We start from the raw sequence: 233,301 nt of genomic DNA, 5'->3' as shown, positions 1-233,301 counted from the left end.
TTCTATATTTTTTCCTGAAATGCTTTTCCTAGGTTTTAAAATCTTAACTTTTCCCTGTTTATGCCCAGTATTTTTCTTTCTCCATATGGATTGCCTCTAATTTTGTTTACTTTCAGTGGGATACGCTGGAAACCTTTTAGTGTGGTGTGTGGTTTTTTTTTTTTTTTTTCCTCTCTCTCCTCAGCTTTGTTGCAGCCTATACGCTAGGGGCAATCGGCCATTTGCCCCCACCCACGTATTCCTTCAATGAGCAGTCAAAGGGAACTTTTACTGCAGCCTGTATACCTGGAATCTGGTATAACATGTCAGCTTTTTGCAGCCTGTATACAACACAAGATGCTCCATGGCACACTGCAAACCAAAAGTTTATCAAAGTATAAGTTTTATATCTTTCTAGATCAAACATGTCACACATGGAATCGACAATGCATTTTTATTTTTAATTAAAACCTGTTCTGGAATGATTTTGTAGTCACATCACACTACTACAGAATTTTCAATGTGGCATGAAATTTAGCAAAGATGCAAAACCCAGAAGCCGTTACAACTGAATTTAGCTTGCGTTCACCACTCAGGTTATAAAAAAGTGTGACTATGCCTTTTAAAATATGCTTTTTAGTCTCCCACGTGTAGGGCTGGAATAGGTCTATCCACTTATGATTACAAGTCATATATTAACAACTTGATCATTTTTAATTTATGCCGTTGTGGTGTAAAACATCTCCCTAACAACTTTTGCCATTTTTGTGATGGCATTCTAGATTTGCACACACATCTTTCTGTTAACTTTAGGGGGTGGGTTGGGAAAGGAATGTTCTATACAACACATTCTTAAGCTAGGCCATGTCTACACTGATGCTGTGTCTACATTGGCATGATTTTGCGCAAAAGCACGCGCTTTTGCACAAAAACATGCTGCCTGTCTACACTGGTGGGGACTTCTTGCGCAAGAACACTGACGTTCTAATGTGTGAAATCAATGCTCCTTGCACAAGAACTATGATGCTCCCGCTCAGGAATAAGCCCTCTTGCATAACTGTTCTTGCGCAAGAGGCCAGTGTAGACAGGCAACATGAATTTCTTGTGCAAGAAAGCCCGATGGCTAAAATGGCCATTGGAGCTTTCTTGCGCAAGAGAGCCTCTTCACTGGCACAGATACTCTTGCGCAAAGGCACATGCCAATGTAGACGCTCTCTTGCGCAAATACTTCAATGCAAGAACTCTTGCGTTAAAGAGTATTTGCGCAAGATCATGCCAATGTAGATGTAGCTGGAGAGTGAAAGTTGACTTAAGATACACAACTCGAGCTACAAGAATATCATAAGCTGAATTTCTCTGGCATTCCTATAGTGGGAGGTTGATGGGAGAAACTTTTCCGCTGACTTTCCTTACAATCCTGTGGAGTATCAGAGACAATGGGGGCACAGTCAGTGATCAAGATTAGCAGGTTCTTACTAGACCTACTAAATCAAACCCTGGAAGATCAATCTCTGGATCCTTCATCTCTGGGTATGTATAGATAAGGACTTAACTCTGTAAAGCTACATACTTAATTTTTATCTCAGAAAGAAGATTGAATCAGAAAAATGCAGTGAAATAGTATGCATGAACAGTCATTGTTATAGCATGCCTAGACAAAGTGCCAATAATTTAGGTAATGCATAGACTAACTGAAAATGGTGTAAAAAATACAAAGGATACAGAAAAGCATGAAGTAATGAAATGAAGTAATGATTTCCAATATGCCTTCACCATTTGTGAACAGAAAGAAAATAGCTGCAGGAGGAAAGAAAATGGTATTTGTACTCTGTAGAAGGGGGCAAGTGGGGTCTAGAGAATGTGGCTGATATACTACCTGGCCACTCTTGCACTTTAGGGTCGATGTTTTACAACTGTGGGAGTTCTGACAGTCACACTGGAGGATGAGAGCTCGGAGAATCCTGTCAGAATCCCTAGTAATAGGTCACTACTGGAGACAAAATACTCAGCTTAGATAAACTGGTCTGATCAATTGACAGTTGAATTTTTTCAAAGAGCAGCTTATTTTTGGTTTCCATGATACTTAAAATAAAATGGAAAATCATAGCTAAGTAATATATGCAGGGAATCTGCATAGCAGAAAAAGATTTAAGATATAGTTATTGCTGGCAACATATTAGACAGTCAAATTTATCCTAAGGTCCATAATAATGAATTTAAATTTCTTCTGTGTATATAAATATTTATAATTTATGAAATTGTTTTGATCACACTTCAGATAATAGCCATGGGTACATACTGAAAAGCATATGATTAAGGGATTTTAAATGCAAGATAGGGCAAGTCTACAGTACAAAATAGTTATGCAGTATACCAGGGCTACTCCTCATGACCCATAGGCTGCATGAGGCCCACAGCCCATTAGTTTACGGCCTGCTGTGCAGTTTGGGTTTGTGGGGCTCAACATGTGTCCTGCGGGTGGGATCCTTTGAACATGGCTGCCACTGGGAACATGCTCTACACCAGCAAAGCATCTCACAGGCAGGGTGAGCATTGAAACACACAAGTGGCTGGAACAGATGGGTACAGGGTGTTGGTGTTTCTAACCCCCAGGAAGGAGGTGCTGGGGCACTGTGGGAAGTGCTGGTCGCTTAGCCTTGTGGTCCGAGCCTAAGAGGTGCTGACTGGCTCACGCTGGCCATGTTTGGGTCCAGCACCAGGGCTTATGGCTTAATCTTTATATTCATGCCTGGCCATGTGAAAAGCTATTTGCATATATATTTGCATGTATATGCAACCACACTTAAGTTGCGGCCCTCTGCATGTGCTGTGAATATCATTGTGGCTTCCAAAGTTGAGTAGCCCTGCATTATACCATTCCCCCCATAATTAAATTACTTTTCCATGTCCATATGCTCCTTGTCCTCCAGTGTGCATCCTCATTACCAGCTATTACATCAATGCAGACAGCAGTGCACTGTAGACAAATATCCCACAGTGCAACTCACCACTATCTAGTATGTGCAGCGAGTTATATGGGCCCGTGGTGCCCATGCTCCAGCAATATTTAAAGCTGGGGGCTCTGCTCCCCCTCCTCCCTGGCCGGAGAGCATTCCTGGAGGAAAAGAGGGATTGTAATGGGATGCCTGCAGCCCCGCTGTGACGGAGTACAAGCTGGCCCCGCCCCCATGCCTTGGTGGCACATCCACACACTGCACCAGACAGGCGTGATGGGATGAGGAGGCCTCGCCCCTGGGTGGACTCTGCAGTGAGCAGGCGTGGCGGGCCTGCCCTGCCCCTGCACCCTTGCAGCACATGCTCAGGCCACACACCAGGTATTTTAAATGGCGGCGCGGCAGACAAGAGGGAGGGAGTCTGCCCAGGCGGTGAGGCGCCCACCCTCCTGCAGCAGCCAGGACCCGGAAGGCGACCCTATGCCCAGACTCTGCAGCCCCAGAAGGAACGGGCAGTGGATGCCGGAGCGGCCTATACACCCTCAATGGACAGAGGGGCAGCAGACTCCAGCCCTGCTGTCCCGCAAACTGGAAGGCAGAAAGTAGGGGAGGGCGGAAAGCGGTGGGAGAGGAAGGGTCTTGTGCTGAGAGGGGCATGTCAGGAGAAGAAAGGGGAGGCACCAAAGGACAGTGTAGGAGAAACAAAAGCCAAGGGGCCAAGTGGAGACTGAGGAAAAGGGCAGGAGGGGAGGTGTCAGTGGAGGGAAGAACAGGGTGATGCTGGGAGAGGAGAGGGTAAGGGCATTGAGGGCTAGAGGGGGTAAGGGAAGGTGCTGGGAGAAGGCTTGAAAGAAGGGGTGGGCAGGAGGAAGGCGGGGATGGAGCAAGTCATGGGCATCAGTGAAAAAGAGGGAAAAGGGGGCAGGAGCAGTGAGGGAAGGGGGGCACCAGGAGGGTGCAGGGGTAAGGGAAGGTGCAGGGGCTGGGGGATTCTGGGGATGAAGCAGAAGGGCAGACATCTGCAGGGGAGGGACCAGCACCAGAGGAGTGATGCAGGACAGGTGTGCAGAGGGTGGTGTTAGGAGAGGGGGTGAGGAGGGGTAGCTCACATGATCAGAGTGGGGCTACTGGAGGAGTTGGCACAGGGGAAAGAGAAGGGCTGGTGGAGGGGGGCAGGTCTCAGGAGGGCTAAGAGCAGTGAGAAGGGCAGAAGTAAGGACAGCAGAGGAGGGTGAGGAGTTGGGGGGCAGCTGGCACCGGGGGAGCTGATGGAGCAAGGGGAGGAGACATGGCAGCAGAGAGAAACAGTAAAGTTTATAAGATATTTATTAATAACTTGGGTGCCACAGTGGCACATCCAAACAAGCCACATGTACTCAGTATTGGTGCACAACACAAAATTCATTCTGCTCATGGAAGGAAACTCAGGCTGTCTACACTGGCAGCTTCTTGCCCAAGAACATCTTGCACAAGGGTTCTTGTGCAAGTCTTGCATAAGAACATGTCCACACTGCCATGGGCGATCTGCGCTTTTGCGCAAGAGCATCCATGGCAGCGTGGACACTCTTGCGCAAGAAAGCTCCGATGGCCATTTTAGCCATAGGTGTTTCTTGCGCAATAAATCCCTGTGGAGCATCCACACTACCCTCTTGCACAAGAGAGTTTAAACCTGTTAGAAAAGAGCTCTTGCGCAAGACACCCTCTCTTACCATGCCATACTGTAAATTTCCTTGCGCAAGAGCAGGCGGGCAGCGTGGATGCTTTGCGGGTTCTTGCACAAGAATGGCTGTTCTTGCACAAGAAGACATAGCCTTAGAGGAAACACTTCCCCCAGCCTCTCCATCCCTGAGTTAGTGGCGCACACAGTGGGTTAATGCCATTGCAGGATAGTTGTACGAGGGGGAGTTTGGTGGGGGCCAAACTAATCCCTGTTGGTAGGAGGATGGTGGGAAAAGTCCTTACAGAGGGGTCACATGACACCTTTTACTTCTGGTCATGTCCCCATCTTGCCCTGAGCGTGTTACCTCCAGAAGCCTGGCTAACCGCGGTCAAGGGGCGTGGCTAATGGGGCACCACCAAAAATTATACGAACCTGCTGCCCCTGCTATCTAGTGCAGGGTTTTGGGGAAAGGCTTGTGATGTCTCATTAGGGCAAATAAGTCATGCAGGGGTGACTGGGAGCATGTTCAATGTCCCAGAATGCAGTCCATTCCATAATTTTATCTGCATCCTGTAATGTTTTGCATCTCTTCTCAAAAGACCTGCAAACTATGCATCCGCCATCTCTGTAGAAAGCATGGATCCTGCACAGCTCTGTAATACTGTGATGAATGTTTGAAGCACAACACACCTGATCCTACAGTATTTTCAGAACTTCCAGAGGAGCACTGGGAAACATGGTGATTGCTTGGAGGCTAGTGTGCTCTTGGACATAGAAACAATTCACATTTGTTGTTGGCCTTCACGGGCAAGCTGCAAGTAGTGGAGAACTGGTTCTGTGCCAGAGAAATAAGCAATTGGGATCACATTGTTATGCAGATTTGGGTTGACGGGCAGAGCTTTCAGATGCAAAAGGCTACATTACTGGAAATGTGCGCTGCGTCTCCTGGCCCCAGTCTTCTGGTGCAGTGACACCAAAATAAGTTGCACCGTGAGTTGAGAAATTTTCAGTGGAAATCACTGAAAATTTGCAACACTAAATTGCTACATGAGTGGGAATCAATTTAGATCTGGGAAATCCACTTAGAGGTTAATGTGATGCAAGTGTACAGGGCCATTAATCATATTCTGCTATGAAAAACTCTGACTCTGGCCAATATGTATGACATAGTGGGTGTTTTTGCAGCAATGGGGTTACCAAACTGCGGCAGGGCAATAAATAGCATGTATATCCCCATTTTGATACCAGAACTCCTTGTCACAGAGTACATCAAAAAAACGGGATGCTTTTTCTATGGTATTACAAGCACTGATGGATCAATGGAGATGTACTTCCATAAATGCAAGATAATCAGAGAATGTGTATGGAATCTTGAAGAGCATAGGCCTGTTCTGAAAGCTGCAAACATACTTTCTTCCAGATCAGTGGATCACTATTGAGGATGTTAAAATGCCAGTAGCATACCTCAGAGACCCAGCCTACTCCTTACTCCTATGGCTCATAAAGCAGTATACCAGCCACCTTGGCAGCAGTGAGGAGTGCTTCAACTACAGGCTAAGCTTGTGCAGAATGGCGGTTGAATGTGCCTTTTGGCCATTTGAGAAGTCATTGGTTTGGTTGCTCACAAGATTAGTCCTCAGTGGAAAAGAAATCCAATGGTTATAGCTGTCTGCAGTGTGCTTCATAATATCTGGAAAGCAAAGATGAGATTTTATTCTGGGATGGATAGATGTCTGCTGATTTTGATACTAGGGCTATAAGAAGAGCTTAATGGGGAGTTTTATGGTTCAAGGAGGTTTTGAAAGCCCATTTTGATAAATGAGCCATAATAATGGATATTGTCTTGTACTCTGCCTGAGTTTGTTTTGTTTGGTTGGGGTTTTCTTTTTCACCCTGATGCAAACCTTTTACATTTCAGATGCATACATTGCTGTGGTTTCTGAATGATGTGAGAGCCAGTCAGCTTATACAGTGAACTAAGAAAGATGAATTAACTTTCCATAACTAGAATTCTCATCCAGACACTTGCAAATATACATATTTATAACCAAATGAAATGTTGTAAATACAAGGAAAAGAACCTTGAAAGGGAAAGAACTGGCATTTTCCGTTCACTAACACATACCACAGCCATGTCTATCACAGAGCAGTGTATGTACAACTGATTGTACTGTTCTTCAGTAAAGTGGTAGGGGTAGTGCGGTCCTGGACACCACATGAAATGAGAGAAAGCATAAAGTCATACCGTTCTCAGTGGGATGCAGAGGGAGGTGAACACAGAACTTTTGAACCTGAAGACCCAACAAGAGTGTCCAAGATTTCACATGCATCTGATGAAGCAGGTCTTTTCCCACGAAAGCTTATATTCCAATAAAACTGTTAGTCTATAAGGTGCCACAGGATTCCTCGTTGCTTTTGCAGATTCAGACCAACACGGCTACCCCCTGCTACTTGACTCCAAGATTTCTGTTTGCCTCTTGAGTAATGCTAGCATGTGCTGCTGCATACGTCTCTTCTTGTCCTGTGCTCTTCTTTTCTCTGCTTTGTCATTCTGTCTGAGACGCTGATACTCCAAGCCCTATGTTTGTCTCTGAAGAGCCAAATGCTTGTGGGATCTGTTGGAACATGTAGTCCCCTCTTCTCTTCCTTCTCATTTTACTGAGCTGCTTCACTGATGTGGATGAAGAGACTCTCAAGGCCAAGCTGTAAAAGATACAATGCGCAGAGTTACTATTGTGAGTTTATTCTCACGATAAAGGGAAAGGATGTGCTGAAATCACCCCCCTTGATCCACACAAGTTGCAAGCACTACATCCTCACTTCCTAGGGATTCACAGAGCAAGCACAACAGCAGTCTCAGCCATAGACTGTATGTGACTGTAGGAAGTAGTGAATTGGGACAATAGTGGGGAGGTAGCTCACAGGCATAAGTGCAGGTGGACAGGACCACTGAACTGAATACTGGCACAGTTTTCCACAGACAGCAATGATTTTAGGTGATATTTCACTTCTGAAGGTAACAAAGGCTGAAAGGGAACAGTTCCCACATGAATATGACTGCAGACCAGATATGTATGCTGGTAGATGGTGTGCAGCAGCAGTGCTTGCTGAAGTAATTGCTCAGTATTATGGGAAAGTGTCTTAAAGTAGCCTTCTTCCAGGATTACAGACGGCCTTTGCAAACCTTTCCTTGAGATCTCTAGGGAAGATTTATGGGACAGCCTGGTGTATGTTTAAAAAAAAAAAAAAAAAGGGAATGAGACTCAGACAATGACTCTACCTTTCCTGGTTATTTTCTTGTCTCTTTCTGATTAAAATGAGGAAGGGCCCAGATGTATCCCTGAAATATCAAAGCAAACTGCATACCTAAGGAGAAGAGTCGTCCTCCTTTGTCAGGCTCATCTGTACTGGACTATAAGGATTGGCTCAACTGCTCTGGAGTCAAATAGCTCCTGGCTCACTTCACCAGTGGATCACCCTGGCACTTGTCCCATATTCTACTCCTCTTCCTCATTCAACACCACCTCCTCACTGTTCACTTTGGGGAGCCTGTGACTCCATCTTCCCTGAAGTATCTAAGAACTCTTTTGTGGTGGTCAGGGGGTTTCTACAAAGAGAGCATGCAGCTCTTTATAAAAGCGATGTGTCTGTGGCTCTGCATCAGAGCAGCTGTTAGCTTCCGTGCCTGCTGGTAGGTGTGCTGCAACTCTTTGGGTACGTCTAGACTACCGCGTTTTGTCGACGGAAGTTTTGTCGACAGACACTGTCGACAAAACTTCCGTCAACAATTTGCGTCCAGACACATGGAGTTCTGTCGACAAAGCAAGCCGCTTTGTCGACAGAACTCCGTAGTCTGGACGCAGTGTTACAGGCAATAACACCTTCTGTCGACAGAGTTCTGTCGACAGAAAGTGTTATGCCTCGTAAAATGAGGTATACCAGCGTCGACAAAACCGCGGAGTTCTGTCGACATTATGTCGACAGAACTCAGCGGTAGTGTAGACGCTGGTATTGTTTTGTCGACAAAAGTCCACTTTTGTCGACAAAACTAGGTAGTCTAGACACACCCTTTGGCTTTCAAGTGGCACTGCTGCATGTCACTCTTGTAGCCCTTCTCTCCCATGCTGTGAACAAGCTGTTCAGAGGTATCAACATTTCTATGGCTAGATCAGAGTTCTAGCTGGCCACTAGATAGTGAAGTTCAAAACACTGATCAGAGTAGTCACCGTTGGGACATTGTGGGACATTTCTTGGAGGCCACTAAAGTTGACACAAGTCTCCCTAACTACACCTCTCATGGAGGTAGAGATATTAAGTTGGCACAGCAAGCAAGGTACATTGGTGGGAGCAAATTTTAGTGGAAACAGAGTTAGGTGGACGTAAGCTGCCTTGCCTTTTCTTAACCCTGTAGTGTAGACTGGGCTTTAGACTGCTCTGTAAAATACTAATATAAAGTACAATACTTATATTGATAAAATACAAACTTTATATTCTTCATGCTTACAATTCTGTAAAAATAGACTAATATTTTAATTTTCTTGTAATAACTTTTGTCTTGTACAGCCAGACAAATAAAGCCTTTCAGCAGAATTATATTAAAGGACTAATGATTTTTGCTGAAAAAAAGATAATCCGGATAAATTAAGAACAGATGCTGTATATCCATCATTGCATGATAGAAACATTTGTTAATTCTGTTGATCATTTTGTTGAGCATGTCATGAATTTTAAACTGGCAGATTTACAACTTCTATGACTGTCATGTATGTGTGCATATATACTTCCTTATTACTGACAATGAATCCAGACATTTTAGATCTCTGGCCATTAGACTAGGGGCAGGGATTTTGCTTTATTATTTTTTCTATAAAGTGCCTTGCACTTTACTTGGATACAGCATAAACAGTAAGCAAGAAGCATCCATGAGTCTGCAAAACTGTTAACATTTCCCAGTGTCAGTCCTCACAGCTGCTAGTTCTATTGCTGTGGTGTCACCAGGGCTGCACTCGGGTAGCTTTGTGCTGTCCTGAATACAGCAACTTACATTCCAGAGCAGTGAGAGGGAAATGTGTTTCATGCTGTGTATGCTTCCCCATTTCTTGCTCTTTCTAGCTGCCCTAGCAGCCATTTTCTGCAGCAGGTTGCTATAAATTGTGACCACTCCCTTGTTTTTGCCTTGAGCGACATATGCTGTTATCTTTACCTGCAGTGGTAATTTGGCTCTGAGTAATATAAGAACAATCATACTGTGTCACATGGGTGGTTGGTGTGGCTGGGGCTGGGGGAAGCAGGCCCCTTCCCCCACCACCTCTGTTGAGGCCCCCACCCTGGGAAGAGGAGAAATCAGGACAATGCACCAAGTGCACCCCAGCCTCCCCAGTGCTCTGGGGAGGGGATGAGAGGTGGGACAGTGCATTGAGCATGCCCCAGCCTCTCTGTTGGAAAAAGAGGTGAGGGTGCACAAGGTGCAACTCCTCCACCTCCCCAGAGCACGAGGGGAGAGGAGGAGGTCGCATGGTTCTAGCCTCCCCGGTCAGAACAAAGAGAAGGCATGTCTCTGGGGCAGCAACACTCTGGCCCCAGAAAGCCTACATCAGGTGCTCTGGGAGTGGAGTGTGGATGTGGCCATACCTGGAGGTTTGGGAAGGCAAAGTCTTTCCCATGTAGGCTATCAGACACCTATGCTGAGTCAGATCAATAGTCCATCTAGCCAGTATCCTGTCTTCAAACAGTGGCCAATGTTGGGTGATTCAAAAAGAACAGAACAGGGCAACCATCATGTCATTCAGGAATGGGGTTAAGCTAACTTGAGAACAAAAAAATCTTAAGCCATAATGAAAGATACGATGTTTCACTAGTTTTACTAACTAGAACTCTTCAGGCAGCTTTCCTGCTGCTATACAAGACTGCATTGCTTTGTGTCTGTGTCTGTTGGTGGTCACTTGCTAGTTTCTTCCTCCTCCTTTTGCAGTCCATTCTCAGTGGTAGACTGGTGGTTGGCTAACAGCCCATCTAAAGCCATCTATTTTCACAATCTCCAATACATCTGGAGAACCTGTTGGTATTAATGACATTCAGATCTCAGTGCTCAGCAGTGCTTTTTACATGCTATGTGACTGAAAATTGTGCTAGCCTAAAATCAAATTTTGGGATACCAGGAAAGGAATAATGGGAATCTGTCCTCAGATTCTGGGATTCCAGTAGGTTTCAATAGGTGTCTCACTATGTGCTATACAAGAAAAATTACAGAATTAATTGAACCTATTAATGGAACATTGCACCTCAGGAGACTGAAGGCCAAAGCAAGACCTCCACGACTTTGCTCATGGAGCTCCAGTATGCAGATGACAATATGGTTGCTGCTCTTTCCCCTGTAGCTCTTCAGACCATTTAAAGCACTTTTGCTGAAGCGTACGAGAATCTCGACTTCCCACTGAACAACCAAGGTGCTCCATCAACTCTCGCTGATGGGACAATCTCATGTACCATCTATTAAAGCCAAAGGAGAACTACTGAAAAATGAGCATTTCCTGTATCTTGGCAGTCATCTCTCCACCAAAATCGACATTGACACGGAAATCCAGCAATGCCTGAGCTGCACAATTTCTGCTTTTGCCTGCTTGAGATGAAGGGTCTTTGAGAACCGGGACATTAGTGCCAAGACTAAGCTCCTTGTGTACCGCGCAGTGATTGTTCCAGTACTGCTGTACACATGTGAAACCGGGACAACATATAAGTGTCACCTGAAGGCACATGAACAATATGAACACTGCCTCAGGAGAATCCTAAATATTCCTTGGGAGGACAGGCACACAAACACTAGTGGCCTGAAAGAGTCGAACATGACCAGCATTGAAGCTATCGTAATCTACCAATAACTTCGCTGGACTGGTCCCGTGGTCTGGATGCCTGATCAGCGCCTCCCAAAACAGATTCTGTTTTCTGAACTGAAGGAAGGACGGAGGAACATTGGGGGCTGAAGGAAGCGATTTAAGGACATGTTGAAAGTGAATATGAAATAGTGTGACATCGGTATACGCACTTGGGAGAACCTTGTCCAGGACCATCCCCAGAGAAGGGTGGTAATCCGTGAGGGGGTGGTACAATTTGAGAGGTCCTGCCACAATGCAGACGAGGAGAGGTGGAGAAGGAGAAAAGAGCAGCAAAAACTGTCTCTTGTCCCTCCAATAGCTGCCAGCACCTGCCCCTTCTGCAATGAGACCTGCATCTCCGGAATCAGGCTGGTCAGCCATCTATGGATCCACAAATAGGAGGGTAACAGAAAGACGTCCTACTTGTTATTGAGTGACAGCTGAGAGAGAGCACCATGGAACATTTGCCCAAAATGCTGTATGGCTGTTTCAAAAAACACAGGTAGGTATCGTTATTTAAATAGCTTAAACAAAGTGGTGTGGGTGCACTATTTCAGTATCATTGTACCTGTATAATTATAGCAGGAAAAAATTGTATTAGCAGATCTTTCCAATGTAGACAAGCCCAGAGTTTTGTAGTGTTTTTGTGAACAAGCAGCAGAGGCTCAAATATTCCTTGCAGACATGTTAGTATGCATCTCAGCATCAGTGTGGCAGCCCCCTTCTCTTCTCCTGTTTACAGATGGTACTGGTAGGAACTGTGTTAATGGGCACGTATCTGTGGTAAATGGTTGCTTTTTACACACTTTCTTGATACAGTTTCCTTCAGTAGTTTACTGATGCTCTGATTACTTGGTGTACTTTGCTGTAGCTGGTTCTTATTTAAGAATTTAATTTGTTCACATTGCTATAAACTGTGCGCAGAGACATCTCCAGAGGTTCTTAGCTTCTTTAGTGACTAAAACTACCAGCATGTAATCCTCCTTCTCCTTACAGTTCTGTTTTCCTTCTCCTACTTCCCCTCAGAGTTGAAGAAATTCTTATTTAGATTAGTTTAAAAGAGTCATTAGAGCAGCTATTACTGGCCATTTGGGGTTTCTAGGCAAGGGCAAGCTTCCTGCTGGCAGGGTAGTTGAAATACACATGATTTTTTAAGTATTTGAAGTAGACTTGTAATACTCCCTGACCCTGATATGGGTAATCTATTAGAACCTACAGCATATGTAAAGATTTGCGAGTTGTATGCAGTGGTAATAGGGTATGGAGGAGAAAACAGCACATACCCCATGGGCTTTAGATACGAGTGGGGCCTTTTAAAGCTAGTAAGTGCAATTGAATGTGCAACTGCCAATGACCTCACTTCTCCATCCCCTACCTCTAGCTCCACCTCTGTTCAAAATCTGACTCCCCCAATAATTTTCATGTCACTGCTTCACAAATCAGTGTGGTTTAAAATTAAAATGGTCCAATATAAGGTATAATAATTTACAAGCAGAACATTTAACTCCTTTGCTGCTGAAATGAATTGCCCTTCTGTGCTGTTCTTTGCACTGAATGTTTAACAGGAACATCAGGAAATTCTGGAGTAGTGTAATTTTCTAGATCTATTCAGTGGCTAGGAAAAGGGTTAACATTGCCTTTAATTTTAAAATAAGGGGCTTCCTTTCAGAAATACATTATTAAGTACTGGCTGTGCTCATCATTGTAGCTGACAAATAAAAATGATCTTTCCCATGAGAATGGAATGGAGGAGCTAATACATTTAATAGTACAATTGAGCTTTTATTAATGGCTTCTTATCTGAAAAAGAAAATTTGAAACTAAATTACTAAGTATTTTCATTTCCCAATATTTCCTGCTTCCTATTTCATGTCAATCCAAACTCAGGATTTCTATTGTTGATTTCCCGGGAACAAAATGCCATCTAGTGGTAAATGAAAAATACTTTGAACATTATACTGTACTAGGTTTCCTGACGTTTATATATATTTCAGATATTCTACCACATTTTAGAGCAACTCATATTTTCATTTATTGAGAAAATTCAATAACAGGCACAGATTAAAAACAAAGGAAACTTATAGAAATTTTTTTCAATAAGATAACTTACAGACATAAATTGCAACACAATTAGAAAAATGATCACTTTCTAAAACCTTGTCTACACACAATCCAGTTTGCATCAATTTAATGACATCCATTCAGCTCATGTCTACATTACAAACTTTAGTAGATGCAAGTTATGTTGGTGTACAACTGCCATGGTTTGTAGATTGCTCAGGCATGTGCATACTTAGCTATTTGCACCTCACTGTTTTTACTCACCAGGCGTGCTTATCTCAATGTGCTAGTATACCACAGGTAGGGATCCTACTGCATCACGTGGTGGTGTCAATACTCGGGATGTAAAATTTTGATTAATTGGCTAATTGAATGGAGCAATTTGCATCGACTATTCAATTAGTCGATAAGGGCATCTCCACCTTTGAATTGTAGCAACAGCCCCAGGATTGTTGCTACAGTTCAAAAGCAAAAACACTGCGGAGCACAGGGCAAGTGGGGGGAACTCAAGCAGTCCCGTGTTGGGCCCATATTTCCCACAACATTTCAAAGTAGCAGTGCCACAGGGAGCCTGGAGTCCACTGGGGACTTTGGGTCCTCAGCTGATCCCAGGCTCCCTGCGGCACTGCTGGTTTAAAATGCCACAGGGAACCTGGCATTACGCTCTATGCGGTGTTTTAAAGTGGCAGAACTGCAGGGAACCAGGGGTCAGTAGAGGAGTTCTGGCCCCAGACTCCATGCGGTGCTGCTGCTTTGAAGCACCTTCTCCTCTCCCCCCACCTTCTTGCTGACTCTTTCTGATAGAGGCAGCAAGTGTGGTGTGTGTGCGGGGGGACGGGACAACTAGTCATTTGCATTCCTATCCAAAACAGTGCCTTTTAGGATCTTTTTGCAATATGATGTGGGATAGAAAATGGTTCAACTAGGGATAGCTAGAAGCTCAGGGCCAATTTCCCTGTATGCAACTTTCTCCATCCCTTAATGTCATTCATATTCTATAATTTTCATGCCTTTTTTGTTAAATCCCACAAACCTGTGGGCAGCTCCTTTCAGTGTCCACCATCTCTAACAGAAACATGAAACCCATAGAGCTCTGTGCGATTCTTATGAACATGGCAAATACAGGGCCCTGTATTCTCTTGTATTTGCAGAGTCTTTTGTGGATTTCTTCAAGGACAATTTGCAAACAGACAAAGAAAAACAATTCAAGGTAGTTGGTGACATTCACATAGCACTTGCCGGCAGTGAAGCACCACTACCTAGCCTGAGAAATGATCATTGATTGGTGGGATCATATCAGAATGCTGGTTTAGGATGAACAGCTGCGGGATATAAAAGTTTTGGATACAAAAGGCCACATTCTTGGATCTGTGTGCCACACTTACACCAGCTCTCTGGCACAGAATTGCCAGATTGAGAGTTGCATTGACAGTTGAGAAGTGAGTGGTGATAATATTCCAGAGGCTTGCAACACAAGATTGCTACTAGCCAGTGGGAAATCACTTTAGTAAATACACATTGCGGGTTGTTATCAAACAAAATGTAGGCCCAATGAACAGCTCCTGCTCTGTAGAATTGTGAATCCTAACAATGTGGATGCATTTGTAACAGTGTGGTTCCCAAGCTGGAATAGATAACACAAGTATCCGCATTTTGGCACCAGCCCACCGTGCAACAGAGTACATCAACAGAAAGGATTACTCTTCTGTAGTTACACAAGCAGGCTGTGTCTAGACTGGCATGATTTTCCGGAAATGCTTTTAACGGAAAAGTTTTCCGTTGAAAGCGTTTTTGGAAAAGAGCATCTAGATTGGCACGGACGCTTTTCCGCAAAAGCACTTTTTGCGGAAAAGCGTCTGTGGCCAATCTAGACGCGCTTTTGTGCAAAAAAGCCCCGATTGCCATTTTTGCGATCGGGGCTATTTTGCACAAAACGAATCTGAGCTGTCTACACTGGCCCTTTTGCATAAAAGGGTCTTTTGCCCGAACAGGAGCAGCATAGTATTTCCGCAAAAAGTACTGATTTCTTACAGTAGGAAGTCAGTGCTTTTGCGGACATTCAAGTGGCCAGTGTAGATAGCTGGCAAGTTTTTCCGGAAAAGCGGCTGATTTTCCAGAAAAACTGGCCAGTTTAGACACAGCCGCATTGTTGGATCACTGACTGATAACCGTGTGGGCTGGTCAGGGACGATGCATGATGCTTGTTTCTTTGAAAACACAGGACTATAGAATGCTGCAAGGAGGGACATTCTTTCCTGACCAGCAGATTACCACTGTGATATTGAAATGCCAATAGTGATTCTGGGATAGCCACCCTACCCCTTGCCATGCTGGTTCATGAAGCTACTCAGTACCACCAAAGACAGATTCAATTACTGACCGAATGACTGTTGAATGTGCTTGTGTTAGATTGAAGAAGTGGTCACAGTGTCTTTTTGCTTAATTATATCTCAGTGAGAAACAATTGTGATGGGTTTGGTCACAGATCCCCTTGCGACTGTCATTTCACATGCTGAGATATTACTGAGCCCGCCTACCTGACTAGCTGAGGCACCACACCACCCTGTCCTGCTGAGCCAGGCCATACAGCCCCCTTTAGCACTAGCACAGAGATGGGGTCATGGCCCACAATAGTAATGTAGACCTGTTTTGGGAAAGCTCAGTGAAACACACTTGACACAGCACCCAGGTGCACAGCTTCAATGGGATCAGAATCCCAAATAAGTTTGTATAAAGTTTTATACAGAGCAAGCTCATAAAATATTTGCCCCCTTTTTCAATGAGAGAGAGATGTACAGTTGTCCCTCCCTCCAAAACAGTTATTTACACTGTGTGTATTAATAAACAAAAGTGGTTTTAGGAAGTATAAAATGCAGGATTTAAGTGATTGCAAGTAATAGCAGGCAGATCAAAGTAACTTACTAAGCAAAATAAAACATTCCAGCTAAGCCTAACACATTAAGAACTTCATTATATGCTATACCTTACCCTAACAGTAGTTCTAATAATCTTTTTTTTAACAGGCTGGAACACCTCCCAGGCTATATCTAGACTACACTGATCTATCGGGAAAAGGTACGCAAATTGTGCTCCGCAATTTGCATACCTTTTTCCAATAATTTTTCGTTAGAGGCTTTTCTGAAATTTGGCCCATCTACACTGGGCCAAATTTCGGAAAATCCTCCTCTTTTGGAAGAGTCCTCCTTCCTTGTGGAAGGAGGAAGACAGGGCTTCCGAAAGAGTGCATCTGCTCTTCCGCAAAAAAATGGGGAAGAGCAGACACGTTCCCTGAAAAATCCCGTAGTCTAGACATAGCCCCAGTCTGAGCCCAATCCTTCCCCTTGTTCAGTCATAGATGTTTCCATCAGTCATCTTGGGTGGTAAGCAGAAGTGTTCTCAGGACTGCTGGCCACCCATTTAGGGGTTCCTCACTTAAACATCTTGTGCAGAAGATGGGAAGTCTCGGTTTGCTGGGAAGCCTTCCCACTTTCTTCTTGTGCAAAAACACTAAATTGAAGATGGACTCTCATCAGGTGACCTAAACACAAGTGCTTGTGGGAACTCTCCACCCAGTTTGTAAGCTAGCTTATAGGAAAAACAAAACCATTCACAGATCATTGTTTCTTGCTAAAGAATCAAGTTCCTGAAGAACCATTAATGGCCTTCACTTAGCAGGGCTACATTCGTAAGACAAGTTTACACTTTATATTCTTTAACTTCAGGTTAAAAAAAAACATGCTCAAAAATAGAATATACATACTCAGCAGATTATAACATTTTAATGATATCTTACATGGAGTATTTTGCATAAAGCATGCAACAGTTATCTTCTATTCATAAGCATATTTCTATAAAGAATATTGAGTGCAAGATATCAAAAATAATCCAGTGATAATTGCTGCCTATTGTGTCTTGCATAATATCTGTGAGGCAAAGTGGGGAAAGCTACAGCCAGGGTGGAGGGCAGAGGTGAAGTGTTTTTTGGCTTGGTTTGGATAGCCAGACCAAAGTGTCCTTATAAGAGATCAGTGTGGAGCTATGCAGGTAAAGAAGGCTTTGAAAGAGCACTTTAATGATCAGCCACAGTAGTGTTCTCAGAGTCTGGAGATCTGTGTGCTGCTATGAATTGTGGAGTATTTGTGGTGTATTTACAAGTATGGTGTGCTTTGAGCACTACTATATATTCCGCAATGAGTGTGTGAACTAAATAAAGATGCTTTGTTCACCAAAAATAGAAATTGATTGAATGGGGAAAACAGTACTGTGACAGGTCTGGATACAGCTGAGGGTGTCCGCTCAGGGCGAATTGCTCAAATTCGGGGCTCCTCACAGCCCCCAGACTGGAGACCTTTCCAAACAGGCCACAAACCAGTCCCACAGAGCACTTCAGCAGCCTGCCTAAAGCCTCACGAGCAAAATCCCTCCAACACCCCAGCAATATCCGTGCCCCAGATGGCCCTGGGATTCATACACAGGTGAGGGTTCTAGAATCTGATCTCACCTCCCCCAAACAAGTTCTGTCTGGTTCCAAGAAACCAACCACAGATCCCTGGTCAATTTACCCTCTGGACCTTACCCACAAATCACACTGAGCCAATCCTTTAGAATATAACATCTAAAGGTTTATTGCTACAAGAAAGAAAAGCATGAGAGTGAGGTTGTTAAAGGATAATACATTACATGCATTGAATCTCCCAGTTCTCGATGCAGGCTCTAGCAGAGATGTTATAGCCGCTGGCTTAGAAGTCCTTGTTGCACATCCTAGGTTAGGATGGGACCACAGTTCTTTCCGGCTCTTCGATCCCTGCACTGCTGCCTCTGGGATGAAATGCTGAGCTGAGTACCAAGATGGAGTCAGCCACATGGCATCTTTATACATTCTTCCTGGTCTCTTCTTGGCTGCAGCAGGTCACCTGGCCAGTGGCCTATCCCTGTGTTCCCTGCTGACAGCCCTTAAGTGTCAGTCTTCATTCCCAAGGTGTGTCCTTAGCCCATTGAGTGCTATTGTCCCACATAGCCTCACTAATTAGCATGTCCATAGGCCAGGCTCTGCCCAATGCTCAACCACATGCAGAGAAATATTCAGTATCCATACAAAGTACATGCTTATAACTTCACACACAGACATTATACAATCACATGGAAAGCGTACATCGGATTAGCAGACAGTTAGCTTCTATTCAACACCTCACATGGCCCCCTTTTATATCATTTTTGGGGCCAACACTCCCACCTATGGGTGCAGCAGTGATCTGGCTGCTTCCCTCAAATTCAGTAACGTGACAAGTACAGAAACTGATGTAACCAAAAAAACCAAACCACCCTTCAGGCAATGTAATACAAACTTGTAACAAATTAACCCTGGAGTATTGGAATTGGAAAGGCAGCAAACATGCCTATTCATTTCAGTGCACAGATGCAGTCCATCATGACAACACACACACATGAACTATGGTTTCCAGCGTATGTGAAGTTATGGCTTTTCTGATTCTTCTTCAAGTGCTCACTCATGTCCATTCGAATGAGATATGCATGCACTTTGTGCATGGATTCTGGAGCTTTTTTCCCAGCGGTACCCATCGGGCCAGCAGGGAGTGGTGCCGCTATTTCGGTGCATATATACCCCTGCTGGCCCTCCCCGACCTCAGTTCTTACTGCCCATGATGGTAGCTGGAGCATCTTCACACTGTCTCAACTAACCCAGTGTGTATATAGTTAGATTGTAGATAGTTATGATTTTTCTTGCAGTGTAAATAGTTAGTGTTGGTGGTCTTTCCACTTCTCTCTTGGGGAGGGAATGCCAGTCCACACAGCTTTAAACCTTGGGCAACTTTTTCAAAGCCAATGCCCCTGATAATTCTTGTCTGAAGTGTCGGGGGGAGGGTCACCTCACAGATTCCTACAAAATGTGCAGAAGCTTCAAGCCCCACACTAAACAATTCTTACTTAAAACTGCTCCTCCTGGAGTCTGCGCTGCAGCCAGCACCAGAATTGGCACCAGTGATGCGCAGTGCGCAAGACTGCAACAGCACTGAGGTATTCTGTGGCTCTGCAGAAGAGCTCGGTGCCCAGGCACCAATCTCAATTTCTGGTGCCCAAGAAGAGGAGACAGCATAAGGGAAGTTTCCCCTTACAGGGCACAGAGGGCACCACCAGGCCGAACGTCCATTGGAAGATCTGCCCCTTCTGCGTCTTGAGGCTTCCAGTCTTAGACACCGGATAAGGTCGGCACCTCCAAGCAGTCGAGTGCCGGACATGGTACCACAGGGTGTGAGGCCACCATCGATTCCTGACACTTTCAGCGTAGCCAGAGAACTTATAGAGCTCTCAGCCTCACCAGACTCATCCCCAACACTGGACTCTGAGCTGCAGCAGGCCAGATATGCAGTGCCACAGGATAGGCCCACTGGCAAGAGCACCAGTGACATCAGCAGCGCAGATAGTGCCAGTTCCACCTGTGCCGCTGATGCTATCTATGGTGCAGGTAATGCCTGCGGTACCGGTTGTGTCCACGGCACTGGCATTACTGGCCAAGCAGACCTGACAGCATGATCTGCAGCACTGGGGGCCATGGCACCGGCAGCACTGGGGTACAGCATGTAGAGGTCATGCCAGCCCCAAAACTATAGAACGGCTGGCACTGATCCATCGAGGCAGGCCGGTGCCAGTGGCACGGCACTGACTCTGGCATCTGTTCCAGGTGCCCTCACTGGCACCTCCCTGGTTGGTGTCTGACTGATTGTCAGAGTCTGATGCAGGTGTGGTCGAGGGCCTTTTTGCGCAGGTCCACCTCAGAGCACCGATCACGCTCCTGGTACAGGTCCAGACACCAGGGGTATCAGATGCAGCAAACTTTGCCACCTCAGCTACAGTTGCAGTGGCCTTTCTGGACCCCTTGGGCCTACCATTGGCTCAGGGCCCAATGCCTTCAACCCAGGGCTTGGTGACGTCCTGCTCTAGGGGCACACCATCAGCAATGACCTTAATGAGGGCCCCCCGTCTGAGAATAGGGAAAGCCTTCAAAAAAGACATACAATGGCCTCTGGCTGAGGGCCCAAGACCCCGAGATCACACACACACAGCCCCGACTCTAACAGCAATGAAGACCGTGGAACTACTTCAGGACCAGCCCATGCCCAGGCAGTCATCGTCATCCTCACCAATGAGGCTTTGGCAGACCCTGCCAAGCCTATGGATACCAGGATCCACCAGAATCTGCTCTGCAAGCTGGCAGTCGATTTGGGGGTCCAAGTGGAGGTGGTTACTGGAGACGCTGACTCTATGGTGGACATCTTAATGGTGGACACCCCTCCAAAATTGGCATTGCCATTGAATAAGACAGTGGCAAAGATTTCCAATAATTTGTGGCAAACACCAGCATCTGTTCCACCTACCCAGTAGAGAGCAGAGAGACGTTATTTCGTCCCCCAGATGGGGCACGAGCATTAATATTCCCACCCACCCCCATGCTCCCTCATGGTGCAGGCAACCAGCCAGAAGGAGAAGCAAGGTCAGCTGAGGCCAATGCCGATGAGTAGGGAGCCAAAGATGTTTGACCTACTGGGTAGAAAGGCATATGCTATGGGAGGCCTGCAACTATGCATCGCTAACCAACAGACGATGTTAAGCAGGTATGCAAACAACATGTGGTCGGCAGTGGACAGATTCAGGGAGTGCCTCCCTCAGACTAGATGATCATAATGGTCCCTTCTGACCCTGGAGTCTATGAGTCTATGAGACTCCCATCAAAAGTTTGCTGCACTGTCTGCGGAGGGTAGAGTGATCTCCCATACAGCATTACTGCCCATGCTAGATGCAGCAGATTCGGCGGCATGTACTATGACCATTGGTATTGTAATGCACTGTGGTGCCTGATTAAAAGTGTCAGGCATTCCCCCACAGGTCCAGAACATATTGCAGGGCCTACCATTTGAGCGGACAGGCTTGGTCTCACAACAGACAGGTGCCAAGCCTCATAACTTGAAAGACTCCAGGGCCCCCTTGAGGTCCTTAGGTATCTGTCATGGCTCAATTTCCCACCCTGACACTCCAAATGCAGAGATGGGGAGCCAGCTAGTAGAATAAACTCTGTAAAACCTGTCTCGCTGACTCCCAAAGACAAACTTGTCCAGTCTGAGTCTCCTTGAGATGCAAAAACACCAAGACTGATTCTCTCACTGCCATCACCCAAGTGAGTAAAAGAAAATATAAAATAAACCCTTTTCCAGGGAAGAGATCACTTGGGAATCCCCTCCCTATGGCAAAGCTCTCCCCCTTGCCCCAACCTCCGTTTTGCTTGGGGTTGGGAAAACAAACAGAGGGAATCTATAGAGAACTATGGGCTCTGCTTCTCCTCTGACAATTTAGGCACTTAGGCTTAAAGACACAACAATCCACCAATACCAGTAAATAAAAACAAAAAGGAAACATTTTCATTATAAAAACAAAACTACTGTTCCAAGCATAGTAAATGACTGGGTATTAAAAAGCCATGGAGTGAAATACTCTTCAGGTAAGTCAGACTCTCATTAGCCACTCCTATTTATTACAGTATCCATGCCCCTGCAACACAGATATGTACTATACCCCTATGCCCTCTGTCAGACCAATCTACCAAGGATATAGGTCAGACCAAGGAAGACGTAGGGGCAGGAATAATGGCAATAACACTAGTGGGTACAATAGAAGGTGGAGGTCGTGCTCTGACTCTGAAAGGGGCAATGGGCCACCCCCTCCTCAACAGCCCAAGTCTTCATTTTGAAGATACACACAAGGACAGAATACCGGTTCTTGCCTTGACCCCATTCTTTGGGGACAGGCTTTCCCATTTTTACCAGGCCTGGGCTCAAATTACAACTGTGTTGGGGGCTGGGTTTGGAGGTAGTGGGGTATGCTATCCGTTTCCACTCTCTACCCCCTTCTCACCCACCATCCCCATCCCTCTTCAGGGACCCTTCTCATGATCATTAAAATGTGTCCTCACTTCTGCAGGTGGAGGCCCTGGAGGAGGTCCCTTGTGATTTCAGGGGGAGGGATTTCTATTCCCGTTACTTCCTTATCCCAAAATCGAAAGGAGACCTCAGTCCCATTTTGGTCCTAAGAGGCCTCATCACCTTCATAACAAAGACAAGGTTCAAGATGGTCACAATTGTCTCCATTATCCCTTCCTTGGAGACAGGGGACTGGTACACTGGCCTCAATCTGAAAGATGTGTATTTTCATATTTCTATTGTATCAGCCCACAAGAGGTTTCTCAGGTTTAAGCTAGGACACAATCATTTCCAGTTTTTGGCCTTCCCTTTTGGTCTGTCCATGGCACCCAGGGTCTCCACAAAGTGTATGGTTGCCATGGCTGCCTTCCTAAGGAGGTGCAGAGTTCAGGATTTCCTTGCCTGGGCGATTGACTAATCAGGGGACACTTGAGACCAGGTGTTACAACATACAGATCTCATCAAAAGTCTGTTTCACAGACTCAGCCTCCTTATGAACAAGGAAAAGTCCATTGTTACCCAGGTAATAGACTTCGTGGGGGCCCACTTGGATTCGACCACAACCATGGCCTTGCTCCCCAGGGCCAGGTTTATGACTGAGACTTATTATACAAGACTTTATGATATCACCTCTCATTATGGTGAGGAATTGCATGAAGCTGCTGGGCCACATGGCACTTGCACTTGTGGTCCATCATGCCTGTTTGAGGCTCAGACCACTGCAAGCCTGGCTGGCACATGCTCACAACTAGCTCCATGCCCCTTGGGATGGGATCCTCATAGTTCCTCAGAATATCATCCATTCCCTCAAATGGTGGCTGCAGAAGACAGTGGTATGTAATGAGTAGTAGCTCTGCTACAAGCATCCTAAAGCCATCGAAACTTGTAAACAGATGCCGAGAGTAAAAGGTTTGCTTTTTAGATAGTTTCCTTGTGCTTTCTATAATTCAGAAGAGTTTTGATGCACTTATTTTTGTTTTGTTTTGTTTTTTTTAAAACCTTGTTAATTTCATTAGAATTCCGAAAGTGTAAGGACCATATGGGTAAACGCTCCACTCTTCAGGGCAGTTGATTGAATTAATCAAATTAAATAAGGAAATTTAATTTTAAGCAGTGGTTTTATCTGAATGAGTCAATTCTCCTTGATATGAACAGGTCAGACTCTAACCCCAGAGACTGGAACTTTATTGTTAATGCCAACAGGAAATACAACAATATTGATCTTGTCTAGTGATATCAGTGCAAAGCTAGAGCCCTGAGAGCTGCAGCTAGAGATACAGAGAGCAGAGAAGTTATGCTGTTGTTCTGTGTTGGTTGGGTTTGGCGAGGCATTGTGCTAAAAAAGACAACACACTAAAAAGAATAAATTGAGTTGGTCAGCGTTGTGGAAATCACCACTGACCTCATCTGTTGGTGCTCCTGAGTGAACAGCACTTTTGAAATTTAGAAAATCAGATGCTTACCTTTAGGCTTTTGACTTAGACAATTTTGGCCTAGAACTAATGCTCCTACTCACTGTGAAAAGGGCCATGAGCCTTAAATATCCATAAGCAGTAAGATAGCTGTCAGAAAACATTCAACCCCCTTGCAAATCTGCCATTACGGTGTCTCCAGCACCATGCAGGCAATCTGTTACAAAATACAAATTGGCACAGATTTAATAAAACACTGGCCACATTAGTCATGATAATCTGCTTACAGCCCTGGCCCAACCATTCTCACTTACATAGTGTCTGCCACTATGTAAAGTGCTGTGTAAACTATGGTGCTACTGCATGTAAATGATGGTTGGGATGAATACAAAGTATGGTGCTGCCATAAAAATCCACTGGTGTTTCTGGCAGGTCTGCTGTCCAAGTCATGCAAATATTGGTTACGCTGTTATGTACATACATAAATCTGTAAGACAGTGAACCTTGTGTTACACTGAATCACTAAAATATAATTTACAGAAACATTTGTTTAACTGGAAAGCATGACTGGCATAATCATCTAACTTTTATTTATGATTTTTAAATATATTCAATTGTGTGGTATAATCTCAACAATAATGCACTGAATAAATGGTATGAAAACTACCATATTATTTTCCTGCAAGTGAATGTTCCATTGCAGATAAGTTGAACTCCGCACATATTTAATGATGCAGCTTTTGTTGTTTGTTCCCTCTTCCCTGCTGCAGAAGACGTTCAGAGATTACACATTGGAAGCTAAATTAAATTCTACACATGACAATGTATCTACAGAGCAATTTTCTTGCTATTAAGAGATTCTGTCATATAGGAGCTCTACTATGGTACGATGCCAAACCTATTCATCAGGTAACATTTCACATTCTCCTTGTTAGCAATTAATTTTAAAACCTTATCCATCAATATATGATTAGTAATTTAAAACTTGAAGAATAAATATCTAGTAAGCAGAACTGATTTTTGCATCAGGATTTTGGACTAGGTAAAGGACAGAAGGAAAACAGAGTGGAAATCGGGGTACTGTTGTATTAGGGCTCAAAATACAGGACTCAGTGGGGAAAAAAGCAACAGAGAAAACCAAGAACAGATCTCAACAGTAGAACCTATGAAAAGAGTGGAGCAGCAGCAAACGACAATTATTGAGCAATGTTAAAGAGCAGTGAGAAAGAGAAGTGAGAAACAAAAATATGGCAGGAAACTAGCAGAAGGGAAAGTGAGCAGAGCAGGGAATAATATTTTGTATTTGTACAGGAGACAGACACGTACTCGCCCTAGCCTGGGGGGTGGGGCAGAAGGCGCACAGGATGGCCCCATCCTCCTCCACCCCAAGAGGAGGGTGCACCACCTGGCCTGGCTCAGCCCAGCCTTGCCTCTCTAGCTCTGGAGCACCAGGGGAGGAAGGAAGGTGCACCACGCAGTGCAACCCAGCCTCTCCAGCCCCAAAGCACCAAGGGAGGGAGGATAGCACACTACACAGCTTGGCCCATCCTCTCCAGCCCCAGAACAGTGGGGGAGGGAGGAGGGCGTGCCACGCAGCATGGCCTGGCCCAACCTTTTGAGCCCCAAGAATGGCATGCGGCGTGGCCCCAGCCTCTGGAGCACTGGGAGAGCGGGTGCTGAGGGCAGCAACACTCCATCCTCCAAACACCCCCAGAACACCTCCTGTAGTTGGAGTGTGAGCGGGGCTATGCTTGGTGGTTTGGGAAAGCAAAGCCTTCCCCCGCTTAACATACTGAATTACCCATGTGCAGAGCTCTAGGAGCCACTGCAGAAGAATGTGTATTGCAGCAGTAAAAAAGTTTGTCAATGATGTAGGGGAAAACCAAAGGAAAGGAAGGTGGACTGACAAAATGCAAGCGGAAACAAGAAAATTAGTCCACTGAGCATAAACAAAAACAATGACAAAGAAGTAAAGCAAGTCCAGTCACAAGGCAGTCAAGAAGGCTAAAGAAAGCGACCCAGACAATTCATGCATTGAACTTGAAAGCTGGCTAGCAAAAACATTTATAGCATTGCAAAAACTAGATGTAAGGAGGAGTATTGTAAGGAACTGGACAAAATGATGCTCAACCAGTATTGACAAAATATGGGGGGTTGGAAGATTTAATAGCTATGGTGAATACAATGATTTGAACATGTTTTGAAACAACAAGCCTCTTTGAAGTGAAAGTCAGTCAGCACTGGGTCAGCCTTAAGTCCCCTGCTGTTTGTCATAGTGAAGGATTATTTCAGCAAGAAGATCCCTATAGCAAATGATGGGAAGCAGCTATATGCAAATTACATCACAATAAAGACATCCTCAAAAGAAGACTTGGAGGCAATAGTAAACCAGTGTAACGCTCACCTAAAGTAGCATGGAACGAAAAAAAACAATAATTGATGTGCCTATCCTCAGTGAGCTTATTAGCCAAAATGGTCAGGGATACAACCCAAAGGTTCTGAGGGTATCTTATCTAAGTCACTGACTGCTAGATGCTGAGACTCGATGCCAGTAAATGCTCTGTTCTGTTTGTTCCATCTGAATCACTTTACATGGGCCACTGTTCGAAGACAGGTTACTGAGCCAGATGGATTATTGGTCTGAACAGTATGTCCATTCTTACTTATGTAAAATGAACATGAAGATGAACATAAGAATGGCTGTACTGGGCCAGACCAAAGGTCCACCTAGCCCAGTAGCCTGTCTGCCAACAGTGGTAGTGGCAGGTGCACCAGAGGGGGTGGACCGAAGACAAGCAATTTGTCTTGTGCCATCCATCTCCAGCCTCTGATAAACAGAGGCCAGGGACACCATTTCTATCCCCTGGCTAATAGCCTTTTATGGACCTAACCTCAGTGAAATTATCTAGCTTCTCTTTAAAATCTGTTATAGTCCTAGCCTTCACAGCCTCCTCTGGCAAGGAGTTCCACAGGTTGACTATGTGCTATGTGAAGAACTTTCTTTTATTAGTTTTAAACCTGCTACCCATTAATTTCATTTGGTGTCCTCTAGTTCTTCTATTATGGGAACTAATAAATAACTTTTCTTTATCCGCCCTGTCCACACCACTCATGATTTTATTTGCCTCTATCATATCCCCTCTCAGTCTCCTCTTTTCTAAACTGAAATGTCCTAGTCACTTTAGCCTCTCTTCATATGGGACCCGTTCCAAACCCCTAATCATTTTAGTTGCTCTTTTCTGAACCCTTTCCAAGGCCAAAATACCTTTTTTGAGGTGAGAAGACCACATCTGTACACAGTATTCAAGATGTGGGCGTACTGTAGTTTTATACAGGGGCAGTAAGATATTCTGTGTCTTATTTTCTATCTCTTTCTTAATTATGCCTAACATCCTATTTGCCTTTTTGACCGCCGCTGCACACTGTGTGGAAGTTTTCAGAGAACTATCCACATTAACTCCAAGATCTCTTTCCTGATTTGTCATACCCAAATTAGCCCCTATCATGCTGTACGTATAGTTGGGGTTATTTTTCCCAATGTGCATTACTTTACACGTATCCACATTAAATTCATTTGCCATTTTGTTGCCCAATCACTCAGTTTGGTGAGATCTTTTTGGAGTCCCTCACAGTCTGCTTCTGTCTTGACTATCTTAAACAGTTTAGTATCATCCACGAACTTTCCCACCTCACTGCTTACCCTTTACTCCAGATCATTTATGAATAAGTTGAACAGGATTGGTCCCAGGACTGACCCTTGGGGGACACCACTAGTTACCCCTCTCCATTCTGAAAATTTACCATTTATTCCTACCATTTGTTTCCTGTCTTTTAACCAGTTCGCAATCCATGAAAGGACCTTCCCTCTTATCCCATGGCAATGTAATTTACACAAGAGCCTTTGGTGAGGGACCTTGTCAAAGGCTTTCTGAAAATCTAAGTATACTATATCTACTGGATCCCCCTTGTCTGCATGTTTGTTAACCCCTTCAAAGAATGCTAATAGATGAGTAAGACATGATTTCCCTTTACAGAAACCATGTTGACTTTTGTCCAACAAATTATGTTCTTCTCCATGCCTCACAATTTTATTCTTTACTATTGTTTCAACTAATTTGCCCGGTACTGAAGTTAGACTTACCTGTCTGTAATTGCCAGGATCGCCTCTAGAGCCCTTTTTAAATATTAGTGTCATGTTAGCTATCTTCCAGTCATTAGGTATGGAAGCCAATTTAAAGGATAGATTACAAACCACAGTTAAGAGTTCAGCAATTTCCCATTTGAGTTCTTTTAGAACCCTTGGATAAATGCCATCTGGTCCCGGTGATTTGTTAACATTTAAGTTTTTCTATTTGTTATAAAACCTCCTCTAATGACACTTCAGTCCAGGACAGCTCCTCAGATTTATCACCCACAAAGGACGGTGCAGATTTGGGAATCTCTCTAACATCTTCAGCCATGAAGACTGAAGCAAAGAAATCATTTAGTTTCTGCGCAATGGCTTTATCGTCCTTGATTGCTCCTTTTATATCTTGATCGTCTAGGGGACCCACTGGTTTTATAAGCACGCTTCCTGCTTCTAATGTCTTAAAAAACATTTTGCTATTTCTTGAGTTTTTGGCTAGCTGTTCCTCAAAATCTTTTTTTGCTTTTCTTATTACATTTTTACACTTGATTTGACAGTTTTTATGTTCCTTTCTATTTATCTCACTAGGATTGGACTTCCACTTCTTGAAAGATGCCTTTTCATCCCTCAGTGCTTCTTTTACATGGTGGTTAAGCCACAATGACTCTTTTTTAGGTCTCTTACTATGTTTTTTAATTTGGGGTATACATTTAAGTTGGGCCTCTATTATGGTGTCTTTAAAAAGTGTCCATGCAGCTTGCAGGGATTTGGCTCTAGTCACTGTGCCTTTTAATTTCTGTTTAACTAACCTCCTCATTTTGTGTAATTCCCCTTTTTGAAATTAAATGCCAGAGTGCTGGACTACTGAGGTGTTCTTCCTACCACAGGAATGTTAAATGTTATTATATTATGGTCACTATTCGCAAGTGGTGCTGCAATGGTTATCTCCTGGACCAGATCCTGTGCTCCACTCAGGACTAAATTAAGATTTGCCTCTCCCCTTGTGGGTTCCTGTACCAGCTACTCCAAGAAGCAGTGATTTAAGCCATTGAGAAATTTTATCTCTGCTTCTCTTCCTGTGGTGACATGTACCCAGTCAATATGGGGATAATTAAAATCCCTCATTACTTATTATAGAGTTTTTTATTTTGGTAGCCTTTCTAATCTCCCTCAGCATTTCAAAGTCAGTATTTCTCTCCTGGTCAGTTGGTTGATAATATATCCCTACTGCTAAATTCTTATTATTGGAGCATGGAATTACTATCCATAGCGATTCTATTGAACATGTTGATTCATTTAAGATTTTTATTTCATTTGATTCTACATTATCTTTCACATACAGTGCCACTCCACCACCCACACGGCCTGCTCTATCCTTCCGATATATTTTATACCCCGGTATGATTGTGTCCCACAGATTTCCCTCATTCCATCAGGTTTCAGTGATGCCTGTTATGTCAATCTCCTCCTTTAATACGAGGTACTCTAGTTCACCCAACTTATTAGTCAGACCCCTAGCATTTGTGTAGAAGCACTTTTAAAAATTGCCACTGTTTACTTGTCTGCCCTTCCCTGATGTATTGGATTCCTTTATATGCAGTTGTTTGTCTGCTCTGGCCCACGTTTTGTCCTCTCCCCTCCTCTTTCTGACTACAGCCGAGAGAATCGCTATCAATGGATTCTCCTCTAAGAGAAGTCTCCATCCGATTTATGTGCTTCTCTGCACCAATCAGCTTTCCCCCATCTCTTAGTTTAAAAGATGATGGAGGCCCTGTGATTCAGTAGAGGTGCTACAGGGGAATTGGACACAGATGTTGATGGAGTAACATCAAGCCAGTCTAATCAGTTCAAGTATCTTAGTAGTTAGTTACAGAAGACTGTGAATTTAAACATGAGATCTGATTATTTATGACACTTATATGCCACTTAAACTAAAGGTGCTAATATATAGAATGATGATGCGCCCAACAATGCTGTATGTTGCAGAAGCATGGGTGATAGAGATATTCAGTGCCTATAGGTGTTTGTGATGTCTCTGCGTTCTAAAAGGAGATGTACAAAGACAGATTACAGGATGGAAGGACATTCCAGGATGTGGCAGACAAAATTCAGAAAGCATGACTTCACAGTTTTGAACATGTGCAGATGACAAATGAAGGGCACCTGGTAAGACAGCATAGGAGGAGAAGGTGGAAGAAGAGAGATCCTGAGGCTAACCAAGGAAAAGATGTTTAGATTGAGCCAAAAATGATAATAAGCAGGTGGACCTTAGTTTCACCTCAGATAGATTAAGATATCTGGATGCTTGTATGACAACCTGATTGTTGATGGGATAAGAGGAAGACGAAGCTGTGTTCATTATTTGTAGCGTATCTAAACCAAATAAGATTTATACTAACTGGAAGGAATGTGTCTGATATTGCCAACCTATTGGATTCAATGGTGCTATTTACCTGCCTGAGATGTTACTAAGAATCATGCCTTTATTTGTTGTGTGTTTTGTAGTCTTAATCACCCAAAAATCTACTCTAGACCAATGCATGCAATTTCCATTTGTGCCAGAAAAAAATGAGATCAGAGTACTGATCCTTTTCAGATTAGTTAGGGTGGCAAGAAATCATAAAGTCTGTATTTTAAATGGACATTCAAAATATTGATAAAAAGATCAAATTAATAACATAAACGTTTAGAAACAATACATCTTTAAAAGAAAATCCAGTCTTTTTCCACCCTCATTTGTGGCGCCTTTTTATACTATATACAGCATGATGCTTAAAATCATTTCAGTTAAACTCAGTTTTGGATTGTTTGACATGAAGATGTATATAATGTAGTAGGACAATATAAACCTTTTAATTTCTGTGACTTCTACAAGATTTACCTGGCATTGTTCAGGTCCTTCAAAACAGGAGGTGGTAGGTGTAGGGGGAGTTCAGGAGTCAGGGAATAGGTTGGGTGATGTGAGATGGTCAGGGCATGGGGTGGGGATGAAGGAGTCAGGGCAGGGGGGTTTGAAGTGTGAGGTGGCTTAGAAGTGGGGGTGCAGAAGTCAGGACAAGGGGTGGGGTCATCTGCAGTCCTAGGGCAGGCCAGGAAGTGCTAGCCAGCCAGCGGTGGCTCCCTGGGAGCAGCAGGGGCAATGCTGGACAGCCAACACCTGCTCCCTGGGTCCGACAGGGGCTGTAGTGCCCACCAGGGCTCCATCTGTGTCCAGCTCTGAGGCCAAGGGCCAGCACAGAGTGGTTTAGGCTCCTGCTGTAGGGCATAGATGCCAAAACAGAAGGACAGATGGGGGAGCCTACCATGCCCAGCACCAGCACAAGAACCTTATCCATGTACAGTGGCTGGCAACATCCAGACCCTTCCCCCAGCTGGACACTGTCTTACAGGTGCGACCATCTCCCTGTGGTCATTCTGAAGTATAATTGTGCCTGCTAGAAGACCCCCTCATAGAATTTTATAAGAAACAATCACATTCCAAGCACATCCCATTTTCCTAGCACAACTAAACCTTTACCTTGCTTTAAGTTATGATAAGAGGGCTGCATACTGAATTTGACGGTCCTAGCTCTTACCATTTAGGAGTTCTTGAACAAACAGACACACAGATGGATGGACAGATACATACAGACAGGCAGATGCAGAAACTCTTGCAAATATATAGTAGATAGAACAACCAAAAAGACATGATAGGCTCACAGTTTTTAAAAACTCACCCTTACATGCCAACAGCAGTTATGAAATAGCAATATGATGGCTTATTTAATACAACAAGATGAATTGGTATATATACACATGTATTTGAACTAATTTTAGTGTGTGCTTACTAGGAGCCTGATCTAAAATACTTAATCTTAGGAATAAGGGTTTACAGGACCTGGCTCTAAATTTAATTTAACCAATAAGTATATCAGATATATTCTGATGAATTTTCAATAACTCTCTAATCTATATCATATAAATTAAATATGGCAGTGCCCATAAGATCCTATAATCCAGGGCTACTCAAGCCACAGGCCACCTGCTGCCCATTTGTTTGCAGCCTATGATGTGGTTTGGGTTTATGCAGGATTCAACATGCGGCCTGCGAGTGGGATCCTTTGAACATGGCATCCCTGGAAACATGCTCCATAATGGTGAGTCAATATAGTGGTCTTCTGTTTATATGTGTTTTAGTAATTAAATTCCTGGAATGTCATTGCACATTAAACGTGCTGTCTTATGGGTAGAAATCGGGTAAATATTGCATTTTATTAATATCAGCAGAACTAACTTAAATGGGGCATATGTGTTGTATAGGCTTGCCTTAATCTTTGTATTCATGCCCGCCAGTGTGAAAGAAGCTATTTGCATATATATAGAATCATAGAATACTAGCACTGGAAGGGACCTCGAGAGGTCATTGAGTCCAGTCCCCTGCCCTCATGGCAGGACCAAATACTGTCTAGACCATCCCTGATAGACATTTATCTAACCTATTCTTAAATATCTCCAGAGATGGAGATTCCACAACCTCCCTGGGCAATTTATTCCAGTGTCTGACTACCCTAACAGTTAGGAACGTTTTCCTAATGTCCAACCTAAACCTCCCTTGCTGCAGTTTAAGCCCATTGCTTCTTGTTCTATCCTCAGAGGCCAAGATGAACAAGTTTTCTCCCTCCTCCTTATGACAACCTTTTAGATACCTGATAACAGCTATCATGTCCCCTCTCAGTCTTCTCTTTTCTAAACTAAACAAACCCAGTTCTTTCAGCCTTCCTTCATAGGTCATGTTCTCTAGACCTTTAATCATTCTTGTTGCTCTTCTCTGGACCCTCTCCAATTTCTCCACATACTTCTTGAAATGCTGTGCCCAGAACTGGACACAATACTCCAACTGAGGCCTAGCTAGCGCTGAGTAGAGTGGAAGAATGACTTCTCGTGTCTTGCTCACAACACACCTGTTAATGCATCCCAGAATCATGTTTCCTTTTTTTGCAACAGCATCACACTGCTGACTCATATTCAGCTTGTGGTCCACTATAACCCCTAGATCCCTTTCTGCTGTACTCCTTCCTAGACAGTCGCTTCCCGTTATGTATGTGTGAAACTGATCGTTCCTTCCTAAGTGGAGCACTTTGAATTTGTCTTTATTAAACTTCAATCCTGTTTACCTCAGACTATTACTCCAATTTGTCCAGATCATTTTGAATTATGACCCTATCCTCCAGATTAGTCGGAACCCCTCCCAGCTTGGTATCATCTGCAAATAAGCGTACTTAATAAGCATACTTTCTATGACAATATCTAAATCATTGATGAAGATATTGAAGAGAGCTGGTCCCAAAACAGACCCCTGCGGAACCCCACTTGTTATACCTTTCCAGCAGGATTCTAAACCATTAATAACTACTCTCTGAGTACGGTTATCCAGCCAGTTATGCACCTACCTTAAACTAACTCCATCTAAGTTGTATTTGCCTAGTTTATTGATAAGAATATTATGCAAGACCATATCAAACGCCTTACTAAAGTCTAGGTATACCACATCCACCGCTTCTCCCTTATCCACAAGACTCGTTATTCTATCAAAGAAAGCTATCAGATTGGTTTGACATGATTTGTTCTTTACATATGCATGCTGGCTGTTCCCTATCACCTTCCCACCTTCCAAGTGTTTACAGATTATTTTTTTAATTACCTGCTCCATTATCTTTCCTGGCACAGAAGTTAAACTAACTGGTCTGTAGTTTCCTGGGTTGTTCTTATTTCCCTTTTTATAAATAGGCACTATATTTGCTCTTTTCCAGTCTTCTGGAATCTCTCCTGTCTCCCATGATTTTCCAAAGATGATAGCGAGAGGCTCAGATACCTCCTCTATCAGCTCCTTGAGTATTCTAGGATGCATTTCACTAGGCCCTGGTGACTTGCAGGCATCTAACTTTTCTAGGTGATTTTTAACTTATTCTTTTTTTTAATTTTATCTTCTAAACCTACCCCCTACTCACTAGCATTCACTATGTTAGTCATTCCTACAGACTTCTCGGTGAAGACCGAAACAAAGAAGAAGTTGTGATGGACCGGGCCGGGTCTGGGCACAGCTGAGGGCATCCGCTCAGGGCGAATTGCTCAAATTCGGGGCTCCTCACAGCTCCCAGACTGGAGACCTTTCCAAATAGGCCACAAACCAGTCCCACAGAGCGCTTCAGCTGCCTGCCTGAAGCCTCACGAGCAAAACCCCTCCGATACCCCAGCAATATCTGTGCCCCAGATGGCCCCGGGCCGCATACACAGATGGGGGGGGGGGGGTCTTAGAGCCCAATCCCACCTAGCCCGAACAAGTTCTGTCCGGTTCCAAGAAACCAGCCACAGATCCCAGGTTAATTTACACTTAGGATCTTACCCACAAATCACGCTGAGTCAATCCTTTAGCATCTAACATCTAAAGGTTTATTGCTACAAGAAAGAAAAGCATGAGAGTAAGGCTGCTAAAGAATAATACATTACATGCATCGAATCTCCCAGTTCTCGATGCAGGCTCTAGCAGAGATGTTATAGCTGATGGCTTAAAAGTCATTGTTGTACATGCTATAGCAGGATGGTTCCACAGTTCTTCCCAGCTTGTGATTCCCTGCGAGGCTACATCTGGGGTCAAAGAAGCAGATCTGAAGACCAAAATGGAGTCAGCCACATGGCCTATTTATCCCTCCTTCCTGGTCTCTTCTTGGCCACAGCAGGTCACCTGGCCCATGGTCTATCCTTGTGTTCTCTGCTGATAGCCCCTAGGTATGAGTCACCATTCTTGAGGTGTGTCCTTGGCATATAAAGGGCTATTGTTCCAGAGCTTTGCTCATTAGCATGTCCATAGGCTGAGCTGCTTTGCCCATAATTCAACCAAATTTAGAGAAACATTTGGTATCCACACAAAATACATGCTTATAACTTCACATACTGACATTATACAATTGCATGAATAGCATATATGGAATGAGAAGAAAGTAGGCTTCTATTTGACACCTCACATGGCACCCCTTTGTGCCCCTTTTGGGGCCAACACTCCCCCATGGGTACAGCAGTGATCTGACTGCTCCCCTCAAAATCCAGTAACGTGACAGAAGTCATTAAGCATCTCTGCCATTTCCAAGTTTCCTGTTACTGTTTCTCCCTCCTCACTGACCAGTGGGTCTACCCTGTCCTTGGTCTTCCTCTTGCTTCTAATGTATTTATAAAAGTCTTCTTGTTTCCCTTTATTCCTGTAGCTAGTTTGAGCTCAACTCTCCTCAGCTGTTTTTCCCCTTAGTCTTGATTCTCATGTGACCTTACCTATCAGCTCTGTGAGCTTACCTAAATCCACCTTCCTGAAATCCATTGCCTCTATTTTGCTGTTCTCCCTTCTACCCTTCCTTAGGATTGTGAACTCTATGATTTCATGATCACTTTCACCCAAGCTGCCTTCCACTTTCAAATTCTCAACCAATTCCTCCCTATTTGTTAGGATCAAATCTAGAACAGCTTTCCCCCTGGTAGCTTTTTCAACCTTCTGAAATAAAAAGTTGTCTCCAATGCAGTCCAAGAACTTATTGGATAGTCTGTGCCCCGCTGTGTTATTTTCCCAACATATATCTGGATAGTTGTCCCCCATCACCACCTAATCTTTGGCTTTGGATGATATTGTTAGTTGTTTAAAAAAAGCCTCATCCACTTCTTCCACCTGGGTAGGTGGCCTGTAGTAGACCCCTAGCATGACATCATCCTTGTTTTTAATCCCTTTTAGCCTAACCCAGAGACTCTCAACACTTCCATCTCCTATGTCCATCTTCACCTCACTCCATGTGTTCATTTTGAATATATAAGACAACCATATTTAAGTTGTGGCCCTCAGCATGTGCTGTGCATATCATTGTGCCCCCACCCAGGCTTCCAAAGTTGAGTAGCCCTGCTATAATCTATTTCCCTTCCAAAGCAAGAGACTGGCCCAGGCAGAGTAAGGGCAAGTTGATCTCAGTTGCAAATAAAGTGTTAAATATTTGTCAAAAACAAATGTCAGAGTATGCTTTACATTCTATGTTCTATTTCTTCAAATTGTTACCAGTGGAATAAAATTCTCAAGACAGATAAATATTTAGTATCCCGTTTTGGTTTTTATAAGAAACTAGAAGATCTATCCAGCCTTGTTTCAGTCCTTAATTCAATTAATTTTGGTGGCTTGGAAAATAAAATGAAAATGTGCATGCTTCATTTAAATCATTGCTCTGGAGTAGGGCTGGGGACTAGGCGTTCAGTACGCTAGCCTTCTCTCACTGCAGCAGCTTGGGGCTAGATGAAAAACGTTTCTCCATGGCCACTGCAACTCCAGCAGGCAAAGCTGGGGAGGGGTGCACGTCCTCCTGCTAGGAAAAGTCCAGATTTTTCGGCACCCTGCGCATCTCAGCCAGAGAGAGGAATGAGGCAAACTATGCACTTCCCCTCGCTCCCTGACAAAGGGGAACAGCCAGAAATGGCCCTGTACACATCCTGGGAGAGGGGGGTGTCTTCATCTCCCCCTGCTCTCCCTAATGGCATTTGGGGGGTGGGAGGCTGAGCGCTAGGGCACATGTGGCAGGGGGCACAATTAGCTTCTTTCACCTGCCTGGTGACTGTCTTTTCTGTATGGCTTTCTAAAAAGCAATCCCATTCCAGGCACATCCCATTTTCCTGGCACAACCAAACCCTTACCCTACTTTAAGTTATGATAAGACGAAGCTATTTACTGAATTTAGTCATCCTTGCTCGGACCATTTAGGAGGAGCTCTCGAATAAACAGACAGACAAACTCAAATATATTGTAGATAAGCAAGTAGTTTTGTAAAATTTAAAAAAAAGGATCAGGAAAAATTTCAGTCAATTGAAATCAAAAGCAAAATTCCCAATGATGTATATTGGGGTCCCAGATTGAGTGTTCTCTGCTGTAAAGAGCAAATTTACACCCTGGTCTGTTCTCAAAAGGGTCTGATCCTGTTTGCTGCTGAGCATCTTAGATTCCCTCTGTGTCCAGTGGCAATAGTAGGTGCTCAGTACTTTTTAGGATTTAGCCTGAAACATGCTTGAGAGAGTTGTTCTTAGAGTTAGTACTCTAAGATGTTTTGGCAAGATAAGGTGTTAATGTAATTTTAAGAATGTTTTGTTAAATTGCCAAGTTAATTTCAGTTTCATTCAAATCACCAGAGAGTGCAGGGGGAGGGGGAGGAACAATGTTTGTTTTCTTAACTTTGGGCTAGATTCTTTCTGTGCTGTACCTCTAAGAGGATAGGAGGGTGTGGTGGCTTTATATTACCTTCACAGCTCTTGCCAGCTCCAGGGGATGCATGGATAAACATAGCAGCTTCTGGGCAGAGCATTGATTTTTAAAGTGCCTCTGCTGGCAAGTCACTGCACCAGGAGATTCAGGGGAGGTGGGCAGCACCAAACTGTGTATGTTAGCTCTACACTGAGCAAATTTTCCCAGGGGCTGCCATGGTTCCTTTGTTTTCTGCTGGCTGTTAGGATGGGAGTCAGAATAAGGATTTGCGCCAATAGGTCATTTGAGATATTGTTCAAGTACACATCATACTGAATTGAAAACTCAGTCTCCGAATGTTTGCTGGCAAACACAACATCATAATAAGTAATTGTGAAATGATTGGCATGCTTCCTAAATCTAAGCCATAACAATAACAGCAATGGAGACTAAGTGAAAAGAGTGATCAGATTAATCTCACTGATCCTAACAATTCTAGCATTTGATAGTACTTATAAAACAAGTGTGTTACTTTCTATGAACAGGAAACACATTTCTAAACAAGCAGTTCATTAAATAGCAGGAAATACTTCCATATAGCAGAAGAGTAAAAGTTGGTTCTTTAATTCAAAGACTTTGGAGTAAAATCTAGCTATTTAATTGTAAGAAATATAGAAAAATAGTTTGACAATCTAACTACTTAAAAAAAAATCTTTGGGGAGAAAATTTACATATTATTTAAGCAGAGTGAAAAAGGCAGTTTTCTGTTCTGTTTTTACAAATCTTATTGTCCTTTTCACTATCTTACTTTCTTTGGAGAAGAAAAAGATCACTTTTCATTGGCAGAGCTGGACAAAGAAGCTTTAGAGGAACCATATTCCATTAATATCAAAATTGGGTTAGTTTTGCCAGATTCACAATTCAAAAGAAAACCAGGGAAGAAAAAGTTCTGATTATGTCATAACATCCCATGGCAATAGTTTTGGAATGACATGTTTTGACTTTTTTGTTTTGAAATGACGTTTAATTTTTTAAACTTTGTATTGTATAAGGTCAAAATTGAGACATTTTATTTTTGTCTAAGCAAAATGTTTTAATTGAGCTACAACAAATATTTTTCAATTTTCCTTCACAATTTTCAGTTTTTGTTCCTTTTCTGAACAAAACCAGATTAAGATTTCACAAAATCCATTATGAAATGGAACTTCCGTCCTCTGTACAGCTCTTTCATTAGCAAGCAGGAGTATGGGCCCTGGTTTGAAAAGGAGCAGAAAGTAGTTAATAGTATGATAGTCTGATCTGTGATGTGCAAGCATGTGAATTCACTGGGGTATATACTGCAGACCTAATTTTGTAACTGCTTTACTTAAAGGTTAAGCTACTTTTATATACCCATTGGACCTAATCCTGTAGCCTATGGCCATGCAAACAGTTTTTATGCACAAAAGCTAGCCCATTTCATTACCATGGGATTAGTTGTAGACAGGTTCACATCCCTATCCTGCTTAATTTATAGTGATTTGGAATGAAACAAGTATGCTCTGAATCAGGCAGAACAGGAACACACATCCCAGGACAATGTCCTAACCTCCGCAGTTTAGATTTTTTTTCTCTACTGCTCCACTATAACAAATACACATTTGGAAAGTTGTTGTAAAACAAACAACTATCACATTGTTTATTCACCTTCTTTGAGCTTCAAAACCCTGAAAGCACAGTCCTAGTTTGAAAAATGGCACTGTGGGCCTGCCTTTATTTATTGTTTCATTATCATTTCTCTATCAAATGTGCTCGATTCATAGATAAAAGTGCAAGGTTGTGTTCCTTTTCTCTTACATATTGTTAAAAATAAAGGGCTACAATGGCCCACAGTGACAACCTGTGCAATTTTATTTTTTTCAGTGATGCCTCTGCAGCTCCATTACGTTCAGTGCTTTTGCAAAGCTGTAACTGATGGTAATTTAAACAATTGGGATGATATTTAGGATGGATTGGAATTCTCTGCTTATTGTTTTAGCAGAGTTGGCTCATTGGGGATACCAAAAATAAAAAAGCAACAAAACGTTATTTTGGTAACAACCCAAAGCAAATCTGACTCTGAGTGACAGAGAAATTGCCATTTCTTGTACCTACCTTTTTAGGTAACAGAGTACTTCAAAGTTTTCCTGTGTCTGTTGTAAACAAATGAATTGTACTTGTCATATCAATCATTTAGTGCTTTGGTTTCACTTTTAAAAGGGGTGGTCCTGGAATTTTTAAACATATTGTAATACGGACACATTTCTAATATTTCACGTTTCCTAATTTTGATTAAAAATTATTATTTCCCCCTTCATTGTCACCAGGCTTACCGTAGTACTTAGAGGACTGAAAAAATATGTGCCAGTGTATTGGATTTGTCAGAGATTTAGATGCGTAAGTACCTCAACTGTTGAAAATAGGACTTGAGTTCCTAAGTCACATAGGCATTTCTGAAAATGTTGCCCAAAGTTCCTTACATTCTTGAAATACAGTGCTGCTATTAATCCAAACGTAACATCCCTATGAGGCAAAGCACTAATGCCATTTTACAGGTGGAGACTGAGGTACAGAGAAGTTACTTAAGGCCACAGAGCGTGAAACTGTGAAGTAAATAAAAATACTCCTACTTAAATGCAGGGCAGCTATTTAAAGTTACTGTAAGGAGGATACATAACATAGTGAATAACTACATTTCCTAAAGTATCAATGGTCTCTGTTTTTCTCTCCCCTTTCCCTTCCCCCAAGATTTACTCCAAAAGTGAAAAGTTACTCTTGGGTATGGAGGAGAGAGTATATATGTGTGTATATTATTGTGAACATTTCAAGAAAGAATAAATGAATTATAAAAGAAAGAGGTAAAACTTAATTACAGGGTAAATGTGTTGCTGGAGTTCCTTTCACATGTTTCCTGTTCCCAAAAGAGGTAGATTAAGGTTCAAGTACTATAAAGGATTATGCACAGGCATATAGTTCTGAAGTCTGTATCTCCTGCAGAAATAACTGAATGCTTCATGTATAACTCCCGTAGGATCAGGGGCTAAAGCTAAAATCTTGATCAAACACTTGTTCAGTTCACAAGCAGTCCTATATGTCTAAGAACAACAATCCACAATGACCAGAGCAGCATGTACTCTGCCTACCTCACATAGCCCCACACTATGGCTACGTCTACACTGGCCCCTTTTCCGGAAGGGGCATGTAAATTACAGCAGTCGTCGTAGGGAAATCCGCGGGGGATTTAAATATCCCCCGCGGCATTTAAATAAAAATGTCCGCCGCTTTTTTCCGGCTTTTAAAAAAGCCGGAAAAGAGCGTCTAGACTGGCCCCGATCCTCCGGAAAAAGTGCCCTTTTCCGGAGGCTCTTATTCCTACTTCAAAATTTAAATCCCCCGCGGATTTCCCTACGACGACTCGTGAAATTTACATGCCCCTTCCGGAAGAGGGGCCAGTGTAGACGTAGCCTATGTATTCTCTTAGCACTCTCCCTAGCTGGACCCTGCCAATACTTTATGGGAGGCAAAGTCCCTGACATTCCACATGCAGGTTTTTTTTCTCCTTCTTAAAATCAAAATAAAACCAAGTTAAAACCAGAATATGACTATTATTTAATTATTTGTCTTTACTGATTGTATTGGGAAAATGTTATGGAGGGGAAGGGCTGAGGTAAATTGTATTATATCGGGGCTGCCTTGAAAACTAGAAGTATCCTTGGTGTTGAGCCGTGATCCAGCGTGTCTTTCATAATTACCTATACAGGTTTTCTCCCACTGTTTCTAGAAACCTGCAGCCTCTGCCCACTTCAGCCAGTACAACCGAAACAGGCTGGCTCAGTATAGATGCACCTTAAGAACCATCCTCAACCAGATCGGACAGTGAGACTTATTGCCACCTTGCCCTTCCTTCCCATGTCCCTAGCCTGTCTTCCTCTTCACCTCACTGCTCACACCCGCCTAACCATCCCCCTGCTGCCTCAGTTTCCCGTGTGTTCACACTGTTCGCGTTGCGCCTTCGCTGTACCCTGCTCTCTTTGAGAGACTGCAAAGCGGAGGGAGACAAGGCGGGTGAGTTAACTCCTTTACTGGACCAACTTCTGCAGGCGAGGGGCCAGCTTTGGAGCTGCACAGCAAGGGGAGGAGGCGAAACGCGTTCCCTGCCTGCAGAGTGGAGCCAAAGGGCAGCGTTTGGGAGGGGGCACATTTCCCCACCTTTATCCCCTGCACGGCGGGGGCCGTGTGCACCCGCTCTGAGCTCAGGCTCGCGGGGCGTGCTCGGAGGCTGGGGATGGGGTGGCCCGTGAAATCCCTGTTGCTATGGGAACACACGCAGTGCTCCGCAGACGGGGCTGGGAGGCCGGCGGAGGAGCGGCCGGTCATGTGGTGAAGCAAGATGGCTCCCCGCGCCTGAAGGCTGCAGTGTGAGTGGCTGGGAGGGAGGCGAGTGAGTGCAGGCTGGCCCTGTCTATCACAGCCATGCATTCAGCACTGAGGCGACAGCTGCGGCGGCGGCTGCTCGCTGCCCTCTCTGCGGAGCGCGCCTGGCTTCTGAGCCAGGGAGAAGTCGCTGGGCGGCTCCTTGGCTTGTAAGTCTCGGCTCTCTCCACGGCGCATCGCAGCCGCAAGTGGCTGCTCCTGACAACGTTGTGTCTAACTTTTATTGCAGGGGTTTTGCCTGCCCCTCTGCGCCCAGCTCATGGGAGAGCTGCTGAGCCAATGCCCACCCCGTGCTGTCTGACCAACCTTGACGTGATCCTGCGACTTGCAGCACCTTTACAATGGCCCTAACCTTGTTTGGTAAGTAAAAACCCGTCTTTCCGTGGCTCAGCAGGAGAAAGCGTGGGGGTATTTCGGTGGCTCTCCAGTGCTTCTGGGCAGCCTGGCGTTCCTTGTACAGGGATGATGGCTAGCTAGATAAGGCTGGTCTCTCCCATTGTTTCCTCTCAAGGCAGAGCCTAAGGGCGTGTGCTCCTTCAGTTAATTTCAGGCTTGTAAAGTAATAGCTAGCTACAGTAGCTACAATTACTGGGAACTGCAGTATTAGGCTACAGATATTCTCAGGCGCAAATCCTCTAGTTACACATCACCTGATAATTACTATAAAGTTTATGGTTTTGCAAAAGAAAAATAAATCCCTTTAGAGTTAGTTCTTTATAGCCCAACAGCTATCACTCCTGTGCGGTGCACAAGATTAGCGTTCACCGGGAGAGCTAAATTCCATGAACATTGCACTGAAAGTATATTTGAATGGCAATATACATGAAAGTTATGCTGCTTTAAAAAGTGCATCTAATGGAAAGAGGAATTGTACAGTAAAATGATAAATTAGCTAATGAGACAACCCCTGTTCTTCTGGGAATATCTCTGCATAGTGCTTAATTGCCCATAACAATTAGATGTGTTTCTATAATTATATTTAATAATACAGTTTCAAGAAAGAACACGGTATCTAGAGGGTTATGAATGTTGGCTTTGGGTATTTTTATAACATTAGACATGTTGGAAAACAAAACATGTAAAGACTGCAATTTAAACTGTTGAATATATGGTTTCTCTTTAATACGATTGTTAAGCCTTATTGTGCATGTTACTTACTTTGCTATTTAAAAAGGTACTGGGTGCCAAAAATCAATTTACCTAGTTATAGTAAAATCAACAATACAAAGGAAGCAAAACTTAACATGATTAATAGTAACAGTATTAATTGTAACCAATTTAATTGCTCTCATAAACAACTCCTGGCTACCTCTTAATTCAGAAGTGTTTTCAAATAAGCAATTTTACATAATTACCATTTACTGAAGTGTGTTTCTAATGTCTTTTTTAACTCCTTGTGTAAATAATTTGTTTAGATTTAGTTTGATTCTGAGGTTAGTGCAAAGTCTTACAAGTATCAGACTTGATTCTTCATTCTTTTTTACTGTGATTTTATAGTATATTGTACACCCTTGGAAGACCAAATGCATCTTGTGTGTTGAACAGTTCTCTTCAGGTGGTATTGCAGCTAGCTACAGTGCTGTCATTTTTATTTTATATTTCCTATTTCAGTCTTTTAGGGAGCCCAAGATTGTAAAACAAAACAGTTGAAAATGGAACAAACTGTAGACCCTGATCTTGCTGCTGAGTGTTTGTGATGGACCCCTGTGCATGTACAGGGACCTCTTCAGTGTGGGCTTGGGTCTAACCTGGTGCCATTTGCAGGCTGAAGTCCACACCTTTACCAATACAAGATATAGTGTCCAAATAGGAAATTGATGTTTATATGCCAATATTACTTGACATCATGTAACTTACCTAGTAGAGAAAGAGATGGCAAGGGTAGGAGGTTAACAGTACAGGCAGTCCCCGAGTTACGCGGATCCGACTTATGTCGGATCCGCAGTTACGAACGGGGCTCTTCCTCTCCCTGGTCTCCAGCAGACCAGGGAGAGGAAGCAAAGCGGCGGAACACGCGGGCAGCGGACAGGGCTGTCCGCTGCCCACGCACTCCGCGGCTTGGCTCTGCTTTGCCTCCCCCCCCCCCGTCCCCCTGGTCTGCAGACCAGGGGGACGGGGGAGGGGGGCAAAGCAGAGCAAAGCAGCGGGACGGGGGGGGGGCAAAGCAGAGCCAAGCCGCGGAGCGTGCGGCCAGCTGACAGCCCAGACGCGTCTGGGCTGTCAGCTGACCGCGCGCTCCGCAGCTCGGCTCTGCTTTGCCCGTCCCCCCGTCCCCGTCCCCCCGTCCGCAGCTCGGCTCTGCTTTGCCCGTCCCCCCGTCCCCCCCGTCTGCAGACCAGGGGGACGGGAGGGACGGGGGGGGGCAAAGCAGAGCAAAGCAGAGCCAAGCCGCGGAGCGCACGCTCAGCTGACATCCCAGACGCGTCTGGGCTGTCAGCTGGCCGCGTGCTCCACGGCTTGGCTCTGCTTTGCCCCCCGTCCCCTTGGTCTGCAGACCAGGGGGACGGGGGGGACAGGAGGGCAAAGTAGAGCCAAGCCGCGGAGCGCGCGGTCAGCTGACAGCCCAGATGTGTCTGGGCTGTGAGCTGGCCGCGTGCTCTTCGGCTTGGCTCTGCTTTGCCCCCCGTTCCCATGGTCTGCAGACCAGGGGGACGGGGGGCAAAGCAGAGCCAAGCTGCGGAGCACGCGGGCAGCGGACAGCCCAGACGGGTCTGGGCTGTCCGCTGCCCGCGTGTTCCGCTGCTTTGCTCCCTGTCCTCCTGGTCTGCAGACCAGAGGGACGGGGAGCAAAGCAGAGCAAAGCCACGGAGCCCGAGGGCAGCAGGACAGCCACGGTGCGTCTGGGCTGTCCCGCTGCCCCCGTGCTCCGCGGCTTTGCTCCGGACACCTGTGGTACAGCAGCTGGGGCGCTGCCAGTTGGTCCCGTAGCACCGCTCTGGGAGCTACTGGACCAACCGGGCAGCACCCCAGCTGCTCTGCCCCAGGCGTCCCCAAGTCAGCCGCTGCTGAAACTGACCAGTGGCTGACTACAGGAAGCCCCTGCCCCGGGCTTCCTGGAATCAGCCGCTGGTCAGTTTCAGCAGCAGCTGACTTGGGGATGCCTGGGGTTCTTAAGTTGAATCTGTATGTAAGTCAGAACTGGCGTCCAGATTCAGCCGCTGTTGAAACTGATCAGTTTCAGCAGCGGCTGAATCTGGACGCCAGTTCTGACTTACATACAGATTCAACTTAAGAACAAACCTACAGTCCCTATCTTGTACGTAACCCGGGGACTGCCTGTATTAGACAAATTTCACAGTTATTCATAAACATTAATAAAATCAATCAACTTTCACATTGTTTAGAAAGCAGAGCCACATTATGAACCTTTTACTTACATTGGTGAAAGGTTGCACAAATAGTTCCATCACAATCATAGGAAAAAAGCACGTTAGTCATCTACGCTTTGATTTTTTTCCTTCTCTTTTTACTTCACATATATATTTCATGTACTAGATGTGATGCTGCTTTTATTTTTTAAATAACAATGTAAATCCCAAAATAAATAGATTTTACAGTACATAGAAAAGGTTAAGCTCATCTGTCATAAATTTTTAGATGCACCAGTGAAGAAATTTAAAGTGAGGACTTCTGTTGTGTCCTCAGTTCACTCTATTGTGTCTAGTTTTTAATAACATCTTGCACTAGTTGAAGACTCCTGCACATCCTCAGCTGGTGTAACTTGTTAGAGTTCCGTTGACTTCACTATTTAAAAAAGTCCAGAATGGGGAATAAAACATTTACAATAAAATTGTGAATCAGCCTAATAAATGATGATTAATACAAATTATTTCTTCGAGGAATGGAAAACAAGTTCTTCATTGTAGAATTGTTAATACAGGGCTGTGAGTGAACATTTAAGTAAATGCACATTATATGTGCATTGTTGCTGCCTCATGGTTGTTGAGAGACACAGAACTTTGCATTTGCTGGCATTTATTTATGTAAATGCAACTTTTATTTAAGCACTTTTATTTAAAGAACCCTGTTGCTTGTACTATGAGTGAAATGCTTTCTTTCTCGCACGCACACTACACTTATACAAAAAAGTTAGGCTTGTTTTCAGTGATGCAAAAATAAGACGACTACTAAGAGTTTCTTGAGAAGGGAAGTTTTAACAGTTACACTGGTATAATTAAACCAGTACAGTTATTATGGTATAATTCCTTATGTTGACAATCTTATTCCATAATAAAAGTGAATTAGTGGTTTAGCTTAAACCACTGTCAAAGCAACATAAACTAAACAGAAAAGGGCTTCTTAAATTGAAATTAAAAGTGTCTATACATACAATGATATGGATTTTAAATTCACATATTAGGTTACATTTACACTTTTAGAATTTTTGCACTGTTAGTTTCACTGGTGATAGGGAAAAGTGCTGGTAAAAGTAAAAGAAAATTGCTGGTTTGTGTTCTCACTTACTTTCACAGGCATTACATTTGCCGCACTTCCATCGCCAATGAGAGCAGTGTACTGAGGGCACCTATCCCACCGTGCAGCGGTCTCTCCATTTTGAGGAGGTCTTGAGAGAAGGGAGGATGATTAAGGAGCATCTTGGGTCCCTGCATAGAGCCTCTTCTCTAACACTTGATCAGCTCTAGTAGCTGAATATTCCTTCAAGCAGCAGATTGGCATGCACAACTATTGTCACCTGTACAGATCAGTGAACGCTCACCAAGAAAACAGGAAGGGATGTTTCAAAATTCTTGAGGTTTTACAGGGAGAGGAGCAGACATCTGTTTACTTTGTGTCAGAGCAGCTGAGTTGCTGGCCAGAGCAGCCACTTTGATCTTGTAGGATATCCTCTGGAGGCTAACAGCTGTGTAAATGGGAAGAATGTATCTTCACTTGCACATCACTAAAGTATCACCAGTAAGAGCTGTACTCTTCTTGTGGAGATGATTTTCTATTTGTAGTGAAACATCTGAGTGTCACCACAAAAGTCATTGATAAGTGTAGAGGCTTGCACAGTTTTTGTGCAAAAAAGGACTTTTTGTGCTTTAAGGGGCACGAGTAGACAAGCCCTTTGCTTATTTCAGTATAACTTTCCCTTTTAGACAAGTCCAAAGTGAGATGTTTCATTGTGGATTTACTTATTCAGATATGCAGTAGTCTCATCTATGTATTTCTTCTAATGTCAGTATATTAAACTTATGTGCAGGTTGTCTCTACTGGAAGAGACCAGTTACTGTGCTATGGCCATAGCGAAAGGCCAAGTCTAAGCTGGCAAGTTACTGCACAGTAAATCAGCCCCCAGTGCTGTAACTTTCATGGTGTCCACACTATCAAGGCACTTAGTGCACACTAGTTCTGCAGTGAGTGTGCGCTAGGTAAAACACCTCCGCAAGAATTATAGTGTTTGCTGTGCTCTGGATAGTGCACTAGGGTGCCAATGTGGACACCATGGTGTAGTACTGCATCCTGACTCATCTCTGGCACCCTTCCCAAAATGCCTGTTTTGGCCTCTGGTCATCTGTTTGAACTCTATTGTCCTGGTCAGATGATCAATGCTCAGACCTGCCCTTGCATTCTTTTTGAAATGTGAAAGTCCTCTTCCTGTTTGCTCCATGATACACGGTGTGTTTTCAGCACTTCTCTCCAACTAGCCACGGCTGCTCCATGCACCAGGAGAACCCCTTCTTGGAGTCATGTGGAGGTGCTGGACCTTATCAGCATTGGGAGAGAGGAGATAGTCCAGTCCCAGCTACGCTCCAGCCTTAGGAATAATGATATCTATGGACACATCTCTAGATGCGTGATTGAAAGGGTCCATGACTAGGACACACTGCAGTGCAGGGTCAAAGTGAAGGAGCTGTGTAACGCCTACCACAAAGTGTGGGAAGCAAATCACTGATCTGATGCTGTATCCATGATCTGCAGATAGTACAAAATGCTGGATGATATACTTTGAGATGACCCATAGAGGTTTGCAGTCAGGAGCAGATTTGTACCCCCCTCCCCAAATTGGTGAGCCACTGGATAATGTGACTTAAGTGGGTTTGGAAGCACTCAAGCAACTTGCTGGAGCAGGAGGGTTACAGAAAGGAGACATTCTGTTCTATTTGATATTTCTACAAGCAAAGGTTCAGTCAGATGGTGAACAGACCATTGATGCAATTGCTTACATCTCATTCATCTGCCTCACAGACCTCATTAAAAGCTTCATGCAGCTGCTGTGCCACCCTTCTCCTCAGATTAACCGGCAAAGCAAACATGATTTTTGATACCTGAAGGTTGACATTCCCTGCAGTTGAGTAAAAGACCTTCCTTTGCTTCCCTGCTCACCCTAAGCAGTGAAATGTCTTCTGGGGGTGAACTGTGGAAATGAGCAGCCATTGCTAAAACTTTCACTCCCCCCCCCCTCCCCCCCCCCCCCCCCCCCCCCCGGTCAGGGTTTTTCCCAAATCACATGTGCACAGAACACAGTATGGCCATTTGCGAATTAAAACCTCTCCTCCCTAGCAACCTGCTTTGCTGCACCAAGGGATTTTCCTGCAATTCTGCTGCAAGAATTTTCTCTGCCCAGCTACACCAAGGGATATCCCCATCCATTCTGCCACAGCATGGGTTGTCCTGGCCCTTTCCTCTGCCCTGCTGTGCATAGGGTTTTCCTTAGTGAACTCACCATTGTGGGGATCCTAAATGTTATGTGCACTCACTCCGGGACAGTCAGATAGTGCTAGGTATGTGAACTGTGCAAGTGTTTCAAAGGGGTCAGGGCAGTGCTGTGTCTAGTATTAACAATGGACCCTCTTAACATGTTGCAATTTTGGCATTGGTAGAGTTGGCCTCAGATTGCCAGTTTTAGGAAGCTCTGACTCCTGCAGAGTGTCTGAGATGCACACGAAAGTGCTCAAGAAAGCCTAGAGAGGAGTTTTTGCTAGACATCCTGAGCCACACAGATGCCAAATACCAAGAAAAATTGCAGGAGTGGAGGGACAGTGACAGGAGTGAGCAGAAGGAGAGCATGCAGTTGCTCCTAAGTGTTATGGCGCAGCAAGCAAACACACTGGAGGCACTGCTAGCACTGCAGACGGAGCAGCTGCACAACTGGCCTCCCCTGCAGCTGGTATTCCAAAACTTTTTTCAGTACACCCCACTCTCCTCTCCAACAAATAGGGGTCCCACTACACACCTGCCTGCCCAGCCTCTATCCATGCAGACTCCTGATACACGCATCACCCATCCACATTCAGCTTAGTCCTGATGAACTGCAGCTTCCCTTCCACAACACATCAGGTGGCAGGGCTGCATATGAATCTTGGACATATGCCTGGAGAATTATACATGTTACAGGCTTCACCTCCTACCTCTTCCACCTCCTCGTCTCCCCTAGAGAAAATGTTTGTTTCATGTTTGATGGGTGTTTTATATGTATTGTATTTTAATAAATGAAATTCATGCATTGCAAAGCAATCTTTATTCCATTACATGAAAGGAAGAAAGCAAACTGATCCCAGCAAAGCTACTGTCACTGTGGTGCATGCGCTGTACTTGGCACTAATGAGAGTAACCCCTTGTCAGTGTAGCCATGGCACTCCCATGCATAGCAACAAGTTTTACTGACTTTCAGCATCAAATTGCTGCCTCAAGGCATCCCGGGTTCTTATTGCCCCACACTGTGTTCCTCTAATAGCCCTGGTCTCAAGCTATTCAAACTCAGCTTCCAGGTCCTGAGCCTCAGTGGTCCAGCTCTGAGTAAAGCTTTTACCTTCTCTTCACAAATATTATGAAGAGTATAGCATGCAGTGATAACCATAGGGATGTTATTGCCCAAGTCCAGCTTCCCATACAAACATTGCCAGCAGACCTTCAATTGGCCAAAAGCACATACTGCAGTTATTCTGAACTTGCTCAGCCTGTTATTGAACCACTCCTTGCTGCTGTCCAGGCTCCCCATGTATAGTTTCCTGAGCCATGGCATTAGGGCAGGCCTGGGCAAAGTACGGCCCGTGAGCTGGATCCGGCCCGCCAAGGCACCAAATCTGGCCTGTGGAGCAGCGGGGAGCCCCAGGCAGGCTCTCCAGCTTGCCCCGCGTACCGTGCAGAAAAGCGAGTCCCTTTCTGTTTTAAAACTGGAGGAGAGGGGAGAAGTTTTAGGAGCTGCCCCGCCCCCTTCATATTCCCATTGGCACAGAAACCAGCCAACGGGAGCTGCTTGTTAGAATAACAGTCAGCTAAAAAGAATCGCGCCCCCTCTCTTGGGCTCAGTTATTCATGGAGCACATGGCCCGGTAGGCAATCTGGCTGGCTGGGAAACATTTTAAGCTCTGCAGGCAGGCAGACTAGTTTGGTAGCTGATGAGTAAGTCTTAGCCAGAGCCTGCTTCTGGCAACCCATCCCTTTCCTACCCCAACTTTCTGCCCCCCTCACTCAACATACCCAAACTCTCTGTTCCACTGTTACAACCATACCTCCTCCCAGATCTGGCATTCCAATTCCTACCCTAGGTCACATCCCAAACCCCTGCACTGCAGTCCTCTGCCCTAGGTCACAACTTCCTGCTTCATCCCAACTCCCTCCCAGACTCCAGTCTCCCTCCTACACCCCAGTCCCTTATCCCAAGCTCCCTTTTGCACCCAACCTCCATCCCAGATCCCGCATCTCCATGAATATCACGGAAGAGTGCAACCCTCGACCACTTTCCAAAATCTTGGAGTGGTCCTCCATGAAAAATTATTGCCCATCCCTGTATTAGGGCTAGGCAGGGTCTCAGAGGGTACAATGGGCACTTCAGCTTCTCCCCACGGTAATCTTCTGGTCTGGGAAAGAAGTCCCTCTTGCAGCTTCCTGAACAGCTCAGTGTTCCAAAAGATGCATGCATCATGCACCTTTCCACTCCAGCCTGCATTAATGTCCATCAAATGCACACAGTGATCCACAAGCACCTGCAGAACCATGGAGAAATACCTCTAGTTAATGTACCTGGAGGCTAGCTGGTCTAGTGCCAGAATTGGAATACAGATGTCATCTATCTCCTCATTGCAATTTGGGAAGCCCATCTGTGCAAAGCCATCCACAATTTCATGCACATTTCCTGGAATTACGGTCTTTTGAAGCAGGTTGCAATTTGATGGCTTTGTATGCCTCCGTCATCATGAGTCTAATGGTCAACTTTCCCACTCCAAAATGATTGGTAACTGAGAAAAAGCTGTCTGGAGTAGTCAGCTTCCACAGTGCAATCTCCATGCACGTCTCCACTAGCAGGGCAGCTTTTATTTGCGTGTCCTTGCACCCCAACGTGAGGGTGAGCTCAGCCCACAGTCCCATGAAAGGGGCTTTCCTCATCCAAAAGTTCAGCAGCCATTGCTTATCATCCTGGGCTTGCAAGCCAATGTGATCCCACCGCTCAGTGCTTGTTTCCCTGAGCCCAAAAGCAGCATTCTACTGTTGTCACCATCTCTGTGACCAAAATGATTAGGGGGCTGGAGCATGACTTATGAGGAAAGGTTGAGGGAGTTGGGTCTGTTTAGTCTTCAGAAGTGAAGAGTGAGGGAGGATTTGATAGCAGCCTTCAACTTCCTGAAGGGAGGTTCCAAAGAGAATGGAGAAAGGCTGTTCACAGTAGTGATGGATGGCAGAACAAGGAGCAATGGTATCCAGTTGTGGTGGGAGAGGTCCAGGTTGGATATTAGGAAAAACTATTTCACTAGGAGAGTGGTGAAGCACTGGAATGGGTTACCTAGGGAAGTAGTGGAGTCTCCATCTCGGCTTGACAAAGCCCTGGCTGGGTTGATTTAGTTGGAATTGGTCCTGCCTAGAGCGGGGGGCTGGACTTGATAACCTTCTGAGGTCTCTTCCAGCTCTATGATTCTATGATTCTGTGAATGCCACAAGAAATTGTATATCATGTGAATGCTGCGGGGACTCCTCATTGTCTCTTTGCAGCTAGAGGAATAAGTCAACTGCCGTTCATGATGTGTTAGTGAGACCTGCCAGCATTTTGGTCAATAGCTGCAGATCCATTCCATTCCTGCACCTCAAAGAGGCAGAGTGCACAGCATAGAAGCCGTTGAAAGATGATACAAAATGCTGATGGAAGCACAGAGGTTGCTGAAATGCGAAATGATGCACCACGGGGCATTGGGACAGGACCCATGCTGTCCCATGTGTCCCCATAAACCTCTGCAGCAGAAGTCAAAGAAGTGCTCTGTTGGGTAGCTGCCCAGAATACACCACTCCAAAAGGCACTGCAAATGCTGTAAGTTTGGTCACTCTCATGCACTGGCAGCTGACAGAGTGGACGTCCAATAGTGTTTTTGCTGCTGCCCTCTGTGAACAGCACTATAACTGCCAGCACTTTACATCTGGCATTGTAGATATGACCAAAGAAGATTCAAAGTCTGTCACAATGTTTTTTAGACATCAAATACAGATCTCTCTGAATTACTGAAAAGATTCCTTACTATGTGAGGGTATGTCTACACTACAAAGTTAATTTGAACTAACAGACGTTAGTTTGAATTAACTTTGATAGGCGCTACACATACAAACCGCTAGTTCGAACTTAATTCGAACTAGCGGAGCGCTTAATTCGAACTAGGTAAACCTCATTGCACCAGCACTAACGCCTAGTTCGAATTAAGTAGTTCGAATTAAGGGCTGTGTAGCCACTTAATTCGAACTAGTGGGAGGCTAGCCCTCCCCAGCTTTCCCTGGTGGCCATTCTGGGCACCACCAGGGAAGCTCTTCTGCCCCCCTCCCGGCCCCGGAGCCCTTAAAGGGGCACGGTCTGGCTACGGTGCCCGTGCCAGGTGCAAGCCTGCAAGCACCCAGCCAGGAGACCCTGCACCTGGCACGGCACGAACCAGCCACCCGCTGCCATCCAGCCCTCCGCCTCTTCCCGGGACGAGGCTGGCGGATCCCAGGAGCCTGCCCGGGGCCGCAAGAGGCGGGTGCCCGCCTGGTCTAGTGCGGAGATCGTGGACCTCATCCATGACCTCTGCACTAGGCACAGGAAAGTGGCCGTCTAGGGCAGGATAGCTGCCAGCCTGGCCACCCAGGAGCAGGTTTGCATGAAAATCAAGGTGGTCCAGTGAGACCCCCGACCCGGAGCCCTGAGCTTAGAACATAAGAATGGCCGTACTGGGTCAGACCAAAGGTCCATCTAGCCCAGTAGCCTGTCTGCCGACAGCGGCCAACACCAGCTACCCCGGAGGGGATGGACCGAAGACAATGACCAAGCCATTTGTCTCATGCCATCCATCTCCAGCCTTCTAAAACGGAGGCCAGGGACACCATTTCTATCCCCTGGCTAATACCACTCCATGGACCCAGCCCCCATGAATTTATCTAACTTCTCTTTAAACGCTGTTATAGTTCTAGCCTTCACAGCCTCCTGCAGCAAGGAGTTCCACAGGTTGACTATTTGCTTTGTGAAGAAGAACTTTCTGTTATTAGTTTGAAGCCTGCTATCCATTCATTTCATTTGGTGTCCTCTAGTCCTTCTATTATGGGAACTAATGAAGAGCTTTTCTTGATGCACCCTCTCCACACCATTCATGCTTTTATAGACCTCTATCATATCCCCCCTCAGTCTCCTCTTTTGTAAGCTGAGAAGTCCCAGTCTCTTTAGCCTCTCTTCATATGGGATCTGTTTCAAACCCCTGATCATTTTAGTTGCCCTCCCCTCTCCCACCCTCTCCTTTTCCCAGTCTCCCTGAGTTTTGTTCAATAAAGAGAGTTTCTATTTTTGAACACACGTGTCCTTTATTTTGTACCTCAGGAAGGGGGGTTTAGGAAGGGGTAAGTGGAAAGAGGTGAGGAAGGAATGGAGTACCAGCCCCCGATGGGGAGGACTGGGGTGGCTCTGCGGGCTCCTCGGGGTGGAAGCTGTTCTGCAGCCCCCCGACTGACCCCCCCCCCCGGATGGCAGCCTGCGGCAAGTGCAGCCAGGCTGATGGCCGAGTGCTGTGATGTGCCGAGTGTGGGCATTCAGGGCACTCCAAGCCAGGACTGCTTTGCTGTCCCTCATCGAGTTAGACAAGTGAGCTGGGAACTCCTGAGAGCTGTCTGTCCGGGGTGGGGGTCGGGTCCCTTTAACCACAGCCCTCGGCTAGCCTGAGACAGCAGCTCCACGCTCTAAGTCCTAATCTGATGCCCTGCCGGCACTGCTTCCGGCCAGCCTTAACCTCGATTCAGGGTCCACTCAATGTGGACATGCTAGTTCGAATTAGCAAAACGCTAATTCGAACTAGTTTTTAGGTCTAGATGCACTAGTTCGAATTAGCTTAGTTCGAATTAACTAATTTGAATTAAGTTAGTTCGAATTAGTGCTGTAGTGTAGACATACCCTTAGTTATTACCTCCTAATAGTTGGTGAGTTTTAGGAATTTGTTGGCTGTTAGTTCTACTATTCAATAAAAAGTTAGATTGGAAGACACAAACTTCATTGAAGGAAAGTAATCAGGAGCGGCCTGAGGCCGGCTGCTGCAGCTGGTGCCCTAGGCGGGATGCTGATTGCAGCGCCCCTGCCTGCACGGCTGTCAATGGCCGTGATGTCATCATGGGGTGCCCCCATACCACGTGACGTCATGACCGGGCGCCCAGGCCAGCGGCGCCCTAGGCAGCTGCCTAGCTTGCCTAGGCTCACGGGCCGCCCCTTTGTTGAAAGCATACGTTTTTATTTTCCGTTTCAATTATTGCAAATTTCTCTAGCCTTTTATGAATTGGTTTGCTTTTCATCAATTCTCTTGTGTAAGTAAGAGAAAATTATTTAAATTGGCCAGGGGAGCTTTTCCAGAATGAAGATGTTTGCAAGTATGATTCATGTATGTATTTCTGTTCTTGCTTTTCATGAATGTTGTGGTGGATAAAGTCTCCTGAGTGATTAAGAAATTAAAGGGGTCAGATGATCCACCTTTAATCTTGTGAAGTGCTCTCATTCTGTGGTGATAAGCATCACAAAAGTCTATCGATAAATGAGATAGATGTGTGGTTCAAGGGCCCTGAAGAGTTACTTAAGGTAAGGCTGGACATGAACAGATTATAAAGAATGGAAAGATAGCAGATGAAAAGGAATTAACAATGGTACCAATATAATGAGAACCCTGGGGGGACGCCCAGGGGAGAGAAATCAATGTAATTTGACTATGTTGTCTAAATACTATTGAAATACAGGTACTATACTACTTATCAATCCTGGCCCAATAGACTGCATTTATAGCCACAGCTTTATTTTATTACTACATTTAAATGATATCAGTGGAAAAGCCTTTGTGTAAAGTTAATTTACTGTTACATCAAAAGATTACTGTGTGTATTATAATTACTGTACCAAAGGGGCTAATTGAAAATATTTTTAATTCCATTCACGTGTGGTTTTTTTTTTCTCTGCAAAACTGATACTAGTTGCACAGCATCTTTTAAGAGAGTGTTTTTTACAGATTCATTGTGTATTTGTATATATGTTAATTCTAGGGATATAAAATCCCAGTGTGACTTTATTCAGTGTTTGATGTGAGCATGCAGAGCATTGTTGAACCCACTATTGTGTAATAGAGATGTAGCCGTGTTAGTCTGGTCTAGCTGAAACAATAGACAGGACTGTGCAGCACTTTAAAGACTAACAAGATGGTTTGTTAGGTGATGAGCTTTCGTGGGACTATGACCAGGAGGCAACCAGGCAACTCTCCAACACCACATTTTACAGACCTCTCTCCTCTGATCCCACTTCAGAATACCAAAAGAAACTACACCGTCTCCTTAAAGAACTCCCAACATCTACTCATGACAAAATCTACGAAGAAACATCTTCTGAACCCCGACCAGGATTGTTCTATCTTCTTCCCAAAATCCATAAACCTGGACACCCCAGACGTCCCATCATCTCAGGTATCGGCACACTCACTACTGGATTATCCAGCTATGTAGACTCTCTCTTCTCAAATCCTACGCAACCAACACTCCCAGCTATATCCGAGATGCCACTGACTTCCTGAGAAAACTACAAAACATCTATAACATTCCCGATAACACCATCCTTGCTACCATGGATGTACAAGCTCTATACACCAATATCCCACATGAAGACGGATTACAAGCAATTAGAAACACTATCCCAGAGGACACCACTGCCAGTCTGGTAGCAGACCTATGTAACTTTTTGTTCTCATCCACAATTATTTCCAATTTGAGGACAACTTATACCTCCAGATCAGCGGCATAGCCATGGGTACCTGCATGGCCCCACAGAACGTTAACATCTTTATGGCTGACTTAGAACAATGTTTCCTCAGAACCCGTCCCCTTTTACCCCTTCTCTACTTATGCTACATCAATGACATCTTTATGATCTGGACCCATGGCCAAGAAACACTGGATGCATTTCACAGAGACTTTAACAACCTACACCCCACCATCAATCTCAGCCTGGACCATTCTACACGAGAGATCCATTTTCTGGACACCACAGTACAAATCACCAATGGTAAATTAGATACTACTCTCTACAGAAAACCCGCTGACTCATTCAGTTACCTACATGCCTCCGGCTCCCATTCAGAACACACCATACAATCCATCGTCTATAGCCAAGCCCTTCGATACAACCGCATCTGCTGTAATCCCACTGACAGAGACCAGAAACTTGAGGATCTCTACCAAGCATTTATAAACCTCAATTACCCACCCAGAGAAATAAAAAAAATTGAAAGAGCCAGACGAATACCCAGAAACCATCTATTTCAAAACAGACCCAAGAAAACCAACAATAGAACACCACTTGTCATCACCTGTAGCCCCCAACTTAAACCCATCCAACACATTATTAATAAACTACAACCTATACTGGAACAGGATACTAAACTCCAAGAGGCTCTGGGAGACAGACCCCCGTAGTCTCCTATAGACAACCACCTAACCTCAGGATGATTCTTACCAACAACCACAAGACATACCACACTAATACCAACCCTGGAACTTTCCCTTGGAACAACCCCGTTGCCAGCTTTGTCCACATATTTACTCTGCTGACACCGTCATTGGACCTAACCAATTCAGTTGTAAGATCAAGAACACACATTCCTGCTCATCCAGAAATATAATTTATGCCATCATGTGCCAACAGTGTCCGTCTGCTATGTATATTGGACAAACGTCTCAGACACTTCGCCAAAGAATCAATGCACACAAAACAGATATCAGACAGTTTCACAAAGAAAAAACAGTTTCTTGCCATTTCAACCAGAAAAGGCATTGTCTCAACGATTTGACTACCTGCATCCTGCTTCAAACACATTTTAACACAAGACTTCAAAGAGAAACCTCTGAACTGTCATTCATGCTTAAATTTGACACTTTAGCATCTTTGTTAAGGCCCAGTCATAATTATCTTACCCATTTCAAAGATAGCTTCCCCAATTATCACCTCTAATATCTTTAGCTCTGTAGGGGATCACCTGTGTCCGTGTCCCCTGTTTTCCTGATGCACTCCTTTGTGCGTATTTAGAGTTACCGGATTTATTAAATTTTATCGCATTACAAAGCTCGTGCCGCGGTTGATTGCCCTCCACACACTAGGGAAGGGGGTTCGGGCCCACCCTCACTCCGAACCCCGACCCAGGGCCCTAAGGTCAGGACTCTCGTCCCCACCTAGCGGAGGGGGTTGGAACCCCTAAACTTCCCTGCTCTCGGGGTCCACCCCCTGCCCTGGGCCGCTTCTTCCCTAGCCTCTGTCCGAGACTAGCCAGGGGACCTCGGGTTACAACTCACCCAGGGTCTCCAGATCTCCGACCCGACTTGCCTCCGCTCCTCGGTTCCAACTCCCCAGGGATACACCGCCCTCCCCTCAGGCGTGCGGCTTGCTTTTAAATTACCCGCCGGGCGCGGGAGAATGACGCCCCCCCCCCCAACGTCATCCCGCCGCGCCGCCCTCGGGAAGATGATGTCACCGGCCCCCAAGCCCAGCGAGCGCTTATTCTGAGCACCGCTGCTCCCTGCCCTGGCTCTCCGTGGCTTTTCGCTCCGGCGCGGCGCAAACCCCGCTTCCCGGTCTCTGTGGAGACACAGGGTTTTTTGGAGGGGCGGGGCTGCCCCGCCACAAACTCACAGACATTAACCTCCCCCCCTCTGTTCTGAAATTTGATTTGTCCTTTTTATGCGTGTTCACTTTTTTTTATTGTATCCCTTTGGTGTATATGGTCATGCCAATTTTCTTCCACAATTTCAACTGAGGAAGTGGGTTTGGCCCACAAAAGCTCATCACCTGATAAACCATCTTGTTAGTCTTTAAAGTGCTGCATAGTCCTGTCTTTTGTTTCCACTATTGTGTTTGTGTCTCAAATTCTGTGCAAAGTGGGCTAAGTGAGTTGTCTAATGAAACCTCTTGCTTTGCTGATTCTTTTTGTGCTATTTATATGCATTATGATTTTTGTATGTAAAGTTATGAATATGGTTCTGCACTTGTATTTTAAATGATTTCTGTCTGGAAGGCTGAAGCAGGCATAGAACACCTATTGTGAGGGGTGGTGGTTCAGTGAATAGCTGTGCTGCATGGACAATGGCTCGAAAGTGTTGCCAATAAACAACTGAGGAATTCTGCTGGGAACCTGCAGTCCAGCAAGTACCCCATGCTGTCGGACTAAAAAGGACATGCACAAGTTATTTAGTAGTGAGATCAGCTCCATTTTGGGTGGTACCATCATATAGGAGGACAATGGATTTCCCTCTGCATGGGCAAAATTATAAAAGGATCCTAGAGATTCCTCCATTTATGTCTTCAATCCTGCTCTCCGCTCCAGAAGCACCTTTGCTAAGGACAGAGAGCCAGGAAGAATCTGTTGACTCATCCGAAGATAGGCTGCACTCCAACAATCCTAAGAGAGGCTGTAAAGATGGCAGGTTATTCCATCTCTGCTAAGAGCTTGCATCAAGAACTTGGTGATTGATGTATGTAATGTGCTTTCTTTAACAAGTCTACTCTCAACCTTTCCTTTCTTTTTATTAATAAACTTTTAGATTTTAGATTCTAAAAGATAGGCACAATGTGCTCTTTTGGGTAAGATCTAAGGTATAAATTGACCTGGGGATGTGGCTGCTCATTTGGGATCAGTAGAACTGTTACACTTTGGTTCTGTGATGTGATGGGAGCCTCAAGGGTTAAAGCCAACTACCCAGTAAAAACTACTGGATGATGGTGAAACACATGATTCTTTATTAAGTGGTCAAAACCGACAATTAACAAGTAGGTGTTTAAACTAGCAATTGCTTAATACGTTTACAGTGTAGAAAAGCTTGTGCACAATTATACTTAACTGATTACAATTCTTTGATTACAATTCACTTATATCAAATCACTATCTCTAATTCGCTTAAGACAACGCAGCATACAAATGAAAAGTACAAAAAACAAAGCTAAAATAATAATAATAATAATAAAAGAACCACCCACAGCTAATCCCTCCAATGTTACTTTAGGACAGCTGGTGAAGTTAGTCATGGATTTTTTACTGTCACAAGTTGATAACTCCTGGGTTTTTCTTCTAACACTTATACCTGGGCTAAAACTTAACTGTTTCACATAGCACAAAATCACACTATCTATACAATACAATTAACATGACTTAATTATACTTCACAGGATTATAGGATATAATTAATACAGCTTAACTATTAACTAAACTACCAATTAATAAATTTAAACAATACTTACAAATCCTGCAACGATAATAACACAAAAACACACTAGAACTCGGAGCATGCTCAGGACTCGTGCACCCCTATATTTGACTCGAAGGGTGGGAAGGCAGCCTTAGGGTGATCAATCCTTTAGCCGGGCAAAAAAAGATACGTGCCCTCAATACACGGAACCTCCATCGAACAAAGGGGTTGAGGGTCTTTTATAACATAACCTGATATCCGGTACCTTATTAGGGTTAGTTCCTTGGCTGGGCCTGATAGACTGGTAATGAGGTAACGTGAAATACTGCCCTATAGGATTTTTCATGATGCCTGCCTGATGGCCCCGTGGACAGTGCTGGGTGTGGGCATGGTTAGTGTGAATGGCAGTTGCGTCTTATCTCCCTATGCCTACCTCCCTGCTTTCAAGGACTGGTCAAGAGAGTCTTATTTATCTCTTGCAGCTTGTGTTCTATTTTTTCATGCTCACCTCCCTGTTCTATGATGCCTACAAGGCCAAATCCCGTTTTACAGAAAGCTGCATTGTGCTTCCTATGCTTCTCTGAGTATCTCACAGTCTGGGTTTTCTGTGAGGGGCCTTGTGTGGCAGGATGGGCTATACGCGAAGGCCATGGACAGAAAAAGCCTGCTTTCCAACAAGAACCAGTTCAGATTTGGTGAGATTGGTTTTCATAACCTCATATGTGTAAAGAGTGGTGTTGGTTGTGGCACAGGTAAACTTTTTTCTCGCCACATTGGCAGCTGAAGTGCTTTGTGACTGGGTTGGGGCTTTATAGAGGAGGACTCCTGGTCTTGGGTTGTAAGTAGCACTGGTTCTAAGCAATTCACCCTGATTTGACCCTCTCAGCGGTGCCCCTAAGCTCCCTGTTATATTACACACAGTGAAAAGTTAGGTTGTCCTAACATTTAACCAGTTAAACAACTAGCCAGGATCTGGGCTAAAAGAACTCAAATGGGAAATTGCTGAACTATTATCTGTGGTTTGTAATCTATCCTTTAAATCGGCTTCCATACCTAGTGACTGGAAGGTAGCCAACGTGACACCAATATTTAAAAAGAGCTCTAGAGGCGATCCTGGCAATTATAGACTAGTAAGACTAACTTCAGTACCGGGCAAATTAGTTGAAACAAGAGTAAAGAATAAAATTGTGAGGCATGTAGAAGAACATAATTTGTTGGACAAAAGTCAACATGGTTTCTGTAAAGGGAAATCATGTCTTACTAATCTATTAGAGTTCTTAGAAGGGGTTAACAAACATGCAGACAAGGGGGATCCAGTAGATATAGTATACTTGGATTTTCAGAAAGCCTTTGACAAGGTCCCTCACCAAAGGCTCTTGTGTAAATTACATTGCCATGGGATAAGAGGGAAGATCCTTTCTTGGACTGAGAACTGGTTAAAAGACAGGAAACAAAGGGTAGGAATAAATGGTAAATTTTCAGAATGGAGAGGGGTAACTAGTGGTGTCCCCCAAGGGTCAGTCCTGGGACCAATCCTGTTCAACTTATTCATAAATGATCTGGAGAAAAGGGTAAGCAGTGAGGTGGGAAAGTTTGCGGATGATACCAAACTGTTTAAGATAGTCAAGACAGAATCAGACTGTGAAGAACTTCAAAAAGATCTCACCAAACTGAGTGATTGGGCAATAAAATGGCAAATGAAATTTAATGTGGATAAGTGTAAAGTAATGCACATCGGGGAAAAATAACCCCAACTATACGTACAGCATGATAGGGGCTAATTTGGGTATGACAAATCAGGAAAGAGATCTTGGAGTTATTGTAGATAGTTCTCTGAAAACTTTCACACAGTGTGCAGCGGCGGTCAAAAAGGCAAATAGGATGCTAGGAATTATTAAGAAAGGGGTAGAAAATAAGACACAGAATATCTTACTGCCCCTGTATAAAACTATGGTACGCCCACATCTTGAATATTGTGTACAGATGTGGTCTCCTCACCTCAAAAAATATATTTTGGCCTTAGAAAGGGTATAGAAAAGAGCAACTAAAATGATTAGGGTTTGGAACGGGTCCCATATGAAGAGAGGTTAAAGCAACGGGGACTTTTCAGTTTAAAAAAGAGGAGATTGAGGGGAGATATGATAGAGGTATATAAAATCATGAGCGGTGTGGAGAGGGCGGATTTTAAAAAAAGTTATTTATTAGTGTAGCCAGACACGAACCCCATCTTGGTTTCTGCCCCCCCTCTCGCCCCAGAGAGCAAGAGAAAGGCAGTCAGCCTTTGATGCCCTGGGAACACAGGTATGCTGCCTGTCCCTGACTCTACCATAAACAGAAACCAGACAGTAAATGGGCTAGCTGATGACCCGTGGCCTCCCGGCGTCCTGATGGCTAGTACCAGTAATTGACACGCCTGCACTGTTCCAGGAGAGGAATCTTCACCCATCACATACCAGAGGTGCCCATTGTCTGCATTTTCCCAGGTGTGAATTATGCTTTGCACCCTTCGTGGGAAACTTGGCATTCAAAGCCATTTTTCCTAATTGGCCACTTGAGACCAGGAAGAAGCCTACGTGACCCAAGGGGTATAAAGAGGGGTTTAGTAGCCCACCCCATTTGAGCTCCAATCATCTATACCTGCTGGCAGGTATTGATTGTCTCCCGAGGTCTGTGGGATGCCCAACCTCGCCCTACTTCTTCCTGAGGGATTGAGAGAAAGACGCTGGCCACGCCAAGTCTGGAATGCAGGGGTGAGAATATATACCTGCTATGTGTCTATTTCCATGCATTTAATAAGAGCTCAGAGAACCAAAGGGGTTTCATGGTACCTATAAGTGACTTCTTAGTGTAATTTCTGTCCTGTCCTTTGTAGTGTTATCTGTAACACAGTAGTAGCATTTAACAACTAAGTTTACCCTGTAACAATAAAATAGTAACTGTTTAAGCTTTAACCTGACTCCTTCAGTTGCTGTAACAGAACCAAGCACAATTTTAAAAGAACTTCAGCTGGTCATAAGGGACTCACTACCCTGACCGTCGGCTGACAGTTAGTTCCCTAAATAGAAGAACTAGAGGACACCAAATGAAATTAATGGGTAGCAGGTTAAAAAACTAATTAAAGAAAGTTCTTCTTCACACAGCGTGTAGTCAATCTGTGGAACTCCTTGCCAGAGGAGGCTGTGAAGGCTAGGACTATAGCAGAGTTTAAACAGCTACTAGAAGTGGGCCTCATCCTCCCTGATTGGATCTACCTCATCATCTCCATCCTGATTCTGTCCTGCATATTTATACCTGCCTCTGGAAATTTCCACTACATGCATCTGACGAAGTGGGTCTTTGCCCACGAAAGCTTATGCTTCAACACTTCAGTTAGTCTATAAGGTGCCACCGGACTCCTCACCGCTTTTACAGATTCAGACTAGCACGGCTACTCCTCTGATAAAGAGAAGCTAGATAATTTCATGGAGGTTAGGTCCATAAAAGGCTATTAGCCAGGGGATAGAAATGGTGTCCCTGGCCCTGTTTGTCAGAGGCTGGAGAAGGATGGCAGGAGACAAATTGCTTGGTTATTCTCTGGGGCACCTGGTGCTGGCCACCTTCGGCAGACAGGCTACTGGGCTAGATGGACCTTTGGTCTGACCCAGTATGGCCGTTCTTATGTTGGGCTGGGGACCACTGCAGCCCAGCTGGAGCACCCCCCCCCGAAAGTCTGTGGAGCTCTCACCCCCATCCCCAAGCTGGGTCTGGGGTTGCCACCAACTTTCCACCCCCACACTAGGGATAGGGTTGGCTCCCAGCCACCACTAGCTCAGACAAAGAATGTTATGGAAGAAAAAGTAGGGAGTATTCTTCTCTGCAACCTCAATAGGTTGAGTTTGGGATGGAAAGTGAGTCTTAATACTGAAAATCAGAAGGTTCTTTTCTCTCTTCTAATTTGTAGAATCTAATGAAGTAAATATGGACAGTAACCTTGAAAGAGTTGAGGAGTCCTGTGGCACCTTATAGACTAACAGATTTATTAGAGCATAAGCTTTCATGGGCAAAGACCCACTTCATCAGATGCATGTGGTAGAAATTCCAGAAGCAGGTATAATATACAGGTATAAGAAAAGAGTACCAATCAAGAGTAAGGCTAGAGATAACGAGGTCAATTCAGTCAGGGAGGATGAGGCCCAGTTCTAGCACCTGATGCGAAGGTGTGAACACCGAAGAGGAGAAACTGCTTTTGTAGTTGGCTAGCCATTCACAGTCTTTATTTAATCCTAAGGTGATGCTGTCAAATTTGTAGATGAACTGTAGCTCTGCAGTTTCTCTTTGAAGTCTGTTCTTGAAGTGTTTTTGTTGCAGGATGGCTACAGTAGCAGATTTAAAGGTAGCTATCCACATCAGGTGCTATAAGTGGGCCTCATCCTCCTTGACTGAATTGATCTTGTTATCTCTAGTCTTACTCTTGATTGGTACTCTTTTCTTTTGCCTGTATATTTATACCTGCTTCTGGAATTTCCACTACATGTATCTGATGAAGTGGGTCTTTGCCCACAAAAGCTTATGCTCCAATAAATCTGTTAGTCTATAGGGTGCCACAGGACTCCTCCTTGCTTTTGCAGATTCAGACTAACATGGCTATCTCTCTGATAATTGAAAGAGTTTTGTTGCCAGTGCAATCTCTGGAAGAAAAAGGGGAAAAACTTGCTTAGGAACATATCTCTTAACTGATACAGTAGTATTAATCGATTGAAAATGTGAAGCACTGAACACTTTATAAATGAGAATAAAAAAAATTAGTCCTTGTAACACTGTGCTCCAATATTTTTATGGAAATTTGTTTTGAATATGAATATGCACAACTCAAATATGTTTTATGTAAAATGGGGCATGTGACCTATTGTTGGCGAGCCTGTAATCCCCTGTATGTGTGCATATATAATTCTTTTATGTGAAGTTAGAAATATGAAATATAAATCTGTTTATTAATCTATGTCTTCCAGTGAAAGCCATTGGTGTAAAGAAACTGAATGGCCTTGTGCTCAAGACGATAGTCTATATATAGTTTAGTTTTTCTGGTAGGCCTATACTATGGTTGGTCCTACAAAGACGTGTGATCATGCTACCTGATGCTGGAAACCATTTTGAATTTGATACTTTACCATAAGAGGGAGGTGAACTGAACAAAGACTTCCTGCCCTGGGGAAATTCTATATAAGGAGTGGGAAGCAAACAATGATCATGTTCAGCTGGCTTTACAGACCACTCCCCACCCTGAGAAGGATAAATGAAAATTCATGGAAACAAAAGGCCTCTATAGATAGAGGAGGAAAGGAGCAGCTAGACTCAGTTAGTAAAAAGATCAGCTCTAACCTCAAAGGACTTTATCTGAAATAAGAATTAAGGTGAGAAATTATGATTTGTAACAACATCCCTTCGTGTATTAGGCGTAGCTGGCATGTTTTCTTTTATTTTGCTTAGTAAGTTACTTTGATCTGGCTGTTATCACTTGCAACCACTTAAACCCTAATTTTTATACTATTTTTTATAAATAAATTTTTGGGGGGTTATTAACCCAGTGTATATTATTGGGGGGGGAGAGACAACAGCTCTTAATGAAGAGGGCAAACATATCATGAGTTCACTCTATAAATGTCATGCATAGTGAGATGGATTTATTTAGGGGTTTGCTTTGAGGCTGTGCATTTGGGTGCTGTGTCAAGAGCCTATGACTGAGCCTTTCAGAGCCGAGCTGTTCTCAGTGTTTGTGTTGCTGTATTGGGGACTGTAGCTTCAACTCTGTGTCTTTGATGGGGGAGACCAGAATTTCTGATTCAGCAGGAGAGGGTGGTAGAGCAGGTAGGTGGACTCAGTGGTATGATCAGCCCATCAAGCGACAGTCTCAAGGGGATCTCTGTGATCCAGCCCATCACAAGCCTGTTCCCCAAAGCACTTGCAACCCCTCCCAGCTTTGTATCCTTCACAGACTTTGTATGTGTACTTTCTATACCAGGGTAGGCAACCTTTCCGAAGCGGCATGCCAAGATTTAACTTATTCACTTCTATTTATGATCTTTGTTCCATTTATAATTTTTAAAGTCAATAATAGTTTTACTTACATTTTAGCAGCTTCATTAATCTCTCAGTAGCCTCAAGTATGTGCATCCTCCTTCACCCTCCCTTCTGTCCCACATCTCTCTGCCCCCAGCGCACACACTGGCAGGGCAGCTGTGCTGGGACTCTCAACCCCTTGGGAGTAGCGCTGGGGCGAGGAGGCTAGTGGGGAGAGGGCCGAGTCTGGTCAATTTCACAGTCATAAGATTTTAAAAATGGTAAATTTCATTATTTCATCCTATTTAAATCTGAAATTTCACAGTGTTGTTGTAGGGGTCCTGAACCCAAAAGGAGTTGTGTGGCATGGAGATCACAAGGTTATTCTGGAGTGGGGAGGATGCGGTGCTGCTATCCTTACTGTTGCTAGTGGAGGCACTGCCTTCACAGTTGGGAGCTGATAGCAGAGCTGCCACCACCAGCAGCATAGAAGTAAAGATGCCATGGTTTGGTATTGATGCCCTTATTTCTGCTGTGCTGCTGATGGGGCATTTCCTTTAGTGCTGGGTGCCTAGCCAAGAACCACCGCTCTCTGGCTGCCTAGCTCTGAAAGCAATGTAGAAGTGAGGGTGACAATACTGTGACCCCCTCTCTTGCCCTTTGGGCAGAATCCCCAGTTTGAGAAATGCTGGTCTCCCCCCAAGGAATCTGTATAATAAAGCACACAAGACCAAATTTCACAGGGGGAGACCAGATTTCATGTTCTGTGATGTTTTTCATGGCTGTGAATTTGATAGGGCCCTACTCATTAAGTACAGAATAGGGATGTCAACGTGAAGTCAACTGTACAATCAACCGGTAAGCTTAGGCTTATCAGTTAATCTTGTTGACTACACGCATCTCCCCCTCCTCCTTGTTCCTCTGTATCTATTAGAGGCAGCAGTGTGGAGGATGGAGCAGGGGAGTTTGCTGTGATGCAGCCTCTGCCCATTGGATGTGGAGCAGCCTCTGTCAGTGATGAGCCTGGGCCTGATGCAGGCAGAGGCTGCTTTGAGGAAGCAGCCCGGATCACATCTCATGGAGCGGCCTCTGTCCATGGAGAGCTTGGACTCCCCCAAAGACAGGGGCTGCTGTCACTCTGTCAACAAGGGTAGCTGATTTAAACTGGCTCCCCTTGCAAACCAGCTCCTCCTGCAGCAGAGGCAGATACAGAGGCAGCAGTGGGAATGGGACTATTAAATAGTCATGTAACCACTAAAATTTCATTCAGTTACACAACTATTCAGTTATATGATAGCTAACATCCCTAGTACAGAGAATACAGCTTTTATCACAATACCAATGGCTTTAACTTTGACTTAAATAACAAGGAGTCCTGTGGCAGCTTAAAGGCTAACAGATTTATCTGGGCATAAGCTTTCATTGGTTAAAACCACTTGTCATTTCAAAGTGGTTTTTACCCTTGAAAGCTTATGCCCAAATAAATCTGCTAGTCTTTAAATGGCCACAGAATTCGTTATTATTTTTTCAGGTACAGACTAACATCACTACCCCTCTGAGACTTGAAATAAATACTGTCTTCATCAGTAACCTCAAATATAAACCCAACACAACCCTTTTTGAAGAGTAGATATTGATGTGTACAAGCATAACTTATGACATCAGCCCCAAAACAAGTCCATAGACATACATATTTTTTTTCCAAAAAGGCTGTTACAGATTTCCTTGCTTTTAGTGGCAAGCTTATTCTTAGCTTCTCCACCTTGTGGCCATAGACCATATTGACTGCTCAGCAGAGTGGCTAAGTTAGCTGCAGCAAGGTAACTGCTAGCCAGGAATGCAGTTGTGCAGCTGCTGGAAGAGCAGAAGGAATTCCCACATGCAGTGAGAAACTGCTCTGGTGTCTCCTCAAGGGATCCACAGCTGTGGATTTCATTAATTTTAGAAAGAAGTTGCATACCTTGTGCATACCTTGTGATTTTTAGAAAAAATTACCAAGAAAAAGTTAAACCTCTTGAGAGCTTGCACTTTTCAAGGCCATCTCTGCAAGGAAAAGAGTTACAAACTCGCTGAAAAAATAAACTAAAGCGGAGGTTATCTTTGGTGTGTTAAAGCATTAAAAATACTGGGTCGCATGCACGCACGCTGGCAGGTACTAGATGACTGATTAAAAGAACATGATATGGCAGCTTGTATTTTATGTTCAGACAGGTTAACCATAATTCATCTCTCACTGTGATTCCTCAGACTCAGTTGCTATATATGGCAGTATAGGGGGGGAGAATTGCAAATTCCAGTCCTGGGTAGGGGTTGCCATATCAGAGTGGAAAGAACAGTAGAGAGTCTGAAGCTGCAGTGTCAGGGAGGTCTGCATAGTGTCTGAGAGCTCTGGAGTAGAGGTGGCAGTTTGAGCTGGTCAGAATCCTTGGTTAGGATTTTATTTCACCAGAGGCAAAATAAGAGATCATGGTCTGATCTTTCATGTGATCAAATCTACATACCAGGGGCAGGGAGTGGGGTAGGGACGGGGAGGGAGGAGGAATTGGAACACTGCACTTTCTGGTCTCCATTCATAGCAAGCTGATGAGTCAGACCTCTGGCCCTCTAGCAAAAATTGCCCTAGTACAGGTTGAACCTCTATCAACCAGGACTTCCTGGTCTGGCTATTACTGGACTAGAGAGACTTGGGGGTGGGCCAGAGGCAGGAGACCTGCAAGGACCAGGAACCCAGCAAGGCTGGCTGCAGTGGCTCCCAGAAGCCCTGCCACGGGAGTCTGTCTGAGCCCATGGCAGGGCGGTCAGAACGCTGGCAGGCTCCAGCAGGGCAATGGTCTGCTGTAGTGGGACTAGGAGGCCCAGCAGCAAACTGAGGGGCTGCTGCAGCAGGGCTGGCAGAGCCAGGAGCCCCAGTTATGGGGCTGGCATGGTCGGGAACCCTGGTGGCTGAGCTGCAGTCTGTGGGGTGAGAGAAGTGAAGTCACGGTGACAGGACTGCATGTTTGTGGGGACAGTACTGCTGCAGCATGGCTGGCAGGGCCAGGAGCACTGGCAGCAGGACAGCGGTTTGCCATGGTGAACCTGAAAGCCCCAGTGGCCGGACCAGGGGCTACCATGGCAGGGCAGCAGGGCTGCTCGCAAGTGGGGAGCCCACCTGGAGGCCAGACCAGGAGCAGAGCTGGGCTGGTGGCAGGGGGGCAGAAATTATCTCCCCAGGTCTGGCAAAATCCCTCCTTCAGAACCACTCATGTCCCAAGGGTGCTGGTCCAGGGAGGTCCAACCTATAGCAGCAAGCTTGGCTTTGATCCCACAAGCAGATCTTGGCAACAGTGCGGGTGTGTAAAGATGCATGGTCTGTCTATGTGGAGAACTTTGTGGTATCAAGACCTTAGTTTGGTGATTAACATGATTGATGAAAATGCCTCTGTGCCTGGCAGCACTGAATGCCACAGTCAGGATGTCCTTTCACCTCTGTCCCAAATTAACTCTATCTGTGGGACATCGTGCAGAGAACTAATAAAACATCAGGTGATGTATAAATTAGTTACTGACCTTAAGGAGGTGGGGGCTGTCATTTTTCTATCCACCTTTTGTTTGCTTCTGTCATTTTCCTTTATTTTCCTGTTCATTTTCTTCTCTTCCCCTCCCCCCCTTTTTTCTGTTTTGCGAGCCAGAGAATCCCCTGGATTCCTTTCTTACAACCTTTTCCTTATCTTGCTCCCTCACTTCTTCAGTGTCTCTCCCTGCTTCCTTTTTCCTCTCTCTTTCCTGCTTTTTTCCTTGTCAGAGTGACTGCTAGGTGATCTTCTCCAGCAATAAAATTTAAAAAACAAGGGGCCTTTATCAAGAAATGGCTGCCCCAGGGTAACCTATAAATGGGAATTTCTAACTGCGAAAATGAAGGCAATTAATTTCTGCTGCTAAGCACCTTGATTGCCTTAATAGGATTCCCACTTCTTACTTCTGGTACCGCAGGCAACAAAGGTCTATGAAACATACTTGGCACATTGAACATTGAGACACAGATGGACCTTATCATTCAAATGGTTTACTAATTAGAAGATATAGCAAAAAAGCCCCCCTGACCACTATTGTAACTGTGCAAGAGAGTTATTAGGCTAATTCCTATGGAGCAGGGAGGCTGGAGAGATCCAGAGTAGGGAGTAACAAGCCCTCTTGCACAAAAGCTCTTCCACAAAAAGACAGTGTAGACAAGCAACATGATTTTCTTGCGCAAGAAACCCTATGGCTAAAATGGCCATCAGAGCATTCTTGCACAAGAGAGTGTCCACACTGCCATGGACGCTCTTGCGCAAAAGCACATGGCAGTGTGGATGCGCTCTTGTGGAAGACCTTTTGCACAAGAACTTTTGTGCAAAATAGTTCTTGTGCAAGAAGCCTGCAGTGTAGACATAGCCTCAGTGTATAGGATTCTCAGGATAGCATTCCTCTTAGATTTAAGTCCCTGATTTTTCCATACCAGGATGTAAGCAAATATCTGATGAGAGAGCAGTCAAGAAGCTTTGTAAAAAGTCAACAGGCATTTGGTGGGCCCAAAATTTGATCTTCCATATTTTTATTTTATGTTTATAGAATCCATATATCTAATTCAATATTGGGTTATTAGTGCAAAAGTCAATTATTTCTTCCTGGGGGGGGAGGGGGGGAAGAGTTTGTAGCTCATAAACAACTCTGGACAAATGAACAAGTGTGCATGTAATGAAGTATAACCTAAGCCAGTGGGCTCCAAACTTTTTTGATCGTGCACCCCATCAGTAAAAAAATGTTGAGCACGCACCCCCAATATATGTGTATTTATTTATTTATTTATAAATTATATACATGTACTACTGTACTATTATATTATGTACATTATAAAACATACACAAAAATAGAAATTAAAAAAGCATGAGATAAAGATGAAATAAACAATATTTTTTAAATAATATTTTTAAATTTTATTAACGGTACAGAAAACCTTTTTGCTTTCACTAAACAAAATTATTCTTAATATTTTTTACTGAGAGCAATGTGATTGAATATGCTTCATTATTTTTGAAAATCTTGGTTTAACACTTTGTGATACAGCGATTCGAAGGTCTGGTTCTAAGTTCAGTTTATTTCAATACTTGGTTTTAATGGCTGTCATAGCTGAAAAAGACACCTCACAAAGATACATAGATCCAAATGGAAGAAGTGCATCATTGGCTGCGCTTACTAAATCATGATACTCATTTTTCAAACCCAGCTACCAATTATGCAAAGGTTTTTGTTGAAATTCGGCTAGTAAATTTCCATCTTCCCTGGTGTCAACCAATTGTTCTTGCAAACTAATCAGAAGGTGTTGCATTTTTATATTTTTAACAAATGGGTTCAAAACCCACTGAAACTCTTCATTTGGAAGATTTTTAAACAGGTTAGAAAATTCAGTTTCTAAGTTTTTTAAGTGTGCAGATATGAGAGTTTTTATAGATGACACACCTACATCATTTTCGGCAACAAAATCACATAATGATGGAAACCTTTCCAAACATCCGTTTTCAAAATGCTCTCTCCATAGCACGAGTTTCTTTTGAAAAACAGTTACTTTCTCACTCATTGTTAAAACGTCACCTTTACCTTGAAGGGACAGATTAAGTGTGTTTATTTTTTCAAAAATATCTGCTAGGTAGCATACTACTGATAGCTACTTGTCATCACGGAAAAGGTCAGCAAATTTGGAACACTTGTCTTTTTGTAAAAGAAAAATGCGTAACTCATCTTTAAGTTCGACAACTCTTTTAAGCACTTTGCCACAAGATAATCAACGAACCTCTGTGTGGTGCAAAAGATTTTCATGGTCACTCCCCATCTCATTACACAGTATTGTAAAGATTCTATTATATAAAGGTCTTGTTTTTATAAAATTAAACCACATCAATGACATCCTGTAGCACTTTGTGCACTTCTGGCTCCAACTTCTTTGCTGCAATAGCTTGCCTATTAATGATGCAGTGAATGAATTTCTGTAACCTTACGCCGGAATCCTTTTTTTATTCGAGTCAAAGCAGCCGCTTCATCAGTGGTTACACTTACATAGTTTTTCCATAGAACATTGTTTTTATTAAAGAAGTCATTTACTGTTGAGAATATATCTTCTCCAGTACATCTTTCCTTTAGTGGCACACAAAAAAGTAGTTCTTTGTGTATTTCATTATTGAAACAGAATCTAGCAAATACCAAAAGCTGAGACATGTTAGAAACATCTGTACTTTCATCCAACTATATAGCAAACCTCCCACACTGAGTAATTTGTTCTAATACTTGTTTCTTCAAATCTTCAGCAGGAAGAACAAGTGTTTCCTCAATGGTATGTGACTTTTTGTCTTTCGTTATTAAGTAAGAAATCTCAAAAGAGGCTTCTAAAATTTCACTAAATTTAATGATAAATATTTGTAAAGTATTGAGTATCGCACGATACTGGATTGAATATCGCATGACTTTAAACATTGCTGAAAAAATTGTAGATGTTTGTCTTCATGTTCTGGATGCTCAGTTTTTAAATGTCTTGCTAATCGTGATGGCTTCATACTATCATTAGCTAATATCTCAAGGCACAATATACACTTAGGGCGAGGTTCATCGTTAACGATAGTGGATGTAAATCCATATTTCAAATAGTCTTCTTGATAATGTTGAATTTTTTTGGCCAAATTCTTGTCAGATCTGATTAGATTGTCATTGTTTTTACCTCGTAATGTGGCTGACGAAGAGCTTGTACTAGGAGTAGGAGAAGTGTCATCTCTGCCATTTTCTTGTTGTTCTCTTGTGCTCGCATTATTAGTATTATCTTCAATCTACGGTTTCTTTGCAGGAATCTTTTTAAGCCACTTGTCCATTTTGTGAGGGTTAGTTTAGTTAAAACTAGATAATATAATCCGTAAATCCACTTAACTGGGCACACGTAAACTGCAATATGTCGCAATATGTTGAAAACAAACGAGTGAGGGCACCACTGTCAATCCTTCCGCATTGTGGAACTCCCACTCTTCCCTCAGGATACCTCGCGTACCATATGTGACCGTCTGACATACGGACCGAGTGAGGGCACCAGTGTCAATACGTATATTGAATATTAAGAAAGAAATTAAGCTTTACTATTTTTTTAAAAAATTCTAATACTTTCTTCCCGCACCCCAATGGATCGTCTTGCACACCCCCTGGTGTGTGCGCACTCCACTTTGGAGACAACTGACCTAAGCAAGGAATCTCATTTAACTGTTTTCAATTTCAGGTTACCTTGAAACAGTCATATCTTTTTAAGATGATGGCAATAACCCTTAGTTTCCTTTTTTAATAACAGCAGTCATTAATCTTGGGGAAAATGCACAATTTGACTTCTAATTAGAAGCAACATTTATCTTTTGAAGGAAGCAGATGGGGGGGAGGACTAAAATGTTGCTTTGAGTGCTACTTAAATACAAAAAATACAGATAAAAATTAGTCCGCTTTCAGGAAAAATGATGTAAAAGAATTGTGTTAGGTGCTAACTTAATGTAAAGACCCTTGATGATGTCACAACTGAACTATTAGAGAACTTAGAATTACTACCAAAAACTAAAGAAATGAAAAATACTAATGAATTGTAAGTTTCTAATATGGAAGCGAGAGATACTTTGGGATTTCTTTAGTAAATTTCAGACCATAAGAACGGCCATACCGGGTCAGACCAAAGGTCCATCTAGCCCAATATTCTGTTTTCCAACAGTGACCAATGCCAGATGCCCCAAAGGGAGTGACCAGAACAGGGAATCTTCAAGCAATCCCTCTCCCATCACCCATTCCAAGCCTCTGACAGAGGTGAGGAACACCATTCCTACCCATCCTGACTAATAGCCATTAATGGACCTAACCTCCATGAATGTATCTAGTTCTTTTTTGAATCGTGTTAAAGTCCTGGTCTTCACAACTTCCTCTGGCAAGGAGTCCCATAGGCAGGCCATACGCTGTGTGAAGAAAAACTTCCCTTTTGTTTGTTTTAAACCTGCTACCTATTAGTTTCATTTGGTGACCCCTAGTTCTTAGGTTATGAGAACAAGTAAATAACTTTTCCTTATTCACTTTTTCCACACCAGTCATAATTTTAAAGAACTCTATCATATCCCCCCTTAGTCCCCTCTTTTCTGTCTTATTCTCTATCACGTTTTAAATGATTCCTAACACTCTGTTTGCTTTTTGACTGCCGCTGCACACTGAGTGGATGTTTTCAGAGAACTATCCACAGTGACTCCAAGAGCTCTCTCTTAAGTAGTTATAGGTAAAGTAGTCCCCATCATATTGTATGTATAGTTGGGATTATTTTTTCCAATGTGCATTACTTTACATTTACCAACATTAAATTTCATTTGCTATTTTGTTGTCCAATCACTTAGTTTTGTGAGATCTTTTTTAACCTCTTCACAGTCCGCTATGATCTTAACTATCTTGAGCAGTTTAGTAACTTCTGTAAATTTTGCTACCTCACTGTTTACATCTTTCTCCAGATCATTTATAAATAGATTGAATAGGATTGGTCCCAGTACCGACCCTTGGGAGACAACACTAGTTACCTCTCTCCATTCTGAAAACGTACCATTTATTCCTACCTTTTTTCCTGTCTTTTAACCAATTATCAATTCATGAGAGGACCTTTCCTTTTATCCCATGACAATATGCTTTCTTTAAGAGCCTTTGGTGAGGGTCCTTGTCAAAGGCTCTCTGGAAATCTAAGTACACTATATGGCTGTGTGTACACTAGGCCACTTATTCCAGAAAATCAGCCACTTTTCCGGAATAAGCTGCGAGCTGTCTACACTGGCCCTTGAATTTCCGGAAAAGCAACGACGCTCTACTGTACAAAATCAGCCGCTATTCCGGAAAAACTATTCTGCTCCCGCTCAGGCATAAGTCCGTATTCCGGAACACTGTTCCGGGAAAGGGCCAGTGTAGACAGCCCAGTAGTCTTTTCCGGAAAAAAGCCCCGATCGTGAAAATGACGATCGGGGCTCTTTTCCGGAAAAGCGCATCTACATTGGCCACAGATGCTTTTCCAGAAAAAGGGCTTTTCCGGAAAAGCAGCCTGCCAATGTAGACGCTCCTTTTCCGGGAAAACTGAAAACGGAATAGTATTCCGTTTTAAGCAGTTCCGGAAATTCATGCCAGTGTAGACACAGCCTATCTGTTGGATCCTCCTTGTCCGCATGTTTGTTCACCCCCTCAAAGAACTAAGGCATGATTTCCCTTTACAGAAACCATGTTGACTTTTACCCAACAAATTATGTTCATCTATGTTTCAGACAATTTTATTCTTTACTATAGTTTCAACTAATTTGTCCGGCATTGATGTTAGATGTACCAGTCCGTAATTGCCAGGATCACCTCTAGAGCCCTTTTAAAATATTGGCGTCACATTAGCTATCTTCTAGTCATTAGGTACAAAAGCTGATTTAAGGGATAGGTTACAAACTACAGTTAACAGTTCTGCAATTTCACATTTGAGTTCTTTCAGAACTCTTGGGTGAATGCCATCTGGTCCCTGTTAAATTTTACTTGTTACTGTTAAATTTATCAATTTGTTCCAAAACCTCCTTAAATGACACTTCAATTTGGGATATGGTGGCGTGAGAGCTGTGTGGGAGCTGAATGGTGGTGGTCTATCTTTTCTCTTTAGATTGTAAGTTTTTCAGGGCAAGGACTGCATCTCATCATGGGTTTGTATAATGCCTACTGTGACAGGGTCCCAGCCTCTTGGAGTGTGTACAGGCGCTGTTGGAATGTAAATAATGCCATAAAGCTTGTGTGTTTTAAAACTCTACCATGATAATAGCTCCATGCTTCCTCCTTTTAAAAAAGGAAATAAATTCAGGTTCTCCTTATTCTCAGACTAAGGATGTAAAATCCAGTTTAATTGGCTAACTGGTTAAGCATATTGTTTAACCAGTTAATCAATTAAAGGGGGTGCTGCTCAAGACAGGCTAGAACAGCCCCCCTACCTGCTGCTGGGTTGGAACACCCCACTCCCTCCATGCAGGGGCTGCTTAAGCCCAGCCAGCATTGCTCCTACCTGCAGAGGACCAGGTCACCCTGCAGGCTGGAGGTGTGCAGAGGACCAGGTCACCCTGCAGGCTGGAACAGCTCCTGATTGTGGCGATTTCCCCCCTTTCCCTCCCCTTAGGACTAGAGCAGCCCCCTGCCCTTGGCAGGCAGGGAGCTTCTTCGGCTCCACTGGTTAACCAGTTAAACCTTCACATCCCTATCTCAGACCAGTTTGTCTTTCAACTGACAATAGGAAAGAAATTACTTGAAAATGGAGAGGAAAAGAAACAAGGTGAATTCAACTTCTTTTTAAGTGGAAATTAGGAGGGAGACATGCAAGTTATCATTAAGTATCAATCATGCTGAGTTTTCCAGCTAGCTCTGCTGTTTCTCTGTACAGTGACAAACCTTTGTTGCCCACTTTTTCATCAGGGGTAGGCATGATACAGCCCGCAAGCTGGATTCGACTGGCCAACCCATTTGATCCAGCCCACGGTCCGCCCTTGCAGGAGAGGTGAGAGCAAAAGATTTTACTTGCTCCCCTGCCCCCAGACTCCGATTGGCCAGGAGGTAGAGGAGCATATGACGTCTCCCCCCTCCCTCTGCCCTGTCAGGGACCTGTGGTGCATTGAGGGAACTGCTCGCTGTTCGGAACAGCTGGCAATTCCCTCTATGCGCTGCACAACCCGGGCCAGAATTCTTTCCTGCACCCATACCCCCTCCTGGACCCTACATCCCAATCACTGGTCACAACCCCGTCCTTCATCCAAATTCCCTCTCAGACCCCATATCTTCTCCTGCACCTCAATCCTCTACCTCAAGCTTGCTTTAGCACCAGCCACCATCCCAAACCCCTTACTCCCTCCATAGAGAAATGTGACCCGTGACCACTTTCTAAAATCTTGGAGTGCCCCCTCCCCCCCCCAAAAAAAAGATTGCCCGCCCCTGACTTAATTGCTGTTCCTGGTGTTCTGCACCCTGGCGACATTCATTTCATACCCAAATGTACAGAAAGAAGCATGACGAATGGGCAGAGTGACAAACCTTCATTTTCCACAGTTGTTCAGAGCTGGTGCACTGGCTTCCAGACAATCATTTATCTCTTGCTTTAGTCTGGCTACAAGCTTGTGTTCTGCAAGAGAGGCCCCAGAGCAGTGTTTTTTTCACTGACCAGAATCCCTCTACTGGCTCCTTTCTCTCTGAGTAATTTTTGCAAATAATCCCGCTCTGTGCTAGTGTCACAGAGAAATTGTCTGTGGGGAAAGAGATTTAGAAAATTTTGAGCCTAAACATTGTTAGGTGATGTGTAAAACACGATGTCATGCAAATCAATCATTACTCATGCTGGTGAAAGGAATTAATATATTGCTTTCCCTTTTATTTACTTAGGAGAACTAGAATCACTAGTACATTAATTGTAAAAAGATAATGAACTTTAATGTAGTGATTTATATTGATAAGCCATACACTAACTTAAAAGAATATACATTAATTAGTAGATTATGAAAGCTCTAGCTGATCTTGAATAAATATGTCATTAGTATGAATTTTTAATAGGTTATATATAAAAATTTGAAGCCTTAAATTTCAAAATGACAGGGGAAAGATCTCTATTACTGAAAATTCAAGTGTATAAATAAAGCAAAGTTCAAATTTAGAAATAAAAACATTTCCAAACATGTCCCCTCCATTGCCATGGAGAAGAGTAGAGTTATCATATTTCTTCCGAGGGTTATATCCTTAATGGTATGGCAACCTGATCATATTACAGGCCAAAATTATGTCACTTGGCAATGTGTCCTCTGTGACCATTGCATGAATGGAGTTATCATTGTGCCCGTTGCAGACAGTGAAAGTATCAATGCAAACCACTATTTTCATATAAATGATGGCTTGTATTTTTGATGGATATTTTAGAAATCCCATTTGTAGTAGGAGGCAGAAATTAGGAATGTAAAAAAAGTTTAAAATGTAGCCATTAAAAATCCTAATGGTTACACAATCTGCAGGCTCAAAAAACATTTTTTTTGAATACAGATTGAATCTCATTTTGACTTTTCTATTATATTGAAATATTAATTTTTTTTATTATAAGATATACAATTTAAAAGACTAAACAAAATGAATCATAATTTAAACTAAATATTAGTACCTTATTGAAATATTTTGACATTACCAAACATTTTGCTGATTTCAGATCAGATTTGTCAGAATTTTTGTTCCTAGTGGAAATTTGGAGTATTTGGCTTTTTGTTCCAATTCAGAACTTTATAAAAAAAAGTCAGCATTTTCCTCAGGCAGAAATTGTGGTTTCTGACTGTCTGTGAGGGGTGAGGGGTACGATTACCCCCTCCCAGCGCAAGAGGGGGGCTCGGCGAACCCCTTCGCCCTCTCTCCGCCTGTATCCCGCCTCGGGCCCCTGCGTGTGAGCCCGGACAATTGGGTGCGATCACCCCCTCCCTAGAGGGGAGGGAGGATCAGCGAACCCTGCAGCTGTCCCCCAGTCCTTGCGGGGTGGGGCCTGAGCCCACAGTCCTACCTCCCTTTGTTTACGGGTGACCTGGTTCTATTGTGCGCCTCCGCCGGCGCTGCCCAGGATTGGAAGCTCCTCGGAGTGAGGGAGGGGGACCCGGTCCCACCCTCTCTCTGGGTCCCAGCCCGGGGCCCTAAGCGTCGGGGCTTTCTCGTGCCCCGGTGTGGTAGACGGGGAGTTACTCGGGCCATAACCCTTCTACCCACAGCCTCCAAAAGGGCCCCGCCCCAGGCTCCTTCCTCCCTTCCCGGGTTCCTTCAGGTCGTTGCCCCAGTCTCCAGAACCTACCCTGGTTCCGATGTTCGGGTCCGGGGTCGTTCCGGCGATACTTCGGGGGTCCGCTCCCTCCACCGGGTCTGTTCCCAGCCGGGCCATTCCTTCGAGGGCCGGCGGAGCGGGGTCCAGTCTCCGTCAGAGCCGGGACTGGTCGACCGCCAGCTGCGGTGGCTGTCCCGGGAATCCCTGGGCCGAGGCCGGGCCAACTGCCGGCCTTGGTGCTGCTCAGGGTCCGTCCTGTGTCCGGGGGCTCTCCTCCCTCTCTGTGAGGAGGCTGCCCCCTTCCTCGCTGGCAGCGAGCCTTTTTAAAGTGGCCCGCTGCGCTGGACACCGCATGGGGCTCCTCCCCTTCCGGTAGCGTGCTGGCGTTCTCGGCCGTCGCTCGGCCGCCTAGCTCCGCCCCGCCCCCGTTCAGTGTTGCCTCCGGAGAGGGGCCAGCGTTTCCCTGTCGGCGCCGGCACGGAGGCTGAGCGCAGCCCCACCGGCTTCCCCTGCCCGCGCTGGTGGCCCGTCACACAGTCTCTGATTATTACTTTGTGATCCCTCTCCCTGCATCCATCTGTTTTCTCTTACATTTTACTGCTAAACTCTTTGAAGCAGGGATCATCCTTTTGCTATGTAGTTGTACATGCTCTGTCACAGTGGAGCCCTAATTCTAATTAGAGGCTCTGTGACTACTGTAATACAAGTGATGTATAATACAATCTGCTTTTGCTTGAGTGCGTTAAGCCTGATTTTTTATTTGCATTGAGGTAACACTTATTGGCCTGGGGTGTACGTTTGGGGCTCCATTGTTCTAGACATTGCAGTAAAGATTGTTCTTCTTCGAGTGGTGTCCCTGTGGGTGCTTCACTCAGGTGTCGGTGTGTCCTTGTCATGGCGATCAGAGATTTTTAGCCTAGAGTGCCTTCCCATCCTCACTTGCACAGCAACTATATCGTACTGTTTTTGTCTATTAGCTGTGCATGCAGCATGAGTCTCCTTCAGTTTCTTTTCTACTGTCTTTGGCAGAAGACTGAGTTTCCAGCAGTGCTCTCTTCAGCTGAGAAAAGATAGGAATATATAGTTGTTGTTGTTTATTCAGTTTAATGTTAGTAGTATGTGTTAGTTACCATTTAAAACTAAAAGTTACACCCTGGTTTTTCTCCCTTCGTTTGGTTCCCAGTCCAAGTTCTTAGCCCCAGTCACCATTATTCCAGGCTCCGCTGGCTTTAAAAAATGCAACTCCTGCAGAGACTCTATGCCTGACTCAGACAGGCATACCTCATGTATAAATCATGTAGGCAAAGGCCATGTGGCACAGAAACACCCACATTGTCAAAGTATGACTGCCAGGGCCAGGAAGGAACACAAGATGAGGCTGAAGAACTTGCTCTGGCAGAAATCTCTTCAACCGCCAGAAGCCAAAACAATGGCCTCCTCAGAACCTGTAACACTGAGGAAAAGGGCAAACTCATTGTCTATAAGGGATTCACGTAAGTCCCAGGCCTCTCTGGCATGTTCCCTGCCTGCCAAGCCATCCACTTCACATGCTGGGCGCTTGCCAGTGCCGTCAACATCAGGCAGGGTGCTTAAGTGAAAGGTGGCACTGACTAAGAAACTACCAGATTCTCGACGCCCAATGGCATTTAAACATCCCTTAGCACTGAAGGTGCCGAAATGGAAACAAAGAACCACAGTCTTCGTACCAGACACCCCCACCCCATCATCGGTGCCCTTCTCACTGGTGCAGATCAGTAAGACACCTCTCCATTCCCCTAAGATTGTGGATCTAGCTTGCACCGACATTCTTCCAAAAACATTTAATTCTCTTGTACGCTATCATATCAGGGTATTGGACTCGGCACAGGATAGTCAGTTTTCCTCAGAGCATTCTTCACCAATGGTTTCAGTGAACTCATGACGCTCAAGGAGGCACAGATTTTCATACCATCCACCTCACCTTCCTTGGCTTAACCACCCATTGCCATATCTGCCCCAACAATATCAACCCCAGTGGCCTCCCTGGGAACCACGGGACCAATACCACTCTTGATCACCTCCTCGGCACTGATCTCAACACTCAACCACATCTACTGTGATGTGCATCCCAGCAAAATCTTCCCCACAGTTTAATCCTCTCCTGCTCATCTCTGTCCCCTCCTTGTCAGTCACTACTCAAACTGGTCCAGTAGAAGAGGATGATGACATACCTCAGTTGGACTCAGACAGTCCCCTCTCCAGCAATCTTTATTCTCCCCAGATGAAGCAATGTTTCCCTCCTCTTCTTCTTCTTGAGCAGACAACCTGCTGTGCAGTCACAAGACATACCCTTACAAGAGGTGCAGGAAAAGCAACACAAACTATTAAGAATTTTACAACCTTCCATGTCTCCCAAGATCGCATTACTGATAAATGAGACCATCATGGAGCCCTCAGAGGTTGTATGGCAAATGCCAGCCTCTGTTCCATCCACCAACCGAAGAGCCAACAGAAAATATTTTGTCCCTGCGAAGGACATGGATTTTCTGTTTTCTCATCTGCAGCCAAATTCTTTGATTGTTGATTCTGTCAGCCTCCGCTCTAGACAACCACAGTATAAGTCAACTCCCCAGGACAAAGAGCACAAAAGACTAGACCTTGTTGGGGGGGGAAGTTCTGTTCCTTGGCCACGCTCCAGTTTCAGATTTCTGACTACACAGTCTTCCTCGCTAATTATGACTACCCCAGTTACATCAAACACAAGAATTGCTCAGTGACTTTCCAGAACAAAAGAGGTCACAGCTGCAGTCCATCATGAAAGAGGGCCAGTCCATTGCCCGTACAGTGCATCAAGTATCGATGGATGTAGCAGTCATGGCAGCCTGGTCAACAGCAACAGTGATCCTTATGCACCAAGCTTCCTGGCGGCAGTCATCTGGTGTTCCCAGGGACCTGCAAATTAAACTGGAGGATCTGCCTTTTGACAGGGCTCAACTATTTGCAGCCAAAACAGATGAGGTAATGCATTCAATGAAAGATTCTCCTACAACCCTCCAGACACTTGGCATGTCCATGCTGCCTAATAAGAGGAAAAGATATGCACCATATCAGAGGACAAGATATACATTCTATCATAGGCAGCATCAGAGATCATTTTACAACAGGTCCAAGCAAAGGCAGAATAGAAGAAGGCCATAGCATGCCCAACCATCTGCATCCCAATCTGTGCCTTCCAAGCAGCAAATTTGAAACTTTGGTCAAGGGTATGAGCAACCACTTCTTTCATCCGGTGCACACCCTCCACATCTTCCATCCCAGATTGAGGCCTTTCTACCATAAGTGGGCTCTCATCACTGTGGACCGATGGGTCCTTGAGATTATAAGAACTGGCTACACCATCTTGTTCTTGACTATACCCCCTATCCATGTCCCTTTCCTGTCCTCCTTCAGGGACTCTTCTGACGATCCCCTTTTACAAACAGAAACTCAAAAACTGCTCAGCTTAGGAGCCATAGAGCAATTTCCACCAGAGGGTTCTGTTCCAGCTATTTATTCACATTGAAAAAGACAGAGGGATGGAGGCCAGTCTTAGATCTCAGGAAGCTCAACTAGTTCATACGCAACAAGAAGTTCAGGTTGGTAACACTGGGAACCGTTATCCCAGCACTGGATGATGTGTTATAGACCACCAGGATCCAATTTGGATATGGCTAGAGACCTCTTTAATGTTTTTAATGAAGTAAATACTCATGGAAACTGCGTAATCATGGGAGATTTCAACTTTCCAGATATAGACTGGAGAACAAGTGCTAGTAATAATAATAGGGCTCAGATTTTCCTAGATGTGTTAGCTGATGAATTCCTTCATCAAGTAGTTGCTGAACCAACAAGGGGGGAATGCTATTTTAGATTTGGTTTTGGTGAGTAGCGAGGACCTCATAGATGAAATGGTTGTAGGAGACAACCTTGGCTCGAGTGATCATGAGCTAATTCAGTTCAAATTAAATGGAAGGATAAACAAAAATAAATCTGAGACTAGGGTTTTTGATTTCAAAAGGGCTAACTTTAGTAAATTAAGGAAATTAGTTAGGGAAGTTGATTGGACTAAAGAAATTATGGATCTTAAAGTGGAGGAGGCCTGGAATTATTTTAAGTTAAAGTTGCAGAAGCTGTCAGAAGCCTGTATCCCTAGAAAAGGGAAAAAATTTATAGGCAGGTGTGTTAGACCACGTTGGATGAGCAAGCATCTCAGAGAGGTGATTAAGAAAAAGCAGAAAGCATATAAGGAGTGGAAAATGGGAGGAATCCGTAAAGAAAGCTACCTTATTGAGGTTAGAGCATGTAGGGACAAAGTGAGAAAGGCTAAAAGTCAGGTAGAGTTGGACCTTGCAAAGGGAATTAAAACCAATAGTAAAAGGTTTTATAGCCATATAAATAGGAAAAAAACAAAAAAAGAAGTAGGACCGCTAATTACTAAGGATGGAGTGGAGGTTAAGGATAATCTAGGAATGGCCCAATATTTGAACAAATACTTTGCTTCAGTCTTTAATGAGGCTAATGAAGAGCTTAGGGATAATGGTAACTTAACAAATGGGACTAAAGATATGGAGGTAGATATTACCATATCCGAGGTAAAAGCCAAACTTGAACAGCTTAATGGGAGTAAATCGGGGGGCCCAGATAATCTTCATCCAAGAATATTGAAGGAACTGGCACATGAACTTGCAAGTCCATTAGCAAAATTTTTAAATAAATCTCTAAACTCAGGGGTTGTACCATTTGACTGGAGAATTGCTAATATAGTTCCGATTTTTAAGAAAGGGGGAAAAAAGCGACCCAGGTAACTATAGACCTGTTAGTTTGACATCTGTAGTATGTAAAATCCTGGAAAAAATTTTGAAGGAGAAAGTAGTTAGAGACATTGAGGTTAATGGCAATTGGGACAAATTACAACATGGTTTTACAAAAGGTAGATCGTGCCAAACCAACCTGATCTCCTTTTTTGAGAAAGTAACAGATTTTTTAGATAAAGGAAATGCAGTGGATCTAATCTACCTCGACTTTAGTAAGGCATTTGATACAGTACCACATGGGGAATTATTGGTTAAATTGGAAAAGATAGGGATTAATATGAAAGTTGAGGGGTGGATAAGCAACTGGTTAAAGGGGAGACTACAGCGGGTCATATTGAAAGGTGAACTGTCGGGTTGGAGGAAGGTTACTAGCTGAGTTCCTCAGGGATCAGTTTTGGGGCCAATTTTATTTAATCTTTTTATTGCTGATCTTGGCACCAAAAGTGGAAGTGTCCTAATAAAATTTGCGGATGACACAAAGTTGGGAGCTATTGCCAATTCAGAAAAGGATCGGGATATCATACAGGAAGATCTGGATGATCTTGTAAATTGGAGTGATAGCAATAGGATGAAATTCAATAGTGAGAAGTGTAAGGTTATGCATTTAGGGATTAATAACAAGAATTTTAGTTATAAGCTGGGGACACATCAGTTGGAAGTAACGGAGGAGGAGAAGGACCTCGGAGTCCTGGTTGATTATAAAATGACTATGAGCCGCCATTGTGACATGGCCGTGAAAAAGGCTAATACGATTTTGGGATGTATTAGGCAAGATATTTCCAGTAGGGATAAGGAGGTGTTAGTGCCATTATACAAGGCATTGGTGAGACCCCATTTGGAATACTGTGTGCAGTTCTTGTCTCCCATGTTTAAGAAGGATGAATTCAAACTGGAACAGGTACAAAGAAGGGCCACTAGGATGATCCGAGGAATGGAAAACGTGTCTTATGAAAGGAGACTCAAGGAGCTTGGCTTCTTTACCTTAACCAAAAGAAGACTGAGAGGGGACATGATTGCACTTTTTAAATATATTAGAGGGATAAATACCAGGGAGGGAGAGGAATTATTTAAGCTTAATACCAATGTGGACACAAGAACAAATGGATATAAGCTGGCTAGTAGGAAGTTTAGACTTGAGATTAGACGAAGGTTTCTAACCATTAGAGGAGTGAGGTTTTGGAACGGCCTTCCAAGAGAAGTAGTGGGGGCAAAAGATCTATCTGGTTTCAAGATTAAACTAGATGGGTTTATGAAGGGGATGGTTTGATGAGATAACATGCTCTTGGTAACTAATTGTCCATTCATTATCAGTGGGAATAGGTCAATGGAGGGATGATAGGACTTACTATAGAGAACTTTCTGGGTGTCTGGCTGATGAGCCTTGCCCACATGCTCAGGGTTTAGCTGATCGCCATATTTGGGGTCGGGAAGGAATTTTCCTCCAGGGTAGATTGGCAGAGGCCCTGGAGGTTTTTCGCATTCCTCAGTAGCATGGGGTACAGATCACAGCTAGAAGATTCTCTGCATCTTGGGGTCTTCAAAGTATTTGAAGGCTTCAATATCTGAGATATAAGTGAGAGGATTATTCTGGGAGGGGTGGGTGAGATTCTGTGGCCTGCACTGTGCAGGGGGTCAGACTAGATGATCATAATGGTCCCTTCTGACCTTAAAATCTGAGAGTCTGAGTCATCCCTTGACCTTCAAGATGCATACTTTTCCAGCTCTCAGGAGGTTCCTCCAGTTTTTGGAAAACAAAGATCATTATCAATATCATGTCTTCCCTTTTGGACTATCGACAGCACCACGTGTCTTCTCTAAGACCCTCGCAGCAGTCACAGCCTCTCTCAGAAAACAAGAAGTCATCATATTCCTGTACCTCAATGATTGCTTAATCAAATGATCCTCCTGACAACACACAATGATAATGACAGACCTTGCTGGATACTCTTACCTGGCTGGATCTTTTAAAACATGTACAGAAATCTACTCTAGACCCTGCCCAAAGAAAATAATTCATTGGAGCGCCTCTAGACTTTACCATGGCCAGTGCATTTCTCCCCCTGAGCTGTCTCCAACCACTGCACAACATTGTTCAAACTATTTTACAGTCCCTGGTGATAACTGTCTGAATATGTTTACAGGCCATAGGACATGTGGCAGCCACGACCTTAGTGGTATCCCTGGCAAGATGCCACATGAGATGCCTACAAACCTGGCTGCTATCCATGTATATCCCCAATTGACGCAGCTTCACCAAGTGAGTTCCGCCTACAGCATTAGCGCTCATATCGCTGTGATGGTGGACCTGCCCACACAATCTTCTATCCGGAATCCCCTTCCATCGCCCAGATCCCTTGTGGGTAATCACTACAGATGCTTCCTTTCTAGGCTGGGGAGTCCACTGTGGGCACTACACAGTTCAAGACAGATGGTCACAACGAGAGCAAGGCTATATATACATCAATATATCTTAGAACACCAAGCAGTCTGCAGTGCTTGTCTCCATTTTTTGCCACTGATCCAAGACCACACTATATGTGTCCTCATGGACAACATTCCCTGAATGTATTACAGCAAAAGAAAGAAGGGGGTGCCCAGTCATGCTCACTACGTGCCAAGGCAGTCAAGTTCTGGCACTGGTGTGTCAAGAACAACATTACACTGACGGACATTACATGACTCCTGAGGGGAATAGGGCAAACACTCTGCAGGGGATGTGTTCACCATGCCATAGACAGCTCCTCTTTCATACGCACTCCCTCCAATTCCCCTGATTCCCAGGGAAATCTGCAAGATCCAAGAGGACCAAGCAAAGGTCATCCCAATAACACCATATTGGCCGAGACAACAGTGGTTTCTGTACGTGTCAATCACCAAACCCATTCAACTCCACTCCTTAATTATTAACTCAACATAATAGGCAAACACATCACCCAAACCCTCAGAGTTGAAACTTACCTCTTGGCTTCTCCATGGTTCCAGAATGATGAACTTACCAGCTTACCAGTACAACACATGGTCATGAAAGTGTCCTTCTTTGTCGTGATCACATTGGCACAACGAGTAAGCGAAATCACAGTCCTTATGGCAGACCCACCATATACGCTCTTCACTAGATTATTCTGAGACCTCATCTGAAGCTTTTACTAAAGGCTATCTCCGACTTTCACATGACTGAGCCCATTTATCTGCCCACTTACTACCCTAAGTCACATGCCTCCCTGAAGGAGGCGGTACTACATACCCTTGATGTAAAAAGGGCTATCACACTGTGTATAGACCGAACAAACCCTTTAGGAAATCTAACAGACTTTTTATATCATGTCCGGTACTGGGAAGGGATTAACCACCTCTGCACAGTGCATATTCAGGTGGATAGCAGTTTGCATAAATACTTGTTATAGGAACCATCACAAGCGGTCACAGCACACTCCACCTGAGCAATGGCTGCATCTACCACCTTGATGTCCCACTAGCTGACATCTACAAGGCGGCTACATGGTCTTCCACACATACTTTTGTGCAACATTAAGTGTTACTATAAAGACCAGTACCTACCATCTCCATAGGCAATGCCATCCTTCCTCCATAGGCGATGCCAGTAGTTGACTCCAAAGTCCCACCTCCACAACAGTGGGTACTGCTTTTTACTCATCTTAGTGGAGCACCCACAGGGACACCATACAAAGGAGAAGAAGAAGTTACTCTCACTCTGTGCAGTCAGGGCCAGACTAAGGGATGGGCGAGCTGGGCAGCTGCCCGGGGCGCCAACCAATGGGCGGCACCTGATGGCAGATGTTAGGTGCGCGCGGCGTCCCTTATAGCTGCCATTAGGCGCCATGCGCCCAGCTCCCGCAGCGCTGGCCCCCCACGGTGCTGTCTAGCAGCTTCCTTCTCCCCACGGCTGCAGGGCCCTGCACGGCCAGGCGCTGCACGCCAGCAGTGGTGGCCGGGCCAGGCTAGGCAGCGCAAGCACCATGTGCCCCGGGGGCTGGCCTGTTCTCCCTAGTGGGGGTGGACCCCGGGCTGCATGCCAGTGGCCTGGCCGGGCAGCGTATGCGCCACGTGCCCCGGGGGCGGGCCTGTGCTCCCTGGGGGGGCAGGCCCATACTCCCAAGGGGGAGCGGGCCCAAGCATGGGCCGTGCGCCCGGGGGTGGTGCCAGGCACCCGGACCCTGGAGCGCCAAAATGGCTCAGGCCAGCCTTGTGTGCAGTAACAATGGTTCTTCGAGATGTGTGTCCCTGTGGGTACTCCACTCCCCTTCCTTTTCCCCCGCTACTTTGGAGTCCATTGCATGATTTCTGTTAGAAGAAGAGTGGAGGGAAACTCACGCTGTGCATGCAGCCAATGGACAAAATCAGCACGAGACAGCTGCAGTGCATGAGCGGCGCGGAATGGCACTGCCAGTCTAAAAATCTCCACTTGCCACTTGAGTGGAGCACCCACATGGACACAATCTTGAAGAACCATCATTACTGCATAGGGTGAGTAACTTCTTCTTCCTGCCCTAAAGAGGTTACAGCAGCAACGGACAACCTAGGCTAGTGAGTGGGCCACATTAGTGATCAGTGCTTTTTTTTGTGTCGGTACTGCCCGGTACTCAGTACTGGCACCTGTGGTCAGAGCTTATCTGGAAAGAATGGCACCTCTGTACGCAAATGTCCGACAGTCAGCTGGGCCGCGTGTCTTAAAAGGGCAATGCCGGCCCCACCCCGACTTTGCTGCTGCTTTTTTTTTTGTTTACAATTTAAAAAAAAAAAAAAAGCAATAAGTGGCACTCCGTCATCTCAGTGGGCCACAAGATTGTCATAACTAAGGATAGTGTCCTGGGATAGGGTCGTTTTGCTAACTGCACTTGCAAAGTTGGAAGTATTTCAAAGGGACGTTGTTAAGGGCCCAAAAGCAAACAATTCCGCTGTGTAAGAAAGGTAGAAAATATGGCAACAGACCAGCTTGGCTTAACAAGGAGATCTTGCATGATCTCAAAATAAAAAAGGAGTCCCATTAAAAATGGTAACTAGGACAAATTACAAAGGATGAATATAGGCAAGCAACACGGGAATGCAGGGGCAAGATTAGAAAGGCAAAGGCACAAAATGAGATCAAACTAGCTACAGGCATAAAGGGAAACAAGAAGACCTTTTATAAATACATTAGAAGCAAGAGGAAGACCAAGGACAGGGTAGGCCCACTGCTCAGTGAGGAGGGAGAAGCAGTAACAGGAAACTTGGAAATGGCAGAGATGCTCAATGACTTCTTTGTTTCGGTCTTCACCGAGAAGTCTGGAGGTGTGCCTAACGTAGTGAATACAAGCAGAGAGAGGGTAAGTTTAGAAGATAGGATACACAAAGAACAAGTTAAAAATCACTTAGGAAAGTTAGATGTCAGCAAGTCACCAGGTCCTGATGAAATGCATCCCAGGATACTCAAGGAGCTGATAGAGGAGGTATCTGAGCCTTTAGCTATGATCTTTGAAAAATCATGGAAGACAGGGGAGATTCCAGAAGACTGGAAAAGGGCAAATATTGTGCCCATCTATAAAAAGGGGAATAAGAACAACCCAGGAAACTACAGACCGGTCAGTTTAACGTCTGTCCCAGGGAAGATAATGGAGCAGGTAATTAAGGAAATCATATGCAAACACTTGGAAGGTAATAAAGTGATAGGGAATAGCCAGCATGGGTTTGTGAAGAACAAGTCATGCCAAACTAATTTGATAGCTTTCTTTGATAGGATAACGAGCCTTGTGGATAAGGGAGAAGCGGTGGATGTCATATACCTAGACTTTAGTAAGGCATTTGATACAGTCTCACGTGATATTCTTATTGATAAACTAGGCAAATATAACTTAGATAGGGCCACGATAAGGTGGGTGCATAATTGGCTGGATAACCATAGTCAGAGAGTTGTTGTTAACGGTGCTAAATCCTGCTGGAAAGGGATAACAAGTGGAGTTCCACAAGGGTCTGTTTTGGGACCCGTACTGTTCAATATCTTCATCAATGATGTAGATATTGGGATAGAGAGTACGCTTATTAAGTTTGCAGATGATACCAAACTGGGTGGGGTTGCAACTTCTTTGGAGGATAGGGACATAATTCAAAATGATCATAGCAAGTTAGAGAAATGGTCAGAGGTAAACAGGATGAAGTTTAATAAAGAGAAATGCAAAGTGCTCCAACTTAGGAAGGAACAATCAGTTCCATACATACAAGATGGGAAGCGACTGTCTAGGAAGGAGCATGGCGGAAAGGGATCTAGGGGTCATAGTGGACCACAAGTTGAATATGAGTCAACAGTGTGCTGCTGTTGCAAAAAAAGCAAATATGATTCTAGGTTGTATCAACAGGTGTGTTGCAAGCAAAACTCGTGAAGTCATTCTGCCGCTCTACTCTGCACTAGTTAGGCCTCAGCTGGAGTACTGTGTCCAGTTCTGGGCGCCACATTTCAAGAAAGATGTGGAGAAATTGGAAAGGGTCCAGAGAAGAGCGACAAGAATGATTAAAGGTCTAGAGAACATGACCTATGAAGCCAGGCTTCATGAACTGGGCTTGTTTAGTTTGGAAAAAAGAAGATGAAGGGGGGGGGGGGGGGACATGATAGCGGTTTTCAAATATCTAAAAGGGTGTCACAAGGAGGAAGGAGAAAATTTGTTCCTCTTGGTTTCTGAGGACAGGACAAGGAGTAATGGGCTTAAAGTGCAACAAGGGAGGTTTAGATTGGACATTAGGAAAAAATTCCTAACTGTCAGGGTGGTCAAATATTGGAATAAATTGCCAAGGGAGGTGGTGGAATCTCCCTCTCTGGAGATATTTAAGAACAGGTTAGATAGACATCTGTCAGGGATGGTGTAGACGGAGCTTGGTCCTGCCTTGAGGGCGGGGCGCTGGACTCGATGACCACTCGAGGTTCCTTCCAGTCCTATGATTCTATGATTCTATACCTAGAATTGCTGTAGCAGCAGTTTGATTGGACACAGAGGGAGCTCTCGTCTCTCACAGTCATTGCTGTATGCGTTCAGCATGCACCACACTTTGCGTACCCTTATCTTTCGCGTCTGTCACATTAGTAATATTGGTAGGAATGAAACTATATGGATGGAAACCAGCAGAATCTGGCAACCCTCCGTATGGGCAACCATAAGCAAAATGACTTGCAGAAAACACGTAGAAGCCTAATGGGCTGCAGGTTGCCCACCACTGGCTTGCAGCCTAAACATATGGAAACATGGGGGAAGAAGGCAGGGCAATGTAAACACACAGTTGTGTTTGATATATTGAGTAAGCTTAGACCACTACGTATGTCCTAGCCATTGCTGAATGCTCTGTAGAACTCTGAATTGCTCTTCTGTACAACCATTGCAAATACTGCAGTGCTATAAAATGGGCAAGATCAAACTCTGTATACATCAAATGTCCACAAGATGGCACTTGCTATCTTTTAACCTCTGTGTTTCAAATGTACTTTTACACTTGCAGCAGCCATGAAAACCAGTTCTTATTATACTGGAAATAAAATTAATTCTAATATTTGTAATATTGAGACTGTCTTTAGTAATTTCTTTATATAATAAATACTTCAACCCTTTTTTTCCCCACATACAAATTACTCCTGTGATCAACTGTCACATTATGTATCTAGTATTGGGAAAGGAATGCATCTACTCATAGCTTGAGTCTCAGTTCTCTTTATTTTGCTGAAATCAAGAAGTGAAAATTTGGAAACAAACTACTGCAATCGGATCTATTAATATACAAGGTGAATTAATTTACTGTGATTGCAGTTGTGTTAAGTCACAAAGTATTAAAAGAGATCCTCTTTCTCTGTTGTTCATTGAACAAATAGAAATCATATTCTGACCCTAGGAGGAGCTGCATGCTGCCTCTCTAGTTTTCCTTGGTAGGAGCTAAGCACTCTCAATGCTCCACAGGATGGAGATCTAGCTTGAGTCCAGTGGAAGGCGTTCCATTCAACTCAGTAGGTCTTGAATCATATAGACTAATACAGAAGCTGATTGGAGTAATATTGTTATTACTTCCTAAAGCTTGATTCAGGTATGTAATATGGTAGTTTTCAAAGTTGAGGAAAATTGATGCCAGTCACCTAGTATAGCTGGAGTTGTGGGAAGGGGCCTGGGCAGGGGATTGGGGTGCAAGAAGGAGGGCTCTAGGCATACAGGCTTTACACTGGGACAAGGAATGAGGGGTTTGGAATGTAGGAAGGGGGCTCCAGGTTGGGGTGGGCTCTGGGCTGAGGCAGGGTATTGGGATGCACAGAGGTGAGGATTCTGGGGTGGGTTTCAGGCTCTGAGGTGGGGTCAGGAATAAAGGGTTGGGGTGCAGGAGGGAGCTCTGAGTTGGTGAGGCTTACGGGGGACAGGAGATTCAGGCACAGACTTACCAACAGCAGCTCCCGATCTGCTGTGCAGTGAGGGTGCAAAGGCAGGCTTCCATCTGGACTGCACTGTACCCCATAAGTGGCCAGCAGCAGGTCCAGCTCCTAAACCTCTCTGCATGGCTCTCACCTGCAGGCACACTTCCCGCCTCCCCCCAAGGCTCTCATTGGCTGAGTGCAGAGCCAGTGCTGGGGTCGGGGGAGTGCGCAGAATCATTTCCTAGTCACTTCTGGGACAGGTAGGAATTCCACAGTGGTTTTTAAAGTGCTGGTCTCAACCCAGGAATTGTGAGTGCTGAGCAAGGCGACCCAGTGCTTTATATTCCGTGATGTCATGCTGGATCGCAACCCAGTGTTTGAAAGCCACAGATATTATAATATATAGCCTTCCTTAAGCCACCTCATTTTGTGTGCAAAATGTGTAAGAGCTTTTTCTTTGCCCTTTCAAGCACTTCCACAGCTTGTGCAGATTGGTTGGGAAATAGAACTAGCCTTATTAGCCTTCATGCATTTAGCTCACCTTTGCTGTGACCCTTTTTTACCACAGTATTCCATCTTAGAAAGCAAATGATATTTGTTCAAAAAAGTAATAACTAGGGCGCACTTGTGAAAATATAAACTATGCTGCTGATGAAAAATATCTGAGTTTTGATCCCTCTAAAAACATGTTAATGTGCAATACATATGATTTAATGCCATGTTATAGCTGGAAGGCCACTTTTCATCCAAGATCCTGTTTTCACTAACTCATAATTTTCCCCAAAATTGCATTAAATCCAAGTCTGACATAGATGTACAGTTTTTATGAAGGTGCTGTACAAGTCAAAGTGTTGCTAACCAGGGCCAAGGCTGGTGGCAAAAAAATGTGAATGTGGAGAGAGTCGTAAGTGACTGCATCCTACCTCCAAAGCTAGGATCAGGCAGCCAAAATAAAAGAGATGCAAAATTATAGACCTGGAGATGAGGGCATCAGACTTTCCTTCCTCTTTTTCCTTTCCTCCTCCTCCTATCACTGCTGAGACAAGGTGCCTGCCATCGGACTTTCTGGAAAGACTAGAGCTCAGTAGATCCACGTGCTTCAGCCAAGGTGTCAGCTGTTAAGGAAACAAACTTGTGCAGACTCCTAGTGATTAATAAGAGCTTGTCCTCTCCCCTACAACATATGTAGAGATATATGTAATAGCAGTTTGATTAGTAGATCAGCAGTGTCATATACTTACTGGACATGTCTTGCCCATTCCCACCTTATACCAGAAACACCCTTCCCTCTCTTCCCTCTGCAGTAGAGCTGTGTTTTGCAGGCACAAGAGTGCAGTGTCCCAATTATAGCTCTCTCTCCCCACTCCTTTACTGGGACAGAACAATGTAGCCTTCCATGCACATCTCATATATGTGTTCAGTACTTATGCTTGCACATCAAGATTTAGACATTAAAACTGAATGAATTACTGGTTTCATATATACATAAGGGCTGTGTCTAGAATGGCAAGTTTTTCCACAAAATCATCTGCTTTTGCGGAAAAACTTGCCAGCTGTCTACACTGGCCGCTTGAATTTCCACAAAAGCACTGACGATCTCATGTAAGATTGTCAGTGCTTTTGCGGAAATACTATGCTGCTCCCATTCGGGCAAAAGTCTTTTACCGAAAAACTTTTGCGCAAAAGGGCCAGTGTAGACAGCAGAGATTTGTTTTTCCACAAAAAAGCCCCAATTGCGAAAATGGCGATCGGGGCTTTTTTGCGGAAAAGCGCGTCTAGATTGGCCATGGATGCTTTTCCGCATAAAGTGCTTTTGCGGAAAAGCGTCCTGCCAATCTAGACGCACTTTTCCGAAAATGCTTTTAACGGAAAACTTTTCCGTTAAAAGCATTTCTGGAAAATCATGCCAGTGTAGATGTAGCCAAGATGTTCAAACAAATATTTTTGCTTCTTTTTGGAGATGGACTGAGAAGCATGTTGCTTTGAGCTATTGGTTCACCTAGGAACCTGGATACTCGAGCAGTTTTAAATGTGTGGTCTCCCTGCCTTTACTTATTTTTTAACACATGGAAATTATATTCGAAGCGCAGTGTTAAAGCAACCTTAAGGGTTAGCTACTAATTGAATGAAATTTAAAAAAAAATTAGCTATGACTCCTGAGCACTGACACATTGTATACCATTAAAAACTCAGGGATAACTGCCACATATACCTGCATAGTCCAAGTTACCGTCTTATAGAAAAGGAGATTTCATGGTACTACAGTCACTGTAATAACAACAGTTGCTGCATGTGCTAACAAGTAGGACAGGGCTTGATATTCTTGTTTTCATGAATTAAAATACTAATATTAATTTTGCATTAAGAATGAATTTAATGTATTTCAATCAAATGCTAAATAAAATGGGATTTTTAATATTAATAAATGCAAATAGTAATTTCTGAACTCAAATGAAATATACAAAAGAATAGTCTTAAGGTTCTTAAAATTGTATAACAGAAATCTGTTTCTCACGGTATTAATTTGCCATCTTTGTACTATTGAAAGGCAAAGGTCTGGTGTCACTGAGTCAGAGAGCCAGTTCCCTCTTCATCTTCATGTGCTCCTGTGAAGAACAATGAAACTAGACAGCTAATGCCAGAGAGATCCTTGCTCCTTGGAAAAAAAAATTGAATCCAGAAAATGAAAAAAGATTTTCACTTTGCTAGACAAAGGCTGAAATGAATTTTGTAAACCTCTTGGTTCCAGAATTTGCTGGAGTATCATCAACAGATTCCATGTTGGAGAGCTGATGATCTTCCTTGATTGAAGCAGGTCTCCTTGCTAGGCTCATTACCCTTTGTGCCAAGATCTGTCTTCATCCATCACCTCATATAGACTAGATACCTTATTTTAACTTATCAGTTTTCCCAGGATTGCTAAGAGATTACATGCTATCCACAAAAGGCAGAAATACACTTTTTTTCATACCCTCCTTGAAAATAGAGTTCATAGAATAATATGTTTATTAATATTTTCTGTGTGCACCTTTAATTTAATTTTTTTTGGTCTGGGAATTTAGATGCTCTGACTACTCACTCCTGCCAGACTGCAATTGAAAACATTTCCTGGTGGATTGAATATCTTTGAGATACTGTTGGCACTCTGATTCTTAAAAACAGAGAAGAAATGAAATTTCCTGTTTTGACTTAGTTGTCTTGTTGGTATGAGAATGTCATGATTTAATAAATGCTGGCTGTATAGGTCAGGTAATTTCTTGAGAGCATCCCATGAACATCTGGGAGATGCAAATCAACCAACCCTCAAGACTGAATAAGAATGTTCGAGAGATTTTCTGAAAAATGACATACACCTAAACTGGCCATAGTCATTTGTCATATTCCTTCTAGCCACTACTCTCTTATAAAGGTCTGTTCTCTACTTTTCAAAAGAGACTAGACTGAGTTCTTCACATTTAGGGATGCTCATTCTCTGAAAAATGAAGCCTCTGTGAGGTATGTCTAGCTGGTCCCCCAAAAATTGAGGTAACCAGACTTACTAGTCACTTTTGCAAATGTGGTCCTAAAATACCCAATAGCTGATGTGCTAAGAGGAATGTTGCCAGGGTAAATGCCAGTAATGTTAACACTGTTGTGTTTTTGAACCCACCTTGAAACAAGTTCACTCTTCTATTTAATGTGACTTCTTCCATATGTCTTCTGAAATAATACTTGAAGATGCCTCAAATCCAAGGTTATTCTCATCTGTCTCTTGGTAGTAAGAAATGCCAGTCGTTCTCAAAGAAGTGCTTGTTCATGCAGAGGTTATCAGCATTAATGGAGAAGTTTCCCATTAGCTGGTTCTTCTTCGAGTGCTTGCTCATGTCCATTCCAATTAGGTGCGTGCGCGCCGCATGCACGGATCTTGGAGCTTTTTTCCCTCAGCAGTACCCTTAGGGCCAGCAGGGATCCCCCTGGCGTGGCACTGGAATAACAGCGCATATAAACCCCTGCTGGCCCCTCCACCCCTTCACTTCCTTCTTCCCGCCCGTGCGGCAGTTGGAGCATTAGACTCTTAGTCTTTCCTTAGCTTCTTGTTCCCTTCTTAGTCTGTAAATAGTTTTTAGATTTAGTATTAGTCTGTAAATAGTTAGCCAAAAGAAGGGCTTTGCCCCTTCTCGTTCCTCTCCCCAGCTGGGGAGGGGATGCCAGGACCGCAAGGCTTCAAACCCTGCGAGTCCTGCCTCAAGCCTATGCCCTGCGGAGATCCCCACATCTCCTGCTTAAAGTGCTTAGGCGAGTCACACTGTACCCAGACCTGCAAGATCTGCAGAGGTTTTAAACCACGGATGAGGCGAGAGAGGGACTCCCGTTTGAAGAAGCTGCTAATGGAATCCTCTCTCCAACCCCTGGCACCAGAGGACAGCCAGTCTGTGCACAGTGCCCCCCTCCCTCCCCCCCATCGGCACGTGAGACCTCCTCTGCACCGGTTAAGACTAAAGCTAAGTCTTCCCGGCACTGCTTGCAATCCCCCTCTCACAGGGTACCTAAAGAGAGGAGAGGTCGCTCCCCTTGCAAAGAGAACCGCAAAGTGCACCCTAAGAAGGGACACTCGGCTCTGAAAGGCCTTAGCCAGTCACAGACTGAGACAGGCAACAGCCTTGCCACTGCTACCTCGGAGGCAGAGGGAACCCTGCGATACTTACGGCCCTCAACCCCAGACACATTCCACGTGGCGAGGGACCTTATAGCTTTAACTGCCCCAGACCTGTCAGCGTTCCCACTTCTGGCACTGAGCGGGGCCCGGGTGCACTGGCAGGCTCAGACACAGGGTCTTTTATTGCCAGCACGATTGGCATGGGGGGATGCATCTGCAGCACCGGGAGCAACAGCAACAGGATCAACATTTTCCTCACCGGCTCCAATCCTGCTTCCGGCACCATCCCTGCTTTCAGCCACGACCCCGGCACCAACCCCAGCCCTGGCTTTTGCGCCACCTTCAGCCCTGGCTCAGGCACCAGTGTTTACTCTAGTAGAGTAGCCCTGGTGCCATCAACAGCCGAGCCGCTCACAGCACATCTGGCGCTGGCAGCGGCACCAGTGCTGATAGCGCTGCCGGAACAGTCAGCAGCCATATCACCCCGGTACCGACCCTGGTACCGGGAACGGTGCCGGTGTCAGTACCAGCATGGACTCTGACACAAACGTCAGCACCAGTGCTTCTCCCAGCATACGCAATTTTGACAGCACCATGTTTTGTGCCCACGTTGGCTCCGATCTCAGCCCCAGTGATGACACCGTTACCCATACCAACCCCGGCGCCACCAGCGTCATCAGAATTTCCTGACTGACCAAAACCCACTCTATCTTGGACATCGGCTCCCCTGATGTGCAGGTCCACAGGACATCATGGGAAGACGGTACCGGTGCAGCCTTTCCTTCCCCCTGTGCCAGCCCCCACGCTCAGGGGAAAGCCATAGGCTATGGCCCAGCACCGCAAGGACCAGGAGTCCGCTGCCCCCCCATGGTCAGCATCGGACTATTCCTCGGACTCAGATGCGGAGTCCCTGAGGTCGGGAAGGTCTCCCTTCCGTTCCAGATCAAGGCATTGGTTTCGCTCTCAGCATTCAACCACTGGCGTCGCCCTACAGCACTATCCCTGGCCTCCTTAGCAATGGCCCTTTTGGAACCCCTGGGCTCGGGTTCCTCGAAACAGGGGACTCCACCGTCCTCAACACCACTTCATAGAGCCCCCACAATCGAATGAGAGAGATCATTTTCAACAGCAACCTCTGGACCACAGGCGGTTCTCAGTGAGATGGCATCCAGATCCACTCCTGCGGAACCTTCCCAGGTAGTCCCGTCAACAGTGTCAGAGCCACCAATGGACATGCAGATGGAGGATATGACCGTGACACAGGACTCCTCATCTTCCTCTCCCGATGAGGCCCTAGTGGACCCAGCTCCATCTTTGCCATCAATGGACCTAAGGGCCCATCAGGACCTCCTGCGAAGGCTGGCGACTACTTTAGCAGTCAAGGTAGAGGAGGTCAAAGAGGATACAGACCCTATGGTGGACATCCTCTCCACTGCAACCCCGGTCCGGGTGGCACTACCCCTGATAAAGACAGTGGACAAGCTAGCCAAGACCCTCTGGCTAACACCGGCCTCCATCCCTCCCACCCAGAAGTGGGTGGAGAAGCGATATTTTGTCCCCCAGGAGGGGCATGACTTTGTTTTCCCACCCGCCCCCAAGCTCCTTGGTTGTCCAGGCAGCAGGACAGACAGAAAGAAAGGCAGGGTCCCCCGGGGCCAACCCCTAGGGCCAAGGACTCAAGAAAATTAGACCTCCTGGGACGGAAGGCCTATGCTATGGGGAGCCTTCAGCTGCGCATAGCCAACCAGCAGGCTATGCTGGGTCAGTATGCATACAATACCTGGTCCGCTATGGACAAGTTTCGGGACCGGTTGCCACAGGAGGACCATCAGGAATTCAGGGCCTTGGCAGATGAAGGCAGGATGATGGCCTGTACGGTTCTTCAGGCGGCGTTAGACGCAGCTGATTCAGCTGACCGGACAATGGCAACAGCTGTTATGAGACGGTCTGCATGGCTAAACATGTCGGGCATTCCTCCCGACGTACCAACCTCCCTTCAAGACTTGCCCTTTGAAGGAGTGGGTCTCTTTTCGGACCAAACGGACTGTAGACTTCATAACCTGAAGGATTCTCGGCGACCCTTAAGTCTCTGGGAATCCACACGCCCGGCCCACTCAGGCGCCCCCTCAACTCTAGACCTGCAACAAGACACTTTCAGCGGGGGTTTACCTCTGACTGCGGCAGAAGGCGAGGTCGTAATTTTTCTAGAAATGACCCACCTAGAAACTGGCGCAGAGCTCCAAGACCGGCTCAAGATCCACTGGTTAAAAGAGAGGAAACAAAAGGTGGCTCCCTGTTATATTACACCCAGTGAAAAGTTAGGTTGTCCTAACATTTAACCAGTTAAACAACTAGCCAGGATCTGGGCTAAAAGAACTTACATGGGAAATTGCTGAACTATTATCTGTGGTTTGTAATCTATCCTTTAAATCGGCTTCCATACCTAGTGACTGGAAGGTAGCCAACGTGACACCAATATTTAAAAAGAGCTCTAGAGGCGATCCTGGCAATTATAGACTAGTAAGACTAACTTCAGTACCGGGCAAATTAGTTGAAACAAGAGTAAAGAATAAAATTGTGAGGCATGTAGAAGAACATAATTTGTTGGACAAAAGTCAACATGGTTTCTGTAAAGGGAAATCATGTCTTACTAATCTATTAGAGTTCTTAGAAGGGGTAAACAAACATGCAGACAAGGGGGATCCAGTAGATATAGTATACTTGGATTTTCAGAAAACCTTTGACAAGGTCCCTCACCAAAGGCTCTTGTGTAAATTACATTGCCATGGGATAAGAGGGAAGATCCTTTCTTGGACTGAGAACTGGTTAAAAGACAGGAAACAAAGGGTAGGAATAAATGGTAAATTTTCAGAATGGAGAGGGGTAACTAGTGGTGTCCCCCAAAGGTCAGTCCTGGGACCAATCCTGTTCAACTTATTCATAAATGATCTGGAGAAAGGGGTAAGCAGTGAGGTGGTAAAGTTTGCGGATGATACCAAACTGTTTAGAATAGTCAAGACAGACGCAGACTGTGAGGGACTCCAAAAATATCTCACCAAACTGAGTGATTGGGCAACAAAATGGCAAATGAAATTTAATGTGGATACGTGTAAAGTAATGCACAATGGGAAAAATAACCCCAACTATACATACAGTATGATGGGGGCTTGGCTACAACAAATCTTGGAAAGAGATCTTGGAGTTATCGTGGATAGTTCTCTGAAAACATCCATACAATGTGCAGCGGCAGTCAAAAAGGCAGATAGGATGCTAGGAATTATTAAGAAAAGGTGCGCCCACACCTTTGAGGTGGTCTCCTCACCTCAAAAAAGATATTTTGGCCTTGGAAAAGGTTCAGAAAAGAGCAACTAAAATGATTAGGGGTTTGGAACGGGTGCCATATGAAGAGAGGTTAAAGCGACTGGGGCTTTTCAGTTTAGAAAAGAGGAGACTGAGGGGGGCATATGATAGAGGTATATAAAATCATGAGTGGTGTGGACAGGGCGGATAAAGAAAAGTTATTTATTAGTTCCCATAATAGAAAAACTAGAGGACTAGAGAAGCTAGATAATTTCATGAAGGTTAGATCCATAAAAGGCTATTAGCCAGGGGATAGAAATGGTGTCCCTGGCCTCTGTTTGTCAGATGCTGGAGAAGGGTGGCAGGAGACAAATCGCTTGATCATTGTCTTTGGTCCACGCTCTGGGGCACCTGGTGTTGGCCACTGTCGGCAGACAGGGTACTGGGCTGGATGGACCTTTGGTCTGACCCATTATGGCCGTTCTTCTGTTCCTATTTTATGTTCTTAAGATAAGGGCCCCACTACATCCACAGGCCAGTGCCCTAAACCACCGTTTTGAGGGTACGATCGAGGACAGCACACCACTCACGCCTTCTTCCCCCCCCTTTGGTTTCCATTTATCCCGTTTCCACCAAGCCTGGACATCTATAATATCGTACCAGTGGGTTCTCAGCTTCATGGCACGGGGCTACTCAATCCCCTTTACTTCCTCCCCTCCTCCATCCCCTCTCCACTTCCCTTCCCCCCTTTTCAGGGACCCCTCTCACGAAGCACTGCTGTGGGAGGAGGTTGCGAAGCTCCTGAATCTCGGGGTGGTGGAGTACGTCTCGGACGAGTTCAGGGGAAGGAGGTTTTATTCCTGCTATTTCCTCATACCGAAAGCAAAAGGGGGACCTCGTCCTATTCTAGATCTCAGAGGACTAAATACATTTATTAAAAAAAAAACAAAGTTCAAAATGGTCACCCTAGCATCAATTATTCCCTCCCTACAAAAAGGAGACTCGTTTGCTGCCTTCTGTTTGAAAGATGCATATTTCCACGTTACAGTGTTGTCCTTCCACAGGAGGTTCTTGCGGTTCGTGGTAGCCAACGACCACTTTCAGTTCACGGTCCTGCTGTTCGGACTCACCACAGCGCCAAGGGTCTCTACCAAATGTATGGCCCCACTAGCAGCGGTGTTGAGATGCCACGGGGTATACGTCTTCCCGTACCTGGACGACTGGTTGATTCGTGGCTCATCTCTGGACCAGGTAGCCACACACGTTTCCATGGCCAGGAGCCTATTCCTGCAGTTGGGCCTTATACTGAATGAGGAGAAATCCATGATGGTCCCCTTCCAGACTGTAGAGTTTGTGGAGGTGTTCCTGAATTCCACCATGGGAACAGCATCCCTGCTCGGGCACAGGTTCCAAACTATGCAGGCAATGATCAGGGACCTTTACACTTCTCCAGTGACCATGGTGCGCAACTATATGCACCTGCTGGGCCACATGGGTGGCCTTTACATACATAGTGGCACATGCCAGGTTGAGGCTACGTCTGCTACAGACGTGACTGAGAACTGTTTTCAACCCGGTGCGACACCCCCTGGACATGGTGGTGACCCTACCTGCCCCTACACTTTGCTCCCTGGCCTGTTGAACTCGGGAGGATATGGTTTGCATAGGGGTCCCCTTCAAGAAAAGGGCACCGTTGGTACAACAAGCGACGGATGCTTCAGATCTGGGATGGGGAGCACATTTGGGGTCTATGAGGACTTGGGGTCTGTGGTCTCTGAGGGAAAAACCCCTTCACATCAATGTCAAGGAACTCCAGGTGATCAAATTGGCATGCCAGACCTTTCTACTGCTGATAGAGAACAAGTCGGTGGAGGTAGTAACCGACAATACCTCAGACATGTATTATGTCAACAGGCAGGGGGGAGCTTGTTCTTCCCTGCTTTGCAGGGAGGCCACCAAACTCTGGGAACTTTGTATAGATAAAAACATTTTGTTACAAGCTACGTACCTTCCGGGGTCCAGGAGCAACTTAGCTGATGAGCTCAGCCGCTCGTTCCAAATCCATGAATGGATGCTGAGGAGAGAGATCCTGGAGGGAGTTTTCTGGAGGTGGGGTTATCCCCTTCTGGACCTACTTGCCTCCAGGCACAATGCCCAGTGCAGAAGCTACTGCTCCCTCAGGGGGCAGAGGGCCAACTCCCTAGGGGATGCTCTCCACATTACTGGCCCAGTCATCTGCTGTATGCATTCCCTCCCCTTTCACGCAGGCACAAGCCGTGTCCGTAGCACTTTTGGCTCAAGTACCTATCTTGGACATTTGTAGAGCGGCCACGCGGTCTTCTGTCCATACCTTCCCTGAGCACTACGCCATCACACAGCAGGCGAAAGCAGATGCATCTGTGGTTAGAGCAGTGCAGCAGTCTGTGGAGAAATAGGTAAGATTACTTTCTGACCCCACCGCCAGAGGAAACTGCTTGGGAATCACCAAATTGGAATGGACATGAGCAAGCACTTGAAGAAGAAGAGGTTACTTACTTCGTAACTGTAGTTCTTCGAGATGTGTTACTCATGTCCATTCCAAATCCCACCCGCCAACCCTTCGTCGGAGAATTTCGGAAAGAAGGAACTGAGGGGGTGGAGGGGCCAGCTGGGGTTTATATGCACTGTTAGACCGGTGCCACTCGAGAGGGCTCCCTGCTGGCCCTAAGGGTACTGCTGAGGGGAAAAAAGCTCCGAGATCCATGCACACGGTGCGCTCGCACCTAATTGGAATGGACATGGCAACACATCTCAAAGAACTACAGTTACGAGGTAAGTAACCTCTTCTTTCCTAGTTGTCCTTAGTAGCCCACAGCCCCTGATTCTTGACAACAGTATGCATACACATAATAGGTAAGGAAAATGCTTTGCCCTTTTCTGCTCATAAATCTCATATTTCTCTGAAATCACATAAGTTCCGTGGTAACCATTACATGGGTCAATAAATGGACATTGGCTTTATGTTCCTTCATTCGTCAGCAGTTACATTTTGACATGCTGATTTGCAACCAGAAGCAAGATAAAGAGGTCCGTGGCATGTAAGATAGTGCCAGTGCTGCCGGTGAAGTTAAAATACAAAGAGAAATTTTTAAATGTTCTAACATCTCTCCTAAGTTCAGAGTCAAGGCATCCTTTTGTCTGGAATTTTTAAGAAACCAGCTTTGGGTAATGATCTATCCATTCAGAAACAGTTACATTGGATTTTTGTTTCTGAACCATTTTCCATTAAATCTATTTGGATACAACTTGGGTTGCTTCACAAGATTAGCAAGTGAAGTCCTGGTCTGTATTTGGGTGGGATGTCACCTGAGAAAAGCAAGGTTTGATCATTTTTGAAAATTTTGTCTATCGATAATTTAAAAATAGATTCTAATAGTTCCATGTGGTGTTTAGACTTTTTATCTCTTTTTTATCAGTAGGCATCAGAATAATTTTATCTTGTGCTAATAGCAACAGTGTTCTATTACAGACACAACTGAACACTATAAAACCTCTTCTTCACTGTTGTCATTGTGCTGTGCTTGCTTCCACACTATTTTATATCAGAGAACATTGTTAAAAATTACAATAGAAATGACCTTTTGTTTTTCATTCTCAAATGTGGAATGTTCTCTGGGAACTCTGACACTGTTAAGGCAGTAAAGTATGCTGACAGATTTTTAAACAACATACTTGTACACAGCTGCGGAACGTAAATCATTCCTTTCAGTTTCTGAATTTTATAAATTGTTGTTATATTAAAGTTACCTCTGCTCTTGTTTGACTTTAACAAGATTTTTTTTGTTTAGGCAGAAATATAGTGTTGCTTCTCAGGGTTGTAAACATAATGGTCTTAATTGTTATGATAACATAGCTGTAGTACCTTCAGAAATACTACAGACATCTAAGATAATTGTATTTTCATAATAGCTTACTTTGTACAAATATTTGGGATGATGTTCTTTACTAGTCATTTATTTGTAAATCAAAATGATGCAAATGCTGTTTACAAAATAGCAACAGTAAACTAAAAGCCAGCTCATAGTGTAGTAATATTCTTCTGAGACTAAGAGCTCATTATTTTTGCCATTTTCCACATAACACACAGTGCTGAGGGATTATGTTCCAGTATTTATAATATATACTTTCTAACTCTACTTTTAAATTTAAATAAAAATTATGAATGGATAGTGTATCTACTCATGATATTCTTTCAATAAGTGGGCTGTGTCCACGAAAGCTCATACCACCATCTACATGTTTTGTTAGTCTATATAGTGCTACCAGACCTCTTGTTGTTTTTTAACTTTATGCTGTTGTGAGACACTTAGCAGGCAATCACAAGATAATGGCATGTCTGCATGGCCTCTTGGGGATTTGGATAAGGGGTATCCATTTATCTGACCAATGTGCTCACTCAGTAATAATAATAATTAATATTTTTATTAAAGATCCTAATAACAAGGCACTGGAGGTACTGTACGAGGAAATAATATATAATCGTATATAGTAATAAAAATATCACAAGATAGATAATAAAAAGCCAGACCAAATGACCGCTATACAAATAGGGTAGAAAGTGCAAGGTGGTGGTGTATTATTACGACATTTGGTAATTTTTACTACCAGGAGCTTGTATTCGGTATAAACTCAAGGATTAGAAGGGATCAGTGCAATTATAAGATTTGAAAAAGAAGAGATCCCAATGAATAAAGTTATAGCGTTTCTTCTTCTTATCCAAATTATGCAATTTTCTTGCTTTCACAAATTTAGGCTCTGATCCTGCAAGCATTAAAGTTTGTAGGAGTTTGGCTTCTGATTTCAATGGAAGAGTGTCATGTATAAGACTTGGGTAGTGTTCTTTTAAATAGTTTGTGAACCCTCGTGTGATACCGTGTTCTAAAACAAACTTGGAATACAGTGAACTCCACTAAAGAGCTCACAAACTATGTAAAGGGATACACCCTATCATAGGAGCTGACTTCTGCTCTAGCCAGGGGATGCTCAAACCTCCACCCTCTCCTTCCACCTACTGTCCTGCCACCACCTCATCCCTTCCTTTAACCCCCCACATCTGGACTCTTTCCCTAAATGTCTGCCCCTGCCCACCTCTTTCTCCTCCTCCCCTTCCCACTTCTCCCAGAGCCTTTGAACACCATGAAACAGTGGTTTCACAGCGGGCAGGAGGCATAATGGAGAGAGGGGTAGTAGTGTGGGAGTGAGTGGGAGGCACTGGGGGGAAAGAGGACAGAGAAGGGGCTTGGTTGCCTGTGGGTGCTTTGCACTGAATAATTTTTCCGCATGGGTGCTCCAGGCCTGGAGCACCCACAGAGATTACATCTGTACATCCAATTCTAGAACACTTCAGAGAAGATTTGGATCATTTAATAGGTGGAATGAAAGTTGATTGATCTGACCTTACGTTCAATATCTTTTTTTAAAAAGTTACTTCATAATGCAAACTTTTTAATGAAAGCATTATGCTTTTTATTTCCAATATTGCACTTCTATTTATATAGCATTAGGGTTTTATATAAATTGGCTATCTTGCCAAGTGGTAGTCTATTGCTTTTCTTCTCCCTTGTTTTGAAAAATAACGTTACAAATTTCTAAGTAAAGAAGAGAAAACTCTTAGCACTTTCATTCATTTTTACACCTCTGTTTTTGTAGCTTTTAAAATGCCAGTGATATTAGCATGTATTGCAGCTAGATATTTGTAAAGATATCTTACTGAATTTCTTAACACTTCTGCAGGAATGTGTTTACCTTATTTTTAATAGCCTGTTTAGATAAGTGTCATTATTCTTTCAGATACCGATGAATACCGACCACCTGTTTGGAAATCTTACTGTAAGTATTCAAACAGATTTTTTTTCAGAAAATGTAAATACAAAAACAATTGGAATATCAATTTTTACCAAGATAAGAATTAACTGTGCAGAATAGCAGGGAATGCTTTTGCTGGGGACACTTACATTCCTTGATGCCAGAAGCCAAGTGCATCTGTAGAGTTCCTGGGGCTGGATTCTGTAACTGTTGCTGACAGCAACGGACAAAGGGAAGTGGCCACTGTTACCTTGGCAGCAGCTGGATCCCTGCACCCTTTAAATTGTCGCTGGAGTCCCAGGCAGTGAGTGCCCACTGGCACTGAAGGGCTGTCTAGGGGTGGCTAGCCACCAATCCTGCCCCTTCTATCTTAGGGTCCTGCCTTTTCCAGAGGCCCAGAACTCCTCCTCTCCCCGCTCCTTTCTGCCCAGCCCTGACCTTGCCCACATGGGTGTTCCCATTAATGTCAATGAGGCAACTTGCACAGATCTGGCCTGCTGGAGTGTAGTGCCTATTGCTTCAGTAACCGAGATTATTACATTTAAAAACTTGCTATCACATCAAAACACTTTAAGGCCCGTGTGCCTTCACCACTTGAGTTGAGACTAGAGCAAGCTGGAAAAGCCGAGTCTGAATTTGCTGATTTAGCAAATAAGTGTCATTATTTGCCATTTAGCAAATTCAGGACATTTCACCAATGTTCTGATGGAACCCCGCTATACGGGCAGCTCTGGGACAGGAAATGCATTGCTGCCTGAGTCTGCAGATTCTGGGCAAACCATCAGGGTGCCTGCTCCAGAGCCACAGCTCCATTCCCTTTGGAAGACACTTTTGAAGTTTTCCTGAACAAAGTGAAATAAGATTTTAAAATATCTAAATCCTCCATGAAACAAAATTACCTTTCTATATATATTGTAGCTGAGGCTAAAGGAGACTTTGATGAATGAACAAGAGAAGTGATGGGAAAGGAAAAATGAAACTACTGTTGGGTTGCCCCACCTGAAGCATCTACTTTGTTTTCTGTATGTATAAGAGGGAATTTGTTTTCTGTATGTATAAGAGGGAAGCACTGGACTTGGTTAGGCTGGGAGGGTGAAAAAATCAGTCTTCATTTAACAGCAGATTTTGGTGTGTGTGTGTGTGTGTGTGTGTGTGTGTGTATTTGGCCACACAGACACACAACTACTTTAAAAATGTCTCTAAATCTACTTTTTCTGACATTTTTTAGGCTAGATGTCCTTTAGACCATGTCCAAAGACTGAGCCAGTGCTAAGCATAAACAGAATATACACTTGCTTAGGCCCCCAAGCAACTCAAGGATACCTGATTAATTATTAGTATGCCTTGTATGTGTAGGGACCCTCAATGGGCTAGCAACAGCACTGCCAAAGACACATGAAAGCAGCTCTTAAAGTAATTAAAGAATTCACCTCCATAAGTTGGCACTTATGCTCCAGAAACCCAAAGAATGCATTTATTTCAAAATGACTGCACATCATGGAATCTATTGAGTCAAGGTTTTAAGTTTGTGTTAAATCTTTGATGACAAAAAGTATAAGCATTTTTTGAAGTGTGTAAGATGTTACTGAAGTTTATAGAGAATGGATGTAAAATTCTTATAAACTGAAAATGTACAGTAGAAATATAGAAATGAGAAGGAAAAGACCTTTAAAAATCTTTTAGCTTATGCCCTTGCTAATACAGGATTATATCTACAGTATATATTCTAGGTCTAAATGCATAAAACTCTCATCCCTTCTAAAACATTCGCTTTCAGTTTACATAAATCTGCAGAGCTTGGATGCTTTTGTTCCAACAGGCACTGTGTAGACAGCATTGCCAACCCCAAACATTCAAAAATTACGAGTCAGGCTTCAAAAAACCCAAAACATTAGTGCTGGTTTCTTTCTATATGCCAGCTGATGAACACAAGTAATAATTTCAAGCTTTTCTCTGCCGCCATGAAGACTAGAAACTTAGATTTTTTTTAAAAAAACCATCCAAAGCCAAGGTTCTTATATAATTGCTAGTTTCTAGATGCTGGGCATTTAAGTAAAACACCTAATACTGTTAGCAACATTGCATGAGACTTAAAATTTTAGCAATTCCAAAACCTTTTAAAACTTACTTTAGTCTAAGAGAAATACCTGGCATTACTCAGAATCTCAACTCAATTAAGATTTTTGTGGGGGGTTGTTTTGGGAAAATAAAAGGAAAATGTGCGTGCTTTATTTCTATTATTGGATTTTTCAAAAATACAGTGTTATATTCATGAAGTTGATTTTTATGTCGGATTTCTTAAGTAAAAGGATTGTTAAAATTTTTCCATTTAACTTTTTAAAGTATTTTTTTTAAATGGGAATTCTTTCAAGTGTATTTTTTTCTTCACTCCTATTTTTTTTAACTAAAAAGGACTACAGTAAGGGTGCATCTAGACTACTTTTTTCTTTCGAAAGAAGATATGCAAATTCAGCGTGAATTTGCATATCTTCTGATCGCTTTTTTGAAAGAGCTTTTTTCGAAAAAGCAAGTAGTCTATATGTAGTTCTTTTGAAAAAAACAACCCTTTTTTGAAAGAATGCTGTAAACTTCATTTTTTGTGGAAGAAGAGTTATTTCAAAAGTTTTTTTTCTTTTTCAAAAGAACCACGCCTAGACTGCTTGCTTTTTCAAAAGAACCTCTTTAGAAAAAGCGATCGGAATAAGATATGCACACTTGTGCCAAATTTGCATATCTTCTTTTGAAAGAAAAACGTAGTCTAGACACACCCTCAGTGTGGTTTCCAATAACATTTTCTTCTGGCTTTTCAACCTTAAGTATTAATTTAGCTGTGCCAAAACAGAGCACTACTCCAAATTTCTCTGTTTTATCCCTTTTCTGTAAGGTTTATTGAGAAACAATCCTATTCCAGGTTCATCCTATTTTTCTGGCTCATCTTGAACAGTCTTTTTCAACATTCACTCAGTTATGTCAATTCTGAGCACTGTACTTGCTTTGGTGATTCTGTCTCTTTTCTGTTTGGTTTTATGAGCAGGGCTCGACAAATAATACAATCTACTCATTGATGGCGAGTAGATTGCAACCCGGAAGAGCTGGGTTCGGGCGATCTGCGCATGCGCAGAACGATATGCGCGTGGACAGATCGCCAGATCCTGTTTATGAGAAGCAATCCCATTCCAGGCACATCCCATTTCCTGGCACAACCAAACTCTTAGCTTGCTTTACATTATGATAAGAGGAAGCTGTATACTGAATTTGACAGTCCTAGCTCTTACTGTTTTCAAGGAGTTCTTGATCAAGCAGACAGATAAATTATCTTAAAATATATGGTGGATTAATTGAAATGAATGAAAAATAAGCAGCGAAGAGGAGGAAAATGCTAAAGATTATTTTGCAGCTGTCATCAGTCTCTTTAGATGGTTGAATGTGAAGGAACTGAATGTGAGTAACAATCTCTGACCCATTCAACTACTATTTAGTAATTGCAGCAGTCTGCATTTGAACATCGAAGCAGTCATGGTGTGTGGCTTTGAATCATAACTTATTACATCAAGGGCTTACCATATGTCAAGCCAATCACTTAATATAAAGGCACTTACACGTAAAGTGACTTGAAGCAGGCTTTTGCCTTTGTAGATGATGGTTAAAGAATAAAATTGGAGCACGTTGTAGCTTTAATATTAAACATCATTAATCATAACAGCCCTTCACCTAGTATTTGTCACCAAGTTCTGTATGTTTTGCTTTCAGTTGCAAATATTAATAATAAATCACAGAACTGCACCTTCTGTGAACTCAATGATCTCTGCCTTTTCATTCATTTTATTTTACACTCTGATCTATAATGAGGTATCCAACCTTTACACCCCCAAAGCCTCACTGGCAGCTTGCCCAGGAGCTAAAGCAACACACATTTGTAGGTACAACTTATGTTTTCATAATTTTTCATAAGTACAATTAAGTGCACACATTCACATTATTTGCTTGTGTTGCTGTCTTTATTGAAGGATGAATAGAAACATTTTATTCGAATTCACTAGCAATAGTAATGATGAGGAAACAGCAGCTGGTAGCTTGGTCCTCTTGCAGCAGTTGTGGGAAAAGGATAGAGAGCATATTTTATAACTTGATGTACCACACACCCTGAATTCCTGATCTTCAAAGAATAAAAGGCCTGTTTTTTGAGGAGACGGTCATCTTCAGAAAATCTTTCTAACAATGTGAGGCGAGAAATGATCAGTTTGAATTTTTAGTGCTCTACAAAACATGTTACTTGTGACTATCCCTTCTCATGTTTTTAAATCTAAAATTATTCATTTTCCCTCTGTGACATTTTTCATATAACCCAGAGCTAGTTCTCCACAAGTATCAAATTTAGGTAAAGAAATAATTTATTCATTTGTGGCATAAAATATTATTTTTATAAGAGGAAACTGGGTGTAGTCCATCCTTGGGTAAATAAATGTTTATGCTGCATTTCCAATGAAAAGTTACTGATTTACATTACTCTGCTATTTTTCATCACTTGCAAACATCACCTTTTTAAAAACATCACCTGTGCAAAAGAGTTTAAAAAGTGGTGAAATGTTGCTTTTCCACCTCTTTGGACCAAGGATCTCTAGTGTGAACATTTGTCTTCTAACACTTAGCCATTTTCTCCATTCTTATATTCTTAGCATCTTAAAGAAGTGTGTGTGCGTCAGAAACATATTTATGGTCAAATGCCTACCATGATGAATTAAAATCTTATTGAATAAACTAATTTATTTTTTGTTATGTAAAAGAAATAACAGCACATGTTACCAGAGTTGTTTCGTAGTAATATTGTTTGAAAGTTAACTTAGTTTTAAGGGATTACATCTTTCAGTGACTATTTTAGAAAGAAATCTAATCAGAGCCAGATTTTTGTAAAGATAACGTAAGTATTGACAGATTCATTTTGAAGGTGATTTGCCAAATCAAACTATTTTAGAAGAAGGAACTGAATGTCCCTTCTTTATTGGCCAGTAGTATGCTACTATTGTACATTTACAACTTACTTTTAAAAATGCCTTTGTTTTGGTGAGTTTCGTTTTTTTTAATAGCAATAATGATATATATGCTTATATTTGTAGCCATATCAAAATGTTATATTTTGGGCCTTACCTATGAGAAACTGCCCTCTGACTGACCATACATTCACAGCCACAAATGACATTTTGTTTCTCACAAAGGTTAGTGAGCAATCATAAAAACAGAGGGCCTGATTCTACAAAGCTCTGCGTTTGTTCTGCAAGCTCCTGAATAGCTTCAGTCCCAAGTAAAATCAATGAGCAGTGTCTAGCTGGACATGGTCAGAGCCTTATTGACTGTGAATCCTCTTGCTAAAGAACAGAGTTCCAAAACCAGTGTGTTTTGATGTATTGTAAAAGTCTAGCTCCCCCCCCCCCCCCACCTTGCCCAGTTATTACACGGTAATGAATTAGTTGATAGTAAATGACTTCTGATTAACTATGTATTGCTCAGCAGAAAATCTTGGCAGCAAGTATTTTTAAATCTAAATGTAATGTTATAAAGTGCCTAATTTAACAAACTCATTTCTGTGTTAAGCAGAAAACTGAAATATATTTAATTTGTGCCTTCTCTCAGTGTATCAGTTGCAACAGGAAGCTCCCCATCCTAGAAGGATTACGTGCACTTTTGAGGTAGGTATCACAATGATCCAAAGCTTTATTTTGTCTACTAACTCCAGGTCCATTCATATGCTGTGTATTCCAAACACCATTACATGGGAGACAAGGAAGTGTTGTAGAGAGGGCAACTTGAATTCATTGCTTTTTTTATATTAAAGGCGCACCACAAGAGCTTAAGGCTTTCGTGTGCCACATTTGTCTCCCGGGAACACCTTGGTAACGTTAGCAATTTTTTTTTTAGTTACACTTTTCTATTTAAAAAAAAAAAATCTCTGTCCTTTCTTTTGTGTAAACCACCACCCCAATAGCAGAAACTGACTGTTTATGGCGAATACCACGACAATCCCTATGTAATGCGCTGTTAAATGCACACAGTAAATAAAATGAAAGAACAGTGAATTCTTCCACCCATCCCCATCTTTAATTTATAGTGACCTGAAACATTAATAGCAATGATAGCTAAAATGGGCAGAAAGTGTGGGTAAGACCTTGATGCTTTCATTATGGAATCCTGTTAAAGTATAGGAAAAATGCATGTATACTCACATGACTCGAATTGTAGGATCAAGACCAAAAGTGATAGTGTCCCTTTAACGCTGTTTAACAGGACTAGCCCTCTTTCATTACTAGATTAAAACATAGTAGAGTTTAAACTGATATTGAATATCAGTGTTAGTAAGTTTTTATGCATAACTCTCTTATCACTGCATCTAGGAACTTGGGAAACATCAAAGTCAATTTAAGAAAGTTGAAATGTTGGGTTTCAATTAACTCATGAAGTGATACTACAAAATACTGCTCATACTAAACTATTGCAGATTATTGAATTGTTCAGATTTTATTGCAACACTTTTATCATGCAGCAAGAGAGAGGAAATTAATAGCTGGAATGTGTTTATCATGTTGACATAGCATTAAATATAGTGGAGTACAGTATTGTCAGGGGCATTAATAGCTTATAGCTTAGATCGCAAAGAGGATTACTTTACTGTATTAAACTAGGATTTGTCTGTAGTTTCAAATGCCCGGTTGCAGTTCTTCTAAATAATCTGTCAACTTGTATGATTAAAAAAAAAGAGATTTAATGGGAGTCAAATGCTTCACTTTAATGGAAATTCCCTGATCTTACATGATTAACTTGGCAGGTTTGCCTTTTTTGCAATAAGTGTTTAGCTATAGTTGATCACTCTCTCATGTAGCTATATTTTAGTCAAGCAAGACAAACTAATTTTTTATGAAATATGTCTCTGCAAGAAAAATTAGTTTTTAAAAATATTTTGTGCTGTTCATAAGTTTATCATTAAGAAAACAATGTCTAATGTTGGTATTATTTCTGTGCAGATACCTTACACGTGAATATTGAAGTTGGCATTTTAATCACAGAGAAATAATTACACTCACAGTTTTTGATTCCACTTCAGCTTTTCTATTTTTCCTTTCCATATACAGTAAAACTCTGATGGTCCGGCACTCCTGATGGTCCGGCACCATCAGGAACCCGGAAGTACTCCGGGCAGCCGGACCATTGGAGCTGCTCTGTCCCCAGCTTCCCTGATTCAGCCGCTGTTAAAACTGACCAGCGGCTGAATCGGGGAAGCCGGGGCAGAGCAGCTGGGGTGCTGCCCCTCCGGGCTGCGGGACTAACCCAGCAGCACCCTAGCTGTTCCCGATTCAGCCGCTGCTGAAACTGATCAGCGGCTGACTCCAGGAAGCCCGAGGCAGAGCTGCTCTGCCCTGGGCTTCCTGGAATCTGCCCCTGATCGGTTTCAGCAGCAGCTGACTTGGGGACACCTGGGACAGAGCAGCTGCGGTGCTGCTGGGTTGGTCTCGCAGCACCAAGGGTTGGCACTACCAGACCAACTCGGCAGCGCCCCAGCTGCTCTGTCCCAGGCATCTGGATTCAGCTGCTGTTGAAACTGACCAGCGGCTGACTCCAGGAAGCCCGGGGCAAAGCTGCTCTGCCTCGGGCTTCCTGGAGTCAGCCGCTGATCGGTTTCAGCAGCGGTTGACTTGGGGACGCCTGGGATAGAGCAGCTGGAGTGCTGCCGAGTTGACCCAGTAGCGCCACTCCTCGGCGCTGTGGGACCAACCCGGCAGCCCCCCAGCTGCTCTGCCCCAGGCATCCTGATTCAGCCGCTGCTGAAACTGACCAGCGGCTGACTACAGGAAGCCCGGGGCAGATCAGCTCTGCCCCGGGCTTCCTGGAGTCAGCCGCTGATCAGTATCAGCAGCGGCTGACTTGGGGACACCTGGGACAGAGAAGCTGGGGTGCTGCCGGGTAGGTCCAGTAGCGCCGAGGAGCGGCGCTGCGGGACCAACCCGGCAGCACCCCAGCTGCTCTGCCCCAGGTGTCCCCAAGAGCAGCTGGGGTGCTGCTGGGTTGGTCTCACTGCGCCATGGGTCGGCGCTACCAGACCAACCCCGCAGCACTCCAGCTGCTCTGCTGCAGGCATCCCCGATTCAGCCGCTGCTGAAACTGACCAGCAGTGGCTGAATCAGGGACGCCTGGGGCAGAGCCGGACTATCGGAAGGGGGGGGCTATGAGGGGTCTGGGGTGGCATCCCTCCCCACCCCAGACCCGTCATAGCCCCCCCCCCTTCCGATAGTCTGGCAAATCTGATAATCCAGCACCCCCTGGGTCCTAAAGGTGCCAGATTATTGGAAGTTTACTGTATTCAGCAATACAGGATTTTTTATTACATGATCATTCAAAATGGACGCAGTGTCCACTATCCAAAATAACTCTCACTGGTACTGCCTCCAGTGATGTGAAACCTTGTCCCTATTGAAGTCAATGGGATTTTTACCACTCAACCAGTAACTTCAATGGTGTCCAGGGTTCAGCCATGATTTCAGTGGACTGTGCATGGCCTCTAAATATATGGTGTAGTGCTTTGGTCTTTCCACTGTTGTATGCCTTTCAATCCCCTAACACTACAGAGTGTGACACAGATACACAAAATGTCCCCTGAAGGTGGGGCATCAGTTTCCCTCTGTGTTCACTTTTTGTTTCTTTCCCTGCACTGCTCCCAGTAATCTCCCTTTGCTTCTTCTCCCTTTCTGACCAGTTGTGCTGAAGAGGAAAGATATTAGCTGCTGCAGCAAAACCTGCCAAAGTGTACCCAGGCCACAGACTTCTCAGTTCTACCCATTCTTCTTTGCAGTGACTGTGTATGCGAATCAGAAAATAATTGCTGTGTAGGGAATAGCACCCCAGAGTAATCGGGCAGTATGGCACGATATTGGGAGGCCCTCCAATGAAATGTGGGGTGCAAGGGCAGGGATAATATACTTGGACTTAAAAAGACACACTTCTATTTGGTATAGGCTTTTTTTACTCTTTGTTCAAAACTGTTTTGTACTATTGCTTGTGTCAATGAACAGCTGTTGCTTTCCTTCCGAAGGGTGCCTGTGTGTCAGTTGTGGGTGAAATGCATCCAGTGCATATATATTTTAAGAACGTTGTACACTCCTGACAAACTAACAATGTAGCCTGTCACATTTATTTATTTCGATGATGTAACAAAAGAACATATGAAATGCACATGGATACTGTGGTAATGGGTGCCACTCAGATACCTAGACAATATGGTAACCTGAACTATACATATACTAATTTTGGTGTAGTCAGAGTCTCAACTTTACTATTTATATTTATAGCTTTCAAGATAAAATTCCCTTCTTAAATAGAGAAATATGAAGTATGCAGAAGTAGTGTATCTAGAACTTAATGGAGAGGCCTTATAGGAGATAAAACAATGACTGCATTTTGGTACACAGCCTGTATATTTCATAGATTTTGTTGCTTATAGTGGAGAGGTACCTGTAATAATATAGAGGAATTCTAGCCTTATTTAGCTTATTAGAACTGTCAGGAGCACAGACATGCCAATTTGGTTGCAAGCAGGTGTTTCTGTAAGTCATTCAAATCCTGGGAAATGAAAGATCACGAACAGGAGTAATTCAAAAATTTCCTTAATAATATTAACAATGTCACAAGGCTGCCAAGAAATGAAAGATATAAAGTCATATTCTTCAGATAAATATTTTGAGCATCTGTTTCCATTGCAGTAATGTAGCAAGCCCAGAAAGTCAGCTGGTCATTCATCCAAATTCTGATCAGATTTACACTTGCATTATTTCTGAAATTAGACAGGATCAGGCCAATTCATACTGGGGAGATTTTCAAGCATCCAGAGGCTGCCACTTCAATTACAATTTACCTTTATTTAATTTTCTCATCCCAAGATTTATGTACATTGCTAAAGTATCATTTAATTTACACATTAGTTTTAAAAATTTATAAATTATTGTACAGGAGGCAAATTGCAATTTGTGGTTAGTTTAGGAAGAAATAGACTGGAACTGAACAGTACTCAAATTAAATTAGTAATCAAAGGTCTAAAAGGCATGTAGGTTTTCTATGTAAAACCTAGAAAGGTCTCTATCTAATCCTGTGATTGTAAAGTCAGGCAGATAAATATTTGTGCAATCACTTGCAAATATTCATAACACCAAACTTCAGTGAGTACTTTGGACAGGAAAGACAAAGAAGCTAGTGTAACTCTGGAATGGTTTTTAAATAGTTTTGTCCCAAAATATAGATTGTAGAGTAGGGCATGGTCTTGTTCAACAACATTTCAGTATGGGATAAGAAATGCAAATCACAGTTTTTAGGAGTCATGTGGGAATTCAGATTTAAACAAAGCAGCTTTATGCAGGACACAATTTGTGGCACATAAAGAGCTGCTGAGTATAATGATTAAGGTATTTTTAGGAGCCTTCATTTTCAGTTTTATTTAATTTAATTTTTCCAGGGAATGGATCAATATTTACTATTAACAAAAAAAAACAACAACAACAAAACAGGTGAAGAGCAGCACAAAACCTATTAATGCATTTCCTGGGTAAATATTGGGGTTTAATTTGGTGAATGGAAAGGTAGGGTGTTTTCAGTAGATTAATGCTTTGAATTCCATTAATCAGTGTGGTTTGCTGCAGAACTAAAACAGAATTCAAAGCACAGTGCCATATCTGTGTTAAGTCTCTTTCTAATCCCCAAATACATTTTTCTATTTACTATTGTAAAATGTGTAGTTTGCTGTTGTAGACTTAGAACTATTAACCCATAAATATTTACATTTAATAATTAGGCTACCCTATTTGTAGTGTGCATACTCAACTTCAGCCTTTTCTCCAGTTTCTGTTTTTTAGCTTTTGAATATTTCCTTACGTTCTGAAATATATTCTATTACAGATTTTCATTTTCTCCTTATTTTAGTGTATCAGATCTTTAAACTCTTATCTGTTCACAGTTTGGAAGGTATATGTGATACATGTGAAGTTCATCAGTATGTTCAGAGGCGCAACACACTTCCGAATTTGCATGCATACCTGTTTGTTTATTTTGTGTATGTTCTAGACTATAATATATAGACTTGCTTCAACAGGTGGCTTTGCATATACACACAGACTGTTATATTATCATAATACATGCATCTCATGCAATGCATTCCGTTTTTCTAATAAAACAAATTATGTCTTTATATTGAATGATACAAAAGTAGAATGAAAAACAGAAAAAACTAATACTTTTTTTTTTTAAACATGGGACGTTTTCAATATCAATTGTTTTAAACTGAAATCAAAAGGGGGTTTGGCACTTTTAAAAAAATGGAAATATTCCATTTTAAAAATCATATTTCTCAAATAAGAAGTTCAAACTTTGAACCATCTTGCAAGATATTTTAAAGGTAAAATGGAAATAATTATAATGTGGCATCAGTGTGTATTTTTTCTCTTTTTTGAGGGTGGTGTCAAAAATACACATTGATTTCATTTTCTTGCTCATAACAATGTTTTTCATTACAAGTACTGAACATACTGTGCAGCTGAGCCAAAGCTGAAGTGAAAATATATTCAGTGAGTAGAAACATGTTTAATCTTTCTCTGTGGTCTAATCTCCTCTTGCTTGTGCTGAGCTTTGTGATCTGATCTTTCTCAGCTGGGTTTCCATTAGCAGCCATGAATGAGGCAGCGGGGAGCAGAATCATCTTCTATTTGACTAATTCTGCTGTATAAGCATTTGAATAATTCTGCTGTATAAGTAATTTGATAAATATTAGGAAGAGAATCCTAGTCCAAAGAATATCCGCATTTAGGGTGAGGGAATAATGTGTATGTTATTAATTATGTTATTCCTCTTGATGAAATAAGCAGGATGATTAAAGAAGAAAGTACTTGCCAAAGAGTATTGGCACTCACACCATAAATAATGTTTATTTAAGGTGCAAAGGCACATGCAGAAACAAGATAATGTGGAGTAGTTACTAGTAAAATAACCCAGTAACTTGAAAATCATTCTTAGAAAACTCTGACTACCCACTACAACTCTGCTGAGATGAATGAGTTACTCTGGGGTAATGCCAAGATAAAGGACTGAAGAATTAACCTCCCCCTTTTTTTGGTAACATGATGACACGGCTGAGGCAGTTAACACTATAGCATTGTGAGTCATTACTGTAAATGCTTAAGGATTTTTGAATTCTGCATCAGATTTATATTCTGAGTATAATATGAAGTGAAGATGCGTTGTCCAAAGCACACTGTGGTTGCTTTTCTGATCTGTGTGTGTGCACATGAATGTATACGTATACAGTAGTTAGAATTTATCTTTAGGGCACTCCTTGCTGTCACAGCAGGGCACTTCATAATAAATGTAGAATAATCATATGTGAAAGGATATCAAGCCAACCAAATGATTGAGTTAATTAACCTCACTGCCCTTTTTCACCTCCTAATAAGACTGCATCCTAATCCTGTGCTAATTGTTAATAAGTCTGATTGAGCAGCATCTGTGAATACCCTTGTCAAAGCAGCCCATGTGAATAGCTAAGACGTATTGGATCACTCTGAATGCGGGTATTTAATGTAAGTTCTTAAATTTGATCTCAAAGACAAGTTCATACGAATGAGCTTCTCCCTGAGTGACTTCTCAAGGTACTGAGGACATTTCAGAATGAAATAGTTAAGTGTGAGGCACAGGCCAAATAGGGATGTAAGCAAGTACTACTTGCATCCTGCCCCCCGCCCCCGCTGCCTCTGATACAGAGGCAGCAAGTGGGGGAAGCGAAGCAGGAGCCGGTGCTGGGGGGAGCCAGCTTAAAAGCCAGTTCCCCTCTAGCACCATCTTCACGGTGCTGCCTTCCTCCCCCTTGTTGCTACCTCTATCAGAGGCAGCAGCGGGCATGGGGGGGCAAAGTTACCTCTGCCTGGGATAGGCCCAGGATCGCTGTGGACAGAGGCTGCTCTGCATCAGCCCAGGCTGGCTGTGAATAGAGGCTGCTCCAGCAGAAGCCCCTGTCCATAAAGGGTCCCAGCTCCCTGCTGGGCCTCCCCATGGACAGGGACTTCTGGACCCAGTGCGAGCCGAGACTGAGCAAGCGCAGCTCAGTCCCAGCTCACACTGGATCTGGGACCTACCCCCACTGTGGCTCTGCATTTTAAATGTAGTAAGAGCCAGGCAGGCAAGGTGCCCGGCTCTTACTACATTTAAAGTGCAAAGCCTCATTGGGGGTGGCTCCCAGACCCAGCACAAGCCAGGACTGGACATCTTGGCTTCTCGACTAAACGTGTAGTAAATAAAAATGTTATCAACTACACAATTAGTGAAATACCTGCTTTCTTAACATTCCTAATGCCAAATCGATACCATTTGTGTATTCACCCACTTCAGTTTTATTAGCCATACACCATCATTTAAGGAAAAAATAGAAACAAAACCAGAGCAGGCCTATAGTGATTTGTGAATGCATTGAACAATGGGGCCTGGATCCTTCCTGGACTCTCTGGGCAACTATTACAGTACAAATAATAATAATTGATAATAAATACTATACGGGTACCACTGTTATTTCCTATTGTAAGTACAGGCGAAAGTACGCTATCTCTTACACTATAGAGTACAAATTGAACTTCTCTAGTCCAGTATTCTCTGGTCCAGTGTGATTTTAGTTAGCCAGATGTCCACTTATCATGGATGTGGTCAAGTTTCCCACAGACCTATAAAGTTTGTTTACAGCCACCAGTCCTGGCTCTCAATATTCTATGCTATTATTAAGGTCTAATTTATCCCTAAATGTCTTTTAAGAGCCCACTAAGCCATGGAAGTGTTGGTAATGCTGCTAGACAATATTGACCTCCTGTGGTTTGGCAAATTCTCTGATTCAGCACCTGTCAGGTTTCAGGGGTCCAAACTAGAAAGGTTCAACCTATAGTAACTCTGGCTAAATGCTTTAAAAAAACAAAAAAACCAGGGGTACTAATTAGAACTGTGTGGATAATTGGTTTTTCAGCTTACTGGCAGTTCCAAAAAAAAAAAAAAAAATTCCATTTGGGTCAAACAGGGTAAAAAATCTGGAATTTCTAGTACACCGAAAAAGGCATTTTGTTTCAGGCATAGAACCTATCATATCACTTTCACATTCTCTTTCTGAACCAATGACTTCAGGTATTTTGTAGAAAGTGAAACAGCTTCAATAGGAGAGATTGAGAGAGATCCATTCCTGAATTAAGGATGTTAAGGATTAGTTGACTATCCAATAAGCAAATGCTTATCGAATACTCTGTTGACTAGTCGACAAATCAGTTTACCCTCCCCCCCCATCAGATAAAGGCAGCTGTGGCTCAGCTATGTGGCACTGTCCCTTTAAAATGCCGAAGCACTGTGAAGCCGGGGGTCAGCTGGGGAGTCCCCAGTGGACCCCAGGTTCTGGGGGAATGCCATGTGGAACCTGGGATCAGCTGGGGAGTCCCCAGCTGACCCCGGGCTCCACGGTGCTGCCCCTTCAAAACACCGAGGCTGTGTTTCAAAGGGGCAGCGCCACATAGCTGATCCTGGGTTACACGCAGCATTTCAGCAGAACATGGGATCAGTCCCCAACTGATCCCAGGTTCCGCTGAAATGCCATGGGAAACCTGGAGTCAGCTGACCCCGGGCTCCCCACAGCATGTAGCGCAGTATGGAGCCCAGAATCAGCGGGGGTACTCTGAGTTCCCCGCTGACCCCCAGCTCCATGGCTTTGAAATGCACAAGAGCCCCCACTGGGGACTCTTGTATATTTTAAAGCAGGCACTCGCGTGCAGCCTGGAGTCAGCGGGACTTCCCGCTGGCCCCAGGGCTCCCGCTGGGGCTCTTGTACATTTCAAAGGAGGAATGCAGAAGTGCCTATCGATGAGTTGAGTGGTCAATGGAAATTCCATAGACTACTCGACTAGTCAATTAACTGCAATTTAACATCCTTACCCTGAATCCCCTGCAGTCTAGTGGCTAGGACACACCTGGTTTTGGGATACCTGGAATGTAGCTCTTGCTTCAGTGAATATTTAATTATTGATTTATGCCAACTGGAACAGCTTCAACAGAACACACTGAGAAATTCTCAACCCCAGAATATTTCATCCCCCAGCACACTCACCTAGGATAGGGGAGACTTAGGTTCAAATCCTTGTTCCAGAATATCACATCTCATTCTTGTGTATGCTGCCTAAATCCTCTGATTCAGTCCAAGACACTGAAATGTTCTTTTTGATTTTATATGATTCATTTAGGGATTTCTTAAACTTTCTATTTGTTTCATGTTGACTAAAACAAATTGTCAAATTAATACATATTTGCAAAGTGATTCAGTCTTTCCAAAGCTGCATTTTTTTGGAGGAAAAAAATTTTAGCCAAGGAATTTTGCCTAGATGCAGCACTGACACAAAAAGTCTTTACTAATATAAGAATCTACGGGTATGTCTACACTACCCCGCTAGTTCGAACTAGCGGGGTAATGTATGCATACCGCACTTGCTAATGAAGCCTGGGATTTGAATTTCCCGGGCTTCATTAGCATAAGCAGGGAGCCGCCATTTTTAAATCCCCGCTGCTTCGAACCCCGTGTAGCGCGGCTACACGGGGCTCGAACTAGGTAGTTCGGACTAGGGTGCCTATTCCGAACTACCGGTACACCTCGTTTCACGAGGAGTAACGGTAGTTCGGAATAGGCACCCTAGTCCGAACTACCTAGTTCGAGCCCCGTGTAGCCGCGCTACACGGGGTTCGAAGCAGCGGGGATTTAAAAATGGCGGCTCCCCGCTTATGCTAATGAAGCCCGGGAAATTCAAATCCCGGGCTTCATTAGCAAGTGCGGTATGCATACATTACCCTCCTAGTTCGAACTAGGAGGGTAGTGTAGACATACCCTACTTTTATGAACTCTGTAAAAACCATTATTATGGTTATTAAAATGATGAGGCAATTTACAAACTACTCTGAAAAATTTCTGAGACTGAAGGAAATTTAAGTACTGACATTTACGTGGATGTAAGAAAAAAATGAAGTAGTCGGGGACACATCTTCTGCCTCATGTTAAATAAATTTTTCAATTAAGCGTTCCCAAAATACTGCAAAAAGCAAAAGAAATTATGTAGAGATAGGGCACAGCTGAGCTGACCTTTCCAGCAAGAATAGATGTAATTAAAATGATCATCCTCCCTCAGCTGCTTCATTTTATTATGGCAATATCTATATTTCATATCAGACAGTAAGTGGCTGTAGTCTTGGAAGGCATAATTTTGCTCCTTTACACAAGGGTCAAGAAGAGCTAGAATAAAGATTACAAAACTCTATCTTGGAAAACAAAAAGGAGAGTTAAACTTACCAAATTTGTCTTGTTACTTTGATGGCTAACTCTAGCTATCCCCTGATTTGTATTGACCAGGATGATCAATATGATGACTCAGACAACATACAGTGTTACAAGAACTTGTAGTGTCAAAAGAGACTTTGCAAAAGATCATGGCAAGGTCAAATGGTGCTTCCAGTTCTGATGCACTTAATGTCAATATCAACAAGTAAATTAAGGAAATGCTAGGTGCTAAAGAGATATGGCTGTGAGGAAACCTTTATGCTAATGCTCATGAAGAACACTGCAGAAAATTAGTCACATAATTTCTCAACTTGCATTATATACTTAGCCAACAGTAGACCTGCATATTTTAGTACATACAAATGACCTCTATTCTAAATGATTCAATCCAGCTGCACCTAAAGTGGGTGGAAAGACCCCTATTGATTTCTGTGGGAGCTGGGTCAAGCCCTAATAGTATAATAGGATGGCATCATGAGACAGCATGGGAGGTTATAAAGAAACAAGCATGTAAATTAGGTGGGTTCAGTTATCTCCAATCCTGAATGAGTTCTCATTGTGCTAGATACTGCACAAATTCAAAGTGAAAGATCTCTATCTACAGGATTTATAGTCTAAGGGTGTGTCTACACTGCCTGTGTTAACTGTAGCCATGCCAGTGCTGTGATATGAGCAGTATAGTCACACTGTCACTGGGGGAGCATGCTTCTTGCAATAACGTGCTGTCTAGACTAGTACTTTTCAGTGCTTAGGGGTCTGAGACTGAAAAGCGGTAATGTAGATTCAGCCTCACTGAGGAAAAGGGGATGTAACAAACAATTAGAAGGAGTGGGGGTAGCTAATCTCAGGTGCAAGGAAATGATAATTTCTCCTTGTAATTTATCATCCAGCTAAGTAAAGTTCCACACTCAGTCTAAGAGTTTATACTGAATCTCACATTGAGTTATCCTTAAATGAAAGACAGGACTATGCAGCACTTTAAAGACTAACAAGCTGGTTTATTAGATGATGAGCTTTCGTGGGCCAGACCCATTTCCTCAGATCAAATTGTGGAAGAAAATTGGCATGACCATATATATCGAAGAGATACAATAAAAAAAAAAAGTGAACACATATAAAATTGACAAATCAGATTTTAGAACAGAGGGACCTTAAAGATGCTAACTACGTTACCCATTACAAAGATAACTTCCCCAATTATCACTCCTAATGTAATTATCTCATAGACACTAACCCTACTCCCCCCCCACACACACACCCTCTCTGTTCTAAAATCTGATTTGTCAGTTTTATGCGTGTTCACTTTTTTTTATTGTATCCCTTTGGTATATATGGTCATGCCAATTTTCTTCCACAATTTGATCTGAGGAAGTGGGTCTAGCCCATGAAAGCTCATCACCTAATAAACCATCTTGTTAGTCTTTAAAGTGCTGCATAGTCCTGTCTTTTGTTTCAGCAAAACCAGACTAACATGGCTACATTTCTATTACTGAGTTATCCTTAGATAGTTTGCTCTAATTTTCTACCACTTCACATTCTCAACTTGTCTGCACACTCAGATTTGTATTGTAATTTGGATTATTTTGGAGGTTTGCCATGTAAGGAGCCCACTAATCCTATGGACAGGTATCTATGTGTTTAAAAGTTACTTATACACAGTTTTATGCACAGTATTTCAGTGTCAATTTGTGTGTGCATGTTTGTTTATTTTATTTTGTTTACTTTCATATTGCTCCTGCTGTATAAAATGAAGTGGTTTGCTTGACAAGAGGAGGGGAATTGGGAGCTGAGCCTACAAAGTTTAATGCATGTGTTTACCTGTAGGAGTGTGAATAATCTTATTCAGATCAATGGGACTACTTGCACGATTAAAGTCAAGCATGTCTTTGCAAAATAAGTGCCTAATTTTGCTTATCTGGTAATACAGGCTTCTTGTTATAATCTAGTCCAGTGGTTTTCAAACATTTTGTTTCAATGACCCATTTGAAGAAAATTCTTGGTGCCTGCAACCCAACATCATTTGACTAGAGTGTGGGCTCCAGAGTGGGGGGCTGAGGATGAGAGGTTTGTGGTGTTGGAGGGGGCTCTGGCTTTGTGGATGGTCAGAGCTGGGACAGGAGTGGCTTACCTTGAGCGACTCCTGGTTAGCAGTGCAGCTTCTTGCCTCTCCTGACACTGCAGATCATGCTGCTCCTCAGAAGCAGCCAGCAGCAGATTCCAAGGCAATGGGCGTGTAGAGCTAGTGCTCAGGACGGGAGCCCTGTGCGCTGTGCCCCTTCCCTGGGGATGCTTCTTGGGGCGCAGTGCAGTCTGAAGTGCCAGGATAGGCAGGCAGCCTGCCTTGGCACTCCAAATGGTCGCTTGATCACCCTTCAGTAAGAAACTCGTACTCTGAAAACCACTGATCTTCTGAGAAGTATAGGGCATATTGCATGGCTGTGGTTATGTCAGTCAACTCTTGTTTTTTCTATTCTAAGTTGTATTCTACATCTAAATTATTATACAGGAAAAACAACTATACAGGCAGTCCCCGACTTACGTGGATCCGACTTATGTCGGATCCCTAGATACGAACGGGGTGAGGCAACTCCCGCACATGCGCAGCAGCATTCCCGGGGCTCGCTCACCTGGGTCCTAGGATCCTCCTCCTCCTCGGGCCGGCTCCGACTGGGGTCCCGCAGAGCTGCCGGGCAGAGGAAAAGTGCCTCCCCACGCCCGCTGCCCCCTCCACCCCCTGCCAGCAACAGGCTGCCGAACAGACAAAAGCAGCCTCTCTGCCCCTCCTCCCCTCTATACATGCCGGGCTCCCGGAGCGCAGCAGCGTCCCCGGGGTTCGCTCACCTGGGTCCTAGAATCCACCTCCTCCTCCTCTTCGGCCGGCTCCAACTGGCCTCTGCCTGCAGCAGCTGGCCACAGGGACAGGGATCCCGCAGAGCTGCCGGGCAGAGGAAAAGTGCCTCCCCACGCCCGCTGCCCCCCCCCCCGCGGCCTCGCATCCTGCACGCCTCCCCCCTCCCCCCCTGCCAGCAACAGGCTGCCCCCTCCCCTGAGCAACAGGCTGCCGAACAGCAGACAAAAGCAGCCTCTCCGCCCCTCCTCCCCCTATACATGCTGGGCTCCCTGGGCAAACAAAGACTCCACCAAAACAAACAAAGTGCTGGCCTCATTGTGTTAGCAAAAAAAGGACCCTCCTCCTAGAACCCTGGGTGGTGTGTGGAAATAAAGCTATTAGCTCAAAGCATGGTGCAGAGCTGTTTGGTATTTGATGAGTTACTCCTTTAGTCCTGAGTTTGTCACAGGGACAGAAATAGATGTGAAATCTTCTGAACAGGGGAACAGACAGCAAAACAAACATTAGAGGGGAGTTAACCTTTCCCTATGCTATCCAAAACTAAAAAAAATGTTTGGCTAGAGTTTCCCCTACAATATGTACCAGTTCCGACTTACATACAAATTCAACTTAAGAACAAACCTACAGTCCCTATCTTGTACGTAACCCGGGGACTGCCTGTATAGAAAAAGGGCCACTTAGAACATTGGTCACTTTAATAATGAACACCAATTTTTCTAAATGGCTCAACCATCAGAACAGCTATTTATTTCCTGAGAGTATAGAAGGATTGTTGTTGCTAGAGTGTCATGTTTTAATTTTTGACATCTCAGACATTTAAAGATCCTATTTAAATGCCACCTCAACAACAGGACCAAAATATTTATTTTGGTTTGCTTGACATTTCCCTGAAAAGATGGAAGACTGAAAGTGAAGTGAAATACTGTGATGTTTTGTACTTGATTTCATAACTGTTGAATTCTAAACCCAAAATATTTCCAAGCTCTCAGTAAGAGGAATGACAGTCTTGGGATTAAGGCATTGCACTGGGATGTGAGAGAGCTGTGTTCAAGTATTGTGGGTAAATTGCTTAATCTCAGCCCCTTCTTTGTAAAATGGGGATAATAATACTCTTTTTTTCCCCAGCCTTTGTCTGTGTGCACATTTAGATTGTCAGCTGTTTGGGGGCAGGTACTGTGTGTTTGTACAGCAACTAGTACAATAGGGTCTCAATGTTGGCGGGGACTCCAGGTGTAATTATGCTACACACAAATATGACATTTTTTGAATGCACAAGAAATGCAAGACACATAACATGTCATTTCCTGCTGAAATGTAGCTACCTCTCAGGTGAAATATGTCAGTGGTTTAACAGTCACTGCAACGCTTCTGGCACCTTTTAGAGCAGGAAGGTAACTCAAAAATTGAAGATTTTTTTTAACGTTTTTGTAGATTATCACATGTACTTATGTCAAGAAAACAATAGCATGTATTATTTTAAAAAATTTTGTATAGTTGGACAAATTCACTAATATCAATTAGAAAAACTCCAGCATGCAAATAATTTTGAGACTCTCCATTTCAGAGTCTAAATGAGTGCTTCCTCATGTTGTGTTTAGATGGTTTCAGAGTGTGGTGTTGCAGCTTTCAAGGTGTCTTTTTACACTATACCCTCTGGAAAAGTGCTCCAGTGTCGAGTGACTCATGTTCTTTGCCTTCAGACACACCATATGGTCTCTCCTATTTTTAAAAAAAGTTGTTATATACAATGTGCTCATTACGTGGCATCTCTTCCAAACTTAAAATATTTAAAATGTTGTTTGTTTTTTCAATAGGTAGAGAACAGACCCAAATATTATGGAAGAGAGTAAGTAATGAGTGCTGTGAATCCAGTCTAATGGGAGTGGATGTCACCTGGTGTTCAGTGATGAATGAAGGTTCAGCAAGTGAACCTTAGGGCCTTTTCATCTCCTCTGTGTTTAACACCACAAGAATGTGGGGCTAGCTGTGCTAACGATTTTAATTTGCCGGGCATTTTGCATTGCAAAGTAGTACAGGCAGTCCCCGACTTACGCGGATCCGACTTATGTCGGATCCGTATTTACGAACGGGGCTTTCTCGCCCCCGGAGGTCGAGGTAGCGGATTGCTACCTGCGAGCTCCGGGGCGAGAAAGCCCCGTTCGTAAGCTGCTCCGGTGCCCCTGGTCTGCTGGAGACCGTCTCCAGCAGACCAGGGGCACCGGGCGGGTTCCCGCGCTTCTTATGCTTTGCCAGAGCAAAGCCTCAGAAGCGCGGGAACCCGCCGCTGCTGCCGCTTCAGTCGCGGTGCCTGTGGTCTGCTGGGGACGGTCCCCAGGAGACCACAGGCACGGGGACTGGAGCGGCAGCAGCGGCGGTTCCCCGCGCTTCTGAGACTTTGCTTTGCCAAAGCCTCAGAAGTGCAGGAACCCGCCCGCTGCTGCCGCTTCAGTCGCGGTGCCTGTGGTCTGCTGGGGATGGTCCCCAGCAGACCATAGGCACGGGGACTGAAGCGGCAGCAGCTGCGGTTCCCCGCGCTTCTGAGACTTTGCTTTGGCAAAGCCTCAGAAGCGGGGGAACCCGCCCGCTGCTGCCGCTTCAGTCGCGGTGCCTGTGGTCTGCTGGGGACCGTCCCCAGCAGACCACAGGCACCGGGACTGAAGCCGCAGCCGCGGGGGGTCCCGCGCCTCTGAGGCTTTGCCAGAGCAAAGTCTCAGAGGCGCGGCACCCCGCTGCCGCTGCGGCTCTGCTCCCGTATCCCTGGTCTGCTGGGGAGGGGGGAGGCGCGGCTAGTGTGCCCCCCACCCGCAGACCAGGCTTTTGTTTTGGACCCTGGAGCAGAGCAGCTGGGGCGCTGCTGATTGGTCCTGCAGCGCCCTCTGGGCACTACTGGACCAACCAGGCAGCAACCCAGCTGCTCTGCCCCAAGTCCTGATTCAGCCGCTGCTGGTCAGTTTCAGCAGTGGCTGAATCAGGACGCCTGGGGCAGAGCAGCTGGGGTGCTGCTGGGTTGGTCCAGTAGCACTGAGGAGCGGTGCTACTGGAGCAACCCAGCAGCACCCCAGCTGCTCTGCCCCAGGCGTCCCCAAGTCAGCCGCTGCTGAAACTGACCAGCGCTGACTACAGGAAGCCCGAGGCAGAGTTGCTCTGCCCCAGGCTTCCTGGAATCAGCTGCTGATCAGTTTCAGCAGCAGCTGACTTGGGGAAGCTTGGGGTTCTTAAGTTGAATCTGTATGTAAGTCAGAACTGGCGGTCAGTTTCAGCAGCGGCTGAATCTGGACGCCAGTTCCGACTTACATACAGATTCAACTTAAGAACAAACCTACAGTCCCTATCTTGTACGTAACCCGGGGACAGCATACTGTATGTGGGACCTTCTCAGGGCCTAGCATTAAGTTTTGTTGTGTACATTCTGAGTGAAATTATTCTAGTCTGCTCATTGTGCTGTTACACTACTCTATTCTTACTTCTCTGCAAATTATGATTTGGGTATGGCTCACCGCCGATCACCCCTGCAGTTTTAAATGGATACAATATTCTTCAGTTCTGCCTAATGCAGGAAAATGTAGTGTTGCTGTGCTTCACATGGTTGGTTGGCTCTTTCTAACCCCAAAGGTGAAGACTGCTGCAATGGGCATATGAGTGTGTAAAAATCTCTTTGGGGCAATTTGACATGCCAAATGTTATAAAAATGCACATTATCATTTGTATTTCCTTTCCCTCCATTTCACTGCATTAAGCAAAGGTTCTGTTTAGCACAGAGAATGAAAGCAAATTTTATGTTTAATTTTGTATCCGTATATGTAAATTGTGCACTTCCTTATGCAAATTATTAGTCAGATTAAGTGGATCCCTTGAGCCCTGGCAAGCTAGCAAACTTTCTCTCAATATTGAAAAGTGTGAGTACCCCATCATAGATTAAGATAATGGGTAATATGGGCACTTGTCCTATTACGCTAATGTGAGATATCCATGTTATGAAAAGAATGCACTTGTTCTGACTGTAACAAGAGCGTTCCTCCCATGCTGTCTGTTAAGTGATTTTTGAGGGCTAAAGCCTACCAGCCACACATAATCATGTTGGCCAAATGCCAGGCAGAGTGAGAAATTAACATAATGAATGGATTACTGCTAATTACTCAGATTGTATGGAAGCTTCTTTTAAAAAGCCAAGGGAGGAGGTTGTTTTTAAGGAAAAAGGTGTGTTTTTAAAACAGCTTTTATGGTTAATAAAAATGAGTTTTGTTTGTTAGATTCTATGGTATGATCTCAAGAGAAGAAGCTGACCAATTATTAAGTGTTGCAGAGGGAAGTTATCTCATTCGTGAAAGCCAACGGCAACCAGGAACCTATACTTTGGCATTAAGGTTGGTAATAGAATATTTGCAAATATCTCATCATGATATTACAGTAAACTATTATTTAATTCCTTGATAGAATTTTTTATAATGGTGACCATTTAATGACATAGTATTTTTGTGACCTGATTACAGTATCAGTATCTTGAAAGGACTTTAAATCTTTCAGTGCAAAATTAATGTCTTGGATTTGAAGCACGGTCATAACTATTTATGGATGGTTGGCTTTATTTTACAATAGATGTTTCCTGCTTCTCTGGTCTCTATTATTCTTCAGTTCTGTCCATAGATACCATATCTGGATATTGAGAACAGAGGTAGAAAAGAATTAGAAAGTCCCTCTGTGATCTCATGTGACTTCACTTAGCCAACATTGTATCAAGATTGGTTACCTGATGTAGGAGGCTACCTGGGTCTCCTCTAGTGACTCGCCATACTGCTCATGCAGTCTGTGTGCCAGTTTTACCTGGTCTGAGAGCTAGTGTCTCACCTTGAATAATTGTGCCAACTGGATGTGAATACATGCCCACCACTTCTGTACAACTGTAAAAACTCAGTCAGATTATTTCCTACTGAAATAGTTCTATACTGACTATTAGTAGTCATTATAATAGTATCTTTTACAGGTATCTTTTAGCTTTCTCCCTTTGTTGTTTTCAGAGGTAGTATGTGAAATGAATTGACTCTTCAGTTGTACAGAATTTAACTGTGTGTGATCTAGATCCAGGAAAATATTTAGGCACACGCTTAAGTTTAAGCACACAAGTAATCCTTCAGTAAGACTACTTATACTAAAAACAGGCATATGCCTTTCAAGATCACACCATCTTTTACATGTCAGTGTTCACATAAGTATGCATACAGCACATTAGTAGCAAGCATTCTTCAGTCTTGAGACCAGGAATATGTGCCCTTTGAGAGGTAAACAATTTACTCGGTTTTATGGCAGCCACAAATGTGGCTGAAGAGACTGTCTTTCCTATATTTATCATTTAAATGTAATGTTTTGACCTTTTGGCTTTGCCTTCTGCAAGCTCTTTTCTCCTCTGCCATTCTGGACTGCTTCCTTTCGTAATTCCCAAGACCTTTGTTAAGTGCTCATTTCCAAAGGCTGCATCTGGAGTGTGATCTTCTCATTTGTCCATATCCATGTCAGTTTTTGGTGAGACCTCACTTCCACACATCCTTGAAATGCAATTTTGTGTCTTTTGGGTCTTTTTCCAGATGCCAGTTTGTCATAGAGAATGTCATTATTCACACCTGCTCAAGCCATGAAGACATCTCTGTTTGAGAATTGTTTGCTTGCTGGCTCTGCTGGCCCATGTGATCACTTCAATGTTAATGACACTCCTTCCAGGAGATTCCAAATTTTCAACAAAGGCAACAGATGAAAGCTGCTGAGCCTCTTTTCCTGATGAGAGTATAAGGTCCATGTGTCATACCTCTTCAAAATTGGGCTGATAATACATGCTTGATGCACACAGATCTTTGTGTGTTCTCTCGGTTTCTTCTTTTACTATACCCTCTTGTTCCATCTAAACTTTATTGTGGCAGATTTTCTAATGCAGATATTGAGTTCCGTTTCAAGTGAAAAATTGACTACAATAGTGGTCCTCAAGTATGTGAACACCAATCGCCACTTCAGGTTCATAGTGGTTGATCTTTATGGAGCGTGCTTCCTCAACTCCTTGGCACATTGTTTCTTTTAGACTTATAATAAGTCTAGAATCTTGGCAGGCTTTGGAAAAACTGTCCCCAAGGCTTTGAAAGGGAACTTTTTTGGACGTTGTCACTGTTGCATCATCATCAAGGAGGAAGTGTTGGATAAAGGCCTCCTAAGTCTTGGTTTTTGATCTGAGTCCTGCAAGACTGAACTACTTTCCATAAGATCTTGTGTGCAAGTAGATTCCCTCAGCTCAGGAACATAACCGCCATACTGGGTCAGACCAACGGTCCACCCGGTCCAGTATCCTGTCTGCTGACAGTGGCCAATACCAGGTGCCCCAGAGGGAGGGAACAGAACAGATAATCCTCACATGATCCCTCCCCTGGAACCAAAAGCTTGTTTCAGTTGCAGGGAGAAGAAGATCCCAAACAGAGTTATGTACTTGTCCCAACTTTATATTTCACTCCACTAAGAATCTGGAAAGCCTCAGAGACTAAGTCATTATATTGGACTGTGCCGTTCATGTTTTCATTTAAGTATCGAATCATGATTAAGAACTTGTGGGGACAGACAATCTTTCATGAAATTGCAGGCAGTCCACTTCTAGTGACAGTCAAAAGTCTTTTGTGAGGTTGATGAAGGCTATGTAAAGGGGCTTTTCTTGTTCTTTGTGTTTCTCTTGTGTAATTGTCTCAGTGAGAAGATCATGTCAATAGTAGACCTTTCAGCTCTGAAGCCGCACTTTGATTCAGGATAGATTCTGTCTACAGGGGTTGAAGTCTGTTCAGGACAACTCAGGCAAAGACTTTCCCCATAATTCTAAGAAGGGAAATGCCACAATAGTTTTTACAGTTACACATGTCACCCTTGTTTTTTATAGATGATCTTGGCATCTCCCATTTCTTGTGTTACTTCACCTTCTTTCCAGCAGTTGAGGGGCGTGGCCTCCGGTCCCAGTTCTATGCCCTGCCCCTAGGGTGTACATGGCCCTTGCAGCCCAACCCAAAAACACCCTTCCCCTGTATTAGGTTACAGGCATCCCTTAAAGCATAGCCCCAAAGTTCATGTACCTCTATCAGGGTATATATGGCACCTGCGGCCCAGTCACAAGAAAAGTCCCTCCTGGCCAGGGGTGATTGTCCAGGGTAGGGAAAGTATCAGAGGGGTAGCCGTGTTAGTCTGAATCTGCAAAAGCGACGAGGAGTCCTGTGGCACCTTATAGACTAACTGAAGTGTAGGAGCATAAGCTTTCGTGGGCAAAGACCCACTTCGTCAGATGCATCTGACGAAGTGGGTCTTTGCCCACGAAAGCTTATGCTCCTACACTTCAGTTAGTCTATAAGGTGCCACAGGACTCCTCGTCGCTTTTGCAGGGTAGGGAAAAGGGTGGTAGGGGGACCCGGGCCCTCCCTCTCCACCGAGTCCCAGCCCAGGGCCCTTTAGGCAGACACTATTGCTCCTGCCTGCTCGGTGGGGAATCCGGCCAATACACACTGAGCCACATTATCAGTCCTCTGCCCTGCGCTGCTTCCTACCGCACCCTGGTACTCCTGTAGTCTGCTGACCTCCCGGACTGGTCCTTATCAGGGCTGGCACTGGGGCTGCAGGCACTCCTGCCTCCCAGGAGGTGGCAGCTGCTGGCTCAACTCCGGGGTCAGCTGTGGGCGCGACTCAGGTCTCAGCTGCTGCAGAAACAGAGGTGCGGCCTGACCTACTCCTTCCCCCAGTGGCCTTCCTTGCTGCAAGGCTCTTTCTTCTTTTATACTTGGGCTCTTCTGGGAGCATGCCCAGCAAAGCTGGATGGGTGGAGCCTTCTCAGCCAGCTGGGCCTGGGCTACTCCCTGCCCTTCAGTGTGGGGCCTGTCTGCCCCATCACACCAGCACAGGCAGAGCAACTCATGAAGACATTGCAGTAGAAAAGGTTTCCCGCATTTTATGACTTCTGACAGTATGCAGTCTTTTCCAGGGGCCTTTCCATTGGGGAAGCCATTTATAGCAATGTTTAGCTCCTTCACAGTTGGTTCATTGTCATGTTCATAACTGGCAGGGTTTTGATGGCCTACGCCCGTAATGATATTTTCATGAGAGTAAAGTTCAGAGCAACGTTCTGCCCAGTTATGCATCTGTTTGGTGCAGTCATTGATTATTTCCTCTGTTGTTGATTTCAGTGGAGCTGTCTTCTTTGAAGTTGTACCCAAGGCTTTCTTGATCCCCTCGTATGTGTTTCTGATGTTGTCTGTATCAGCAGCTACTTGGATGCTTTTGCATAATCATTGGCATAGAGCTGAGCAGTTTGTTTTATCTCAGTTCTTTCTTCTATTAATGCATATAAGTTTTTTTTTTCATTTGGATCTTTCCTGTAATTGGTTTGGGCTGTGTGTTTGGCCTCTATGACTGGTGTCAACATGCTGGAATATGCATCAAACCAGTCATTGTTCTTGTTTTCCTTCTTCCCAAAGACTGACAGAGCTGCGTCATAGATTGTGTTCAAAGTTGCTCCAGCTTCAGCTGGGCACGAGTGGCACAGTGACCGGTGTCGAGGGCTCGTTGTAGTATGTTCTTGTACTGCTGTGATACTGCTTGAGCTGTTATGGCGCTGATTGGGCAGGGAGTGGACTCAATGACCTCCTGAGGTCTCTTCCAGCCCTGTGGTTCTATGATGTTCACATGAGGACATCCTTTTACTTTAGATCTGAGTATTTTCTTTGGTTTAGGTCTGAACTTGCTGCACAGAGAGGTCTCTGCCACAAACAATACTGTGATAACTGCAGGTAACTAGGACAATATTAAGGTTTGGTATATCTTGAGATAAGATCCAGTTGGTGTCAGTGGCTAGATTTGGAATGTTTCTAAGACACTTTTGTATTGCAGCTTTGTCTGGAAGAATGAGTTTGTTTTTCAGAGGACAACAGGAACAAAATTCCAGAAAACTCAGACCATTTCATTCATTTTACCAGTTCCATGTTGACCAAGACAGCTGATCTATGCTACATGATCGCTCTCATCCTTGCATTGAAGTCCCATAGCAAGAACACATATTCATGTTTCATAATCTTGCGGATGGTGGTATTCAATTGGTCATAGAACTGGTCCTTGATGACAGAAGATGAGGAAAGCATACATCACAAGCACCCAATGTACAGGTTTCTCCGCCCTACACTCTCCTGGTCCTCTTTGTTCTTGCAGAAAAACTGATAATAGAGGCTGCAAGAGCAACAGCAATTCATGAAAGTACTGTATAGCAAAAGTAGAAATATGGATGAAATATTGATATCTTGTAGTAATACACTGGGATACATGTTTTCTTAAAAATTACTGCCGTTACATTAAAATAGACTGAAGAAAGATATTTGTCTTTTCAGTAATATGATTCTAACAGGAACATGTATTGATATTTATACTGATACGCATGTGAATACAGCAACATTATTATTTTTTCGTGCACTCATGATTAAGATGCATCCTTCCAGTCTCTCTCCTGAAGCAGAACAAACAGATGCTGGTCTTGTTTGAATGGCTGATCTAAAGAAAGAGAAAAGGAGAGAGATTACGTTACTAAATATTGTCCTTGCTCTTGTAAAATGCACAGTGCCCTTGTCAGCAAGTCTGAGGTTGCATGATGATTCTTGGTGTGGCTTATTTTATTTGAAAATGAGTAATTTTTCCCAGGGTAATAGGTTATACCTGTCGTTTCCAAAAGGGAAAAACATTATCTAGAAAATAACAGATCTGTGAGTGTGATCTCAATAGTATAAAGGATATTAGCACAAATTATGAAGGAAAGAATAATCAGATTCATAAAGGTAAGTGGGATATAATGTAACATGGACTTATTAGAAGTAGATCATATCAACCTAACATGCTTTTCCTCTTGAGAAAATCAATATTTTTGTTGATGACCTTGAAACAAAAAAATGTGCTGATGAAATTTGCTGATGATACAAAGTTCAGAGACCTCATCAGGTAGAACTCGACAGCACTGAGACTCACTTCCAGTTTCTGTTTTGTATTTCTAAAGATCGTGCTACAGGGTTTCAGCCAGCCACTGAAGGGGTCATTATGGTTCTTAACCCAGTGTATAGTGTGAGAGCCTTTTTTTAATCTCCTTTCTCTGAGGCATCAGGGATGGCCATGGCTAGAGATGGAATATTGTGGGGGTGGGCCAGGGCTCTGAGTTGGCACCGAAAATTCTCTCTCAGGTGTGTGGCTGGCTGACTCTTGCTTACATACTCAGGGTCTAACTCAGGTGCGGGCAAAATGCAGTAATTCCTAATTTAACACTATAGATGCATTTCTGAAAATGTTTGTGCTAAGCGAAAATGTGCTATCCGGGGTCAATTTTCCCATTAAAAATAATGGAAAAGGTGGGGGTTGCATTTCAGGCTGTGGTGGCAAAGTCAATTTTTTGTTGGTGCTGTGTCGTCAGCGTCAACATTAGATATCTAGCAACACAAGTCGCCGCGGTTTGTTAAAACACAAAGATAAACATGAGTGAGCAGAGAAGCGCTGTGACCATGTGTATTCATTCGCTCATGCGTATTACCACTGTTTTCACCAACTTATATTGCCATGCAAACTAGTCTGCCACTTGATTATTTTCGTGTTATTTCGGGGATGGTCGTGTTATTCGAAAAACATTCCCAAAAAAAAATCATGCTATTGCGAAAATGTGTTAAGCAGGCACGTGTTAAACGAGCAATTACTGTATGGCCCAAGGGCCGGATCCGGCCAGACAAACCACTGGAGCCAGCCAACTCCTGTCCTGCAGCCCTGTGGGAGCCTTCAGCAGGCTCCCTGCCTGCTACTCAAAGCAGCTGGCTGCAGGGGCCATGTGCGTTTCTGCATCCCGGATGCCCCTGGGAGGGCTTCACAGCTGCCCCCATCCCAGCACAATCTCACAACTCCCATTGGCTGGAAGACACACACACACACACGGACCCCCCAGCCAGCTGCTTTGAGTGGCGTGGAGAAGGGGGGCGGCAGGCAGGGAACCTATATGAAGGTCCCATTTGGTTACTGTCCAGGAGCCATTTAAAGTAAGTGCTTCCCAGCCAGAACCTGCACCTGGTACTTCCTTCCACATCCCAAGCACCCACCCCAGGTCATAACCCAAATCCTCTGCACCCTTACTCCTGCACCCATATCCCCTCCTGCATCCCAGTTCCCTACCCAGACCTCCCTTCTGCACCCAACCACCATTCCAGACCCTGCTCCTCTTCCATTAATATAATAGAAGAGTGTAGCCCTGATCACTTACCAAATTCTTGGAGTGCCCTCCCCCCATCAAAAATTATTGCCCTCCCCTTGCCTAATTGCATGCCATGTGGAGTTTGAGAGAGAGTTTTCCCCAAGACTGTCAGTGACCTTTGTAGTTTTTTGTTTTTCTCTGCAGTATGTAGATGCAAGTATCTAAATATGTCTCATTGAATCATTTCCCTACTCTGTGCCAGTGCACCTTCCTCCCCTCGTTCTCTGCTGGTAGCACACAATAATCTAGTCTCCCATGAGCTATAACACAGGAGACTAGATTTTGGTGATTAGGTTTAATGTGTGTGTGCTGGGTGGTATTGGTGGTCTGGGGTACAGAGGAGGTCAGACTAAATGATCAAGTGATCCCTTCTGCCGTAAACTCTCTAACTCTTGGAGAAATATTGGTATCTTTAAACTTACTTCGTTTTTCTGACAGCTTTGGGAAAATATGTTTAACATGCCAGTTTTAAAGAATGTTTTCAAATTATGGCCAGGCTATATATGTGTAAGAGGTAACATCATTTGGAAATAGCCTGCAGGAAAATGCTCTCCTAACTATTTAAATGCAGGGTTCGTGCAGTTAACCTTAGTTTACTTTAAAGAAATTAGGCTTTGGAATTCATTGAAATCTAAACATTACACATACAGATGCCACTTTACTGTGATTAAGCATTGACGTGACGACCCTGGTTTTACCAAGGGAAATGACTTGTGATCTTGCTTTCCATTGCTGAAACAAATGATGCCATATTATCCTGTTCATTGCTGTCACTTTAATATGTGTGAAAGTGAACCCACAGACTCTGCTATCTCATATGCCATCGCTGAATATGAATGCGTCAGACCTTTTTGGCAGCACTGTGTTTCCTACCCTTAGAGTTCCTAACTTTTCCAACATTTATTTTCCTTCCTAGAAAGAAGGAAGCAGCTGGCATATTCTTTCCATAAGCTGCAGGCAAGAGGCAACATCTCTTTGTTCCAGCATTTTATGTTAGAAGATAGTCATAATTTAACAATGTTTCCACTAAGTATAATGTGGGGTTTGCCTATTGATATATTGTGTATAACCCAACCCTTATCCTATCATGCTGTTTACTCTTACTGTTTCTACTGTATTCTACTCTTATTTTGGCTTTGGGGATTTTGCTGTGCATACCTTGGTAGGTAAAGATAATTTTGCTTGTGAACTGACAGATTTTTGGTGGGGACTAGCAGCAGTGAAAGTAACTTAAATTTTCTTACCGGTACTGTCCTATTGCAACCTGGGTTCCTGCCAGTTCTTTAAATAGCTCCCTGCTGGTTTTTGCCGCAGCTCAGCCAGCTCTTGCCGTAGCTGCGCACAAGAGCGCACCCTCTTACTTTCACCTCTGGGGACCACTTAATTTTTTGTTCTTTGCTACAGTGTCAGAATGAATTGTCAGCTTCATCTGCAGCCTGTAGGTGACTTTTGATAGCTATTGATTTATAGTGTGAATATCATTTTCCAGACCAGAAATGAGGACTGTCAGTGGGGTGCATCTTACACAAAATCCTGCCCCTCTTGACAAGACTCACGTTGCCGTCACTGAGCTATGAGTTGTCCCTATATTTATAGCTCCATGATTGTTTGATCTTTTCATAGTCGTATCACAGGTATACCTAAATTCCTTTAAGAGAGAGGGGTCCAGCCCACCTGTGCTTAATTAGGAAGGCTCCTTATGGGCCTCAGGAGCAGAAATCCTAGAAATCTGTTTGCTATGGGAAAATGTGGCAAAATATGAAATTTGCATTTTTAGAAACTCTTCAGATTTTTTTTATGTTGTGTGAAAAAAAAATACATATTAACTAATCACTACATTTTACTGAAAGTGCCAGTGTCATTTATTTGGTGAGTACAACCTTACCCTCTTGTGGTTGATTTTTGTTTGTGCTTTAAATTTACATAGCTAAACACACTCAAGCATACTGCTTCTAGTGTATAGAGGTTACTCAGTGGTATAAAGGGGTTTAGATTTTAATGGCTCTCAAATTTCACTTCATCTTCAAGAGGTGAGTAGTTAAAGTTATGAAAACATGGTGAAAACTTTAAACTTCCCCCTTAAGACCATGTCACTACGTCTGGCAAGAGAAACATTTCATGTTAATGGTAATGTGCTTCTCTGTACTGTGTGCAGAGAGACTTTAGATTACGTTTGATGGCAGGCAACTGTAGAACACATGGAAAGCGCTAAGCCCAAACTGAAACAAAAAAAGAGAGGCAGAAACAGCAAGGCCATTGATAATTGTGTACTGTGACTGAACCATTCCAGCATTTTTGTACATTAAAAAAACCAATTTTCTGACTGTATATAATACAGACTGAAGTATCTGGAATATGTAAGAAATACAAATTGCGATTCTATTAATTTTATTATAATGATTGGTGGCACTGGTAGGCTTCAGACTTGCTTAAAATTGTAAATATACCAATAAAACATTGAGTTCAGTTGATACCTATATATATTGTGGCTAGGGAAACTAAAGATTCAAATTCCTTTTTAAATGTGGAAAAACACAGACTTTTTTTTTATCCGAGCATTTTTGGGTGTTTATCAGGGAAATCTAGGTCCATGCTCATGAAGGACACCTGGTTCCTATAAAGGACAGCAAGGAAGTGAGAGAAAGCTGCTTAGAGCCAGAAAGGCTCTCTGACAGAAACCCAGGATACCTGGGGAGATGAAATGGGAAGAAGATTGAAGGCTCCCATGAGGGTTCCCTAGAGAAGAACAAGAATGCGAAACTGATTGAGGTAACAGTTGAACATGAGTTCAGATTGGGACAGAGAATATTCTCATAACTCTGACAGATAATGTAAAATAAGTATCATTCTGCTATTGGAGTACTAGATTTAGTTTTAATATTGGTTGTATATGTTCTTAGTTATTTTTCATTAACTTTTATTCTTATCGTTAGAATTTGTGGGAGGAAGGAACACTCTTAGCGGCAGCCACAAAGTCATAATTACCGTTTTCACATATTTAAGGGTCACCCAAATGAATAGAGCCATTCACACATCTCAGAGCTATTGTTTCATGCTGAATCTATCCCCACGGAGTATTCTGATTTAGCTGAGAACATCTTATTGAGATCACCGTGTCACTTCACACCTTTCCAAGCCTCCTATGCTATGTATAAATGTGAAGAGCCTCTTCCACATAAGTTAGGCCCCTAATCCATCTGTATTCCCTCTAGCTGAGTAACTATACCTGTCCTCAATGGTGGAGCATCCTGGCAGAGCTGTGACTGTGATATGAAGAAAAGTGCACGTGCACCTTGAAGGACCAAATATGTCTCATGTTTGCATTGAATTTTGTATCTTTTGGTATTAGAGGTACACAAGGATGTCTTCTGGCCGTGGGAATAGTCAGCAGTATGGTGCCTTATATGACAACAGTCTCCAGGGGTGACTGAAGACAGTGTCCCAGAAAGAGTACTGAGGAGAAGGATGAAGCAAGTCCAGGGTGGTTTGTAGGGATGTCAACGTTTAATTAACTGATAAGCCTGGGCAGCACACACATGCAGAGCTGTATGGCCAAGCATCTGCCTAGGAGCAAAGAGACACGTCACCACATCCAGGGAGCACCCTGAGGTAAGTGCCACCTGGATCCCACTTCCTACACTTTCTCCCACACCCCAATCCTCTGCCATCCTCTGAGCCGCCTCCCACACCCAAACTCCCTCCAAGAGCCTATCCCCTGCCTTCCTTTCCTATCCTTGAGCCCCTAAGCACATTCAAACACTGGAGCCCACATTCCAGCCTGAGACTCCCCTACACCTTGAACCCCTCATTTCTGACCCTGCCCAGAAGCCTATGTCCCCTTTCACTCCCAAAGCCCTGCCTCAGTCCAGAGCCCCCATCCTGGAGACTCTTCCTGCACCCTAAACTGCTCATCTCTGGCCACACGCAGGGCCTACACTTCGCCTCCTGCATCAGCCTAGAGCAGGGGTGGGCAATCATTTTTGACCAGGGGCCACTTCAGAAATTCAGAAGAGGCCCCAGGCTGCATCAGAAGAGGCGGGGCCAAGACCCTGATTGGGGGTGGGGGAGTGCGTAAAGTCTTCTCCCCCCCCCCCCACCCCCGAGAGAACTGCCAGCTGTTCTGAACAGCTAGTGGTTCCTTCTAGATACCCGTGCCCCTGGCCGTGGAAGGAGACTTTGACCTTGGGGACAGCAGGGGAGAAACACACAATCAGGGCCTCTGGAGGGGGAGCACATGAAGTCTTTCACTTCCTGCCCCACCCGGCAAGGGAGCACCATGCTTACAGGCAACCACCAGCTGAGCAGCAGTTGGCAGTTGACTTTTAACTGCTGAACCCCTTGCAGGGCAGGAGGAAACCTCACGTGCTCCCCCTGCCTCCAGGCCAGTCAGCACCGTGCACTCTTTGCAGGGTGAGGGAAGGGCAGGAGGAGACTTTGTATGCTTCCCCCATGCCCCAGGCCCTGATTGGCCTGGGGGTGGGGAGAGCGGCAGGGCCTCCGCAGGTCAGATCCAGCCCATGGAGGCCCTTTTGTCCGCCTATGGCCTAGAGCACCCTCCCACATCCTGACTCTCTCATTTCTGATCCCATCCCAGAGCCTGCACTCCCAGTCAGAGCCCTCACCCCCTTCTGCACCCCAACCTCCTGCCCCAGCCCAGTAAAAATGAGAGAGAGTGGGTAGGTGAGAGTGAGTGATGGATGAAACTGAAAACGCCATGATCTCAGCTCTCATGGTGGCTTTGTACCTCTCCCATTCTGCAGAGAATCTGGCCAGTCAGAAATTATTGTTGTTCTTCGAGTAGTGACCCCATGGGTGCTCCACTCTAGTGAAGGGTTGCCCTGAGCCACAGATCAGAGCTTTGTACAGCAGTTTCCCCTGTTGAGCCACGCATGCCCAGGAGGTGTCTCGAGCCCTTCCCGCCTCCTGAAGCGCGCGGCTCCACCCCCTCCCTTTCAGTTCCTCTTTAACCACCCTCGTCAGCGGATGGAGCAAACTGGAGCTCCCTGTCAAGACTCTCTGACTACTCTCCCTCTAGGTAGTTTAGGCATAGTTGTTTCCCCTGTTATATTCCAAGTTAGCTTTTCCTTGTTTCTTTCTTCCCCCCGCCCCCTCCCAAAAAAACCAACAACTAGTAATAGGAAGAATAGACTTAACAAAATCCCCCCTCGGGGGGGGGGGGGGGGCTTGAACCACTTCAAACCGGGACTCCGATGAACTGGCGTTCTCCTGGCTGTTCAACACAGGAAAGAAAGAAAAGAGATTAAAAAAAAAAAAAAAAAACACCCAACACACGGAAACAGATGACAATGACAATAACAGCAAAATAAATAGAACAAACTCAAGGAGGAGAGAACCGGCCATGTCCGGCTCCTCAGGCTTTAAAAAATGTGATTAATGCCAGCATCCTATGCCGGCTTTTGATGGCCATTCAAAGTGCATTCTCTGTTTGGGGGAAACGTACTCTCCCCACAGCTGCACTCATTGCTACAGCTGAGCGGCCCCCAGAGCGCTCCAGGCAGCCGGCATGGCAAGAAAAGCCAACGCTGATTCAAACCATGGTGACGCTTCTAGCCCCGGCGCTGCTTCAAGCCTCAGCGGCGCCGAAAGCCCCAGAACAGCTTAAAGCTGCAGTGCCAATTAAAGCCACGGCACCGCAGCAAAATGAGGTCCAACCTGCTAAGCGGCGGGCACCAGCTACAGCTAAGCAGCATGATGCTGCACTGATGCTGCCAGCACAGCCAGACAAGCAGCCAGATGAGGCTGCTAGGGATCAGCCCCAGCAGGAAACTGACTCACACAGCAGGCATCACTATCCATGCCTGCCTTCTACGTCTTACTCCCCTGGGAGGTCTCCATCAAGGCAATCCACTCCCAGGTCTATGTCACCTTTATCCTTTCAAGATGCTCCTCTTCCTGAGGATGACCGTCACACGGTCTATTCCTCGCGACATGCATCACCTAGGAAGTCTCGCTCCCATCATTACAGAGCACCACAACAAACCCATAGCACCCATACTGGCCTTACCCACCTTCACCTTATCCACCACAATGGGGACCCTGGGAACACTGGGAGCCATACGGATGCCACTCCCTAGCTCGCTCCACTCCATCCCGAAGAAGGTTGCCTCGGCCACAGCCCCTACCTCCAGCAAGTCTTTCAGAGGAAGAGGCGGAACGAATCTCAGACAATGAATCAGACATTCATTCAATAAATGTCACATACTTTGATGCCCTCGATGCACAACCAGATGATGCCATAGTGCCATCAGACTCTGGAGTAATTGACGATCTAAAACAGTTCCAGGAACTATTCAAGAGAGTAGCGACAAGCCAGAACGTCTCCCTGCAAGAGGTGCAGAAGAAACCATACCAATTGCTAAAAAATCTCCATCCTACACTACATAGCAAGATTGCTCTGCCCATAGACGAGACAATAATGGAGACCTCAGAAGACCTGTGGAAAACACCCACATCCATTCAACCAACTAATAAGAAAATCAACAGAAAGTACTTTGTCCCCTCAAAAGACAGTGACTTTCTCTTCACGCACCCACAGCCTAATTCATTAGTCGTAGACTCAGCACAACAACATGCAAATCTCCCACAATACAGGAGGGGCAACGCAGACAAAGACCACAAAAAGTTGGTCTCCTTTGACAAGAAAGTATACTCCTCTTCCACCCTACAACTCAGAATATCGAATTACTCTGCTCTCTTAGCAAATCATGACTTTGACAGTTACTCGAAACTGGGAGAACTGATGCCACATCTCTCTGAGTCCAAAAGATCCATCTTGAAAGCAATAGTTCATGAGGGCCATATGATCGCCCGCACCACTCTCCAAACCGCAATGGATGTTGCTGACACTGCAGCCCGAATTACAGCTACAGCGGTGGTGCTGTATAGAGCTTCTTGGCTCCAGTCGTCTGGAGTTCCCCGCGAACTCCAGCCCAAAGTGGAAGATTGGCCATTTGACAAGCAAAAGCTATTTGCAGCTACTACAGATGAAATGCTCCATAACAGCAAAAATTCTAAGTCCACATTTCGCACATTGGGCATGTACACGCCACCCTACAAACGCAGACGATACACCCCATATAACTCATACAACCGATACGGGCGATACAATAGACCACAGAGGCCTTATGAGGACACCAGACCAAGACAATGAGGTCCCAGAAGGTGCCACAACCAGGCCCGCCCACCAACTACCCAACCATCTAAGCAACAAATTTGAAGATTTGGTCAAGGGCCTGCAACACCTCTCTTACGATCTAGCACCAGTTCAACATGGCCATCTATTCACCCACCGTTTGCTACACCATCCCATTTACCTCTATCCCCCCTACCTTTCTCCCTATCTCATCCCTCTTCAGGGACCACTTTAAAAACCCTTCTAAAACAAGAGATCGATCGACTCCTTGTCATCGGAGCTATAGAATGGGTACCCCGAGAGTTCCACGGGAGAGGGTTTTACTCAAACTATTTCTTAACCGAGAAACTAACGGGGGGTTGGGGACCTATATTGGACCTCCGCAAACTGAACAAGTTTCTCAAGAAACAGCATTTCAAGATGGTCACTCTCTCCGCAATCATTCCTGCGCTAGATCAAGGGGACTGGTTTGCAGCCCTCGACCTCCAAGATGCCTATTTCCATATAACCATCCACCCCTCCCACAGACGCTACCTATGCTTTGCACTCGGACCAGACCACTTCCAGTACAAGGTTCTCCCTTTCAGTGTCTCATCAGCTCCACGGGTATTTTTGAAGGTACTGGAGGTCGTAGCTGCATATCTCGTATGGCAGAATGTCATCATATTCTCCTATCTGGACGACTGCCTTCTAAAGGCATCCTTGTATGCCGAAACCACCTTTATGATACATACAACCACGGCCCTCCTCAGTCGTGTAGGCCTTCTAATCAACCAAGATAAATCAACTTTGCACCCAGTTCAAGATCTAGAGTTCATTGGTGCATGCCTGGACTCAGTATGCCTGAGCATACCTCATTCAAGATCTAGAGTTCATTGGTGCACGCCTGGACTAGGTATGCCTGAGCATACCTACCTCAACAATGTTTTGCAATTATACAGGAAATTATAAGCAGGATGCTCACAATTCCTACCACCACAATACTTACATGCCTCCGACTAATGGGACACATGGCTTCCACCACCTACATAGTCCACCATGCTCGCCTACACTTTCGATGCTTTCAGCTCTGGGTGGCAACCGTTTACATCCCATCACGACACCCTCGAAACAAAAGGGTTACTATCCCACCAAACGTGCTCGCATCCTTACGATGGGGGACAGTGCCAAACAATCTTCTGGCGGGGGTTCCATTCCATCAAATTGAACCCAGTATCCAAATCACCACAGATGCTTCCCTGCTTGGCTGGGGGGCACATATGGACGGTCACGAAGTTCAAAGCAGGTGGTCCCCAAACGAGACATTCTTACATATCAATCTCCTCGAATTGAGGGCAGTAAGGAATGCCTGTGCACACTTTGCCTCCGACATCGCCAATCATATAGTCCGCATCCTAACGGACAACATCTGCACGATGTTCTACATAAACAGGGCCGAGCCTGCTCCCGCTCTTTATGCGCGGAGGCTATTCGCCTGTGGAATTCGTGCATCCGCAACCAAGTCACCCTTATAGCATCCTACCTGCCCGGGATGAACAACACCAAAGCAGACTCCCTCAGTCGAAACTTCACCTTAGACCACGAATGGGAGTTACATACGGAGGTCACAAACTCAATTTTCCACCAATGGGGATGGCCATCTATAAAACCTCTTTGCTTCTACCCAGAACACCAAATGTCCACAATTCTGCTCACGTGTGGGACTTGGAAAACACTCTCTGGGGAATGCCTTCCTAATCAAATGGACAGCCCCCCTACACTATGCCTTTTCCCCCCATACTGCTCATCCCAAGAGTTCTACGCAAGATCCTGAGAGACAAAGCCCTAGTCATCCTGATTGCGCCATCATGGTCTCGCCAAACCTGGTACCCATACCTTCACAGGCTAGCGGTCCAGCCTCCCCATCCACTACCATACCGGATAGACCTACTATCTCAGGACGACGACAGGATACTGCATCCACAACTCAGTACCCTGCATCTTCAGGCATGCCTTCTCTCTGGTTCTCAGAGATAGAAGATCGCTGTTTCCAGTGAGTAAAAGACATCCTCCTCCATAGCAGGAGGCAGTCTACTTGGAAAACTTACCAATAGAAACGGACACGATTCTGTCACTGGTGTCAGCAAGTCAAAGTGAAGCCCCCCGTGCCTCTCCACTTAATACCATCCTAGACTACATTCTGGACCTTAAAGCATCAGGACTGTCAATCTCCTCTATAAGAGTACACCTCTCTGCGATAGCTACATTTCATACCTTGGTGGACGGCTTCTCCATTTTTAACCATCCTATCATGAAGAGATTCCTCAAGGGACTCCAGAATGTGTACCCACCATATAAGGCCCCACCCCCTTTGTGGGACCTAAATCTTGTTTTAGACTACCTCACCAGACCTCCTTTTGAGCCATTGGCAACAGTACCACTTTCTTTCCTTTTTATGAAAGTCTGTTTCCTCTTAGCCATCACCTCCGTCAGGAGGGTGAGCGAATTCAGAGCATTAATGTCAGAACCTCCTTACACAGTTTTCACGAAGGATAGGGTCATACTTAGACCCCACCCGACGTTTTTGCCGAAGGTCTGTACAGAATTCCATCTCAACGAACCAATCGTATTACCTACCTTTTTCCCAAAACCGCATTCTTCACAGACAGACACCAGCCTGCATACTCTGGACATCCGGAGGGCTCTGACCTTCTTCCTAAAAAGAACAAAACCATTTTGTGAATCTGAAAGACTTTTTATCTCCATTGCTGAATTATCCAAAGGGACACCAATATCATTGCAACGAATCTCAAAGTGGATATCAACATGCATAATTAAGTGCCAGGGCAATAGACTGCTACGGTGCCTATCACGAGCGCATTCCACTTGAGCCATGGCTGCTTCTACAGCCTTTCTGGGCAACGTCCCCCTTAAGAGACATTTACCGGGCAGCAACATGGTCTTCAGATCACACCTTTGCTAAACATTACGCTATCCTTCCACAACTCAAGAATGATTCAGCAGTTGCCACAGCAGTGCTCTCCACCACTGCCAAACACCAACTCCGGCTCCCTCCAGCCATATATTGAATACTGCTTTGTAGGCACCTAGAGTGGAGCACCCACGGGGACACTATTCAAAGAAGAAAAGGGAGTTACTCACCTCGTGCAGTAACGAGTGTTCTTCGAGATGTGTGTCCCCATGGGTGCTCCACGACCCTCCCTGCCTCCCCTCTGCTTGGAGTCAAAATTACTAGGGCGGAGACGAGGAATTGAAAGGGAGGGGGTTGAGCCATGCACTTCAGGAGGCAGGAAGGGCTCGAGAAGCCTCCTGGGCGTGCGTGGCTCAAGGGGGGAAACTGCTGTACAAAGCTCCAATCTGCGGCTCAGGGTGACCCTTCACCTAGAGTGGAGCACCCATGGGGACACACATCTCGAAGAACACTCGTTACTGCACGAGGTGAGTAACTCCCTTTTGTGTAAGAATCCCCAGGCAACATAGGCCCAGCATAGCTCAAAGGAAATGGATGCTCCCCTGGAGAAAGTGGGTATAGCCAGACCATTTGGTGATTCACTGTGTCAGTACAGCCTCTAAGGCAGCTGGCCATACATTAGAGCAACTTAAGGGGCCTCAATCACACTAGTGTACAATTTGGTGTAACAGCGCTTGGCCTATGCCAGGATTGGAGGAACAAGGAGATGGATCAGTGTTATCTTGGCTACATTCTTTCCAGGATCTTTCCAGTGCCAAGTGTTGTTCAGGTGAACCAAATATTCCAGTCACTGGTGTATAGAAATTCTGTTACATTTCTTTTAATCTCTGTACTGGACACTATACCATCTGTGTTAATCTGAGTCATTGCCGCCTTTCTAAATTTGTGAAGCAAGATTACCCTTCAGAGAGAGAGAGAGAGAGTGTAGGAACAAGAGACCACCCACAACCCTTCTTACTCAGTTTCTAACTCCTCTGCTTATTCACACCTTGTCAGACTCTGATGACATAAAATATTCAGATTCACTTCACACTAAAGATTTTTACTCACAGAGCAACTGAATTCAGTATAAAGAGATGGAGTATGCAGTAAGCAATACAAATCATAGCTCTTCTAGAGAAACTTTCCAAATCACTAGGTAACTAGACTTAAGACCCAGGACTGTGTAAAGTCTAGTCCACCTCTATTGCTGGCAACACCATTATATAATCCCAAGCATAAATTTATCAAGCCAGTCTAGTTACATAAGTTTAGCCCCATATCTTCCCACTAAATCCCTGCCAGTTTCACAGTTTAGCAAAGGTATTTCTTGGGGAGGAGAATGCACAATAATAGCAGGCCACATCCTCATGTACAACCAAAATACATAGCATGACAATTGAGGTGGTACGCAAAGGTTCTTTGTTACACTATCCTAATCCCAATGTTGCTCTCTTCTTGCTCTTCCTTTATTTTCCTTTTGCTCTTAATCTCCCCAGTATAGCCTAAAGAGTACTCTAAGTTAGTCTGGCCTGTAACAGTGCAGGCAAAAATATTAGGCAACAGTGGCATAGGGGAATCCTGGTATGTCTCATTTTTCTTTTCTATGGCAGTCGCAGGTTGACTGTATCACGGATGAACCCTGGGTAGATATTGCTGTCAGGCTGAAGCTTGGGTTATGTGACCCATCTCCCTCCCTGAGCTTCAGAGCTGTAGCTGGAACATGCGCACAGTTGTTTTTAGCAACATAGTTGTCAGACCAAGTCTTTAGTCCTGGGCTCTGAGGCTCACTGCTGCAAGGTTTTGTTGTTGTTGTTTAGAAGTGCCTTATGTCAGTTCAACAGCACCATATGGTCACGTTGGTTGATCCTACCTAGGTTGTGTGGATTGGATTTATGGCCAAAGTGGCTACCCTACATCTAGTGATCTCACTTCAGCAGTGCTTTTCATTCAAGAACCACAGAGCCCTTCACAATTAATTCTCAAAATTGCTGTAAGATAGAAAACCTAAAACCCATATTTCATCTTATCTTGGTTTTTTTTAACAGATATTTATTTCCTTCCTTAATAAGAAAGTGGACCAACATTTCTCCCCCAAAATAACCTTTTAAACATGAAGTTTCTCAGTTAGCTAGGTTACCTATAGGCTGTACTAAAATATGTTTTCCACTTTCATAGGGAGCTTGATTATTTTTCTTATTTGTTATTAATTAGTTTGCATCGTCACTATTTTTTGTTCCATTTTGAGTGCCCTTTTATGTCCATACGTTATGAAAATGCACTTTAGTTTAAACCCTTTACTAAGGAAAACAAATATATCACAGTTTATCTCGAGAAGTAAATATACAGGGCAGAAGAAAATGAGAAAGTGAATGTATTTTTTTACCTGTGTTTTGCAAACATTACTAACAGGAGCAAATCGTCAGATATATTTTGGAGGCTGTATGCAAGAATAAAAGAGTTAGAACATGCATGCATTCTAATGGAAATTAGATATTCCAAATGGATAAAAAGACTTAGACATTCCTAATTAATTCCTGAAGGTTTTAGACATACTTTTAAATATCAGCAAACTAGTAGGTCCATGCTTAGACCCAAGACCTATAGAGTGCATGATGGTAACAATAAGATATCACTCACAATGTACCTTTTTGTGATTGAAAGCTTGTTTAATAATTAGGATGAGGTTAAAAGGAAATGGGGAGAGAATGTACTTGTGGTAGGCGTTGAATTGCAGTCGCACTGTATGTTCTTTTAAGCTGATATCTGCTGCAGTAGGTTTAGTTAGTTACCATGGTTTCCTTTCCTGCAAGTCCTATTGTTTCAATATTGTGAATAAATGGAAATAAGGTTCTCAGCTTGATTTTAAAAAAGGTAATTCTCTTAGTTGTGATTATTAATCACAAGTTTTGAGCTGATATCTGTTTTACACATGGGTACATTCAAGAGTAGGAGGGACTGGAATGTAATTCTTGAGGGAAGTTAAATGTCAAACTTACTGATTCTTAGTTTTTCACTAATTTTATGTATTGTGCAGGAATTTGAAGTAAATTTTACTACACTGCACAGTAAAACCCCCTGAAATTTTGAAATAGTTTTAAAGAAATTTTACACTATTAATTAATATGCTGTTAATTATAGAATGTGTTTTTACTTTAAAGGATACATAATATGACATCTTACTAATGAATATAGTGTTCAGTGCTTCAGATAGATCTTTCAGTTTTTGGAGAACAATTATTTTGATTTTGTAATGTCAGAGTATGTTTTAAAAATATATCATGACATTCCAAGTCTGGGATCCTGCAAAAGCCTCCACTGACCTCAGAGAGTTTATTTGTGTGAGTAAATGAAGCATGTTCAGGACCCAAGGCTGCATACCTGAGCAGTGGTCAGAGAGTTCAGTGTACAGGTGGGAGGGAGAAGGGGAATTGAATCAGGGGAAAGGAAAACCAGGAGTCACTTATCTCTAAAGCTGGAGTATTACATATATTTATTTGTTAGTGTCTAGGATGCTTGCTTTTTAAAGTTACAGACTAACACAGCTATCCCTCTGAAACATTTAAAATGTCTGTATGTTAAGATACTAATAGATTTAATCTGAAAGGTTAAGTCTTCTCTTAAATGCTTGAATGGTGTATTTAAATAGATAAACAATTAGATTTGTGAATAATAAGCTCAAACGTCTCTTTGTGGAGATAAGAATTTGCACTTAACATTTGGATAAAATTATTTCCATAAATACATATCATATGATTTAAAGCATCTTTCTTTCTTCTGCATGACCTGTTCTTTTCTCTACTAGGCCATGACTAATTAATTGTTCATTTCTTATAGGTCTCTCAGCAAATGTGTGATTGGGGAGATGTTTGAAAGAGGAGGTGGTTTTGTGTTTCTCTCTATGAGATGACAACTCTGGATTCAGCTGTGCCACACCATGTTCTGTGTTACTGTGCTCAGTCTCCTTTTGGTGGTCTGTGGCATGGTAGGGCTCTCTGAATAAAGAGTTTTCTCTGTTCCTAATGCATGCTTATTTGAGAGCTGTAGTACCTAACAACGGTGCTTGTTTTCTCTACAGTTTTATAAACACTAACCCTAGTTAGGGGTCTCATCTTGTGTTTTGTCTCCTTCTTCTTACTCCTATAGTATTCTCCTGTTCTCTAAAAGGCTCTTGCAGTGCTATTATAGTGCATTTTATATTTTTCAGATAATCTGGCCTAGAAATCTCTAGATGTTCCTCTGTTTCTTTGGTTGACTATAGTAATGTGGAATGAAGTAAAATTACTGGTTTACTAAAATTAGTGTTGTATTTTACATATTTGTTAAGGGTGCCTAAACCCAAAAGTTTGTTGTTATTTTTGCATAGCTGTAAATAAATGCAGGCTTCTGACAGATCCTGAATTCACTGACACTTCATTTGCCAGAAGGTCAGAATGGGTCATAGGGGATGGGTCACTTGATGGTTTCCTGTTCTGTTCATTTCCTCTAGGGCACCTGGCAATGGCCATGGTTGGAGACAGGATTCTCAGCTAGACAGACCATTGGTCTGACTCATTACCACTGTTCTTATGAAATGAACAGTGACCAGAAACCCGCCTTCCATCTTTTGTTGGCTGCATGAGGATATCACCATTCTCTTGTGTTATCTCCTGGAGATACTACTTCAGCATACTCTTCCTGGAGCCTTGAATGCTACTTGGAAGCTCCAGCTGATGCAAATTGCAGCTATCTGCCAGTTAGATTGCTGAGAGTATGTTACACCTACGCCTTGCTCTTTGCGCTTACAACCAATGTGCTGACAGAGGTAATGCAATGCAATTACTGTCCTCAGAACCATAGGTGCCAACTCTGCGGTTGCTCCAGGGCTGGAGCACCCACAGGGAAAAATTAGTGGGTACTCAGTGCCCACTAGCAGGTAAGCTCCCCTCCTGCCCTCCTTCCCCTAGCACCTCTTGCCTGCCAGTGGTCTCACTGACAAACTCCTCCCCTGTTTCTCAGCATTCAGGATGCTCTGGGATGGAGGAGGAGGAGCAGGTTAGTGCATGCGGTTTCCAGGATGCTCTGGGAGGGAGGCAGGAGCAGGGGTGGTGCACGCTTTGTGGTGGAGGCAGGAAGAGATGGGAAGGGGGCTTGGATGGGGCAAAGAGGGAAAGGGAGTAGGGGGCAGGGACAGAGGAGGGGGTCGAGCACCCCCCAAATAGAGACAAAATTGGCACCTTTGTTCAGAGCAGTTCTTTGCCTGGGTTCTGGTTATCTCAGAAAATGTGTTCTCTCCCTCTCTCCCCAACCTGTTTAACCACACTGAGCTTCTGTCTACACTGGCGCGATCTTGTGCCAGAGCTATGCAAATAAGGCTAAGTGTGGAATATCGCTGAGCCTCATTTGCATATATAATGAGGCTCTTGCGCAAGAAAGAGCTGTCTTCACTGCCCCTTCTTGCGTAAGAAAAACCCTCTTGCGCAAGAAGGGGCAGTGTAGACAGCTCCTTCTTGCGCAAGATCCTCTTCTGCAAAAATCGCGGCTCATTAGATATGCAAATGAGGCTCGGTGATATTCCATGCTTAGCCTCCTTTGCATAGCTCTGGTGCAAGATCGTGCCAGTGTAGACATAGCCTCAGTGTGTTATGTACAACTTAACTCTTTGTTCCAGATCCATTAGATTCTGCTGTTGAACCCAGGATGTTTAGATCTCTCCATTTCTAGAACTGTCATGGAAGTTAATTTGGGGCTATATGAGGTTTTGGCCTGTATGTTCAAGATTTCAGGGAAATGATTGTCTTGTACTTGATCTATCTTAGATAAATGTAGGGTCCTACTGAGATGGGCTCATTGTAAGTGTATGAAATGATGATAATCCTCTCCTAACCTTAGTGTTTAATTAACTGGCTACTTGAGGCCTCCCACAGACTGGAATGCTTTTTTTCCTTATGGTTCATGTCTTCTTGCTGTGTTCCTGTTCTCCTTCCCTCCTCTTCCCATCTGTTGTTGTTATCAGTGCTGTTTTCTTTTGGCTAGAGCTTCACATTTATCCTTGGCTGTTCTGTAAATTGCAGACTTTTTCCTGCTATTATAACTTCAGCACTTTCTGGAGATGTTTTCATTGCCTTAGGTAGGCGTTGTTTTCTACATAACCAATGTCCAAGACTAGGTTCAGTGTGTCTAAGAGTATGACAAAGCTTGCTGAGCACATAGTTCATGCTTCACTGAAGTCATTGCTGTACCACAGTTATCTCTGTAACTCATTCTACAGGTGTCTATAGGTGGATGGTCTAATAGTCAAGGCACTGGACTGGAACTTAAGAGATTGCCCATCTTTTTCTGTCTGACAGACTTCCTGTCTTATCTTGGGCAAGTCAGTCTCTCTGTGCCTCAGTTCTTCATCTTTAAATAGAAATAATACTTCCTTTCTCTCACTATGGCTACGTCCACACTACAAGTTTTTTTGATAGAAAATATACTAATGAGTCGTAACATCATTAGCATATTTTCTGCCATTTCTTTTTGCGCAAGGAGTTTTTGCGCAGAAAGAAGCAGCGTGGATGTTTCCTTTTTTGTGCAAAAAACCATTTTGCGCAAGATCCTTATGCCTCTCCGGGACCAAGAACTTCAACTTTCACAGTGCTGCGTTTGCAGTACTGTAAAGTCAACTATGCAAGGTTGAATTTAGCATTATTTCTCATGAAAATCAGGAGTGCTGAAATTGACTTTAAGAGCCATTAAAGTTGATGAAATGCTCTTGGTGGTGTGGTCTCATTGTTTAGAAAAGCCACCTAATGCGGCTATGTTCGACCTAAACTCCCACAGTAGACTAGACTATTTTAGTAACTGCAAGAACAGCAATAGTGATCTAAAAGGGGCAGTGTGTTACAGCTCATGGGACACTGGACTTGGAGTTTATGAGTACATCTAGACTACATGGCTCCTTCAATGGAGCCATGTAGATTTGTTTGTTCGGCAAAGGGAAATGAAGCCGCGATTTAAATAATTGCGGCTTCATTTAAATTTAAATGGCTGCCGCGCTGAACCGACAAACAGCTGATCAGCTGTTTGTAGGCTCAGCACGCTAGTCTGGAAGCTCCCCTGTCGACATGAAAGCCCTTTATCAACCTCCCCAGTAAACCTCATCCTACGAGGCATAACGGGGAGGTCGATAAAGGGCTTTCAGGTTGGCGCGGGTGCGTCCAGACTAGCGTGCTGAGCCGACAAACAGCTGATTAGCTGTTTGTCGGCTCAGTGCGGCAGCCATTTAAATTTAAATGAAGCCGCAATTATTTAAATCGCAGCTTCATTTCCTTCTGCCAATCAGCCTAATCTACATGGCTCCATCGACGGAGCTATGTAGTTTAGACACACCCTATGATACTACTTGCTGTGAAACTGGCCTGCAGTGTATCATGGGCAAACCACTTAATAATTCATTTCCTTCATTGGTAAAATGGAGACAAAGCATTTTGAGATCTCTGAATTAAAAGAGCTCGAAGTACTGGCATGTTTTGTTTGTCTTTTATCTGCCACTTTACTTGACTCTGTTCATCTATATGTACCAGTAGTTGTCAACTTTTAGATATCTCCATCTTCTCCTGGTTAATCTACCATATATTTGACAGAGTTTGTCTGTCTGTGTGTCTATCTGTTTAAGAACCCCTCATTTAGGGTAAGTGTTAGGATCACAAAATTCAAGATACAGATTCTTCTTATAACTTAAAGGAAGCTAAGGGTTTGGTTGTGCCAGGAAAATGGTCTGTTTTAGAGCCCTTGGAGAGGACCACTGGGGAGTCCTATGATGTTCTGTCCTGGCCAATAGGAGCTGTGGGAAGTGATGCAGACCAGGCCACTGCTTCCCACAACTCCCATGGGCTGAAAACTGTGATCCATGGCCAACAGGAGCTGCTGTCAATGTGCAGGTAAATAAAATGTCTGGCAGCCTGCCAGTGAACTGGCATGTGGGACACATATTGCCCACTCCTGGGTATTTTATGTCCTATGCTCTATCCTTTTTTAATGATTCCCCACATTCTGTTTGCTTTGTTGATTGTCACTGCACATTGAGTCCAGGCCCCAAAAAGCTTGTCTGAGCATTTATCTTCTCTTGATTAGATTAATGCTTTCCTACTAGAAAGCCAAGAAGATTTATAATTGACCTTCAGATTGTGTAGAAATCTCTGACCCAGGTATTTAAAAATTCTGTAAGAGCATGTTTTTTAACAGTTCGTCACTGTTCTTAACTTTTCAATTCCTAATAAAAGTCTATCTTTTGTTTATTAACATCTGAGGCCCTTTATGCTCTAGGTCTTGAATATATCTGAAAGCTACTCAGTTCTGACTTCCTTTCCTGGAAAATCCTCAAACCATAATAAAAGATATGCCAAGTGTGCTATTTCCACTGACTGTAATGGGAGCGTGTAAGAGTTACACACATGGGATCCAGTGCTGCAAGGTGCTGAGCATCCTTACTTCCTGCTCAGTTCACTGGGAGTGGAAGTTGTTCAGGTTTTCACTAATGGCATAATCTCATAATCAAGTGTAGGAATTTCTACCACTATGCTCAGCAATATTTTAACAAGTACAGTACAGAACCTGTCTTCAGTGCAGGAGCCTAGCTGTGTATCTGTTATTTTCTTGCCTTTCATAAAATCTTTCCAAACTCTTTAATGAAATAGTGAAAATGTGTTTATGAAAAAGCCGCTGCATTGCCCTAATTATATGCAAGTATAATGAAGAAATTGACCCCACCTCTTGTCAGTATATGTGTTGAGATGTCGCTGTCGCTCACTGTACTTTAACTTGCTTTCTGTTTCATTGTGCCCAATTTGAATCATTCATCTGTTGCACTTTGTCATAACCTGAATTGTGAACTCTGTGGGGTAGGAATTGATTTTTAAACTGAAACTGTATAGTTCTTAGTATACTGAAGCTCTGATTCTGGAATGGTGACCCTATATTCTGGTGCAAAACAAATGATCAGTCCACTAGAGAAAGGAAGAAATGAAATACCTTTCTCACAGATGAAATTTCTTCCTAAGACCTGTTGGATATTGGTTCATGTATGCCTCAAAGCTTAATGTTTATATACCTAAAAGGTTATTATATCCATTTTAATGTAACTGTGGCTGTTCTCGTCTGTATAAATGGCTTAAGTACTTGCCCTCAGTAATGCCTTATAGCAATGAGTTCTACAGATTAATGTTGCATAAAAATGTTTCCCTTCATTATTTTTAAATTTGTTGCATTTGTTTCACTTTGAACTCTTCTTCCTTTATAAGAAAATGTAAATAGAAGCATTTGATTTATCTTGTGTACACTCCATCTTCATGTGTCATGTCCTGTCTTATTGGTGAAGAGGGTGTGAACTCCTGTAAAAAGAACCTTCACTTTTATTTTTAAAGCACAGTTCTTTAATTGACAGTCTGTGTTGGTTTATCTTTTTTTTTCCAGTTTAAACTGAAAACTAGAGTGCTTAATTTGTATTGATAACCCATTATTTTACCTATAATCTATTATTAAAAGACATCACTTTTCCAGAACATTAATGACTATTTTTGAAGAATGCATATGCTTAAACCTAATACTAATCACACAATTTTGTGCTTTCATCTTGTTTAGGTAGGCTCAAGATTAGGTAGATGTACTTTGGGTAGAGTACCTCTGCTTCCTGTGTTTTTAAACAGTAATGTGCAGCATTCGTTTCAGAAATGAAAATGTCTCCTCTTCAGATTTGTTTTTACAAGTGATGTGGCCAGTTAGATAGTATAAAGAAGTCTAATATCCCTGAACAACAGCACCTGCTTCTGTGAGGTCAAAGGGTAACATTGGAGTCACTAGTGAATGCAACTTCCTGATTCCATCCTCTATGCAAGACAAGCATTAGCAATGGCCAAGTGCATATACTGATGTCTCTCCGCGCATGTGCAGATGGCTTTAGAAAGCAAATTGTTTGAGGCTTTCAGGAAAATTTTTGAAAAGGTGCTAGAAGTCAGGTGAAGTCAACATACCCATTTATGGTTATTAAAAATATTACATAATAATGCTATTCAAACCAGACAGTAGACTTACTAGCATCAGCTAGCTTATGTCTTCTGTATCCTGTATATTACAAAGATTTTCTTGAAGCATATCACAGAGGGCCTTTTGTAAGAAAGCTTGAGGAGTTAGTCTTTGGCATTTGGCCAGCGACAAAGAAAGCTTGCCCTTGTGCCTTTCTGTCCTCCACTGCTCCAATTCTGGCAGTAGTTCGAATTCAGTGTAATTGTTGGCACTAACGCTAAATTGTACCCCAAATGGCCTCTTCCTATAAAAAGACAGGAGTGCAGAGGTCTAACACTGCATCAAATATTTGTATTGATCTACAGTAATAGTAGACTTCGTTATGAGAACTTTTCATACCACGGAGTCACACAATATTCTATAGTGGCACGGTAATAAAGAAATCCTTTAAACAGAGTATATTTTTCAGTTTTTCCACAGGATAATGAAGTGTCTAAACAGGATCAGAGAACAAATAGCTCCTTCTATAACTGGCATTAGTTTGGCTGTCTATCCACAGTTGTTGTTAGTGTACCCTTCTGATTTGTATATAGTAGTTTAATTTTATATTCCTCCCTAAGACCATCCACAGAGCTTAGTCATAGATGTAAACGATAGAGTATTTTTATTGTTTGGAAAGGCTTCACTTGCTTAATCTTTCTTGAAAAAATACATATGTGTATATATCTATATATATATATACTTTCCCATTTCATTGAGGCAGATTTGGAAATCAAACCAGAAACTTCAGACTCTACTACGATGGAAAACACTTTGTTGGGGAGAAACGTTTTGAGTCCATCCATGACCTGGTGACAGATGGATTGATTACTCTTTATATTGAAACCAAGGCAGCAGAATATATTGCCAAGATGACAATAAATCCAATTTATGAACACATAGGATATACAACCTTAAACAGAGAGCCAGCACACAAAAAACATATGCCAACCCTGAGAGATACATATGATGGCAAAGAGTCTACAGGAGAAGATGAGGTAGCAGAGAAAAGGGTAAGCAACTGTTAAAATGCACTTTTTTGTTAGACTTTTATTTTATGCTTTTAACTCATCTCCACTGAAGAATATTAATCTATAGATGTTTAGTCTAAATGGTTAAATCAAATATCTGTGTTAAGATGTTTTAATAATGTTTCCAGGTTTTAAAATGAAAAATGTTGCATATTTCAAATGCCTGTGATTCATAATTTGTTATCATAAGGTTCTTCATATTTTTTAAAATAAATTATTGCTATTTCAAATGTCAATCCTCTGATATTCCAGATGGGCAAAAGATATTTAAATTTAGTTATTTACTGTGTAAAAAGACAATTGCCTTTTTTAATATAGAAACGTATTCCATAATCTATTCAGTATTTCCCATAGCCATACCATGATAGTAAAGTTGTCCACTTCAAAAACGAGTCTGGTCATTAACAAGATAAAATGTTAAAACCTTTCACATGACTAATTGCAAGAACTATTTTTGGTCTCAACCAGACTTGAGAAGGATATCTCTCTTCAGAGAGTTGCATTACCAACTGAGAACTAATTGCATTATGGGAGCTGCTAAATAAATAAATAAATAAGAACCAATGCACAATAAACCAAAACTTTGTATTCTCACAGAACTTCTTCAATGTAAAATAGAAGACAAACAGATGCCATGTAGCTTTCTTAACATGACAGATGTAAAACTTATGTTTTATAATTCATACTACATTTTAAAAATAATGATAATTGTTAAAATAAATAACTAGATTAAATCATTTTTCTTCTGTTTATTAAAAAGCCTATAATAAATGTGTTTAAAAACATTACTTAAAATATCTTATAAAATTGATCCTTAAGCTTATCCATTATAGTGAAGCGCTTGATGTGACCTAAAGTTGAAAAACACTGTAATTAGTTCTCTTTGATCATTTTTGACTGCCAAAATTTGTTCACCAATGTGTAAGAGAAGCAATATGTATTTGAACGTGTCTCCAGAATTTATTTCTAGTCCAAAATGAAACCTATTCCATTAAAATAGGTTTATCTTATTTACCAGCTTCATTTATTGGGAACAAGAAAATGAAGTTTAAAACAATAGATAGGGTCAACATTCTGAAAAATCAGTTTGCCCCTATTAATCATAGAATCATAGAACACTAGAACTGGACAGGACCTTAAAGAATCATTGAATCCGGTCCCCTGCCCTCACTGCAGGACCAAGCACCGTATAGGACATCCCTGATAGATGTCTAGCTAACCTGCTCTTAAATATCTCCAGAGATGGAGATTCCACAATCCTCCTAGGCAATTTATTCCAGTTTTTAACCACCCTGACAGTTAGGAAGTTTTCCCTAATGTCCAACCTTAACCTCCCTTGCTGCAGTTTAAGCCCATTGCTTCTTGTCCTATCCTCAGAGGCCAAGGAGAACTATTTTTCTCTCTCATCCTTGTAATACTCTTTTAGGTACTTGAAAACCGCTATCATGTCCCCTCTGTCTGCTCTTTTCTAAACTAAACAAGCCCAATTATTTCCATCTTCCCTCCTAGCTCGTGTTCTCTAGACCTTCAGTCATTCTTGTTGCTCTTCTGTGGACCTTCTCCAGTTTCTCTACATCTTTCTTGAAATGTGGTGCCCATAACTGGACAGAATAATCCAATTGAGGCCTAATCAGAGAATGGAAGTATGACTTCTCGTGTCTTGTTCACAACACTCCTGTTAATACATCCCAGAATCATGTTTGCTTTTTTTGCAACAATGTCACACTGTTGACTAATATACAGCTTGTGGTTCAGTATGACCCTTAGGTCCCTTTTTGCAGTACTCCTTCCTAGACAGTCACTTCCCATTCTGTATGTGTAAAACTGAGTGTTCTTTCCTAAGTGGAGTACTTTGCATTCGTTCTTATTAAAATTCATCCTATTTATCTCAGACCATTTCTCTAGTTTTCCAGGTCATTTTGAATTATGACCCTATCCTCCAAAGCAGTTGCAACCCCTCCCAGCTTGGTATCATCTACAAACTTAATAAGCATACTATCTATGCCAATATCTAAATTATTGAGGAAGATATTGTACAGAACCGGTCCCAAACCTGACCCCTGCCGAACCCCACTTATTATGCCCTTCCAGCATGATTGTGAACCATTAACTACTCTGTGAGAATGGTTATCCAGCCAGTTATGCACCCATCTTATAGTAGTCCCATCTAAGTTGTATTTGCCTAGGTTATTGATAAGAAGAGTATGCAAAACCATATCAAATGCCTTACTAAAGTCTGGGTATACCATGTCCATTGCTTCTCCCTTATCCACAAGACTTGTTATCCTATCAGATTGGTTTGACATGATTTGTTCTTTACAAATCCATGCTGGCTGTTACCTATCACCTTATTTTCTTCCAGATGTTTGCAGATTAATTCCTTAATAACTTGCTCCATTATCTTTCCTGGCCCAGAAGTTAAATTGACTGGCCTGTAGTTTCCTGGGTTGTTCTTACTTCCCTTTTTATAGAGGGACACTATATTTGCCTTTTTCCAGTCTTCTGTCTTACATGATTTTTCAAAGATGATAGCTAAAGGCTCAGATACCTCCTCTAGCAGCTCCTTGAGTATTCTAGGATGCATTTCATCAGGCCCTGGTGACTTCCAGACATCTAACATTTTATCTTGTTCTTTTATTTTATTTTATCTTCTAAACCTACCCCCTTCCCACTAGCATTCACTATGTTAGGCATTCCTTCACCATCAGACTTCTTGGTGAAGACTGAAATAAAGAAGTCATTAAGCACCTTTGCTATTTCCAAATTGCCTGTTACTGTTTCTCCCTCCACACTGAGCAGTGGGCCTCTCCTGCCGTTGCTTCTAATATATTTATAGAATGTCTTCTTGTTATCCTTCATGTCTCTAGCTAGTTTGAGCTCATTTTGTGCCTTTCCATAAATGACAAGTGTAAGAGTAACATAGCATAAACTGTGTAAATAACCTTATATTCCTTTTCTTCAGTATTTAAGTTCTTCAGTTCATTTCTCCAATTCCAATGAACACACTGGCAATTTAGCAGACTCAGAACATCATAACATCAAGCTCTTAGTACTGAATTTTATGGATCCTGACAGTGAGGGAAAATCACCAGATCATGTGGGTATTGGTGGTAATGTCAGGGAGGGAGAGGGCTGTTGTTTCACATTTATCACACTTCACATAGTATTCAAAGTGCTATCTTCGAAGTCATTTTGTGAACAGATAATAAAATGTTGTTGTTTCATGTCACAGCATTTTCTACACTGCAGGTAAAGTTTGTACAGTGTGAGAATTGTAGAGGAGGCTATTATAGAAAGACACTATTTTTTTTCTTAGATAGATGCTGTCAAGTAAGACTTCCATCAGTAAAAATGGACTTTTTTTTCCTCATGGAATAGATCAAGAACTATTAAGTAGATCTCACAAACTGAAATTTTAGATGAAAAGCCTTAGAGAAATTACTTGTGTAATTGCCACATCCCACACCATTTGTTTGGAGGAAATAAGCAGCCAAATTTGATTTGTGTCTCTAATGTTTAACAGTCTGGATTGGCTTGTTTTTGAAAGTCTCTTATTGTTTGTTTTTGGAACCTTATTGATGTGGACACAGAAACAATTGGTCAATCTACACTGCAAAAAAAAACACCCTAAAAAAACAAAAATCACAGCAGCGAGTCTCAGAGGCAGGGTCAGCTGTCTTGGGTTTGAACTACAAGACTAAAAATAGGAGTGCAAATGTTTCCACTTTCACTGGAGCCTGATCTCTAAGGATATGTCTACACTGAAATAAAACACCCCTGGCTAGCTCATGTTATTTGATTTAGGTTTACAGGACGTGGGCTATAGCAATAAAACATTGTAATTTAGAGGTCCAGGCTAAGTCTGGAACCCAGGTTCTGGGACCCCGTGAAAGAGAAGGGTTCCAAAGTCCAGCACCCCATGCAGGGGAAGGATCCCAGAGTCTGGGCTTAGGGAACCTGACACCTGCAGTGTTAGAGCCCAGCAACCTGAGCAGGAGTCAGTTGACACATGCCATCTGTGGGTGTTTTACTGCAAGTAGATATATCCTGATACCCTTCCCCTTGCCGGTGAGAGCCCTAATCAGTTGACCTTGGCCCTGAGATTTGCTGCCATGGGGGAGGGGGAAAGGGGGAGTATTACAGTATAGATGTAATTAGTGAGACATGAACACACATCATAGCATGGATAAATTCAGAGGCTGCAACATCATTTAAAACTATTACTAAACTAGGGTAACACCCCCAAACTACCTTAACAAAGTTGTCCTAGTGTGGATTTCAACTGGCCTCCATGACACCAGGTACCGCAAGCATGAGGGTGGTTGTGTAGGGTTATGCACCTTCTATACCTTTAGACCTGCTTCCAGAGCCTCACTGGAAAGTGAACCAGGAAACCCAAAATGACTGCTCATCTATGCAGTTATTCTGAGCTGACAGAAACCTTGTTATGCGCTGAGTTAAAAAATTATTAGGTTGCTAGGTGTAAACACACCCTTTAGTTAGTTAGCTGTATGGCTAAATTAATCACAACCCCCCACCTAAGACAACAGGGGATATGGGAACTCACACTTAAGTTTTATATAGGGCAGGGGGAGGGGTGTTTGCTGAGTATTATTTTTAGTAAAGTGTGTGTGAGAAAAGAGGAGAGAACAAACTGAAACACAGAGAGGCAAAAAGTAAGAAAGCCAAGTAGCAGCCCGTGAGTATGGTGTAAGTCTCTAGACAAAGCTAGAAAGTTTTGGGTGTCTGCTGTTGGCTAAAGATGCTTGGGGCTATAAGATAAGAATCTATCTTGTTTCTTCTACATTTGGAAAAGCATGGCCTTGTATTTTCCTTGTAAATAAGCAAGAGAGCGTCAAATTAAATACTGGATTCCATCACTTACCACCCTCTGATGGAAAATCCCATGGCCCCAAACTTTGACTAACTGATTGGGTCAAAAAGAGGCATCACAGCATATCATAGCAACCTTCCTTCCTATCTAGTTCCTTGAGGGAGGAGCCAGTCAGTTGCCCCCACCCTCCATGGCAGCAGCTGTGGAATGGATAGGCTTCCTTCTTGCCTTCCATCACTGCAGCATAAGAAAGTGAGGGAAGGGAAAGGGAGAATCAACCCCCTCCCATACACATGAAGGCAAGTGAGAAGGAAGCAGAGAGAATACATGGAGCACTGCCCCGGCTTCTTCCGATTGATCTGTCTTCACCTCCGCGCCCAGATATCTGCACTACTCCTAGCCCCATCAGAGTCATACCTCAGCTAACAAGATGAGCATTCAAACAGTTTGTGGTTCACCTGGTCAGTATAAATCGGGGATGAGCAATAATTTTCTCAGGAGAACCACTTAATGAATTTTGGTGCATGGTCACGGGCCGGCTCCACCACCCGGAAGGGCTTGGGGTAGAAGTGGCAGGACTGGAGACTAGCCTCCCCACAGAGGTGTCTGGGGCCAGAGGCTTTGGATTAAAAACATAGCAAAGGGCTCGCAGCTCCTAGCCCCACCATTATCACGTTGTCTGTCAGCTTCCCACGGTTGTTGTGACTATTTAAAGGGCTTGCAGCTCTGGTCCCTGACAGGGTAGAGCTCTGACCATGAGCCATTTAATTAGGATTCTGCTGCCTGAGCTACTGCCTAGAAATTTGGTCGAATGGGCAGTAGGATATAAAGCAGCCAGATGAAGCCCATGGGCCAGATTAAAGTGTTAGGAGAGCCAGATCCAGCTCCCAGGCCACATCTTGGTATCTTGCCCAGCCCTGATATAGACCCACCTAGTGACTTCATGCAACACATCTTGAGTATTTACCGCTCTCAGCTAAGTTTTATAAATCATGTTGTACACAATCTGTGTTTTAATATCAATGCTGTGTCACTTGTGTAAAATGCAATATGTATTTAAGAAATGCTTAGTGGAAAGTGACTAAAAACACTGGTTAAAAGGAAATGTTTCCCTAGCCTTTTTTAAAAACTGTCTGCTATAGAAAGTATGCAATATTGCTATTGCCATGTCAGCCCCAGGATACTATTGACATTAGGTGGGAGAGTTCATATATTTTATTGGACCAACTTCTGTCTGGGAAAAGTACATAGAGTGTTACAGCTAAATACAAGATTAAATAGATAGCATTTTTTCTACACTTAAAGCAGAACCAGTGCCAACTCTGCCCACATATCTACACTGGCGAATTCATCACTGGAGCAAACAACATAAGCCACAAAATCAAAGGGTCATTTGACTGTACATCCAGTAATTTGATCTATGCCATCAAATGCCAGCAGTGCCCCACTGCTATATATATTGGACAAACTGGACGGTCTCTGTGGGAAAGAATCAATATACATAAATCGGATATACGTAAAGGGAATATACAGAAGCCTGTTGGTGAGCATTTCAGCTTCTCTAATCACAGTCTGACAGACCTGCAAGTAGCTGTCTTGTCACAAACCAGCTCTGCAAGCCAAATACACAGAGAAGCCCTGGAATCCCAGTTCATCCACAAATTCAATTCACATGCTAATGGACTCACTAGTGATATGGGCTGGTGGGGACTCTACCTACTTAATAACCACTGAAGGTGCTAACAGCTCCCTGAGTGGTATCCTTCCTGTTTTAGGAATCTATTTTTTGACTTTGCCTTTTATCTGCTTAAATTTAAGTGCCCATTCTCCAGATACTTAATGATGCTCTGTCTCCTATCACCTCTCCCTTTTTCTTTCTCTCCCCCCTTCTCTTTCCCTCTCCTATTTATTTCGAGTTTTCATATCCCCAACTCTTAACTCCAGTCATCTGAAGAAGTGGGCTGTGCCCATAAAAGCTCATGATACCATTTACATGTGTCATTAGTCTATAAAGTGCTACCAGACCATTTGTTGTTTTTTTCTGTAACAGACTAACTCGGCTACCCCCTGAAGCTCCTTATATTTGTATGGCATGCTGATACTTGTTGCTATTCATTTAAAGGTTATATTTATAGATAACTTACATTTCCCCATTGTTTATATTAATATAAATGATCATTAGAATGATTTAATCAGTATAAAGCAACTATATCCTCATTCTGGATTGTTTTTATAAATAGATTGAAAAGTTTTTCTTTGTCTTCTGTGATAGAAATCCCTGTTGCTCAAACTGAAATATATAATTTGATTGGAACTAGACAAGTCTAACAACAGATGGAAAGAAAATTGTACAAAGTTAAAAATTACAGAAGATGCTGTTTTATTATTTGAATTGTGTTTATAGTAATGTTCATTGAAGGGAATTATTCTAATAGTTGGAGGAGAAAATATCTTCTGCAGGGCTCTGTATTTTATGGATGTGCATCTTTATAAGCCTTACCCTGTAGCTTTATAGCTTCTCCCTAATTTTTCACCTTTTAGGTATAAAACCTTGCATTTTCTCCATGCACAAAGGAGGAAAAAGCTTCTCTGTCTAAAGCAGGGATGAGCTTGTATCCACACCTCAATGCCATACACCTGCAGACTCTGCAGACGTTCTGATCAGGGTATGATACAGGCCTGCCTATTGTCATGAGTGAGACAAATGGTGAGGTGTAAAAATAATTTCTGCAGAAGAGCAAAAGGAGCACAAGGACACATGGGGCCTGATTGGGGAACAGCCATTGGAGGTTGTAAATTCACATTCTGTCATAAAAGCACAGAGGAAATAGGGCAGCCACAAAGCACACCTCAAACATCAAAATAAAATAGAGTGGTAGGCGTAGTGGTTATTTTGGCAAGTAGCAGTGTTTAGGAATCCAAGAGAACATGAGGTGCTTCTTTATAGAAATGAACTTTAATTTGTATCAGTAGAAACTGGTGTATCTTGGATAATTTTAAAATATTATTGTGGTTGATAGGAGAGTCTTAATAGCTGGCTTGAGAAGGTTTTAAAGACCATGAAAAATAGGGTATGTCCACACTACTACCCTAGTTCGAACTAGGGTGGTTAATGTAGTCAATCAAAGTTGCAAATGAAGCCCGGGATTTAAATATCCCGGGCTTCATTTGCATCTTGCCGGGCGCTGCCATTTTTAAATCCCCGGTAGTTCGGACTCCGTGCCCGCAGCTACACGCAGCACGGAGTAGGTAGTTCGAATTAGGCTCTCTAATTCGAACTACCGTTACTCCTCGTGGAACGATGGAACGAGGTGTAACGGTAGTTCAAATTAGCCTAATTCTGGTTCTGGCTGCATGGCCTAATGCAGAAATGGCCGTAGTTCCCAGTACCACAGAGACATAGCCTGTTCTGCACTTCATTTCTTGAATAGCTGACAAATCAGTGTAACTTCCCCTTCTTCAGAAGGTAATTATCACAATAGAGTTAGTGTCCCACAAACAGATCAATTGATTCAGTTAAATGCTTCATGTAAGATTGTAGCTTTATGAAATTAATCAATATTTCACTTTTTGCAAGGTCATTGTCAATTATCTGGCACTGATTTAAATTAACATTGTCACCTTTTACTTCAGTAAAATATTGGTATTTTTAAAAAGTGTAAAAGTGAAGTCTATCTAACGCTTAGCTGTTCTTTTATATATTCTCTGTCTCAGAGAAAGTGTTTAGTTCAGGATGGGCAATAAAACCAAGGCAGTTCACCAGGGTAACCCCCTGTTGGGCTGCTGTCACTATATTTTCAGCTCTCATTGGACAGGAATGGTGGCCAACAGGAGCTGCATTCCCCCACAGCTGCAGAGGTGTAGATTAATACAATTGTATGGGGGCCCATCAGGGGCTAACCCTGGCAGACCCGATTTGGCCCATGGTCTGGTATTTGCCCTCCCTTGACTTTTAAACGTTTAAACTGTGGCAGATTCATTAATAGTCATTGTTATTTACATAACATAAAACATGACTGACACTTCTTCAAGAAAAGTTACAATAAAAATAATTACACAGGCTGTGAACAAGGCCCTTCTAGTCCATCACACCAATGTATAGACTGAGATGGGAAATGTTATGTAAATCTTAGAGTAGTAGTCCTCTTAACAATTTTTTTATTTTTTAATATTGATAATAGTGAGAGCCATTCTTTCCTTCCCATGACAATAAATTGGATCTGATTCTGCACGCAATGCTGATCACAGAGATCTAGAACAATAAATATTTAAAATCTTCCCAAGATGCCTTAATTGAAAACAAGTTCTTCATGCAAGCTCCTGAGTCTGCTAAGAGACTGGAGGTAGTATAAATCTTTATATATTTCTAATACACCCATTACCATTGTATCCAGGAGCCATAAACAAAGTTAAGGTCACAATTATATATGTTTGAAGATAGACCTGAGTGTTGTCCCTAATTTAAGCTGCCATCCCAAGTGATAGTTCTGAGGTGCTGAGGAAAAATCTGCTTAAAGAGCTTCCACTGGGCCTTAAATGACAACCGTCAGTCTCATGGAGATCTTCAGTGGCAGTGTTTTATGTAATAGTTCTCTATGGAAAGAACATTATGCCTCTGAAAATTTCAGCCTCAGGATCATTGGTCAAAATTTCTGTGGCAGAGTACAGGGGGGAAGAGGCGGTCCCTGATAATATGTAACTCTTTGTCACTGAGGACTTTAAAGCTAAGGATGAGAAACATGAAACTGATCTGGAATCTGAACTGGAGTCAACAAAAAGTATGAAGTATCCCTGTTGGTCATCTTTGCTTAGCAGACATAGACTAGGCTGGACTAGATGTAGCTTCCATGTGGCCTTCAAGTTGATCCTATATAGATTATATTCACGTTGTTTGCCCTGGAGCCAGTGAAAGCAGAGACCACCTTGTGTAACTGCATAGGTGGATGAATACATTCTTGGACACTTGCTTTTTGGATGTCCAGAAGCAGAAATAAGCCAACAGGGGCTAAGACAGCACATAGTTTTAGTAATCAAGGGTTCAGTGTGCCCTCAAGAGGTGGCAGGGTTATAGTTGTTACAAGTTATTTGGAATATTTTCTACCCTTTATCCTTGCTAATTCAGAATAGGTGCTCAGCTGACCACTGATTCACTTTATTTACGAGGATATCTATAAAAAGACTGTCTCTAAGCCAATTCCAATTAATCCCTCAGACCCTACAAAGTAATTTGTGTGTCCAAAATTGTGGTTGTAATGATCACACAATCATGTCATTAAGGTGAAGTTAAAGTTTCAGGCGCCTATCAGGAGTTTACGTGCATTATTGCCTATCAAGAACATAAGTTAAAATGTATATATACATTACACAAGACATTAAAAATCTAGGAAATGCTCAGTTACAGTTGTATTACAGGTGTATTCTAACACAAGGCACCTTGTCCCCTTCCTTGCAGGTATACTACAGTAAACTTCCGATAATCCGGCACCTTTAGGACCCAGGGGGTGCCGGATTATCAGATATGCCGGACTATCAGAAGGGGGGTCTGGAGTGGGGTGGGAGGGGATGCCACCCCAGACCCCTCATAGCCTCCCCTTACAATAGTCCGGCTCTGCCCCAGGCGTCCCTGATTCAGCCGCTGCTGGTCAGTTTCAACAGCAGCTGAATCGGGGATGCCTGCAATAGAGCAGCTGGGGTGCTGCCAGGTTGGTCCCGCAGCGCCGAGGGGCGGCGCTACGGCACCAACCCAGCAGCACTCTAGCTGCTCTTGGGGACGCCTGGGACAGACCAGCTGGGGTACTGCCCAGTTGGTCCCGTAGCGCTGCCCTTCGGGGCTGCGGGACCAACCTGGCAGCACCCCAGCTGCTCTTGGAGACGCCTGGGGCAGAGCAGCTGGAGTGCTGCTGGGTTGGTCCCACAGCGCCGAGGGGCGGCGCTACGAGACCAACCCCGCAGCACCCCAGCTGCTCTGCCCCAGGTGTCCGGATTCAGCCTGCTGCTGAAACTGACGCTGCTGGTCAGTTTCAGCAGCGGCTGAATCCCGACGCCTGGGGCAAAGCAGCTGGGGTGCTGCCGGGTTGGTCCCGTAGCGCCGCCCCTTGGTGCTGTGGGACCAACCTAGCAGCACCCCAGCTGCTCTGCCCCAGGGGTCCCCAAGTCAGCCGTTGCTGAAATAGATCAGCGGCTGATTCCAGGAAGCCCGGGGCAGAGCAGCTCTGCCCCGGGCTTCCTGGAATCAATCGCTGATCTGTTTCAGCAGCGGCTGAATCAGGGACCCCTGGGGCAGAGCAGCTGGGGTCCTGCCGGGTTGGTCCCGCAGTGCCGTCCTTTGGCGCTGCGGGACCAACCCGGCAGCACTCCAGCTGCTCTGCCCCAGGCGTCCCCAAGAGTAGCTGGAGTGCTGCCGGGTTGGTCCCGCAGCCCCGAGGGGCAGCGCTACGAGACCAACCTGGCAGTACCCCAGCTGCTCTGCTCCCGGCTTCCCCGATTCAGCTGCTGGTCAGTTTCAGCAGCAGCTGAATGGGGGAAGCCTGTCCGGCTGCCCCAGCACTTCCGGGTTCCTGATGATGCCAGACCATCAGGAGTCCCGGAGCATTGGATGCTGGACTAATGGAGTTTTACTGTATTAAGAATGTGCACCACAGAACAGTAATTCAGTTGTCTATCTAATATACACATGTCTCTGATACTTAAGATGATTTCTCACTATACTAACTTTTGCTCTTTTCACTCAAGTGCTCTAATACTGCTAGGAAAATGAGTTTAATCTACAGAGAGGCTTTAGCTCTCTAATTATACTAGGATAATTGACTGCCATGTGGAACCACAGTGTCTTACCTGTTAGGACTGAATATTCTCCTTGAGTCACCAAATCAGGCCCTCAGCAAAGACTGGAGAATGATTGCCTTCAATATGCCCTTTTATTTTCAGGTTAGGAATTTGTAAAATGTCTGTATTAGTACCATGAATGACTATTACGAAGGCTGTAAAGCATGCCCATTGCTGTAACATTAAAATTGAAGAAGTCTGCTTCTGGAGGCACTAATCAAATGAATCTGTTAGATGAAATAAGATCTTACAGAGATCTAAAGTAGCCTGAGTGCCTTATTTGCAAAGTATAGCCATTTCTTACTGGAGGTTTGGGGAGGGAGGTTGCTTTTGTTTCTTAAATTCTGATACTCTTAAGAACATCCCAACCATTACATACTAAACTTTCTTGGGAATTTCCTTCATTTTTAAGTGGTCATAGCATAGGCTGGGAATTGAAGGAAAGTTGGTTTGGGGCTTCCTTCTTATTTCCTGGAACCAGAAGAGTATCACCTCATTAATACACACCTGCTAAGACCTTTGAAAAGATGCATGTTCCAGGTGGAACTTAGGCAGTTCACAGAATTAGAGTTCCAGTGAGGTTAGTGCATCAACCCCAATGAAACTTCTGAGGCTGTCATGGCACTGCAATCCTGATATGCTGTTAGAGCTTGTTGCTTTTCTTCCCACTGCAAGAGAAGACAAGGAGGGAGGCATTCATATTTGCCTACCTTCTGCAGACCAAATTCCTGTGGTTCACACTAGCTTAATTCCTCTGCAGTAAAGGACAGAAGGTTAATTGTCAGGTGGAGCAAAGAGGGAAGTGTTGCTCTTTTCCTCTGTCTTGTCCTGCTTTACCTAGGGATGTAAAAGGTAAACTGGCACATGGCCCAGTCAGAGCAGCCCCTGCCTGTGCTGTGGGTGGGAGTCTACTCCAGCAGCCCCTTCCACTAGCGATGCAGCAGGCCAGTTAAACATATCGTTTAACCAGTTAACATTTTAAATGGGATTTTATATCCCTAGCTTTAACCCTGAACGGATTCTCAAGGTCTTCCAAAATCATTGGGTATTTGGAAGGAGAATCAGCAATCAGGAGGGCCCCCCCATCCCCTCCCCTCCCCGTCCCCCCCCCCACACACACTCAGTTTTGCTCAGACATATGAGGAAGCTGCCTGGAACAGAGGGATACAGAGAATGATGCTTCGGACAAGCCTATGGTGCAGCAGAAGTTGAGAAATATTAATTGTCCCCAAATAATAACTGGTCTGGAAAATCAGCTCCTGTATACAGCTTACAAGATGATACAGCTGTCTGCTCTGAGGAAATGAGATTCCTGATACTACTAAGGGCTTTCCACCCTGTATGCCCAAGCATTTCCAGAAGTAGGAGTCAGATCTCTCTTCCAAATATAGTTCGGTCTGACCAAAAGCCAAATATCTTGTTGTCCATCACTGCAAAACCGTACAGAGGTGGAGGAGGGCACAGAGACGGCAGAGTCTGGGTGAGAACTATGCTGGTGGAGTTCAGGTCTCTCCTTTTCATCTCCTGAGATGTCAAGGAGAGAAGGTCACACTGAAGGCTCATCACTGCATAATGCAATGGTGTATTATCTTTATAAACTGTGTACATCTATTTTATTCACGGGTTACAATGAGGGATCTTCAGGGAAAATAATTTCAGAAGGCTCAAATTGGTCATTTGAGGAAATGGTGAGGGGATTTTAGGAAAAGTATATTCCCATTTGTGATACTATTCTTCCTGTAGTCATAGTTAGAATAAGGTGAGCCTTTAGATCATTGTTTCTTAAGGTGGCATTTAATGGTAATTTTCATGTATGCAATAGGCCTGCTTAACTATAATTCCCTCAAATTGTAATGCTCTGTAGCTAGTTTGCTGACTGTCAGTTCCATTGCTTATCAGGCTGTTTCCTGGGCTGTAGATGTTGTTTTTATTTTGCCCTCCTCCTTCCATCTGGCTTGTCCTAATTAATTTTTATTACTAATCACTTCCACAGGAGACATGCTGGTCTTTTTGTATAAGGAGAGCTATAAAGGGATAATTTTGTTATTTACAAGGGGTTTTTATCATGCTTTGATTTTATAATGTAACACTGTATAGCTGCTGATAATCACCTTGAATTCTGACTTTTTAATCTAATAAGCTAAGCAGAGTCAGATCGAGCCAGTACTTGGGTGAGACTCCCAGAGACTGCAGGAAGTGGTGGCATTCATAACTCTCTTCATTCTGAAACATTTGTGATCCAAAGCCCAAGATTCTAATGCTTTGTATTTTAAGAGTTAATATCACTGATATCAGACTCTTCTTCAAATGTAAAGTGAGATATTCGTCATACATATATTCTTACCACCTTAATAGGCTACCCATTTCATACATAAAGCTCTCAACCATTTTCTCCTTCTTAAGGTGTAGAAATGTTTTCCCCCTTAAAAGAATAACTTCTTTTATGCCAATTATCTTTTAAGTCATCATGCATAGATATCCACATTATCAGGTTTCTATGTAGAGCTCATAATCGGTCTGTCGTCCTCTGCCTTCAGTTATTTAATCCATGGTAGGCAAGCATCTGGTGCAATTACAATTTTCTATTCATCAGTGGTTACCCCAACCTTGATGACCTGTGGAGAGTAAAATACTTGGGTAGAAGTGATAACAGAAAGAAAATAAAGCTATCACATTTGTTAGAGATCTGGACAGAAATGAATTTTTTAGATGTGTAAAGAGGTAAAAACTGGAGCTATTATATACCCCATTGGTTAAAGCTGTATTAGCCATCTTGTTCTTACCCCTATTTTTATTCCTTTTTAACTGTCAGAACTAATCCTTTTAAAATTAAATTCTCAATGCTTTTACTGTAAGCTCATAGTTAAACATTTTCATTTGAATAAAGTCAGGAGAGCAGTTTAGTTACCTACATAAAAATGCTTACTTTTATTGCTGCAATCTTGTCACACTTAGTCTTCAGCAAGGACACCAGACTGGACATTTTTTCATTAGAATTAGAAAGTTATAAACTCTTACAAACCTAGTCACTTTTTGGATATTGTGTCGAAGTACAAAATAAACTGGTATGTCTACAGGAGTAAGATGTTTGTTGCCATATATAATGTCTCGTATTATTATACTTTATTACTGGATGTATGTTCTTAGTTTTCAGTGTGCGAATCAGGGGTATTAGCATTTAAAGAGCAAGTAGCTTTGCCCTTTCCTAGGCAAGAGTAGATGAATATGGAAATGAAAGTTTATATTGTCTGGTTTTGTACTAAACATAGTTGGGAAGTATTTAATAAGCATTATATTATATCTCAAATGTTTTACTGGGTGAGAAGTATTTTGGAGTGATTTTTACAGTTCAGAAAAAGTTATCATGAAGCAGTTACCAAAGTGAATATGGAAGTGAGATGTATTTGCATTCGAACATTGTCATGATAGAATCTGCTTGAAGTTGCAATGTGTTTAATACAAATGTATGAAAATTCAAAGTAATGTCATGCATATTTGTATTCTTCATGGAGCTGAATTTTTTTTTCAGATCCTAAATGACAGCTTTTTATTCACTTCAAATTCCAAATGCTGGTAGCATTTAAACCTGCAGCTTGGTGCTTTGAAACTGACAAAAGACTTTTGAACAGACAACCACCTTTGTAATAAATAGAAGATTTTTAAGACAGTTGCCTTGCTCAGCAAGTTGATATGCTAGTAGTCACTGAATAACTTATGTCAAGGCAATGGGTTCTTTTATGATATTTTTAAAGCTGAGAATAAAAATAATAATAATCGTAACTTTTTTTTAAAGTTAAAATCCTTAAAATGTGTTGACTGATCTTAGTAGTATTAAAACAAGAAAGAGTAGGGCTTTTTTTAAACTTCTGGTCTGGAAAAATGACCATTAAAAAGAGCCTGGGTAATTTTAAAAGGGGAAATAACTTGGCTGAATAAGCAGAATAAGACACATCTGTTAGTTCAGTGTTCCGTTTAATCCTAATGGATGAGTTGTAAACATGAAATGATACTTTACGCATGAATTTTTAACATCAGTGTGTTTTGATGTTCAGAAAAGCAAAATATTTTTCCAAAGATGATTCACCTCATATTCCAAATGAAATACCAGATTTTTGCATTGGCAATAGGTAGATTACCTGTGCTTCATCTAAAAGTTGTGTTTTAAGAAAAACTTGTGTCAATTGTATTAAAAATAAACAAAACCCACCGTTGGGATAGAAACTATCTATTCTGGCTGCATGCTGACTTTTTCCCCCAAGCCACTTAGCTAATATTGCACAAATCTTTGCTTGAGAAGTGAGTTGGTGGCAACCCATTTTCAGAATGATGCATTTTTAAAGTGAAGAAACTGTTTTACATTTTCGCAGAACTGCTGTTTTCCCCCTTTTGAGATGATAGTTTCTTCATCCCTTGAATTGCTGACTCTCAGGGTATGTCTACACTGCAGAGTTTTTCTAGAAAAACTACACTGATGCCCACACTGCTATTGCATTCTTTCGACAGAAAGTCAAAAGAAGAGAGGGTTTTTTCCAACAGTGGTAAACCTCTTTTTATGATGAAGAAGCTTTTTTCCAAAAAAGTGTTTTCGGAAAAAGACATGTGTGGACGCGGAAGAGAGTGTTTTTTTGAAAGAGGTCTCCAGGAATAAAGCACAGGTGCTCTCGTGGCCATTCCATTCACATTAATCACAACTGAAATGCGAGATTGCGTCCAATCAGTTTGGACGCTATCTTTCGAAAAAGCAGATCGCTTTTTCATTGTGCTTTTGCTGTGTAGATGCTCTCTTTCAAAAAAAGATTTTCTGGAAGATCTCTTCAGGAAAAGATTCTTCCAAAAAAAGCTTGTGGTCTAGACATAGCCTCAGAGTGGTATTTCTTGCAAGTCATCACTTCAACCAGAAATACGGGTGAGTTTATTTCCCTCTCCCATGTATATTCACATGGAAGGAAAATATAATAGAATAACACAGGAGACAAAGAGGTAGTAAATGAGAGAGAAAACTAATATATATGGGGGAGGGGAGGAATTGAACCATTCAAATAGGATATAGACTGACTGGTTTTCCAAGTCTAGGATATTGGTTGCTCTAACTTTTAGACTCGATAGTGCCTAGTACTATAGTTTGAAACAAAGACACTCCCAGTTAAGGCCCAAGAGCACCCAGTTGCCCAAGTTATCAAAGCCAATGGTGGTTCTGTGGTGATAGAAACTATACGAGAACAAAAAGCACCTGAACAGTGTAATAAAAAAGTTAGAAATTACAGGCATGAGAAGGTTTTCTCATCTTTTCATTTATTTTCTAATTGTCTTTGTAAGAGAGAAATTTTCTTTGTTTTTCCTGCTTAAATATTTTAAATCACGTGGTGGTGTAGAAGCTCCCTGCAATTAGTAATTCCCTTTATTCATCCTCCTCTTTTTTCTTGACATTTTCTTCTTGTACCTAAAGTAGAACCCAAATTTAACATGAACATGCCTAATGGTCAGCACTCAAATTATCTCTCTGACTATTGTCCACATGTTTAAAATTCTTGGTAAATTATATATTAGAGACACTACTGGTGGTGGTAACCTCAGGATTTGATTTCTGAGACTTCTTTAGAATGTAGTTCCACTGCTGGAGATCTTCAATCAAGCTCTGATCACATTTACTCCAGATTTAATTCAGAACAACTCATTACACTCAGTATACCTGAGAGCATATGTAAGGCAAATAGGATTTGGTGCTTGGGCAGAATCTGACCGTTTTTTTTTTTTTTTTTTTTTTTTTTTTAAATTCAGCACTCTAACCTTGCTGGTATATCAGTCTTGAGCCCAGTCCAGTAGTTCACTGAATGCAGGTTTAACTGCACCGATGCAGAATCTTGCACTCAGTAAATACAGGATCAGTGCCTGGGGGAGATGCTAGTAGATACTGTGGTACAGCACAGTTCTGAGCACTTTTTTAGTGTTGGATGATCAGCAAGGGACTCCAGAATGGTTATGAAATCACATTAGGATCTGGAATAATGTTACCTGCAAATCTTATAATCCAAAATATTTTTTTCAATAAAAATATTTTAATACTGTAAACTCATCCTGATTACTAGGGGTATATCCAGAATTATTTTAGTAAGCATTAAAGGGGTTAGCACTTTTCAGTCTTTAATTATGCTAAACAAGTATGATCACGAACTGAAAGTATGTTAGAGGGAGAAATTGTGACAATACATGTATCTTAGCAACATAGCTTACCCGGAGGATATGGATGAAGTCAGACTACTGGCTGTGCCAAAAGAACAGGTGTAGCATGAAATACAAAGAATGTTTAGAAATTAATGAGCTGCAGTTTTCAATTACAAAGTATATTGAATCACTCTAGATTGAATTATTACACAGAACCAAAAAAGGCTAATATAAGGGGCAGAGTGCAGACTGCCATGAGAAGATTGATGTGGATATGAAATATTATGCATGAGGTAAGAAAATATTAACAAGAGATAAAAAGAAACGTGCATAATGCCTGCACATATTATATCCAACTCTGAGCTTCCTATTCCAAGAATACTGCAAATTAACTCAAATCAGAGAGAGCTTTGTGGACCAAACAATTATTATCCACAAATTTAATTTATTTAATTAAAAAGATATAAGATTTTAATGTACAAACTGCTTATGAGAACATGGCTTTGGAGTAGATCAGATAAGGATCTGTGTTTTTAAATTAATTTTTCCATATAAATTTGTTACTATCAGAAATTTCACTTCTAAAGAGTTGAAAATTATTGGGGTTCTTGACAAAAGGAACTGTGTAAACTCTTTAAGGTGTAGGAATTGAGTCTTCTGTATTTGGAAAGTGGTTAGCATTTTGTGGGACGTTCCAGAAATAAATCATAATTTTCTTCTAATGTTTTTAGTATTAAATATAATTAAAAGTCGAATTTGAACATTTGTTTTATAGCCCTGATTATCTTTGATTATCAAATGTGGTATATTATTGATAATGACTGATGATGAAAGATTACTGTTAATGCACTTTCTGCTTTTTGTTATATTGTGCCTGATATCTCTATGCTAGAGCATGTTGTGCTATGGGATTTGTCAATGGCTTAAAAGGACATTTTGGGATAAAGCTTGCCATGAGGAATTGCAGCGCAAGAAATTTTTGTGTGCAAGATACCTGGCTGAAATAAATGTCAGTCATCTGTTGGTCACAGTGATGGAGGTCCCCACAGATCGGAGAAGGGATAGGGGCAAGAGGAGGAAATAAAAGAAAATGATAGCTAAATATAATGCCATTAGCTGAAAAATAATAAGTTGACAAAATGGAAAATGAGGGGAGTGGCGCCATCAACTGTGCTCAGTGAAGGCTGTTAATTATGGTCCTGTGGTTACTATGACTCTTTTTAGGACACTGTTGCCCCAGGCAAGAATTTTCCAGAAGAGTATCTATAGGTCGGGGAGGGAAACCTACAGACCAGGTCACCTCTTCCAGAGTTCACATTGGCCAGGAATGTTGAACCATGCCAAATGGGAGCTGCAGGGTTCTGTGCCTGCCAACACTCAGTAAACAAACCATCTTGCAGCCTGCCAGCTGCTAAACCTGATGAAGCACATGCAGCCAGCCAATGGGCTGGAGGTTCCCCACCCCTGCTGTAGGTGATAGTTGTATACTGTTTGTATTATACTAGCACCTCTGAGCCTCAGTCAGGAGCCCATTGTGCTAAGTGCTGAACAGGCTGTTCCTGACCCAGATATGCTATACTCCTGGTTTTTAACAAGGTGAATGAAACAGCTGTGTGTGGGAATGAGCGGATGGTATAACAGTGAAACAAGCAAAGCTGTGCCCTACCTCGTTGCTTGTCTAGCCATGTTCTATGCTGGGTGAAGTCAACTCAGTAATGTTCATCTGTGCTGAGGAGGGAGCTTTCTCACTGGCCATTCCAAGATTGAAATTAACCCTGCCCATACTCCGCACACACTAAGGCCATTGCAAACATTACCACCTTCCGTCCAAGTGGAAGGTACAGTTCTTTGACCTTGTCTTCTCTAGCCATAAGCATGCATGTGGAAGAGGATGAGAGAACAAATGTTGCTTAATGCTCTATTTACTGGAATGTGCTCAGGTACTACGGAAGTCACCATGATATAAGAATCTATATAATAATTTTGGGCTCTGCATAGAAAAAAATGTGCTTCTTCCCTATAACAGCCATTCCAAATTATGAAGAATAAATATAAGATCCTTGATTATTCACCTAAGAAATTGAAGTGCAGCTCCATTTTGTAGGCTATTTATTTTTATTTGAGTGATGTTTAAGGGATGCTTATGTACCTATTTCTAAATATTGTTTGTTTACTCAGTTATTCAAGTCACTAACCAGTCACCAGTCTCAGATGACTAGATTTCTGGAGTCATGAAAAGTGTCATGCTTTTGGTGCAAGTGGTTACAAATTCACTGTTGCTTGGTAAGCTGGGTACAGACAAACAATATGTGTTTCAATACAGCCAAATGTAAGGGCAAACATACCTGGGCAAACAATGTAGGCCATATTTACAGGATATCACAATGTAACCTGGGAAGCAGTCAACCTTCAGATTTGTGAGTTACCATGGGCTCCCGGTGTGACACTGTGGTCAAAAGGGCTACTGCAATCCTTTGATGTGTAAACAAGGGAATTTTGAGTACAAGTAAGGAGGTTATGTCACCTCTGTATTTGTTGTTTGTGCAATTGCTATTGGAATATTTTGTCCAGCTGGCAACAGTCTGTCCCTCAAAAAATCAACTGAGCCCTAACTAGATGGGTTTCACAGAGTGTGGTTTTTGCTATCTGAAGGGAAGGAAGAGAGTATGTTGGTCATGCTACACTTTCCTCTGTCCCTCCCCCCTGCATTTATTCATTGTCCTGCATTTGATACGCCTTTGTGCCCCTGAGCAAGCGATAAAGTGATTATGTAAGTTGTCAGGCATAAGAAAACTAAGTATGCAGGCTGATGTTCTAGTTTTAACTCTCACTGCTGCACTTCTATTCTCTTCACAGCAGTATGAGTTAAGAGTAAGGTGACAGTCTTAATTCTGAACTTCCTGGGTATCCTTTGAATATGCTGAGTGTTTGTGATTTATCTAGTCTTAGTCATAAATAACAGCTTGGTAACAGCTCTGCATTTGTTCTGCTGTCATAGCTTGCTTTGTGCCTCTTTGCCTACAAGTGAAGGATTGGAGTAGATGATTTAACTAATTAAATACACCCATGCTAGGGGAGTAACCTGTGAATTAAGGCTATTTTCTGGGGACTTGAGGGATATTCGTGGATTAGACCAGTTTCATATAAGACAAAGGGAGCCAATCACACAGGAGAGAGGTCAGTCTCCTGGTGCATGGAATGTGGTGTTGGAGAACACCAGGCCTTGGGCGCTCAATAGGAGAATGGAACTGCCCCCTCAAAGGCATAGGAGTATTCACTATTGGGGTTCCCCAGATTTATTGTCAGGATAGTGGCAAGTGTTGCATGCGTAGGGTCTTGGTTATTCAGTATGAATAAAATTTTGGCGATTACTTTCAAAACTAAGCCATTGCAGCATGGGATTTAACACTGAAATGGCAGCTACATTCATTCTAAAACTTTAGAAATACTTAAACTTGGGGGGGGAGGGCATTTTAAGGAAATCTCTAGAATTCCCTCTTCTATTTTTCAAGATATAATGGGCCAGTTTCTGACTTCACTAAATGCCAAGTCACTCCACTGAAATTAATAGGGACCAGAGGCTTTAATGGAAGTACTCTGGATTTACATTGTTGTTGGACCCATACATCTCTATCAAGGGAACTTAAAAAAAAAAGCAAATGTTGTTTTTGTGTGGCAACTGAAAAAGTATCTTGCTTTGATCAATCATGCATATGTACTTAAAAATAAAGTTGAATTTCTTCTAAATTAAAAATAATATAATCATAGAAGCGCAGCACTGAAAGGGACTTCAAGAGGTCATCTAGCCCAGTCCCCTGCACTCGAGGCAGGAATGGTAAGAACTTGACCATTCCTGACAGATGTTTGGATTTTTTAAAGAACAGGATAGATAATGATGGAGATTCTGCAACCTCCTGAGGTAATTTCTTCCAGTGTTTAACTGCCCTGAAAGAAGTTTTTCCTAATGTCCAGCCTAAATCTTCTTTGCTACCATTGCTTCTTATCTTAGCCTTGGAGGGTAATGAGAACAATTTTCTTCTTCCTCCTTGAAACAATCTTTTACATACTTTGTAACAGGTTGGGACTCACTGGTATATCACCTCCTGCTGATCTCTTTGGGAATTCGCTTTTCAGCCTTGGAACGCTTCCTGCTGGCCAGAGTCTCACATAGGGTTGCCAGGTGTCTGGTATTGACCCAGACAGTCCAGTATTTTCACCTCCTGTCTGGTAAAAAAAAAAAAAAAAAAAAATCAGAAAATACCGGACACCTAAAATCTCCAGTATTTTCTGATTTTTTTTCCCCTGCCATGAGACAAAAACACCTGGCAACCCTACGACACACTCAGCAACCGGGCCCAGCCCCTGGACTCCCCTTCAGGCCCCCCTGGATGCCTCTCCCACCCCCCACCCTGCTTACCTGGTTCTGCAGGGGCTTGTCTTGTGGCTGGAGCAGAAAAACAAGATGGCTGCCGGCAAAAAAGCCTCTTGTTAAAGGGGCCATGCTCAACAACTTAGGTCTCCCCCTTGTTTTTCCTCAACAGAATATTTTTTTCCTGGTGTTTTTTTGGGGGGGGAAGGGGAAGGGTGTTTGGTATTTTTGGTTAAACCATCTGGCAACCCTAGTCTCACCTTCCCATTATCTGTCGTCTGAGTTACTGCAGGCCCATGTCTCTCCAAGCCCACAGTGCTCTTCCCTCACAGTACTGCTCTGTGGCAGTGCCCCTGCACTCTGGGGTTCTCCCCTCCCAGGATACCCTTCTCCAGCAGCCCTTGTGTATCCTAAGGTCAAATCTAGCGGGGCCCTAATTAATGGCTTGTTCCACATCCCCAGCCCTCACAGGGCTGGTTTAATCCTTGTAGGGCCAGTGCAGGGCAGACACCTCATTCTACACTTGAAAACTGTTACCGTATTTCCGGGACCAGTCACAATCGCGGATGACGAGCACCGACTTCCCCCACTGGTACCGGAGTCAGCTATTCTGCCAGTGTGGCCAAGATCTCAGGCACACACTTCAGCCCCAGGACCTGCGCCAGTACTGATACCATTACCACACCAGCCCCCCCCCCATACTGGTAATTGCCTTGGGACCACCTATACCACTGGCACCAGCCCTGTTGGATTCCAGGGCTTTGTCTGCATTGGCACCTGATGCCACCACCGGCACCACCCCATAAAGGGAAGCTGACAGCAATGGCCAGTCACACACCTCGGAACCGGATGTTGACTTGGTACGCTCCAGGATCTTGTCCTATAGATCCAGGTCATGGTACCATTCTCATTCTAGGCACCGGTCTTGACACCCGTACCTGGCCTCTCACCAGCCTTGGCTGCTACAATAGTAGCCTTAACAGTAATGGCACTTCTAGACCCCCCTGGGTGTACCATCTAGCCCAGAAGCCCCAGCCATCCGGGCACTCCTCAGTGACTGCTCAGTCCAAGAGCACTCCCTCTGAAACCCCTTTGACCAGGGCACTCGTCTTACAGGGAGACCATCAGAGCAGGCACAGAAGGACAGGGTGTAGTGTGCCAATGAGCTGTACTACCAGTCCCACCACCTCAAGCGATGGAACAACAGTGCAGCTGATGACCGACGCGTCGGACACGGGTTGGGGTTCACCTTTTGTACCTCAGAACCCAAGGTACATGGTCCCCCAGAGAGAGTGCTCTCCATATATATGTCAAATGTCAGGGCAGTCAAGTTGGCTTGCCTAGCGTTCTTACCCCACCTGAAGGACAAGATAGTGTCGGTGATAACCAGGGCTCGCTGAGCCGTAGCGAGCCCCACTTGCCAGCTGTGCTGTCCAGTGATCTGCGCATGCACAGATCGCCTGAACCTGGTTCTTCCAGGTTGTAATTTACTCTCCACGGGAGAGTAGATTACGTAGTTTGTTGAGCCCTGGTGATAACAGACAACACTACAACCATGCATTATATCATCAAATTGCATGGAGCTTGCTCTTCTCCCCTTTGCAAGGAGCCTCTCCTCCTATGGAACCTGTTTATTGCACACGGGATCCTACCTCCAAGGGACTTGCAATGTACTAGCAGAGAGGCTCAGCAGATTGTTCAAGTCCCACGAATGGTCCATCAGAGATAACATATTGGGGGTTGTCTTCCAGAAGTGGGGTTATCCCCTTCTCAATCTCTTGGCTTCTCAGGGAAATTCCAAGTACCTGAGCTACTGCTCGTATCTGGGACAGGAGGAGGAGTTACTAGGGGACACTTTATGGGTACGGTGGCCTCAACACCACCTTTACCCAATCCTGCCCTTCCCTTTACTGCACATAGTTTTCCTGATGATCAGGAGGTGCGCAGCATTGGTCATTCTAATAGCCCCAGCATGGCCATACCAGCACTGGTATCCCATGCTCCTGGACCTAGCAGTGGAGGAGCCCCTTGTACTACCATTGGTCCCAGACATGTTGGACCTGGGAGAAGGGAGGTTATGCCACCTGAACCTGCCATCCCTTCACCTGGAAGCCTGAAACCTTCGTGGTTAACTGGCCAAGAACAGCTCTGTTCGGACACAGTCAGGAGAATCCTGGTGGAGAGTAGGAAACCCTCTATAAAGGCGACGAGGAGTCCTGTGGCACCTTATAGACTAACTGAAGTGTAGGAGCATAAGCTTTCGTGGGCAAAGACCCACTTCGTCAGATGCATGTAGTGGAAATTTCCAGAGGCAGGAATAAATATGCAGGCCAGGATCAGGCTGGAGATGACGTGCACAGGCAGACGTGCACAGGCAGAAATTGTGGAAAAACAGCATCGCTTGCCTGGTAACCTCAGTCGTGCAGAACGCAATGCCATCCACAGCCTCCGGAACAACTCTGACATTATAATCAAAGAGGCTGACAAAGGAGGTGCTGTTGTCATCATGAACAGGCCTGACTACCTAAGGAGGCTGCCAGACAACTCTCCAATACCAAATTCTACAGGCCCCTTTCCTCAGATCCCACTAAGGAATACACTAAGAAACTGCACCGTCTGCTCAGGACACTCCCTAAACAAACACAGGAACAAATCGACACACCTTTAGAGCCCCGACAAGGGTTGTTCTATCTATTACCCAAGATCCACAAACCTGGAAATCCCGGACGCCCCATCATCTCGGGCATTGGCACTCTTACTGAAGGACTGTCTGGCTATGTGGACTCTCTACTCAGACCCTACGCCACCAGCACTCCCAGTTACCTTCGTGACACTACGGATTTCCTGAGAAAACTACAATGCATAGGTGATCTTCCAGAAAACACCATCCTAGCCACCATGGATGTAGAGGCTCTCTACACAAACATCCCACATGCAGATGGAGTACAAGCTGTCAGGAACAGTATTCCTGATGATGCCACAGCACAACTGGTGGCTGAACTCTGTGAATTTATCCTCACACACAACTATTTCAGATTTGGTGGCTACATATACCTCCAGACCAGTGGCACTGCTATGGGCACCCACATGGCCCTACAATACGCCAACATTTTTATGGCTGACCTGGAACAACGTTTCCTCAGCTCTCGTCCACTTACACCCCTTCTCTACCTACGCTACATCGATGACATCTTCATCATCTGGACCCATGGGAAGGAGACTCTGGAAGAATTTCACCATGATTTCAACAGCTTCCACCCCACCATCAACCTCAGCATGGACCAATCTACACGGGAGGTCCATTTCCTGGACACCACGATACAAATAAGTGACGGTCATATCAATACCACCCTATACCAAAAACCTACCGACCGCTATACTTACCTGCATGCCTCCAGTTTCCATCCCGGACACACCACACGATCCATTGTTTACAGCCAAGCACTGAGGTACAACCGCATATGCTCCAACCCCTCAGACAGAGACCTACACCTACAAGATCTTCAACAAGCATTCTGTAAACTGCGATACCCGCACGAGGAAGTGAGGAGACAGATTGACAGAGCCAGACGTGTACCCAGAAGCCTCCTGCTACGGGACAAGCCCAAGAAAGAAACCAACAGAACACCACTGGCCATCACCTACAGTCCCCAGCTAAAACCTCTCCAACGCATCATTAGTGATCTTCAACCCATCCTGGACAATGATCCCTCACTTTCACAGGCCTTGGGAGGTAGGCCGGTTCTTGCCCACAGACAACCCGCCAACCTGAAGCATATTCTCACCAGCAACTACACACCGCACCATAATAACTCGAACTCAGGAACCAATCCTTGCAACAAACCTCGGTGCCAACTCTGCCCACATATATACACCAGCAACACCATCACAGGACCTAACCAGATCAGCCATACTGTCACTGGTACATTCTCCTGCACATCCACCAACGTAATATATGCCATCATGTGCCAACAATGCCCCACTGCTATATACATCGGCCAAACAGGACAGTCCCTACGTAAAAGAATCAATGGACACAAATCTGATATTAGGAATGGCAACATACAAAAACCTGTAGGGGAACACTTCAATCTTCCTGGACACACAATTGCAGATCTAAAAGTAGCCATCCTGCAGCAAAAAAACTTCAGGACCAGACTTCAAAGAGAAACTGCTGAGCTACAGTTCATCTTTAAGTTTGACACAATCAACTCTGGATTAAACAAAGACAGTGAATGGCTTGCTAACTACAAAAGCAGCTTCTGCTCTCTTGGAATTCACACCTCCAGATCAGCTGCTAGAAGTGGGCCTCATCCTCCTTGATTGGATCCACCTCGTCATCTCCAGCCTGATCCTGGCCTGCATATTTATTCCTGCCTCTGGAAATTTCCACTACATGCATCTGACGAAGTGGGTCTTTGCCCACGAAAGCTTATGCTCCTACACTTCAGTTAGTCTATAAGGTGCCACAGGACTCCTCGTTGCTTTTGCAGATTCAGACTAACACGGCTACCCCTCTGAAACTTGACACCACTATAAAGGTAGCCTATGAGACTAAATGGAAGCACTTCTCGCTCTGGGCTAATGGGACAGGAGTCAACCTAAGGAGGGCCCCTATCCCCCTTATTCTAGACTACCTCCTTCACCTTCAGCAACAAGGCCTATCAACTTCATCCCTTTGGGTCCACTTAGCTGCCATTGCAGCATTCCTTAGAATTAAGGTTGTGGCTCTGCATGCTGCTGCTTCCTGGGGGAACAACTGCACATGGACTCACTGCCTGGAGTTGCTCCCATTGGCTGGAGTTGTGGCCAGTGGCCAGTGAAGCCTGTGCATGGGAGCTGTGCAGGGCACGAAGGCACAGAGTCTGCAGCCCCTTCAGGCACCCTCCTGCCATGACCTCACATCCCCAGTGTACTCCTGCACCCTCCCCCCTAGGCAGACACCCTACCACAGCCTGCTTCTGCACCCTCCTCCTGACCAGACACTCTACCCCCAGCCTGCTCCTGCACCCTTCCTTCTGGCCATACACTGCACCTTCCCTTGCTCTTAGCACACACCCCCAGCCAGGCGCCCTACTCCCAGCCTGCTCCTGCACTCTACCTCATATCCAGACCTTGCACCCTCACCCCTTCTGCAGCCCACCTCTTGCCGAAACCCTGCAGCCCCATCCCACTTGCTGGCAGTCATTTCCCACACTCTGAACCCCTCATTTATGTCTCCATCCCAGAGGTGGGGGGGTCCATAAAATCCACTAACCTTGAGCCCCTGAAGAGTAAATCTGATCTATGAGGAGCCCTGAACCTTAGTCCTCACTGCCACCCTAACACCATGGCAATGGAGCACCAGAGGAGTGAGGTGTCTCAGTTGGGGGCCACATCCGTGAGGGTTGGGGGGTTTTAGAGGATTTGGGGGTTTTTTGCTTCTCACTTGTGTGGTCCCCAACTGATTTTTCTGTGGTTCACTGGCCCCTGACCCAAAAAAGGTTCCCTTACCCCTTCCATAAATAAAGAAAACATGGAAACATTTTGTGTTGGACATAAATTAATATTTTACTTTATATAAAATGAAGTTTGATAAACTAACTTGAGAAAGTTAAAGTGCTTAATCTGTTTAATAATTTAAATTAACATTTCCTTTCTTACTGGTTAAATGAAACCATTCTCCCTAGCTACAGCACTAGCAAAATGGCTCGGGCATAATTACGTAATTAACAGCAGGTTTCAATTGGTAGTCCATGGCCAAAAAATTTGAGAACCACTAAACTAGTATGAATCTAAAATTCTTACTAAATTATAACATTGATATTCTCCAGCTGAAATGCAAAAAAATAGTAACACAAAACACAATTCATGCTTTATGGACAGTGAATGATTGCACAACACATGTTAATGGCTTATCTGCTATTTTTAGCTTTGTTTTGGGTTTTTTTTTTTCAATTAAAGGATTACATGTGAGAAAGACTTAGAATTAAGGTTGAACTTTACAGCATAAATAGATAAAAGTTTTAAATAAAAATGGCCTATTTTTAAAAATTGTGAATAAATGTTGATGTTTTCAAAATTTTTCACGTAAAGTTGCATGGTTTTGGATTTTATCACATTCTTTATGGAAAAACATGTTCAGAATATAAATGATTAACAACATATTTGATATGAAAAATGTTAACCATTTCAATAACTTTTTAAATAAAAGTTTACGAAGAGGCTATGTCTCTACTACCGAGTTTTTCTGGGATGCTGGAGGTCCAGGGAATGCGTCTCCTCTTCTGCAAAAAAAAAAAAAAAAAAAAACGGAAGAGCAGATGCACTTTTTCGGAAGCCCTGTCTACCTCCTGCCACGAGAAAGGAGGACTCTTCTGAAAGAGGAGGCTTTTCTGAAATTTGGCCAAGTATAGATGATCCAAATTTCAGAAAAGCCTCTTCCGAAAAAACTATCAGAAAAAGGTACACAAATTTCAGAGCTCAGTTTGCGTACCTTTTTCCAATAGATCATTGTTGTGTAGCCATAGCCAGAGTGGAAAACAACTTTTACAACAAATCTTTTAAAATCGGAGTCAATTTCGATCACTCTGAAATGAAATCCCAAAATTTGTTGCAATAATAGATTTTCACTTCTGTGTAGCTGTTGACTGAGTCACACATAGAATAAAGGTTTTAATTTATAAACATGGTACAGCAGTTAAACAGTTTAACTATGGAAATATTTTATTTTTCTTGAAGTTATCTTTCTGCAGAAAAACGTTGTATTTAGACATGTGTTACATACTGATACGAGAAGTTGGGATTGTGTTTATTTTTATAAAGCATAATTCTGTTGTGGAGTTGTGTTCAGATACAATATTCTAGCCAGACAAACAGCAACAACCACAATCTTGGTGGTTGAGGTTTCATGATGGCTTCCATTCTAAGCTCCTGTTATTAGTCACTCATAATTTTTCAAATATGTCACCTTCCAGGCTGAAATTTTTTATGTATCCTTTCTACCTGTAGATTTCTGGAAATCCTGAGTTTAAATAAAATCATATTCAAGGATAGAAAAAAATCAAAATAAATTGGTCACAAATTCGAAACAGTCAGTACTTTATGACACTTATAGAAAATGCCTATGGCTGAAATGCCTGGAAATATCAGAGAGCCTTCAGTAAAGAGAAACACCTAGCGTTGTACTGGAGAAAACTGGGGCTCAGGTTAACAATTTGACCGATTTATTATCCTTTGAAAATTGTGTACTGAGCCATAAGATACACGCATAAAATGTGTAGGCAAAGAAAGATTTTCTGCACATATGTGCACGGCTAATTTATTGAGAACATTAGAAGGGGCTAAGTACATAGCAAATCAGGTTTCTTTTTAAATCTGATTCCCTGACACATGTAAGGGAGGCTGTGCTGCTGATTGTAAAGAAAATGTATGTAATAAAGATCCTGACTAATATTAAATTATATTTCTTAGAGTCCAGAATTTGATATACAAAGTCTAAATTAATAAAAAAATAGTGAATCATTACAGGAGTAAAAATACCTACAAGAATAACAAAAACTGCAAGATATTACATATATGTATCTAAGGTTGAAAGAAATAGTGTGGTATTGTAATTGAAGGAGGACCCAGGTGGTCCTAATACTGAACACTCTATTATAATGAACATGCACAAGGAGCAAGAGAAAAGATTGCCCACACAAGCTTAACTTTGGCATTTGCTGATTTTAGAGACTTTATCCATGCATCTGGAATGGTTTATTATTATAATTTCCTACTGAGTAGTTTTATTTTATTATTTAACACATACTGAATATGTTAGCTTACTGTTTTAGAATAAATAACATGTATGATACCCATTAAATTATGTGGTGATTGAGTTCAACTCTATAATGTGGCTGTTTCTAGTGACACATTAGCACAGGGGTGGGGAACCTCAGGCACGGGGGACGGATGTGGCCCTTAGCATGACTGGATCTGGCCACTGAGGCTCAGGCTCTACCCCAGCATTGCGGAACCCGTACTGTTGCTACAACCCCCTGTTGCTCCCCTGGAAATCTAGTAGGCTGGGCTCCCCTAGGCTCTGGTGTCTGAGGCGAATGTGGGGAGTATATTTCTCCTCAGTCGGAGGCCACAGTGAAGGGTTTTTTCCCACTTCTCACTTGTGTACAGCTCCTGACTAATTTTTCAATGGGTCAGTGGCCCCCAACCCAAAAAAGGTTCACTGCCCCTGCATTAGAGTGTATTGTAAGCCATAGAACACTGTATAAACATTTCTGTGGATGATACATAGTAAAATAAGATATTACTGGTTCTGAGGCTAGCAAAAATAAGTGTGCGTAGCCTAATTCAATCTTACTTAAAAAAAAAACAGGTTACAAGAAAATCAAGAATAGCAAATACAGCAACTTTGCAAAGGACTTCACAAATAAAAGTAAAAAGAGCACAACTGGTCCCTTTTATTAGGCAGTGATTATAGATGCTTGTGTGTTGGTAAGAGATGCATTGTGGTAGGAGGTCATGGTTGCTGGAGCAAAGAGAGGAACCCATCCATAGAGGGAGTCAGAGGATGGAATGTAGGGTAGGAACAGAGGGGAACATGGCAGGAGCTGAGGGCTGGGGAAGTAGGCAGGAGGGAGGAGAGGGGTGGATGGAAGCAGAGGAAGGGCAATGAACAGTGGGTAGAGATGCAGAAAGGAGGAAAGATAGGGGGAGGATAAGAACAGAGGAGAAGACAAGGCAGGAGCTGGGGTGGAGTGGCTAGGAGAAGAGAGAAAAAATAGACTTAGGGCACAGGAGCTGTAGGATCTCTACCCATTGAACTAAACATTCCCTACAGCAAATGCCTGTGAAACCCAATGGCAAAGAGCATGTCTCATCTAATTGCTCTAGCACAGAGGGGACAAACTACAACTTGTGAGCCACATCTGACCTTTTGGACCCTTCAGTCTGGCCTCTGAGCTCCTTCTACGAGGAGCCAGCCCAACTCATGGGCAGCTCAGTGAGTGGAGCAGTTAGTTCCTGGTCCCTGCCCTTTTGCCCCTTCTTCCCTTTAGCCTCAGCTCCCCCAGTCCTTCAGTGCTGCAGCTGCAGCTCCAGCCAGGCAGTGAGGTCAGAGGGTGAAGTGTGGAGAGATTGGATAGGGGGCAGTGGTCCAAGTGGCAGGAAGAGTGAGGAAGGGTTTGGATAGACAGAGGCAGGTCCTGGGGCATTGTCAGGAGTGGGAAACGGGGGAGAGAGGAGGAGAAAGAGAGTTGGATAGTGGTCATGCATGGCTCTTTGGGGCTTCACAGCCTCCCCCTACCCTTCCCTACCAGCCCTCCATATGATTTCTGTATCCAATGTGGTCCTCAAACCGAAAAGTTTGTCCAAACCTGCTCTAGTGACTGGTCCATGTAGAAGATAAGTCTGATAATAGTTACTCAGTGGTAGAGATCTACGGGTATGAGTCCTGCTAATGATCCAAGCTGTGAGTCTGTATGGCTGTACATAATGGAATTCTTGTTTTTTTCATTTTTTAAATTAGGAAATAACATCCAAAAAACTGCAATAAAAGCACAATAAAGCTTCAAAGCCAAGTACTTAGTTAGGAGCTGTCAGAATGAAGATTGTTTGTGCTGTCTGACTTTTGAACCTCTGGTTCATATATACAGGAGTCTTTAATTGTATGATCACATACTATTTTTCCTAATTTCTAATGCCTAACTTTACAACTTTGTTTAATGTAGTTTGATTGGTTATAAAAAATATCACATATAATATAAAACTCAGGTATGTGCAGTATTTCTTTATCTATCTCTATCTCTATCTATCTATCTATCTATCTATCTATCTATCTATCTATCTATCTAAAGTAAGCGTGTGTGTGTGTGTGTGTAATGATCAGAAAATACTTTGTAATAAACAACATGAAGATAATTTATGTGAGACTAATAACCAGTTGTAGGTAGATTTTTCTAACACAATGAATTTAATTATAAAACTGCGTTATCTTAAAGCTACTTTTCAGATTACAAACCTTTTTTCATAATTACAGCAGTGAAAGGGTGACCTTTTCCTGTTGGGTGGTTTTGTTTACCTTTTTATAGGTGTTCTCTAGATTTAATTTTCTAGGATCCAGAAATCATTTTCTTCTAATGTGTAATTGAAAATAAATCAGTCTTTTTAGAAATAGGAAAAAAAGGAAATTGACAAATAGGAAAAAAATACATCAAACTACAGTCATGTATTTTGCCAAAGGATGAAAAGGAAAAATCAGAATTATTTATATGACTTAAGTAAATTAACGTATTCCTAGAAATACATTAGAAATAATTGTTCTAAGAACTAACAGGAGTATATTCTTATAACCCTTTGAGTGCAAATTTACCATTAAAAACTGGCTGGCTCATTTTTCCCAGTAATTATACTGGAAAATATATTATTTTTTTTACTAGTTCAGTGCATCTTCAGAGCATTGTCTATGATTTTATATTTTTAAAGGGGTGAATAAAATGAAGAGAAACTTGGGAGGCTAGTTGGCTGGCCTACTGGCATTAGTATTCCACAATGTCATCCAAAATAGATATGTTTGGTTCATAAGATCAGTCACTTGTTTGCTGAGCTGGCTGTTACTGGGAGCCCTTTGGAACAGATGTTACTCCACGTTATGGATCTCCACATTACTGAATAGCTAAGGCTGCCAGCTTTGGTATTTTTGCAGTGAAATTGTGATAAGTCATCTTAGCCAGAAATGTGTGGCTGAGATAAGCCCGACAGCTTTAGCACCCGAAATAGTATGAGAGTTGTATGGCTAATACAGCTTCCACTCACCTGTGTGATCATCTCTGTCCTGTGTGATCATCTCTGTGTGATCATCATCTGTTGTCATATATGAGCTATTATAGCTACTCTCCATCCTTTCTATTTGCCTAGGACTATTACCCTTCTGCTAGGCTTTTACACCCCTTTGCACTTATTTTGTGCTGATGTGCACAACTATGCAATGTGCAGAGCCACAGAAAATCCAGTCCCAGATCTTTGAGTGAAAAGGGTCGTTTAATCTTGGTGCGGTACATTTAAAGTGGTGAGATCTCCAATGAAAGGAAGAAAAAGCTGACACTTCCACTCAGTAGAAATTAGTTTGTGAAATAAATTTTTCTGTAACAAACAGAAGAATAGTGTCATTATGAATGAAATGCACTGACTGTTCAGCTCAACATTAATACAGTTTGGTTCCAGTTGCCAGCATCACTTCATAGTTAGCAAAAAATAAAGCTGTTTCCTTAGTCCCTCCTGGGTTATCTTTTTCACAGTATTTTTAAGCATGAAAACGTATTGCCATCTCCTCTGCTTTTAAATGGCAAAAAGATGCCATTTTGTAATGATGCATGACTCATTCATTGCTCATTATCTTCCTGCTGATATTTTTCCTTGAGCCAGCAAGTAAGTCTTACATGGGAGGAGGAGGGAGAGTGAGTGAGTTAAGGAATACAGTACTTAAATACTATTGCTGTGTTTCCATTGGCTGTGTGCCTTCATGATGTGACCAGTCTAATCCATCCCTGACTGCTAAAGCCCACCCTGTCACCCCCTCCTTTCTAGACTGAGGTTAACAGACTGTCTGTTGCTAGAAACTGATTATATGCAGTATGTGAGCATCTTTCATTCAAAATGGACAGCAGTGTACTGAGAAGGAATGAGAGCTTTTAGAAATGCATTACTTAACTAAATGACTTATTTTTTAAATGGATGAACAGATGCTGGGCTTTCTTACATTTACAGTGACTCTGATTTTATTGGTATCCAGACCTTTAAGTTTTTCAAGCTCATAGAAGAGCCCTTTAAAAACAGAAGCAAAAAGAATCTGTCTAGTTACGTCAGCCTTTTAATAATAAGTGCATCATTATCATCACTATGAAAGTGTCTTTCTCCAGATCAGTTTAGGTTTCTGAAATGTTTGTGTCTGTTTTTTGAATTCAGATTCATCTACAGAGAGCACAGATCAATACAGCTTGTTATTTTTCTTTCCTGTCAATTCTAAAATGCCATCCAAAGAGTCTTGGTCAGGGCAAAAAGCTAATAGATCTGCAGTTCACAACTCAAAACAAGAGAGCCGTCAACAAGATTTATTGATAGCAGCTTTGGGAATGAAACTGGGTTCTCAGAAGTCTTCTGTGACAATTTGGCAACCTCTTAAACTCTTTGCTTATTCGCAGTTGACATCACTTGTCAGAAGAGCAACTCTGAAAGAAAATGAACATATTCCAAAATATGAAAAGATTCACAATTTCAAGGTAAGAAATTATCCTACTCGTTTCCCTTTTTTAACGACAGAAATTGTATTTTAGTTCTAGAATAGCTCTGAGGCTACAAGTAAATATATGCAGTATGGTTTTTTTTAAAAAAACTTAAATGCTTCAGCTAAAGTATTGTTGGTAGTTAAAACTATTAGATATTTAAAACATAAATTAGCAATAAAACTGTGTTTTATTAAGGAATGCTTCAATATATTTAATTTCTGCAATCCTCCTTACTATACCTCAGTATCTATGTTAATTAAAATTATTTTTAAGTGTAGAAGTTAGCAGTAAGATACAGTGAGAAAGAGGTCCTCAATTTTAATTATATTACTTTAATTTTATTTGTGATACAAAGATATCAAAAGACCTTTGTTCAATCTTTGATTAGAGGATTAAGCAGATCTTATCTCTCTCTTCATTGCTAGTAAATAGCACTGAATATAAGAAACATGTCTGTTGCATCTGGATTGAGCAGATGGTCTGCATTTCCCTTAGTTTTCTGGCTTTTCTCCTGTGTTAATGAATTGATACTGCTGAAAAGAGTATAGCTTACCAGGGGATTATTGAAGCTGCTGACACTAGTACCTACTCTTCATTTTAATATAATTTGCTTTCACTTTTATGTAGTTTCTAATTATTGTTCTAATGTGTTTTTATAAATATATTCCTCTTTCAGCCATTAAGAGATACTCATGACAACAATATACTCTGTGTATATCATTCATTTAACTATCATATAAAGTCTTAGAAATTCAGCTTTTTGCAACCAAATTCATCACAATTTCATCCGTAAATGCAAAATTGGATAAGTGATCTGAGTGATTATACCAACTTAACACTGAGTTCCTGGAACACAGATATTTTTTACTGGTGTATTTTTTTTCCCACTACAGATTTTTTTTCCCCAAAAATGTTACAGCAAGGAAAAAAATCTTGATTATTTTAGCAAGAACTCTGATGACATTCACTTAATTTCTGTTTTGGTTTCTATCTGCTATATTTCTTGTACTTACAGGTACAATAGTGACACAGTCTTCATTTGATTTTTTTAAAATACGATTTCTAGCTCTCGAGTTCATACCATCACTCAAATTGGAAACCTTTATGATCATAATGTTTTTGTTGGACATGACTCCTCCAATAAGTTTAAATTAGGAAAATATATACCAAATATTATATAAAAATTGAAAATGAGTATTTAATATGAATATTTGGCACCTACTAATCTTGTTGGCTGTCAATTAAATCCTCCATATATTTTTGCAAGAACATGAGTTGTACAGGTGATTTGCAATGTTGCTTCGCATAAGACCTTTGCCTTAGATTTTCAGGATAATCATAGAAGCTAATAGATACTGGTTTGACATGAATATCCATACGTATATAATACTTTTAAGTTTAATTTTATATGCTGCTTTCTTTCTTAGTTGCTATATGAAATAGCATATATTTCTTTTTTATTCTGAAAATACTCTGTTGGTCTGATTCTTGTTGGTCTATTTCTTTTCTTAAATAGGTTTTTGTAGCATTATTCTTGTAAATTTTTATTTGTTATCCTAACGGCTTTAATATACTGCCTGATCATAAGTAGTAAATACTGCATAAACTTGCTATCAGGAAGATTTATTGTTATCACGTTTGCACTGTTTTTCCCTTAAATGTATACCTTTTAGAAAAATACATGTATTAAAAGAACACCATTTCTTCCCCTGAGCCATTAAAATGAAGTCAGTGTAATTAGATACCTTTCACTAAATAAATCCCCTAATTCTTCACAAGAACAGAAAATTGTGTGTCAGAAGATATGTGGCAGTAAATTTACTGTTAAAGGGTAATAGGCTTAAAATCTGGCCATTTAAAATGGCTTTAAAAATGGTGGGGTTTTTAGCTGTAAAAACTTGTGCCATAGATTTGCAACCATCAGCAAGCAGTAGAACATGTGGCTCCCTGCATTTGTGCTCAGTATGCCAGTCAGATTGTCATCATAAAAGTATAGATATTATCATTTTAAATCACTAACTAAATATCTCAGTTCAATAGCATGGTGCTGGGCTGTTTTACCAACTCAGGAAAGAAAGCAAACAGTCTGCCCAAGCCATTGTTAAAACCCTTGTCTCAGGGCACGATTTGGAATTTCAATTCATAAACCATAAATTACACAAAAGAAAGCAAAATGCTGTATCATGCTGGATGCAGACCTCCATAGGCTTTTTGCTTTGCATCCACCCACCAGATGAAGAGAGGACATTGCTTGGGCTTAACTTCCTCTTTCTTACCCAGACATGTGATAGGTAGGGATCTCTTAACCCTATCCAGGCTGACACACTACTTTGTATCATCACTTTTTTCCAGGATAGAGGTGTCCTGGAAGACTTACAACTTGAGAATGTCATATTTTTTTCTCTAGGTTCCTCCTGTATCTTACAGCTTCTTTACTTTCTGTCTGAACTGTTGCATAAAACGATTTACATTCTGTAACAGGGTTTTGATTCATTTGGGGCAAAAGGCATGTATACATATCTGAGTTGCTATTAATTAATTTTATTTATTAGAATGTCCCAGAAAGCACTTACCTGTGCCTCACTAGCACAGTTGGGGAAAGGAAACAGAGAAATGTTTTTGTTGCCTAGAATCATAGGACTGGAAGGAACCCTGAGAGGTCATCTAGTCCAGTCCCTGCATGTGCTATTACAACCAGGCTCATCACTTTGGAAAGAAGCGGTGTGGTGGTTTATTGCATTCTTTTGCTGGCTTCTGAGTGCATACAAAATGGCAAAAGACTTGGCTGCTGCCTCTAGCAAACTATAAAATACTTAGAAATATTGTAACTAGGGATGTACTAGTATAGTTGATTAACCGATAAGCAAAAGCATATATGTTAATGGTATAGACTACATGCATTTTTCCCCCACCCCTTGCCAGTACGTTTTTTAGCAGACTGGTCAGCAGCCCAGCTAAGTCGTGGCTTGCACTGGGCCCTGAACCTAACCTCTTCATTTAAAGTGTATTAAGAGCCTGATGGGCAGGCAGCCTGGCTCAGTTACGGCTCATGCCGGGTCTGGGTTCAGACCACCCCTTAGATAGGGGCTGCCTGGCAACTATAGAATAGTCAACTAACCGATAAGAACGCATGAGGTTAATTGACTTTTCAATTAACCAATATTTAACATCCCTAATTGTAACGCAGTAACAGAAATAGTCTTTTATTGAAGAAGTTGTAAATAACAATGGTGATGGACTGTGTCACAAACACACCAACTCTCTTGTTTAAATCATCCAGAGTTGTCACCAGTAAATTTTCTAATTTTTAAATTTGTTTTATGTGGAATTAGAAAAAGGGGTTAAAATATTGGAGTTCAACTCTGTGTTGAGATAATTTGGGGGGAGGGGGATGAGATCTTGTTTAAACCAACAAAAAGTCCATTTATCCCAAAGCTATCTTCTGCCATAAATGGACAGCACAATTGGCTGTGGATGGTTCTTCACAAAATAGATTTGAAATAAGATACGCAATTTGCATAGTGAAAATTGCATATCTTATTTTGAGTTTAGGGTGCTGTGTAGACGCACCCCTAGTTTGTGTAAACTGTGTTGTCCAAGGAGAACACAACTGCCTTGATAGAGTGTAGCTGGAGATGCAGTTTCTAATGTAGCTGAGGCCTTACCCATTAAGTGTTGTTAAGAGTAAGACCAACGACTTGAACTGGCTGCAGAATCAGACTACAAATCAAGGTTGGGACAGTGGAACATTCACTTCAGTAGAAATTGAATGAGGTTCTGGACACTATTACCTGACAGCCAAATACTTATTCCACACCAAATTTTGAAGAACAAATTAGACAAGTAATCTATAACTATGCCCAGATTGAGGGACTGAGGCTAGTCTTGGATCACTGTGCGTGTGCAATGAAGAAATGTGTAACATTGTTTTTAGACTGGTTAAATTTGGGGGCAAATGCAACTTCTTTCTATGGGGAATGTCTGCTTATGTTCACTGCCCTGAGAATTTCTCCACATTTTCCCTCATCTGAATCACTTTCATCCCTAAAATGCTGCCATGATACAGAGCTTTTCTCTCTTTCTTCTCTCCCTCCCTGACATGTTTTGTCATGGTAATATTTGTATCCGCACTGCTTCACCCCACCATCTCCCTGCTGCTAAAGTTGAACGTGCTGTTTCCATTGAGGCTGGGAGAAAATAATAATTTGTAATAATTCTTGAAGGATATAAACACCAGAAGAGGGAAAGGAGAAATTATTTAATATAATTAGGAGGCATGGGAGGAAAGTAAGAAAAGAAAAAAATTTAAGATGAACAGCAGGAAACCTTCCTGTCAAGGAGATGTATTAGGCTGTGGAATAATCTCCCAAGGGGATGTAGTGGAAGCCCCATCACTTAGCAGATATGAAACAAGACTGGACAAAACACTAGCAAATGTACTATAGGGAACAATTTTACAGTGTCAGGGAGTAGAGCTGAATAATCTAGGAAATCTTTTCCTTCTCTGAATTGTATGATTCACAGGCCTTGGGGGAACTGATAATTTTGATCTCCCTTGACTTGTTTGTGTGTATGCCACCAGCATTTTGATTCTTGAGGAATGTGAATCATGCTAGAAGAAGAACTCTGCAAACATTTCATAAATGTCAATATTTCAAGGTGAAAAAATACTTTCTATGTAGATTAGTCCTGTACTGCTTCACTGAAGCAAGGAGGTATTCATGTCTGTCCAAGAAGGGCTGAAATTGTAGTTGCTGTATATACCTATTCCTGTGTTTTTTCTGTAGGATATTGTCTTATTTATTTTGTGATGGGTAAAAAGGAAATGTGTTTCAAGAAGAACATTTATTTAACTTCTTTGTGCAGCATTTGCAATTGCCTTGTTGCTGTCTTTATTGCTTTGCTACTTAGTATCTCTCAGAGCATGACTGGTTAATTTAACATGCTTGTACTATTGGTTGCATTACCACTATGGTAAATTATTGATGCACATGCTAACTTAATCTCTTTAAAACCAAAACTTTTGTTCATTGAGACACATTTTACCATTTAATTTGTCAGCTGAGATTAACCCACTTTTTATGGTTCACTAGCATGTACCTAATATTTATGTGTCCTCATAATACCATCCTTGAGAACTCAACAGTGAAGGGTAAAATACCGTTCTCCATTACACTGAAGGCAGAATATGGCCTTAAAAGTGCAGCACAAGTGGAGACTGAAATGAGGGCAGGTCATTATTAGGAAGGGTTTGATCATATTCCTGACATCCTCTCAAGATCTCACGACATCTCTCCACAGCTGATACCTACAAAAAAGAGTCCCCTGTACAAAATAAGCTCACTGGCAAAAGCATTTGTTTGCTGGTATAACTGCATCCACACTCAGGCTTTCTGATGGTATAGGGAAGTAGTGAAGAATCTCTTTCCTGACATTATTATCCTGGTAAAATTGTCTAGTGTAGGGCTGGTGTCAGAGTAGTTATAGTTAAAAGATGAAGTACAGAACATATTTTTACAGAAATAAAAATCGGTGTGGCTAACCCTTCAACTATTCATTGGGTGCATTTTTTCATAGCTTCTCATACTAATGTGTGTAGTTTCATGGGTTATTTGAAAACTATGGGCCCAGATCCTGAATGCGTATGATTTGGCCTGATTCCATTGACATAAATAGAGCTAAACTGATTTACAACAACTGTGGTTCTGAATCTGTGCTTCTGAAATTATTTTAGAATATCTTGAAATGAGTCACTACGGGCAAAATAACATTCTGATAACAAAGTCTCTCTCTAGGTTTTTTCTTTTTTTAAATATTGTCTGTTTCTATACACATTCTCAGAAATAAGAGAATCCTGAGAAATTTCAGGTTTCTTTGGACACTTAGAACTTTAAAAATCTTTTAAAAGAGAAAAACGTTCCTCTTCCCTTTAATCCAGAGTGAAGAAAACTTTTTAAAAGTTCTTCGAGATTTCAAGGAAGCTCTTAGAGATTCTATATATCTGCTTTTGAAACTTACAATACACTATAAGATAACTTAATACAATGAATATTTAGGCTTTAGTTTATTCTCTGCAACCAAAGTATTCAATAATGGTACATTTACCCTAGCTTTTCCAATGCAGTATCTTTATGCACCACAAAACTACTGTGCCATTTCTGATTTTAGAGTCCTCAATTTCAAGCTTTCCTAGGTTTTTTTTTAAGCTTTTTCTTCAAATCCTTGTTTTACTGAAACTACTGCATATAGCTGTAAGTAGCTTTACACGTCTCTGTTTCCAGGTCTCATGCCCCTGCATGTGCATCACCCTAGGAGCTGACTAGCACACACATATAGTTAAGTTTAGAAAGGATGTGATGAAGCAGTCAAGGCATTTGCCTCGGGGAGCGTACATAGGGTATGTCTATACAGCAGGGCTAAATTCAAAATAAGCTATGCAACTTGAGCTACGCTAATTGCATAGCTTAAGTCAAAGTAGCTTATTTCAAATTTGGGAACATCTACACAGCATTTATTTTGAAATAGAGCACTCTTCATCTGACTTCCCTTCCTCCTGTAATGAGGGTTACAGGAGTCAGGGTAATCAGTCCCCCAGCTTGCGTGTAGATGCAGACTATGTTATTTCAGAATGGCCGTTATTCCAAAATAATGCTACTGTGTAGACATACCCATAGTGTTCAATGGCATCTTATCAGATGCTTCTCTCCAAATTAGCTGTAGCACATACAGCAAAGAGAAGTTCCTTTATCATCTGCCCTTTCAGAAGAATCTTGTACATTTCTTTTGCTCCAAAGCTTTAAATTTTAAGAACTCTATTTGGTTTTCACTTCCAGTTTCTAACTGTTGTATTTTACATAGTTACTGCATGAAGTGATGTGGACCCTCTGTTAAAATGGGACATGTGATTCAGATTCTAAATATTAATTAAAAGAAAAATCAAATATGCCATTGCTCAAAGAAATGTCACCCTTTTTGATGAATTTGCAAAAAATTATACTTTTTCTCTCTCTCCTTCTGCTTGCTGTGTTGGCCCTATTTGAATGTAATTCCCAGTTGTTCGCATTCCTGCTGACATGATCTGCACAAAGCAGGAAGTAAAAAGACATGACAGCGCTCCTGGCTTGGTATGAGTGAGAACCTGGAGGAATGTTCGCCTGCTCAACATTCAAGACAATAAGCCCTTTCCTGATAAAAGTCCTATTTATATTCAACTCTGAATGCTGGTGCACTCAGTGCAGAATGTCCCTTCCTCTCACGATGTGCTAAGCCAAGTTGTTGGCATGATTCAAGACTCACTCTGGGAAGTTAACACCATCATTGCTACAAGTATATTCAGTGCATTTTTAAGAGAGAGTGTGCCATAGCATTTTCTTCTATTATATCTTCATATGAAAACAACTATACTCCATTTTAATCCCAGTTCTATTGATTTTCTGAGTGGCTGTGGTGAACTTTTAACTTCTCTTTGCCTCCATTTCCTTCTCCTGAAAAATGGGGATAATAATACGTGCCTCAGAGGGATTGGGAGGCTTGCTTAATTGATATGTTAAAGTATTCTGAGTATTCTGTAACACCAAGGCATTATTTTAAAGATTATATAGGAATATTGGCCCACCTGATATTTGAGTTGATTCATCTCTTGTTGCCATCTGTTCCCTTCACCCTTTGCATCTCTATGACTTCATTGTCAGACAATAGATGCTATAGGGTACATTTCTTATAGAAATTATGGCTGCATGAGTGCACATTTATGCCAATGCTTGGTAAAAATCTACTGTGGCAGTGTGTACACTACAGGTTGAGTTAATCATTCAAACTGACATACTTTAAAATGCCCTAGAATACATTTAAAGATAAAGGAATATTGTATTCTATATGAACTGCATAGGAAATTTAAGTAGGCAGAATTTAGTTGCTGAAATTGGAATTCAGCTAGGATCTCTGAGCTAATAACCCCAAGGGTTTGCTTGGGCAGAGCTTCTGTCTGCACCGGAAGGATATACATTTTAGCCTGCACAAGCATGGTGCTGTACGCACCCTACTGACATACACTACAAGTTCCCTAGTGCATCTTAATGTAGTAGGCCTTAATTGCATTAATGCACACTACAGAACTTGAAGTGCCTACTAGCAGGGTTATCACAGGTTGGTTAGGGACAGTACTGTAGCGTGGACTAAAAATGTACAGATCCAAACTAAAGTACTATGTAAACCAACCCTTAGACTTGCCAAAACTGTCATACGATATTTAAGGACTATAAACTATTAGGAACTCAGTTTTCTGCCTTGCCTGAAAGACAGTACCTCCTGCAAAACAGAACCCCCTCAGTACTACATTACTTTATCAGTTCACTATTGACACACAAAAAGTGTGTTATTTATTTAGCCCCCAACGCTATTTTCTGCAACATCCAAGATTTCCCTTGGAGGTCTCCCTTCCAACCACTGGCAGGCCTCAGCCCACTTAGCTTATGAATCTGATGAGACTGCAGCCCCTGTAGGTACAGTTGTAGTGTTGTTATTTTTTAATTAATGCATGACATATTTGCTAAGTGTATGGATTTGTCAAAACCTGTTATTCTTACTGTCATCTAAATGAGATGTGCCTACAATAGACTATATTGCAATATAAAAAGTATATATGTCATCTGACACAGATGAAGAAAAAGCTGATGCCCTTGGGGGCTTGGCGCAGTGGATACTGACTTCAGCTTATAAATGGCGAAGACTTTTTTTTAATCTCAAGGCACAGTCATTAGGGCTGCCGTTTGCATACTTAAGTGGTAAACTACACATACCTCGCTTGTCATATTCAGCTTTTCATTCTTCTAGGTGCTGGCTTTGATGAGGCTCTCCAAATTAATCTTTTACTATCACATCACATTTCTGAAAGATTTTTACTGCATTCCTTCATAAACTCTCTTGCTTTTTTCTAAATGTTTGTTAGAATTACTGATAGAAGAAAGATAAAATAAGAAAGCTAGAGTTTCTTAATTTTTTTCATTTTGAGCATATGTCTACCTGCTTAATCACATTAGTGATTATAAATTTTATTTATATACTAGGTCATTATTGTCTCTCAAATTACAGTCAAGCTATCCTAAGAGCAGCCTAATAATTTCAAAAGGCAAAAGATAATATACTGAAAGATGGACTTTAGAAAGATATAGAGCGCTAACTCTTATAGCTGGTATGTGTCTGACCTATTTTATCCAGGTTTCAAGTATCACTGCAAGTGAGACCTGCTTGAGGATCTCATGCTTGTGGTATATGCTATCATCAAAGACCTCACTGAAATTATTTATTGGGACTCTTTAAATGTCTGACCTTGGATTACCTAATGTTCTAATTAAATTAATTAAATACAGTACAAAAATTAATCAAATCCTAAAATAGATATGATTATAAATCACAGCAATTTCCCCCCTTATGTATAGAAAAAATGGCTTTCAGTAGAAGAATTAAGAATTCTACAAACCTCAGACACACGCTCTGTTTCCACGTCTCATCACATTAGTTCTGTCTGTCTAATGTACCTCACTTATACTGTGGAGAACTCAGAATAAAAGTGCCTAAACTTACTAATGGAGGATACTCAACTCTGAAACTTGTTTTCCTTTGTGACTGACAAGAGATAGTCTGTTGTTTCTTAAGCCAAGATATGAGGCACTTGGCTTTGTGGAGGGAGTGGTGGTCAAATTTTGGCTGCTTCTGAGGCAAGTTTGTTCCTTCAGAACTGGTACTTATGCTTTTCTTTCAAATTTTATACGTTAGCCTCACATTTTATAAATTAAAAATAGATTTTGATAAATTGGTTATTTTCTGTCTTCCAAGAACTTCCTAAAATATAATCCTTGGAGGAAAGATCATGGAAAGAGCAAGATAAAATAAGAAATTGTTGAAGTGTGAAGCTACACATTTGCAATTCTGCTGTCATATGTAATAAGACAGTAAAATCTGCATATGCCAGTTTCTTTTAATATGGGGGGAGGTATAACTTCAGCATCTGGGATACTGCTATTTTTCAGGAGGTCATGGAAGTCAGAAATTAATAAATTAAAGTATTCAACACCCACTTCCAACTGTAAATAGAAAGAGAACCTCATTTTTTTAGAAATATTATACAAAAAGTGGTGGCAGGATTGGGACACACTCTGGATGTTTGGGATAAGAGATTGCGAGGAGTCTAAGACGATCTCAAGTTATTTGGTCTGAGCAGCAAAGTGGATTTTGTTTTTGTCATTGGTGACCAAGAATTGGGAGAAGCAAGAAGGTGTTGAGAGGATGTATAATCAAAAGTTAAATGTAGGCCATGTAGGTTTGAGCTGACAATGAGTCATACAGGAGATATCGGAGAGACAGCCTTCAGCCTGGACTGGATGGTAGGCAGGAGAAAGGTCTGTAGTAGACAAGTAAATTTGTGAGTCATTAATAAAAGGATGGATATTGAAGTGTATGAACAGAAAGACTGAAAGGTAGAAAAGGAGATGACAGAACTGGGCTGAGAGGATAAGAGGCAGGCTCACCAAAAGAGATTCTGATGGAGAACCAGAAGAAAGTGGAGCCATGAAAACTAGATGTCAAGAAGTAGAAAATAATTGTCAGAAGCAGGTGCAGAGATTTGGCCAGAATGAGATTATTAGAGATACTAGTGAGGACAGTTTCAATGGACAGGAAAGAGAAGAAACCAGCTATCCAGGGCAGAGTTATAAGAAGGACCAATTCATGGCCCATTCAGTAATTTTGAAGGCAAAGTGAGAGAGAAAGAGAACCATAACCAAACAGATATGTGGTGCTAGATCTGTTTGGAAAACAAAATTTTCTTCCTGTGGGGAATTAAGTTTCCACTTTGAATTGGAATGAAGAATCAAACTGTGAAACCACTTCAGGGAACAAAAAATCCTGAAAAGTTTATAATTGCAAATGCTGAAATGAATTTTCAAAATAAAAGAATCAACATTTTGAAACAGCATTTTTGTTTTGTTTCTTAAATCAAAAAAAATAATCAAAATCAACATTTTCTGGCAGGAATATTTTTTCTTGGAAAATGTGTTCGCTCTGTGTGGCCTTAAGGTATGGCATTTTGGATGGGGAATACCAGAGCATGCTTGTGTTGTAATGAATAAGAGATTGTGTTGGATTAAAGGAGACCATGTAAAAAATCTCAGTCAGTGATGGTGGTGGTGTATGGAGGTCAGCCAGATTTTGCAGGGGGAGAGAGGAAAATATACGGTTTCAAGAGTGAGGCTGTGGAAGTGGCCAAGTATCATTTTATGGTAACTTATGTAGAAAAGCTAAAGGAAGAGGCAGTGAATGTGTGCCAGTAATGGAAGAAGTCCGGAGGGCTTCCTCCAGAAGTGCTTTGATCACACGGGCTGAAATGGAGGAAGCAGATGGTGAGGGTCAGCCAGGCAAGAGGTTATGGGGATGGACTATGTAGTGTTGATATTTTTTAATGCGTCTTTAGTTACAGGCAGGACTGTGAATCTTCCATTGAAGTCAATTGGCTGCATGTGAACTATTCATGGAGTAAGGTACTGCTAAATATGAGTAATGGTTAAAAATACCAAAGAAGATACCACCAAAATGTGTCATTAAAAGCCTAACTAAAATCACAGTGACATTCAGGAATAAGTTTCCAGGCTGGAACTTAGATTTACCTGAACACCCGTCAAATAGCAGTTACAGTATATATTTTTCTTTATTGGTATCAACTTTCTAAGGGTCTATGGACTCCTTAATAAAACCCAAATGTTTGCCTAAACATCCATGAACTGCCCTAAAATACTTGCTTTGTGTGAGAGAAGTGTCATTTTGACCTATCCCTGCCCCACGGGAGTCATTGGTGCTGCAGATGCTCAATACCTTTGAAAATCAGGCCACTTCAGATCTATTATTTATATCCACTAACTAATTTAGATTCTTAAATTAAGACATCCAAGTCTGAGAGAGATTCAGCATTCTCTTTGACACACCTCCGTAAGATTAGGTATATGCACAGAATGACCCCTTGTCAATATCAAAACAGAACTGAGAGAGTTAAAGCTAAAATATTCTTGACTGTGACTTTCATCACTATGTGATGATCAGTTACTGATTTCATTTAAGTGCATCATCTATTACAAGTAACCACTCAAAGTCTTTTACATTGGTTAAGAAAATAATGATTTTCTCTGCTAAGAATCTTGTGGTTTTCTAAGCAGGAAGCCTACTAAAATAAATCAGAGGCAGCTCGTTGTGGTTGAAGGACTGGAACAAGCAGGCAAGTTTTGACTGAGACTAGCATTGGCTTCGTTCTTAGCTTTGAATTTATTCTTATTTAAGTGGATTTCTGTTCAGTTTCTGCTTATAAATTCATGTGTGCAGGTTTTCAATACGTAACATTGTTCTGAAGAAAAAGCTAATCCTTTATACTAAACCAAGGAACCTCAGAATCGCTGACTGTGTATTCAGCATTTCTGTGTTGTACTAATATATTTGCCTAGCAGGGCTATTTCTGATTTAAGGGAAAGCCCTGCAGCCCCCCATATGTATAATGTAAGACCACACATAGTGAGAAAAGCAACAGAAATCCCAAATGAGGGGAGCCCACATCCCTTACATACTCTTCTCTGTACTGGAAAGCGGTTGCTGTTTAGTTCCATTTACAGCACGAATGCACAGTGCTAAAATCCCACCCATGGTTGTGGACAGGAGAGGAGAGGCACTGCAAACTGTAGCTGTCTGCTACTTTACATATCCTGGTTAGTGTCCCTAGCTGAGCTGGGCTAATCTAGGTCAGGTGGGGTTGAGAATTCCAACCCATGACTGTACAAATCTGTTCATGTGAAGCAAAACAATTTCCTGAAAACTGGATTCCTTTGTTCAGGATGGCCCTCAAGATGGATGGCTCGCATTTTTCCGTAAGTCTATAAGAATCTTGGCAGTTAAATTTTTCTCTTAGTTTCTGTCATCTTTTCCTTCAGTGGTAAGCCCCAAACCAGAATGAAGAGAAATGAATGCAAATATTACCTGAGTAAAGAGGGAACTATGACCCATTTATGTACATTAGTATTATGCCTGTGAAATAATCTAGTGTCTCCTTTCTGCTATTGTTTTCTAGGTTCACACGTTCAGGGGTCCGCACTGGTGTGAATACTGTGCCAACTTTATGTGGGGCCTCATTGCTCAGGGAGTAAAATGTGCAGGTAATTGATTATTTGCTTTTTATTACAATCTGGATGCTGTAAAGCCTTAGACACACTATCTCTTACATAATACATTGTGATTCTCCCACCCCCAATAAAATCACTAGAAAGATGTCCTTTTTCATTGATTGTATTGACCATTGAGCCTTACTATCTAAATATCTTCCAAACATTCAGAAATTGAAATAATAATCTACCTTTCCTTTCTTTTAGCATGTAGAAGTAGCTTGAATGAGTTCTTATATTTATTTTGTAATGGATGAGTCTGTGGGATGGGTGGGAATGAGAAATGTATTGAAGATTTTAATGAAGTGTGTAGATAATAACTAACCCTCACAACACCTGTGTAAGGCAGATAGTTATATTCATTTTACAAATGGATAAACTGAGCCATGGAGCAGTTAAGTGATTTACCAGAAGTTGCCCATTAAGCTGAAAAGGGAGCTGGGTACAGAACCCAGGAGTCCTGGCTCTGTCTTGTTTGTGTGTTCACTCTCATTACTACACACACATGCTGTCTCTTAATTTGAAAAAATAAATTAATGGATTATGAAGAAGAGAAATAAAGAGATTAAAATGGGTGTATATATATACACCTTACTTTATAAAAGCACTCAGAAGCTATGTTATAAATTCGTGGACCAATGGATACTGCATGCATTTGAGGATTTAGTCTTTCTGCTGTAGCTAAAGAACTTACATAAAACAATTTAGCTATTTTGAAAAGGAAAATAAATTAACTTTTTTTTGGTTTAGGAGAAAAAGATCAAAGTAATTAGAAAAATAAGTTGCTTTATTTAAAATGTGCCTTAACAATTTCCCTGTAACTAATTTCATAAAAATAGTATGAAGAAATGTTGATGTATGAAGAGCTGCATTTGTTTCCCTGGAAACTGAATTTTTAGCTAATTTAAGTATTTTTCCTGTTTAAGCCTTTTGTGAAATCTTGTCTTAAGCAAATAATATGATTTTTATAGCATTGATATCAAATGGTAGGAACTTCAGCATAAACAAATTTAGAAAAAAAGCTATGTCTGAAATACCTTGGAAATATTCCACAAGAAATGTTTGATTTTATTGTGTCATTGATGCAGGGGGTTTTTTTGTTTTGTTTTGTTTTGTTTTTTGTCAGCAGAGTTTTTTGTCCATAAAGTTTTAGCTCTTTAGTTATAGAAATAACTGAAACTAATGAAAGAACATTCATATGCAGGTTATATTCTATGAAAATGGTTCTTCTCTACTCAGTAGTCTTACCCGCTGTTTGTTCAGAGTTCTACCTACATACTCATTAAATTAATGTTTTTCCACATTTTGATCATGTTAAATCTGTATAGCCAGTGCAGCTCTGAGAAAGGGAGCTTGATTTTATTCTGCTTCATGTATCAGCAACAGAAATGTCAGCTAAATTTTCAGAGCAGGCTCTTTATAGTTGATGATACACGAGACAGAAAATACACAGCTATGTTTCTGATCTCATGTTGAATTTGCATTGCTGGCAGGAAAAATAACAGGCGTTTTAAAACTATTCTAGACAACATTGTTTTCTTATTTTATATTTTAATGCACATTTATCTCCAAAAGATCCTAGTGGCTTCCTTTTCTTAGCTTATATTATGGATGTGGAAAATAACTACAGTGCTTTCTTTTTTTCCCTTTTTGACTCTGTACAAAGGTGATTGTAATAAAAAAAAGAACAAATGGTAAGCTAGATGGTTTTAGAATTTCAGACATAGCTGGAGTTTTCCTTTTGTCTAAAGATGTCATACCTATGTCAGTAACACCCAAAAAGTGATTTTTTTAAAAATGTGTAATCCCATTTCATATTGCCAGTAAAGCACACTCCACGATAAAGCATGCTAAGAGATTACTACACTTCTCAAATGCTCATGTCCACTTAGCCTATGATCATAATCTTTATGATGGCTGTCATACCTTAACTGAGGAATGACAGGATGTATGACGGTGAGATACTCACAGGCTTCCCAAAACTATCCTTGCTTTCTCAACTCACTGGCCAGCAGCTTGTACTCATCCCCTTGTGGTTGGAGGAGAGAAAATGTCATGTGTGATGTGAATAAAAAGCAAGCCCTCTTGCCAGGACAGATGAGTTCTGAATCCAGGCCAAATGGATGGTGGCCAAGAAATGGCCCCTCAAAGAAAAAGGTGTTATGTGGAGTAACTGGGAATCATTAATGGCTGCCACAGTGATGTTGAATGTGGCTGGTGAATGGTTTTATTCAATGAAAAAGTTCCTCTTCTGGACTTAGCAGATCTGTTCCCTGGGTGTGTTCAAAGTTGCATCTTGCTTACTGTTTGAAGAAAAATATCGTGTACTGCTTTTTAGTCCCATTTCACTTTCCTGAGCCAATACAACTAAGAGTGAGGGAGCTGGATTCTGTTCCTGCTTGTGCATCATCACAAGATTGTTTACTTGTTCCAACGAGTAAGAACTGTACAACTGAGAGGCTGCTCTGGCGTAGCAGAGAGCATAAATGAAAGAAAGTGTGAGTGTAAATGAGGACTTAATTTGCCCTGTGAAACCCTTATTACTGTCAAAGAGGTGTAAGAGGTGTAAGAAAGAAGGAACCTATACAGCAGCTGTGGCCAACCTCCCCCCAATGTTCCCAAAAATGTCCCTTTCCTCCCAGATCCCTGTGCTGACCTGGGTAGGGGAGCCGTCTGGTGCAGCCATTAAAGGAGGAGAATTAAAGATGGTGTCAGCCGTTGGGAGTGCTCTTTTTTGCTCAACAACTTTGCCCCGGCAGGATGCAGCCTACCAGCATTCTGTGTCATGCCAGGAAACCCCAGAAAGTCTAACTCACAATTTATGTGATCATTTTATTAGAAATGATTGAAGAACAAGACTGCACTGGTTATAATATTCTATACTTCTACTGAGTTGGCTTTTTATAAGCAAACAATTACAGATCACATGATTAATCTATTCGTTGTACAAAAACGATACTACAGTTGTAAATTAATACTGCAGGGAACACTCAATCATTTTGAGTCCTGCTCTTAGCAAAATACATAGGAATAAAAATGCAGGCTATTCTTGGATTCCCTTTACAAAGATAAAAGTCGCCATTCAGAAAATAGGAGGAATGGAAAGAAAAAGTTACCTAATGGGATTATTTCCAAAAGCAATACTTAAAAAAAAAAACAGAACCAAGATAGTCCCAACAGTACATATTATGCCATATTAGCTAGCAAATATATTACAGCAACTAGAAATGTGCTTATGCATTCTTGATAACACCTCAGCATCTCCACCCACAGCATAGCCTGGGCAACCTCTGTGTTCTGTGCCTCATATACAATATAATTATCTCTCCAAAGCAGTTTGTCCCCTACCACTTGTGTTGTGACTGGCAGGGAAAGAAGAGTGATAATAACTATCCTCTTGCATGAGATCCATGATAAACACAGTGTCAGTATCTCTCTGCAGAGACTACCAAATAGGGAAGGTGAGGTTGCTGGTGATTTTTGTGATATGATCCATGGTCCAGTGGGAATTTATCTCATATAGCCCAAAAAACCTGCAAGAGAGAATTGTGAAGAGCAGGTGGCTGCCATTTAAGTGTCATGATCAATCTGTTGCTCCGCTGAACTATTTGAAACAAAAATCAAATGATCTTTTTTTAAATCCAAGTTAAGATTGAGTTTTATGTCCAGATGTCCAGTGAAGCTTTCATTCCACCAACAGCTCAGAGTTGTACCTTAAAGATACAGTCAAGCCCCTCTTCTTTCTTCCTCTAATTTTTCCTTGGTGCACACACAACTTCTGTCAGTCTTAGGTTGTTTTTTTTTCTTTCTCTGTGTAGATCTCCACTCACAAGCCCGTAGTACATTAAATCAAGGGTAGATATATCTAGTAACACATTGGTTTTGCTCCTGCACTGTACACTTAACATTTAAGAGCACAGGCTATCCGCACTAATGAAAAAAATCGGGAAGGAGCATGAGCAAAGAAATACTCATGCAGATACCATCCATGGTCAGAGAAGGTCAGAAGTGATTTTTCTGGCAGAATAGACAGTCTTCCCATTACAAGAAGGGCATGGAGAAGGGAAGACGGTTTAGGAGCTTATCATTTATGTTTGAGACCTGTTTTTATCCACTTAAAAGAACAGCCCAGTTCAGTAGCTGCACTAAAGCTCCTGTCAGATAAATAAAATACGTCAACAAATGGTGTTTATTATGAGTATCATAGCTTTTACAAGTAATGTTTAGTTGTCAATGCCATAAAACTAAAGAACAGTAAATGATTACATGCATTACAGAAACAGTAACCTTTATTTTTATACTTTAAAAAGGAGAATTTAACTACAATAAAAGGAAAGCTACTATTTGATGAATAATTTATTGGGCAATTTCATTTAAACCTTTTCACCCTCATTAAAGCAAAATTAATAGTTAGCTCTTACGTAGCACTCCTCACCTGAAGATCTCAAAGTGCTTTACAAAGGTAGGTACAGGGAAATAAGAAAACTGAGAAACAAGTCTTAAATGACTTGCCCAAGGTAACATAGTGATTTAATGTTAGGCTCAAGAATAAAACCCAAGCTTCCTGTTTCTTTCGCATACCACTTTTCAGCTATCATAAATCTCTGAAGACTCTCTTAGTGGAAAATGTAACTCTACCTTTTAGTTCTTAAACTATCTCCTCCAAAAGACAAAATACATAAATGTCTTTCAGCATAACTTATAAATATAATTATAATGTATATTGCATGTGATGTAATTTCAATAGTACATGCTCAGCAGCCACATTATAAATCATATTAAATTATGAGCAAAATGAAATCTAAAACTGACTAAATCAAATCAACAGTGTAGCAAAAAGTGACAGCTATATATGTATTTTATTCTCAGCATATATTTGTAATGGGCATTCAGAGGGCAGTATTAAAATACGTATATTTTGGCTCTGCTCATGCATTAATATGATCATATTATTTCTTCTTTCAGCTCATTGTGCTAAAGTCAATATCAGTTGCTTCAGAAAAAAAAAGTGAAATCTTTTTCTGGGCTTCCTAGAAAACATTGGCTATGTCAGGCTCTTTTTCTAAAGGCAGTATTTCTCATACAAGCAATGTCACAGCCCATTCAAACTCCTAGAATAAGATCAATATGCTATTAAAAATAGGGTAGCTTACCTGAAACATTTTTAAATAAAATCCATAAATGCTTTTTTTATTCTGAGATTTGTAAACTTGTCTAGCTGCTCATGAATTTCTAAATGTATTTTTTGGTGAAGGATAGCTATAGTTTGATAACATACAAAATAAACCTATACTCAACTACAAATCCAGACAATGAAATTATCCGCTTATACAATGACCTTATTGATGTCAGTGGGAATTTTGCTATTGATCTTGGGAGAGGACAGGGGCTTGATTTCACCCATAGCCTTTTAAATCTTTCCTTTATTCTGGACTTTACTGGAAGATATGTTACTTCATGTAATTTGTGTGGTTTTAAGAAATGAGTCAAATTTTGGTCTGAGGCCTGACTCATTTCCCATAGAAGTCAATAGAAAGACTCGGCCCACCACAAGAGCTGGATAGCACCCTTCGTTACTTTGTAAATCAGCATTAAATCCATGGAAGCAAACAGTTATTTTGGATTTATTTCATTGTAACTGAAAATAGAAATTGGCCATAAGCAAGAAATAAAACAAACTTGTAAGTCTAAAGCCTGCTAATCTTATTCATGCAAGCAGTCCAATTGATATCAGAGGGACTACTACTGTGAGTATGGAGAATGAGTTTTAGAGCCTCATCCCCAGAAGGGCTGAGCATCCTATCCCAGTGGAAATAGTGTTTGCTCAATACAGCTCAGGATTTGGTTCTCTAGGCCCTGCTAAAATTGCAAGGATTCTGAGATGTTGCAAAGAACATGTGCTGCGCTCTGGGATTTAAAAAATTTTGTTTTATTTTTTTCTAATTTGTCTTACAATGCCTTCTCTTCCATCTTCCCAAATTTAAGCTGAATATAGCTACCATAGAAAGTTTGAACAATGGATTTCTCTGGATTTTGCGGTACTCTGTTGGAAAGCAGCCTGTCATGTTGTTCACACACTTTTCATCTTGCTTGAATACTCAAACCAGGTAGCCATTCTTATTAGTGTGTAATTAGCTTCAGGTTTAATTCTCATCCGGTTCTGAATATGCAAGCCAACTGACTAAAACAATACCATGCTGCCTCCACCAAGTATTGCAAACTCAGAAGAAGGCCCCCCAACTCCATGGCAAAAGTATAACAAACTGGCTGCTATGTTTCAACTTATTATTTTAAACAATGCATTTAAATAATATAAAAATATAAATTTTGAGTTGTCGCAGGATTACAGTCTCAGATAAGGACCAAAAATATAGCTTTTGTTATGATTAAAAAAAAAGCCGGTTAAGTTTAATAATGGTAATGGGTTCTTTAAACGTAATAAACTTCTGTTAAAGAACAATATATTCCTCAGGAGTGTTTGCAGCCATTGCACTAGTGTTCTGAGGAATGGCAACAGTGAAGTGTAAAAAAATGAAGAACATAAAAATGGAAAACCAATGTTGATTTTTACAATGTTTCTGGTATTACTGAGACATGATCCAAAAGTACCTTCAAATCAATGGGAATCTTTTCATTGACTTCAGTGGGCTTTGAAGTGAGCCCCTAAAGGATTAACTGTAGCATAGGTAATTTCATTTTTTAGCAATACACTTTTCAGCCTGAAAATGTCTCTGTAAATATTTTAATAAAATAACAAATTTCATCCAGATATCCTTAGGATGACCATGGAAAATGTAAATATTATTTTAATTCAAATATAGGACATTTGTAAATGTGTTTCTCGTTTATATATACTTAAAAATTAATTATCTTTGTTCTCCATAGTAATGTAGTTCTAACATATGTATTTTTCCATCCGTGTAGGTGGATGTGTGCTCATAAGACCAACCCAATTCCATAAATGGGAATTAGCCTTTCAGCTAGCTCACATATCAGTTGAGACAGACCTTTAATAATATAAACATTATCTCTGCAAAATGTTTTGCTCCCAGCTCAATATTTAAGCCTTTAAGGATATTAGTATGCTGTAGTGAGTGGCTTTTGCAGCAATTTTAGTACCTATGATAAGAGCCATTACTTTTTTTCCCCCAGGGCTCATGCTTCTTTCTAGGCATAGAGGCAATAAGAGGGGAGCAGGAGCTGGTGCTGGGGAGAGTCAGCTTAAAAGCTGGCACCATCTCTGTGTGGGGATAGAGGAGTCAAAGGCACAGCAGGGGACTGGGTGTGAACCGTGACTCAGCTGCCCCGGCTCATGCCCAATCCCAGATGCTGAACTTCGGCTTCTTAAATGTAGTAAGAGCAGCCTAGCTCTTACTATATTTAAAAGGCAAAGGCGCAGTGCGGGGCCCAGTGCAGTACCCACTGCAGCTCTGCCTTTTAAACATAGTAAGAGCCACTTGGGTGGCTCTTACTACATTTAAAAAGAAGAGCCACGGCGGGGTTAAGTCCCAGAGCTGGAAGCTTGCAGCTCTGCAGTTTCCCCCCTTAACAACTAATCCAGTAATCAATGGAAATTCCATCAACTACTTGATTAGCTGATTAAACACAATTTAACATCCTTACTAGGGAGTAGTTATTTCAAAATAGCAGCAGTGGAACATCTATACTCCCACTATTTTGAAATAAGCAATATTCCTCATGGAAAGTGGGAGGAATTGAATGGGTTTGATGGTGTGGATGCTCTGCTTGTTGTTTCAAAATAAGGGGAGTTAGTGTAGACCAGACCAAAGAGATTAAGGCCAGAAGTGTTCCCTAATTTTGGGTACTCAATTTGAAATCCCTAAGATCTGAGTTTTTCAAAACATTTAGCATTATATAGCATTATATAGCACATCATACGTTCGGTGCACTATTTGCACTGATTTCAGTTCCATCAGAGGAGTGCTCAGCACTTCTGGAAGTCAGAGCCTAGAGTCTCAAGTTTGGCAACTATCATAGAAGGAGCACACCACCAATAAAAAGCCTGGTTGAAGTCACTTGCCTAGCAACACACAGGAACTTAGTGGCAGAGGCAGGAATAGAATCCAACTCTTCAGGGCAACATTCAACTTCCTAAACCAGGAAACCATCCTTTCTCTTTCTGTAGTCCCCTGCCTCATCCAACTTCCCATCTTCTGCAAGAAGTGTAGCCTCTATCCTACAGAACACAGCCTTCACTAGACAATCCTTATGATTCATTCTCAGAGCAAGTCCATCATGGGTACTGAATGAGATAGTGGTCCTGTGGAATCAACAATATGCGATCATGTAATTAAAGACTATCATAGTGCAAATTCACATGGGTACATCCAAACTTGATTACATCCTTTGTGTTACATCCCCTCCAACTTTATCCTGTACCATTCTTTTCCTCACCCCAGTCTCTGTCCCAGTGCCATTCCCCTCACCTAGCTAGTCCCTGTCTCCCATTCCTTGGGCTTCTCCTTTCAGTCTCAGTCACTTCACCGAGCCAATCTAGTACCCTCCCTCACATCCCCTCATACTCTCTATCTCTTCTTCCCCCTCTGTCCAAATTCCTTGTCCCTCTATTTTACACAGAGAGAAACTGAGACTCGGGATTATTAAAGACTAAATCCTAAAAGCACACCAAGGGTCAGGCTGTGCTTTAGAGTTCTTCACAGTCTGATTGAGGAAGGGTTAGATCACTAACCTCCTGCCATAGAGTGATGCTGTGCCAAAAACACTGTGCAGTGTCAGAAGCACAACAATCTGTAGAGGGTCCATTCCCCTCCAGGAATGAGAGCGGCTGGTAGAGCTGAGTAATCCACTGCCTCTACCCCCCACTAATTTTTCCAGGCCCTCAACATGTATTGGGGTTCAGGGAAGCCAACAGAAGAGAACTCAGCAGTGTGTGGAGGGCTGCCTTCCTTCTACAGGTCTGATCCTGCCCTACTAGGGCAATTCTTCTAGGTTGGGGGATGCTGTGGAGGAGGAGGAGGTTGTTCTCTACATTATTTTCCTAAGGTCACACAGGAAGTTTGTGATGCAGAACCCAGAATTTCTGACTCCTCATCCTATGCCTTAATAATTTTCCTGGCCTCATGGAAGGGAGCTATTCTTACATTTACAGAGCAAAATAGAATTATAAGCAGTCATTTTGTCTGGAACAAGGTTCATAAATTTTGACTGCTCAAATGTGACATATTGGACTTCTATTGTTACCATGAGATGGAGCACTTCAAAATAAATTCTAAGTGACAAAACTCTTTAGCTTTATAATCCTATTAAGAAGACAAAGTGTTTTTTGTAATAGCACATGAATGACAGAGATGGAATTATGCTAAGATTCAACACTGACTTTTGCTCTTATGTAAAGGAGAGTCACATCATCTGCAGACTATTCACTATAAATTAAAATATCAACAAACTCAATGATAATGATATACAAAGGTGACTTCTCTATAGATACTAAATATTGGGAGGAGTACAGAGAAAGGAAGGTATCCTGTAGATCTTTACCAAGGATCCGATCCTCCAAACTCTAATACTTGTTTAACTTTAACGTTATGCATACTCACTTTGAGATCAATGAATAATTGAAATCAATAGGACTACTCACAGTGGTCAAGATAAACACTGGAAATCTTTGATGGCTCAAGGCCTAAGAGAGGAAACACTGTGGGCCATCAACATGTTTTCTTAGTCTATAAAGTGCTAAGGCAAAGGCTCTGCAAAGGAGGAAGCACAAGGGAAGGCTCAGTCTTGTTTCTGCTAATCCCTAGCACTACAGCCTTTCACTGCAGAGAGCCTTTCACTGGAAAAGGGGGGAACCAGACCATTTATTGTTTTTTAAGCTTATACTTAAAAGTATAAGCTTTGTTATGTTATGCCCTGGTAATTCAATGTGTCACTTTGTAGGACTGGGCTCTGGATGACATTTGCATCGCCAGTTATCAATGCCAGTTCAAAATAGTCACCATCTTGCAAGGCAAGGGTTGCTACTGCAAGACATCAGAAACCTGATAAAACTCCCAGTGAAGTCAGAAGGAACTGGCTGGGCTTTAGACAAGGCAAAATGCTGGTCAAATAGCATTACACAAGACTTACTGACTCAAATAATGAATATTTCATGACATTAAATGGAACTGCATTGCTCAGCCTGTCTTCACTATGTTTCTTGTAGTGTTATTGTTGGTTTCCCTACTGTTTTCCTACAGATGAAGCATTAGTGCTGATGATTGTGCTTGGCCCATTTTTTGTACAAAATGTTTTTTTTTTCTGCATATCTGATTTCAATTAACTTGTACTCTAAAATTTTTTAAAAACTTCATTTGTAAAATGTTTACAATAAAACTGTGGCTCAGTTCTTTAAAATAAATTATTCCCATATCCATATTCATTTTAATTTAAATAGAATTATTTTGGAATTGCCAGCTTTCTGGGCTTTCTCTTTCAAAAACCCAGTCTATGAACCAGCATTGGAAGTAATACCACTGTGAGACAATGTACTGTGCAGCACATGGGGGAGTTTAAGAAACAGTTTGGAGGCCTCCTCCCCTCACATGCTCAGAGTTAAGAGCAAATGTCACAATCTCACCCTAAAGGTGTGTTATTTTTTTGGCCATATGTTGTGTGTGTGTATCAGTATAGACAGTGAGACATGGATTTAGCCAGTCAAGATACACCTGAAAGATACATGTATAAAACCAACTGTCTCAAGCCATTCCTTCCCACCTACACTGCTCTTTTCAGCTGTGTAGTGTCCCACTGCCTCTCACTGCTGGTCCCCTTCTCCTTTGCGGGGAAAGACTCCAGCAGCGGACTGATGGGGAAAAAGATAGGAAAGACTTGTTAGATCACAACAGCTGGAGCCTTTCTCCTATATAGAGAAAAACACCAGCAACTCCCCACTGCTGGTGCCATTCCCTGCTACAAGGAAAATCTCCAGCAGCAGTGAAAGGGTCTGCCAATTCCTCCACTGCTGAAGCTTTTCCTTGCCAGAAAGCAAAGACTCTGCAAAGGAGGGAAGCGCTGGAGAAGGCTCAGTTTTGTTTCTGCTAATCTCCAGTGCTAGAGCCTTTCACTGCAGAGCCTTTCACTGGAAAAGGGGGAACAGCTAAAGTCTTTGCTTGCTGCCTCCCATCTGCCAGACCTTTTGCTGCCATATGCAGCTACGCACCAATGTGGATGCAGGGTGCTTTTGAGTGCAGCATGTACACTATACATACACTACAGGCCACCAAAAGTAGCTTGTACTGTAGATTTAGCCTAATACAATGTAAAGTTTGAGAGAAGGGCTTAGAACATGAAATAGCTACATGGAAATATAAGTAGAAAAACATTACCAAGTAATAGATCTCTTCCCATATGGAAAAATCCTACAGGCCATAATGGGGATTAAACCAATAGGATTCTGTTGAAAGTACTTTAAAAATCTGTGGGATTTGATAGAGAATTATAGAGTTGCAGCGTTTGATTTTCTTTTGGTTGATTTCTGTTAAATCCTGTAGAAGAGGTAAGATTTGGTTTTGCATCTTGGAATGGGATTGTATTAAGCCAGCAAGTGTTCTGTAAAACCCGCACCAGTTCTTTGCTGTTTACTTGCATGAATGGCCCTTACAGTAATGAAGGCTGTGGGAACAGATCCTGTAGAAATAATAAACACTTTATTATATTAACATTAGAGCACATTTTCACCAGACCCAACATTGGGTTAATCTTCTTCTCATTTTTCTCCCAGATTGTGGTTTAAATGTTCATAAGCAGTGTTCCAAAATGGTTCCAAATGACTGCAAGCCCGATCTGAAGCATGTCAAAAAGGTGTACAGCTGTGACCTTACAACACTAGTAAAAGCACACATCACCAAAAGGCCAATGGTCGTAGACATGTGTATTAGAGAAATTGAATCTAGAGGTAAGACATAGTTAATAGACTTTGTTTGCTTTAATGATAATCCCTTTAGATTGATCTAGGTCATTTGGGGGTTTGCTGAACTGCTCAAAACAATTTCAAATGGAACATTTGATGACTGCCAATTATCCTACGCAGTTGATATCATTCTTGGTGTTATTTGTTGGTTCACAAATATCTGTTATTTTTTAAAAGCTCTGCTGATATTATTTAATGTCTCACAAGCAGCCTGTTAATGTAGAAGAGCTGGACAGATGCAATTAATGTTTCATAATGCACAGCATACAGTATTGTTTTGACATAGCTGCATGCTTGCTAAATTCCACTCTTGGATGGTCTCCGATCTTATTGATGTTCATGTGCATCTTCCTAATCCTGTGCTTCCCATGATATTTTAATCAGAAAGATTAACACAATAAAAACTAGACTAGTTTTTAGAAAGTGCATATTTCATCTTCCTAGCCCACATTTTATATTCTTTACTAAAATATATGTTTTGCTTCTAAAATATTTACTGTACATATAGCTTGCTTAATCTCCAATAGCTGATAAAAAGGAATTAGCTCATAATTAAGCTAATCTGTTTTTTCACCCCTTGGAATCATTATCATAAACATGATTATACAAAATGATTGGGAACTCAGCCTAACAATGCTGTGGATGCAAGGGTCAGGGTTAAAAGGATGGGGTGAAATTGTATTCCAAATGAAAAACCTGGGAAAGCTTTTAAAAGCTAACTGACCTTATTACCTCATTGCCTTAAATGAAAAACCTGGCATGGGACAAGCCTATTTTAATAGAGAAGTGAAATTAATACTAATTTTAATCAAGTGAAAATGTTCTCTCCTAACAGGTCTTAACTCTGAAGGACTGTACAGAGTCTCAGGCTTTAGTGACCTAATTGAAGATGTAAAAATGGCATTTGACAGAGGTACCTGCTTTAATGTCTGTTGTAACTTGTATTCCAGCACATTGTGAAGGGTTCTATTCAGCCCAGGCGTGCCTCAGCCCAGGCTCGATCTGCCTATTGGACTCTCCAATGGCAAGGCTGGTCATTGGGCAGCATGGACAGGTGCCATCCCCAGGAAAGATCTATAAATCCTATTTTAGCCTTGGTTGCCAAAAGCTGCCCTTTTCCCTCTGACAAAGTTTGTGACTTCACAGTGCCTGACTATGGTAGTTGGGCTCTTGGGAACAATGTCATTGGGTAGGAAAATACTGAACATTCTCAGTTATTGCCTTAATTTACTAGTGAACCCTTTCTGGGTGGGCCAATGAGTCAGCTGGGGTGTGTCTAGACTACATGGCTCCGTCGACGGAGCCATGTAAAGTAGTTTACTCGACATAGTCAATGAAGCAGAGATTTAAATAATCCCCGCTTCATTAAAATAAAAATGCCCGCTGCGCTGTGCCGGCACAGAAAAGGTTCACTAGTAAATTAAGCTCCTTAAAGGCTTCCCTTGTCGACCGATCCACGTCTAGACTGTTGCGCTGCACCGAAACAGCTGATTGTCGGCACAGCGTGATGGCCATTTTTATTTTAATGAATCAGGAATTATTTAAATCTCTTCTTCATTGACTCTGTCAAGTAAACTACTTTACATGGCTCCGTCGACGGAGCCATGTAGTCTAGACATACCCCTGGAGAAGAACCTTAACGGAACAGAGCAACTTCAAGCCTTCTTCCCTGAATGATCCCTCCAAAATAGTGAGGATCCCATGGGCTAAATGTCCTTCCTCTTCCATCAAAGGGAATAAGAAAAGAAAGGCGTTCCCACTCTCAAAGCTCCAGAGGAACAATCAAGAAGGGGAACTTCTTCCCCATAGGTTATTTTACTTGAGCCAAATGTTCCAGCTAGAAATCACCCCTCTTTGCCTCTCCAGGCTACTAGGGCTACACAAAAAAACTCTGGTAACATCAGCTTCTCAGTGGTCCTAGCTAGGTTTGGGGTGCTAAACAAACTCAAGCACTGACCCAGTGCACATTGAATTCAAGAATAATAGCACCACTGCTCTGAGAGGGTGAGCACTTGCCTTTTCCTAGCAACTAAATACTAAAAACATTTTCTTTTTTAGTAAACTTTCCTAATTTTCCATTCAATGCTGACAACTGTGTTTTTGGCAAAGTGATATGTTCAAATATAGTTGATCTGCAACACGTTTTTGCAACACAGTCACCATTAAAAGAATCACACGGATGTCTGCATAACATTTTTTTTTTTTGTTAATTTGAGATTAAAAAAAGAACTGGTCTCTGTACAAAAGGCTTGAGGCTTTAGTCTGAAACAGTGAAATTCATAGTCAAATAACAGTTTTTATTGATTAGTTTTCATATCCAGAATCTGTCTGTGCTGATCTTACTAATTGCTTAATTGCCTAGATTTTTCCATTGAAAACTATTTTAGATCTGTTTATATTTTTAAACCATTAATATTATCTACTTTCTGTACACAGATGGGGAAAAAGCAGATATTTCTGTGAATATGTATGAAGATATCAATATTATCACTGGTGCACTTAAATTGTACTTCAGGGATTTGCCAATTCCACTTATCACATATGATGCTTACCCCAAATTTATAGATGCTGCAAGTAAGTATAAAATGTTTCCTTGTTTTCCTTTCTGTCCCTTTTTCTCTCCTTGTTTTATTAACATGTGTTAAGTACTGCTTAAGCTCTTCACATGGGTGCTGTAAATTGGGATGAAAGGACTAAGGATGAGCCATAGATTATATCATGTAGTACCTTTGTTTCCATTTCTCCTCCATTTTTCTCAAATGTTCTTCAAGTAGTGTCCCTTTCAGTGCTTTGCTTGTGACTTACATGCATTCAATGCACCTTCAATAGGAGATTTTCTTTAGCAGCAGCCGTTCAACCCACACATGTGCCATTAGTATTCTCATGCTCTGTACTGAAGCTATTTCAGGCTATGCAGGCGAACTGCCCTGTCAGTTCCTTCTCAACTGGCGGCAGAACTAGTATTTCCATTTCTTTCTTATCACGGTAGTTTTGGAGCGTCTTAGAATCATAGAATACTAGGACTGGAAGGGACCTTGAGAGGTCATCGAGTCCAGTCCCCTGCCCTCATGGCAGGACCAAATACTGTCTAGTTCATAGAGTTAATTTAGTATATGTTTAGTACTTGTGTAAAAAAACAAAACAAAAAAAATCCCAAATACGTTTCTGATTATAGAGACTCCCGAGGGGAAAATTCTTGTGAGGGGTATGCTCGGTTCACCAGGGTTCAAATGTTGCCCCTCATGTAAAGAGGCCATTCCAGTCAGTGGTGGGCACGCTAAGTGTGTTCACTGCCTGGGTAAAATTACATGTGCTGTAAAAGTACAACCAGGAAGACTCATTTCCACTCCTCGTGATGGAGCATTCCATCCTTCCCACTTCCGAAATGGGTCAGGCCTCCCCTGAACATCAGTCTCCAAGAGTCTCTAGCACCCTTTCCACCTCTGCTTTTACTTAATAAGAGAAATCCTTAGAGTTTCCCCCCAAAGCCTTTCCAAAAAGGAAATATATTTCTTTTTCCAATGGTTCCCCATCAAAGGCTACGTCTAGACTATATCCCTCTGTCAGCAGAGGGATATAAGTGAGGCACTTCAAAAATGCAAATGAAGCAGGGATTTAAATATCCCATGCTTCGTTTCCATAATCGCATCATGGCGCTCTTTCGAACAGGCGCCATTTCGTAAGTAAAACTGTGGTCTAGACGCGATTCTTTTGAAAACGGCAGGCATTTTCGAAAGATCCTGTACTCCTCATTTTTTACACCTGTCTGCCCTAACAGCCTTTCATACTGCTGTTGAAGGTATCTCTCTGTTTGCTCATGCCCACAACCACAAGCTTTATGAAGAGTTTGGGGAATCTCTTCTTATAGACAAAGATTTGTGCTCCTGCTTGGAACCTCAGTTTGGTTCTCAAAAACGTCACAAAACCCCTGTGACCACCACCCTTTCTAGTGGTAATAACTTCAGCCCACAGTCCAAGAGATTGGGGCTTTAATGACAGACTTCTTTTTACAATGTTTCACAAAGTTATGGTGTCCTTGAGGCCACATTCCCCTACGGGTGCTTCACTACCCACTCTCCTTTCTCTCTGTTTCAGTTTCTGCTGAAACTTGACAGTATAGAAGAAACTGAGGTGGCAATTGACTCATACAACCTGAGAGAGCCTTGGTACAGGGCAATAGGATTTGACAGCACATGCACAGACTTGAATGGACAGTGCTAATGACAATCTCAGATTGAGGATACTTGAGCCCACACACTAAGTGAGCGCCCAGGGGGGATACGTCTTGAACCATAGTTACTGTACAGTGTGAATAACATTTTCTCCCATCACTAGGTGTTGAGTGATCCTGTTTACCTGACATTGTCGTAATTCAGAGAACCCTTCATTTAATTTTATTATTATTTTTACTGTGAATAAGGTAATTTTATGAGCATGATTGATAATGAGATAAAGGACCTCTAGGGATGAAATCTTAGAGTTCTGCCATTCAAGTCAGTGGCAGAACTCCCACAGACTTTAGAGAGTCAAGGTCACTTGTGCAAAACTAGTCCAAGTCAGTAGTGATTTCCATTCTGACAGCTTTTTTCAGTACATATGAGGAATATCGTGGTGGACTCTGTCCAGTTCCTAGTGGACAGGATTTCATGTGTCACAGCTCATCACAGCTCTTGTCTTCTGACACTGTTGTTGACAGCTCATTGGGGAGGATATGGAAGCTATTGTGACTGAGTCATCCCATCACTCCAGAAGAAACTTTCCAGAGAAGGAGGGAGGCACACTGGTTAAAGCAAAACCAAAGCTCCTTGTCATAATCTGTAGATGTATAGATATGTAGATATGTAGATTTAATCATGAAGACCCCTTTCAGAACTGTTACTCCCCAAACCTAGCGTGTCTGTACTTTTCTGCTGGAAGTCTGGCATTGTCTTCATTTTTTTTTTAATGTTTCTGTTTCAGAAACCATGGATCCTAATGAGCAGTTGGAAACACTTCATGAAGCATTGAAACTACTGCCGCCTGCACACTGTGAAACGTTAAGGTATCTCATGGCACATTTAAAGAGGTATGTAGTTTATTTTAAATGAATGAATTCATCTGAAACAAAGGTCAATCTGCAGCCTCTACGCAAGACTGTGTAAGCCAGGAGAAGGCAAACTTTTTGGCCTGAGGGCCATATTGGGTATGGAAATTGTATGTAGGGCCAGGTAAGGAAGGCTGATAGAGGCTGTACTCCCCAAACAGCCAGGTGTGGCCCACTCCCCATCCCCTATCCAACTCCCTCTACTCCCTCTTTGACCACCTCTGGGATCCCCTGTCCCTATCCAACTCCTCAGCCTCTGACCACACCGCCTGAAGCTGGCAGTGCTGCAGCTGCACTGCATGGCTGGAACTGCAGCCATGCCACCCAGAGCTTTGCGGCCAACAGCACAGTTACATGCTGCCCAGGTACTGGAGGAACTGAGGCTGTGGGGAAGATGGAGCAGAAGGGAAAGGGTGGAAGGATAGCTGGCCCCTGCTCATTGCACTGCCCAAGAGATGAGTTGACTTCTCCCAGCAACCCCACTCCTTGGCACCAGGAGCTTGGGGACCGGATTGAAGGGGCCGACAGGCCAGATGTGGCCTACGGGCTATAGTTTGTCCCCCTCTGGTCTAAGCCTACAAGATGTGTTTTGGGCCTTGTGCAGATTTCTATAAAGAAAATTGAGAGGTTTTTTTGGTAAATTTAACAGCACTACAGTCTCATTTGTTATAGGAGAATGAACAAACAAATTTAAATACGTCTTAAAAGAGTACTTCATTAGAATGCACTAAAACAGATACAGAAACACTGTGGTGTCGCCTGCCGTCTGCACTTCCATAGTCCTTAAGGACTTAGACAAGTAAAAGGAATACAATTTTGAAGAAAAAAAGTCTAATGTATTTCTATGGTATTTGTAGGTACTGCAAATATCTACAAAGCAGGAAACTAGTACCCTTTTGTTGACAATGTGTATACAAAACCATAGAGTAAAAAATGGAATTGACATAATAGCTACTCTGCCCATTTTAGTTTGTGATATGTACTTATTGTCAACGTGAATAATCATTTATTGTCTTATAAAAAGCTTCATTTTAAGCCTTTCTAGTGAAAACACAGTTGTACTGAAGGATGTATTGATTCTGTTGAGTCTGTCCAGCAGAATGCAATCCCAGGGCTACTGTATGTTCTGGACCAGATACATCAGTGGTCATGTATTTTAATGGAACTTCAAATGAATGTTTTAGTACAGACTCAGGAATGGAAAACCAACAGCAAAGTAGTTAAAAAGCTAATTTTTAAATATCTTGTTGTTCAAAACTTGTTGCTGATCTGATTACCAGGTCATTATATAAATTCTTAAGCTTCTGTCATTTGCTCAGTGTAAGGAGCAAGGTGCAACACAATTTATAATATTTCAGTTATTTTTAGTTTCTACTGTTTAGTATATTTACTGTAAAGAATTGTAGTGAGGGAAAAGTTAGCTCATTGTCTTGCTGAAAAATTCAGTTAACCATTGATCCTTTATTTGGAATCATAAGCTAGGAAACAGGGAAGGATAGCTCAGTGGTTTGAGCATTGGCCAGCTAAACCCAGGGTTGTGAGCTCAATCCTTGAGGGGGCCATTTAAGGATCTGGGGGCAAATCTGTCAGGGATGGTGCTTGGCCCTGCCATGAGGGCAGAGGCTGGACTTGATGACCTCACAAGGTCTCTTCTGGTTCTAATGTTCTACGAAGCAGAGTTTTGGAAATACCCAAGCTCTCAGGAGGGGGGGCTGGCAATTCAAAGGGGCACAGGGCTCTGACTGCTGCTATTGTGGCAGCCGCCAGAGCCCCTGACCTTTTAAATTGCTGCCATATGCCATGCTCCAAACAGCTCTGAGGGCTGTGGAGGGAGAACAGCGTGTTCTAGGCAGTGGTGGGGCTGGCTGCCCCAGCGTCACCCAAAGTCCCCCACTTCCAGCAGTGCAGAGATGCCTATGTGCCCATGTGCCCATCAGGTCTGTCACCCCCCTGGAAATACCAGAATAGCATGTCAAAAAAACCATCAAAGTCTGATAACAATTATATGTGCCTGAAGGAATTTTATTCATCATGATAGATTAGAATTTAAGCATTTTTATAACCTATGAACTTCCTACCAATGGATATTTAGTCATTTATGAGAATCTTCATGGAGATTTGTTTTATGGTAAAGCAATAGTGTATATTAAACCCTTTGCTTAGTCTGTGAACAAACTCATTTACATATCTGAATTTGTTTTATTGAGAGAGACAATTAACTGCCATAAACCAAAGCAGAAGTTTAGTGTCTCTAGACAGCATTTTGTTTACTATTATGCCTGTAACCAGAAGTCAGAGAAACAATTAGTGTGTGTTCCTGCATTTGCCCATGCACAGTCTGAGAATATGCTATATGTTCTGCTCTGTGTGCATAGTAAATTACATTCTGTGGTTCGCCCAGCGTTAATAGAGTAGCAGATAATGAGCTATTGGAAAAGGCACTGGTGGAATCTAGGTTCCAGATAACATGCAATAGAAAGTTGCTACACAAATGGTTGCAAAGTTGCACTAACAATATATAATGTTAGGAGCCCAGAAGCTATCTGATACAGCCAAGGAGGGGTGGGATAGGCCTGCCAAAGCGCAGACTTAGCACCTTTGTAAGATGGCCTCTACAAATGATGTTCCAATGCAGCCTTGACTGGATTTTAAAGCAGCCTGGGATGAGTCCCCTTTTTGGTGCCACTGCTCTTGTATGTGCAAGGGGATGCAATTTGCCCTATATAGGCCAATTTACAACATCATGCCCTGGTTAGTTTGCAATGTATGCATCAAATGAATTCAGATGTGAATATAATAGAATGCATGAGAGACACACAGTTTGAGTCTGGTGAGTCCAGTCAGGTTTCCTCTTTCCTTTAAGTGGGAACACTACTAATTTAAAAGTCATACAAATGCAATCTTATAACACTCCCATAAAGAGGGAGGGTCTTTAGACAAAGTTTTGCCTTCGTACCTAAATGTCCCTCAATACATTTATAAACCGCAAAAGTAGCATTATTGTTCAGCCAGGTTCTGATTTGTAGGAACAGCCTCCCACACATGCCCAAAAACCCACACAGTCTGCTAGATGCACCAATAATCTATGTGCAGAAAGAAAAAATCATGGGTCAGAAACCATACAGCTAACTACACCACACAGTGCATACACTTACCTAACCCCAAGTATTCCCTAAGCATCTCTGTGTGGTTCCTGTTACACAAGGCCTGTGAAGAAGCCTCTCCACAGGTTTCTGGAAAAGGCAAAGAATGCATTTTTTGCTCCTCCAATTTGCCCCCTAGGGGTTTTCAGACACAAATTGATGTGCACCATGTCATTAACCAATATTTGGTATGAGATGCCTCGTATTAACATTGTCCTCCTTTGCAGAGTAACGCTTAATGAAAAGGAAAATCTCATGAATGCAGAGAATCTTGGCATTGTTTTTGGACCAACCCTTATGCGAGCACCAGAACTAGATGCAATGGCTGCACTGAATGATATCCGTTACCAGAGACTTGTGGTGGAGATGCTTATAAAAAATGAAGACATTTTATTTTGAATATTTTGTTTGGTTCTCTCTTAAAAAGGAAACAATATTCTATGGAGGAAGGATTATTTTAATGTAATTTATCTGGCTCTTGTAGCTGAATTCAATATTTGCTAGAGCTTTTGATGTATTCAGGAGAAAAATGAAGGAACTCTGTGTTGCTTCTGTAGTGCCATTCAGCTGATGTTGGAAACAGGTTAACACATTTTCCAGTACTAGTAATGCTGGGTGTTTATCATGTTTAAAACAAAAATCTAAAGCTCTATTGCATGATTCGCTCCCCGTTCTCCCTGTTTTGGTAAAGATATTTCTGCAAAGGAAATGAGAACTGGTGCAGCATCTTTTGTAAGCATCTTTGTTCTGGATAGTTCGTGATTGTAATTCAGCGTGTTTCTCAGTGTAAACCTATTGTGAATTTGCTTTTATGTTCTATACTAAAAAAGAACGATTTATGTGAAATGGAGCTTCTGGCGGTACATTGACACTTCCTTTCATTCTTTTCCCACTTTCTTGGGTGATTTCTTCCTGGTTTCTTGTTCTTTTATCATGTAGTAATTTGTTTTTAACAGAAACAAAATGTGTACTTTGTCACTTTAAGTAATTCTCCAGGCCTTTTATTGTGATTGCAGTAAAATCTGCAACATTGTACAATGTTTCATTTATTGTTATTTCAGTTGCAATTTTGTATTTTTATCTGGCATGCAAATATTAATTTATTAAATTTTCCTATTAGAAATCTCACATTGTGGTGTTGTTTTTAAATTAATTAAACTATTTTATATGCCTTTGTTTTGTATTTATATTCATAAAATAAAATCTCAATTAATTTCATGTTGAACTATTTGAATTGTGCATGGCATTTTGGTGCTCATAATATATTGAACGACCTTTGACTGAAAGAGACCATTTATATTTATCTTTTTTGGGAGGGAGGGACATTCCTAATCTAAATAGTTTGGAGTCTTTGGAGTCTTAACACTTGCTAAAATTTCCATTGAACTCTGATGCTTATTTTATTTGCAAAATTATTTAATCAGCATCCAGCACATTTTTCAAGACTTCCTCAGCACCTCTTAAAAACAAAAAAACTAATGAAGTCCTGCAAAGCAGCCAGTATTATTAATTAACTTTCAATTAATTTTCAAAAAATTTGCTTATGTAAAAGCCAGCATTGCAATTTACAGTTACACAGATATCAGTGGCCCAAAGAGCTGAATCCACTACTTATTTACAAATATATCAAACTGTATTTGCTTTGGGCTTAAATTGTTCAACACTGTCCCCAACACTTCTGCCCTCACCCACATCTCCTCCACGTAAAGGGGAATAATGCATTCAAATTGCTTTTTGTCAGCCTTTCTGCAGGCCCCATGATACAGCCACTCCACATACTCACATTTTAGTCTTTAAAAATGCTCCTGAGTATGTCATAGCAATATTATTCCATCCAACAGTGTATATCCGTCTGACTGCATATCTCTAAGCAGGTTAGCACCGTGAGTCATGCCAGTAAGGTTTTGTAATCCTGCAAGCACAATCGTCTCAGCTTTCACAATTTCTATAAGACTGGTACCTCAATTAATTTTGTCTGGCATTGTTGGAATTTTCTGTACTGTTGTAATCATGACCCTTAAAAACAGCCAAACAAATAAATGTTTTCGTGATAGGGTTTCTGACTCAATCTTCTCACAAAGAATGGCAGACCAGATTTGTCCACGTGCAATATGTGACTATACCATGTTTACACCTCCTGAAATATATTGGACCTACAACAAGTGCAAAGTGAGTGCACTCTGACTGATTTGAATGTATGGAGAAAGTGAAACAAGGCCTGATGTTAAACTCAATGGCATTTCTCAGTCTGTAAAAAGGTAACTTTGGTCCACTGCAACCAATCAATTTAAACTTATGGGATGTTTTTCTCATGTAGTAGATGTTCCTCAGTCAACAAAGCAAGAAGCTCCAGCTCCTTAGCAGATGTGAGCCTTCTAACTGGCTGCCCACCCATCTTGCCCACCTCCTAGAAAAGAACAACTAATCACAGCTGCTGTAGCAAGCAGGAAGAGCTTTTCCCTGGCCCCCTCAGCAACCTAAAGCCATTTTCTCATAACGGGATGGGGAAGGGGACAGAAAGCTGAGCAGCCCAAGGCAGCTCCATTCTCCTGTCCCTGCATCTCCTGCCTGGCCCCTCCCCCCGTGAGGACTGGGCTGGGCCTCTTCTGCTCCTTCCCCCCTCCCTCACCGCAGCATCAGCCTGGGGAGGGACAGAAGGGGTGAAAACCCCTGAAGCTGTCTCCCTCACCTCGAAGGAGGAGAGGAAGCCGGGTGGCGAGTGTGCACGTGGAACTCAGGAGAAACAGAGGTGAGTCTGAGGGACTGAAGGGATGGCAGAGGGTGGGCAAGGCGTATGCAGCAGGTGGACTGATGGATTGACAAAAGGACCAATGTGGCCTTGCCAAGGAGGCAAGACAAATTGCTGAACAGGGGTTGGGCAGATGCGGGAGTGAAAGCCCCTGCAGCGAAGGCCAAAATCACCTTCCACAGTGAATCAGGGCATGACCCCCACATGCACCCCAATCACTTCCAGTGAATCTGGCTGTGACCCCTCCACACACACACACACACACGAGTTACCTTCCCCAGTGAATCTGGGAGTGCCCCCCCTCGCTCCCACACACATTGTCAAAAGACAGACCAAACAAAATAGTATTTTTAAAATGATGGTTTTTAGGCCCATCATGATTTTGCAGGGTTCAGTTGTGATTTTTGTTGCCTTGCAGGTGGCAATACTGGAAATGGGGTGTGCAAATATGAAAGCAGGGAGCCAGAGTAGGGGGGGATGTAAATGGGAAGGAAAAAAGTGGGGTCCATAGGGGATGGAGGGGGAAGGAAGAAAAGAGGGAATACAGAGACCATTGGGGACAAGGTGGGGGCACTCTGAGGCCCTGACCTGGAGGGAGAGATCACTTTGAAGGCTGGTTTGGGGGGAAATTGAAATGGTGGTGCACACACTGCCCGTGGTGTGGGGATGGGATAGTTCTGAGGGATATGGGAGAATCCCTTTTTGGAAGTCTGTGGGTAGCACCTAGAGAATGCATGGAGCCCCTGGAGTGTGCAACTCGCCTGGCCTACTGAAGCTACACAGCCGGTTTTACATTGACTTGCACAGCTGTAAGTGAATACAGACAGTACAGGCGATCCTGTTAAAGCTGAAAGGTTTCTTCTTACTCCTCACCTTGGACTAAGTAGAGGGCTGTGAGTGGGTTGCTGACTGGTCTGGGAGAAGAGTAAGGCTGGGCTGCTGGACCATAGCTGGGTGTCTAATGTTTATACCGTGCTGCCGTAACATCATCATGTGCCCTCTGCCATGTTCATACCCTGCTGGAGGTATACTGTGCTACTCTAGTGGTCCTATGTGCTCCCTCTCCTCTGTGTGTAAATAATCTAATACCCTCAAACAGCTGTAACAGTACCACCCCATCTTCTGACTAGTCCAGTTCTCAGGTCTTTGGTATAAAGCCTTTTCAGTGTCGTGTTCTTTACTCATCTTTAGGGGCATGGGCTTGTTTTATACAGAGGGGTGGCTGTGTTAGTCTGTTTCAGTAAGTCCTGCAGCATCTTAAGACTAACACATTCATTTGCACATAAGCTTTCATGGGCTGAAACCCATTTGACAAAGTGGGTTCCAGACCACAAAAGCTTAAACCCAAATAAATATGCGAGGCTTTAAGGTGCCACTGAACTCCTTGAGGGGTTTTTGTCTTTTTTGTAATGATATTTGTCAGCTTTTATGAGTTCTTCAGTTGCTTGTACTGCTGCTCTTGCAACTATGTTAGCACAGATTCTTCTCTCCATTTGGACTGTTTTTCACCATGCTACCAGCGCATTACACCCCCTCAGCCAGCCTAGACAGCATTGCCTATTGTAGAGGCATCTACTAATGGGGTAGAGAGCTAACTGATGTGCAGCAGCCAGGATAGAATGGCCAGATAAGGGGTATTACAGGTGCACTGGCAAGCCTGTTGTCATGACACTTGGGGCATGTGGGAAAGCACTCAATGCTTTCTTTGCCTCTGTATTCACGGCACACGGTCGGCTCCTGGACTTCTGCACCAAGTGACGCAAGATGGGATGAAGATGGACAGCCCATGGTGGGTAAAGAACAGGTTAGGAACTATTTAGAAAAGCTAAACGTACATAAATCCATGGGTCCGGACTTAGTGCATCCGAGGGTACTGAGGGAGCTGGCAAATGTCATTGTGGAGCCTTTGGCTATTATCTTTGAAAAGTCGTGGAGATCGGGAGAAATCCCGGATGACTGGAAAAAGGCAAATGTAGTGCCCATCTTCAAAAAAGGGAAGAAGGATGATCCAGAGAACTATAGGCCGGTCAGTCTTACCTTGGTTCCTGGAAAAATCATGGAAGGGATCCTTAAGGAATCCATATTGAGGCACTTGGATGAGAGGAAAGTGATTAGGAATAGTCAGCATGGATTCACAAAGGGCAAGTCGTGCCTGACCAATCTGATTAGCTTCTATGATGAGGTAACTGGCTCGGTGGACATGGGGAAGTCAGTGGATGTTATATACCTTGACTTTAGCAAGGCTTTTGATACCGTCTCCCACAATATTCTTGCCAGCAAGTTAAGGGATTGTGGATTGGATAAATGGACGGTAAGATGGATAGAAAGACGGCTAGAAGGCCAGACACAGTGGGTAGTGATCATGGCTCGATGTCAGGATGGTGGTCGGTTTCTAGCGGAGTGCCCCAAGGTTCGGTTCTAGGACCGGTTTTGTTCAATATCTTTATTAATGATCTGGATGAGGGGATGGATTGCACCCTCAGCAAGTTTGCGGATGACACTAAGCTGGGGGGAGAGGTAGATACGCTTAAGGGCAGAGATAGGGTACAGAATGACTTAGACAAATTGGAGGATTGGGCCAGAAGAAATCTGATGAGGTTCAACAAGGACAAGTGTAGAGTCCTGCACTTGGGACGGAAGAATCCCAAGGATTGTTACAAGCTGGGGACCAACTGGTTAAGTAGTAGTTCTGCAGAAAAGGACCTGGGGGTTAAAGTGGATGAGAAGCTAGATATGAGTCAACAGTGTGCCCTTGTAGCCAAGAAGGCTAATGGCATATTAGGTTGCATTAAGAGGAGCATTGCCAGCAGATCCAGAGATGTCATCATTCCCCTTTATTCGGCTTTGGTGAGGCCGCATGTGGAGTATTGTGTCCAGTTCTGGGCCCCCCACTACAAAAAGGATGTGGACGCATTGGAGAGGGTCCAGCGGAGGGCAACCAAAATGATTAGGGGGCTGGAGCATATGACTTATGAGGAGAGGCTGAGGGACTTGGGTCTGTTTAGTCTGCAGAAGCGAAGAGTGAGGGGGGATTTGATAGCAGCCTTCAACTTCCTGAAGGGAGGTTCCAAAGAGGATGGAGAGAGGCTGTTCTCAGTAGTGACAGATGGCAGAACAAGGAGGAATGGTCTCAAGTTGTGGGAGAGGTCCAGGTTGGATATTAGGAAAAACTATTTCACTAGGAGGTAACTGGAATGGGTTACCTAGGGAAGTAGTGGAGTCTCCATCCCTAGAGGTGTTTAAGTATCGGCTTGACAAAGCCCTGGCCGGGTAGATTTAGTTGGAATTGGTCCTGCCTAGAGCAGGGGGCTGGACTTGATGACCTTCTGAGGTCTCTTCCAGTTCTATGATTCTATGGTGACACTGCAAATGAAACAGTAGCATGTGACTGCAGTACAGACAGCTATACATACTAATCTGCACTTTAATCTAGCTAACACATATAGGCTATGTCTACACTTCAGGCTTCTTGTTCAAGAACTGTTTTGCACAAGAGTTCTTGCGCAAAAGCTCTTGCACAAGACTGCATCCACACTCCCATGTGCTTTTGCACAAGAGATGTGCTTTTGCGCAAGAACGTCCATGGCAGTATGGATGCTCTCTTGCACAAGAAACCCCTGCCATGCATCCACATGCCTTCTTGCACAAGAACTCTTGCACAAGAGGGTTTATTCCTCATGGGGAGAGGAATAACTCTTGTGCAAGAAGCCCTCTTTTCTGATGCTTTACTATAAATTTACTTGCACAAGAACACACGTGCAGTGTAGACGCTCTGCAAGTTTTTGTGCAAGAACTGCCATTCTTGCACAAAAAGCCTGGAGTATAGATGTAGCCCCAATGTATGTGGCATAGGCTAACAATGAGACTGAACCCTGGTTCCACAGCATATGGACATGGATTTCAGCACAGGCTAAGCACTGAAGTACAGTCTGAGACTACCTGCCTATATTAGCTAGTGCACATATGCCTACCCATTCTACAATCACACTTTCACATGAAGTATCGATATATACCCTTTCCATCCTTTGGCACAGTAGGTTTTAGTTAATTGGCCAAAGAAAAAACAGTGTTAGAACTTTTGTTCTGAATTCCTGTGTGAGCAAAATCCATCTGTTCAAAGAGTATTGCAGGAACTGCATGGCAAACATGAGTTATTTGGCTAATTGTATCAGTCTTTGTCTATCTGTTGCTTTTTCCAATATGAAGTACACCACTCATCCGGTCCAAGTGTGCTGACAGCTTGATGCTGTTGACAGCAATGACTGTGTGCCTCACTTTTCGGAACAGCCGTTAGAAGCAGTGGCGCATCTATAGCAACGTTGCCAGTTGTTCAGAAGAAAATCCAAATGAGAAGTTGGAGAAAACAAACTCTAAATATCAGGCATTGGCTGGAGTTTTAATAACCAACAGCCAATGAGCAAGTGAGTTTCATGTTAGCTGCTACTGAACTTGTCCTGGGCATACTCCTGTTCACTGTTGGTGATGGAAATGCCGTTCCTCCTTGGGGAGATAGGAATTATCTAGACTGGGCAGGGTTTAGTCCTTAGAGACTGATGCATATTGCCTGAAAAGGCCAAGTGCCACTGTAAAATTAGCTCAACATAGCACAATCTGTGCCTCCTCCTAAGCAATCTCTACCAGCTTTAGAACATCTCCTGTGGTAATGGCTGATCTTGGGAAGATGCCCAGGAAGGGGAAGATGATAAACTGACATCAGCTTTTATGTACACATCCCTCTTTAGAGTGAATTAATGAGTAATTAAGATTATTACTCTGCAATTATTATACACATGGACTTCTGTTTCAGGTATCTGTTTGTTTCCTGAAATAAGCACACTCTATTTTCCCTCAATCACAAAATATGACAAATATGGGTAACCAAACCTCTGAATATGGTTAGCAACAAATAACCTCCAGACTGTGGTGTCTGCATAATTAAGACTGTCAGAATGTTTCTGATAAACATGAAGTTATCCAAACACTGGAGGGGAAAGCACATTCTGGAATATACAGTCATCTGCAGTGAAATCTGTGAATTTACTCTATTTAATTTTACACGCTTCATCCATTAATGTGAAATGATTTTCCTCTTTTCAATAATAAAGCTAATTAAAATCATTTCAGTAAGGTGATTATTTTTCATTAAGTTTTGTCAAAATGTATTAAATGTACATTAGGTGGTTACTGACTTGCTTTTCAGTGCTTGAAATATTCTTGTAGCATTTCATTAACAATGCTGTACCTTACATACAGAGGTTTGGGCCCTAATTTGCATTAAGTATAGGGAAAGGGGCATTGAGGGACTAGCATAGCCATTAAAATATTTGATTGACTTTTAATCCCTCGAGACCAGTGTTTGGATTTCAAACCCTGCAAGTAAAGTGATCATCCACATCCCAAAACCACTACATGAAGGTGATGTAATTCAGCAGGACTGACTGCACATGCCTAAAAGAAGGACGTTGCTGGAAAGATCCATGGGACTGCAGGTCAGGTTTTGAAATACATGGGCTTAATGGGGGGGATTTCATAAAGATCTGAATTTTAAAAAGAAGCCAGTTCTGGAGATGGGAAATGAGAAACCAAGAAAGACTACTCAGTCCAATTTGTAGGGAAGATCTAAGATTTAAAAAAGCCAAAAACATTCATTATAACCAAAGGGGCATAGGAATAGTACTAGGGGAAAGTAAATCCATTAATAGGGGCAGAGAAAGAGGATGAAATTAATAACTCACAAATAGCTAAGGCACTGAATGGCTGTTTGAAATCTGTCTCTAACATGAAAAAATAAATATCAAATATCAGAACAGTTTGGGGAGGAACTGTTTAGGGTAGGGTTTGGGTGCATAATTAGTAGTGTTGGCATCAAA

General features: G+C 42.7%; 1 protein-coding gene across 3 annotated transcripts; it reads left to right on the top strand.

Annotated features, from left to right (window-relative positions):
• The first annotated feature begins 41,446 nt into the window (after positions 1–41,446).
• CHN1 (chimerin 1) lies at positions 41,447–225,810 on the top strand. 3 transcript variants are annotated; one of them, XM_075933671.2, is made up of 14 exons: positions 41,447–41,725; positions 41,971–42,101; positions 105,230–105,268; positions 110,873–110,932; positions 126,277–126,304; positions 128,709–128,822; positions 156,578–156,866; positions 191,251–191,328; positions 204,437–204,521; positions 216,268–216,441; positions 217,292–217,369; positions 218,893–219,030; positions 221,416–221,521; positions 224,910–225,810. In XM_075933671.2, exons 2-14 carry the CDS (start codon positions 42,083–42,085, stop codon positions 225,079–225,081), a joined length of 1,380 nt encoding a protein of 459 aa, XP_075789786.2. In that variant the 5' UTR covers positions 41,447–41,725; positions 41,971–42,082; the 3' UTR covers positions 225,082–225,810. The 3 variants fall into 3 exon arrangements, with proteins under 3 accessions (XP_075789786.2, XP_075789785.2, XP_006119538.1); XM_075933670.2 differs by lacking the exon at positions 41,447–41,725 and adding an exon at positions 41,734–41,890; XM_006119476.5 differs by lacking the exons at positions 41,447–41,725; positions 41,971–42,101; positions 105,230–105,268 and adding an exon at positions 116,789–116,838 and having other exon boundaries at positions 110,906–110,928; positions 126,273–126,304.
• The last annotated feature ends 7,491 nt before the right edge of the window (positions 225,811–233,301 follow it).

The sequence above is a fragment of the Pelodiscus sinensis genome, chromosome 7 (genome assembly GCF_052426305.1).
Source record: "Pelodiscus sinensis isolate ZL-2025 chromosome 7, ASM5242630v1, whole genome shotgun sequence".
Classification (NCBI taxonomy): Eukaryota; Metazoa; Chordata; order Testudines; family Trionychidae; genus Pelodiscus; species Pelodiscus sinensis.
This window is presented reverse-complemented; position numbering and strand designations above follow the sequence as displayed.

What these genes read in the sequence shown, in the direction of transcription:
- CHN1 (XM_075933671.2), top strand. An exon ending in ACCTGTTTGGAAATCTTACT is followed by an intron (nt 105,269 to 110,872) that starts GTAAGTATTCAA and finishes GCCTTCTCTCAG; the next exon opens with TGTATCAGTTGCAACAGGAA. An exon ending in AAAAATGGCATTTGACAGAG is followed by an intron (nt 217,370 to 218,892) that starts GTACCTGCTTTA and finishes TTCTGTACACAG; the next exon opens with ATGGGGAAAAAGCAGATATT.